General features: G+C 41.0%; 3 protein-coding genes and 1 pseudogene across 12 annotated transcripts; 3 read left to right on the top strand and 1 right to left on the bottom strand.

The window, feature by feature from the left end:
* The first annotated feature begins 25,311 nt into the window (after window positions 1-25,311).
* LOC147914239 (small ribosomal subunit protein eS24 pseudogene) lies at window positions 25,312-25,795 on the top strand (annotated as a pseudogene).
* Window positions 25,796-40,427: 14,632 nt separating this feature from the next.
* Window positions 40,428-59,827, bottom strand: LOC101399040 (adenosylhomocysteinase). Of its 3 annotated transcripts, none has more exons than XM_087445379.1 (10): window positions 59,718-59,827; window positions 54,130-54,320; window positions 52,921-52,996; window positions 51,191-51,340; window positions 47,472-47,584; window positions 46,798-47,005; window positions 46,619-46,706; window positions 46,401-46,518; window positions 45,368-45,562; window positions 40,428-41,353 (listed from the first exon to the last, which is right to left on the bottom strand). In XM_087445379.1, the coding sequence occupies exons 1-10, from the start codon at window positions 59,743-59,745 to the stop codon at window positions 41,222-41,224; spliced, it is 1,299 nt and encodes a 432-aa protein (XP_087301505.1). In that variant the 5' UTR covers window positions 59,746-59,827; the 3' UTR covers window positions 40,428-41,221. The 3 variants fall into 3 exon arrangements, with proteins under 3 accessions (XP_087301505.1, XP_087301506.1, XP_087301507.1); XM_087445380.1 differs by lacking the exon at window positions 59,718-59,827 and adding an exon at window positions 58,926-59,144; XM_087445381.1 differs by lacking the exon at window positions 51,191-51,340.
* Window positions 59,828-135,380: 75,553 nt separating this feature from the next.
* On the top strand, window positions 135,381-260,341 carry ITCH (itchy E3 ubiquitin protein ligase). 8 transcript variants are annotated; one of them, XM_014787535.2, is made up of 25 exons: window positions 135,382-135,476; window positions 139,285-139,348; window positions 175,923-176,013; window positions 186,467-186,608; window positions 190,450-190,574; window positions 191,721-191,858; window positions 204,459-204,504; window positions 211,555-211,712; window positions 212,962-213,151; window positions 214,397-214,492; window positions 215,802-215,976; window positions 220,045-220,114; window positions 225,315-225,399; window positions 229,318-229,446; window positions 235,274-235,346; window positions 236,204-236,275; window positions 239,402-239,490; window positions 241,241-241,400; window positions 241,664-241,797; window positions 242,128-242,268; window positions 246,080-246,200; window positions 246,646-246,750; window positions 248,897-248,993; window positions 254,032-254,104; window positions 256,889-260,341. In XM_014787535.2, the coding sequence occupies exons 2-25, from the start codon at window positions 139,346-139,348 to the stop codon at window positions 256,986-256,988; spliced, it is 2,613 nt and encodes an 870-aa protein (XP_014643021.1). In that variant the 5' UTR covers window positions 135,382-135,476; window positions 139,285-139,345; the 3' UTR covers window positions 256,989-260,341. The 8 variants fall into 8 exon arrangements, 7 of the variants coding, with proteins under 7 accessions (XP_087301496.1, XP_014643021.1, XP_004430561.1 ...); XM_004430504.3 differs by having other exon boundaries at window positions 139,285-139,361; XM_087445369.1 differs by lacking the exon at window positions 135,382-135,476 and adding an exon at window positions 138,381-138,404 and having other exon boundaries at window positions 139,285-139,361.
* Window positions 260,342-262,953: 2,612 nt separating this feature from the next.
* Window positions 262,954-281,100, top strand: DYNLRB1 (dynein light chain roadblock-type 1). The gene is made up of 5 exons (XM_087444911.1): window positions 262,954-263,005; window positions 263,799-264,025; window positions 270,835-270,910; window positions 276,265-276,432; window positions 280,719-281,100. The coding sequence occupies exons 1-5, from the start codon at window positions 262,954-262,956 to the stop codon at window positions 280,760-280,762; spliced, it is 567 nt and encodes a 188-aa protein (XP_087301037.1). The 3' UTR covers window positions 280,763-281,100.
* The last annotated feature ends 7,258 nt before the right edge of the window (window positions 281,101-288,358 follow it).

Raw genomic sequence — 288,358 nt, 5'->3', positions numbered from 1 at the left:
CTCTGCCTAACTCTAGATCCTGGGTCAAACCACTGCTCTACTGTTGAATCAGGGAGTTAAGCCTCTGGGGCTGGGGCCTTGAGTGCTTTTGTCTCCTCTCCTGCAGGGCTGGTGTCTGCCAGGCCACCTCATGCCAACTGCCAACATGGGTTACCCCAGCCACCTGCCTCCAACATTTCTAAATCCTGCATTCTTCTCGCTATCATGAACTTCTTCTCCTCACCTTTAGCTGCCTCTGTCTCCAGAACCTGTTCTACCCTGGTGGCTGAGTCTATAGCTCCAGATCCTGCTTTTCATGGCACAGTCTGTCCCATGGCTAGGACTTCTTTTGACATGGACTGTCAGAGAAATGAGCGATAATGAAAACAACAGCACCTCCTTCTATTACCTTTATCAAGCACCTACTCTGTGCCAAGCTTGACATGTATCCTCTTTCATTTGATCCTCATGACATCTCATTATCGTCCACATTTTACAGATGAGAACACCAAGGCTCAGAGAGATTAAGTCACTCATCCAAGACCACATATCTGAGAAGTTGCAGTCTAGCGTCAATCCTGAGTATGTCTGGCTCTGACAGTCCTTGCCCTTTGTAAAATGTGAAAATTACATAAGATAATGGACATGACAGCATTTGCACCGGTATAACACATTCTTATTTAAATAACTTTTTAAAAGAATTCCATGTTTCCTGGCCCCTATCTGCCTAATCAGGCTGGCATTCCCTGTCAAGTCTCCTCCAAGAATTCCTTGGAATCTAGGAGGGTGTCTTACCTGCATTCCAGAACATGTCCTGTCAGCTGCCACATGACCTTACCAGGTCTAACCTAATTGAGGAGGCACTTACAGTGTGCCTGGTGTCTTGTCCAGCACTATGCGCGTGATTTCATATACGTGTACTCACCCCTAAAATATACATGTAACACTGTTTCTAGTCCACGAGTGAGGCACAGAGAAGTGAGAGTGGTAGCTATTGGTAGCATCCAGTGCTCAGAGTTGGCAAAGCAAGCTGTAGTGTCCGTACCGTTCAGTAGTGACCTTGGCATCTTTTCCAGCCTGAATCCTCAGGGTGATTTAGGGAGCTGTTCCTAACTGTACACAGCCACCAAGCCTAGCACTCTGGCTCTCATGAAGATTCTGTGAGACACCCAGCATCCTTTAATATATTTCTTTCCTACTCAAACAGAAGAGAGCGGGTTTCTTTCACTTGTAACTAAGAATCCTGATTGATACACCCCATAACAGCTCTATCAGGTATGTGTATCATTTGTATTATTTTAAAATTATTTTTGAGTATTTAATTAGCTTTTTAAAGTAATGACGTAGGTGCTTGTCAGTCAACCACCCCAAAAGTAAAATGCAGAACCTCACAATAACCTGCGTCTAACCACATGCTTCCCTCCCCACTCAACCCTTTCCCTGACCAGCGGAACCATCCTCCTGAATCCTGTGTTTATCGTTCCCTCTCTTTTTTATTTTTAAAAATATCTATGGCATTATAACATATATACAGTAAACTGCACAAATATTGTGTACAATTCAAATTTATATGTGTGTATGTGGTATAGATTTTTGTGTAAACAGATCGACGTATAGAACGTTTCCTACACCCCAGACTGCTCCCTCATGACCCCTCTCAGCTAATTCCTGATGCTCCAGAGTAACCAGTGTTCTCACCTCTATCACCTTATGTTTGTTTTGCCTGTTCTTAAACATTAAAAAAAAGTACACTTTTTATGATGTATGTTCTTTTTATGGTCTGGCTTCTTTCACTCAGCATTGTGTTTGTGCAATTCGTCTATGTTTCTGTGTGTAGTGGTAGTTTGTTCTTTTTATCGCTGTATGTGTTCCGTTGTATGAATACACCATAATTTACTTTATTCATTCTCCTATTGATAACATTTGGGTTGTTCCTTGCCTTCCTTTGCATATCGCTTTATTTCATTTATATGTATTTCAAAAAGCCTCATTTCCATGTTCACGTCTGAGGAAACTGAAGCTCAGAGAAGTTAGAGGACTTGCCTGAGCTCATGCAGCAGACAAGCAGCAGAACCAGGATTAACCCCACATCCTGAGCGGAGTCAGCCGCAGAGGAGAGGGAGAAAGACCCTGCCTCTTTCCATTCTGTGGGACTGCGGGGTTCCCTGGGGTCCAAAAGACCCAGGTGGCCTGACCATCCTTGGTGGCAGCAGAATTGTGATGCAGCCTGGTGGCAAGGGGCTCTGTGCTGGTGACGTGAGCCTATTCTCACCCTCCCAGCCAGGAATCACAAGTACCTGACAGCTCCTTCCACATCCACTCTGCTGGGCAATGTCGGGAAGGCTCAGGTTTCAGGGGCCTAAGCTCTGTCCTTCTCCAACCCAAGGCCAAGCAGCGTGGGGTGTGGAGCCACCAGGTAGGCAGGCCCAGGCTGGCCACCCTGATAGATGGCCTTGGGTTGGCTCCCAGCCCCATTTTCCACATCCCACCTTTGTGGTTTTTCCTTCTCTGCATACACTCTGTGGTGTGACTTACTCATGTCTTTCTTTAAATCAACTCACCTTTTTTAACTTAACAATGTTAATAATTTTAAAAATTCTATTTTTCAAATAGCTAGTATAGCCATCTGATACATTATTCAAAGACCATGAAAAGGTATAGAAGGAAAATGTTTTCCTCCTACCCTTGTCCCCCAGCCACCCAATTCCTGTAAGAGACATCCAATCTTACTCATTTCCTATGTGTCTTCCAGAGGTGTTCTATGCATATACAAGCAAACGGGTACAAAGTCTATTTATTTTTGTATTTTGCCAAGTGTTTAGACTTTGTTTATTTTCTAAATAAAATAAGTTAGAAACTGTTTCATATCAGTACATCCAGATCTTCCTTGCTCTTCTTTTTAAAGGCTGCGTAGTTTTCCAGTGCCGTAATTTATCTCATCCCCAACTGGTGGACGTTGACCTTATGTCCAATCTTTTCTTATTACAAACAATGTTATGATGAATAACCACGGTCATCTGCTATTTTGCTCATTACATATTTATCTATAGGATAAATTCTTAGAGATAGAACTGCTGGAACAACAGGCATATGTGTTTTCTAAAACAACTTTATAGAAGTATGATTGACATACCACAAAATTCACCCATTTTAATGGTACAATTCAGTGATTTGTGGTAAGTTTATTAACTTGTACAATCATCATCATAAAATATTTTTAGAGAGATGTCAGCATCATGATGGAGTGAGCTGTTCCTGTAGGCTCTCCCCCCAAGATACAATGAAAAGGACATTCATTCATCAACAGAAGACATCCACACAACACAATAAACACTTGAGAGATCCACACAACCATATGTCTGAAGGCAGGGGTGCTGGACCATCTGGGAGGCAGTGGAAGGAGAAGCGGATCTCCTCTGCCTCCCCTGCAGCAGTGATCTAGGGTGCAGGACCTCACATGGTGGCCGGTATGTGACTCTGAGAAGAGAAAGGGGGAAAGGCAGCCCTCCACAGGAATGCTTTCACTCTTGGAGTTGCTTCCCAGCCCCCAGGAATGCTCCACACCGAGGCAGCTAAGCCACTCTGGGGGCACCCCCACCAAGCCGAGCAGCCCAGGTGGGCAGCCAGTGAGTGCAGAGTGGGAGCTTGGGCAGGAAAGAAGACTCCCTGTCCCCCCCGATTCTGCCCAGCGCATCAGCTCGGCCAGTCAGCAAGGGCACGGGATCCCCACCAGACTACCTGAACCAGCGTCTGTGAAGCAGTGGCAGCCAGATACAGAGACCCCCATTGGCACAACTTCCAATGGCTGGGCACAACTGCCAGGGGTCACAATGGGCTCAGAAACACAGCTCCTGCTCCACTAGTGGTGGCAAGTGGAATCTGCAACCAGATAGTACCACTATGCGACAGCAAAGGTCCACTCCACCAAACAGCATGAAGAAATACATTAACACTCCATCGGAAGGAAAATGACAAGTATCCAGAAGCCAGTCCTAAAGTCACAGAAATTTACCACCTAAATGACAGAAAATTCAAAATATTATGAAGAAACTCAATGAGTTACAGGAAAACTCAGAAAGACAGTTCAATAAACTCAGGAATAAAACTAATGAGCAGAGGGAATTCTTCACAAGAGAGATTGAAACTATAAAAAAAAAAACAGAAATGTTGAAGATAAAGAGCAGAATGAATGAGACTAAAAATATGGAATTCTTAAAACACAGAGCTGATATTATGGAGGACATAATTAGTAATTTAGAGGACAGAAATATAGAAATGCTTCAGGTGGAGGAGAGAGAGAGCTAAGACTAATAATAAATAAAGAGGGCTGGCCCCATGGCTTAGCGGTTAAGTGCGCTCGCTCCACTGCTGGCGGCCCGGGTTCAGATCCCGGGCGCGCACCGACGCACCGCTTCTCCGGCCATGCTGGGGCCGCGTCCCACATACAGCCACTAGAAGGATGTGCAGCTATGACATACAACTATCTACTGGGGCTTTGGGGGGGGGGGAATAAATAAAATCTTTAAAAAAATAAAATAAAAATAAATGAAGAAATTCTCCAAGAAATATCCAATTCCATTAGGAAATGCAACATAAGGATTATAGGTATTCCAGAGGGAGAAGAGAGGGAGAAAGAAGAAGAGAGCTTGTTCAAAGAAATCATACCTGAGAATTTCCCAAACCTGAGGAAGGAGCTGGAATTATACATAAATGAAGCTAATAGAACTCCTAATTAAATCAATGTAAAAAGACCTTCTCCAAGGCATGTATTGGTAAAACTGGCAAAAGTCAATGACAAAGAAAAAATGTTAAGGGCAGCAAGGCAGAAGAAAATAACCAACAAAGGGAGCCCTATCAGGCTTTCAACAGGTTCCTCAGAAACCTTACAGGCTAGGAAAGAGTGGAACGATATATTCAAATTCCTGAAAGACAAAAACTTTCAGCCAAGAAGACTGTATCCAGCAAAAATATCCTTCAGATACAATGGAGAAATAAAACTTTCCCAGATAAACAAAAGCTGAGGGAGTTCATCACCACACGACTTCCCCTACAAGAAATGATCAAGAAGGCCCTCATACCTGAAAAAAAAAGAAAGAGTTTACAAAGCCTTGTGCAACGAGACAAATACACAGACAAAATCAGAAAATTGCATCTCTCTCTCAGAACAGGTTAGCAAATACTTAATTACAGCATTAAAGATAAAGGGAAGGAAAGCACCAAAAATAACTATAATCACTTTATTTTAATCACAAACTCACAACACAAAATGGAATAATTTGTGACAACAATAACTTAAACAGGGAAGAGGAAAGGGATGGAACCTGCTTAGGCTAAGGAGATAAGAGGCTATCAGAAAATGGACTATCTTATCTACGACACATTTTATATAAACCTCACAGTAACCACTAAACAAATAATCAGGACAGAGACACAAATGATAAATAAAGAGAAAATGGAGAAAACCATCATAGAGAAATACCAAACTAAATTGGCAGTCTGAAATACATGGGACGATAAACAAGGGAAATACAGAACAACCAGAAAACAAGTGATAAAAAGACAACATTAAGCCATCTAATATCTATAATCACTCTAAATGTAAATGGATTGAGTTCTCCAATCAAAAGACACAGAGTGGCTGGATGGATTAAAAAACAAGCCCCAACCTTATACTGCCTCCAGGAAACACACCTCGGCACTAAAGACAAACACAGGCTCAGAGTGAAGGAATGGAAGATGATACTCCCAGCTAATGGCAAACAAAAGAAAGCAGGTGTTGCCATGCTTATGTCAGACAAAGTAGACTTCAAGACAAAAAAGGCAATGAGAGACAAAGAGGGGCAGTATCTACTGATAAAAGGGACATCTACCAAGAGGACATAGCACTTATAAATATACATGTACCTAAGACGGGAGCACCAAAGTACATAAAGCAACTATTAACAGACCTAAAAGGAGAAATTAACAGCAACACAATAATAGTAGAGGACCTCAACAACCCACTTTCATCAATGGATATATCATCCAGCCTGAAAGTCAACAAGGAAATAGTGGAATTAAATGAAAAACTAGACCAGATGGACTAATAGATATGTATATGTATATAACACTCCATTCAAAAACAGCAGAATACACATTCTTCTCAAGTGTACATGGAACATCCTCAAAGATAGACTATAGGTTGGGAAACAAGGCATGCCTCAATAAATTTAAAATTGAAATCATATCCAGCATCTCTTCTGACCTCAGTGCTGTGAAACTAGAAGTCAATTACAAGAAAAAAGCCAGGAAAGTCACAAATATGTGACTAAACAATATCCTATGGAGCAACCAATGGATCAATGAAGAAATTAGAGAAATCAAAAAATATTGGGAGACAAATGAGCATGAAAATACGTCACCAACTCATACGAGATGCAGCAAAAGTGGTCCTAATAGGGAAATTCATAGCAATACAGGCCCACCTTAACAACCAAGAAAAGTCTCATATAAATAATCTTAAAACTACACCTAACAGAACTAGAGAAGGAAGAACAAACAAAGCCCAAAGTCAGCAGAAGGAAGGAAATAATAAAAATTAGAGCAGAAATAAGTGAAATAGAGTCCAAAAAAACAGTAGACAGGATTCACGAAACTAAGAGCTGGTTCTTTGAGAAGATAAACAAAATTGACAAACACTTAGCCAGACTCACCAAGAAAAAGAGAGAGAAGACTCAAATAAATAAAATTAGAAATGAAACAGCAGAAATTACAACAGATACCACACAAATACAAAGGAATGTAAGAGAATACTATGAAAAACTATATGCCAACGAATTGGACAATCTCAAAGGAATGGACAAACTCTTAGACTCATACAACCTTCCAAAACTGAATCAAGAAGAAAAAGAGAATCTGATTAGACCAATCACAAGTAAAGAGGTTGAAATACTATTCAAAATCCACCCAAAAAATAAAAGTACAGGACCAGATGGCTTCTCTGGAGAATTCTACCAAACATTCAAAGATTTAATACCGTTCCTTCTCAAATGCTTCCAAAATATTGAAGAAGATAGAACACTTCCTAACACAACTCCAAGGCCAACATTACCCTGATCTCAAAACCAGACAAGGACAACACAAAAAAGGAAAATTACAGGCCAATATCGCTGATGAACATAGATGCAAAAATCCTCAACAAAATATTGGCAAATCAAATACAACAATACATCAAAAGGATCATACACCATGATCAAGTAGGATTTATACCAGGGACACAGGGATGGGTCAACATCCACAAATCAATCAATGTGATACACCACATTAACAAAATGAGGAATAAAAATCACATGATCATCTCAACAGCTGCAGAGAAACCATCTGACGAGCTCCAACACCCATCTATGATAAAAAAAAATCTAAATAAAATGGGTATAGAAGGAAAGTACCTCAACATAATGATGGTCATATATGACAAACCCACAGCCAATATCATACTTAGTGGTGAAAAACTGAAAGCCAACTTCTGAGAACAGGAACGAGACAGGGTGCTTACTCTCACCACTCCTATTCAACATAGTACTGGAGGTTTTGGCCAGAGCAAGTCAGCAAGAAAAAAAATAAATGGTATCCAAATTGGCAAGGAAGAAGTGAAACTCTCGAAGTTTGCAGATGGCGTGATTCTATTTAGAGAAAACCCTAAAGAATCTGTCAGAAAGCTATTAGAAATAATCAACAACAACAGCAAAGTTACAGGGCACAAAATCAACTTACAAAAATCAGTTGCATTTCTATACTCTAATAACGAACTAACAGAAAGAGGGCTCAAGAATACAATCCCCTTTATAATTGCAACAAAAAGAATAAAATATCGAGGAATAAATTTAACCAAGGAATTGAAAGACTTATACAATTATAACTATAAGACATTATGGAAAGAAAACAATGATGACATAAAGGAATGGAAAGATATTCCATGCACATGAATTGGAAGAATAAACATAGTTAAAATGTCCATACTACCTTAAGCAATCTACAAATTCAATGCAATCACAATCACAATCCTGATGACATTCTTCATGGAAACAGAAAAAAGAATCCTAGAATTCATATGGAACAACAAAAGACCCCAAATACGTAAAGCAATCCTGAGAAAAAAGAACAAGCTAGAGGCATCACAATCCATGACTTCAAAATATACTACAAAGCTATAGTAATCAAAACAGCATGGTACTGGCACAGAAATAGACACACAGATCTATGGAACAGAACTGAAAGCCCAGAAATAAAACCACACATCTACAGACAGCTAATCTTTGACAAAGGAGCCAAGAACATAAAATGGAGAAAGGAAAGTCTCTTTGATAAATGATGCTGGGAAAACTGGACAGCCACATGCAAAAGAATAAAAGTAGACCACTTTCTTATGCTATATACAAAAATTAACTCAAAATGGAATAAACACTTGAAGGTAAGACATAAAACCGTAAAACTCCTAGAAGAAAATATAGGCAGTACACTCTTTGACATCGGTCTTAGAGGGATCTTTTCCAACACATGTCTACTCGGGCAAGGGAAACAAAAGAAAAAATAAACAAATGGGACTACATCAGACTAAAGAGCTTCTGAAAGGCAAAGGAAATCACGAACAAAATGAAAAGACAGTGCACCAACTGGGAGAAAATATTTGCAAATCATATATCTGACAAGGGGTTAATCTCCAAAATATGTAAAGAACTCATACAACTCAACAACAATAAAAAACAACCCGATCAAAAAATGGGCAGAGGAAGTGAACATGCATTTTTCCAAGGAAGATATACAGATGGCTGAGAGGCACGTGAAAAGATGTTCAACGTCACTAATCATTAGGGAAATGCAAATCAAAACTACAATGAGATATCACCTCACACCTGTTAGAATGGCTATAATCACCAAGACAAAAAATAACAAATGTTGGAGAGGATGTGGAGAAAACGGAACCCTCATACACTGCTAGTGGGAAGGCAAACTGGTGCAGCCACTGAGGAAACCAGTATGGAGATTTCTTAAAACATTAAAAGTTGAAATACCCTATGACCCAGCTATCCCACTACTGGGTATTTTTCCAAAGAACTTGAAATCAACAATTCAAAGAGACTTATGCACCCCTGTGTTCATTGCAGCATCATTCACAATAGCCAAGACGTGGAAGCAACCCAAGTGCCCGTCGACTAATGAATGGATAAAGAAGATGTGGTATATATATATATACAATGGAATACTACTCAACCATAAAAAAGACAAAATCGTCCCCTTTGCAACAACATGGGTGGACCTTGAGGGTATTATGTTAAGCAAAATAAGCCAGACAAAGACAAACACTGTATGATTTCACTCATGTGTGGAAGATACACAAACACCTGGACAAAGAGAATAGATTAGTTGTTACCAGAGGGGAAGGGGGTTGAGGGGTGGGCAAGGGGGTTAAAGGACACATATATATGGTGACTGACAAATAATAACATACACCTGAATTTTCACAATGTTATAAACTATTATGACCTCAATAAAAATTATATATATATGTATATATTTTTAGAGTATTTTCATCACTCCAATAAGAACCCTCATGGTCATTTACACTTAATTCTCATTCCCATCCCCTGCCCGAGGCAACCACTCATGTACCTTGTGTCTCTATAGATTTGCCTTTTCTGGACATTTCATATACATGGAATTATATAATATGTGATCTTTTGTATCTGGCTTCTTTCATTTAGCTTAGTGTTTTGTTTTTGTTTTTGTTTAGTTTTAAAGATTTTATTTATTTATTCCCCCCCCAAAGCCCCAGTAGATAGTTGTATGTCATAGCTGCAAATCCTTCTATTTGCTGTATGTGGGACGCAGCCTCAGCACGGCCGGAGAAGCGGTGCATCGGTGCGCGCCTGGGATCCGAACCTGGGCCGCCAGCAGCGGAGCGCGAGCACTTAACCGCTAAGCCACGGGGCCGGCCCTGGCTTAGTGTTTTTGAAGTTCGTCCATGACATAGCATGTATCAATAGCTCATTCCTTTTTATTACTGAATAGTATTCTATTGCATGGATATGGCACAGTTTTTTATCTGTTCACCAGTTGATGGAACTTTGAGGGTATTTTCACTTTTGGCTGTTATGAATAATGCTGCTGTGAACATTCACACGCAAGTTATTGGTGGACATATTTTTAAATTTTTCTTGGGTGGACGTAGGGAAGTGGAATTGTTGGGTTGTATGATAAATTTAACTTCTTAAGAAACCAACAAACTGTTTTCCAAAGTGGCTGCACCATTTTACATTCCTACCACATTTATGAGACTTCCTGTTTCTCCGCATTCTTGCCAACGTTTGCTATCGTCTGGATTTTTTTATATTATTGTTATTATTATTATAACCACTGTAGTGGGTATAAAATGCTTCTCGTTGTGGTTTTAGTTTGCATTTCACTAATGACTAATCATGTTGGGCATCTTTTCATGTGCTTATTAGTCGTTCTTGTATCATCTTTGGTGAAAAGTTTATTCAAATCTTTTGCTCATTTTTAACGGGGTTGTTTGTCTTTATTATTGAGTTTTAGGAGCTCTTTTTATGTTCTGTATAGAAATCTTTTATCATATATGTGTTTTGCAACTATTTTCTCCTAGTCTGTGGCTTGTCTTTCATTTTCTTCATGGTAGCTTTTTAAAAAGTCCTATTGAAGTGAAATTCACATAACAAAATTAACCATTTAAAATTCAGCAATTCATTAATGGTGTCTTTTGAAGCACAAAACTTTTGAATTTTTATAGTTTAATTTATCAATTTTTTCTTTTATGGATAATGGTTTTGGTGTCATATCTAAGAAATCTTTGCCTAACCCAAGGCCTCAAAGATTTTTCTCCAATATCTTCTTCTCAAAGTCTTACAGTTTGACTCTTCTCTTTAGGTTTCTGATCCATTTTGAGTTGTTTTCTGTGTATGGTGTGAAACAGGGGTATAAGTTCATCTTTTTACATGTGGCTATCCTGACACATGTATTTTTAATTTCAATAGATATGGCGAAATTGTCTACCCACCACATAATTGGCATCACACCAATCAGCAGTGAGCATGGTTGCTTTCTCACACGCTTGCTAACACAATTGAGATATCAAACTCTTTGTTCTTGGCCAATCTAATAGTGAAAACATAGCATCTCATGGTTTTAAGTTCCTAAATTCCTACTTTACCCACATCCTAAGCATTATCTGTGAAATGACCGGCTCAATGTATTAGCTACCTGCTGTCTCAGTATACATTCCTAAGAAACACCACTGCTAAGAAAAAATTATAATATAATCTATCAAAAAGTTGCAGATGAAATGATACAATGTCTGGAATTTCCTTCAAAATAGGCATCAGTGGAGGTAATGGATGAAAGCTATTGTTAATGAGTTGATACTTGAAGCTGTGTGAAGCTAGAAATTCATTATACTCTCTTCTCTTCTTTTATATATGTTTGAAATTCTTCATAACTAAAAGGTTTTTACTTTTTCCTTTGTCTTTTCCTTTCTGTTTATTCTTTTTTGTTTTTAATTTTTTTTTTTTTTTTGCTGGGAAACATTTGCCCTGAGCTAATATCTGTTGCCAATCTTCCTCTCTCTCTTTTTTGCCTCCCCAAAGCCCCAGTACATACCTGTATATTCTGGTTGTAGGTCCTTCTAGGTCTTCTATGTGAGGTGCCGCCACAGCATGGCTATTGATAGATGAGTGGTGCGTTTCCAGACCTGGGAACCAAACCCCAGGCCACCGAAGTAGAGCACCCCAAACTTTAACCACTAGGCCATCAGGGCTGGCTTGAAAACTTTCTTTAAAATGAGTATTTATGGCACCACCTAAAACCATCTTGTGTACATCCATCAGTGCACAACCCCTTGGAAGTTGCTGGCTTAAAGTTAAGAGTAAGGGCTCTAGGGCTGGCCCCGTGGTTTAGCGGTTAAGTGCGTGCGCTCCGATGCAGGCGGCCCGGGTTCGGATCCCGGGCGCGCACAGACGCACTGCTTCTCCGGCCATGCTGAGGCCACGTCCCACATACAGCAATTAGAAGAATGTGCAACTATGACATACAACTATCTACTGGGGCTTTGGGGGAAAAATAAATAAATAAATAAAATTATTTAAAAAAAAAAAAAAAGAGTAAGGGCTCTAGAGTCAGGCTGACCAAATTTGAATCCTGCCTCCACCAGTTACTAGCTGATCTCAGGCAAGTTGTCAAACCCCTCTGGAACACAGTTGCCTCATCTGAAAAATCAAGCACTAACTTCAATTGAACACTTACTATGGTCCTCTTCTGTGTTAATGCTCTCCAATTTTATCCTCCCCACATCCCTAAGAGGTAGGGTACTACTATTAGTCCTGTTTCATAGATGCGGAAACGGCCTGATCGCAGGTGACTGGACCATTTGATCTTGCAGGACCTGCCCCTCCTCCCAAGTTTAGAAGGTCCTCAAGGACTAGAAACAGTCACACATCCCTGTAATCATGAGGCCGCCTCATGAATCAAGGCTGAGAATCAAGTTCTAAGATGCCGAGAAGTGTTTCTGGTTTGACGACACCTTCCCAGCTTGTGGAAAGTGACCAGGATGCTTGTGGCTTGATTTTATCTTTGCCTGAGGGATTTGCAGGCATGACTTTAATTTTTTTTTTTTTAAGAGATGTAGATTCTGGTTTAGGACAGACATTTCCAGTGTGAACTGTAGGCAGGAAATGATTCTGATCTGCAATCTGTAGAGATGGGCCAGTGGGCCTTTCCTAGGAGAAGGACTTGAGGTTTGACAACAAGGAAACAGGGAACTGAGGATAATAAGCAGGACTAGAAGAAGCTCTGACTGCCGTTCATGATCTAAGGGAGTTCTTTGGTCCTGCGATTGCTCATCTGAATTTCAGTCCTCCCAAAAACTGCAGGAGGAGGCGATGAGAGCTCTTTATGGCTATTTATTTTTATAACTTTTTTTCCTACTTCTGTATTCAGTACAGAAAAGCTGAAGGATACGGAGAAGCACAAAGTTTCTTCTTTACATTCATCCAAGAAGAGGCAGTTGTGAAGTAGTTGAAAGAGACACTCCTGAGTTTAAATCCCAAGTCTGTTTCTTGCGTTCTCTGTGAGTTTTGGCAAGTCACCGAACCCTTCTGAACCTCTGTTTCCTCCTCTAGAAAAATGGCAAACACAATATCTCCTACCTCATCTGGGATGAATATAGGCACATCTAGTTCAGGGCATACAGTGGGCACTCAATAAATGTGTCTCTGTCTCTTCTTTTCACAATTTACAAAGAAGTTTTCTTTTTCTTTTTTTCTTTTTTTTTTTTGTGAGGAAGATCAGCCCTGAGCTAACATCCATGCCAATCCTCCTCTTTTTGCTGAGGAAGACCGGCTCTCAGCTAACATCTATTGCCAATCCTCCTCCTTTTTTTCCCCAAGGCCCCAGTAGATAGTTGTATGTCATAGTTGCACATCCTTCTAGTTGCTGTATGTGGGACGCGGCCTCAGCATGGCCGGAGAAGTGGTGCGTTGGTGCGCGCCCGGGATCCGAACCCCGGGCCACCAGTAGCGGAGCGCACACACTTAACCGCTAAGCCATGGGGCCAGCCCCTACGAAGAAGTTTTCGTTCAAGTATTCTCTGAGCACCGTTAAGTTGTTACTACATGCCAGGGGAAATACAGGGATGGATAAGACTGGTTCTTTTCCCTTGATGGGCTTGTGGTTTGGGGAGGGAGGAAAACTTACAAGATTAAATGGTCCAGTCCGCTGCCTTTAGATAAAAAAGGACATGTGACCTCAACTTCCAAACGTCAGCAAAGGCCCAGAGAGGCCAGGTCATACAGCAAGTAAATAGTAGGGAGGGGACTGGAACCCAATTAGGAGAAATATTGGGACAGAGGCAATGAGAGTGGGATTTTGGAAATAAAATTATGCTAGTTTGTAGCTCAAAAGGGAGGAACATTAGGAGATGGAGATGCCTGTGAATGGATCAGGAGTTACAAACCCAGCCCTGAGGATGGACTGCGTTTTTCTTGTGCAGGATTTACTCCTCCTCTGACAACATTTTACTATGAAAAATTTCAGAAAGTTAAGGCATGGAAAAAGATACTCCATGCAAATGACAATGAAAAGAAAGCTGGGGTAGCAATACTTCGATAAAATAGACTTTAAGCAAAACCTGTAACAAGAGACAAAGAAGGGCACTACATAATGATAAAGAGAACAAGCCAAGAAAAGGATATAACACTTGTAAATATCTATGCACCCAACATAGGAGCACCTAAATATATAAAGCAATTATTAACAGACATAAAAGGAGAAATAGACAGTAACACAATAATAGTAGGGGACTTGAACACTCCACTTATGTCAATGGATAGATCATCCAAACAGAAGATCAATAAATGAACCTTTGGCCTTAAATGAACCATAAAACCAGATGGACTTAGTAGATGTATACGGAACATTCCATCCAAAAATCGCAGAATACATATTCTTTTTGAATGCACATGGAACATTCTCCAGGATAGACCACACATTAGGCCACAAAACAAGTCTCAATAATTTAAGAAGATTGAAATAATACCAAGCATCTTTCCTGACCACAATGCTATGAAACTAGAAATCAACTACAGGAATAAAATTGCAAAAGCCATAAATATGTGGAAATTAAACAAAACGCTACTGAACAACTATTGGGTCAATGAAGAAATCAAAGGAGAAATCAGAAAATACCTGGAGAAAAATGAAAATACGACATGCCGAAATTTATGGGATACAGCAAAAGTGGTTCTAAGAGGGAAGTTTATAGCAATACAGGCCTACCTCAACAAATGAGAAAAATCTCAAATAAACAATCTAACAGTGCACCTAAAGGAACTGGAAAAAGAAGAAGAAACAAAGCCCAAAATCAGTAGAAGGAAGGCAATAGAGCAGAAATAAATGAAATAGAGACTAAAAGAAATAGAAAAAAATTCAATGAAACTAACAGCTTATTCTTCGAAAAGATAAACAAAATTGACAAACCTTAAGGTAGACTCAACACAAAAAAACAGAGAAGCCTCAAATAAATAAAATCAGAAATGAAAGAGGAGAAATTACAATGGACACCTCAGAAATACAAAAGATTATAAGAGAACACTACAAAAAGCTATACGCCAACAAATTGGATAACCTAGAAGGAATGGCTAAATTCTTAGAATCATACAACCTTCCAAAACTGAATCAAGAAGAAAGAGAGGTCCGGCCCCGTGGGTTGGCGGTTGAGCACACATGCTCTGCTGCTGGCGGCCTGGGTTCAGACCCCGGGTGCGCACCGACGCACCGCTTCTCCGGCCATGCTGAGACTGCGTCCCACATACAGCAGCTAGAAGGATGTGCAACTATGACATACAACTATCTACTGGGGTTTTGGGAGAAAAAAATTAAAAAAGTAAAATAAAAAAGAAGAAACAGAGAATTTGAATAGACCAATCACCAGTAAGGAGATCAAAATGGTGATCAAAACCTCCCAAAAAGTAAAAGTCCAGGACCAAACGGGTTCTCAGGAGAATTCTACCAAACATTCTAGGAAGATCTAATACCTATCCTTCTCAAACACTTCCAAAAAATTTAAGAGGAGGGGGAGCTTCCTAACATATTCCATAAGGCCAACATTACCCTGATACCAAAACCAGACAAGGACAACACGAAAAAAAGAAAATTACAGGCCAGTATCACTGATCAATAGCAATGCAAAAATCCTCAACAAAATACTAGCAAATTGAGTACAACAATACATTAAAAAGATCATATACCACGATCAAGTGGAATTTATTCCAAAGATGCAGGGATAGTTCAACATCTGCAAATCAATAAACATGATACCCCACATTAAGAAAATAAAGAATAAAAATCACATGATCATCGCAATAGATGCAGAGAAAGCATTTGACAAGATCCAACATCCATTCATGATAAAAACTCTCAAAATGCGTGTAGAAGGAAAGTACCCCAACATAATAAAGGCCGTATATGAGAAACCCACAGCCAACATCATACTTAACAGTGAAAAACTGAAAGCCATCCCTCTGAAAATAGGAACAAGATAAAGGTGCCCACTCTCACCACTTGTATTCAACATAGTACTGGAGGTTTTGGCCAGAGCACTTAGGCAAGAAAAAGAAATAAAAGGGATCCAAATTGGAGGAAGAAAGAGGTGAAACTCTTGCTGTTTGCAGACGACATGATTCTATATATAGAAAACCCTAAAGAATCCATCATAAAGCCAGTAGAAATAACGAACAACTACAGCAAAGTGGCAGGGTACAAAATCAGCAAAAAAAGCAGTTGCATTTCTAGACACTAATAACGAACTAGCAGAATGAGAAATTAAGAATACAATCCCATTTACAATTGCAACAAAAAGAATAAAATATCTAGGAGTAGGGCCGGCCCCGTGGCTTAGCGGTTAAGTACACGCGCTCCACTGCTGGCGGCCCAGGGTTCAGATCCCGGGCGCGCACCGACGCACCGCTTCTCCGGCCATGCTGAGGCCGTGTCCCACATACAGCAACCAGAAGGATGTGCAGCTATGACATACAACTATCTGCTGGGGCTTTGGGGGAAAAAAAAACAAATAAATAAAATTATAAAATATCTAGGAGTAAAGTTAACCAAAGAGGTGAAAGACCTGTACACTGAAAACTATAAAGCATTGTTGAAAGAAAATGAAGAAGACACAAAGAAATGGAAAGATATTCCATGATCTTGGATTGGAAGAATTAACACAGTAAAATGTCCATACTTCCTAAAGCAATCTACAGATTCAAGGCAATCCTTATCAAAGTTCCAATGACATTTTTCACAGAAATAGAAGAAAGAATCCTAAAATTTATATGGAACAACAAAAGACCCCGAGTAGCCAAAGGAATCCTGAGAAAAAAGAACAAGGCTGGAGGTATCACGCTCCTTGATTTCAAAATATACTACAAAGCTATAGTAATCAAAACAATGATACTGGCACAAAAACAGACACACAGATCAATGGAACAGAATTGAGAGCCCAGAAATAAACCCACACATCTATGGATAGCTAATGTTCGACAAGGGAGCCACAAACATACAATGGAGAAAGGAAAGTCTCTTCAATAAATGGTGTTGGGAAAACTGGACAGCCACATGCAAAAGAATGAAAGTCGACCACTATCTTATACCATACACAAAAATTAACTCAAAATGGATTAAAGACTTGAATACCATGTCTGGTATTTGAAACAATAGAAAAAAATTAACAATAGAAAAAATAAACGAATGGGACTACATCAAACTAAAAAGCTTCTGCACCGCAAAGGAAACCATCAACATAATGAAAAGACAACCTAACAATTGAGAGAAGATATTTGCAAACCATGTATCTGATAAGGGGTTAATATCCAAAATATATAAAGAACTCATACATCTCAACAACAAAAAAACTAACAATGCAATTAAAAAATGGGCAAAAGATCTGAACAGACAATTCTCCAAAGAAGATATACAGATGGCCAACAGGCACATGAAAAGACGTTCAACATCCCTAATTATTAGGGAAATGCAAATCAAAACTACAATGAGATATCAACTCACAACCGTCAGAATGGCTACGATTAACAAGACAAGAAATAACAAGTGTTGGAGAGGATGTTGAGAAAAAAGAACTCTCATACACTGCTGGTGGGAATGCAAACTGGTGCAGCCACTATGGAAAACAGTATGGAGTTTCCTCAAAAAATTAAGAATAGAGGGGGCTGGCCCGGTGGCGCAGCGGTTAAGTGTGCGCACTCCACTTTGGCGGCCCGGGGTCTGCAGGTTCGGAACCCCAGGCGCGCACCGATGCACTGCTGGTCAAGCCGTGCTGTGGCAGCATCCTGTATAAAGTAGGGGAAGATGGGCACAGCTGTTAGCCCGGAGCCAATCTTCTGCAGCAAAAAGAGGAGGATTGGCATCAGAAGTTAGCTCAGGGCTGATCTTCCTCACACACAAAAAGTTAAGAATAGAACTACTGTACGATCCAGCTATTCCACTGCTGGGTATTTATCCAAAGAACATGAAAACACAAATGCATAAAGATATATACACCCCTAAGTTCATTGCAGCATTATGCACAATAGACTTGGAATTCACAATTCCAAGATTTGGAAACAACCTAAGTGCCCATCAAGGGAGGAACGGATAAAGAAGATGTGGTATACATACACAGTGGAATACTACTCAGCCATAACAAAAGATGAAATCTTGCCATTTGCAACAACATGGATGAAGCTTGAGTATATTACGCTAAGCGAAATAAGTCAGAGGGAGAAAGTCAAATGCCTTATGATCTCACTAATAAATAGAAGATAAAAATGACAACAACAACAACAAACACACACATAGATACAGAGATTATATTGGTGGTTACCAGAGGGGAAGGGGGGAGGAGGGCGGGCAAAAGGGGTGATTAGGCACACGTGTATGGTGATGGATGGTAATTAGTCTTTGGGTGGTGAACATGATGTAATCTACAGAGAAACTGAAATATAATGATGTACACCTGAAATTTATATAATGTTATAAACCAATGTTACCTCAATTAAAAAAATATTCAAACATATAGAACAAATATGCCCCCCAGGCTGATAACCAGGATTCATTGTCATAGGTCAGAGCTCCTCCTTGCTCATTTTTCAAAATAATCCTGGAGAATAAAATGTCTCTTAACTCCTTTGGTTTGGGAAAGCCCTGTACGCCAAGAATCTAATATGCAGCTTAGCATGTTAGAGGCTCTGAGAAAGCCTGAAGTCAAGACACAAGGTGAATTTGGTTTACTTTAGCATTTCTGAAACTCATTGAATCACAGAACTATTATAAATGGTAAAATACTTTAGGAAATGCTGCAGAATATAACCAAGTCTGGGAAGAACTAGTCGTGTCATGCCAGGGTTGAGAGTCACTGCTCAGGAGAAATATGAGGGGCATTAGAGCCTGGCATCGGAGATCCTCTGGTTTAACTTCATCTGATAATAATCTTCTTCCTAGTTCACAGTTGAAGAAACTGAGGATTAGAAAAGTTAAGTAACTAACATAACATCACACAGTGCTATTTTTTTTTTTGGAGGAAGATTGGCCCTGAGCTAACATCTGTTGCCAATCTTCCTCTTTATTTTTTTCCTCCCCAAAGCCCCAGTACCTAGTTGTATATCCTAGTTGTAGGTCCCTCTAGTTCTTCTATGTGGGAAGCCGCCACAATGTGGCTTCATGAGCTGTGAGTAGGTCCGCACCCAGGATCTGAACCAGCCAACCCCAGGCCGCTGAAGCAGAACGTTGGAACTTAACCGCTGTGCCTTTGGGCCCCAGATCACGCAGTTCTTAATTGGCAGAACCAGAATTCCAACCTAGCTGTTTAACTCCAGAACCTATGCTCAAAACTAACATCCCTTACTGTCTTCCCTCGCACTAGGAAAAGAGGATATTCTAGACGTATCAGGGAAATAAAAGCAGGAAAGGGGCTGGAGCACATCAGCAGTGATTGATCACCTTCAATGTGCCAGCTTCTCCACTTTATAAATATACCTCATTTATCCTCAAGACAACCCTGCAAGATAGATATTACAGTACCCTATTTGCAGATGAGAAAACTTGAGTCTTAAGGAAGTTAAGGAGGTTGCCTAAGGACACACAGCTGTTAAATGGCAGAGTAAGGGTTCAAATCAGGTGTGCCTGGCTCCAAAGCTCTGGGAAATGGAAAGTAGGAATACAGGAAACACAGGTCCATCCATGTACAGGACACTGAGTCCATTTTCCAGGGCCTTCTTGGATTTCCCCTTTGCCTTCCCTCAGAGGACACTTTGCTCTTAGTCCCTGGCTCCAGGCCAGCAGCCAGGCTAACGAGAACCTGCCAGCTTAAGTCCCAAGATGTGATCTATCCAGCCAACCTGTCCTCCTCTCCCTACCCTGGGACTTCCCAGAGTGCCCTCTGCTCCTCCCACTTCTCTGCAGCTCAGGGCCTCCAGAAACATCTGACTTTGCTCCTTCTGTCTCTCTTGGAAGCACTGAACAAGAAATCCAGAAAGATCAGCAGAAAAGAAGAAGAGATCTTCCAAGGTAGGCCTGGGAGTTCTCATCGTGGGGGTGGGACTGGACTTAAAAGCGGAGGACCCCAAGGCTAGGAACTGAATGAAGGATTTTCCAGGCCTACATGAACAAGAGAAGCTGAAAGCTACCAAAAGGCTTCCTGGCCTGGAGCCCTGAACCAGACTCCACAGAAGCCCAGGGAGCTGAGGTTCGCTGAGCAAAATAGCTTACCTGCTGAAAAGCATCTCTCTATACTAGCTAGCCCCCTGCCCGAAATTTCACCATCATTCATTCTTATGGATGAATGCAGTGTTTCCCAAACCTCAGTCATTTCAGCACCATTTCCACAACTTTTGCCATATCTAAGTTTCACCTGTTTATTTTTATTTTTGCTGAGGAAGATTGGCCCTGTGCTAACATCTGTTGCCAATCGTCCTTTTTTTATATGTGAGCCTCCCCGACAGCATGGCCACTGACAGACAAGTGGGGAAGGTCCGCGCCCAGGGAACCAAACCCAGGCGGCCGAAGCAGAGCCTGCCAAACTCGGCCACTGGGGTTGGCCCTCACCTGTTTGTTTAATATATTTGTTTAAAATTAAAACTTAAAAAATTATATAACTCTGATAGAAAAACAGTATCACTTGCCATAAATAGAAGCTAACCATAAAAATAAGTGAAAAATGAAAATACAACCTTGTTAGTGAATTCTGGCTGGATGGTGTTGCCTGCCAGAGGCTCTAAATCTGAGGCTTGCTCTCTGCGTTAAAAGGAAGATTAGAGAGTGTTGGGGAAGTATTAAGGATATACTGGCACCAAACTGAGCCTTTCAAGTTGAAAGAGATTGAAAAAAGAATCCTTTCCCAGCATGTGATCCAGCGTCATTTAATATTCATATACCACCTAAAATCATACCGCCATGGTACAGGCTCCCACACTGGGAAATACTGGATTAAGGCATTGTTGAAATGCACATGTTATTCCTGTCTCGGTGTGCCTTCGTTTATCAGATCAACTGTAACCAGAGCAGAAAGTACTGGACTAGGCATTGGGAGGTAGGACCTGGCACTGTGTGACCTTGAGAAAGTTCTTGCTCCTCTCTGTAAAGTGAACAAGCAGATCAGATGATTGACAGAACTGACAGATCTATTTACATGCTAGGTAGTGGGAATAGAGTAGTGAACAAGAGAGATACATCCCTGCTCTCATGGAGTTTACATTCTTGTGGGGGAAAACAGGAGAACAGGAAGTAAACCAATAAAGGGGTAAAATAAATTCAGATGATGACAAACGCTGTGAAGGAGTTAAAGTATGGTAATGAGACAGAGTGAAGGGAAGAGTGGTCAGGGAAGGCCTCTGGAAGGAAGCAGCACTTAAAGACTGAAATCTCAGTAATCTAGAGCAGCAATGTCCAACAGAAATACAATGTGAGCCACATGTATAATTTTAAAGTTTCTAGTAGCCGCATTAAAAAAAGTAAAAAGAAACAGGTGCAATTAATTTTAATAATATTTTATTTAACCCAATATATCCAAAATATTATCATTTTAATATGTAATGAATATAAAGTTATTGAGATATTTTACATTTTGACGGGTGCTAAGTCTTTGAAACCTGGTACATATTTTACACTCTCAATTCCAGTGCTAATTTTTTACAAAGTGAAGTATAGTCCTAACAAAACAACAAAGTTGTGTTTAACGGATAAAATTTTTTATACTCCGTTTTAAATTTAAATTAATTAAACAAAATTGGAAAATTCAACTCCTCAGTTGCACTAGACACATTTCAAATACTCAGTAGCCACATAAGGCTAGTGGCTACCTGTACTGGACAGCACAGCAAAGAATGACCCCAGGAAAGGGAGCAGCAAGGTCAAAGCCCCCGCAGCAGGAACTCATTTGCTGTGCTCGGTGCACACAAGGAAGGCCGGCGGGGCAGCGTGCTCAAGACTGCTCGGAAAGGTGGACAGAGCCAAACCAGAGAGGGCCTCAAGGGTCAAAGTAAAGTTTATGTTTCACTCTGAGTGCAAACAGAAACCACTGGGGGCTTTAAGGCGGAGTGGGATGCCATCCTAGGTCCTCGGAGAGGTCCCATGGTGCACTGGAGATGGACTGTAAGGGGGCCAGAGCAGCAGACAGAAGATAGTGGCCTGGCCAGCGGTGAAGTGGGTGGCCTCCGGATCTATTGTGAAGGCAGAACTAAGAGGATCGCGGATACCCTGGGAGGGGACGACAGAGATGGTAGTTAAAAACTGTAGAGATGAGTGGGATCCCCAAGGGAGAAAACAGGGCCAGGCCAGAGCCAGCTAAGTTTTGATGAGGCACGGGGGACATTATGGGGGAAGCAGGCAGGGACCTGCTGGGGTGCCCTGTGGGCAGGGGCGAGCGGGCGGTGGCAGCGGGTGGGGATGTCGGGTCGGCGGCATCCATAGCTCCCAGGCAGGGGTGAGGACGGGTGGGGCGGGCGTGGCTGGCTCGGGCAGCCCCGGCGTTTCCCCGCAGAAAAACGCTTCGATGAAGAAGGTGGCGCGGCCGCGGCCCCTGCCGCCCGCCCCCTGCGTGGCCACCCGCGACAGCTGCAAGCCGCCGGCGCCCGCCTGCTGCGACCCGTGCGCCTCGTGCCACTGCCGCTTCTCCCGCAGCGCCTGCTCCTGCCGCGTGCTCAACCCCGCCTGCTGAGCCCGCCCGCCTCCCGGCCGCCGGCGGGGCTCCCTGGGGACCCTCGGGGCCCTTCCGGGGCGGCTGATCTCTAGTAGGTGAGGCTTCCTAGGACTGGGCGCGGGCGCGGCTCCCGAGGCTGGCGCGCAGCTTTCGGGAGCCGGGACTTCAAGCAGAATTGGCTTGGGTTGGACTAAAATCCAAATATATGTAGGCTGCTCCAAGGTGTGTGGCTGTTTCTTTAAAGGGCAGGAAAGCTTGCTTTTCCTTCGCCGAGTCCCCTTCACCGCCCAAGTCCCGCCGACTGCGCACGCGCTGTCTCCTGGGCCTGGAGAAACCCGGTTACCCAGCCCTAGGGCTGCGCTCCTGGTAAACGCTGCTCCGGTTCCGGGCACTGGAGACAATGCTGCCCCCTACCTTTAAACCTCGGAACACCCGAAACTGCCTCCAAAACCAGGAATGCGGACCAGCCAGGCAGAAAGGAGACATTAAGGAACCTCCATTCAGTCTTTCACCCTTTTCTCCCTTCTAAGGATTTCCCCCCACTCCTGAGCAAAACAAGAAAGGCTACGACTCCATACACAGTCTCACTGGGCCGTCTGTCCTGGGGATCTGGGGATCTATGGCTGGGTCCCTACAGCCAGAAGGCTCTGGCCTGAGGATCCTAGAGCTTTAGGAGGTTTCCAAACCAAGGTGCCACTTGTGCCCACTCCTCCCTTTCTCCCAGGGTTGCCAGAGGTGCTGGGGCCTGGGAGGAGTTTCTCCCACTCCCAGGCTGAATGAACACTGACCATTGGTCGCCAGGCATTTTTAACTCTGACAGCCTAGAGTTTGGGCTCCCAAGTCAGAAGCAGGGGTTCAGGAATCCTTCCTCACTCCCACTTCAACCCTGTCAGCCAGTAAGGAGGCTTTGGGTCTGGGCTTGGTGAGCAGGCAGCAACCTTTGTCCCGGATCATCAGGGCCTGTCGCTTAAAGTGTCCCAAGCCATCGTCTGAAATACCATCCTTAGAGATTCTCTGAGTCTGTGAGAAACTGAGTGCAGCATTATATCTCTGGAAGGACCCCGAGAGGGAAGCACTGGGGATACTGCTTTGGGGAAAGAGGGGTAAGAGGCAGGAGCAGGGTCTGTGAGGAAGGACCAGCCAGGGTCAGGGGTCACATGGAAACTTCCAGCACATCGAGGGGCAAGGGCTCTAAATGACATCATCTACTCGTACTGCTTGGCTGGGGGCATCCCTGCCAGTAGGGGGAAAGCTGCCATGCCCCCCGTCAGCACCTCGCAGCAGCTGGAGCTCTTCCCCAAAGAAACACTATAAGCAAGAAAGAGGAAGCTGCACACAGTGGTGGTATAAGATGCTTTTAACAAGGCCTATGCCCAAGAAAGATTCTAGAGAGAGCCTGTGAGACAGGATGATGTGGAGCAGTTGCCTCAGCCCTGATAACCACCATGTATCTCTGTCCCTGGAGGTGAGGACAGTGGTGCTCAAGGGCCAGCACCGGTGAGGCCACCTCCCCTGGCCCACTTGTCCACTTGCAATCTTCCATTTTCAGATTCCTTAAAACTCCCTCCTTTCCAAGGACCTTTTTGTAACTGGAGACCCAGGTTGTGCCTGCAGTGACATAGCCAGTATGGAATCAAGGAGGCACATATCAGACCCTGGACTGGATAGAGTGGGAACCACCTGGACAGAGCCCAAGAAAAAAGATGAGTGCCCCAGGCTAGGCTGTGGACACAGTTCTGCACACTGGGCAAGTCTCTGTGTTTCTCTGGGCTTCCATTTACTTGTCTATAAAATGGGAAATAATCATTCCTGCTCTTCTTGTTACAAATCTGAGATAGTGATGCTTCATGTGCCTTAACACAAGAAATACACACACACACACACACACACACACACACAGAAAAGCTCTAGTTGCTTGTTTTGTTTTCTGTCATTTAGGCGGCAAGTCCACAGGGCAAGAACCTTTTGTTCCTTGTACCATGGCTGCTGCTGAGTAAATGTCATCAGTAATGAGAATATGGGGAACATACTGCAGTCACTGCTCCTGTGTTTCCCAGACATTGCTCACCAACCAGGCACCATTTGGTCCCCAGGGGTGAGGATGCAGATGCAAAGCCAAAGACCCAGTCCATTAGTGACAGTACCACTTGGCTGCTGGATCCAGACAACTACATGGAAGACCAACAGATTCACTCTTTCAGCAAATGTGTATTGAACACCTACTATGTGCCAGGCATTGCGCCAGGTGCTGTGAATACTGTGGTGAATAAGTCCAATATGGATCTTCTTATAGAGCTTATGGTCCAGGGGGCCATGCCTATTGGTCCTTGTTAGAGGCTAGAACCATTGTTAGCATATGTAGTCTATTCCTCAGACTCTCAGTTCTTGCTTCTGTTGATTCAGAACCCTGGTTAGGTATTTATCTGCCCAAGTTTCCCTTCAGCTTGAGTTCCTAAGATTCCTCCACCTTTTCAGAATTCCTCCTCAAACCTTAGGGTCCAGAGAGCACGGTTCTGGGCTTTTGCAAAACCTGCCTGAGGGACCAGAATTGAAAGACTTCTGTGGGCCGGCAAAAAGGGACCCTCTTTTCCTCCCTGGCTGCTTGAGGATCCACCACTATCATGAACGACACAGTAACTATCCGGACCAGGAAGTTCATGACCAACCAACTACTTCAGCAGAAACAAATGGTCATCGATGTCCTTCACCCTGGGAAGGCAACAGTACCTAAGACAGAAATTCGGGATAAACTAGCCAAAATGTACAAGACCACACCAGATGTCATCTTTGTATTTGGATTCAGAACCCATTTTGGTGGTGGGAAGACAACTGGCTTTGGCATGATTTATGATTCCTTGGATTATGCAAAGAAAAATGAACCCAAACACAGACTTGCAAGACATGGCCTGTATGAGAAGAAAAAGACCTCAAGAAAACAGCGAAAGGAATGCAAGAACAGAATGAAGAAAGTCAGGGGAACTGCGAAGGCCAATGTCGGTGCTGGCAAAAAGAAGGAGTAAAGATTCTGCAGTGACTTTATCTGTGGTGATTGTGGAGATTTTTCATGAGAGGATTAATAAACTAAGAACTTCTAAAAAAAAAAAAAAAAAGAAAGACTTCTGTGGCTCAGAGTTATGGTTCCACTGTTATGAAGATCTGGGACCCCTTGCATTTCCCACACCATCATTCATTCTCTTTCTCTCTGTCATACACACATGATGAACTCTGTCCTAGAAAGATTTGTTCCACTTGTGTGGCTATTGATTCAGGATCATTTCTTCCTATAGGGCATGGCCTTAAACCCGTGCCCAGAGTTCTCACAGCGTGGCCTGAACAAGTCACTAACCCCTTGATGCTACTACCGTTTCCCCATTTTCAAAATGAAGAGCAAATCAGTCAGAGTGTTTGGTTGCAAACAGCAGGAACTATTCTGGCTAGCCTAAGCAAAAAATAAAGCAGGGCAGGGAGGGTAGTCTACTGGAGAGGTCTGGGGACCTGAAAGTATCAAAGGGAAAGCCATACACCCAGCCTCAGAAAAGACAGGACCCTGAGGGGTGCTAAAGGAGCCAGGTCAAAGAAACCAATGGATGATGTCTTCACAAGGTCAGGCAAGGGCAAGGCCACGGGTGAGTCAGCTCCAACCACGTCGGTTCTTGCATTGGACTATTCATAATTCAAATTCCCAAGAGAGAGATTGTGATTGACCTGAAGTGATGCCCAGGAAAGGGTGGTCCATCTTCACTGACAGTCCTACAAAGTCTGTAATCTGAGAGGGGTAATTCTCTCAGAGAAAATCAAGGATACAGTTGCTGGGGGGCAAAATCCACAACTGGCCACTATGAGAGAGCTGGACTCCAGATTTATTCTAAGGATACTTCCAGCCCCAGAAATTCTGCAACATAATCTGAAGCGATGGTTTTCTTTTGTTTTGTTTTGTTAAAGAGAGGTACCCTTTCCTCAGTTGAAATCTTCAGGGGGAACCACATTATATAATACACATTAAAGCAGTTTTAAGTTAGTATAACATTATAATGATGCACATCATAATTTGAAATCAGGGATTAGAGATTAACAGTTGCCCTCCTATATCAGCCTCAGCAACCAGTTTGTTTCCATCTTTTGTTTTGGTTGTGCAGTACTGAGAAAGGTCTAATTCATGCAGAGAAGTTGTTGCGGAAAGGTTTTAACAGCTCACCCTGGGACCTCAGGACAGTCTTCTGTTAAACAGAAAGAGCAAGAGGTTGATTTCAAAATCTGGTCCAGGGGGTCTCCGGTGTGTTCAAATTGGTGCATGGCACATTTAAACACGCATGTTTTTATTACATCTTTTAAATGGCTTCAATGTTCTTGAAAGTAGAAATTGAAGGAGCTGGCCTGGTAGCGTAGTGGTTAAGTTCACACGCCCTGCTGTGGAGGCCCAGGGTTCTCAGGTTTGGATCCTGGGCGCAGACCGATGCACCGCTTGTCAAGCCATGCTGTGGCGGCGTCCCATATAAAGTAGAGGAAGATGGGCATGGATATTAACCTAGGGCCAATCTTTCTCAGCAAACAAGAGGAGGATTGGCAACAGATGTTAGCTCACGGCTCATCTTCCTCAAAAAAAAAAAGAGTAGAAATTGAAGCACATGGTTCTATGGAAGCAATATACTTCAAAAACCACTACCCTGAGGAGTAGCAGGGCCTCAGGGCCTCAAATGCCTTCTTGGATATGAACCGTAGACCAACCTAATTGGCAATCTTTGCATCCTTAATCTAAGTTCCTCTATCTGTTTGAACAACCACAGATCTAGCATCTCTACCCACTGTTGGGAAATTACCCCCAGTCATACAATAGGAACTTTATAAAGGAACTTAACTCCTCAAGTCAATTCCCATGTGTGAAGGAGACAGGGTAGGTGAAGAAAGGATTTGATTTGATTTGAATTGAATTAGGAAACCATCTGTAGTAAATTCCAGGTTAGTCTAGAGTAAACTTGTTCCTCTCTTTCTTCTTCCATGCACCAAGTATATTTATGGTGGCATATTGGGCATGTGTGTTGGAGGGGTAGAGGTGGGGCAAGAACGTCTTTTGTTTTATCGGTAAAATCATCAAATGTTTATGTTCACTCCAGAAAGGAGTGTTCTATGATGGCTTGCAGAGAGACAGTAGTTATTGCCAGCTCTCCCAGCTGGCTATGGGAATTGTAGACTCTGAGAGGTGGTGATGCCAGTCCTGATCTCAGTTCCCCTACATTAAACCCTGGGCCGCAGAAGCGGAGTGCGTGAACTTAACCACCGGGCCAGCCCCTGGAAGCCTATTTTAATCTTTTGAGGCTTCTAAATAAAATCAGAAATACTGTACTGCTTCTTTAAAAGAAAATAATTAAATAATTAGAAATGCTAGCAGCCAAAGCCAAATCTGCCACTCCTCTCTCCTCTCCCACGGAACTTCCCTACTTCAACTCCCCCAAAATTCCTGACCTAAAATTAAGCAAGTGAAAATAAGTAAACTTTTTTTTTTTTTTTTAAAGATTTTATTTATTCAGTTTTTCCCCCCAAAGCCCCAGTAGATAGTTGTATGTCATAGGTTCACATCCTTCTAGTTGCTGTACGTGGGACTCGGCCTCACGTTGGACGGAGAAGTGGCGCCTCGGGGCGCGCCCAGGATCCGAACCCGGGCCGCCAGCATCAGAGCGCGCGCACTTAACCGCCAAGCCACGGAGCCGGCCCGAAAATAAGTAAACTTTTGAAAAAATTTGGCATTGTAATGGCCATTCTTGGAAACTCTGTTTCAGGTGAGTCCACCTTAAGGGTCACCCTTCGAAGAGAGGATTCAAAACCTCTAATAATAGAATGCAGTCTTTAATTAATATGCAGAAACTTCTAAAAGCAAAGTTATTTCACATGCTATAAAATGATCCTTGGTAAATCAAAGCCTGTTTAAGTTTGTTGGTTTAAATAAAATAAATATGTTTTCAGAGTTATCAACATTGGATATGACACAGACCTGATATCTCTGTTATGCAGTTTGTCAGCAAAAGTAGTAACTTAGAATAATAGCTGATTTTGATTAATGCCTCATGAGGTTTTTATAGACAATCTAAATATAATTGTTGAGGACAGGTAAACTAAATAGATGTAAAAAAGATAAAAGTGTTTGGAGAAACTTTTTAACAGTAATGATGTGTTATGGTGTATACATGTAAAACAACTTGAGATTATGGCTCACTGCTTTAATGTCACACAAAGGTTTTAAGAGCAATCTAAACATAATTGCTGAAAACAAATAATTTAGATAAATAAAAATGGGTAAGAGTTTTTGGGTGTAATAATTATGTTTTATGGTATATATGCGTAAAAAAATAGCTTCCAAAATCTTTTTGGTAACTTAAAACTTTAGAGTTTGCTAAATTAAGTTAAATGATAAAAATTTCTTGAGTATCAGGGTCATTTTCTTTTTGTGTGTGTGTGAGGAAGATCAGCCCTGAGCTAACATCCATGCCAATCCTCCTCTTTTTTTTTTTGCTGAGGAAGACCGGCTCTGAGCTAACATCTATTGCCAATCCTCTTCCTTTTATTTTTCTCCCGAAAGCCCCAGTAGATCGTTGTATGTCATAGTTGCACATCCTCCTAGTTGCTGTATATGGGACGTGGCCTCAGCATGGCCAGAGAAGCGGTGCGTTGGTGCGTGCCTGGGATCCAAACCTGGGCCTCCAGTAGCAGAGCACGTGCACTTAACCGCTAAGCCACGGGGCTGGCCCCAGGGTCATTTTCAAGTAAGATAAAATACTAAAACATTATGGCTAAACATATCTAAGTTTATCTACTTTTGGCTTCTTATTACAGAGAAACTAAAAGGTGTTTTGGGTCTATTGGTAAAGGTATCTTGTGTTTTGTTAAAAGATTGTACTATAAAGTAATGTGTTTCTAAAATTATAAAAAATGTTTATAAACTTGCCAAGCCACAGACCGCTAATGTAAAAAACAGTTTATAATTGCTTACTTAGTTTTTACTTAGAAATTAAGATTTCTAAGGGTAAAAAATTCTAATATGTGATTAAGACTACTAGAAATTAATTTTAAAAAGTTTGTATTGAAGGAAAGTGAGATAGGTTTTCAGTAAAAAAGGTATAAAAAATAGAAATCTTTTTGTTTGTTTTGTTAAGAAAGATAAATTTGTCCTAAAGAACTAGGAGGAAAAAAAAGGGAAAACATATGACAAATTCTGAATGTAAAAAGTAAGTGACAAAAGGTTTATAATAGTAAAACCCTGAAGAGTTTTGTGCCTGGTCAAGCTGGTTAAAGTAAGCTGGTGGAAAATTAAAATTTGATCTTCTCTCTCTTAAAAGGAGAATTTTCTTAAACTTTGTGTCTGCTCTTGATAAAAGGCTTATGAAAGGTTTGTTTTGTTTGTTTGTTTGCTTTTTTGCCTGTTTAAACTCTGCCTTCGACTGTTTCTCTTATCACTTTGATTGGATGGATAACTAAACATTATTTCATAGGGACCTATAACATTAGGTGGGTAAATGTTATTGCTATAAATGTTGAAAAATTATATAAGATTCCTAAAATTCTGATTGTCCTGGTTGTCAGTCATAAACCTAGTTATTATCTCAAAGTGTTCTATGTCACAGAAATAACCAAATTTCTTTGTCAAATGTCATTTTTAAGTCTTTGGGCGTTTACAGACAGTTATTGTTTTACTCTGATGTCTTTACAAATACATTTAATCTTCGGAGAGATTCATGGAAAGAACTCTGACACTTACTCTAGAATATAGGTTTCTGATAAACTTTCAGATTATGCAACTGAGCTAAGTGAAAAATTACAGAACTGTAAAGGAAAAACCAATGGCATCATGAAACAGCTAACAGAAGATCAAGAGTTGGTTACATAAAACTAAGTCAACTGAGAAAAATGATTATAATTTTTATGACTTTTTGTTTGAAATATTGCTCATTTTTTTGGTGTTTTGTTTTTTTCAGATTAAAGAAAAACTTATTCTCTTTTCTCTTAAGCTAACTATGACTTATAACAGTTTGGTAAATTATACCTTTGTAAGCAGAACTGAAACGTGTATCTTTTTCTCTCTACCTGATCCCTCCAGAATTTGTAAACTCTTAGTAAGCAAATGTTCTTGTTTCATGGCAATATAGTTATTTGCATAAGTTCAATAAGAATCTGTTCTGCTTATAACAGGACACAATTGGAAACATTGGTTATATTACCAAAGTCTTTGACTGGAATATCCTATTTGAGAGAAACATACATGCACTCAGATATGACCAGACAGCTTTTGAGAGACAAAGACTGGACTTTATGGAATAAAGCCACTTGAAACTATTGGCCTGGTACCTTGTTTATAGCGTTCTAAACAGCAACCTTACTGGATAAGTAAGGAAGGTCACTTATCTGGCAGGTGCCTAGAACCTCAATATTTTGGGGAAACTCAAAACAAGAGAGGAATTCACCCAGATCTATAGGTATTGCAGGCAGAGTCTGATGACAAGTCCTTGGCTTGGCTTTCCTGGCCTCGAGAGGCCTTTAAAGTTCAATCTGAGATTCCTTATAAAAAATTTCAGCAAAGCAGATTTAAAAGAGCCTATATGATCAACTGCTATTCTTGCTGTACTTATGTAAATAATTGGGCCAAGTTTATTAAAACTAGACTTATTTACAAACCAGTGAGGCTTAATTTCGCTATATTTTATAAAAAAATGAGGGTGATTTTAGAGAGAAAATTATGTTTCAATAGAAACTATAATACACATTTGTGAATGTTGAATTCTGGTTCTGCTAATTGTCTTGAGGTTTTTATTATGTCTGTTAACTGAATTGAATCATGAATCCTTCTAGTCTCCTGAAATATCTGGCTAAATCTCTGAATTAACGTTTTCCATTTTTTCCATCATTTTCATTTGGAATCATTGATTGAGAACTGAACCTGTCCCTTTTCCTGAAGCCTTACAAACTGAAGCTGGAGGACTTGATATAAACTTAAGAGAGATGCAGGTCTGTTGCTGTGTAAGCCACTCAGAAAGGTACCTGAATACCCAATAACATCATCAGAGACATTTCAAACTGAAAAAGGTGCTTTGACCCTGACTTCTAAAAATCTTGATTGGCTGCCCCTCTGGGCTCAAGAACTGGTTTATAGTTTGCTCCAACCATTAACCTTGATTTTCTTTTTGTTTATCTAGAACTACTTCTTATTAAATACTTGGTTACTTACTTACACAATACAGGCCTAACATTGGGAGCCCACCTGCATCACCACCTTACTAAGAGACTGGTCCAATGAGATGGAACAACCTCACTGCTTATCAGCAGGTATCCCCAGAGGTACCAGATCCAAACTGGTTTTCAGAACTGTTTTCTTGGATTCCCCAAGGGATTAAATCAATTTTTCAGGAACTGGTCAAATTTGGGTTGTCTATTCTTCTTATCCTCCTGGTCAGATACTTAATGTACCTTTAGATGCTGTTCCAAAACTGCTGAACAAGGCACAAAAGTTCTAATAATACAAAATGTCAACCTGAAGCCAGGAACAAAAAATATTTCCAAATGAGTGCTAAACAGTCTCATTCCTCTAACTGGGACCTACACCCTGATTCAGCAGGAAGTAGCTAGATAAGTCATCACCACAAATCCCTCAAGCTTGAGGAATGAACATAAAATAGGGGGGAATTGATGCCAGTCCTGATATCAGTTCCCCTACATTAAACCCAGCATATATCAGGTTAAAACGAAAAGCACTCATCCTCTTTCCCTGCTTCTCAAAGTTACATTCATATGTAAATATCACGTTTCTTCAAAACCTTTGTATCTCTGAACTTCACAAGGCAAATAGAAGTTACAAATTGTTAAAAGCCCAGTGTGAGGCCACCTGAAGTTTTGGCTAATTACAAGTTCTTGAGGTTTGTTATAGGAAAACTGATATCCAGAAAATAGCAAGAAGCTAGAGCTTCCCAGACCTCAACTCCTTGGCTTCCTGGTGCCAGAATCCACCATCCACCACGGAGACAGACAACGAAGGACACCCACCTGTGGATTCCCTTATCTCACCATCCTCCTCCCTGCCAGCAGCCTCACAAGGCCAAATGCAGGCTGGTGGGAAAGCACCAAACAGCAAGGCCACAGGCTTCCCCTCCCTACAAGCAGCCACATTCCTCGCAACCTTTAAAGCCCCTTGCCTCCTATCTTTTGGGGAGATGAGACAAATTTGAGGGCTCACTCTCATCTCCAGGCTGATGTGACCCAAAATAAAAACACTTTCCTTGCCATCAGCCTAGTGTTTCAGTTTTTATTTGGCCCCTCTTGTGTGGCAGGTAAAAGAACCTGTGATTGTGGCACCAGAAACAGTGGCACCGCCTAACAGTAATGATGATGCTGCTGATGATTGTGCCTTCTTCCTGTCTGGGGAGCCCAGCAAATAGCTTTATTCCTTTGGCCCCTGAAAGCTTTCACACCTTCCAGAGCTCTTCTTTAGAATTCCTGGACCCAACAGCTGCATAGACTATCATAAAAAAAAAACAAAAAGAAGACTACTAGAAAAATTAACATGATGATGATGATGATAAAAAATAACCTTCCCAAGTCACCTGATTTGCTGAGATCACATTTACAAGCCATTGGGTGAGCTGATTCCTCCCCAAATCGAAAAGTAGAATCTTGTGACATTGGGAAAAAGTTTATTTCTCCTCTTTTTCTCTCTCATTACTTATCACAATATTTATCAACATCTGGAATTCTGCATAATGTATGCATGTTAGAGGTTGCAAAGGTAAAACAGATGAGGCCTGAGGGGAAGGGTGGGCAGTGCAGCCACTAGGGAGCTGGGAAATAAAGAGAAGAGGTGGACTTGATGAGGGGAAAGGAACACTGAATTCACTGATGGGCCAAGGGCTACTCCTTTGGAATCCAAAGGCAGCCTCGGTTTCCTAGTTTTGAATGATCTGGAATTAGTTGACCTCTGTCTGACAGAAGCCCTGCAGGAAGGCCCAGCTGTACTGGAGCACCCCAAGTAACCCTCAGTAATTTCATCCAAACCAGAATCATGGAGCCCCTGTACTCACTGATGCCTCTGGAGGGCCCTGAAACATGTCCTCTCTCCAGGATGTCTCTGAGGTTGTTTCCTGCCTTTTGCCAGGGACCCAGGGCGGCTGCTCACTTCTGAGGCCTGTGTGATCTGTGGTTATCATAATATCATACTAACAGTGACTACCGATTGAGCAGCTACTTGATCCCAGGATGATACCCAGGCTCCCAAATTTGCTTGAGGTAGGTATTATTGTAAATAAGGGAACTGGGCCTTGGAGATGCTAACTATCACACCTAGATCTCATGCCTCAGCACTGGAATTCATACCCAGCCCACCTCATCCCAAAGCCTATGCCCTTAACCACTAGGCCACTGAAAGCCAGACATAGGGGATTCTGTCTGCCTAGAGCCTCCACCTTGCAGGAGACTCAGCTCCAAGGTCTTTTCCCCTTTTCTTTTCTCTGTTGTTTTCCTGCAACCTGGTGCCATCTCTGTCTTCTCCACCACAGCAGGACTCTTGAAATTGCCAGGGACAGCAACTCAGTTCAAACAGCCTACAGGAAAAAAGGGAACTTTTTCGTTGTTGTTGTTCACGGCACTAAAAAGTCCAGAGGATAGATCTAGTTAGTATAAAGCATGGCTAGATTCAGGTCCTCTGGAATGTGTCACTCTGTCTCTCAATTCTGTGTTGGCGTCACCTTCTGGCAGGCTTCCCCTCCTGGGGGCAAGGAAGCAGCTCTAGGCTCACCTTCCTGCCAAGCCTGACAGCCCTATTGAAGAGAGTGTCTTTTCTCCATTTTCAGGACAGGCAGGTCTCTTTCACAGTTGCCACCTGCAGTGCAACAGGCACAGGGGCAAATCTGCTATGGATCAGCAGCATAGGCATCACCTGGGACCTTCTTAGAAATGTGAATTCTAGGGCCCCATCCCAGACCTACTGAGTCAGAAGCTCTGGGGGGTGGGCCCAGCGAGCTGTGTTTCAACAAGCCATCCAGGTGGTTCTGATGCACACTCAAGTATAAGAACCACTGGGTTAAGGAACAGGCTTTGGTGGGGATACATATAAACCAGCAATTAGTAGAAGAGCAGGCACAGGTCCCCACGGAGAGACACGCTGAGGCAGGGCATTCTGTTGGACATCTTGTAGGTGTATGTTCCCATCTCCCTCTCTTTTTCTCTCCCTTGTAATAGGCAAGTATGAGAACAACTGTGAAGGGGGGCAATCAGACCATCAGGGTGCTAGGCAGTGTGAATTTAGGTACCGACTATTTACAGGGGTTGTCAGGAAAAGCCCACTGCCTAGCACTTGGGGACCTTTGGGACCCTTGGGAGGTCATAACTCCACCAGCCACGGAAAGGATGCTAGTAGACCTGGGGGAATCTGGGTCCAAGCACAGCCCCCACTGCGTCCAGGCATCCCACGGTAAGCTTCTGGGATCACTGTTGGACAATTATCTCTTTTGCACCAAACCACATTTCTAGCAAAAGTCCTAAAGTTTGGGGGTTGAGTCTGGACCAACTTGAGCCATGTGCCTGTCCTTGAGCCAGTTTGGAGAGTTGATCAATGAGGAACTTATTGAAGCTGATTGATGAGGGATAATCACATAAGCATCCCTGCCTGCCTCCATCACTTCAAGCTGATTTCCTAGCCTTGTCCCCTGGGGTAGTTCTAAGCGGGTCTCAGGGATCAGAATCTGGATTCCTGAGGTTTCCTGAAATCTCAGACCCCCAAAGCAGAGCTGACTCCTGCCAGCTACCTCCTGTAGTTCTCACCGGCATAAACAGGCCCCCCCAATTCCTCCTGGGTTTTAGTCCACGCTACCTCAAGCCCTCCAAGCTCCTCATTACTTGTCCCCAGCAGGACTTGGAAAGGGATCCAAACACCTCTAGCCTAGCAGGGCCCTCTCACCACAGCCTGCCACAGAGGTGGGCAGAGGGGCTTGGTAGGCAGGAAAGAGCTCTGACTGGGAGGCAGGCAGGATACCTGGATCTGCAAATGACTTTGAACGTCACTTAAGCTCTCTGGGCCTCCATTTCTCCATATGTAAATGCTGGATTCAGTTCTACACATGCTCTAAGGTCCTTCCAAGTTCTAAGATCCTATAATTTTCTAAAGTGTTGTCTAATTTTTCTAAGTATTCTAAATTCCCTGCCCTCAAAACAGCTCTATCTCATGCATCGCTGACTGACACAACCCTTAAAAACTTGACATAAAACTCTTCATACATGTTATATCATTGACAGTCAAAATAACCATCTAAGGTAGGTATTTCTGTCTGCCCCAAGCCATATGGTGAGTTAGCAGACCCAGGTCTCCTTTCAAAGCCCAGTCCACTGCTCCACAAACCACCCCCACCCAGGCCTTAACCTCCCCTCTCCCTTTCCTAGAAAAAAAATCCAGCCAGGGCAGCCCAGACTATAGGACCCTTGGCTAATTCCTTCTTTCCACGTGAAGCTTTGATGGGGGAGCACAGACATCAGGAGTGGGGAGTTGGGAGAGTAGGAGACACATCATCTTTCATTATAGGTACCTGGTCAGTGTCACACACATGACAGATTAGCAGACCAATGATCAGAGGTAAGGCTGAGACCATGTGTGAGGGTGTTTTTTTAAAAAAGACAGCAAAGGTTCTAAAGCTGGAGGCATCACAATCCCTGACTTCAAAATATACTACAAAGCTATAGTAATCAAAACAGCATGGTACTGGTACAAAAACAGACACACAGATCAATGGAACAGAATTGAAAGCCCAGAAATAAAACCACACATCTACAGACAGCTAATCTTCACCAAAGGAGCTAAGAACATACAATGGAGAAAGGAAAGTCTCTTCAATAAATGGTGCTGGGAAAACTGGACAGCCACATGCAAAAGAATGAAAGTAGACCATTATCTTACACCATACACAAAAATTAACTCAAAATAGATCAAAGACCTGAAGGTGAGACCTGAAACTATAAAACTCCTAGAAGAAAATATAGGCAGTACACTATTTGAGATCAGTCATAAAGGGATCTTTTCAAATTCCATGTCTACTCAGACAAGGGAAACAAAAGAAAAAATAAACAAGTGGGACTTCATCAGATTAAAGAGCTTCTACAAGGCAAATGAAACCAGGATCAAAATGAATAGACAGCCCATAAGCTGGGAGAAAATATTTGCAAGTCATATATCCGACAAGGGGTTACTCTCCATAATATAGAAAGAACTCACATAACTTAACAACAAAAAAACAAACAATCAAAAATTGGGCAGAGGATATGGACACTTTCCCAAGGAAGATATACAGATGGCCAATGAGCATAGGAAAAGACATTCAACATCACTAATTATCAGGGAAATGCAAAGCAAACCTACACTAAGATATCACCTTACACCCGTCAGAATGGCTATAATCACCAAGACAAAAACAACAAATGTTGGAGAGGTTGTGGAGAAATGGGAACCCTCATTCACTGCTGGTCAGAATACAAACTATTGCAGCCTCTACGGAAAACAGTATGGAGATTCCTCAAAAAATTAAAAATAGAAATACTTTATGATCCAGCTATCCCACTACTATGTATCTAGCCAACGAACCTGAAATCAACAATCCAAAGAGGCTTATGCACCCCTACATTCACTGCAGCATTATTCACTATAGCCAAGAAGTGGAAGCAACCCAAGTGTCCCTCGACTGACGATTGGATAAAGAAGATGTGGTATATATATACAACTCAGCCATAAAAAAGACAAAATTGCCCATTTGCAACAACATGGATGGATCTGGAGGGTATTATGTTAAGGGAAATAAGACAGAGAGAGAAAGACAAACAGTGCATGATTTCACTCATATGTGGGATATAAACTAACACATGGACAGAGAGAACAGTTTGGTGGTAACCAGGGGCAAGGGGGTTTGGAGGTGGGTACAAGGCGTGAAGGGAGGCATTTGTATTGTGACTGACAAACAATAATGTACAACTAAGATTTCATAATGTCAATTAAAAAAAAAAAAAACAGAAAAGGTTCTGCAGGACATCTCCAAAGAGAAAAGGAAAAGGCAGGGGTAACAGAAACCAGAACCCCTGGGGGACCAGAGATGGGGGACTGCATGGGATCTCACAGGAAGAAACAGCTTGAAAGGTATTTCCTGTCATGTCCAGTATTTTTGCCCTAAGTATCTTTGCTGCAAGCAGTTTTGCCACAAGCACTTCCTGTGTCTGGGAGGAGACAGACTTGAGGGAAGGGAGTGTGCCTCCACACTTGGAGCGGGCAGCACGGCTGCCGTGCAACATAAGGCATTAAACCTCTCTGGCTCAGTGAACAGCAGCCTCCCCTTGCTTTCTACTGAGAAGCCACTGCACTAAAGACCACGATGGCAGAGGAGCTGGGGTCGGCAGCACCGTCTGGTGACAGCCTTGCATTTAGGGGACCTGGGTTACACTTCCAGATTTATTGTTCCAAGTTGAAACCAGGCTCCTTTCCTCCTAAACCTCGGCCTGTGGGTGTGGAAATGGCTTGGATTTTGGTCTGAGAGAGTCCTACCTAGTACCAGAGCCAGCTCACTCTGTGTTTCTTGAACTGTAAAACAGGAATTCAAGTCTCTACAAGGCTATCATTTGGAATAAATAAGCACTTACTTAGCACACAAAGGAACACAATTAGGTGTAAAAGAAATGGCGGTAGGCAGTAGTAGATCTCGGACTATTTTGACCATTGGGGTCGAGATCAGTTGAGAGGTAGGTCCCGGGCCATTTGTTGCTAATAGCTGAAGTACCAAGGTATGTAAATTATTTACAGTGGAGTCATATCATATATGCATGTAACTTAATGAAACTTCAACTATATGCATGCAGAAAAAAAAAGTGAGAATTAATGATCTAAGGGAAGACACTCTGATAAGCATGTAAGCTTGAGTGAGCATGGGGAGGGTCTTGTTGATCCTCCAGTTTTCAGCCCTTCACACCTCTGTGAGACCACAGGCCACTGAGTGTGCCTCAAGGGTTTTGCTTGACAACATGTCTTTAGAACTTAATGTAAGCCCTGACTCAGTGCACTTTAAAAAATAATTAGATCAAACAAGGCCTTCTTTGTAGCACTCAGATGCATTTGCACTCAAATAGTAGAAGAGGTGGAATTACAACTCCAGATACAGCCAAAGATGTGCCAAGCATGATGCTATGGACTTACAGTTGGGAAAGCTGATCTGTGAGGAAGGGTCAGCCTCAACCGCCATTGCCTCATGTTCCCTTGTTCATTCAACTCAACTCAACTCTGAAGAAGGAAGAAATACTGAAGAAAGCCCCAACCCCAACCCACTACCTCTGTCAGACATCATGCCCTAAGTGCAGCAATCTTCCCTTAAACATTTCCCGTTGTCTCACATGAGAGCATGGCCCTGGACTTAGACCAACCTGAGCTGGAGTCCAGGCATCACCACTTACTGTATGATCTTGGGTCAGGCCACTTGGCCTCTCGCAACCTCTCTGCTCACTAGTAACATGGGAGTAATACCATCACCTCATAGCCAGAGGCTAAGAATACAAAAAGGAACAAGCCACAAGTGTGGACTGTTCAGTCAAGTAGGAACATTTCAGGAGTCTGTGCAGCTCAAGGATTAAAAGTAAGGTCTCATCCTGGTGTTCAAGGCCTCTCCTTCCAGTCCTCCAGACCACCTTTCTAGCCCTCTATCTCATAGTTCCCCCTATACTAGAGCTGAACCCCCTGCCCCCTAACTCACTCTTGCTTAATCTGTTCTGCTGCCTGGAATGCCCTTGCCTTTAATTCCTCCTATTAAAAATCTTCAGTTCTTTCAAAATCCATTTCAAGCACCACCTCTTGCATGCGGCCCTTTTCCTATTTCTGCCAGGCACTGGAGTCTGAAGCAGGGCAGAGAAAAGGAAGTGCCAACAGATGGCAAGGCTGTTCATGTGCCTGCCTTCTCCCTCAAGCCTGAGATTCCCAGCAGGTTGAGGTTAGGTCTCAAACATTCAAGCAAACTCTGATAACAGGCCTTCCATTTAGTGGATGACCCTTAGAAGAGCCTTAGTTACCCTTCCAAGGTGGGTTCTTGTTTTTCTTTGATTTCTAAGACCAGACAGGGGTTCAGTACATGACCATTTAGGCAAGTAGGAGGGAGCACAATTTCCCACCCACTTTCCTATGATTTGAATCACAGTGAGGCCTCTTATAAACTGTGTGACTTTATGACAGATACTTAACCTCTATGAGTCTCCATTCTCATCTATAAAATTAGGCTAATAATATTACTAAGCTTCTTTTGAGAAGAAAATCAACTACAAAGCACCTAGCACCCAGTAGGTGCTCAATAAATAACAGTGCCCCAAGGAGAACTGGATAAATCTAAAGTGGAAATGGGGAGATAAAGAAAATATGAATTGGAACACAAAAAATAAGGTGGAGGAAATAAATACAAACAGGGATTACAATAAATATAAATGGGTTAAATTCACCTATTAAATGACAGTCTTAGGTTGGATTAAAAAACAGGCTGTTTACAAGACACACATGAAGAGATAAGACTTCTTTGACTTTACCCATCCTTTCAAGCCCAAGGGTTTGCCTGCAGCCTTTATCCCTCTGCACTGCAGACAACCACTTGTCTTTATCAGCACACAACTATTACCCCTTGCTCTAACCCTTGCTCATGCCGTACGTTGTTGGCAGTGGATTATCTATATAATAAAGGCTCAAAATTCATTTAGGCACCAAAATTTTTATTTACTCACCTTCCTGATCTCTTTTGATATTATAAACATCCTATATAAATACTATAGAACAAATTACTCTCTTTTTGATCCAAGGTTGTGATAGGAACCATCATGTTACAATGTGGTGGCAGATCTATGCCTGCTTTTATGTTTCTCTGGGCCTTCTCAACCTCTGGCTGTCATTTTTCTTATCCTTTCTTCGCTATTCCTTAACAGTACATTCTAACCCCTGTAAAATAGGGACTGAAAGTACTAAGCTCATTGTTCTGAGGTTTAAGAGAATGTCTAGCACTAAGCCAAGCTCTTAGGAACACTCAAACTCCAACAGTTCCTCCCTGCCCTTTGATATAGGTCCTTCTCATCTGTCATGGGCTGAGGAACCAGTGAACCTGTAAGCCAAGAACATGAGTATAAAGTCCATAAGCCAGGTGAGGGCCTAGATGGTAAAGTGGATGGGCTTTGTGAACACCACTGCTGACTTCCAGCCTAAAGGAGGACTGACTGAGTGAGCAGTTCCAAAACCCCTGAGCTCATGGTTCCCTGTGGGTATCTCCCGTGTACCTCCATCATGACCAGGGCTTGAGGCAGGGCTTCTCAATTCCCCCTGCCAAACTTAGAAGAGTATGAGAGGTGCAGCAGAAGCCAAAGACTGAGTGACCAGCCCCAGGGAGTTGATGGGGGACATTAACAAACCAATCTCAAAGTTGGTGCCACTGTTCTTGGGGAGGAGAGGTGGGATCCGGGCCAGGGCAGCAGCTGGAAGGCTAAGGGCCGGCCTGATTCTCAGTAGCGGTAGTGATCAGGTTTGAAGGGGCCATCACGGGACATGCCCAGGTACTGGGCCTGTTTCTCAGTCAGCTTGGTCAGCTTCACATTCAACTTGCCCAGGTGGGCTTCAGCCACTGCTTCATCCAGCTGGGGAGAAACACAGGAAGACCTACAATCAGTGCCATGCTCTGGGACCCCTTACCTGCATCCAGCTGCCAACAGAGGTCAGAACTGTTCTGTTGTGTCTGCCATGTGTGTTACACATACTATCTCATTCTACCCTCACAGCCAACCTCAGTGGACGTGTTGTTTTTGGCTACCCAGTTCCCTTTCCTGAGGAGGGAACCACACTACATCCTCTCCTCCAAGTAGCCCCGGTAGGACCACCAATTACATATCCTTCCTCACCATCCACCAACCCAAGCAGCTAACCAACAAGCTTCCCTGGAATTTATCCATGGACAGGACATATTTTCCATGACAGGTAGAGACAGGCTCTCCAATTCCACTGGGATTCCTAAACAGGGAGGTTGTCAGTCTCAGCCCACCAGTGGCAAGTCTATTTGACAAATGAAGTGAATGTAGAGAAAAAATGAGCCAAGAGACAGAGAAAGACAGCTCTGACATTGAATCCCTGGATCCAGTGTCTGAAACTTAGACTCCTCCATTATATAGCCAATAGAGCTCATTTTTAGATTAAACTGGTTGTGGTTGTTTTTAAATATGTCCTTAAATTCTTTGTCTACAAATTCATAATACTCCTTCCCTCAAGAGATGGAGCCTAATTCCTCACCCCTTGAGTTACTCACTTCTAATGAACAGAATAAAGCAGAAGTGATGGTGTATGACTTGGAGACTAGGTCCTAAAAGGCATGCAGCTTCCTTCTTGGCTCTCCCCCTGGAGAAGAAGGCCAGCTGCCATCTCATGAGGACACTTAAGCAGCCCTATGCAGACACCCATGTGGCAAGGAACTGAGACCTCCTGCCAACAGTGATGTCAAGTGGATCTTTCAGCTCCAGTGAAGCCTCAGATGACTGCAGCCCTGGCTGACTTTTTGACTGTAACCTCATGAAGGCCTCGAGTCAGGACCTAACCAAGCTAAGCTGCTCTCAAATTCCTGACCCACAAAAACTGAAATAACAGATGTTTATTGTTTTAAGGCAATAAGTCTGGGGGTTAAATTCTTATACAGCAACAGATAACTAATACACTGGTTTGAACACGGTTTCTATCTACCACTTGCCACCAAAAGGATGCTGATTAATAAAAAATTGCCATCTCCTTTTACAAATGAGGAAATCAAGGTTCAGAAAGGTGGAATGACTTGCTCAAGGTTAGTTAATGACAGCCGAAGGTTAGTTAATGACCACAGGTAGTTAATGACAGAGCTAGGATTTGAACCCAAGTCCGTCTGGCTCCAAAGTCCCAAAATTGTCTCAAGATCCCAACTTATGGCCTCCACGGCAGCTTTGAAGAGCCAGAACAGAAACCAAGGAGGACAGAGGCTGGGGTTAGACAAGGCCAATTTCTAAGTCTCAGCAGTGCTGAAACGCATAAAAGGGGTCTGAAAAGAAGGGCAAGTGGTTGCACTTAGAGAAGGGGCTCTCACTTTCTCAGCTTCTAGCTCTGGGCGGTGCCTCTCTCTACTCTTAGGGCCCCATGTCCCATCCCATGATGGCATGATAGCCTTGACTACAGCCCAGCCCAGAGAGCTTTACATTCCCAAGTTGTTTCATATCTACCGTCTCACCAGAGCCTCACAAACAACCCTAAGAAGGAAGGCAGGGTTTATTCTTCTATTTAACAGATAAAGAAACTGGGAAGAGGCAGGCAAAGGCAGGAGCAGAACCCAAGCCCACAACAGTTCTGGAGGCAGAATGAAGGTCTCCAAATCCCAGAGTACACTGAATCCTCCCTTTGCTTGACTGGTCCTAGCCCAGAACACCCTTCCTTCTCCCGGCACCCTGCATCCAGAAGGCAGTGTGTCACAACGGTTAACTACTTGGACAGAGCTGGGTTCTAATCTGGCCTAATACTTAACAGCTGTGGGGGCAGGTCAATCTCTGAACCTTAGTTTCCTCATTTGTAGTATGGATCTCTCACTGTTACAAAGATCAGTGCTATTCAGAGTGCTTGGTACAAGTAGGTACCTTAATAAATGGTGGCTGGTCTGTCATTGTAGTTTATCAAGGTACCTAATCCCTCACTCACACGTTGCACGTGAGGCATGAAGCCTGTCCCCAATCCATGTCTTGGCAGCGATGGAGGAAGGAAGTCAGATTGGGGCCAGGTGCTGGGGTAGGAGATGAGATGTTTGCCTTTTCAGTTCCAACTCTGGCATCATTTCAAAGGCCTGCTTACTTTCTCTCCATATTCACAGCCATATTTCCTCCAATTGGGATCAGATGAAGGTCAAATGAGACTTTTTTTCGCCCCATAACAAGCCTGGGACCCTGGCAGGCTACACAGAACGGGATAGCCCTGGAGGCCCTTATGAGTAAAATATCTAGGCTGGCAACACAGTGCCTAAGAAAGACTAGCGGGAAAGGAGTTGGTTGGCTCTGGGGACAGACACCCCAGGCCTTGAGTGGACACCCAGGCCTCTTCTTACTTTTTATGAGTTGGCAGAACCAGCTTTTCAAGGGGTGGGAGGGGTAGTATGGAGACTCCATCACAGCCTCTCCAGTAGCCAAAGGCTGGAAGAGTAAAACCTACTCCTTATATTTAGCTGATAAGGAAACAGGCCCAGATAGGCTAAGGAGCAAAGCCAAGTTCACCCATGACACTGGCAAAAAGAGCCAAGACTAAAACAGAGCAATTCTGACCCCTGCGGGGGAGCATGTTGCATGGGGTGTTAGGATGAGCACTGGATTTGACGTCAGAGAACCTCATTGTCATGGTAACCCTGACCGCACACCCATAACATGTCGGGGCCATGCTCAGTGTGTTAGTGGCATCATCTCATTCCAAGGCCATAGTCCTGCAGCCTATAGGCTGCATTCGGCTTATGGACATGTCCAAGTTGACCCACCTGGTTATTTTTAAAAACGGCAATGAGTTGCCTACATATAAAAATTGAATATTTCATACAAAAATTTTGATATCTGGCTTTTCTTGAAATGTCAGTGTAACTGTTAATCACAGGTTACTAACTAATCACTAATCTATATTAATCTAGCTGAGGCAGTGCTGTATAAAGTACACTTCCCTAAAAGGGACACCATTGACATGCCTCAGCAGTCTTATAAATCTGATAATGGAATTTGGCTGACCCCAGTATGAGTTATTTTCCAGGAACCAAGAAGAATGTGGAGCCCGCCCATGATGGAAACCCATTGTTAGAACAGGAAATAACATCGGACCCTGCCAGCAACACAGGAGACGAGAAGTCTGGATAGTGGATGCCAGAAATAACTAGACCTCCTCCTTATTCCCCTTTCTCCCTATGTAACTGCCTCAAGAGTTTGTACTTGTTTAAGATGGTCTTTGGGACATAAGTCCACCATCTTGCCATTTTGCTGGCTAATCAAATAAAAACCCGTTTCTCGACCACCGACTCATCTTGCAAGTGATTGGCACCAGGTTGTGGTGGGCAGAACAAGCCCTTGCTCGCTTATATCAGGAGCCCTGGTCCAATGGGTCCGGACTCCAGGTTGATGACAGGCAGCCAATCCCTTCAGCTGGGGCATGTGTTCTTCAGTCAGTTCCCACCCAGCCCACGTCACTCATTTATCTGCCCAATCCCTGTGGGCTAATGGATTTGTGACCCCCGATCTAAGGAAATCCTCACAATCCTTAAACGAGGTACTATCACCCTCATTTTACAGGTAAGGAAATAGAGGCACAGAGAAGTTAAGTAACTTGCCCCAATCATACAGCTTCTAGGTGGTAAGGTCGAGATTTAAACCTGGGTGTCTTTCACTCCAAAGCCCATGCTGTTCTCACCACCCAGCCCTGCCGCTCCAGGGTGTCATTCCCTGCTTTGGGCCTCAGTTTCCTCTTCTGTTAAATGGAGAGAATGATTTGTGCCCTGTAGAGGATGCTGTGAGGACCTCTAAGAGGGTAGAGAGGTGAGCACTTTACAAACTCTGGCAAGCCCTGTGAGGAGAGCCCAGCATTGGACACATGACCCTTGGCCTGGGGTGGAGGTGGGAACCCACCTTCTTGGGCAGGAAGTGGACCCCAACAGAGTACTTGTCTGGGTGGGTCCACAGCTCGATCTGCGCCAGCACCTGGTTGGTAAAGGAGTTGCTCATCACAAAGCTGGGGTGGCCCATGGCGCAGCCCAGGTTGACCAGCCGGCCCTCAGCCAGCAAGATGATGCGGCGCCCATTTTTCAGCCAGTAGCGATCCACCTGCAAGTGGGCAGAGCAGTGGTGAGGGCTGGCAGGGCACTGCTCCCAGTGTCCACCCTGCCTCATCCAACCCTGTTGTCCAGCAGGCCTCCCTACCTCCAACAGTGTCCAGGAAGGGCCTGGCACACACAATTAGTAATAAGAGCCAATATTATTAAGCAACTCTAAATTGCAGACCTCACAGGTCTCCTGGGAGAATATAATGAGCTGACACATGTAAAGCACTTGACAGATGGCTTAGCACATACAAAGTACTTGGTAAGTATTAGTTAATGTTGTTATTGTTATTATTATTATTACTGCCATGTGCCCTGGGCTAAGAGCGTACACATAACTATATATACACACACACACACATATAAATAAAAATATGTATATACGTATATACACACATATAATTATCATATTTAATCCTGATAACAACCCTACGATTTAAGTACTACTATTATCCCCATTTCACAGATAAAGAAACTGAAGTTTAAAGGGTTAAGTCATTTGTCCAAAGTTGCACACTATAAAGTGGCTGCAATTTGAGCCTGGACAGTGTGAGGACAGATCCCATGTTCTCACTCCCCATGCTTAGGAAAAGCTGAACGCAGCAGCCCTCAATAATAGCTGCACATCAGAATCATCTTGGGAGCTTTGAAAAATGGGGGTGCCCTGGCCTCACTCTGAGATTCTGATTCAAGTGGCCCTGAATCCAGGCCCTCTTCCTCCCCATCCCACTGCCCAGGTTGCCAGAGCCTCCCTATCTGCGCTCCTTGGTGGCCAGCCCACAAGCATGCCCTCCGTCAGCCCTCCATCCCCCCACCCTGCTGGCAGGGCTGGGGATTCTCACCTGAGGCTTAATGTTCACCTTCTGCACAGCTTTCTCATTCAGCCACTTAATATCAATCTCCACGTCAAACTGTCCGATGTTACACACAATGGCATCATCCTTCATCTGCTCAAAGTGCCTGTGGGGAGCCCAAGCCCATGGGAGACTGTCAGGGACAAAGAGCAGCCCCAAGCCTGCCCCCTGCCTCGCTGCCCAGGATCCGCCCACCTGGTACCTACCGGCCGAGGATGATGTCAATACAGCCCGTGGTGGTGACAAAGATGTTGCCCTCCTGACAGGCCTCATCCATGGTGGTCACCTCATAGCCTGTGCAGAGACAGTGGCCATGGGTCATCCAGGGTGGCCTGGCCCCTCCTCTGGCCCCAGTGGCTGACTGCCAACCCTCACCCTATCGTACCCTCCATGGCAGCCTGCAGTGCGTTGATGGGGTCGATCTCCGTGATGATGACGCGGGCCCCAAAACCCCTCAGGGCCTGGGCACAGCCCTTGCCCACGTCGCCATAGCCCGCTACCACCGCCACCTTGCCCGCAATCATCACGTCTGTGGCCCGCTTGATGCCATCTATGAGGGACTCTCGGCAGCCATAGAGGTTGTCAAACTTGCTCTGAAAGGAGATGGGGCAAGGGGGTGATGTGGGCAGGCAAGGCCCTGAGATCTCAGACCCACTCTCAGCATCTCAGCCTGGTGGGCCTTGGGCTGATCACCTCCTGCGACTTCTCCCCACCAGCTAATGCCCTCATGTGCCCCTTACCCTGATCACCCTCAAGACCTTCCTCCTAGCCTTTCTCTGCTGGTCCAGAAAGCTTCCTGAGGATCAATTACTAGGAGAGATTGCTCAGTCAAAGAATCTGCTCCACTTTAACGCTCTTGATGCCCAGCTCTGAGGCTCACTGCGCAGTTCTCTCCCTCTTCAATGCACTCCTTACGCTCAGTCTACAACCCCTCCCTCCCACCAAATAAGGGCTTCAGGTGCCTAGTCTGCAGCCTTCCCAGGGTCCCCTCTCCAGGAGCCTACTCCTGAGCTGCACTGGGAGCCAAGGGCTGGAGCTGTCACTGTCCCATTGGCTCACCTTGGTGACAGAGTCATTGACGTTAATGGCAGGCAGTTTCAGGATCCCGTTGGCCATCATCTTGTATAGGTTGTGGACCCCCGTCGTGGTCTCCTCAGAGATGCCTCGGATGCCTTAACAAGAGGGGAGGGGATGAGCCTCAGGCCAGGAAGGGGCTGCCCGAAAGATGGGGGCCTCTGGGATGAGGCCCCAAGAGGCTACACCTGAACTCAGCCAAACTCCTCATCTTTGCCCCCTAAAGCCACTCCTCTTTCTGGGTTCCCATCTCTGTGACTGTGACTGATACCACAGTCCACCCAATCACCCAGGCCAGCATGAGGGAGGAGTCACTACCACCACCAGTCCTAGTGATTCTACCTCCCAACCACTCCTGACTCTCCATTCCCACTGCACTGCCCTGCTCCCTGCCACCATCAGCTCTTGCCTGATCTCCCAGCCACAACCCATCCTCCACACAGCAGCCATTTTTTTTCCCTCAGGAAGATTTGCCCTGAGCTAACATCTGTTACCAATGTTCCTCTTTTTTTTATGTGAGCCACTGCCACAGCATGGCAAATGACAGACGAGTGGTGTGGTTCCACACCAAGAAATCAAACCTTGGCCGCCAAAGTGGAGCATGCCAAACTTTAACCACTGGGCCAACGGGGCACAGCAGCCTTTTTTTTTTTATTGAGGTCATAATAGTTTACAACTGTGAAAATTCAGTTGTACATTATTATTTATCAGTCACTATATATATGTGCCCCTTTACCCCTTATGCCCACCCCCAACCCTATTCCCCTCTGAAACCACTAATCTCTTCCCTTTGTCTGTGTGTTAGTTTATCTTCCACATGAGTGAAATTACACAGTGTTTGTCTTTCTCTATCTGGCTTATTTCACTTAACACAATACCCTCAAGGTCCATCCATGTTGTTGCAAATGGGACAATTTTGTCTTTCTGTGACTGAGTAGTATTCCATTGTATATATATACCACATCTTCTTTATCCATTCATCAGTTGTTGAGCACTTGGGTTGCTTCCATGTCTTGGCTATTGTGAATAATGCTGCAATGAACACAGGGGTGCATAAGTCTTTTTGAATTGTTGATTTCAAGTTCTTTGGATAAATACCCAGTAGTGGGATAGCTGGATCATAGGGTGTTTCTATTTTTAATTTTTTAAGAAATCTCCATACTGTTTTCCATAGTGGCTGCACCAGTTCGCGTTCCCACCAACAGTGTATGAGGGTTCCCTTTTCTCCACATCCTCTCCAAAATTTGTTATTTTTTGGCTTGTTGATTGTAGCCATTCTAAGAGGTGTAAGGCGATATCTCATTCTAGTTTTTTTTTTTTTTTGGTAAGGAAGATCAGCCCTGAGCTAACATCCATGCCAATCCTCCTCGTTTTTTTTTTTTTTGTTGTTGTTGTTTTTTGCTGAGCAATACTGGCCCTGGGCTAACATCCATGCCCATCTTCCTCCACTTTATGTGGGACACTGCCACAGCATGGCCTGACAAGCAGTGCATCGGTGCACGCCTGGGATCCGAACCTGGGCCGCCAGCAGCGGAGTGTGCGCACTTAACCGCTACACCACGGGGCCAGCCCCCTCATTCTAATTTTGATTTGCATTTCTCTGATGACTAGTGACGTTGAACATCTTTCCATGTGTCTGTTGGCTGTCTCTATATCTTCTTGGGAAAAACGTCTGTTCATATCCTCTGCCCATTTTTTGATCAGGTTGTTTGTTTTTCTCAGGCTGTGTGAGTTCTTTATATATTTTGGAGATTAACCCCTTGTCAGATATATGATTTGCAAATATTTTCTCCCAGTTGGTGGGTTGTCTTTTCATTTTATTCCTGGTTTCCTTTGCCTTGCAGAAGCTCTTTAGTCTGATGAAGTCCCATTTGTTTATTTTTTCTTTTGTTTCCCTTGCCTGAGTAAACATGGTATTAGAAAAGATCCTTCTAAGACCAATGTCAAAGAGTGCACTGCCTATATTTTCTTCTAGGAGTTTTATGGTTTCATGTCTTACCTCAAGTTTTTAAACCATTTTGAGTTAATTTTTGTGTATGGTGAGAGATAACGGTCTACTTTCATTCTGTTGCATGTGGCCGTCCAGTTTTCCCAGCACCATTTATTGAAGAGACTTTCCTTTCTCCATTGCATGTTCTCAGCTCCTTTGTCAAAGATTAGCTGTCCGTAGATGTGTGGTTTTGGTTCTGGGCTTTCAATTCTGTTCCACTGATCTGTGTGTCTGTTTTTGTACCAGTACCATGCTGTTTTCATTACTATCACTTTGTAGTATATTCTGAAATCAGGGATTGCGATGCCTCCAGCTATGTTCTTTTTTTTCAGGACTGCTTTAGCTATTCAGGGTCTTTTGTTGCCCCGTAGGAATTTTAGGATTCTTTGTTCTATTTCCTTGATAAAGCTCATTAGGATTCTGATTGGGATTTCATTGAATCTGTAGACTGCTTCAGGTAGTATACATTTTAACTATGTTTATTCTTCCAATCCATGTGCATGAAATATCTTTCCATTACTTGATGTCATCATCAATTTCTTTTAACAATGTATTATAGTTTTCATTGTATAGGTGTTTCCCCTCCTTGGTTAAATTCATTCCTAGAAATTTTATTCTTTTTCTTGTGATTGTAAATGGGATTGTATTCTTGAGTTCTCTTTCTGTTAGTTCGTTATTAGAGTATAGAAATGCAACTGAGTTTTGTAAGTTGATTTTGTACATTGCAACTTTGCTGTTGTTGTTGATTATTTCTAATAGTTTTCCGGTGGATTCTTTAGGATTTTCTATATGTAGACTCATGTTGTCTGCAAATAGTGAGAGTTTCACTTCTTCATTGCCAATTTGGATTACTTTTATTTCTTTTTCTTGCCTAATTGCTCTGGCTAAAACCTCCAGAACTATGTTGAATAAGAGTGGTGAGATGGGCACCCCTGTCTTGTTCCTGTTCTCAAAAGGATGGCTTTCAGTTTTTCCCATGTTTAGTATGATGTTGGCTGTGGGGTATAATATATGGCCTTTATTATGTTGAAATACTTTCCTTCTATATCCATTTTATTGAGAGTTTATGTCATAAATGGATGTTGGATCTTATCAAATGCTTTCTCAGCATCTATTGAAATGATCATGTGATTTTTATTCCTCATTTTGTTAATGTGGTGTATCTCATTGATTGATTTGTGGAGGTTGAACCAACAGCAGCCATTTTTAACATGTATATTTGAGAGAAATCTTTTCAAAACCCTCCAATTACCTCCCTTTCTTCTCAGGATCAAGCGAAATTCGTTTCTCTTGGCCTATTAAGTCTTCACTAAACCCCAGCAACAACCTGGCTTCCTTTCTGTTTCCTCAAAGTCAGTCCTTTCCTGCCTCAGGGCCTTTGCACTCACCGCCTCCCTCCCCTGCACTTTCTTCTCTGCCCTGCTTTTAACAAAGCTGACTCCTTTCCCAGAGGTTTCCAGCCCTGGTCTTATGCTTGCCCTTGGACCATCATCTCAGCCAGGGCTTCCCCAGCCACCCAACCCCCACACCATCAGAAGTCAGGAAGCCACGCCCCAGCACGCCTACAGGAGCCTGCTGTCCTCCCATCTTCCATAGAATCTGCTGCTCGAGGCACTGGGAGTCCTGCCAGACCTGCTGCTTTTACATGGGCAAGCAGGTACTCCCCATCTGTTTCTAAACTGCCAGCACTCAGCCCACCACCTGCCCTACTCACCCGACAGGAGCTGCGGGTACTTGGTGTGGACAAGGTTGGTAAGGTCACCACCATCATCCAGAATCATGTTGAGGGGGCCATCCGTGAAGTACAGCGTCTGCTCAATGCACCACACGTACTCCTCATCTGTTTCACCCTTCCAGGCATACACTGGAGGGTGAGTAGCACATCAAGAACTGCCCTCCCCACTGGCACCTGCTCCAGGGAACTACCTGGAGCAGAGCCAATACTATCTCCTTCCTAATTCTCATCCCCAGCCACCTCCAGCCCCTCTGAGGACTCAGTGGTGGGAAGAACACAACTTGGACCCATATAGATCTGCGTTCAAATCCTGGCTCTGTACTTGCCAGCTGTATGACTTTGGGCAAACCACTTTACCTCTCTGAGCCTCAGTTTCCTCATCTGTAAATGGGGCTCACAATAGTATGGATTAAGTCAGACAGAGGCCAAGTACAGTTCCCCAGATTTAAGTATCTAGATATAATTATTTCCTTTCCCACTCCTTTCTGCTTGGGCCCCAAGGACTGGGCATCAACCCACAGTGACCAGACTCCCACCCACAATGCCTACAGTGGGGAGTGGGGTGCTGCAGGGGCAGGGCACCACTCAGGTGCACCCACAAGGCAAGATCCACAGTTCATTCTTCACTGAAAATACTTGAGGGCACAGCAGTCTTGTAGTGGTTGGCCTCAGGCAAACTCTGGCCAAAAAATTACTAATAGCATCTACTATGCATGGAGAACTTTCTCTGTGCCAGACATTACTCTCACTGCTTCATGCCCCATCTCATTTTTCCTCACAGAAACCCTGTGAGGCAGGCATTACCATCATCATCATTTACAGATGACCAGAGAAGAGCTAAAACGTGCCCAGGTCACTCAGCATGGCATTTCAGAGCAGGCCTCAGAACCCAGGGCTCCTGACTACCAGCCCAGGCTCTTCTCATCATATGGTATGACTGGGACACAGGTATAGGGCTCCTATGAACCTCCTGTGAGCAAAGGACACCAGCCAAGTAGGGGCAGCTGCCCCGGCCCCTAACTGGGGCAGACAATGGTCTTGATAAAAAAGCCTTTCCCAGAAAAGGGCCATGAAGCCCAACCAAGGATGAGGAGACAGAGACACAGCCTTCCAGCCCCGGTCAGTCTCTAGAGGGGTCCTCTGGACCCTTTCCCCTCCACCTGAAGTTGGCAAGAAGGACTCATGAATGTCCTATTTAATCACCATCAGAGCTAACTACTCCCCTCCCCAGGCCCAGGCAGACATGTGGACATTTCACTAGCACCTTATGAAAGTCCCTCTCCAGTGCTGGTCCCTCCCCACTCCCATCAACCATCAGACCCGAGGCAATAGATCTCTGGGGCTCTTTTTCTGCCCAGTGTCCCTCCCCAACTTAGAAACAGACCCACACCCTTTCTTTAAGGATCTTCAGTTCCTTTCTTTAAGGAACTTTCCTTCCTCTTCATCATGTGGTTCCCAACCATAATAAGCTCCCACCCTTTCCTGGTCACGTGACTTGAGCTAGGCCAATAAGAACCTCCCACAGGATTTGAGATGACCAGTAGGACAAAACAGCTCTTTCCTATGGGTCACTAGGTTAGGATTCTGTGGCCATGACTCCTCTCCCCTGTGGTAGGGAAGCCTGTTGCTGTAGGAGTCCGTGAAGCAAACAAGGAGAAGCAGAGGCCCTTCATGTGGTCCCACATCCTCAAGCAGCAAGCAGGACCCACCTGGAATGCCAGCCTTGGCAATGGCAGCCGCTGCATGGTCCTGGGTAGAGAAGATGTTGCAGCTGGACCACTGCACCTGGAAGAGCCAGCAAGACAGAACCGTGGTCGCAGATGGCTCAGCAGCACCAAGGCCCATGGACAGGGATAAGGAAAAGCCCTGGAGCTAAGGGTGAGAGGCTGGGGACCTAGGCCCAGCCCGCTCTGCGACCACAGGCTGTGGACCCTGGTGAGCTGATGGGAGCCAGAGCAGTGACAAGACCTGACTTCCGTTTTAAAACATCACTCTGATGCTGTGTGGAGGGAAAGGGCTCCACAAGGAAGCAAGAGGACAAGTGAAGAAGCTGTTGTAAGTACACACAAGAAATGCAACAGTAGCAGTGGAGGTGATGACGGGTATATTTTGAAGGCTGAGCTGACGGGATTTGCTGCAGAATTAGTTGTTGGAGTTTGAGAGTCAGGGATGACTCCAGGTTCTTGTACTGAAACAACCTGGAAGGCTAGAGTTTCCTTTTGCTTACCTGGGGAAGACTGCGGGAGGAGGAGCGTTAGGAAATCATGAGTTTGTTTGCACATGGTGAGACCGAGATGTCTATTACATCTCCAAGTGGGGATGACACATCAGCTGCCTGACATACAAGTCTGGAGTTCCTGGGAGAAGTCCAGGCTAGTACATGTATTTGGGAGGCATCATCATATAGACAGTGTTTAAAGCCATAAAATGATACCACCCAGAGTGTGGATGTTGTAAAGAAAGAAGGGGTCCAAGGACTAAACCCCAGTGTGTACTTTGTTAGTTTTGGCTGCTCTGCCGAGCCTACTCCTTAGGAAACCATCTTGCTCTGAGACTCGCGGAGAGGTAGGAAGAGCTGTCAATCACTGGTACACATGACCCTGGCTGAACCAATCAGAGCACACCATCCCTCAGGCAGCCAGGATTGGGCCAAGGCAAGCACATGACCCTGGGAGGGCCAATGAGAGCCAGTCCTTAGTTGACCCAATAGGACTCTGGGGTTGAGCTTTTCCCACCAGGGCTTCACTGTCAGGAGCTCGGACTTAAGGGCAGACAGACGCTGTCTTCCCAATCAGGGAGAAAATGTGCAGAAGTCACCTCAAACGGTGGCGACCCTGTGACAAGGCTGGAGCCCCTGCTGGGCCCAAGAGAGCACCACATTGAACTTCCCTGCCCCACAGAACAGCTTCTGGCCTCACCTCAGCACCCAGGGCGACGAGGGTCTCAATGAGGACGGCTGTCTCCACGGTCATGTGCAGGCAGCCTGCGATGCGGGCGCCCTTCAGTGGCTTGGAGGCCGAGTACATCTCCCGCATGCGCATCAGGCCTGGCATCTCGTTCTCCGCGATGTCCATGGCCTTACGTCCCCAGGAGGCCAGGCTGATGTCAGCTGCAGGGGCAGGATGGATGGGAGTTCTGTGAGGCACCTCATCCCACCAACCATGAAGCACCACCACTCGTCACTCATCCACTTATGGACTCGAAACACCAGGCCGAGCAATGTGCTCACCGCACCTTCCCACTCATTCAACCAGGATTTATGGAGCTGGGGCAGTCAAAATAGACCTGGTCCCTGCCCAACCGTAGCTTACAGCCTTGTGGGAGAACACATTTCATCAAAGAATCACACAGGTACATGAAAATTACAACACAAGTAAGTGCCTTCTTGAAAAACAGCTATCAGCCTACATATACCTCCCACAACCCTTTCTGCTGCCACCTCCCAACCTCTGGTTCCCTAAAGATTGCAGCTCCTGGCTCTCTATCTTCCAAGTCATCACTCCTGGTACCTTCAATACTCATAAATGATGTTAACTAACACCTTGGACTCAACACAGTTCCTTGATCTCCTTGAAGATATGAAAATCCTTCTTCCCCACTCCTAATGTTTCTTTCCAGTGGAGGCAACACATCTGTGTAACTAACACTCTTGGCCTCTCTCTGCCCCGGGGAGGTAGAGTGACCCGCCTGATTAGTCAACTTGAGAGGAATACACTGCCCATATGCTCAGTTGAGCTCTCCCTTCTTTTGCAAGCCAGCAGCAGCCAGCCTGCCTCCAGGAAGCATGTTCTTCCACAGAGACCTACTCAGGCCCAGCTTACCTGTAACTAGTGGGTAACTGCTCAGTTTGGGGTTCAGTTAGCAGGATCACTGGGCTTGGACACTAATCTACATAATCTGGCCTCGATGTCATTAGGAATGAAAGTTCAATTTTGGCCTCTATCTGCCACCCCAAATGTCTCAAATTTGTCCAAATTCTCAGGCAGGAAAGGATACTATTATGAGCTCTCTCACTATCTCAATACTCTTCCCTCTAATAGTCTCACTCTCCCTCCCCTGCCACACTAGCCCATTCCTAAGGTCAGTCCCTAGGTCAGTGTTCGCAAGCTTCCCTGATACAAGTCATCCGGCAAGCTTGTAAATCTCCCCTGGAAAATCAGATTTAGTAGGTCTAGGATGGGGCCTGGGACTCCTGGTGATTTTTATCTTTAGTGAAAATTAGATCCTGCCGATCATGAAGGGGGGTATGGGCGGGAGGGAAAGGAATGTAGAGAATTTAATACAGTAATAACAAATAAACCAACGAAGTCAGTCTGCTTCCTACTGTACATCTAAACAATTTCAGAGATGAAATGTCCTCCCCCGATGGGAGGGACTTCTCCCACTGTGCCTCAACACACACCCTCTCCCCCACGCCCCAGCCCCAACCAGTCCACCTTCTGACAGGCCATCACCTATGACACTCTCCCTTGGAAATCTTGATTTCAAGCAACCGACTCTGGCCATGACCCATCTTTCCAATCCTCTCCCTCTAGAGCCCCAAACTCCAAGGCCCACCTGGATGGTGGCAGCCAGTCAGGTCAGAGCCTCTAAGCCATTAAACCTACTGATATCCACTGTCCCTCACCACACCCCCTTCACGTTCTCAACTTCTTCCTCCACAGTTTAAGATCCCACTGTCCCCCCACCCTCTTGTCCTCTGAAAACTCCTTGGCAAAACTCCCACCCTGGTTAAACCTAACCCTGCACTGCACCCAAGCCACTGAGGCCAGCAGGAGGAAAATCACACCAAGAGGTCTCATTTACTAAGACCACAAATCTCAAGGGACACTTTAGCAATCCTGTTACATTTTCTTAGTCAATCTACTCTCCAAACCTCTAATACCTTTCCTCATCAACTGATGACCTCACTCCAGGATTCACTGAGAAGAATTCAGAACTACGCCACTTTTCCTCCATGGACTCTACTAGTTCTCATCTGTAGCTACAGACTGGGCATTCTTTAGTTACAATAGACGAGCTGTCCTTGCTCCCTGGGGCCTGATCCCGTATCCTTTCACCTCCTGAGGACTTCACTACTCCATTGAAACTGCTCTTCTCAAGGTCTCTGAAGACCCACCTGATGCCCACATCTAATGGTCAATCATCTGTGTTCATGTTTATCCCTGAGACACTGATCCCACTAATGTCTCCCTCGTTCTGAGACCTTTTCTTTACTTGGCTACTATGCCTGTCTTTCCGTGGTTTTCCTCCTACCCCTCTGGCTCCTCCTCATATAACTGATTAGTGTTTGGAAGCCCTCAGGGCTCCATCATCTCCCTCTTTAACTCTCACCAGCTGAGCTCATCCCACTTTATGGCTATAAATACCTTCTCCACAGCAATTTATATTTTTCTCCCACATATTTATCTTCAGCCCAAACTTCTCCCCTGAACTTGAGACTCATGTAATCCAACTGCCTACTCAGCACCTCCACTTGTATGCCCAACTGGATCTATTATGTGTCAAGTTTGAACCCTCGTGACTCCTTGTGCCACCCCACCAAACTTGTTACTCCCCCAATCTTCCCATTTTAAGGAATGAAACCACCATTCAACCAGCTGCTCTGGCCAAAAACTTACAAGATGTCTTGATTCCTCTATTCCCCTTTCACTCCCTTTCACCCCATCAGCATGCTGTTGGCTCAACATCCCAAATATGTAAGCAATCCAACCACATCTCCCCACTGTCATCTAAACCACTTCTCAGTTGGACTGCTGAAGCAGCCTCCTCACTGGTCTTCCTGCTCCCACATGCTGTTCTCCCACAGAACCCAGAGGAAGGGAACTTTTTAAAATTTAATTTATATCATCTCCACTCTTCTACTAAAGTAAAAAACATACAAACCAACCAACTTCCAGTGGCTTCCCCTTACCCATAAATAAAATCCTAACTCCTCACATGGCCTTTAGGGCCCTACCCCCTTGACTGCCCACCCTTCCCCCCATCTCTCCATCCTCTTCTCCCCCTCACTAGCTCAGCCACATGAACCTCCTTACCGTCTTCAGACAAGCTAAACTCATTCCCACCTCAGGCCTTATCCCAGGTACTTCTCTTAGCCTGGAAGACTCTTCCCCAAGACCCTGATACACTATGTGGTACATAATAGGTGCTCGAGAAAAACATGGAACAGGAAAGATCTTCGTATATTGGTGCTGGAGGAACAGAGAGTGCGCCAGGGTGACTCTAGTAGATGGAGTGAAATGAAGAGGCAGGATTTTATTCCTAATGAGGTGGGAAGCCTACAGAGTTTAAGGGGAATATCATGACCAGATCTGTTTTTGAAAAGACTCCTTTGGCTGCTGCATGGATCTGTGGAGCCAAAGACTGAGGGAGATCTGTGAGGAGGGAGACCAGAACTGGGGTGGTCGCTGTGGAGACAGAGAAGCGGGCAGATCTCCTCACTTATAAATTGGAGACCATAATACGACATTATCTGTATATGCATGTCTGGCCCACCCTCATCCTTGAGTCGCCTTTGTAGCTCCAGTGCCCAGCCCAGGGCCTGGCAGAGAGAAAGGGTCAACAAATGTTTACTGACCAGATGTGTTGTTAGGACTGAATGAGAGAAGGTGCATGAAAGGGGCTGGCATAGGACAGGGGTGGCAAAAAAAATGAAATAAATCTGAATCTCGCCCAACTCCCAGCATTTCCCAATAAGCAAAGGGCCCAGAGAGGGGTTTGCCCCAGGTTCCATAGCCAGTCAATGGTGGCCAGGCTGGGCTAGAGCCAGAAGCCCTTCTCAAGGCTCCTGGGAGGGGCCCAGCAGTATTGGACAATGGGTTCTGTCCTATCCTGCTAAGCTCCACCCCCTCCACTACCACCTGTCCCTCTAGCTATAAATAACTCCTTCACTGCCCTCAGGACAGCTATGCCAGCCCCAGCGTTTTCTGTGGGTCTCTCAACTACAAGAGCATAGGAGGGTCTGGGGCTCCAAACTCTGGGGCTTTTGGTGCCCAGGGAAACTGAGGACTGCAGAGGTTGCAGGAACACCTGCCCCAGGACAAGCCAAGAGGAATGGCAAGACCCTCTCTGAGCCTCAGTTTCTTCATCTGTAAAGTGGGAATAATCATCCCTAACCTTGCTACGAGTCCTGAGGATTAAAGAAGATGCCATATGGCCAAGGTGTGGCACAGTATGCCCTCCTTGATGGGGGCTTCCTTCCTCCCACCTACCCCACCAAGCTCCTCCTCTTCCAAATGCAGCCTTCTTTCCTCCCACACAACTCAGTGCCCTCAACCCTGACCCAATGATCTCTCCACAGTGTGACAAGCCCCCATTCCAGCTCTGCCACTGATGTGACCATGACTTAACCTTTCTGCACTTCAGTTTCATCATCCACACAATGGGGACAACAGTCTACTCTGGACACTACCTGATAAGCTACTAGTTTGACAGAATCTTTGCAAATCACTTCCTATTAGGGCCTCAGTTTCTTCCTCTGTATAACGGGATCAAGTCCTTCTCTAAAGATAATTCTATAAAGACATGCAAATCACCAGATACACAGCACGTGCTCCCTAAATGTTGATGCCTTTCTCCAGGTTTAATGGTGTCTTGACGTTACTTAAAAATTGCCAGCCAGCCTGAACTGGACTTTGCTGACTGCTCATTAGGGTTGTTCCAAGTGTGTTCACTTGTATACAGTGGTGAAAAGGTGTGCTCAGAAGCCTACCTGGCCAGGCTTCATATCCTGCTCCAACACTGTAAGATCGTGGGCAAGTTACCTTTATTGCTGTGTCTCAGTATACTCTTCTTAAAATAAGCAAGTAACAGTCCCTACCCTAAAGAGCCGAGAGAATAAAATTAATTAATCTATAATAAAGGTAGAAGGTGGTGCCCATGCCACAGTAAACGCCCAATAAGCGTTTAACTATCCATAGGACAGCAGGAAGGATTTTTCTAACCGCTCCAAATTGTCTTCCAAGATTCTCTGCACGACGGTCACCGCTGGTCAGGCGGGTGAACCCAGAAGTTGAGCAACGAGCCCAAAGTCCCCGGAAAGCTGGACCAGTGCCGGCCCCGCCTCAGGCTCGCGCTCCAGGCCTCTCCTCACACCCTTCGGGGCTCCAGTGCCCTGGCCCTCCCTGGAAGAGGCCCAGAGAGGGGTGGGCACTTGTCCGGACCACCCAGCCGGCCAAGGAGCCTGTCCAGGCCCAGGAGGCAGGATCCGAGCCTCCTAGCGCAGGTCCCGGCAGGTACCAGCCGTCCCAGGCCGCGGCCAGGTGCGCACTCCCCGCCTGCCTCCGCCGCGGCCGGAACACATCGCCAGTTCTCGGCTCCAGACTCCGACTTGTAGTCCGCGGCCGCCTCCGACGACCCGCTCGCCGCGACACTAAACCTCCCGCCCCCGGCGGCCTCACGCGGCCGGGATCGCGCCGAGCTGGAGATTCAAGGGGTCCTGAGCGCCCCGGATTGGCCCGCGGGCGCGGAGCAGACGCGGCCGGCTGCGCGTCCTGGAACTCACCTACTTTGTAGGGCAGTTTGTCCGACATGCTGGCGGCGCTTCCGCAGGGAGTGATGGACACGGGCGAAGGGGCAGTGCGGCTAACTCAGGACCCGTAGGCGGCCAGCGGCGCCCGGCAGCGATGTGCGCGTGGCGCGGCGCCTTTAAATACCTTCCTCCGTTTTGCATATTCATGAGTCCCGGGGAGCTGAGCTGTCCGGGGCGGGGCCAACGCACGGGGGCGGGGCCGGAACGGTCTTGGATTCCTGCTGAGAAGTGACTAGACTTATCTCCTGCCTTCCTCCGACCTTCAGCACCTTCAGCACGGGTCGCGACCGGAGCTCTTCCTAGGCCTGACAGCGAACCTGAGGCCGTTCTTTCACTTGTTCAGCCAGTGAATCCAATGTCAAAACCGAGTGGAACTGACGTTCCAACCAGTTCGCTTCCCTGAGCCTCAATTTCCTCATCTGCAAAACGGGCCTAGTGGTACCTATCACACAGGTTTCTGTGCTGAAGGCACATTTTTAACTTTCCTAGATATTGCCAAATTGCTTTCCAAGGTAGCTTTACTGACCCTCCCACCAGCAGTGTTTGAGAGGGCCTGTTGCTTCACATCCCTGTCACCACTTGTCAATCTGACACTAGTTTTTGCTAAACTGATGGATGTGAAAATGTATCTCCTTGTGTTTTTAATTGGCCACCCGAACACCCTTTAACATCTCTCAAGGAATCCTTCCCCCAACCTCCACCCAGCTGCTATCTCATCTCATTCCTCCCCTTCTCGTACTTGTACTTTTTCAGTTGTCCCATTCTGGCCCTGCACTGTTTCACCTCCCACTCAGTCCTCAGCTGTGTGGCCTCCACCCCCAGGTCTCCGCTGAGACTGATCTAGCCAAGGTCATCAGGGAACTTGGCTGAATCCAGCGGATGTGCCTCAGTCTGCGCCCCAACCCCCCTCCCTGCTCTGCTGCACGCAGTGTGCCCTAGTCTTCCACTTTCCTGACTCTCCTCCCACTGTTCACACGGCTCCTTCTCTGGCCTTCATAACTTCCTCCTCCTTCTCTAGCGCCTTCAAGGGTTGGTGTTCCTTTTTTCCTCTGCTCCGTCTTCCTGGGCCATCTCACCCACACTTATGGCTGTTGTGACCACTTATGTCCAGCTGATCCATGTGTCCGTGGAATAAAACACTGCCTTACCCCGGAAGCCACCCGCCTCCCCTCTCAATCACGGGCCCCTTCTCCCCACCCCTGGAGTTACTGCTACAGTGAATTTTGTCTTAACCGTTGCTTTCCCTTTCTTAATTGGTTTTAATACCTATGAGACTATCCCTAAACAATACGTTGTTTCGTTTAGACTGTTTTTGCCTTTGTATAAATGAAATCACACTGTATATATTCTTCTGCAACTCGCTTTTCTCTTTCAACACTGCTTTTGAAAGTCATTCATGTAGATGCTGTAGCTGTGGTTTATTTATTTTCATTTCAATATAAACCACTTATTTTTTTCATTCTATTCTTGATGAATGTTGGGTTGTTTCAATTTTTTGCTACTATGAAGAATACTGCTCTAATATTCTTGTGTGTATATATAGATATAGATATAGATATCCAGGAGGCAAATTGGTTGAACAGATATGCTCATGTCTAACTTAACTAGGTAATAAGAAACTGTTACCCAAAGTGGTTGCATCAGTCTATACTCCCACCAAGAGTAGATAAAACAGCTTGTTCTGTGCCCTTATCAGCACTTCCTATTATCAATTTTTTTTTTTGCCAATCTGGTGGGTGTGAAATGGTATCTCGTTGTGGCTTTTGTTTTTTTTGTGTGTGAGGAAGATCAGTCCTGAGCTAACATCCGTGCTAATCCTCCTCTTTTTGCTGAGGAAGACCAGCTCTGAGCTAACATCTATTGCCAATCCTCCTCCTTTTTTTTTCCCCAAAGCCCCAGTAGATAGTTGTATGTCATAGTTGCACATCCTTCTAGTTGCTGTATGTGGGACACGGCCTCAGCATGGCCGGAGAAGCAGTGCGTCGATGCGCGCCCAGGATCTGAACCCTGGCCGCCAGTAGCGGAGCGCACGCACTTAACCACTAAGCCATGGGGCTGGCCCTCTCGTTGTGGTTTTAATTTGCATTTTTCTGACTACTAATGAGATTGAGCATCTATTCATATTGTTATTATAAACCATCTAGGCTTCTTTCATTGTAAAAGTTCCATTCATGTCTTTGCTCATTTAAAAATAGGTGGTTTGTTTTTTCTTTTCAATTAATCGGATAAACCAGATTTAATAATTAATATCTAATATTTTATCTTATTGGGAAATGATCTAGATACTCAATGAACTTTTATCATTTAATTTAACCTAGTAAAACTTCAAAGTTTCAAGTTATCAAAGACACTTTGGGGGCTAAGTACTCATGTCATAAACTATAATTATCATTAAAAGTTTATGTATAAACTCATCTCACCTACATCTAGACTATTTGTTTGTAACCATACAATCATATTTAGATTACTCACACAAATATTTTACGTGACACTGAAGCAGTTAGCCATCATCTTAAGTTAGCACATACATTATAACACATAAACATTGTTAAAAAGTTTCCCCAAAACTTTTACCTTTTTTACACTTATTTAGTTTACTTGTTTTCAATAATTATTTAGATTGCCTATAAAGACTTTGAGACATCAGACAAAATCAGTTATCATTCTTAGCTATTATTTTGCTGACAAATTTGTAACAGGGATAACATGAGCTTATTTGACTAGTAAATCCAGGCTGTATGTCTGCATCATATACAATGTTCATAACTCTGAGGACATGCCTATTTTAATCAAACTAACAAACTTAAATGAGCTTTTATTTACCGAAGATTATTTCATATCATGTTAACTTGAAAGACATTGGGTTAGGGCCGGCCCCATGGCTTAGCGGTTAAGTGTGCACGCTCTGCTGCTGGCAGCCCGGGTTCGGATCTTGGGCGCGCATCAGCGCACCGCTTCTCCGGCCGTGCTTAGGCCGCATCCCACATACAGCAACTAGAAGGATGTGCAGCTATGATATATAACTATCTACTGGGGCTTTGGGGGGAAAAAATAAATAAATAAAATCTTTAAAAAAAAAAAGACATTGGGTTAGTTTCTATTACATTTAGAAATAATTTATGTAAATGCTTACTTTAGGCCAATTAAACAGAGCTCTTAATTTTGGCCATACCATCCAGAGGTAAAATATCATATATATATACAGCATACATATAGACACACATACACACAAAGACTCTACAGTTATTGTTTTAAAAATCTAGGACAATGTACTATCACCACTTTCACGTCATTCTCATGGGATTCCAACTCACACTCGCAGGAGCTCTGAGGAGGGGCCCATGAGTGGGCCTCATATCCACAATCTGTCCCTTCCTCTGAGAGTTCTTTCCTGTTTGGTGTCATGGATTTGAAACAAAACCAAAGCTGAGCATTCAATAGCACAATCTTTATTCAATGGCCAAAGAATGGAAAAGTGGGAAATAAGTTCACAAATCAACTTCTCAGCTCCTGGGGTGATTAAGCAGCTGTTATAAGGGGTCCAGGTAATGAAGGGGATGAATATTCACAATTGTTCAGGGAACTGGGGAGGCTTTTCTGGGGAGCAAGTGTGCCACCTCTTTTCTTTCCTTATTTGGTTATATCCTGCCGTTGCCGTGGCAGTTGTAAACTGTCATAGCGCCAGTGGGTGTGTTATGTATCATGGTAATATATTACAATGAGCATATTATGAGCTGCAGGGTCTATATCAGGTCAAGTCAGACTGCCATGTTGCCTTCAACCGGTTTTAACTGGATGTGACCTATGTCTCAGCCATCTTCTCCTTCCTCTCTTTGTGGTTTCCTGCAAGCTAAAGACAATGTGTTAGGCTTGTTCTGAGCCAGGTTGTGGTTAATGTCTTATGGGACCAGGGGCCAGGGTAACAGTACCACACCTTTAAAAGTCTGCACAAAACATTTAACAAAGGCCCTCTTTCTAAGTGTACAATTTAACCTTAGACCAATTTACCTTCGGGGCGGGGGGGAGCCTTTATTATGTTTTTAGCATCTGATATTAGCCTCTAGTTTTTATCTCACATGATGTGGGCTCAGGTAACCTTATTGCTTTCCCTTTAGCATGTTTAATTAACATTGTCTGAAGGGCCGATTTATCCCCAAAATACAATCAGGCAAAAAGAGATGCAATCATTTTATATAAAGCCCATTTAAATATATCATTTTTTTCAAAACTTTATCTTAATTTTATCAACTCTTATACCTCTAATTATAACTTTTAAGATTCCATTAACAAGTTTTGGTATTATAATACCAAAGGGGGAAGCATTTCCAGCCAGACATAACATCTATTTCCAAACAACATTCAGGCAAAGTTGACATAACCTCTTCATATAATATTAGCTTAAACACTTTAATCTTTATGATCCTATTAATATTAGCAGCCTAATTCTTGCCCCAAATGATTGTTGGTCAGGTTTCTCATCGTGATTTCTGCCTTCTGGCTTTTTAAATTTTTTCAAACTGGGGTGAATAGAACAGGCCCCTTGGAAACCCTTTAATGTTGGGGGAGGGCCAGTAGGAGGTCCCTTTATTTTTTCCCTCAGCTTCTTTCTTTTTTTTTTTTTTTTTTTTAAAGATTTTATTTATTTTATTTTTTCCCCCCAAAGCCCCAGTAGATAGTTGTATGTCACAGCTGCACATCCTTCCAGTTGCTGCACGTGGGACCCGGCCTCAGGATGGACGGAGAAGCGGTGCCTCGACGCGCACCCGGGATCCGAACCCGGGCCACCAGCACTGCAGCGCGCGCACTTAACCACCAAGCCACAGGGCTGGCCCACCCTCAGCTTCTTTCATTCTTTTGTTAAATGTTGTTAAAATAAAAATTTGTTTTATTTATTTATTTTTTATTTTTTTATTTCATTTTACTTTTTTTGTGAGGAAGATCAGCCCTGAGCTAACATCTGCCAATCCTCCTGTTTTTGCTGAGGAAGATCGGCCCTGGGCTAACATCAGTGCCCATCTTCCTCTACTTTATATGGGATGCCACCACAGCATGCTTGACAAGTGGTGTGTCGGTGCGCACCCGGGATCCGAACCTGCGATCCCCAGGCTGCCGAAGCGGAGCGCGTGCACTTAACCGCTGCGCCAACTGGCCGGCCCCTGTTAACTTGTTTTTATTAGTATCTGTAAGACCATGAAAGGAAGCTGAGACCCCAAGTTTGATTAAGATCTTAAGACTAGTCATTGTATTTTCTTTTTAATTTGGTCTTTTCGTAGGTACCAATAAAGCAGCTGTTTATGATGAGAGCTCTCTAAAAAATTTTTCCAACTTAAGGATCCATTGTTTGGAGATTTTCTTTACAGAGTCTAAAGAATATTGTGGTCATGTGGTGTTACAAAAGAAAATCATCCTTTTTTAGACATTGGCTTATCATTATAATCAGACTATCTAATCAGAATCAGCCCCAATGGGCTTTGCTTGGGGATAGACTGCACGTTCACCATTGCGATACATAGAGATGGACAGACACACAGATCCAGACACAGAAAAACAAGATGCCAGTGAACTAGTTCCCAGATTTCAGGTAAAAAGTCATATAATTGTTCCTACTTTGAATGCATGCCCAGATAGTCCTGCCATAAATGGCAGGACTCCAGATGGAGGGGGAGGGAGTTTCTCGGGCATCCCTAAGGTGACTTACCCTATTCCAGATTGAGCCTATCAATTCACCAGAAGCAAAAGCAAACAAACAAATCTAGAGCCTGTTTCCTTGCCACAAGATAAATGTGCCTAGGGCCAGTGGTGCCAGGTCAGATGGAAAGTACTGGGGACAGTCCCCAGGGCAAATCACCTAGGCAGCTGCTGGACTTCTTCCCAGGAAATCCCAGTCAGCCTGGGGCTGCAGAGCTGCAGGCAAAGAGCCTCCTGGCTGGCTCACCAAATTGTTACCAGTCACAAACACGGGTTCGTTTACCCATCACACAAGAGAGGCCAAAACTAACAACGGGAGTGACATCTGGACATGGCAGAATGAACTGTTCCCTTGTCTCTCCCCCTTCAAGCTACAACTAAGTGGACATTCACTGATCAGCCGGGGATACCCACACAGCACATCAGGATGCCTGCGAGACTTGTGCAGCTATACATCTGAAGGTGGATGGACTATCCCTGGGGAGGTGGTGGAGATAGGTAAGCAATCTCCAGCTCCCTAGCAGCCCTGTACACACGTACGAATGCTCTTCCAACTGGAGCTCTCATAGCACTGCTGCAGTCCTGAGGGTGGGAATGCGCCTCGATGCAACTGCAAGAACAGGTGATGGCAGCCCTGAGCCCCCACGTGATCACTTTCCCATCCAGTGGGAGAGCCCACAAAGCCACCATGGTCCCCAGGGAGTGGCCCAGGCTTGGAACCAGTGGGGAGACCCCACCCAATAAGCACAATGGCTGGTGTGACATAGGAGGAGATGGCTGTGGATCTGCAAGACCAGGCGAATGAGTTCCCAGCTGCTTCAAATGCCCATAGTACCGCTGCAGCCCCAAAGTGGGGAACACATCCCGGTGGAACTGTGGGAGTAGGCAGCAGCAGCCCTGAGCCCCCACATGATTGCTCTCCCATTCAGTGGGAGAGCCCACAGGGCCGCTGCAATCTCAAGGAGTGGCCCAGGCAAGGACAGGCACAGCTGAGAGGGATCATGGCAGGCTCAGAATACACAGCTCCTGCCCACCCCCAGTGGTAGCAGGTGGAATCTGTGACCAGATACTATAATTATGCAAAGGCACAAATCCACCCCATCAAATAGTATGAAGAAATATATTAATACTCCAGACCAGAAGGAAAAATACAAACACCCAGAAATCAATCTTGAAGGCATAGACATCTACAATCTAAAAGACAGAGAATTCAACACAGTTATCATAAAAAAAACCAACGAGTTACAAGAGAACTCAGAAAGACAGTTCAATGAAATCAGGAACAAAATTAATGAACAGAGGGAATTCTTCACAAAAGAGATTGAAACTATAAAGAAAAACCAATCAGAAATGGCTGGATATGAAAAACACAATGAATGAGATAAAGAAAAATCTAGAGTCCTCAAATAACAGAGCTGATATTATGGAGGATAGAATTAGCAATTTAGAGGATAGGAATATAGAAACGCTTCAGATGGAGGAGGAGAGAGAACTAAGACTAAAAAGAAATGAACAAATTCTCTGAGAAATATCCAACTCAATTAAGAAATGGAACGTAAGGGTTATAGGTATTCCAGAGGGAGAAAGGAGCGGAGAGCTTATTCAAAGAAATAACCGCTGAAAACTTCCCAAACCGAGGGGAGGAGCTGGAATTACAAGTAAAAGTAACTAATAGAACTCCTAATTACAGCAATGTAAAAAGACCTTCTCCAAGGCATATATTAGTAAAACTGGCAAAAGTCAATGACAAAGAAAAAATATTAAAGGCAGCAAGGCAGAATAAAATAACCCACAAAGGAACCCCTATCAGGCTTTCAGCATATTTCTCAGCAGAAACCTTACAGGCTAGGAGAGAATGGAACGATATATTCAAAATTCTGAAAGACAAAAACTTTCAGCCAAGAATACTCTATCCATTGAATCTACCCTTCAGATATGATTGAGAAATAAAAACTTTCCCAGATAAATAAAAGCTGGGGGAGTTCATTGCCACAAGACCCCCCCACCCCTCACGCGCTACAAGATATGATCAAGGAGGCCCTCATACCTGAAAAAATAGAAAGGGTTTACAAAGCCTTGAGCAAGGAGATAAATAGGCAGACAAAATCAGAAAATTGCAACTCCCTTTCAGAAAAGATTAGCAAACACTTAATTATAACATTAAAGATAAAGGAAAGGAAAACATCAAGAATAAATATAATCACTTCATTTTAAGCACAAAATCACAACAGAAAACAGAATACATTGTGACAACAATAACTTAGAAGGGGAAGAGGAAAGGGATGGACCCTGCTTAGGCAAAGGAGAAAAGAGGCTATCAGAAAATGAACTATCTCATTTATGAGTTCTTTTATACAAACCTCATGGTAACCACTAAACAAAAAATCAGGGCAGAGACACAAATGATAAATAAAGAGAAACCTGAGAAAACCACCAAACTGAATTGGAAGTCCAAAACACATGGGATGATAAACAAGGGAAATACAGAACAACCGGAAAATAAGTGATAAAATGGCAGCTTTAAGCCCTCATATATGAATAATCATTCTAAATGTAAATGGATTGAATTCTCCAATCAAAAGACACAGAGTGGCTGGGTGGATTAAAAAACAAGACCCGACAATACACTGCCTCCAGGAAACACATCTCAGGTCAAAAGAAAAACACAAGCTTAGAGTGAAGGGATGGAGGATGATACTCCAAGCAAATGGCAAACAAAAGAAAGCAGGTGTTTCCATACTTATATCAGACAAAGTAGACTTCAAGATAAAAAAGACAATGAGAGACAAAGAGGGACAGTATATACTGATAAAAGGGACATTCCACCAAGAGGATAGAACACTTATAAATATATATGCACCTAACACAGGAGCAGCAAAGTACATAAAGCAACTATTAATTGACCTAAAGGAGATACTAACAGCAACACTATAATAGTAGGGGAACTTAACATCCCACTTTCATAAATGGATAGATCATACAGACAGAAAGTCAACAAGGAAATAATGGAATTAAATGAAAAAATAGACCAGATGGACTTAATAGATACACCCAGAACACTCCATCCAAAAACAGAAGAATACACATTCTTATCAAGTGTACATGGGGATCCTGCCTGGTGGCACAAATGGTTAAGTGTGCGCACTCCCCTTTGGCGGCCTGGGGTTCGCAGGTTCTGATCCGAGGTGCACACCGATGCACTGCACGTCACGCCACACTGTGGCAGCATCCCATATAAAGCAGAGGAATATGGGTATGGATGTTAGCTCAGGGCCAGTCTTCCTCAGCAAAAAAAAAAAAAAAAATTATGAGAACCTCAAGTGCACATGGAACATTCTCAAAGATAGACCATATGTTGGGAAACAAGGCAAGCCTCAATAAATTTAAGAAGATTGAAACCACATCAAGCCTCTTTTCCAAACATAATGCTCTGAAACTAGACATCAACTACAAGAAAAAAGCTGGGAAAATGACAAACATGTGGAGACTAAACAACATGATGCTGAACAACCAATGGATCATTGAGGAAATGAAAGGAGAAATCAAAAAATATCTGGAGACAAGTGAAAATGAAAATACACCATCAACTCATATGGGATGCAGCAAAAGGAGTCCTAAGAGGGAAATTCATAGCAATACAGGCCCATCTTAACAAACAAGAAAAATCTCAAGTAAGTAATCTTAAACTACCCCTAACAGAACTGGAAAAAGGAAAACAAACAAAGCCCAAAGTCAGCAGAAGGAGGAAAATAATAAAAATTGGACCAGAAATAAATGAAATTGAAACCAAACAACAGTAGAAAGGATCAATGAAACTAAGAGCTGGTTCTTCGAGAAGATAAACAAAATTGACAAACCCTTAGCCAGACTCACTAAGAAAAAAAGAGAGAAGGCTCAAATAAATAAAATTAGAACTGAAAGAGGAGAAATTACAATGGACACCACAGAAATACAAAGGATTATAAGAGAATACTATGAAAAACTATATGCCAACAAACTGGAAAATCTAGAAGAAATGGATAAATTCTTAGACTCATACAACCTCCCAAAACTGAATCAAGAAGAAATGGAGAATCTGAATAGACCAATCACAAGTAAAGAGATTGAAAGAGTAATCAAAGACTTCCCCGAAAATAAAAGTCCAGGACCAGTTGGCTTCTCTGGAGAACTCCACCAAACACTCAAGGAAGATTTAGTACCTATCCTTCTCAAACTATTCCAAAAAGATTGAAGAACAGAACACTTCCTAACACATTTCAAAGGCCAACATCACCCTGATCCCAAAGCCAGACAAGGACAACACAAAGAAGGAAAATTACAGGCCAATATTGCTGATGAACATAGATGCAAAAATCCTCAACAAAATATTGGCAAATCAAATACAGCAATACATCAAAAGGATCATACACCATGATTAAGTGGGATTTTCACCAGGGATGCAGGGATGATTCAACATCCACAAATCAATCAGTGCAATACATCACATTAACAAAATGAGGAATAAAAACCACATGATCATCTCAATAGATGCTGCGAAAGCATTTGACAAGATCCAACATCCATTGATGATTAAAACTCTCAATAAAATGGGTATAGAAGGAAAGCACCTCAACATAATCAAGGCCATACATGACAGACCCACAGCCAAATTATACTCAAGGGGGAAAAACTGAAAGTCATCCCTCTGAGAGCAGAAATAAGACAAGGGTATCCATTCTCACCCCTTTTATTCAACATAGTACTGGAGGTTTTAGCTGGAGCAATTAGGTAAGGAAAAGAAAAGGTATCCAAATTGGCAAGGAAGAAGTGTTTCTCACTGTTTGCAGACGACATATTTTTATATATAGATAACCCTAAAGAATCCATTGGAAAACTATTAGAAATAATCAACAACTACAGCAAAGTTGCAGGGTACAAAATCACTTACAGAAATCAGTTGCATTTCTATAATAACGAACTAACAGAAGGAGAACACGAGAATACAATCCCATTTACAATTGCAACAAAAAGAATAAAATATCTAGGAATAAATTTAACCAAGGAAGTGAAAGATCTACACAATGAAAACTGTAAGACATTATTGAGTGAAATCAATGATGACATAAAGAAATGGAAAAATATTCCATGCACTTGGATTGGAAGAATAAGCATAGTTAAAATGTCCATACTACCTAAAGCAATCTACAGATTCAATGCAATCCCAATCAGAATCCCAAGGACATTCTTCACGGAAATAGAACAAAGAACACTAAAATTCATATGGGGCAACAAAAGACCTAGAATAGATAAAGCAGTACTGAGAAAAAAGAACAAAGCTGCAGGCATCACAGTCCCTGACTTCAGAATATACTACAAAGCGATAGTAATCAAAACAGCATGGTACTGGTACAAAAACAGACACACGGATCAATGGAACAGAATTGAAATCCCAGAAATAAAACCTCACATCTACTGGCAGCTAATCTTTGACAAAGGAGCTGAGAACATACAATGGAGAAAGGAAAGTCTCTTCAATAAATGGTGCTGGGAAAACTGGACAACCACATGCAAAAGAATGAAAGTAGACCACTATCTTTCACCATACACAAAAATTAACTCGAAATGGATTAAAGACTTGAAGGTAAGACGTGAAACCATAAAACTCCTGGAAGAAAATATAGGCAGTATACTCTTTGACATTGGTCTTAGAAGGATCTTTTCAAATACCATGTCTACTCAGGCAAGGGAAACCAAAGGAAAAATAAACAAATGGGACTTCATCAGACCAAAGAGCATCTGCAAGGCAAAGGAAACATGAACAAAACAAAAAGCCAACCCACCAACTGGGAGAAAATATTTGCAAGTCATATATCTGACAAGGGGTTAATTTCCAAAAATATATAAAGAACCCATACAACTCAACAACAAAAAAAAGAAACAACCCGATCAATAAATGGGCAGAGGATATGAACAGACATTTTTCCCAAGAAGCTATAGAGATGGCCAACAGACACGTGAAAAGATGGTCAACATCACTAATCATCAGGGAAATGCAAATTAAAACTACGAGAGGGCCGGCCCCGTGGCTTAGCGGTTAAGTGCGCGCGCTCTGCTATTGGCGGCCCGGTTCGGATCCGGGCGCGCACCGAGGCACCGCTCCTCCGGCCATGCTGAGGCCGCATCCCACATACAGCAACTATAAGGACGTGCAACTATGACGTACAACTATCTACTGGGGCTTTGGGGGGGGGGGGGGATGGAGGAGGATTGGCAATAGATGTTAGCTCAGAGCCGGTCTTCCTCAGCAAAAAGAGGAGGATGAGCATGGATGTTAGCTCAGGGCTGATCTTCCTCACAAAAAAAAAAAAAAAGTCTCTCCAGGAGGAGCTTAGGCCTCATTATGTGGAAGCATGTTTTCCAGCTGAGCCTATGCAAGCAAATACCCGCCTCTCCCTTTTGAATCTTCATTCCCCAACCAAATAAAAGTTTCTGCTTCCCTTTGTTCAGGGATGCCATGACTTTGGAAATGATTCCTCACGGCCTCCTATTTGTTGCAAATGCACTTTATTTTGTGAAACAACTTACACTGATGTAGAGTCTCATCTAACTCACCAGGAGGTGAGCCCACTTGGTTTGGTAACAGAAATACCGTATGACCCAGCTATCCCACTACTGGTATTTATCCAAAGAACTTGAAATCAACAATTCAAAGAGACTTATGCACCCCTATGTTCCTTGCAACATTATTCACAATAGCCAAGATGTGGAAGCAACCCAAGTGCACATCAACTAATGAATGGATAAAGAAGATGTGGTATATATACATACAATGGAATACTACTCAGCCATAAAAAAGACAAAATCATCCCATTTGCAACAACATGGATGGAACTTGAGGGTATTATGTTAAGCAAAATAAATCAGACAGAGAAAGACAAAAACCACATGATTTCACTCATATGTGGAAGATAAACAAATACATGGAGAAAGAGAACAGATTAGTTGTTACTGGAGGGAATGGGGTTGGGGGGGTGGGCATAAGGGATAAAGGGGCACATCTATATGGTGACTGACAAATAATAATGAGGATCATGTTAATAGGGTTTCCTATATTAACCACACAAAACAGATGAGTGGCTTTAAAATACTCCTTCAAATATATTGCAAATTCCAGATAATGCTAAAATTACAACAGCAAAAAAAAAAAAAAAGAGAGAGAAAAGAGCAAAGCTGACTGTTCTCCGCCTTCTCATATGAACTCCTGTCCGTATCAGCCATGATGTAAGGAATGTAATAAAATTTGAGGAAAAAAATTGATCAAAAAGACACTTTGAAATGTGAATTTAGGGCCGGCCCCATGGCTTAGCGGTTAAGTGCATGCGCTCCACTTCTGGCGGCCAGGGTTCGGATCCCAGGTGCGCACTGACGCACTGCTTCTCCGGCCATGCTGAGGCCGCGTCCCACATACAGTAACTAGAAAGATGTGCAACTGTGATGTACAACTATCTACTGGGGCTTTGGGGGGAAAAAATAAATAAATAAAATCTAAAAAGAAATGTGAATTTATATGCTCTATCATTAATGACGAATCTCATCCTAAGTCTATATTGTGCCTTCAGATATCAGCTAAGGGCATATGTGCTAATCTATGTATATTAAGTTCATTTAAACAAGACTTTTGGAGACTGCTGGCCTCAAGAGAAGGTCCATGAACCTTAGTCTGGCCTTCAAGGCCCTCCCTTCGTGGTCCCTGTTTATCCACCTCACCTTGTCTCTTTGCCCCCAACAGCATCACAGTTCATATTACAACAACTCAAAACTTCCAGATGGTTCTCTCAGACCCACTATGTTCTTTCTGGCCTTGATACTCTCCCTTGTCTCTGCCTGGATGCTCCGCGACTGGTCTCGCTATCAAAGCCCCACTTGTGCTTTAAGGCCCAGCCCTTCCTTGACCCCCCCGGCCAGATTAGATCCCCCACCTGTGCTCCCATAAAACCCCTAGTGAAGCTCTAGCCCTGTACTCCCCACGTTGCTTTATACCATCTTTTGGGGGGCATTCTCTCTTTTAGCCCCAGGATCCAGCAATGCCCTGGCTAATAAAAATAATAATAATAAAAATATTAATAAAACCAGAAGTTGAAGTCATTCGTTTATTCATTCATTCATTCAGCAAGTATTGATGGAGTTCTACTTTCTGCCAGGCGCTGAGCTAGCTTCTGAGAATGCAGCTGTGATCAAGTCAGACACAGTCCCTGCCCTCAGGGAGTTTGCATTCTAGTGGGCAGGGGGTGGAAAATAACGCATAAATGAACAAGAGATTTCAAGTAAAGATTTGTTTGTCATGCCAAAAGGGCCTTTGCACATGCTATTCTCTCTGCTTGAAAAGTATTTCCTGACCCTTTGCACGAAAAGCTACTGCTCTTCCTATAGAGGGTACAAATTTCACAAACCACAAAATCAGGTGTGCAAAAGTGTAGCTTCTTTTTCTGTGACTCAGTGGGGGAGAGAGGGGCCCTCAGTGGGGAGAGAGGGACCCTCAGTGGCTTCTGAAGTCCCTCCCAACCTGAGACACTGCATTTCCCATTGCAGCAATGTTGTCAGCCCCATATCAATAATCATTCTGTAGATAAGAGAAATAAGGTGAGTTTACTTGAGCCAGAGTGAGGATTATAACCTGGGAAGGCCTTAGAAAACATTCTGGAGAAGCATGGTTTTCAGTACTGTCTTATATCTTTTTAGAACAAAGAACATACATTAAACACCCCCAGGATACATTTTCATCAAAATTTCAAAAAGGTATTCAGTTGCAAATTAGGAGGTCAACTTGACCTGGATGTCAGGAAAGGGACTAATCAGGGCATTATCAATAGGACTTTACTTGTAGGAGGGGAAGTATGCATTCTTAAGAGAGTGGGTTCTTTACTTTAATGGTTAAGCAGATGTACAATGTATGTTTAATAGGTCATAAGTCAGGATTTTTAGTTCAAGCAGAATCAGTTTTGAACCCAAATAGTTACCCTATGTACCTCAATATGTGAGAATCTCTTTGATACCCGCTCAAGACAAGGTTGACATAAAAGAAGCCATATTGTAGAAAAGAAACCCTATTTAACTTAGGATAACCTCTGACTAAGTAACCCAACTGGATATGAACCCTCCAGGAGACCTAACTGCTCTGTAGATTTTACAACCCCTGCTGTGCATGTACCTCCCAGCTTTGATAAGATGATAACTTTGTTCTTTTGAGTTTCTTAGGAATGTGATGACCCCCAAACAGAGAGTCTATGCTGATATTCATCATCAACGAAAACTGAAAGATCTGGTGTGGCAACTCCCAGTCTGTAAAACCAGAGGGTCAACATTCCTAACTTCCTCCCCTATAACCCACCAGCCTATATAACTGCTGCAAGATTTTGCGCCCCCTTAAGACGGTTCTTTGAGATATTAGTCAGCCGTTTTCCCCTTTGCTAGCAAGCTGGAATAAACTGTCCTTTCTTTTCCACCATCTTGCCTCTTGATGATTGGCTTTTGTCTTGAGGTGAGCAGATCATACCCTTTGCTCAGTAACATCTTGTCACCCACTTTGGCCGCTGGGGCTCCTAAGAAAATCATCCTGGCACATAGCAGATGTTTAATTTGTGGTATGATTGATTGAATGAATGTAGCTGCATTTTAGCTTTTGACATTAAATTAAATTAATTTTTCATTCTAATATAGAAGAGTTGGAAAATAAAGAAAAGAAAAAAATGCACCTGTCTTAGCCCAAGTTTCACAGAAAGTAGAACTTGGGACAGAGTATTAAGTGTAAGTCCTCTGGGGTGTGTGATCCAGGGAGCCAGGCTGAGGGAGGACGAGGAGGCAGAGCAGAGAAAGGAGAGCAAATGAGAAGCTGCGTTACTCAGCTGGCCACCGCTCTGGGTTGCTCAGTCCCACCCTAGAACCATCTAAGGAATTGTATGAAAAGTGTCTCTGTGCCCAGGCCTGGCTACATAAATTGCAGGGCCCAATACAAAATTAAAATGCAGGACCCTTGTTCAAAAAGCAGGGGAAAAAAGTGCCATTAAAGGTACTAAACTATAAAACTTTTCCTTTACTTCCACGGTCTCTCTCTTGACTTGTCATGGTGTTTTTTATTTGGTATTTAATGTCACTCTAAGTAAAGAAAAATTAAAAATTTAAACTTTACCATTCATCTTTGTACAGTACAATGCCATTTTTTAAGGTAAGTGTAAGAGCAACTAATTCATATTCATACCAAAATTACACAATTTATATTTCATAGCTTGTACGTGCATATGTGTTCTGTTCTAACCAGAAAGAGGAAACACTGCATGAAACCAACTTTATTTCACTTTTCTCTACCTTCAAGATTTTATTTTATTTATTTATTTTTTCCCCCCAGAGCCCCAGTAGATAGCTGTATGTCATAGCTGCACATCCTTCCAGTTGCTGTATGTGGGACACGGCATCAGCATGGCCAGAGAAGCGGTGCGTCTGTGCGCGCCCGGGGTCCGAACCCGGGCTGCCAGCAGCAGAGCGCGCGCACTTAACCGCTAAGCCACGGGGCCGGCCCTCTCTACCTTCAGCTTAATAATAAGTAAGGGAGTATGGAAAGGAAAAGGAACTATGGATTTCCCTGTCTTTCCTTTTCCTTCTCTATAATCATTTTCAGCCTGTTTGGCTAGTACAGAGTAAGTACTATGGGAGATCAAAATTGGCCATGTCAAAATATGTCTTATTACCATGATTATTTTCTCTGATGGACATTTGACCTCCCCCACTAACTGCCTAACGAATGTAACATAGAAGGCCTGTTACAGGAAGGAGCCACTACCATATGATAGCTGTAGTATAATGTAAAATAGATGCTGTGATAGGAAAGGCACCAACAAGCCCATCTTATCAAAAATTCTGTCTCTCCAGCCACATTATCTATAGGTGGCCCTGTAAAGAGTTGTCTGACAAACATTCACATTTCCACCTCCATGTGAATTGTCTTCTTCCCCTCTGAAATCCCAAACCACTACCCCCCAACACCCTCCTTGCCTTTAGCTGAAAATACTTAAGCGAGCAGCTTAGTCAAAATGACGAGTTGCTCAGTTTCTATTTTCTGAGTTTCTCCCATGTATACATGTCATAAATCTTTGTTTTATTTTCTCCTGCTATTCGGTCTCACGTCAATTTAATTTGTAGTCCAGCCAGAAAGGACCCAGAGTGGGTAGAGGATACTCTTCCTCCCCCCTTCAGTACCGTGAGAAAGACAGACATGACAGGGTCCCTTGGTTGTTAGGGTTTTTCTGTGTTCCAATCAAGTTCTGGTGTGAATGGAAAGCATGGCCTCTTGGAGCTGTCGGCACTCCTGCTTGTGTAGATTTAACACAGTTACCTTGTCAACATCCTACCCCCGTGGATCCAAGGTTCTCTCCACATAAATAACATACTAAGTATGTTAAGCCATAGATTTTTTGTAGATGCTCTTTATCAACTTGAGAAAGTTGCCTTCTACTCCTATTTTTCTAATATTTTTGAAAAATCATGAACAGATGTTGAATTTTGTCATGTGCTTTTTCTGATGTCATGAGGTTTTTCTTCTTTAGACTGTACATATAGTGGATTACACCGACTGGTTTTAAAATATTAAACCAGCTTTGCCTCGTCAGAATAAGCCCCACTTCATCATAGTGTACAATTCTCTTTATTATTGCTGAATTCCATTTGCTAATACTTTGTTAAGGATTTTTGCATCTATATTCATGAGGAATATTGGGCTGTAGTTCTTTCTTTGTACTGTCTGTCTGGTTTGGGTATCAGGATAATACTAGCTTCGTAACATGAATTAAGAAGTGTTTCCTTCTCTTCTATTTTCTGGAAGAGATTGTGTAGAATTGGTGTTAATTCTTCTCTACTACTTTGGTAGAATTCTCCAATGAAACTCTCTGGGCCTGGACATTCATTTCTTGAGAGTTCTTAAATTATGAATTCAATTTCCTTGATAGTTATAGGGCTATTCAAATGATCACTTTTACCTTGAATGAGTTGTGGTAGTTTGTCTATTTTGAAGAGTGGACTATTTTGTTGAAGTTGTCAAATTTGTATGTGTAGAGTTGTTTGTAGTATAGTCCCTTATTATGCTCTTGATGTCTGTATGGTCTGTAGTACTAGCCCTCTTTCATTCCTGATACTGGTAATTCGTATCTTTTCTCTCTTTTTTCTTTGTCAGTCTTCCTAGAGGTTTGTTGGTTTTATTAATCTTTTCAAAGAACTGAGTCTTGGGTTCATTGAATTTCTCACCACTTTTCTGTTTTCAACTCGTTGATTTCTGCTCTTTATTATTTTCTTCCTTCTGCTTGCTTTGGGTTTATTTTGCTCTGCTTTTTCTATGCTCTTGAGATGGGATTGATTTGAGACTTTCTTCTTTTGTAATATACACATTTAGTGCTATAAATTTCCCTCTCAGCACTGCTATAGCACAAATTTTAATACGTTATACTTTTATTTTCATTCAGTTCAATGTATGTTTTTAATTTCCTTTGAGACTCTCTCTTTGACTTAAGGACTATTTAAAAATGTTGTTTATTTACCAAGTGTTTGGATATTTTCTTGTTATCTTTCTGATATTGATTTTTAAGTTTGATTCCGTTGTGATCAGAGAAGATAATCTGTACAATTTCAATTTATTTAAAATTTTTTTTTTTTTTGTGAGGAGGACCAGCCCTGAGCTAACATCCAATGCCAATCTTCATCTTTTTTGCTGAGGAAGGCTGGCCCTGGGCTAACATCTGTGCCCCACTTCCTTTACTTTATATGGGACACCGCCACAGCATGGCTTGACAAGTGGTGCGTCGGTGCGCGCCCGGGATCTGAACCAGTGAATCCCGGGCTGTTGCAGCAGAGCATGCGCACTTAACCACTTGCGCCACCGGCCGGCCCCTCAATTTATTTAAATTTGTTGAGATTTGTTTTATGACCCAGGATGTGGTCAGTCATGGTATGTGGTCTTTGGGCACTTGAAACAAATGTGTATTCTGCTATTGCTGGGTGGAGTATTCTATATGTGTCAATTAGATACTTTGGTTGATGATGCCGTTGAAGTTCTATATCCTTGTTGATTTTCAGTCTAGTTGTTCTATCGGTTGTTGACAGGTGTGTTGAAGTCTCCAAGTGTAATTATGTATTTGTCTATTTCTCCTTTCAGTTCCATCAGTTTGCTCCACATATTTTGCAGCTCTGTTGTTTTGTGCAAGTGCATTTAGGATTGCTTTGTCTTCTTGGTGGACTGACCCTATTATCATTATATAATGGAAAAGAAACAATAAAAAAAAAAAAAATGGAGAGGCCAGCCCCGAGGCGTAGCAGTTAGGTGCAGGCGCTCCGCTGCTGGCGGCCCGGGGTTCCGATCCCGGTTGTGCACTAGCCCACCGCTTGTCAGGCCATGCTGTGGCAGCGTCCCACATAAAGTGGAGGAAGATGGGCACGGATTTTAGCTCAGGGCTGATCTTCCTCACGCGCACACACACACACACACACACACACACACACAAAATCGAGGAGAGGAAGGGATTCCTTGTTAGTGCCAGGTAGGGGTGGAGTCTGGGCTCCCCATGTGGTTTGGGGGAGTGACCAATTTTCTTTTTAAATTTACTATCAGACTGATAAAAATTTAAAGGTATGATAACTATTGGTTATCTGTTGGTGAGGCTGTAGGGAAGCAGCGCCCCTAATACATTGCTTTTGGGATTGTACATTAGTCCAACTTTCATGGGCAAAACTCTGGTAATAGCTAACAAGTTTACAAACTCACATGCCCTTTGACCAAGCAGTCCCGCTTCTAGTAACTTGTCCCACAGATGTAAGCACACGTGAGTGACATAACGTTAAGAGCAAAAGATTGGAAACAGTCTAAACGTCCTTCACTAGGAGACTTGTTAAATTAATAACGGTGAAGTCCACGCGGTGGACACTGAGGCTGGCACCATTTAAAAAAGATGTTTACCTGTTGATATGGAACGATGGATCGTCAAGATTAAAATGTTAAGTGAAGGAAAAAAGCAACGTGCAGAACAGTGTGTCTAGTATGTTATTATTTGTGTAAAAGGAAAAACACACACACAGGTATTTGCCTATATACGCGAAAAAAACATGTATCAGGCTGGATACACAAGCAACTGCTAACAGCGCTTCCTCGGGGGTCGCCCGCCCACCCCGCTGAAGGCCACTGCGGACCAATAATCGTCAGACACGCCCTCTCCCAGCCCAGGCGCCAGCGGCGGGCTCTGAAGCCAGGGGCGCGGGAAGCAATGGGCAGAGACAGCCCAGGCCCTGCGGCCACACCGCCCGCCCTTTAGACCTGCCCTGTCGGCGTTTGCTTTTGCTGACTCCTAGGTCCCCAGTGTGGAGGGCGGAGAGGGGCGGAGAGCGAAGGAGCCCGCCCATTGGCCCCAGGGCCCTCTAGACTGCCCTCGCTCCGGCTTCCCGAGCTCAGACTCGGGATTAATTGAGAGGCTGCGAGATGGGGGAATGGGGTCCAGGCGCTGCGGACGCCCGCTGGTGGACATGAGACAGAATACAGTTCTGGGGAGACCACCCCGCCCCCGTTCTACGCCAATCAGGTGTCTCCTTCCCCTCCCCAACTCTGTCCACGCCCCTCCCTCAGGGCCACTCGGATTTGTAACTATCCATTGGGTCCACCTTGATATCACTGCTGGGCGGGGCAGTACAGAGGTGGCGGGATTTCTTAGAGAGCTTGGAACACCCCTGCCCCCATCCTTCTCTTCCCAGACTGCTCAGTTGTGGGTGCTGAGGGAGCCTACGAGAGTCCCGGAGCTGGCTGCACCCCCCACTCACACACTTCTCCCCTCGGAGGAGCCGTCCAGACTCATAGAATACAAAAGAATGTTCCTCACTAGCTGGGTGCCCTCTCTGAGCCTCAGTCTTTCCAGCTGTAAAGTGGGGGGGGCAGGGGGTGTGTTCGATTGTATATCATTATGTCAAAATGGTCTGATTATGTGTCTGACTGTCCCACTCCTTCCCGAGGGTCAGGACGAGTGTGGTTTGCCTGCTGCTGTATTCCCAATGTACAGCTCGGTGCCTGGCACACAGAGGCACCCCATATTTGTGGGGTGAATTAATGCTCCCAGATGTCTGCCCAGGCGCCCACGTTGTGGCATCTCTTGGCCCCACAGATCTGGCTGTCCTTGGGTTGGGGCGTCAAGAGCTCCCCGAATCTGAGTCTCTAATGTCCCCGATTGAGGCTGGAGCCTTCCCCAAGGGGGCTAGGTGTCCTCTTGGGTCAATTCGCACTCGAGTCGGGGCTTCCACGATCCTTTCATTCTAACATTTGCTGAGAGCCTAATGCAGGGACCCTAGGGATACAACAGTCTGGGACGCTGCACTCCCTTTCATTTCTCAGATGATCCCTTCCCTCGCGGAGAGATAGACATCGCCTGAATAATCCCACAGGGAAATGCAAGATGAACACGGGATGCTCTGAGAACGCGTCACAGGGGTGCCAGGTCCAGTCTAGCGAAGGGTCAGGGAAGACTTCCTGAAACGAGATCTGAGGGAGGAGGAGTTCAGCAGACAAAGGGGGAGGAGGCAGCTCACGCTGGGGGCTGGACAAGTCTCCTCCCCAGCCCCCTGCCCCTCTGCCCGGCTCCATTTGCTGGGAGATCAGCCTCTTTCACGCGAGAGCCATCCTTTACCCCATACTGCCAGGAGAGGGCACCCTGCTCCTGGCTTTGACTTCAGCTTGCCTATGATCGCATGTCCGGTATACCCTCCAGCCTCCCTGCGAGACAGGCAAAATGCAGTTTACTGCTCCCTATCGTTGAAGAAACTGAGGCTCAGAAAAGTTTGACGGACATGGCTAATGAGAAGTCTTTTGACTTGTTTTGCGGACCTTTAGATAATGGAAGCATCTGCTCTGAGCGTTGATAGTGACACTCAGCGTAATGATACTAGTTGACATTTATTGAGTACCTCCTATGCTCCACTCTGTAAGGTAGATGCTGCAATTATACCCCTCTTACAGGAGAAAAAAACTGTGGCTTATAGTGGTTGATTGGCCCAAAGTTAGGAAGCACCAATGATGTTGACTCTAGAACCCCTGCTGGTAAGCACTGTGCTACTCTGCTTTCCCATCACACTCTCCCCTATACCTGCACCCCCCCTTCCCCAGCGGCCCCCCACCCCACCCCTCCGTTCACCACAGAGTGTTAGATGCTAGATGGGAAGGAACAGGGCAGAGACCCTGCTCCCCTGGAGCTCCATCTTAGTGAATGTGTGTGTGTTTACACATGAATACAGTCATAGAAACCCTCACACACATATTCATTTATACATACATTTTCCCGACCGTCACATACAAATACACACACACACATATTCACACTCATACACAGGTACACACATTCACACACTCTCACATACACGTATTCAGACACACTCACACACACTCTGTTAGGTATTAGACAAGGATTGGCCCTTGACTTGTGCTTTAACAGCCAGGGCACTGGGGCCTGAGGTTCAGCCAGTGATCTGTGAGCTGTTTGGGACACCCCTCCCTTCCTCTTCCCTTCCATTCATTCCACAAACATTGCTGGCTGCCCACTCAGGGGCAGGCTACTGGGGAATACAGATGAGTCGGACCTGGCGCCTGCCCTCAAAGAACTTCCTAGCAGTGGGGGAGAAAGACTCCCCAGCGACCACCACACAGATCGTCGTGCCAGGGCAGGTCTGAGTGGAACGTCCAGAGTGGAGGGAGGGGATGACACACCAGCCTGGGGGCTGTGGGGGTTTCTCACAGGAAGAGGTGCCCACCTGGGTCTTCAGAAAAAGCCAGGTAGAGAAAGCAGAAAGAGACTTGTCCAAGTGTGGAAAAACATTGCAAAGTCATGGCAGAGTAAAAAAGTGGGGGGAAAAATAGTAGCTAACATCATCAACTGTTTCAAACGCTCTGTGTAGAGTATCCTGTTTAACCCCCTCAACAAGCCTATGGGATAGAAATCATTAGTTACTGCATTTTATAGATAAGGAAACTGAGAGTCAGGAAGACCCAGCTGGTAAGCTGCAGAGTCAGGGTCTAACCCCAGCTCTGCCTGCCTCCAGGGTATAGGCTCATGGCCCCAGGGCTCTGCTCCTTTGGCTGTGATCACTTCTGCTTCCCACACATATACAGCCCCCCTTTCTCTCCCTCTGGCACTGAAGGGGACACTGACAGGTGCACCAACGTAGCATCACCTTCCTACTCCCTCCAAACTCATCTAAGTACCCTGATGCCTCCTCAACCCAACGTGCTGCCGTTCTGCCCAAGAACTTCCAAGTAGTGTGCCCTTAGGGACCACCTGGTTTGGTTTTGTTTTTGGCAGACAGCTTTGTAAAATGTGTTATACGTGCCCCTTCATTCTTCACAGAGGACTGAAAGCTCAGAAGGCCGTGAACTCCTCCGGGGCAGCCACCAAACCTTGGGCATCTCTGCATCCCAGCATCCAGCTCCAGGCCTGGACCAGGACAGCTGCCTGGTCAAGGTTTGTGTGCTGGAATGGATGACACATGGATTTGAGCAGAGGTTTTCTGATGTTTTGAATCAGTTGTAAATGTTTTAAAATTAGAGAAGGTCACATGGAAATTCGTATTTCCAGCTACTCTTTAAAAAATTATCATATCCCGCAACTGAGCCTACATTGTCATATAGCAATAGGTGGGTGTTAGCAGACCTCTTTAGATGATGTATAAACTCTCCAGGCCAACAAATGTCCCTACCCTGGCCCACTTCAGTCGTCATGCCAGTCTGATCTCTGACTTAAAGTTTTCTCAATGGTCCAGGATCATCCCGATGAATGTTGGTTGTCATTCTTATTTGCATGGCATCCACTGAGTTGTTTGTTCCTACGCTAGATGTCCCCACATTGCAGGACTTCCTGAATTCTGTGTGGGTTATAATTTACTTATCTTCCCCCTTTTGTAAGCTGTCAACTCTTGCTGATGTCAATGAGGCCACCTCTTGTGCCTTGTTCTCTCCCTAATAGTGTTGAGGCTGTAAGTATGGGACAGAGAGGGAGGGGTCACTCCAGGCCCTGCTGATTGCCTGTTTTCAGGGCAAAGATGGTGTTGTGAGTTAAATGGTGGCCTCCCAAATGATGTGTCCCCATGGAATCTGTGACTGTAACCTTATTTGGGAAAAAGGTCTTTGTAAGATGTCCTTAAATTAAGGATCTTGAGATGAGATCATCCTGGATTCAGATGGGCCCTAGATCCAATGACAAGTGTCCTTTTAAGAGAAGGGAGGGAGAGAAGACAGACACAGAGAAGACCACATGAAGACAGAGGCAGAGACCAGAGTTACGCATCTACGTACAAGCCAATGAACAGCAAGGATTGCCATCAGTCACAGAAACTAGGAGAGAGGAATGGAAGAGATTCTCCGTTAGAGCCTCCAGAAGGAAACAACTATGCTAACACCTTGATTTCAGACTTCTGGCCTCCAGAACTGTGAGAGAATACATTTCTGTTTTGTTTTTTGGTTTTTGGTTTTGTGTGTGTGTGTGTGTGAGGAAGATCAACTCTGAGCTAACATCCATGCCAATCCTCCTCTTTTTGCTGAGGAAGAATGGCCTTGGGCTAACATTCGTGCCCATCTTCCTCCACCTTATATGGGACGCTGCCACAGCGTAGCTTGCCAAGCAGTGTGTGGGTGCACGCCCGGATCCGAACCGGCGAACCCTGGGCCACCGCAGCAGAGTGCACGCACTTAACCACTTGCGCCACTGGGCCGGTCCCTGCCTTCCAGCTTCTGGTGGCTCCAGGAGTTCACTAGTTTGTGGCTGCATCACTCCAGTCTCTGCCTCCATCTTCACATGGCCTTCTCCTCTGCTCCCTCTGTCTCTCTCCTCTGTATGTCTCTCCTGAGGATACTCATTGGCTTTAGGACTTGGGGCCACCCTGACAAACTCATCTGAAGATGCTTAACTTAACTGCATCCACAAAGACCCTTTTTCCAAATAAGGTCACAATCACAGGTTCTGGAGTCAGGACGTGGATATAGCTTTTGGGGGCCACCATTCAACCTACTACACTTAATTTTTCTAGGATCTAAGGCAGAGCCAAGTGGGGCCTCTCTGAGTTTCAGTTTCCCCCTTTGTGAAAGAGGACGATAGCACAGACTGCTAGGGTTGTCAAGAGGGAAAGATGAGATCATGAATATAAAACGTGTTCTCAGGTTCCTCACATACAGTAGGTGCTCAATTTGAATTATTATTATTATTTGGAGGATGTCCCCATGAAATTAGTCACTTTATCAAGTTTCTTGAGTTTCTTTTGAGTATGATACCGAACCTCTTAATCTCAAGTTTGTGTGCCTGATGCACAGCAAGCCAAACACTGAGACATCAGTGCTTGGAGACGGAGAAAGGCCCCATTCGAGTTGGCCAAGATGAGAAGGCAGGAGCATGGGTTTGCTCAAATCCACCTTAACCTGAGCAAAAAAGCAAGGGGGTTTTACACAGCTAAGGGGCTTGGGCAGGAGGAGGAGAGGAGGCAGGAGGAGCTTTGGAGAAACAAAGGGGTCACTCCCAATAAGCCCCTTGGCAATCAGGAACAGGCCGCAACCTCCTTGAAGGCATTCGGTTTCTTCTGCAAAACAAACTCACAAATCCTGGAGATCTGAGTCACCCCTCAAGTTAAACAAGAAAACAGCAAATTGACAAGATTCATAACAAAGTCAAAAGGAAATCATGTACTTACTACACTACACGTAATTACTACAGTAATTCTCAGGTACCTGGCTTCAAGAGTCTCTACTAGGCACCATGGGAGTCACAGAGGAAGAGGCAGGCCCAGGATTTGATCCCCTTCCTGAGGCTGCTCTGGTTGGCAAAGGGTACCCACCATCCTCACACTTTGTGATGGTTAATTTTATGTATCACCTTCACCAGGCCGTGGGGTGCCCACATTAAACACTATTTCTGGGTGTGTCTGTGAGTGTGCATTTGAATGATGAGATGAGATGCGATTAGCATTTGAATCAGTGGACTTAGTAAAGTAGATTGCCCTCCCCAATGTGGGTGGGCATCATCCAGTCCCTTGAGGGCCTAAATAGAAGAAAAGGCCGAGGAAGGGAGGATGGTTCCCTTCCTGACTGCTTGCTTGAGCTGGAACATTGATCTTCTCCTGCCCTTGGTCTAAATTATACCACCAGCTTCCCTGGATCTCCAGCTTGCAGATGGCAGATCGAAGGACTTCTTAGTCTCCATAATCATGTCAGCTAATTCCTCAAAATAAATCTCTCTCTCTCTCTCTCTCCATATGGATGAATCTCAGATACTACATTGAGTGAAAGAACCCAAACAAAAAAGAGCATGTGCTAATTCCACTTGTATGATGTTCAGGAACAGGCAAAACTAATTTATGTTTATAGAAATTAGAATAGTAGTTACTTTGGCAGTGAGGATCGGGGACCTTTGGAGGGGAAGAGGGAGAATCCCCCTCTGCCCCTTCCCTTAAGGTTCTTACGGCTGCCAAATAATTAACAAGACAGGTTAGCAGGAGAAAATAATACCAAGTTTAACAACATGTATACATGGGAGAAAGCAGGGACACTGCATTTCTCAACACAATAGCAGAAATTCTTGTCTTAAATACCATGCTCAGCCAAAGACAAAGGATGATGTTGGGGGTGGGGGGAGTCAGTTACAGGAGATTACCACTAAAGCATAGTAAACAAGAGTAAGGTTATTATGCAGATTTAAGGCCTCAACTTCCACATTGATAAGTCTCTAGAAATGAGGCCATCCCCCCTCTTCCCAATACAGACAGGGAGATACCTTTACAAATGGAGATCTCCCTCATAAATGTAAATGTCTGCCTGGCAGCTCCTTGCAGGGCCATCCAGAGAATGTGGCCAGAGAGACAGAACTTCTGATAAGATGGGCTTGTTGGTGCCTTTTCTATTGTAACATCTATTTTACATATACAGCGATCAGATAGAAGATCTGTTCCAGGAAGGAGTTACTATGTCAAATTCTTTAGGCAGTTAGTGGGGGAGGTCAAATGTCCCTCAGAGAAAACAATCAAGGTAAAGAGATATATTTCAGGGTGGCCAAATCTTGATCTCCCACAGTCCTGCCTTTGAAACTAAAAGTTTCACAGTCCTTTTGAAACTTAAAGAAGTTTCATAGTCCAGAAGCTGAGTTGGTAGATGTTCATCTCACTGAACACATTTCTTAGTCCTGATAATAGATCAGTTTAATTAAGTTCATTTTAGAAGTGGTCATGCAGGTGGGCTCCCAAAGTTAGGCTTTATATATTGTGGAAGCAAGCAATCAAGTATTTAATAAGAAGCATTTCTATGGAAACAAAAGTAAAACAAGGTTAGTGGTTGGAGCAAATTGTAAACCAGTTTCTGAGTTCAGAGGACAGCCAGTTAAGAAGATTTTTAGATGTCAGCGTCAAAGTATCTTTTGCAGTTTAAATGTCCCTGATGATGTCATCAGGGAAATCTCTTAAGTTTATGTCAAGTCCATCGGCTTCAGGATAAAGGGCAGGTTCAGTTCTCAGTGATTCCAAATGAAAATGATGGAAAAAATCAAAAATGTTAGTTAGGAGATCTGTAGCCAGATATTTTAGGAGACTAGAAGAAATCAGGATCCAGTCCAGTGAACAGATATAAAACAAAAACCTCAAAAGATAATTAACAAAACTAGGATCTAATATCCACAAATGTATACTATAGTTTTTACAGAAATATAATTTTTCTCTCTAAAATCACCCTCATTTTTATTAAGATAGCCAAATTAAAACTAACTAGTTTGCAAAATAAGTCTAGTTTCAATGAAGTTGGCCCAATTATTTATATAAGTACAGCAAGAATAGCAATTGATCATATCAGCTCTTTTTTTTCTTTTTTCCCCCCAAAGCCCCAGTGGATAGTTGTATGTCATAGCTGCACATCCTTTTAGTTGCTGTATGTGGGACGCGGCCTCAGCATGGCCGGAGAAGCAGTGCGTCGGTGCGCACCCGGGATCCGAACCCGGGCCACCCGTAGTGGAGCGCGCGCACTTAACCGCTAAGCCACAGGGCCAGCCCCATATCAGCTCTTTTAAATCTGCTTTGCTGGAACTTTTTATAAGGAATCTCACATTGAACTTCAAAGGCCTCTCGAGGCCAGGAAAGCCAAGCCAAGGATTTTGTCATCAGAATTTGCCTGTAATACCTACAGATTTGGGTGAATTCCTCTCTTCCAAGGTTCCCCCAAAATATTTTGAGGTTCCTTGTACCTGCCAGATAAGTGACATTCTTTACTTATCCTGGTAAGTGTTGCTTGGAACATAAGGTACCAGGCCAATATTTCCACGTGGCTTTATTCCATCAAGTCCAATCTTCATTCCTCAAAAGCTGTATGGTTATATCGCAAATATGATGTTCCAGTCACAGCCTTGGTAATGTAACCAGTGTTTCCAATTGTGTCCCGTTATAAGGAGAACAGATTCTTATTGAACTTATGCAAATAACTATATTACCATGAAAACAACAATACTCACTTACTAAAAGTTTCCAAATTCTAGAGGGATCAGGTAGAGAGAAAAAGATAAAGATTTTAATTTTGCTTACAAAAGTATCATTTACCAAATTGCTATGAGTCATAGCTAGCTCAGGAGAAAAAAGTTTTCCTTAAATCTGAAAAAACAAAACATTAAAAATTTGGCAATACTTTAAAAGAAAAATCGTAAAAAATTATACTCATCCTTATCAGTTCATTCAGTCCTGTGTAATCCATTCTTGATCTCGATCTTTTTGTTAGCAGCTTCATGAAGTCATCAGTCTCTCTATCAGAGTTCTGTAATTTTTTACCCAGTTCAGTTTTATGATCAGCAAGTTTGTCAGAAACCTGTATTCCACATTAAACGTTCAAGTCCTTTCCATGAATTTCTCTGAAGATGAAACATGTTTTGTAAAAGCATTAGTGAAAAGAAATGTATGTAAACGAGACCTCAAAATGGCAATTGACAAAGAAATTTGGTTAATTTTGTGACATACAACACTTTAAAATAATAACTAGAATTATGACTGATAACCAGGACAGATCAGAATTTCAGTAATGTTATACAATTTTAAAACGCCTATATCAATAATATTTACCCACATAATACCGCCTAAGCAGGTTTATCATCACTTGTCTGACAATGCTTCCCATGTAGTTTAACATACTGAATAAGCCTAATAAGTTTAGTATCTTCCTCCTTATAGGAAGAGAGCAAATTTCTTTGAGAAGTTCCAGGGCCCTTTGAAAATTCCCAAAGAAAAAAAGTAAAAAAAAGACTTTATTTAAGATATGAATTTTGGGGAGCTTGTCAAAAATATAAAAAGTCGAGGCAAACAGAGCATTAACAGTTGAAAAAGCCTTAATAGAGAGACCTCAGTCTTTTGAACACAGGAAATTATTTTAACAGGTTTGTTTTTTTTTTTTCCTGTCTTTTAGGTAGAGTTACTCAAAGGTAAAGAAAAATCTTTTATAACCTCTCAGATGAAAAGTTCAAGAAAAATTATTCTTTTAAGAGAAAGAAGATCAGGTCCAGCAGCGTGGCTTAGCGGTTAAGTGCGCACGCTCCGCTACTGGGAGCCCAGGTTCGGATCCCGGGCGCACACCGATGCACCGCTTCTCTGGCCATGCTGAGGTCGCGTCCCACATACGGCAAGTAGAAGGATGTGCAGTTATGACATACAACTATCTACTGGGGCTTTGGGGGAAAAAATAAATAAATAAAATTATAAAAAAAAAGAGAAAGAAGATCAAATTTTAATTTTGCATCAGCTTACTTCTGATATTAAAACTCACTTAATTAAATTCATTTTAATCTTAGCCAACTTGACCATGCATAAAACTCTTTTTCCAGAATTCCACTTCCACAAACCTTCTATAACTTTCTTTTTACATTCAGAATTTGTCCCATGTCTTTCTTTTCCCTCCTAGTACTTGAGGACAAATTTATCTTTCTTAATCAACCAAACAAAATATTTCCATTCTTTGTACCTTCTTTATACATCTTACTTTCCTTGTACACAGACATATTTTTCTTAATTTTTAGTAGCTTCAATCACATATACTAATTAGAAATTTTAACCCTTAGAAACCTTAATTTGTAAGTAAAAACTAAGTAAACAATTATAAACTTTTTTTACAGTAGCATTTCATGGCTTGATAAATTTATAAACACTTCAGAATTTCTAGAAATATGTTACTTTACAGTACAATCTTTTAACAAAACACATGTTTACCAATAGACCCAAAATACCTTTTAGTTTTCCTGTAATGAAAGGCCAAAAGTAGACAAATGTACCTTTAGCAATCGATGTCTAATATCTTATTTGGAAATGATCTAGACACTCAATGAATTTTTATCGTAAAATTTAGCAAAACTCTAAAGTTTTAAGTCACCAAAAAGAGTTTGGAAGCTGTAAGCACCATAACACATAATTATCGTTTAAAGTTCACCCAACATTCATCTTTTTCAGAACTATTTAGTTACTTGTTCCCAATAATTATTTAGATTGCCTACAAGACTTCATAAGACAGTAGATAAAATTAGCCATCATTTAAATTACTATTTTTATTAACCAGTTCTGTAATAGAAATAACATCAGTTTTTTTTTTACAAAATTTCATCAACTTTTATACCTCTTTTTTTTTTTTAAGATTTTATTTATTTATTTTTTTCCCCCCAAAGCCCCAGTAGATAGTTGTATGTCATACCTGCACATCCTTCTAGTTGTTGTATGTGGGACGCAGCCTCAGCATGGCCGGAGAAGCGGTGCATCAGAGCGTGCCCGGGATCCGAACCCAGGCCGCCAGCAGCGGAGCACATGCAGTTAACCGCTAAGCCACAGGGCCGGCCCATCCTCTTATACCTCTAAACATAGTTTTCATTAAGTCTTTTATCAACAGATCTTGATCTTCTAATTTTGGACAAGGGAACCATTCCCGGTCAGACATTTTAAAACATACTCAGGCAAAGTTGATGTAACCTCTTTATATAAAATTAGCTCAAACATTCCAACCTTTATAATCTTATGAACACTTACACTTTTACATGTTCTCAATTCAATTGTAACCTGAGTCAAGGTCTTAAGGCTATTCAAATTTTTCTCTTCCTTTTTCTGGCCTTTTTTTAGGTACCAATTAAACAATTGTGTGAGAGCTCTCAAAAGGTTTTCTTTTTTCCCCCAATTTAGAAGCTTTCCCAATTCAAAGGATCCGTCGTCTGGCCATTGACGAGTAGGATCTTCATTTGTATATTTATTCCAATAGTGACTCAATCCAATAAGCCTTTTTAAGGAAAGACCCAGAGGTAACTTTCCACACTTAGAATAAATCTTTACCATGGACTCAAGAGGCGTCCCTGGTGAGGGTGCAGATGATGTAGCACCCATGATCCACAGAATTCACTCCCAAAGATATTCAGAGAAAGTAAAGACCTTCATTGCACAGGCGGTAAGGACCGTGTAGTGAAAACGGTGTCTCTGGTCTCCCACAATAGTGTGAGACACCTCCAGTCACAGACCCGCTAATCTGTGACACCGGGCAGGCGATACTGGAATGGGATTTTTCCAGCACTAACAAGTGTGGTAGATCAAGATTTGGCCACCCTGAAATATATCTCTTTACCTTGACTGTTTTCTCTGAGGGACATTTGACCTCCCCACTAACTGCCTAAAGAATTTGACATGGTGGCTCCTTCCTGGAACAGATCTTCTATCATGATGGCTGTAACGATAATGTAGGATAGAGGTTACAATAGGAAAGGCACCAAGCCTCTTTTATCAAAAACTCTGTCTCTCCCTGACCACATTATCTATAGATGACCCTGAAAAGAATTGTCTTCCTGCCCTCTGAAGTCCCAGGCCACTACCCGCCCCCAACATGCTCCTCACCTTTAGCTGCAATACTTAAGCAAGCAGCTTAGAAAGACGGACGAGTTGCTCATTTCTGAGTTTCTCCCATGTATACATGTTATTAAACTTGGTATTATTTTCTCCTGCTAACCTGTCTTGTTAATTATTTGGCCAGCCATAAGAACCTTAAGGAAAAGGGCAGAGGGAAATTCTCGCTCTTCCCCTGACAGTTTTGGCGTAGTCGGCAGGATCCACACTGGCTGGCAAGTTGCCTTCTCTGGCTGGAAGACCTGCCTTCTCTCTGGACTACTGCAGATGATGAGATACGGGAACGCCTGACGAAAGCTGGCAAAAGGTAAGACTTCTTACCACATCAGCCTCCCAGAATCTCTATCTGCGGGGTCCGGTGGAAGGAAGTGGTGAGAATTTTTTCTCTTTCTAAATTTAGATTGGCAGGAGAAGATATTTGGGAAACTAGTTTCTTGTGCTTTTAGTGACTCTTGGTTTAAATTTGGTAGAGTACTCTTGGTTTTGATCTTGATCCTTTTTCCTCCCAGATAGTCTCTGTCTTGTTCTGTGTCCTGAGAAAACTTGGCTTTGTGACCAGTGAGAATATTCTCCTCGGTCTCCACCATACGGAAGGTGCATTTACCAGGGTGCCCCTTGGTGGCCAGTCGAGAAGACTGGGGTTCCGAACTGTCTCTTTGTCTAGCTGTGCCAAGCTCTCAGGGGAGTTTGTCATAAAGGGCCCAGTCCATAAGGGCTTTTGTCATCTTAACCTTCGTTGCTTGTTAGTGCTGGAAAAATCCCATTCCAGTATCGCCTGCCCGGTGTCACTGATTAGCGGGTCTGTGACAGGAGGTGTCCCACACTATTGTGGGAGACCGGAGAGACCATCCTTACTGCCTGTGCAATGAAGTTCTTTACTTTCTCTGAATATCTTTGGGAGTGAATTCTGTGGATCATGGGGGCTACATCATCTGCGCCCTCACCAGGGATGCCTCTTGAGTCCATGGTAAAGATTTATTTTAAGCATGGAAAGTTACCTCTGGGTCTTTCCTTAAAAAGGCTTATTGGATTGAGTCACTATTGGAATAAATATACAAATGAAGATCCTACTCGTCAATGGCCAGACGACGGATCCTTTGAATTGGGAAAGCTTCTAAATTGGGGGAAAAAAATTGTTTTGAGAGCTCTCACACAATTGTTTAATTGGTACCTAAAAAAGGGCCAGAAAAAGGAAGAGAAAAATTTGAATAGCCTTAAGACCTTGACTCAGGTTACAATTGAATTGAGAACATGTAAAAGTGTAAGTGTTCATAAGATTATAAAGGTTGGAATGTTTGAGCTAATTTTATATAAAGAGGTTACATCAACTTTGCCTGAGTATGTTTTAAAATGTCTGACCGGGAATGCTTCCCTTGTCCAAAATTAAAAGACCAAGACCTATTGATAAAAATCTTAATGATAACTATGTTTAAAGGTATAAGAGGTGATGAAATTTACATGAAATTTTGTAGAAAAACTGATGTTATTTCTATTATAGAATGGGTTAACAAAAATAGTAATTTAAATCATGGCTAATTTTATCTAAAGTCTTATGAAGTCTTATAGGCAATCTAAATAATTATTGGGAATATGTAACTAAATAGTCGTGAAAAAGATGAATATTGGATAAACTTTAAACAATAATTATGTGTTATGGTGGTTACAGCTTCCAAACTCTTTTTGGTGACTTAAAACTTTAGAGTTTTGCTAAATTTTATGATAAAAATTCACTGAGTATCATCATTTCCATTTAAGATATTAGACATTAATTGCTAAATGTACGTTTGTCTACTTTTGGCTTTTCATTACAGGAAAACTAAAAAGTGTTTTGGGTCTATTGATAAACATGTGCTTTATTAAAAGATTGTACTATAAAGTAACATATTTCTAAAAGTTATGAAGTGTTTATAAATTTTCCAAGCCACAAGATACTAATGTAAAAGAAAGTTTATAATTGTTTACTTAGTTTTTACTTACAAATTAAGGTTTCTAAAGGTTAAAATTTCTAATTAATATATGTGATTGAAGCTACTAAAAATTAAAAAGAACATGTCTGTGTACAAGGAAAGTAAGATGTATAAAGAAGGTACAAAGAATGAAAATATTTTGTTTGATTGATTAAGAAAGATAAATTTGTCCTCAAGTACTAGGAGGGAGAAAAAAGACATGGGACAAATTCTGAATGTAAAAAGAAAGTTATAGGTTTGTGGAAGAGAAATTCTGGAAAAGGAGTTTATGCATGGTCAAGTTTGCTAAGATTAAAATGAATTTAATTAAGTAAATGAGTTTTAATATCAGAAGTAAGCTGGTACAAAATTATAAGTTGGTCTTATTTCTCTTAAAACGATAATCTTCTTGAACTTGATAAAGAGGTTACAAAAGATTTTTCTTTACCTTCGGGTAAGTCTACCTAAAAGCCAAAAAAAAAAAAAAAAAAGAAAACTGTTAAAATAATTTCCTGTGTTCAAAAGGTTGAGGTCTCTCTTAAGGCTTTTTGGACTGTTAATGCTCTGTTTGCTTTGACTTTTTATATTTTTGAAAAGCTCCCCAAAATTCATATCTTAAATAAAGTCTTTTTTTTACTTGTTTTCTTTGAGAATTTTCAAAGGGCCCTGAAACTTCTCAAAGAAATTTGCTCTCTTCCTATAAGGAAGAAGATACTAAACTCATTAGGCATATTCAGTACTATAAATTACATGAAAAGCATTGTCAGACAAGTGATGATAAGCCTGCTTAGGTGGTATTATGTGGGCAAATGTTATTGACATAGGTGTTTTAAAATTGTATAACATTACTGAAATTCTGATCTGTCCTGGTTATCAGTCATAATTCTGGTTATTATTATTTTAAAATGTTGTATGTCACAAAATTAACCAAAATTCTCTGTCAATTGCCATTTTGAGGTCTTGTTGTTTACAGACTTATTTCTTTTCTCTAATGCTTTTGCAAAATATGTTTCAACTTCAAGAAAAATTCATAGAAAGGACTCTGACAGTTACACTAGAGTACAGGCTTCTGATAAACTTGCTGATCATAAAACTGAACTGGGTAAAAAATTACAAAAATCTGATGGAGAAACTGATGACTTCATGAAGCCACTAACAAAACGATTGAGATCAAAAATGGATTACACAGGACTGAATGAACTGATAAAGATGATTATAATTTTCATGATTTTTCATTTAAAGTATTGTTGAATTTTTAATGTTTTGTTTTTTTCAGATTTAAGAAAAACAACTTCTCTTTTCTCCTGAGCTAGCTATGACATAGCAATTTGGTAAATGATACTTTTGTAAGCAAAATTGAAATGTTTATCTTTTTCTCTCTATCTGATCCCTCGAATTTGGAAACTCTTAGTGAGTGAGTATTGTTGTTTTCATGGCAATATAGTTATTTGCATAAGTTCAATAAGAATCTGTTCTCCTTATAACAGGACACAATTAAAAACACTGGTTATATTACCAAGGCTGTGACTGGAACATCATATTTGCGATATAACCATACAGCTTTTGAGGAATAAAGATTGGACTTTATAAAATAAAGCCACGTGGAAATATTGGCCTGGTACCTTATGTTCCAAGCAACACTTACCAGGATAAGTAAAGAATGTCACTTATCTGGCAGGTACAAGGAACCTCAAAATATTTTGGGGAGACCTCAGAAGAGAGGAATTCACCCAAATCTGTAGGTATTGCAGGCAAATTCTGATGACAAAATCCTTGGCTTGGCTTTCCTGGCCTCGAGAGGCCTTTGAAGTTCAATGTGAGATTCCTTATAAAAATTTCCAGCAAAGCAGATTTAAAAGAGCCTATGTGATCAATGGCTATTCTTGCTGTACTTATGTAAATAATTGGGCCAACTCTATTGGAACTAGACTTATTTTGCAAACTAGTTAGTTTTAATTTGGCTATCTTAATAAAAATGAGGGTGATTTTAGAGAGAAAAATTATATTTCAGTAAAAACTATAGTATACCTTTGCAGATATTAGATCCTAGTTTTGTTAATTGTCTTTTGAGGTTTTTGTTTTATATCTGTTGACTGGACTAGATCCTGATTTCTTCTAGTCTCCTAAAATATCTGGCTACAGAGATCCAAACTAACGTTTTTGATTTTTTCCATCATTTTCATTTAGAATCACTGAAAACTGAACCTGCCCTTTTTCCTGAAGCCTTACAAACTAAAGCCGATGGACTTGATATAAACTTAAGAGATTACCCGATGACATCATCAGGGACATTTTAAACTGCAAAAGATGCTTTGACGCTGACATCTAAAAATCTTCTTAACTGGCTGTCCTCTAAACTCAGAAACTGCTTTACAACTTGCTCCAACCATTAACCTTGTTTTTCTTTTGTTTACATAAAAATGCTTCTATTAAATACTTGATTGCTTGCTTCCACAATATAGGCGTAACCTTGAGAGCCCACCTGCATCACCACCTTCCAAAGGAACTTAATTAAACTGATCTATTATCAGGACTAAGAAATGTGTTCAGTGAGATAAAACAATCTACCAACTCAGCTTCTGGACTATGAAACTTCTTTAAGTTTCAAAAAGACTGTGAAACTTTTAGTTTCAAAGGCGGGACTGTGGGAGATCAAGATTTGGCCACCCTAAAATATATCTCTTTAGCTTGATTGTTTTCTCTGAGGGACATTTGACCTCCCCCACTAACTGCCTAAAGAATTTGACATAGTGGCTCCTTCCTGGAACAGATCTTCTATCGTGATGGCTGTAAAGATAATGTAGGATAGAGGTTACAATAGAAAAGTCACCAAGCCTCTTTTATCAAAAACTCTGTCTCTCCCTGACTACATTATCTATAGATGACACTGAAAAAAATTGTCTTCCTTCCCTCTGAAGTCCCAGGCCACTACCCACCCCCAACATGCTCCTCACCTTTAGCTGCAATACTTAAGCAAGCAGCTTAGACAGAGGGACGAGTTGCTCATTTCTGAGTTTCTCCCTTGTATACATGTTATTAAACTTGGTATTATTTTCTCCTGCTAACCTGTCTTGTTAATTATTTGGCCAGCCATAAGAACCTTAAGCAAAAGGGCAGAGAGAGATTCTCTCTCTTCCCCCGACACAAGCAACGAAGGTTAAGACGACAAAAGCCCTTATGGACTGGGCCCTTTATGACACACTCCCCTGAGAGCATGGCACAGCCGGACAAAGACAGTTCAGAACCCCAGTCTACTTGACTGGCCACCAAGGTGCACTCCGGTAAATGCACCTTCCGTATGATGGAGACCAAGGAGAATATTCTCACTGGTCACAAAGCCAAAGTTCTCATGACACACAACAAGACAGAGACTACTCTGGGAGGAAAAAGGGATCAAGATCAAAACCAAGAGTACTCTACCAAATTTACTAGAGTCACTAAAAGCACAAGAAACTAGTTTCCCAAATATCTTCTCCTGCCAATCTAAATTTAGAAAGAGAAAAAAAATTCTCACCGCTTGCTTCCACCGGACCCGAAGACAGAGATTCCGGGAGGCTGATGTGGTAAGAAGTCTTACCTTTTGCCAGCTTTCGTCAGGTGTTCCCGTATCTCATCATCTGCACTAGCCCAAGGAGAAGGCAGTTCTTCCAGCCAGAGAAGGCGACTTGCCAGCCAGTGGGGATCCTGGAACTACGCCAAAACTGTGGGGGAAGAGGGAGAATCCCCCTCTGCCCCTTCCCTTAAGGTTCTTATGGCTGCCAAATAATTAACAAGACAGGTTAGCAGGAGAAAATAATACCAAGTTTAATAACATGTATACATGGGAGAAAGCAGGGACACTGCGTTTCTCAACACAATAGCAGAAATTCTCGTCTTAAATACCATGCTCAGCCAAAGACAAAGGAGGATGTTGGGGGTGGGGGGAGTCAGTTACAGGAGATTACCACTAAGGCATAGTAAACAAGAGTAAGGTTATTATGCAGATTTAAGGCCTCACCTTCCACATTGATAAGTCTCTAGAAATGAGGCCATCCCCCCTCTTCCCAATACAGAGAGGGAGATACCTTTACAAATGGAGATTTCCCTTATAAATGTAAATGTCTGCCTGGCAGCTCCTCGCAGGGCCATCCAGAGAATGTGGCCAGAGAGACAGAACTTCTGATAAGATGGGCTTGTTGGTGCCTTTTATATTGTAACATCTATTTTACATTATATTACAGCGATCAGATAGAAGATCTGTTCCAGGAAGGAATTACTATGTCAAATTCTTTAGGCAGTTGGTGGGGGAGGTCAAATGTCTGTCAGAGAAAACCATCAAGGTAAAGAGATATATTTCAGGTGGCCAAATCTTGATCTCCCACACCCTCAACTGGGAAGGGGCATGAAGGAAACTTCTAGCAGTCTGGAAACAATCTGGGTAGAGGTTACACTGGTTTAACAAGTGTAAAAATGCATAAAGCCGGACAATTAGGTGCATTTTCTTTACTTAACTGTGTCTGTTATATCTCAATCAAAACATTACCAAGTCTGTCAGTACCAAGTTTTGAAGAGAATGAGGAACACCAAGACTTCTCACGCTTTCTTGTAGGAGAGGAGCAAATAGGTACAACCACTTTGGGGAGCCATTTGGCCATCACTTGCAGAGTTGAAGTTGTACATGCCCTTGACCCACCAATTCCACTCCCAAGTCTATACCTGAGAGAAACTTACACATGTGCAGAAGAAGACATGTACAATGATGTTCATTGCATCCTTGTTTGTAAATGTGAAATGTCAGAAGCAACCTGAAGGTCCATCAACAGGATAATAAAATCTAGTATACTCATGTAATGTAATTATACACACCAGGTGGGTTAGAGAGAAGAAAAGATAAGAGAATCATAGGTAGCAGATCTCTAGGAGGGCCTCAGAGAGCAAGTCCATGCTCTATTTTACCTCATGTGTGTGTGTGTGTGTGTGCGTGTGTGTGTGTGTGTGTGTGAGGAAGATTGGCCCTGAGCTAACATCTGTGCCCATCTTCCTCTATTTTGTATATGGGATGCCACCACAGCATGGCTTGATGAGCGGTGTGTAGATCCGTGCCAGGGATCCCAACCTGCAAAGCCGGGGCCCCTGAAGTGAAGTATGCAAACTTAACTACTACGCCACTGGGCTGGACCCCCATTCTCTATTTTAGACATAATGAAACTGAGGCTCAGAGAGGTTGACTGATTTGTCTAAAGTCACACAGCAAATTAACAGACAAGACATGTTAGGCCTAGGTTTTCTTATTCCCAATCCAGTACTCATCCCAAGGGATAGAAAAGGAAATTAGTTATAATCCCTGCTCAAGGAGCTTTCTTGGGGGTGACAGGCACAAACATGGGGAGGTAAGCACAATCATGTTTTGGGTGTAGGGACAGTCTGCCCATAGGGACAACCTATGACCAGCTCAGAACCAGCTGCCCATCACAAATCTCATGACACCTTCACCACCTCCCTGAGACCAGAGAAGAATTTCTCAGGGACCCTCAGCAGGTGCTGTCACCAGAGGGGGTTGGGGCAGAGTGAGGACATTGGTGCCAGGCTCTTCCACTAAGACTCTCATCCCATCAGGATATAAACTCGGTTCCCACCCTGGCCCCACCCCTGCCCTGCCTTTAGCACTCCCACACTCACCCATACCATCACCCCTTGCTGCTCCAGGCTTCCCTACCCCTGGTTCCTCCCACATCCGTCCCTATCTTAGATATTTCCTCTGTGGCCTCTGAACCTCTTTTTCCATACAAAGCACACTTCTTGATCTTCCCAGAATGTTTCCTTCCTTCAGGCCCTTGTACAAGAGTAAATTGGAGGCCTTGACTCAGGTTGACCTTACTTGGAGGAAGGGTGCTTTGTAAATTTGTCCAGGGAGATATTCTAATCTTCACAAAGGCCTTCATGGTGGCCTTCTCTCCCCTCCTGAGACTTCAGAAAGGATACTGCTTCTGCTAGGGCCCTCTCAAGCAGAGGCCCCTAATTTCCTGACAACCCTATGCATCTCAGAACTTTCTTCATTCCCCAGTGCTCCTTACATATTGTTACTTCTTATAATGGGTGTTGATCATCCCGTTTAGCCACCCAGCATCTGAACTCCTTTCTTTTGTTTGGGAAAAATCTTCTGCCTCTGAGACAGAGCCCTCCTCCCATACTATAAACTAGAAATGTCTCTCTTGCTGCTAGGGTATAGTCATGTGACCTGGGCTCCACCAGTCAGACACTCACATCCACAAAGACTCTATGTGTGGGCCGCCATGTCTAGGCTGCTAGCAACAGTGCTGTCTCCATAGGGACAGTTCTGGCCCAAGCTTTAGGGCACTGACCTTGGCTAGGTCATCTCTAAGCCTGGTTCTCTACACATCCATGAGATTTTGTGAGTTATCCATTATTTTTTCATAAATAATTTTTCTGCTAAATTAGAATTATTTTTTGTTTCTTACAACCCAAACTATCTTGATTGATACATTCTTCCTCTTCATGCCAAAATAGCAGCTCTTTGGGGGTTCATGCTATTCAATTACATTCCTCTTTACCCTGCTTTGCTGCTACCAACATCCTTTCATTCACTGAGAACTTTGGCCCCTGCCCTACACTCTTCCTCACCCTCCCAAGTCCTCCCATCTCCCCAAGTGACTTCACATTATACAAGGTTGACCCATTTTACACTCTGGCCTCCTGATTCCTCATCCTCCTGATCATCAATGACCTTCACCTCCAGTTCATATCAGCCACCGACTCCAATGGCCACACGCTGAATCTTATCATCCTGCTCATATTAGTCAAATCTTGTCTGTGAACAACAAAGGGGATGCTATTATCTCACGTAATAAGAATCTGAAGACATGCTCGCTCCAGGGTACATTAATTCAGTAGCAGCTCTGTGACTTCAAGGACCCAGATTCTTCCTTTCTCTCTGTTCTACTGCCCTCAGGTATTGGCCCTGTCATCAAACGGACTCCCTGCATGCTCACAAGATGGCTATCCCAGACCCAAATATCACATCCTATGACAATATTTAGAGGCAGAAGAAAGGGACCTTCTCTTCCTTCTGTCACTTTTTTTTCCCAGTTATTTTATAGAGGTCACAATGGTTTATAACATTGTCTAATTTCAGGTGTTCATTATTATTTGTTAGTTTCTCTATAGACTGTATCATGCCCACCAACAACAGTCCAGTTTCTATCTGTCACCACATATATGTGCCCCTTTAGCCCCCTCACACACCCCCACACCCCCATCCCCTCTAGCAACAACTAATCTGTTCTCTTTATCCATGTGTTTGTTTATCTTCCACATATGAGTGAAATCATGAGGTGTTTGTCTTTCTCCATCTGGCTTATTTCGCTTAGCATAATACCCTCAAGGTACATCCATGTTGTTGCAAATGGGATGATTTTGTCTTTTTTTATGGCTGAGTAGTATTCCATTGTATCTATATAGCACATCTTCTTTATCCATTCATCCGTTGATGGGTACTTGGGTTGCTTCTACATCTTGGCGATTGTGAATAATGCTGCAATGAACATAGGGGTGCATAAGCCTCTTTGAATTGTTGATTTCAGTTCTTTGGATAAATACTCAGTAGTGGGATAGCTGGATGATATGGTATTTCTATTTTTAATTTTTTGAGAAATCTCCAAACTGTTTTCCACAGAGGCTGAACCAGTTTGCATTCCCACCCACAGACTGTGAGGGTTCCCATTTCTTCACATCCTCTACAACATATGTTATTTTTTGTAACAGGTGTAAGGTGATATTTCATCATAGTTTTGATTTGCATTTCCCTGATGATTAGTGATGCTAAACATCTTTTCATGTGCCTGTTGGCCATCTGTATATCTTCTTTGGAAAAATGTCTGTTCATAGCCTCTGCCCATTTTTTAATTGGGTTGTTTGTTATTTTGTTGTTGAGTTCTATGAAATCTTTATATATTTTGGAAATTAACCCCTTGTGTATATATGACTTGCAAATATATTCTCTCAGTTGATGGGTTGTTTTTTCATTTTGTTCGTGGTTTCCTTTGCTATGCAGAAGCTTTTTAGTCTGATGTAGTCGTATTTGTTGATTTTTTCTTTTGTTTCCCTTCCCTGAGTAGACATGGTATTTGAAAAGATGCTGCTAAGACCAATGCCAAAGAGTGTACTGCCTATATTTTCTTCTAGGAGTTTTATGGTTTCATGTCTTACATTAAAGTCTTTAATCCATTTTGAGTTAATTTTTGTGTATGGCATAAGAAAGTGGTCTACTTTCGTTCTTTTGCATGTGGCTGTCCAGTTTTCCCAACACCATTTTGAAGAGACTTTTCTTTCTCCATTGTATGTTCTTAGCTCCTTTGTCGAAGATTAGCTATCCATAGATGTGTGGTTTTATTTCTGGGCTTTTGATTCTGTTCCATTGATCCGTGTGTCTGTTTTTGTGCCAGTAACATGCTGTTTTGATTACTATAGGTTTGTAGTATATTTTGAAGTCAGGGATTGTGATGCCTCCATATTTGTTCTTTTTTCTCAGGATTGCTTTGGCGATATGGGGTCTTTGGGTGTTCCATATAAATTTTAGGCTTCTCTCTTCTATTTCTGTGAAGAATATCCTTGAGATTCTGATTGGGATTGCACTGAATCTGTAGATTGCTTTAGGTAATATGAGCATTTTAATTATGTTTATTCTTCCAATCCATCAGCATGGAATATCTTTCCATTTCTTTATGTCTTCTTCCATTTGTTTCAATAATGTCTTATAGTTTTCGGTGTATAGGTCTTTCAGCTCCTTGGTTAAATTTGTTCCTAGATATTTTATTCTTTCTGCTGCAATTGTAAATGGGATTGCATTCTTGAGTTCTCTTTATGCTAGTTCGTTATTAGTGTATAGAATTGCAACTGATTTTTGTAAGTTGATTTTGTACTCTGCAGCTTTGCTGTAGTTGTTGATTATTTCTAATAGTTTTCTGGTGGATTCTTTAGGATTTTCTATATATAGAATAATGTCATCTGCAAACAGTGAGAGTTTCACTTCTTCCTTGCCAATTTGGATTACTTTTATTTCTTTTTCTTGCCTAATTGCTCTGGGCAAAACCTCCAGTACTACGTTGAATAGGAGTGGTGAGAGTGGGCACCCCTGTCTTGTTCCTATTCTCAAAGGGATGGCTTTTAGTTTTTCACTGTTAAGTATGATGTTGGCTGTGGGTTTGTCATATATGGCCTTTATTATGTTGAGGTACTTTCCATCTATACTCATTTTATTGACAGTTTTTATCATAAGTGGATGTTGGATCTTGTCAAATGCTTTCTCAGCATCTATTGAGATGATCATGTGGTTTTTATTCCTCATTTTGTTAATGTAGTATATCGCGTTGATTGATTTGCGGATGTTGACCCATCCATGTGTCCATGATATAAATCCCACTTGATCATGGTGTATGATCCTTGTGATGTGTTGCTGTATTTGGTTTGCCAATATTTTGTTGAGGATTTTTGCATCTATGTTTATCAGCAATATTGGCCTATAATTGTCCTTCTTTGTGTTGTCCTTGTCTGGTTTTGGTATGAGAATGATGTTGGCCTCACAAAATGAGTTAGGAAGTGTTCCATCTTCAATTTTTTGGAATAGTTTGAGAAGGATAGGTATTAAATCTTCTTTGAATGTTTGGTGGAATTCTCCAGAGAAGCCATCTGGTCCTGGACTTTTGTTTTTTGGGAGATTTTTCATTACTGTTTCTATCTCTTTACTTGTGATTAGTCTATTCAGATTCTTTTTTTTTTTTTTTTTTTGTGAGGAAGATCAGACCTGAGCTAACATCCATACCAATCCTCCTCTCTTTGCTGAGGAAGACCGGCCCTGAGCTAACATCTATTGCCAATCCTTCTCCTTTTTTCTCCCTTTTTCTCCCCAAAGCCCCAGTAGATAATTGTACATCATAGCTGCACATCCTTCTTAGTTGCTATATGTGGGATGCCGCCTCAGCATGGCCAGACAAGTGGTGCATCAGTGCGCGCCCGGGATCCGAACCCAGGCCGCCAGTAGTGGGGCACACGCACTTAACCGCTAAGCCATGGGGCCGGCCCCGGATTCTCTATTTCTTCTTGGTTGAGTTTTGGGAGGTTGTATGAGTCTAAGAATATATACATTTCTTTTAGGTTATCCAATTTGTTGACATGTAGTTTTTCATAGTATTCTCTTATAATCCTTTGTATCTGTGGTATTCATTTTAATTTCTCCTCTTTCATTTCTAATTTTGTTTATATGAGCCTTCTCTCTTTTTTTCTTAGTGAGTCTGGCTAAGGGTTTGTCAATTTTGTTTATCTTCTCAAAGAACCAGGTCTTTGTATCATTTATCCTTTCTACTGTTTTTTTTGGTCTCTTTTTCATTTATTTCTGCTCTAATTTCTATTATTTCCCTCCTTTGCTGACTTTTGGCTTGTTTGCTCTTCTTTTTCTAGTTCTGTTAGGTGTAGTTTAAGATTGCTTATTTGAGTTTTTTCTTCTTTGTTGAGGTGGGCGTGTATTGCTATGAATTTCCATCTTAGAACGCTTCTGCTGCATCCCGTAAGAGTTGGTATGTTGTATTTTCATTTTCATTTGTGTCCAGGTATTTTTTTATTTCCCCTTTGATTTCTTCATTGATCCAATGGTTGTTCAGTAGGGTGTTGTTTAGTCTCCACATATTTATGACTTTCCCTGTTTTTTCCTTGTAGTTGATTTCTAGTTTCATAGCATTGTGGTAGGAAAAGTTGCTTGATGTGATTTCAATCTTCTTAAATTTGTTGAGGCTTGCCTTGTTTCCCAACATATGACCTATGAGAATGTTCCATGTGCACTTGAGAAGAATGTGTATTCTGCTGTTTTTATTTTTGTTTTTGTTTTTTGTGAGGAAGATCAGCCCTGAGCTAACATCCGTGCTAATCCTCCTCTTTTTGCTGAGGAAGACCGGCTCTGAGCTAACATCTATTGCCAATCCTCCTCCTTCCCCCCCGCCCCCAAAGCCCCAGTAGATAGTTGTATGTCATAGTTGCACATCCTTCTAGTTGCTGTATGTGGGATGTGGCCTCAGCATGGCCGGAGAAGCGGTGCGTCGGTGCGCGCCCGGGACCCGAACCAGGGCAACCAGTAGCGGAGCACGTGCACTTAACCGCTAAGCCATGGGGCCGCTGCTGTTTTTGGATGGAATGTTCTATATATATCTGTTAAGTCCATCTGGTCTAGTTTTTCCCTTAAGTCCACTGTTTCCTTGTTGACTTTCAGTCTGGATGATCTATCCATTAATGTAAGTGGGGTGTTGAGGTCCCCTACCATTATTGTGTTGCTGTTAATTTCTCCCTTTTGGTCTGTTAATAGTTGCTTTTTATACTTTGGTGCTCCTGTGTTAGGTGTATATATATTCATAAGTGTTATTTTCTCTTGGTGGAATGTCTCTTTTATCATTATATATTGCCCCTCTTTGTCTGTCATTGCCTTTTTTATCTTGAAGTCCACTTTGTCTGATATAAGTATGGCAACACCTGCTTCTTTTTGCTTACCATTTGCTTGGAGTATCGTCTTTCATCTCTTCACTCTGAGCCTATGTTTGTCTTTAGAGCTGAGATGTGTTTCCTGGAGGCAACACATTGTTGGGTCTTGTTTTTTAATCCATCCAGCCATTCTCTGTGTTTTGTTTAGTGAATTCAGTCCATTTACATTTAGAGTGATTATTGATGTATGAGGGCTTCATCCTGCCGATTTATCTCTTGTTTTCCACTTGTTCTATATTTCCATTGTTTCTCTTTCCTTGTATTTCTGACTGTCATTTGAGTTTGGTGGTTTTCTGCGCTGGTTTTCTCTTTGTTTATGATTTATGTCTCTGCTCTTATTTTTGTTTAGTGGTTACCATGAGGTTTGTATAAAAGATCTCGTAGATGAGATAGTCCATTTTCTCATAGACTCTTGTCTCCATTAGCCTAAGCAGGTTCCATCCCTTTCCTCTTCTCTTTCTGAGTTATTGTTGTCAGAAATTATTCTGTTTTGTGTTGTGAGTTTATGACACAATTGAAGTGTTTATAGTTATTCTTGATGCTTTCTTTCCCTTTACTTTTATGTTATAATTATTTGCTAACCTGTTCTGATAGAGAGCTGCAATTTTCTTATTTTGTCTATTTATCTCCTTGCTCAAGGTTTTGTAAACTTTTGCCTTTTTGTTTCCAGTATGAGGGCATCCTTGATCATTTCTTGTAAGGGAGGTCTAGTGACAATGAACTCTCTCAGCTTTTGTTTATCTGGGAAAGCTTTTATTTCTCCATTGTATCTGAAGGATAGTTTCTCTGGATAGAATATTCTTGATGGAAAGTTTTTGTCTTTCAGTATTCTGAATATATCGTTCCATTCTCTCCTAGCCTGTAAAGTATCTGCTGAGAAATTTGCTAAAAGCTTGATAGGGGTTCCTTTGTTGATTATTCTCTTCTGCCTTGCTGCCCCTAATATTTTTTCTTTGTCATTGACTTTTGCCAGTTTTACTATTATATGCCTACTATTAAAAGACCTTGGAGAAGGTCTTTTTGCATTGATGTAATTAGGAGTTCTATCGGCTTCATGTACTTGTAAGTCCAGTTCCTTCCCTAGGTTTGGGAATTTCTCAGCTATTATTTCTGTGAACAAGCTCTCTGCTCTTTCCCCCTTACTTCTCCCTCAAGAATACCTATAACCCGTACGTTGCTTTTCCTAATTGAGTCAGATATTTCTCAAAAAATTTCTTCATTTTTTTAGGTCTTAGTTCTCTCTCCTCCTCCACATGAAGCATTTCTATATTTCTGTCCTCTAAATCACTAATTCTGTCCTCCATAATATCAGCTCTATGTTTTAAGGATCCTAGATTGGTTTTTATCTCATTCATTTTGTTCATCATATCCAGAATTTCTGTTTGGGTTTTTTTTTAAAGATTTTATTTATTTTGTTTTTCCCCCCAAAGCCCCAGTGGATAGTTGTATGTCGTAGCTGCACATCCTTCTAGTTGCTGTATGCGGGACTCGGCCTCAGGATGAACGGAGAAGTGGTGCCTCGATGCGCACCCGGGATCCGAACCCGGGCCACCAGCATCGCAGCGCGCGCACTTAACCACCAAGCCACAGGGCCGGCCCTGGGTTTTTTTTTAATAGTTTCAATCTCTTTGGTGAAGTATTCCTCTGCTCATTAACTGTATCCCTGGGTTCATTGAACTGTCTTTCTGAGTTTTCTTGTAACTCTAGTTTCTTCATGAGAACTATTTTGGATTCTCTGTCATTTAGATTTTAATTTTCTGTGAGTTCAGGATTGGTTTCTGGAGACTAGTCATTTTCCTTCTGCTCTGAAGTGTTACTCTAGTTTTTCATGATGTTTCATGAGCTGACCCTTTTCTGAGGCATTTGTAGTACTATCAGGTCACAGATTCTACCTGCCACCTCTAGGGGTGGGCAGGAGCTGTGTTTTCTGAACCTGCTACATCTGCTGGAAGTTGAACCAGTTGGGCTCCTCTGCATTTGCCCACTGGCTTCAGCTGCTTGGCAGGTGACAGATGCACAGGCACTCTGGTGTGGGACCGCTGCCTTGGCAGGGGACAGGCATAGCTGGTGCACTAGATGGGAGGGAAAGGGCCCTTTCTTTTGCCCATGGGCCTGCTCTGTGCTCACAGGTAGTTTGCCTGAGCTGCTGCGCTTGGTGGGGACTTCTTCACAGGGGCTGAACCATGTCACTTGGTGTGGAGCATTCCTATGGTGGGGCTGCTGGGGCATGGTGGGCACTCTCATGGGCCGGGCTGCAGGTCAGAAAGCGAAAGCATGTGCACGCAGGCCTGCCTGACCCCCAACTCCTCTTACTGTTGTGCACCAGCTGTTGTGCACCAGTGACCTAGATCGCTGCCACAGGGGAGTGGGTGGCATCAACTCACCTCCTTCCACTGCTTCCCAGGCATCCAGTACCCTCCTTCAGATGTATGGCGGCGTGGATCTCTCAGACGTCCTATTGTGCTTTGTAGGTAATCCTTTCTTGGTTAATGAATGTCCATTTAGTTGTAACTTAGTGGGGAGACACTAAGGGAACAACTCACTCCACCATGATGCTGATGTCACTCCAAGAGCTCTTTTTCTAAGTTGATCTCTGGATGAAGGATCATCCACAGTCCCTTCTGTCACTTCTCAAGATGAAAGGAAAACTTCCCTAAGTGTACTCTCCCCTTCCCCTGCCAACACTTGGCAATAAACTCCCACAGTGACAGAAGTGCATCCCCTACTCATTCCTAAACCAAATGCTCGTGTATCAACAAGAATTAGATTCAGGTACATAGAAAAGAAAAGAAAAATTAAAGTGGCTTAAAAAAGAAAGACGTTTCTCATGTATAAAGAGTTTGGAGGCAGGCTTGGAGGTAGGCTGTCCAGGGCTGTTGTGGCAGCTTCTTGGTATCATCAGAAACCCAGAAGCTTATCTTCCTACTCCACCGTTCTCAATATGGCTTCCATCATTCAGGTCATCTCATAACCCAAGAAGGCTGCTTGAATTCCAGTCATTACATCCTTTTTCTAGACAGAGGGAAGGAAAAAAAGGAATAAGAAAGGTATGACATCACCCCTTCCCCCAAATATTTCAGAAATCATGACAACATCTCACAGCTTACATCTTACTGACCAGACTTATCAAATGGCCACAGCCAGTTGCAAAGGATTCTGGAAAATACAGGCTTTTACTTCATGAAACTAGATGACTGGCTAAAAATCTACTGCCACACCTTTCTCTGACCCAGACTTCCTTTTCTTGAGCTGCTGGGAAGCCAGGAAAAAAAGTCATGATTTGGAATCAGAAAGATTTTGAACTTGAATCCTTCCTCTGGCCAAGTCAAATGAACTGGCTGAGCCTCTGCATCCTCAGTTGTTTTTTTGTGTGTGTGTGTAAGGAAGATCGGCCCTGAGCTAACATCTGCCAATCCTCCTCTTTTTGCTGAGGAAGACTGGCCCTGGGCTAACATCCATGCCCATCTTCCTCCACTTTATATGGGACGCCGCCACAGCATGGCTTGACAAGCTGTGCGTCGGTGCACGCCTGGGATCCGAGCCAGCGAAACTAGGGCTGCCACAGCAGAGCACGCACTTAACTGCTTGCGCCACCAGGCCGGCCCCTGCATCCTCAGTTGTAAGGTGGAGCTAGTCCAAACATTGCCAAAGAATGCTTTTGGTTGTCAGTAATAGAAAACCTGACCAATAGTAGGTTAGGGGATTTCTTTATCTTTCAGGAAGTCTCAACACAGGGACCTGCTTGTGTTGTTTCACTGGCTTGATCATGTCATGGCCAGTGCCTCTGTGATTGTCTTGGCCTTTTCCTCATGTTGTGGCCTCAGGGAATATGTTGTTCCATGGATGACATCAAGTCCATGTTCCAGGCATAAGAAGAAAGAAAGGTAAAGGAATGAAGGATGAGCAATCTGAGTCTCTTCTTTTCTCAGGAAAGCCAATGTGTTCCCAGGAGTCTCAGCCAGCAGGCATTCTATTCTGTCTCATTGGCCAGAACTATATCATAGGGCCCTCCTTAGTAGGAAGGTAGCTAGAAAGGAGGATATTGATGAAATCAGTCACTAACCAACAATCTCTACACACACATCTACCTCTCAGGGGTGATGTGAAGATTGAAAGAGCATAGTGCCATCAGAATAGCTAAAATTTAAAAGACTGACAATATCAAGTGTTCATGAGGATGTGGAGCAACTAGAACTCTGATCCATTGCTGGTAGGAAAATAAATTGGTACAACCCCTTTGGAAAACTATTTGACAATACATACTAAAGCTAAATATATACCTTCCTTCTGATTCACCAGCACACCTAGGTTTATATACCCAAGGGGAATGAATACATATGTGTCCCAAAAGACATGTACATGAGTGTTCGTAGCAGCCTTCTTAACTGGAAACAACCCAAATGCCCATCAACAGCAGGGTAGATAAATTATGAACTATTCATACAATGGAACACTTCATAACAAAAAGAGAGAGAAGGAGAAAGAAGAGGAGGAGAGTAACAAACCACTAATACACACAACAGCATGACTTGCCCAAAGTCATGTTGCAAAGGCAGGACTCACACCCAGGTGTGGTGGCTCCAAATCCTGTGCTTCTTAGAGGAAACAAGATCTCCACTTGAGGGGAGTATAAATTAGAAAGACCTTTCTGAGGGAAGTTGGCAGTATCACTATTAGAAATGTAATGGCCTTTGATTCAGCAAGTCCACCATCATAACACATCCTAGGAAACATATCCATGTGGACATAAAGAGGCGTGTGCAAGGATGTTCACTTCAGCATTGTTTGTAATGGGGAAAAGTTGGAAACATCCCAAATATCCACCAGTAGAGCAATGGGTTAAATAAACTATTCCGTTTAAGAAGGCACTTAGAAGTGCAGTGGTTAAAAGTGTGGACTCTCAGTTCAAACCCTGTTTCATTCACTCGGGTAATGTACTTAACTTCTTCATCTTTAAAATGCAAAGAATGCACGTGATCAGAGGCTGTAGGGTTGAAATTAGATATGCATGTGAAGCACGGAGGATAGGACCTGATACCTCGTAGTCATTAGGTGTATTTTGACAGTACACATACTGTGGAATACTAGGAAGCAGTTAAAAAGAACTAGTAAATCTATATGAAATTGTATAGAAAAGAAATCTGTAAGTCATGGAGTGAAGCAGGAAAAGCTAGTTGCAGAACAACATGACCGCTTTGGAAAGCAAATGGTGTATTTCTATATGTTTATGCCGCAAATACATAAAAGCAAGAACTGGCAGGATAAGCACCACATTTATGCCGGTGTTACCTCTGGGGCAAAGGAGGAATTTTGTTTTGTTTATCCCACTTACTGCCACTCACTAGCTGTGTGATTGGGCAAATTATATTGCTTCTCTGTGCCTCAGTTTCCCCATCTTTAAAATGGAGATATGCTAGTAGCTACATGATAAATGGTTTAAATATTAAATGAGTTAACACACAAAAAACACTTAGAATAGTGCCTGTTACACAGTGTAAGATGTTAGCTATTATGGAATTCAATTTCTTTTCATTCTCTGTGCCCTTCTCACTGTACGAAATAACCTCTGTGCCTTGGTCAGAAGTGGGGGACAGCTTCCCCCTCACAATTCCTTCAGGGTCTTATGCAGAGGAAAAGCTTTAAAAAGCTTGGAGGATTGTACTGGAGACACAGGGTTAAGACAAGACTGCAGGGGAAGGACAGCCTATGGCTGGTGGTAAGGAGTGGGTGAGGGAGGTGGAGGAAGGAACACAGTAGGGCCCAGGCTCCAGGAACAGGGTCTAATTACCATATTTCATCAAATTTAAGATCCTTCACTGTAATATTCACCGTTACTTTATGTAATGCTACCTACCTTTTAAAAAAAGCTGCAATTAGTTTATGACTTGTGAACTGTTACATGCATCTCAATTTTAAAGATATTAAAAGGCAAACAAATGTGCACTGTAGAATCATTAAAATACGGGTCCTTAAAGCAGTGAAAGATTTTAATGCCCTCACCCCAATTTTTTAGTATCACGCTAAACTATAAAATAAGTGTGAGAGGATTTTCCCCATGGTGATTACTTTGAAGTTTTTTTGGGGGGAATAGTAAATGTCAAATTCTTTCCCTAAACCATATCTCATTTCCTTCGTTCCCCTGCATAGGCTGAGTCAGCCTGTTGGGCGACCCAGGCCTGGCCTGGGGGAGGGGGGAAGCCACACAACTAAGTTCTTTGAGCCTTTCCTCTGCCCCGGAGGGCAGCAGCAGCTGGAAAGGGGCCCAGCTTTATGGCGGAACAATGGTGCCAGCCAGCTGCGGGTGAAGCAAGGCTGAGCAGCCTGGCCTGGCCTGGCCTGGGTCCAGAAAAGCAACCCGTGCACCTGAGAGGTCCACTCCACTTGGGCAAAGGTCTGAGAGAGCCGAGGAAAGTGGAGAAGGAATCCCCTCAGCATTCCTGGTGAACAACTCTGTGCATGGAATCCCAGAATCTCTCAGCCAGAGGACCTCAGGGCCCATGGAATCAAACTGCCCCATTGTACAGATAGGAAAACAAAGGCCTCAAAGGGGCTGGAACTTGCCCTAGGTCACATAGTAAGTCGGTGGCGAAGCTCAAGCCAGAATCGCCAAGTCCACTGTCAAGCGACATTGTGCAATCTGTTATAAACATGCCCAGGTTATGTTGCTTTGACAAAGTGTCTGTCTGACACATCAGATAGTGTCTGACCCACCTGATCACTGGAATGAGATGCACAGGACATCAAGTGTGAATACCCGGAGGACAGGGGAGACCTGTGGGTACCTGCCTGCCTCTGCTCTTTCAAGCCAGTATTTACTATGACATAGTAGCTACCTAGCTTCAAAGCCCACCTCTAACACTTCCCATGTCATGACCTTGGGTAAATTACACTGTCACTTGTGGTAGCTGGCCTCCAAGATGGCCCTCAATGATTCTCACCTCCTGATATTCAAACTTTTGTGTAGCCAGTCCCCTCCCACAATGATTAGGCTGACCTGTGAAACCACTGGGATATTGCTGAAATGACAGTAGGACTGCTGAGGCTGAGTCAGAAAAGATATTTCAGCTTCCACTTTGCTCTCTTGGATCACTTGCCCAGGGGAAATCAGCTGCCATGCTGTAAGGACACTCAAGCAGCCCACTGGAGAGGTCCACATGGCAGGTAACTGAGACCCCTTGCCAGTTGCCAACTCATTTGCCAGCCATGTGTATGGGCCACTTTGGAAGTGGATCCTCAATCCCTTGTCAAGTTTTAAGATGACTGCAGCCCTGGTCAACATCTTCGCTGGAATCTCATGAGATGCCCCAGGCCAGAATCACCCAGTTAATCTGCTTTTAAATTCCTGACCCACAGAAAATGTATGAGATAGTCAATGTTTATTGTAGTTTTAAGCTGTTAAGGTTTAGAGTAATTTTTTATGCAGCAATAGATAATGAATACAGTCACTCTTTTCATTATTTTCCTCATCTTTAAAAATGGAGATGATGATGGTACCTCTTCATAGAATCACAGTGAAGATTCAATAGGATGATGCCTGGAAAGTTTCTAGCAAACACTAGTAGATGGGAGCCAATATTGTTGTATTATTTTACAGTCTCCATTATTTGAGAGCAGAGGTTCAATACCATGTGAGGAAGGGCCAGGAGGGAGGTGAAGTAGCAACATCCAGTATATTCTTTATATTCCCTGCTATCCAACTCTAACTCTACACTTGCGTACCCTCTCCCAAGACAGAAGTCCTGCATGGAACCTCAATCTCCTCTCCTTGGAAGGTGAAAAATAAATGGCAAGCAATAGGACATATTGGAGTATATGAGGAAGCCATTTGGTGTAAAACTAATTTGTCATGACCTGGTTTTTCCAAAAGAGGCTGACTTAGCCTTTGAACATGCATTGTATATCTGCTTTAATCATTTACCACATCCCAAAGACAAGAACAAATGCCCTTAAGATAAGGATGCAACTTCCTCCACATTGGCATTTCCTTAAAGATAATCATTTCTCCCTAGACTAGGATTTGATTGCTGCGCTTATCCTGTTACCACCCAACTTGAGACAACAGACCTGCTACCTGCTGTCCTTCGAGACAGCAGACCTGATACCTGCTGTGTCCATCAATCATTGTGCTGACAGGACAATCTTGTGACTATTGTAAAAGGGACACTGCAATCATATGTAATAATGATCTTTGACGGTACATGACTGCTTTGTACACCCCACTTCTTTGGTGACTTTCCTTCCTTGGGGAAGGAAGGCCCCAGGGCTATATGGTCCTCAAATTTGGCTCATAGAAAATTCACCCCAATTTTGAGTTATAGATTGATTATGGATTGTTTGCATCGACAAAGGCAATGTGGGGACTACTGATTGCTCCTCAAGCATTCCACTTGCCAGTCTCAGTCTCTACCACCCCCACTCCTGGAGTTTATCAAGTAATTTCTTGCTCCTCTGCTAGGAGGCCTTATCAACAGAATTTGCTTCATCTCAGCCCTTTCCAGAGATGTTCCCTTAGTCCAGCTAAGGATTGCTTTGCTCCTTCATCTATCCCTGAGAAGCAAGTGTAAATTTTAACTCTGCTACTGATTTGCCCTTTGTCAAGTCACTCAACCTCTTGAGCCCCATTTCCTCATCTTCCAAACAGAGGGAGTGAATGTTGCCTCAGGGTTGTTGGGGGAAGAAAATGAAGTAAGACAATGAGGTATGAATGCTTTGTTAAATGGAAATAGTCAACTATGAATGCCCCCAGACTGTCAGGTGCCTCTCAGGTCCCTGCTCTGCCCCATTAGACTTCCCCCCACAGCTGGAGCCACTTAACTCTCACATGCAGCCTCTGCCCTGCCCTGGGCTTGAGACCAACTTCGTTTTTTAATCAGGGAACTTATAAAGAGATTTAATCTCTTTAATCAGAGGCTCAGCTATAAACTGAAAATGTGCCCTAGTACCTTCTTCCTATGTCCAAGCCCAATTTAAAATAAATTATTTTTAAATCACTAAAGTAATAAACTCACAGTATAGAATACTGATCCTTAAATTTGGATGTGCATTGGCATCAGCCTGAAGGGTTAATGTTGATGCCTGGACCCCACCTCCAGAGATTTGGATTTAATTATCTAGGGAGTGGCTTAGGCATTGGGATTTTTAAAAGCTCCCCTGAATGAAACAACTGTTTTTGAGACCTTGGACATCAGGTAATGTAGGACAGTGATCCCTGAGAGACTGGAAACCAAGGACGTGAGAACTGTGATTCCCCAAATTACTGTTTTGAGCGAGAGTCTTTGGGCCATGATGCAGGGAGGGGGAACCTAGGTAGACCCCAGCAGACTCTCTGAGTTGGGGAGACAGAGCTGAGAGTCTGTGGAGATCAAAGAGGCTAGAGTTTGCAGAGTATCAGAGAGGAGTGAGTTGCATAGAGAGAGAACTCTGGAGATCTACTCAAGTGTTCAGCTGAGTACTCACTAGCGCATGCATGTGAAGAAACTATCTGAGGACGGGGAAGAACCACCCACGAGTTTTAGAGGTAACACTGTTCAGTGCTCACAAAGGGTCAGGAATAGTGCCTGTCCCACCAGCCAGACTGGAAAGCCTCACGATTCACAGGGTGTTCGGTAGAGTATAGAGGTGTGTATTGCCTCAGTAGTGGTGAAAAATTAGCCCTAGACTAAGCACTGCTTTGGACCCACCTAATCTTAAGAGCAAGACCCAAAAGGATGAAACTGTTTCTAAATAACTTAACTGCATCCCAGAACAAAGTTCAAGAATACTTACAGGATTACAAAAATATCCAGCATCCAACAGTTAAAATTCATAGTGTCTGACATTCAATAAAAAATTTACCAGTTATGCAAAGCAGAAAATAATAAAGAGAAAAATGAATTGAAACTGACCCAGAACTGACTTAGATGTTAGAGTTAGCAGACAATTATCATAACTGTATTACACATGTCCAAAAAGCTAAGCAGAAACATGGAAGATATAAAAAAGAAGTCGAATATAAAAAAGAAGTCGAGGGCTGGCCCCGTGGCTTAGCAGTTAAGTGTGTGCACTCCACTACTGGAGGCCCGGGTTCGCATCCCTGGCGCTCACTGGCGCACTGCTTCTCCGGCCATGCTGAGGCCACATCCCATATACAGCAAATAGAAAGATGTACAACTATGATATACAACTATCTACTGGGGCTTTGGGGGGAAAAAAAGGAGGAGGATTGGCAATAGAAGTTAGCTCAGAGCCGGTCTTCCTCAGCAAAAAGAGGAGGATTGGCATGGATGTTAGCTCAGGGCTGATCTTCCTCACAAAAAAAGAAAAAAAAAAGTCGTCAAAATTCTAGAGATGAATGAGATTTAAAAAATATGCTGTTTGGGATTAACAACATATTAGACATTACAGAAGAAAAGATTAGTGAAAATAAAACCATTTTTAAGAATTGGAAAAAAAAAAAAAAAGAAAAGATTAGTGAACTTGAAGATATAGCAATAGAAAATACCCAAAATGAAACACAGAGAGAAATGAGAATTTTAAAATAACGAACCGAGCATCAGTGAGCTGTGAGATGACTTCAAGTAGTCAAATATATGTATAATTGTAGTCTCCGAAGGAGAGCATGGTGGGACAGAAAAGTTATTTGAAGCAATAATAGGCTGAAAATTTTCCAAATATGATGGCATAATGGTCTATGTAGAAAGAAAGCCCAATGAAGTCTATTTTTTAAAAAAACTATTAGAACTAATACAAGTTCAATATACAAAAATAAATTGTGTTTCTATATACTAGCAATGAGTATTGGAAATTAGAATAAAAAATATCATTTATAATAGCATCTAAAACTATGAAATATTTAGGGATAAATATGATAAGTGATATGAAATACCTCTGTATGCTGAAAACTACAGAACATTGTTGAGAGACTAAAGAAGACCTAAATAGGGGCCAGCTCCATGGCCTAGTGGTTAAAGTTCCACGCTCTCTGCTTCAGCGGCCCGGGGTTCGCAGATTCAGATCCCACACATGGACCTACACACCACTTATCAAGCCATGCTGTGGTGGTGACCCACATACAAAATAGAGGAAGACGGGCACAAATGTTAGCTCAGGGCGAGTCTTCCTCACCAAAAAAAAAAAAAAAGAAGAAGAAGAAGACCTAAATAAATGGAGAAAAATGCTGTGCTATGGGTCAGAAGATTTCATAATTTTAATGTGTCAATTCTCCCCAAACTGACCTATAAATGCAATCCCAATAAAAAATTATAGCAGGACTCATAGAAATTGCCAAGCTGGTTCTAAAAATCATATGGAAATGCAAGAACCTAATGTAGATTGAACTTGTTTTCAAGCCAATATAAAGCTAAAATGGTCATGACAGTGTGGTCTTGGCATAAAGATTGAGAAATAGACTAATGGACAAGAATAGACAGTTCAGAAACAGATCCACACACACATGAGCAAATGATTTTCTACAGTGATTCTAAGGCAATTGAGTGGAGAAAGGATAGTCTTTTCCACAACCGGTGCTGAAACAACTGGTTATCCCTATGCAAAAGAAAAAAATTAATAAAATAAAATTTAAAAAGAACTTTGATCCACATCCTGCACTATGTGAAAGAATTAACTCAAATTGAATTATATGCCTAAATGTAAAATCTATAACTATAAGAATTCTCAAAAAAACCTTTCTGACATTGGGTTAAGCAAAGTTTTCTTAGATACCATACCAAAAGCACAATCAATTAAAGGATAAATTGGTAAATCGGGTTTCATCAAAATTAAAAACTTCTGCTTTTCAAAAGACACTGTTAGAAGAATGAAAAGACAAGTCACAGACTGGGAGAAAATATTTGTAAATCATAAATAATAAAGTACCAGAATATAGAAATAACTTTCAAGTCTTATTAAGAGAACAAACAACCCAACGACGAGCAAACAATTGAATAGACATTTCACCAAACAAGCTATATGCACAACAAATAAGCACAAGAAAAGATGCTCAACATAATTACCTACCAGGGAAATGCAACTTAAAACTACAATTAGAGGGCCGGCCCTGTGGCTTGGTGGTTAAGTGCACGCGCTGCGATGCTGGTGGCCCGGGTTCGGATCCCGGGTGCGCATCAAGGCACCACTTCTCCGTTCATCCTGAGGCCGAGTCCCACATACAGCAACTAGAAGGATGTGCAGCTACAACACACAACTATCCACTGGGGCTTTGGGGGGAAAAATAAAATAAATAAAATATTAAAAAAAAAAAAAAAAAAACTACAATTAGAAACCACTACACACCTGTTAGAACGGCTAAAATTAGTAAGAGTGACCCTCCCAAGTGTTGGAGGAACTGGAGCTCTTGTATACTGCTGGTTGGGAATATAAAATGGTACAACCACTTTGGAAAATAATTTGGCAGTTTGTTAAAATGTTGACAATACCATATGATATAGAAATTCCACTCCTAGGCATATACCCAAGAGAAATGAAAACATATGTCCATACCAAGATTTGTACACGAATGTTCATAGCAACAGCTTTATTCCAATGAGAATATATTCCAAAAACTGGAAACAATTCAATGGTTAATCGGCTGGTGAATGATAAACAAATGGCAGTATATTCATACAATGGTATACTGCCCATCAGTAAAAACAAATGGGGGCCGGCCCCATGGCATAGCGGTTAAGTGCGCGTGCTCTGCTGCTGGCGGCCTGGGTTCGGATCCCGAGCATGCACCCACACACCGCTTTGTCACGCCATGCTGTGGTGGCATCCCATATAAAGTGGAAGAAGATGGGCACGAATGTTAGCTCAGGGCCAGTCTTCCTCAGCAAAAAGAGGAGGATTGGCATGGATGTTAGCTCAGGGCTGATCTTCCTCACACACACACACACCAAATAAATAAATGAATAAATGTTTTTTAAAAAAAAAGTAAAAACAAATGAAGTATTGATATATGCTACAATATGGATGAATCTCAAAATAATTATGCTGAGTGAAAGAAACCAGACACAAAAGAGTATATACTGTATTATTCCATTTATGTAAAATTCTAAAAAATACAAACTACAGTGATAAAAAGCACATCATTGTTGCCTGGGGAGAGGCAGAAGGAACGGATTACAAAGGGACATGAGGAAACTTTGGGGAGTGATGAATATGTTTAGTTTCCCGGATCTTTATCTATGTCAAAATTTGTCAAATTGCACATTTTAAATACGAGCAGTTTATTGTATGTCAATTATATCTTAATAAAGCTGGTTTAAAATTTCCCCAAGTGATTCTAAGATACAACAAAGTTTTAGAATACTGTTACAGAATATTTAAAATTTACAATAAACCCCATAATCCCGTATAATCCCAACTCCTGTTGGCATTCTGATCATCTAATCTTTTTCTTCAAATTGCACATATTTTCTTAAGTCAAGTTCTTTGGGATTTGGGGGGAGGTTTTTTGTTTTTTAATTCTAACCAGAAGAGTAATATACGCTCAATGAAATCTTGAAAAATATATGAAAGTAGAAAGAAGAAAAAAGATGACTCACAATCACACTACCCAAAAATAACCACTGTTGACATTTTTAGTATATTTCCATCCAGGCTCAGAGGAAGGATCTGAGCTATAGAAATAAAATTTGGAGTCACTGGTACAGGGATGGTAATTTCGATTTTTATTTTTTAAAATAAATTTTAATTTTGAAAATGTTCAAATATACAGAAAAGTTGAGAGAATACTACAATGATCACCCAAATACCCGGCATCCAGAGTTAACACCTGTTAACATTGTGCCATATTTGCTTTACCTACACATAGGTGTGTGTGTTCTTTTTTGTTTTTTTGCTAAACCTTTTTAAAAATAAGTGTTAGACATCATGACACTTTAGCCCCACACACCTCAGCATGCATACCCTAAAAAGAAGGATGTTTTCCTTCATAACCCTATCTTTATCACATATAGGATAATGAATAATAATTCTCTAGTATCTAATTTCCAGTTCACAATCAGATGTTCTTGTTTTTTGTTTTTTTTTTTTGTGAAGAAGATCAGCCCTGAGCTACCATCCATGCCAATCCTCCTCTTTTTGCTGAGGAAGACCGGCCCTGAGCTAACATCTATTGCCAATCCTCCCCTTTTTTTTTTTCCCTTTTTCTCCCCAAAGCCCCAGTAGACAGCTGCATGTCATAATTGCACATCCTTCTAGTTGCTGTATGTGGGATGCCACCTCAGCATGGCCAGACAAGCGGTGTGTAGGTGCGGGCCCAGGATCCGAATCTGTGAACCCTGAGCCATTGCAGGGGAGCGCGCACACTTAACTGCTGCGCCACCAGGCCAGCCCGTCTGTTATTTTATGAACTCATAGATTTTTGTTTAGTCAATATTTTACAATTAATTGCATTCATTTTTTGTTGTTGATACTCAAATTGTCCTAAATTTAGGCAGTGGAAGCCTCCTCAAGCTGGCTTTTGTTTCTTATTGACACACCTTTATTATCTTGAGTACATCCATATTTTTTGGCATAACGAGATGTTCCAGGCTCTACTTATACTTTCCCCGCCCCAGCTCTAGAATCAGCCATTTCTCCAAAGAACCTTGGCCACTGTCAATGGGGAAAATGTATTAAAGACTAAGATTCGGGCTCCAGGTATGCTCATTGCTACTGGCTTATTATTACCTCCAGGCCCTCTCTTTCATTGGATAAGTCTAAGAATATATATATATAAAAATATGATCATGAGATTATATTATTATTTCCAATTCATAAGTGTTTTTTCTGAACTTCTTTGGCTTTATCTTAGGATCTCTTTTCTCTTACAAGGAAAATTTTGATTCCTAATAATAACATATTTACTTATTTGCTTTATCCTTGTCCCAAAATTACCATGCTAATATTAATAGTAATAATAAAAATACAAGATGCAGCTTTGGTCCTCAGAATATATCCCCTTAAGTATGTAGATTTTCACGTTCAAAGGTTGCTGTATTGTTCCTTACTCATTTTAAGCCATGGGAATGAGTTATATCACCCAGACGGAGAAGAAAACAAGTCCCTAAGGACAGTAGCATTTAGATGTCAGGTAGAACAGTAGGCAAGAAGGAAAGCAAGGATTTGAGGTATCACAGGGACTCAAAGAGGAAAGTTTTTCATTGCCAATGGAGGGTCCCCAGTTGTATTGACAGCTGCTGAGAGCTCAAACATGATACAGACACTTTTTTTTTTTTTTGGTGAGGAAGATTGGCCCTGAGCAAACACCTGTTGCCAATCCTCCTCTTTTTGCTTGAGGAAGAGTGCCCCAGAGCTAACAACTGTGCTCATCTTTCCTCTATGTTGTATGTGGGATGCCTCCACAGCATGGCTTGATGAGTGGTGCAGGTCCATGCCCAGGTCCGAACCCATAAACTCTGGGCCGCCAAAGCAGAGCACGCTGAACTTGACCACTATGCCACCTGGCTGGCCCCATACAGCTACTATTAATAACAACAAAAATATATTTATTGGATACTTTTCTATATGCCGGTGTGAAATAATAGAAAACATATGTATTGGTCTCTGCCCCTGGTTCCTGGCACAGAGCTCCTAAAACCCTTGTAATTTCCTGGGTGATAGGAGCATCTTTTATTCTAATGAGTTGACTCTTGCTGGTGTCGACTGAAATAAAGAGTCCAGGTGATATTAGAAGGAGTTTATTCAATCATCAGCGTGAGGAGGTAGAACCCCGGGAAACCAGCTCAACAGAGCGCTCTGACGGAACTGCCCCGAGGTGTGTGCAGCTTATATCTCTTCCACAAACAGTACACGTGCAGAGAAGAGGAAAAGAAAACAAACTTACAACTAGATTTTTTGAAAAAGGGGTAGAGAACATCTGGGCTTTTCTCTAGATTATGCACTGAAGGTAACATAAACAAGAATTTCTTGGTTATACATCAAACAAGTTCAGAGATGCTTATGTTATCTGTGTGGAGGGAGGCAAGGACCAGGGTCGTTAATTACTCCCTGAATCTCTAAGAAATGCAGCTGGGAAATGTGACAGCGAGGTACCCCTTTCTCTTTTCCTGTTGTGGATCTGTCCAGCTGGTGTCTTCAGTCATGAGGTGTGGGGTTGCAAGGTCATTTTGACACAGGCTGAAGATGGCCTGCACGGCTGCTTCACAGTACAGCGTGGATTTTATTGTACTGACTTAAAGGCTATGCAGTTTGCTTGCTCTCTGTTAGATCAGGGAGAGGTGTCCCAAAAATCTGTCCTCACTGGGCTCCTGGATAGCTTCAGGATGGGGGCCCGTCACAAGAAAGACCAAGCCATGATTAGAGCACTTTCAGCCCACCCTCCATCCTCAGGGAGGGAAGAGGGGCTGGAGATTGAGTTAATGATCGATCATCATTAACTACGTAATGAAGCCTCCATAAAAATCCCAAAAGCATGGGGTTTGGGGAACTTCCAGGTTGGTGAACACATCTGCCTGGCAGGACGGTGGTGCCCCCCCAAGTCTACGAGGCAGATCTCCTATGCTCAGGACCTTTCCAGACCTCACCCTGTTTATATCTTCATCTGGCTGTTCATTTGTATCCTTTAAAATATCCTTTGTAATAAATCAAGAACAGTAAGTAAATTGTTTTCTTGGCTTCTGTGAGCCACTCAAACAAATTTTCAAACCCGAGGAGGGGGTCATGGGAACCTCCAATTTGTAGCCAAGTCCGACAGAGGTTGTGGTAACCTGGGAACCCACTACCTGTGATTGGCAGCTGAAGTGGGGGACAGTCTTATGGGACTGAGCCCTTAACCTGTGGGATCTGTGCTAACTCCAGGCAGTTTGTGTCAGGATTGCTTGGTGTGGAAAACTCGCACATCTGGTGTCAGACGTGTTGTGAGTGTGGTACCAGTGTGACAGTGAAGGAAAACAGTGAGTTTTTCTTAGATAACCAGGCACTGTGTTTAGTGCTTTACACAGTTACCCATTTAATCTTTGTAGTAAGCCTATGGGATAAGCACTATTATCATGTTCATTCTCCACATGAGGAATTGAGCTAGAGAGAGATTAAGCAACTCGCCCAAGGCCACACAGCAAAGAAGTGTGCGAACTTGCTTTCTCACCCAAGCAGTTTGCCTCAGAGCAAGCTCTGAACCACGAATGTCCACTGGGTTTGGAAACGTGGCAGTTGTTGGAGGCCTTGATAAGAGCATTTTCAGTGGGAAGGAGGGAACAGGAGCTAGAGGGGAGTATGATAAAGAGTGGACTTGTGTGAGGAAGTGGAGACACTGAATTGAGTCAGTTCCTTGAAGAAGTTTGGCTGTGAAAGGGAACAGAGGATAGAAACACAGATAGAGGGGGACGTAGAGGCAAAGGAGAGTTGCTTGTTCTTTTAATATGGGAGGCTCCAAAACATGTTCATTTGCTGATGGAATAAACCAACAGAGAGAGAGAAACTAGTGAGGCAGGAGAGAAGGGAGAATTGAGAAGGTGAAAGGAATAGGACCCTGAGACCCTGAGAGCATCAATGGAGGGGATGGTTTTAGATAGGGTGAGAGATATTTCTTCAGTACAGATGGGAAAGTGAGGTAGTTCTCTTGATTTCACTTCCCCAAATCTTGAGACAACATTGCCAGCTGAAAGTGGAGAGAGGTCTATGAGACAGGTTTGAAGGAGAGGAAAATGTATAAAATGGTTGTCTGACAGAGTGAGCCAAAGGAGTTATCCCAGTAAGGTTGAGACCCTACCGGGGTTTATGAACTTGAATCTAAAGTAAAACAAAACTAAGATGTATGGTTTTCTCCAGCTGTGTTCAACATGGCTGCCAGAGAACGCAGACAGATGATGGGGCTCATTCTGAGTTGGGAATTACCCAGGAGCAGAAGGGGCAGAGAATTGATCCCAATCAGTTGATCACAATGATGGAGCTGGGAATCCAGGTGGACCAAGAGGCACATGGAAGCAGAGGGGATGGATGGGCAATGTGTCAGGGCCAGTAGATTTGTGGGCTCAGTGAAGTCAAGAATGGAAGAGGAGGAGGTGGTAAAGGGAAATTGAGGGTTCAGACTTGGTGTTCAAGTATGATCCTGGGAGACTAAGGTCATTTGAGGTCAGGAGACCAAGGAAGGCTCTGATGTTGAACGAATCATCCTAGAAGGATGACAGGAGTAGAGGTGAGAGGTAAAACAATCAGTCTTTCTACAGGGAGGAAACAAAGGTCAGAGATGGTGAGGAACGTTCTCAAGGTCATATGGTGATCTTGGATGTGGGACTGGGACTTGAGGCCAGCTCTTCCTAACCCTAGAGCCACTGCTCTACTGTTGAATCAGTGAGTTCAGCCTCTGGGGTTGGGGCCCTGAGTGCTTTTGTCTCCTCTCCTGCAGGGCTGGGCTCTGCAAGGCCACCTCGTGCCAACTGCCAACATGGGTTACCCCAGCCCCATACTTCTTCTCCTCACCTTTAGCTGGCTCTGTCTCCAGAATCTGGTCTACCCTGGTGGCTGAGTCTATAGCTCCAGATCCTTCTTTTCATGGCACAGCCTGTCCCATGGCTAGGACTTCTTTTGACATGGACTGTAAAAGAAATGAGTGATAATAAAAATAACACCTGCTTCTATTACCTTTATCAAGCACCTACTCTATGCCAAACATGGCATGTATCCTCTTTCATTTGATCCTCATGACATCTCATCATTGTTCTCATTTTACAGATGAGAACACCAAGGTTCAGAGAGATTAAGCCACTCATCCAAGGCCACACAGCTGAGAAGTTGCAGAGCTGGCATCAATCCTGAGTATGTCTGGCTCTCACAGTCCTTGCCCTTTGCCAAATGTGAAAATTAAATAAGATAATGGACATGATAGCATTTGTACCAGTATAACTTTTTATTAAAATAACTTTTTAAAAGAATTCCATGTTTCCTGGCCCTCATCTGCCAAAGCAGGCTGGCATTCCCTGTCAAATCTCCTCCAAAAATTCCTTGGAATCTCAGAGGGTGTGTTCCGGAACAAGTCCTATCAGTTGCCACATGACTTTACCATTGCTAGCCCTAACTGAGGAGGCACTTATAGTGTGCCTGGCATCTGGCCTCACACTTTATATACGTGATTTCATATACATATACTCAGCCCTAAAATATACATATAACATTGTTTCTATTTCACAAACGTGGCACAGAGAAGTGAGGCTGGTAGCTATTGGTAGCATCCAGAGCTCAGGGTCGGCAAAGCAAGCTATAGTGTCCGTACTGTGCAGTAGTGACCTTGGCATCTTTCCTGGCCTGAATCCTCAGGGTGATTTTGGGAGCTGTTCCTGACTGTACACAGCCTCCAAGCCTGGCACTCTAGTTCTCTTGAAGATTCTATGAGCCACCCAGCATCCTCTAATATATTTCTTTCCTACTCAAACAGAAGAGAATTGGTTTCTTTTACTTGTAACTAAGAATCTTGATTGACACACCCAATAACAACTCTATCAGGTATGTATATCATTTGTACTATTTTAAAATTATTTTAGTTATTTAATTAGTTTTTTAATGTAATGATATAGGCACTTGTGAATCCACCATCCCAAAAATAAAATGCAGAACCTCATAATAACCTGCACCTAACCACATACTCCCCTCCCCCTCCCAACCCTTTATCTGATCAAAGGAACCATCCTCCTGAATCCTGTGTTCATCATTTCCTCTTTTTTATTTTTAAAAATTTCTATGGAATTATAACATATATACAGTAAACTGCACAATTCAAATTTATATGTGTGTATGTGCGTATAGATTTTTGTGTAACCAGATCAACATATAGAACGTTTCCCACACCCCAGACTGCTCCCTCATGACCCCTCTCAGCTAATTCCTGATGCTCCAGAGTGACCAGTATTCTTACCTCTATCACCTTATGTTTGTTTTGCCTGTTCTTAAACATTAAAAAAGATACACTTTTTATGGTGTATATTCTTTTTGTGGTCTGGCTTCTTTCAGTTATCATTATGTTTGTGCAATTCATCTATGTTTCTGTGTGTAGTGGTAGTTTGTTCTTTTTATTGTTGTATGTGTTCCATTGCATGAATACACCATAATTTATTTTATTCATTCTCCTATTGATAACATTTTGGTAGTTCCCTTACGTTCCTTTGCATATCGCTTTATTTCACTTATATGTATTTCTAAAAGTATCATTTCCATGTTTACAACTGAGGAAACTGAGGCTCAGAGATGTTAGGTGACTTGCCTGAGCTCATGCAGCAAATAAGCAATATAACCAGCATTGACTCCACATCCTAAGTTCTGCACCTCAACTGCAGAGGAGTGGGAGAAAGACCCTTTCTCTTTCTGCTTTCTGGGACTGAGGGATTTCCCTGGGGTCCAGAAGACCTGGGTGGCCTGACCATCGTTGGTGGCAGCAGAATTGTGATGCAGCCTGGCGGCTGGGAGCTCTGTGTTTGTGACGTGAGCCTATTCTCACCCTCCCAGGCAGCAGTCACAAGTACCTGACAGCTCCTTCCACATCCACTCTGCTGGGCAATGTCGGGAAGGCTCAGGTTTCAGGGGCCTAGCCTCTGTCCCCCTCCAACCTCAAGCCAAGCAGAGCGGGGTGTGGAGCCACCAGGTAGGCAGGCCCAGGCTGGCCACCCTGATAGATGGCCTTGGGTTGGCTCCCAGCCGCACTTTCCACATCCCACTTTTGTGGTTTGTCCTTCTCTGCATACACTCTGTGATGTGACTACTCATATCTTTCTTTAAATCAACTCATTTATTTATTTATTTATTTATTTATTTATTTTTCGTGAGGAGATCAGCCCTGTGCTAAAATCTGCCAATCCTCCTCTTTTTTTGCTGAGAAAGACTGGCCCTGGGCTAACATCCGTGCTCATCTTCCTCCACTTTATATGGGACGCCGCCACAGCATGGCTTGACAAGCGGTGCGTCGGTGCGCGGCCGGGATCCAAACCTGCGAACCCCGGGCCGCCGCAGCGGAGCGCGCCCACCTAACCACTTGGGCCACCGGGCCGACCCCGACTTATTTATTTTTTAACTTACCAATTTTAATTATTTTAAAAAATTCTATTTTTCAAATAGCTAGTATAGGCATCTGATACATTACTCAAAAAGTATGAAAAGGTATAGAAGGAAAATGTTTTCCTTCTACCCTGTCCCCCAGCCATCCAATGCCGGTAAGAAACGTCCAATCTTATTCATTTCCTATGTGTCTTCCAGAAATGTTCTATGCATATACAAGCAAATGGATACATAGTCTATTTATTTTTATATTTTACCAAATGTTTAGACTTTTTATTTTCTCAATAAAATAAATTGGAGACTGTTTCATATCAGTACATACAAATCTGCCTTGCTCTTTGTTTTTTTAAAGGCTGCATAGTTTTCTGGTACCATAATTTATCTCATCTTCTACATGGACATTGACCTTATTTCCAGTCTTTTCCTATTACAATGTTATGATGAATAACCATGTTCATCTGCTATTTTGCTCATTGCATATTTATGTACAGGATAAATTCTTAGGGATAGAACTGCTGGAACAATAGGCGTAAATGTTTTTTAAAACAACTTCATAGGGGCGGGCCCCGTGGCTTAGCGGTTAAGTGTGTGCTCTCTGCTGCTGGCTGCCCGGGTTCGGATCCCGGGCACGCACTGATACACCGCTTCTCCGGCCATGCTGAGGCCACGTCCCACATACAGTAACTAGAAGGATGTGCAGCTATGCCATACAACTATCTACTGGGGCTTTGGGGGGAACATAAATAAATAAATAAAATCTTAAAAAAAAAAAAAAACTTCATAGAGGTATAATTGACATACTATAAAATTCACCCATTTTAAAGGTACAATTCAATGATTTGTAGTAAATTTACTGTGTTGTACAATCATCATCATAATCTATTTTTAGAATATTTTCAACACTCCAATAAGACCCCTCATGGTCATTTACAGTTAATTCTCATTCCTACCCCCTGCCCCAGGCATCTATGTTCTGTATCTATAGATTTGCTTTTACTGGGCAATTCATATACATGGAATTATATAATATGTGCTCTTTTGTATCTGGCTTCTTTCATTTAGCTTAATGTTTTTGAGGTTCGTCTACGACATAGCATGTATCAATAGCTCATTCCTTTTTATTACTGAATACTATTCCATTGTATGGATATAGCACAGTTTTTTATCTGTTCACCAGTTGATGGACATTTGTGGGTTTTTTCACTTTTGGCTATTATGAATAATGCTGCTGTGAACATTCATATGCAAGTCATTGGTGGACATATTTTTAAATTTTTCTTGAGTAGATACGTAGAAGTGAAATTGTTGGGTTGTGTAGTGAATTTGTGTTTAACTTCTTACGAAACCAACAAACTGTTTTTCCAAAGTGGCTGTACCATTTTACATTCCTACCAGGAGTGTATGAGACTTCCTGTTTCTCCACATTCTTGGCAATGTTTGCCATTGTCTGGGGTTTTTTATATCATCGTCATTATTATTATTATAACCATTCTAGTGGGTGTAAAATGGCATCTCATTGTGGTTTTAATTTGCATTTCACTAATGACTAATGATGTTGGGCATCTTTTCATGTGCTTATTAGTCATTCCTGTATCTTCTTTGGTGAAAAGTTTGATTCAAATCTTTTGCTCATTTTTAATGGGGTTGTTTGTCTTCTTATTATTGGTTTTAAGAGCTCTCTGTATATTCTGGATACAAATCCTTTATCATATATGCGTTTTGCACATATTTTCTCCCAGTCTGTGGCTTGTCTTTCAATGTTTTAATGATCTTTTTAAAAAAAATTTTATTGAAGTGAAATTCACGTAACATAAAATTAACCATTTAAAATTGAACAATTCATTAATGGTGTCTTTTGAAGCACAAAAATTGTGAATTTTGATGGTCTAATTTATCAATTTTTTCTTTTATGGATAATTTTGTGTGTGTGTGTGTGAGGAAGATCAGCCGTCAGCTAACATCCATGCCAATCCTCTAGTTTTTGCCCGGGAAGAGTGGCCCTGGGCTAACATCCATGCCCATCCTCCTCCAATTTATGTGGGATGCCGCCACAGCATGGCCTGACAAACAGTGCGTCGGTGCATGCCCAGGATCTGAACCCAGGCCACCAGCAGCAGAGTGCACGCACTTAACCACTACGCCACGGGGCTGGCCCTTATGAATAATGTTTTTGGTATCATATCTAAGAAATCGTTGCCTAACCCAAGGTCTCAAAGATTTTCCTCCAATGTCTTCTTCAAATCTTATAGTTTGACTCTTCTCTTTAGATTTCTGATCCATTTTGAGTTGTTTTCTGTGTATGATGTGAAATAAGGGTATAAGTTCATCTTTTTATATGTGGATAACTTGACATATATATTTAATTTCAATAGATATGGCCAAATTTTCTTCCCACCACACAATTGGCATCACACCAATCAGCAGTTAGCGTGGTTGTTTTCTCACACACTTGCTAACACAACTGAGATATCAAATTTTTTGTTCTTGGCCAATCTAATAGTGAAAATATAGCATCTCATAGTTTAATTTGCTGAATTCCTAATTTAGCCACATCCTAAGCATTATCTGTGGCTCAATGTATTAGCTACATGCTGTCTCAGTATACATTACTAAGAAACACAACTGCTAAGATAAAAAATTAGTATACAATCTACCAAAATAGTTATAGATGAAATGATATGATTTCTAGAATTTGCTTCAAAATAAGGCATCAGTGGAGGTAATGGACGAAAACTATCATTAATGAGTTGATGCTTGAAGCTGGGTGAAGCTGGAAATTCATTATACTATTTTCTCTTCCTTTATATATCTTTGAAATTTTTCATAATGAAAAGTTTTTTTATATGGCACCACCTAAAATCATCATGTGTACATCCATCACTTCACAACCCCATGGAAGTTGATGGCTTAAAGTTAAGAGTAAGGGCTGTAGAGTCAGGCTGACCAAATTTGAATCCTGCCTCCACCAGTTACTAGCTGATCTCAGGCAAGTTGTCAAACCCCTCTGGAACACAGTTGCCTCATCTGAAAAATCAAGCACTAACTTCAATTGAACACTTACTATGGTCCTCTTCTGTGTTAATGCTCTCCAATTTTATCCTCCCCACATCCCTAAGAGGTAGGGTACTACTATTAGTCCTGTTTCATAGATGCGGAAACGGCCTGATCGCAGGTGACTGGACCATTTGATCTTGCAGGACCTGCCCCTCCTCCCAAGTTTAGAAGGTCCTCAAGGACTAGAAACAGTCACACATCCCTGTAATCATGAGGCCGCCTCATGAATCAAGGCTGAGTTCTAAGATGCCGAGAAGTGTTTCTGGTTTGACGACACCTTCCCAGCTTGTGGAAAGTGACCAGGATGCTTGTGGCTTGATTTTATCTTTGCCTGAGGGATTTGCAGGCATGACTTTAATTTTTTTTTTTTTAAGAGATGTAGATTCTGGTTTAGGACAGACATTTCCAGTGAGAACTGTAGGCAGGAAATGATTCTGATCTGCAATCTGTAGAGATGGGCCAGTGGCCTTTCCTAGGAGAAGGACTTGAGGTTTGAGAACAAGGAAACAGGGAACTGAGGATAATAAGCAGGACTAGAAGAAGCTCTGACTGCCGTTCATGATCTAAGGGAGTTCTTTGGTCCTGCGATTGCTCATCTGAATTTCAGTCCTCCCAAAAACTGCAGGAGGTGGCGCTGAGAACTCTTTATGGCTATTTATTTTTATAAATTTTTTTCCTACTTCTGTATTCAATACAGAAAATCTGAAGGATACGGAGAAGCACAAAGTTTCTTCTTTACATTCATCCAAGAAGAAGCAGTTGTGAAGTAGTGAAAGAGACACTCCTGAGTTTAAATCCCAAGTCTGTTTCTTGCATTCTCTGTGAATTTTGGCAAGTCACCGAACCCTTCTGAACCTCTATTTCCTCCTCTAGAAAAATGGTAATCACAATACCTCATTGGGGATGAATAGAGGCACATCCAGTTCAGGGCATACAGTGGGTACTCAATAAATGGTGTCTCTGTCTCCTCCTTTCACAATTTAGAAGAAAGTTTTCATTCAAGTGTTTTCTGAGCACCCTTAACTTTTTACTACGTCAGAAGAAATACAGGGATGGATAAGACTGGTTCTTTTCGCTTAAAGGGCTTGTGGTTTGGGGAGGTAGGAAGTCTTACAAGGTTAAATGGTCCAGTCTGCTGCCTTTAGATAAAAAAGGACATGTGACCTCAATTTCCAGACGTCAGCAAAGGCCCAGAGAGGCCAGGTCATACAGCAAGTAAATAGTAGGGAGGGGACTTGAACCCAATTAGGAGGAATACTGGGACAAAGGCAATGAGAGTGGGATTTTGGAAATAAAATTATGCTGGTTTGTAGCTCAAGAGGAGGAACATTAGGAGATGGAGATGCCTGTGAATGGATCAGGGGTTACAAACCCAGCCCTGAGGATGGACTGCATTTTGCTTGTGCAGGATTCCCCCACCCCCCGCAACATTTTATCATGAAAAATTTCAAACATAGAGAATAGCTGAAAGAATTGTACCGTGAACGTCAACTTTCCACCACCTAGGTTCTAGAATTAACAGTTTGCTATATTTGCTTTGTCACATATTTATTCATTCATCTATCTCTCCACACATCCATCTCATTTTTTGATGCATTTCAAAGAAGCTCTAGAGTTCACTCTACCTCTTAACACTTCAGCACGCCTGTCACTAACTAGAGTTCAATATATTTTTTTTTAGGTTAAATTTATATACAATGATACACATATATCTCAAGTAGACCATTTACTGTTTTGACAAATGCGTACCACCACATAATCCACACCCCTAACAAGATACTGAAAGAACCTTTTCAACACCCCAGAAAATTCTCTCCCTCCAGAGGCAACCACTATTGTGATTTTTTTTCACCATTGAATTGATTTACCTATTCTAGAACATAGTACAAATAGAATCTTACAGTGTATACTCCTTTGTATAAGGCTTCTTTCTTTTAGCTTAATGTCTGAGACTTATCTGCTTTATTTTGTATATTAGTAATTGTTCTTTTTTATTGCTTAGTAGTATTCTACTGTATGAATGAATATACCACACTTCATCCATTTTCCTGCTGATGAAACATGCAGGAGTTTTAAATGTTTTGAATTGGTTGCCAATGTTTTAGACCTGAGTTCAAATCCTGGCTTTGCTACTTGCTAGATGTATGACCACAAGCTGGTTATCCTGCCTCTTTAAGACTCAGTTTCCCCATCTGTATAATGGGAAAAAGTATAGCTATTGCTTATTGAGTGCTTGCCTGGCATTGTTCTAAGTGTTTCACATGCTAATTTAATCCTCACAATGACCCATGATATAGGTTATATTAACATTCTCATCTTATAGATGTGGAAACTGAGCACCCCACCTAGGTTGCTGAGAGTATTCAATGAGATAGTATATATAAAACACTTAAGACTCTATTTGGTAATTACAATGTAGAAAGTAAATATTAGCTGTGATTTTTAATTTTTCCTTACTGGCCCTTGGAGGAATTTAAGTTTACTACCCCTGATGGAAAAAGTGGATAAAGCCCTGGATGTCGAGTTGCCAAAGAAAATGCAGGATGCCCAGTTAAATTTGAATTTTAGATAAACAAGGAAAATAATTTTAGTATAAGTATGTTATACCAATATTTGTTACATATTTATGCTAAAAAATTATTCATTGTTTGCTTGAAATTCAAATTTAACTGAGCATCCTATATTTTTATTTTCTAAATCTGACAACCTTACCTGGGAGGGAGTAACTGCAGAATGTGTGCGCCTCATTTTGCAAATGAAGAAACAGTCTTAAAGAGGGGAATTGATGGAGCCATGACCTCAGGTCTTAAGTGGTCTCTTTGGATCCAGATCTTAGATTCCCAGAAGCCCCATCCAGTGTCTTCTCTCCATCTACACACAGCTCTGCCACATTTCAAGTCTTCCCCTGTCTCTGGCAGTTGAATACAGAGTGGCTTCAGGGAAGAGAGGGACAACAGCGTGACTAAGCGTTCTGCAGGGAAAGCCAGTAAGTGACAGGCTGTGTGTGGGCCACTGGGGTTTCTCTCCCCACTCATTCCAGCTCTGCATCCCTGCTTCCTTCCCCCTTACTCTCCCCAGAGGCCTGGGAAGCTCCTTCTCTTGGTGGTGGGGGCCTCCTCCAGGCTTCCTGCCCCTGCTCTAGCAGGGCTGGGTCTTTTCCCAGGCTGACCTGGGTGTCCAAGGCAGAATGAGGGTGTAGGTGGCTCACAGCTTTATCAGCCACAGGTCCTGCATTCTGACCAGGCCAAGACTAGACTGACTTCTGGATCAGGGAACCTGGGGGCCAAAACTGCACAGCATGAGAGATGAGGAAATGGCCAGGCGAGGATTCTCTGCCCTCACCAGCTCAACTTCTCTTTGGAGAACCACCAACTACCTACTTGGATTTTCTAGAGTCTTCACAACATCCTAGGAAGTAGGATCTATTATTTCCATTTAGAGATTGGACACTGAGTTTCAAGGCACTTGCCTAAGACCCTGAAGCAAGCTGTTAATAGTCAGGACTAGATCTTTGATCCATATGCCTCTGAATAAGCCTAAATTATTAACTCTTCCAAGTACTGCCTCCCAGGGCAGAGCTATTCCACCCTGTTGGCATTAGCATGAAAGTTAGGTTGGCATAGTTCAGTGTTTCTCAAAATGTGATCCTTGGGCATCAACATCACCTGGGGAACTTGTTAGGAATGCAAATTCTGGGGCCGGCCCCATGGCTTAGCGGTTAAATGCATGCGCTCCGCTACTGGTGGCCCGGGTTCAGATCTTGGGCGCACACCGACGCACTGCTTGTCTGGCCATACTGAGGCGGCATCCCACATACAGCAACTAGAGGGATGTGCAACTATGACGTACAACTATCTACTGGGGCTTTGGGGAGAAAAGGGGAAAAAAAGGAGGAGGATTGCCGATAGATGTTAGCTCAGGGCTGGTCTTCCTCAGCAAAAAGAGGAGGATTGGCATGGATGTTAGCTCACAGCTGATCTTCCTCACACACAAAAAAAGAAAGAAATGCAAATTCTTAGGCCTGATTCCAGAACTTCCTAACTCAGAAATTCTGGGAGTGATAGCTGACAATCTGAGTTTTAATAAGCCCTCCAGGTGATTCTGAGGCACTCTAAAGTTTGAGAATCTTTGGCATGTAGTAGAAAGAGATGCATTTTTGGAACAAAATGAGCATATATTTAAAACATATATTTGCTTGAGGTAAACTTTTATTGACATATAATACAAATACAGAAAAATACACAAATCATAAGTATACAGCTTGATGAATTTTCACAAAGTGAACATGCCTGTGTACCAGCACACCACATTATTACCAGCCCTGAGAAGCCCCTTTGTGTCTCCTTCCTGGTTCTACTTCCCCTCAAAGGGATTCACTATCCTGACTTCAAACACCATAGATTAGTTTTGCCTAACATTATATAGTTTAAAAAATTGTAGATGAAGACAGAATCTGGAGCCAGAGGACTTTGGTTGGATCCCTAGCTCCTGGCTGAGTGATCTTGGATCAGTCATCTAATTTCCTTGAGACTCATTTCCTTCTCCGTATAATAGTCATAAAAACACCTCATACCTTAAAGAGATAGTGTTTCCCAAACTTGCCTGCTGACAAAAATCACCTGGGGCACTAGTTTAAAAACCCACGTTTCCCAGAGTATACATTCTTTTTTTTTTTTCCCTCGTTGTGTGTGAGGAAGATCAGCCCTAACATCCATGCTAATCCTCCACTTTTTGCTGAGGAAGACCGGCCCTGAGCTAACATCTATTGTCAATCTTCCTCCTTTTTTTTTCCCCCCCAAAGCCCCAGTAGATAGTTGTATGTCATAGCTGCACATCCTTCTAGTTGCTGTATGTGGGACGCCGCCTCAGCGTGGCCGGAGAAGCAGTGTGTTGGTGCGCACCCGGGATCTGAACCCCGGGCCGCCAGCCGCAGAGCTCAAGCACTTAACCGCTAAGCCACGGGGCCGGCCCAGAGCATACATTCGTAATGGGACAAAAATTGGTTGGGGGTGGAGAGGAAAATTTTTTTACTTTTTCATGTAAAAGCACAGATATACATATAGTACATAAATAGATATACAGTATACTTGTGATATTAAAATTTCATGGGGGGGAATGACTAGAGAAAAAAATGTCTTAAAATGTTCCTTAGAGAGATGATTAAAAAAAGGTTGAGAAACACTGCCCTACAGCAGTGACTCTCCAAGTGTGGTCTGTGGTTAAAAATGCAAATTCTGAGGCCCCATTCTAGACCTACTGAATCGGAAATTCTGGGGGTGGAGTCTAGCAAACTAAGGTTTAACAAATCCTCCAGGTGATTCTTTTTTTTTTTTAAAGCTTTTATTTATTTATTTTTTCCCCCAAAGCCCCAGTAGATTGTTGTATGTCATAGCTGCACATCCTTCTAGTTGCTGTATGTGGGACGCGGCCTCAGCATGGCCGGAGAAGCGGTGTGTCGGTGCGTGCCCGGGATCTGAACCCGGGCCGCCAGCAGTGGAGCGCAGCGCACTTAACCGCTAAGCCACTGGGCCGGCCCCTCCAGGTGATTCTGATGGGCACTAAAGTTTGAGAACCACTGTCCTAGAGAATTTGAATAGGTAGGACCCCCCCTAAGAGTACAGGATACTGTATCTGTATCTTTAAGATCTGTATGCAGGAATCTGTATCTTTAACACACTCTCCTAAGGCATATTGCAGGAAACATTAACATGCAGGATTTGAAAGTATTTTGAAAAGCGTTAAGTGACTTTCTAGATGGTGAAATATTATTTTCACTAGGAGGAAACAGGCTAAACAATAATAGCAAAGGTTACTAATTACTAAGCACTTAGTTGTTCCTCTGAGTCTACTTACACAGCCCATCTATTCTCATAAACAACTCATGAAGGAAGTTAAGAGGATGGACTCTGAAGCCAGACTGCCTGGGTTCTTATCCAGCTTGTGACTTTGTTTATGCATCTGTAGAGTGAGGATAGCGAAGATACTTCCCTCATAAGTTTGTTGTGAGGTTTAAAGAAGCTTATTGAGTAGCTCTTGGAACACCTGCCCTGTTGGCACCAATTACGTGTAAGCTATTTTCATCAACCCTAAGCGCACCCTGTTAAAAGGTATATTTGAACCGGATCAATGTAACTCCCGAGTGCACTTCCTTAAGGACAAATCTTGGTTCTCAAAGTGTGATCCTCCACCAGTGGCACACCAGAGAGCTTGTTAGAAATGTAAATTAATACAGGCCATCTAAGATCAGCTGAATTAGAAACTCTGGGGGTGGAGGGGGGGCCCAGGAGTCTAAGTTTTAGCAAGCCTTTCAGCTGATTCTGACGCACACTAGAGTTTCGGAACCGAAGCTACAGTCTTTAGAGGGTGGGGGTGGGGGTGGGGGTGGGGGTGGGGCGGGAGGGATTAAAAAAGGGCCTAGAAGCGCTGGGAGAGAGCAAACTCCGATTTAGCTGTGCTCACCAGCTCCAGCCAGCTCTTCCGGCCAGAGGCTGGCAAGTTCGCAAGGCCTTCTGGGGTTTGTAGTCGGGGTCGCTCCCGAGGAGGAGGCGCCTGCGCATTGGCGGCCTAGTGGCACCGGTCCCTGTAGTCGGGGTTCGGGACCGGCTGCCATCTTAGTCGAGGGACTGAAGAGTCGCCGCCGCCCCGAGTCCCGGTAAACACCCGCAGGCGGGCTGGGGGCAGTTCTGGGGAGAGTGGGGTGCCCGGATGAGAGTGTCCGAGGAGAACGAGGAATGGAGGAATGTGGCGCGCGAGCCGGGCCCCCAGAACCTTGGCTCCTCGCTCTTCCCTCAGAGCCGGTGCCCCTGGGGGGCGCGAGGAGCTCGGGCTAGTGGCCCGGGCCGGGCGGGGGGTGGGACGGCCGGACGCACCGAGTGGCCACTGTCGGGCTGAGGCGTCCGGAGCCCCTCGCCTCGCCGGCGCCAAGTTGTGGGAGGGCTGGGCCGCGGCGGACGCCGGCAGGGTCCGGCCCCGCGCCCCTCAGCCCCGCCCGGGGGCCACTCTCCCGCCGCCCGGCCTACGCGCGGGGCCCGGCGGCAGCGGCCGGCGCGCGCGACGTGGCCTTGTGAGGGGCGGCGGCGAGGCCCACCTGCCGCCCGGCTGGCCTTCTCGAGACTTTTTGGAGACCCCAGTCGCGAGGGGGGCCCAGCACAGCGGCTACTTACCCTTGTCTTTTCCAGTCCCCTCCTCCTTCCATTGTCCCCCACCGTGGTGGTCCCGGCCCGGACGCCCTGCTCGGCTCCCGCCGCCCCGACCCTGCCGGCGCCTCCCGGCGCCGAGTTTTGCAGACGTGGAGCTGTCACTGTCCTCCTTCCTGAGAGTGTCCGTTCCTTTAGCAGAGAAAAGAAAAAAGTAGCCGTGAACGTATTATAAGGGTCAAAACATGATGAGGACATGACTTCGTAGGGACCTCAAGTTTTAAGATTTATTTCCGGGCAGCGAGTTAAAGAGAGATAAACACAGGGACCCTGCGCCCGAAGTAGACTTTGGGCCTAACGTTAGTCCGAGATGTAACCAGGTGAACTTGCAAACCACCCGAAATTCACGATTCCCGGTAACAACCCAACTTGTTTTCTTGGTTACATTTGTATCTTTAATCGTGTTACATTTTCTGCCATTATTTTACAGCTTCAGTATACTTTTTTGGGGGAGTGAGGAGTGGGGAAGGAAGAGTGGGACTTTTCTTTGAAAATTAATGAGGCGCTGGAGCCAGCCGCCTATCATTGGCACTTAGTCGGGGTCTCCGGCATCTGTTCCTAATATAATTCGATTTTAAGGAAGTATGTAGAGGCAGTGTATTTCCACTCTCAAAATCTGCTAAGGATTTGTTTCTCGGCTGAAATGAAGTTCTCGTGGCAGATCTGGTGAGCGCCTGCACTGTGTATTCATAGGTTTACTCAAGGTACAGTTACTTCATTTTTAAGATTTAGAAATGAAGGTGGAAATTCAACTGTTTTTTTTTGAACAGTGAATGTAAGATTTTTGGGTGTGAGTCCAAAAGGAATTCCTTCATCTTCAGCATATGAATCAAGTCAACAAGGATTATGATATGAAATAAAAAGCAAGTGCTGAATACTTCTTCAGTGTATTCTAGAGTAAATCATTTCTACATTCTTTTAAAAAACACATCTTTACACCTATTGGAAGAGACAGACCGGTAGTCCCCAAATTTGACCATTAGAATAATTAGGGAAGATTGTTAAAAGTAGAATATCCGGGGTCTCATCTCCTGAGATTGATTTAGTATGCCTGTGTTGGCTCTAAGGAGTTTATTTTTACAACATGCCTCAGGCAATTCTGATGGTGTTGGGAACCACTGAGGTAAACAATACTGTGAGCATACCTAGGACAGCTCAAAAAACTTGGAGACAGATGAGGAAGTGACCTGTTCTATCTGGGGGTTGGCCACAGAAGGAGGCAGAATCTGCCTGTGGACCTAAGTTGGGTCTTAGATGATGAGTAGGAGTGTGATAGGGATGGGGAAAAGGAAGGACAAGGCAGATAAAGGAAAAAACCTTAATGTTCTTTGTAAATGCAGAGGATTGTAGAAGAAAAAGGGTTCAGAGAGCAGGGAGTGGAATGAGGAAGGAGAGCATGTGAGACATGAGGCCAGAAAGGTCAAAGGAGGCAACTATATGAAAAGTTCTAAGTATAATGCTAAAAAACTTGAGTTTTATGTTGTTAGCAATAGATGCAAATTTTTAAACGGGAAAGTGGGATGAGTATGTGTGTGTTTCAGAAAGATTGCTCTGGTGATAAGAGTGAAGGGATGGAAGAGTGGCCATTGCAGAGGTCTAGGTGAGAGGTGAAAAGGCTTGACCTTGGACAGAGGCTGTGGGGATGTTTAAGGGTTTGAGTTTAGTTCTTTCCTAGTGTAATATTGTTGCCATATTTTTGGATGAGGATTTTTTAGGGACAGTCTGGGCAAAGGACTCCTTTTCTGTCAAAAGAACCCATTAGCAAGCCTGAATTATATTGCCAGGTTATATATGTTAATGGTATTGGAGTGTATTGTTCATTAGCATCTTTGAAAAAATTAGAAAGAACGAGATTGGGTGCAATTTGGAGGAGAATTAGGAGATAAGACTGAAATTTATGACTATCAACGGTGATCTAAGCTTGTTTGAAGTTTTTCTCCCACTCAGAAACTTGGTATTAGAATTTTAGAGTTGCAAGAGATTGCAGAGATTATACAGTGGCAAATATGGTTTATGGGCCAACTCTGCTTTGAAGTAGCTGCCAGAAGCACTGTATTGAGAGGGATTTTGGTCATATGGGTTCTCTGGGAAAGTGACTTATGATTGATTGGTGATGCCTCCTGCGGGCACAGTTATCTAGTGGGTGGTATATGTGCCAGGTATATACTATTCTTAGACTAGTCCAACCTCTTGGTTTTCTGTTTGTTTTAAAAAAAAAAAATGTCCTAAGGAGGTTAAATAATTTACCTAAAACTAGTTAAGAATCAGAGCTAGAACTAGAGCTAGAACTAAGTTTTGTAACTCTTATTCTATTATTCTCCAGTGTACCGAGATGAATGTGTGCTACTAAAGAGCTTTGGATATTTTATCAAAAGAAAAAAAAGGTATTTCTAGCCTGTGCCTCTTGACTATTTAGGCAAGAGTTTAGCAAGGAACTTTGGCCTAGAAGTGAGTTTTGTTGTGTTCATTCTGGGTTAAGAAATTTGTGTTAGTACTGATAGGAAATAGTCACCTGTTTTTTTTTTTTTCCACTTCCTTTTTTGTTCTTCACCCTTTCTCAATTTTGGGTTTTGGGGATTGGTTTCCTTTATATGAGTTAAGGCAAAAGTATATAAAGTTAATTTTTTGTGTATTTATAGTATCTAGCCAAATTCTGGGCTCATAATAAGTACTCAGTAAAGGCATGTTGATTTTTATTGCTCTAAGTGATACTGGCTTTGAGTCAATATAAATTAGCAAGGAGGGTTGCAGAATTGAACTGTAGCATTCTCTGGTTGGGAGGTCGGCCCTCAGCTCAAAATGTTGGGTTGAAAACTAGGCTTACAACTAGAAGTAGTTAACCAGAAGAAGTTCCTGCCGCTATCCTCCTTCCGTCTAGTAGTACGCTGTCCTTGGAAAACTGTTGCCAGCTCAGCTCTTTTGCTTTTGACTATACTCAGATCCTTGGAGTGCTTTTTTTTCCCTATCCCTAGGATCCTCTAAGTTGCAGGGACCATTCTTACAGTGACCCCAATAAGTAGAATATGTTTATATTCCCATCCTCATTTTGCCATGTGGCCATCATACCCAGGTGGGCATCACCCCATACTATGCATGACTCATTTTCCCCCGACTCACCTTCTTATTCTTTCTGCCCCATCAAAAATTATCTATCCCGTGAAACTTTTTAAAAGACATAGTGCTATCAGATTCCCAAGGTCATCACTAATCTGATGCATTTAACTATAGGAGTAATATGTTAATGGACCCTCCTTCCCCTCTCAGGTAACATGCATTTAACAGTGGCCTTCTGGAGACAACGCCTTAACCCAAAGAAGTGACTCGAATGGTGAGAACTTCAGGTATGGTGGCATGCCTGTGAGAGAGATTGGGGGGCAAGCATGGTGCACAGGGAGAACCCTGATCTTATAACTGCTATAGGGAGGTATGGGGAGAGAGCATTGTTGATGCTGGCTACATCAGTTGGTTGAAGTAGGTAGTTTCCACTTGGATCTGAAACTCAAAGACTATTCTACAAGGATTAGCCTTTGAGCCATGCTGTGCTCTTAATTTGGGTCCTCTGACTTTTCTGTTTTTATAGCTTCCTTAGGCATACCACACACTTTTCCCACTTGTGTTGTTTTATAAATATTTGTCTCTGTTTGTCCAGATGTGTGCATGTGTGTGGCTAAAAAGTGTAGAAATTAAAAAGAAGGCAACATGGTGCAATGGAAAAAGAATAGGACTTGGAAAGAAATGATCTGGGTTCTGGTTTGATTTTGTTACTGACGAACTGTTTGACTTCTGGCAAATTATTTAATCTTTTTTTTTTTTTTTTTTTTGGTGAGGAAGATTGGCTCTGAGCTAACATCTGTGGCCAATCTTCCTCTTTTTGCTGAGGAATGTTATCCCTGAGCTAACATCTGTGTCGTCTTCCTCTATTTTGTATGTGGGACGCTGCCACAGCATGGCTTGATGAGCAGTGTGTAGGTCAGCACCTGGGATCCAAACCTGCGAACCCTGGGCGGCCAAAGCAGAGCATGCGAACTTAACCACTATGCCACAGGGCCAGCGCCAAATTATTTAGTCTTGCCAGGACTCAGTTTATATATTTCTAAAATAGATTTATTGATTCCTACCTGGCATTGTTGTGAGGATCAGCTGAAATAATACATATTAAATGTTTAGGAAAAAATGAGTTCACAAGGCGTTATGGAGATCTACAGAGTGGGAGAAGTTGGCAATAATATTGAAAAGGAAAGCATGAGGACAAGACAGATTCACTTTAAAAGATGAGGAGAGAGAAAAGGAAGACTATTGGATAAGAAAAAAAGAAAGCATAGAAAAAGTCAAGCAGTAAGAGAAAAGGGAGTGAATGAAGTAGAGCAGGTGAATTGGTAGGTGAGAAAGCTGAATAGGAAGAGAGTCCCTTTCATTTGCTTAACCCTAACCTTGTGACTATTTGGTGTCATTGTCATTACCACCTCCCTTCACATAAATGTTCCATTCATACTTAGATTCTAGTCTCCACTGTAAACGTGAATGTTTATTATTCATTCATTTATATGACCTTTTTGTGTTTATTATATTTTTGTTAACTAATTGCCCTATAAATGCTTAGAGACCAGGCTGTGATTTTCTTATCATGGTGTCCCAGGCCAGTGCTGCAATCAAAAGTATGCTTAATCTACTCTTTTTTATAATTATGGAGGGAAAGGAAGGAGATGGTGGTGTGCTTCGTGAGAGATACTAGGAAAGGAAGTGGGTAAGAGGGAAAGTAGATAAACAAGAGATGGTAAGAAGAATTCTCAGAAGATAGTGAAAAGAAAGACATGAAAATGAAAAATATGCAGAGCAAAAAAAGAAGGGGAAAAGGAAATGCTATTATCTGCAATAAAGGAACAAGACAGCTTTCATTTCTTTAATGATGATGTAATACCCCATAGAAAGTTATGTGCTGGGAAAGATCATTCTCCATACCAAATATCTTTACAATATTTCTGAAAGTATCCACTTCATCCTGAGCTTACAAAGTAGTTCTTTGTGGAAAGAAAACTGGGCCAACATTCAAGAGACCTGGGTTCTAGTCTTGGTGTTGCTAATTACTTAAATTCTGTGATCTTGGGCAATTAATTCACTTAAATCTCTCTGGGCGTCCATTTCCTCACTTGTCTATTCAAAGTATGGAACATGATGATCTCTCAGGTTCTTTCTAGCTCACTCTTTGATTATACTTTGTGCTTCATGTGCTGGCTCACTAATTTTTCAGGGCTTTGTTGATATTACAATGTAGGACTGGTCTCAGAAATATCTTATAATGGGACTTCATAATATCCAGTGCTTTCTAAATGAGAAACCATTTTATTTTAAGTTCTACTTTAAATGCTGGTAGAAAGAGAGACTTGTAGGAAACCTAAGTATAGAAATGTTAAGTTTGTAATATTTAGCAAGCATTTATTGAGCCCTGGTTGTGGTAGGTCTCAACGGGTACTTAATATAAAACCCCCTGCCTCAAGGATTTTTGTGTTTTTGTCAGGAAAAAAAGTTGCTCACCAGTAATTATTATAAAAAGCAAGATGATAAATGCCATAATAAGGATAGCCTTGCAATTTAAGATATTAACTTCAGATTTCTTGGTTCCTTTAATATAATTGAATATATGCTAAGTGCTGCTCTGTGCTAGGTACTGCAGGAACTCATGACGAAAAAGTAGTCCCTGCTCTCAAGAAACTTGCAATTTTTTTTTCACACCTAGAAAATAGATAATATACTTCTACCCCAGAAAAGAGAAGTTGTTTTGTACATATCATCACTTTATAGTTTTTTTTTTTTTGTGAGGAAGATCGGCCCTGAGCTAACATCTGCCAATCCTCCTCTTTTTTTTTTTTTTTTTTTTTTTTTGCTGAGGAAGACTGGCCCTGGGCTAACATCCCTGCTCATCTTCCTCCACTTTATATGGGACACCGCCACAGCATGGCTTGACAAGTGGTGCATCGGTATGCGCCCGGGATTCGAACCGGCGAACCCCGGGCTGCTGCACCGCAGTGCGCGCACTTAACCTCTTGTGCCACCGGGCCAGCCCTATAGTTTTAAACTAAGAATTCATCTGCATATTGAGCTTACCTCACTCCAGAAATATCTAACAACATTTTTGCTTTCTGAGAAAATATATTTTTTGTTGGATTCCATAACCTTTTCTTTGTCAATTACAGAGAAATTTTTCTTGTAAGACAAGGAAAGAGTCCAGAAATGCCCTCTGTATTTAGGTGAACTTTGGTTTGCTTCTTAGTCATTCGTACAAAGAAAGAATGGGCTCTAATATTTAGTCTTTTGGTTCTTTGTTCCAGAGAATCTCTTCAGTTGGTCACAGAGGAAGGGATGCTAGTCTAAAGGAATCATATTATAGAGGTTAACAGTGCGTACTGGAGTTAGATTGTCTGATTTTGAATTTTGGTTCTACAGGTACTGGCAGTATGACCTTGGCCAAGTTGCTTAACTTCTTTGTGCCTTAGTTTCCTCGTCTGTAAGTTGGTAATAGTAATAGCATATATTCATAGGGTTATTGTGTGGATTAAATGAGGTAATGTATTTTTGCTTGAACAATAGTTGGCTCACAATAAGCATGAGATGTTAGTTGCTATTATTGTTATTGTTGTTGTCATTCTCATTACCACCAACCTTATCTATCTTAAAATTATCATCTCAATTCATTCATTCAATAAGCTTATCTGGGGAGAGTATTATAAATTCAAATGCCTACAAGTGCTAGATGAACATTTTATTTTTTTTTAAAGATTTTATTTATTTATTTTTTCCCCCCAAAGCCCCAGTAGATAGTTGTATGTCATAGCTGCACATCTTTCTAGTTGCTGTATGTGGGACGCGGCCTCAGCATGGCCGGAGAAGTGGTGTGCGCCCGGGATCTGAACCCGGGCCGCCAGCAGCGCAGCGCGTGCACTTAACCGCTAAGCCACAGGGCCGGCCCATAGATGAACATTTTAAATAGAAATGATAGATCAGTTTGGGACTTAAGTGAACTAAGGAATTTGTGTCCCTCCGACAGGGCAACTGTTAAGCAGCTTTGGCTCACTTTTTTTTTTTTTAAATTGGTCTTTTACTTTTTTTTTTTTTTAATTTTATTTATTTATTTTTTTCCCCCCAAAGCCCCAGTAGATAGTTGTATGTCATAGCTGCACAGCCTTCTAGTTGCTGTATGTGGGACGCGGCCTCAGCATGGCCGGAGAAGCGGTGCGTCGGTGCACGCCCGGGATCCGAATGCGGGCCACCAGTAGTGGAGCGTACGCACTTAACTACTAAGCCACGGGGCTGGCCCTCACTTTTTTTTTTTTTTTTTTTAATTGTAAAATTCACCATTTTAAAATAACTTAGTGTTGGCTCACTATTGATCTAGGGAGGAGTGTAGACTGAGGTGGCCTGAACATCTTAAGTTTTTTCTAAAGAGAAGCCAGATTTTGTGAGAAATCTTTATTTTTAAATGTTGGCAACTTATGAATTCATAATATAAACACTGTGGGCCAGACAAATCACTGCTGTGGGCAGAATTTGTCTTGTGGGTTGCCGCTTTGCAACCTCTGATATGGGGCTTGGCTTTTTGCAGCATAACCCATGTTCCCTGTCCTCTGGGAAGAAAGTCCTTACCCACATAAAGATTTAAAACAGTTCAAGCAATACCTCAAAGCAGTCTAGGGCTGAATGAGGGGTGTGCAGAATAATTATTAAGGCAGAGAGGAGAAGGGAAGTTTTTTAAGACCAGAATTCAGAGTGGGCAAAAGTACAGAGGCAGGAATGGCTTGAGATGTGGAAGTGCAGTGAATAGATTAGTTGGAGTTTAGATTCTGAAGAGGGTTTGTGTGGGCCTGGTAATAAGAGAAATTTTGGAAAAGTTAAAGAGACCAGCCTTCTTATTTTGGGATAACCTTCAGTCCTGTTGGCTGACAGGATGAAATGGTATTTTATGAAAATTTTTTTGGGGGCCGGCTCCGTGGCTTAGCGGTTAAGTGCGCGCGCTCTGATGCTGGCGGCCCAGGTTCGGATCCCGGGCGCGCCCCGAGGCACCACTTCTCCGTCCAACGTGAGGCCGAGTCCCACGTACAGCAACTAGAAGGATGTGAACCTATGACATACAACTATCTACTGGGGCTTTGGGGGGAAAAACTGAATAAATAAAATCTTTAAAAAAAAAAAAAAAAATTTTTTTTGGTAATATTGAGGTCTGCAGGGTTAGTAGGGTCTGAAGGCAGGGAGACCAGGCTAGGGAGGCGGAGTGGGAATGGAAAAGAAGGGACAAAAGCTTATATAAGAGAAAAGCTTATATATGGGCCACCCTGTGACAATGGGACCCTGCATTAAATAAAGAGGGCCAATTTTGAATGCTTTTTCTCTATTTATTCTTTTGTAAAAACTGGAGTATGTGAGGATAGTACTATGCTATCCCTCTTTTTTTCGTGTTTTGGGTCTTGCTTCATCACTGTCCCAGCCCCAGTACCCTCCTTAATGATGGATGACATACATTGTCTTATGATTTCCCAGCTTGCACACGTAAAATAGAAAGAAAAGGAAGAATCACAATAGTTCAACTGCTCATCACGTTTCTAGTTTCGAATTTTTGGTGATGTCAGTTAACCGCTGATAAGTTTCATTAGATTTTGGTTTATACATGGAATTTTTGTATTTACCAACGTTTGGAAGCACTGACAAACAGTTTGCTCGTGGAGAAGATGTAGAATTTTGCTGCAGAAACTTGACACAATAGTTAATCCTTGACTCAGAATGTTTAAAGAAACTGATAAACGTTGTAGAAAAGTGGAATGTGTTTATTTTGTATAACCTGAGAAAGTGATTTTTAAGATTTTATTTTCACCAAGACTTTTGTTCTGTTAATACTTTCTCATGAAAATTTTCTTGACATACACAGGGAAGTTATTCCTTATTGTTGGCTAGAATGCAAAATATAATTATTGTAAGTAGTCTTTTTAAGTAAGCTGAATAGTGTGTTAAATATAGCCTGAGTATTAAGAATATTTGAGATACAGCAACGTTTCCCTCATTGATGAATAAGAGTACTGAACTGAGCCTATGAAAAGTACACAAAGTTGCTGCTGTCATAGAGACGCAGCAATAGGGTCAAATTGAGCTAAATCTAAATCTCATTTAATGGAGTACTTTGCTTTTTTTTTTTTTTTGCTTTTGAAGCATGGTCTAACCTAGTTTTGGGAGTTCATTTGTTCTGAAAATTAAAAGGGATTTTCAGGTGGTTCATTTAATTATAGATCTGATTTGGAATTGGGAAGGAAAGGAAAATGGGAGAGGGATTAGTTGCATTTGCTTCTGTGGAAAGTCAGTAGTCAAAGCGAAATCCCAGATTATCTTTTTCTGTTCTTGAATTTTTTGGAGGAAAGATATTTACTATAGGTCTCAATTAAAAACTATATTCTCTATATATGTTGAAATGTGCAAGAACCTAGCTACTACTGCTTTTCATTGCCCAGAATGTTGCTGATATTTATCTGCTGTCATCTCTTCTCCCTTTGTCTTTGCTCTTGAGCGTTTATGCTTTTTTATTCCTTAATTTCATTTTGTTGGGGTTTCAGGAGGGAATGGAGAGGGAGCACATATGTTCAGTCTGCCCTCCTAGTTGATTTTACTATATAAATTGATGTTTTCATTTCTAAGGGACAAAGAAAATGATGAACTTAGCTGTCCTGATTATTTTTTTGTTTCTTCCTTATTTTGGTAATATATACATAACATAAAATTTACATTTTAACCATTTTTAGGTGTTCAGTTAATTGACATTAAGTACATTCACATTGTTGTGCAGCCATTATCACTATGCGCCTCCAGAGCTTTTTCATCATCCCAAACTGAAACTCTATACCCGTTAAACAATAACTCACCATTCCTCCTCCCCTAGCCCTGGTAACCACTATGCTACTTTCTGTCTCTATATAGAATTTGACTATTCTGGGCACCTCATGTAAGTGGAATCATAACATATTTGTTCTTAGTGTCTTGCTTATTTCACTTAGCATAATGTCTTCAAGGTTCATGTTGTAGCATGTGTCAGAAATTTCATTCCTTTTTAAGGCTGAATAATATTCCATTTTATGTGTATACTACATTTTGTTTATTCATTCATCTGTTGATAGACAGATTTTGGGTTATTTCCACCTTTTGGCTATTGTGAACATGGATGTACAAATATCTGTTCAAGTCTCTTCTTTCAGTTCTTTTAGGTATATTACCAGAAGTGGAATTGCTGGATCATGTGGTTTAATCTTTTGAGGAACCACCATCCTGTTTTCCACGGCAGCTATACCACTTGCATTCCCACCAGCAGCGCATAAGAGTTCCAATTTTCCACACCTATGCCAATATTTGTGTTTTTTTTTCATTTTTATTTTTTAATAATAGTCATCCTCATGGTGAAGTGGTATCTCATTGTTTTGATTCACATTTCTCTAATGATTAGTGATATTGAGTGTCTTTTCATGTGCTTTTTGGCCATTTGTATATCTTCTTTGGACAAATGTCTATTCAAGTCCTTTGCCCATTTTTTAATTGTGTTGTTTGGTTGTTTGGTGTCTTAATTATTTTGTAGGCTGCTGCCCGTGTGTTTTCTGCTTCTGAGTCTACTGCTATTCTTCCTCCTTATCTATTGTTGACAAAGCAGCTGGAACCATTCTCTGCAATATATAGTCCCTCAGTAAATGTTTGATGATAAAAGGTTAAAAGTAGTGTGTTCTGGAATGGTGAAGGCAGGTCAAGGCAGTCTAGTTTTGGACTTCTCTATTCTCTTTTAACCATTTACTTGGTGAGGTAAACATTTATAAAGGATTAAGCTTTTAGGCAAAGAAGTCCCTGTGCCATTTAAATTTCATTTTAGAGAAGGAAAATATAAGATCTTATTGAAAGAAATTTGATTCTTCTCTTGGAGGACTGCTGTTGTTACTGTTTGCCTAAGAAAATACAACTCAACCTGAGATATCCAAACAAGGATTTTTACCTTTTGTAATTCTGAAGGGAAAAACATCTGTTTTAATTATTTCAGTGGTTCACTTCTTACTTGATTTTATTGTGTGATGATTTGGAATTTCTTATTTTGAGACTGTGCTATTTGTTAGGGTTTTTTGTTTTTGTCAAGAGGGGGTTGGGAGTGATCCTAGACTCAGTATATATGTTTTAATAATTTTGAAAAGGACCAAACTAAGTTCAAGTACAGCAATGACATAAGTATTTTTTGTTTGTTTGTTTCTGTGTTATCTTTTTTGGCTTCTTTATGGAACCATGATTTTAAATCATGAAATTAACATTGAGCAAGGCTAGAGATCTTGGTTTTTAACCACATCTTCTGTTCTGACCTTGGAGAATCCATTTTCATTGGGTTGTTTGTCATATTATTATCAGGTTGTAAGAGTTCTTTGTAAATTCTGGATATAAGTCCTTTATTGGATATGCGTTTTGCGAGTATATTCTCCTAGCCTTTTGCTTGTCTTTTCATTTTCTTAATAGTGTCTTTTGAAGAGAGAAGTTTCTAATTTCGATGAGGCTTAATTTTTCAATTTTTTCTTTTATGGATGGTACTTTTGGTGTCATATCTAAGAAATCTTTGCCTAATTGGGCAATCCATTTAACTTTCCTAGATTTCCATTTGTTTACCTATGAGAACAAATAAGATGTGTGTGGTATTTTGCCTTCTTTGGAATGATATTTTTATTCAGGTCTTTTTCAGATTCAAAGTAGAGGAGGTAGTCTTGGAATAGAAAACTAAAGTGAAAATCCACAGACCCAAATTGGAGTGTAGAATTGGCTCTGCTTTTGTAATCCTGTTTGTTTCCTAGTGGGAAAGTGATAATTTGTCTTTTTCCTTCTTCCCTTCACCCAGTATTTAGGGCTTGTGGGTGTAAATGATTCTCTGATTTTTTTCTAGGTTTTTAATACAATCTGAATAACAATGCTTTTTGATTTCTCTTAATAAAAATGCGTAAATTTGTTTATAAAGTATACATATGCATTACTCAGTAACTCATTAGTATTGACATCTAGTTTACTTGCTGATTCTTTTTTTTTTTTTTTTTAAAGATTTTATTTATTTATTTTTCCCCCCAAAGCCCCAGTAGATAGTTGCATGTCATAGCTGCACATCCTTCTAGTTGCTGTATGTGGGACGCGGCCTCAGCATGGCCGGAGAAGTGGTGCGTCAGTGCGTGCCCGGGATCCGAACCCCGGCCGCCAGCAGCGGAGCGCACGCACTTAACCGCTAAGCCACGGGGCCGGCCCTACTTGCTGATTCTTAAATAATGTTTGGAAATGATCTAAGAAAGGTTTGCTGGAATGATGGGGATGGTGGCTAGCGGGGTCTTGTATTTTCAGAATTCATGGGTATTAAGAGATGGTCAGAAACAAGAGTTTCTTGGGAGCTAGGAAATTCAACTTTATATATAATTAGGTTGTATAATTTCACACAAGCATTGTTTGCAAAAGAGAGCAATATTTATAGTAGCACAACAGTAGTTGTATTTATTGTGGCATGTCAAATCCTTTAAACTTGAGCGGTAAATAGTCAAAGCCAGGAAACAACTTGTAATAGTAGTTAATATTAAAATGTTTGTCAGAAAGCTGTTTGGGAGAACAGGGAAAAAATTGCCTTCTGGAATACTGGGTACAGAGTTCAAACCAGCAAATGAATGCTAAAGTTCGATTCTGTTGCCAGTTTCCTTAAACTGTTTTCTTACTATTGAACCTTGAAAGTTGTACCTTCCTGTTTTTCTCTTTAATAAGATAATCGTCTTTTTGTGCATATGCCTTAGAATCCATGCTGATATATTTGGTTGGAAAATGGACAAAGAGCTTTGAGTGATCTGAGATCATAACATGATGTTCAAAATCAAGGTGTCACTGTTGTGGGGGAGAGAGGATGGTCCACATCCTACCTCCTTATTAAGGTAATTTTCTCCAGTAAATAGGAAAGCAACTTTTCCCGGTCGTGAGTGAGTTTGAGTTCATTCCCTCTTTTTTGTTGAGAAATTAGGTTATGGAAATGAGTATTTACCTTCTACCCCAACCCAAAGAACTCTTATCCCCTCTGACAGTACCTTCAGCAACCCATACACCAAGGTCAGCTCCTTTGCTATCATTAGTGGAGAATGGGATCTAAACATTGTTCCTTCTAATTAGTCTCAGCTCCTGTGGCCCTAGGGAACAGGATCTAGTTTTCAACCTAGCTGGGTAGTGTGGCTACTGGTTGCATACACAAGAACCATTACCAGCTCCATGGTTTCACTTCCAACTGGATTGAGGCCCAAGTCCGTTCCTCACAGTAGTATCTGGTGAATGAAGACAGATTTTTTAAAACGGATCCTTTGATACAGAGCTCTTTCACTTGAGTAGTGAGTAGTGAGTAGTAGTGGCCCTATCCGAGGGAGACTACTCAATGTTTACAGTTACCATGTATGCTTCTGTATTTTAGTAAGGCTGTTTGAGAGTTTGACTTCATTAGGTTTTAGTTCTCTGAATACCACTGTGTACTTTAGCAATTTGAACTCTGTACTGTCTGCTTCAACAAGCAATTTTTCTCTCTATCGGTTTTGTATGTTTTCTGAAATGTCTTTTTGGTGGCTTCTTTTAAGAAAATATAGACCTATATTAAATTATTGAAGAGTTTTCTAGGTCAGAATAGATATGACGTATAAAAATAACTCATTATGTTGAATATGTTATTTCTGAAAATAAACCAAGGAAATTTCATAGTATCGTGACTATTTAATAATTTATCTATAAATAGGATACATATTTTAAAATAAGGCTAGAAATGTAGTTTGCCTGTTTTTTGCTTATGGGGCAAGGTGTTACTGAAATAATCTCCTGAAATTGTCTGTCTCTTTCCACTATCTTTCAGGAAGATGTTAAGGTTAGTTTTTACCTCTGGCAATGTTTTAACACCTTCTTTCTACATTAGACGTTCTGTCACATTTTTCAAGTGTGATAGTAAACTTTAGTCAAAATAAGTGTTATAAAACTGTTGAATTGACCCTATTTTAATTTTTTTTTTTGTAACTGACAGACTAATAGGTAATAGATTATTTTAATATTATACCAGATCTTAGATTAAAACTAATATCTTCATTGGTTCAAGTCACAGTGGTTTACTAGATGAAGATATAGGTTCCACACCACTGTATTTGATTGTGAAAGCTTTTTAAAAAATCATGCAAAAAGTCAGTTATTTTCCATAGAAAATTCATGCAGAAGCATCCATCTCCGTCTCTGTATCTTATGAATTTTAAAGCTGTAGACAGAGGCAAAGTTGAAATTGGCTTTTAAATTGAGTGTTAGAAGGAAGTAGAGGAGGTGAAAGAAAGATTATAAAATGAAAGGGACATTAGAAAAGATAGGTTGGGCCGGCCCCGTGGCTTAGCGGTTAAGTGCGGGCGCTCCGCTACTGGCGGCCCAGGTTCGGATCCCGGGCGCGCACTGACGCACCGCTTCTCCGGCCATGCTGTGGCTATGTCCTACATACAGCAACTAGAAGCAACTATGACATACAACTATCTACTGGGGCTTTGGGGGAAAAAAAAAATTAAAAAAGAAAAGATAGGTTAATCTAGCAGTGAGATATGGAGATAAAGGAGAGGTGCTAGAAAGGAAGAATGGGTGCTGGAGAGATCCCCCCAAGATACATAGGAGATCTAAAGTCAATTTTTTTTTCTTTTTATTGTAGAAACTAGATTGACAGCATTTTTTTGTCATTCACGTTGGGAATACTCTTTTTCTTTTTTTGGAGTCAGGTTTATTGAGACGTAACTTAACACATAGTAAAATTCATCATTTTCAGGTATACAGGTCTTTGAATTTTGACAAACACTTGCAGTCTTTACTTGTGCTCCTTTGTAGTCATTTATTTCTCCCCAAACCCATCCTCTAGGAAGCACTGATGTGTTTTCTGTCCCAGTAGTTTTGCCTATTTCAGAATGTCATATACATAGAATCATAGGGTGTATTAGTTTCCTAGGACTGCTGTAACAGATCACCTCAAATTGGGTAGTTAAAACAACAGAACTTTATTCTCTCACAGTATAAGAGTCCAAAAGGCCAAAAATAAGGTGCCAGCAGAGTTGGAACTTCTCAGAGGGAGAATCTGTTCCATGCCTCTCTCCTAGCTTCGGGTGGTTGCCACCAATCCTTGGTGTTCCTTGGCTTATGTACACGTCTCTCCAGTCTCTGCCTCCATCTTCACATGATGTTCTCTATATATGTCGTCACATCATTTTTACTGTATGCACATCTCTATGTTCAAGTTTTCTTCTTCTTATAGGGACACCAGTCATTGAATTAGGGCCTACTCTAATCCAGTATGACCTCATCTTAACTTCATTACACTGCATAGAGCCTGTAAGACCAAATGAAGTCAGGTTCTGAGGTTCCAAGTGGACATGAATTTTGGGGGAGACACTATTCAGCCCAATACATAGGGTTTGTAGCCCTTTTTTTGAAGTAATGTTTCAAATATTACTTTAAAAAATCATCATAGGGTAAAATTGGCTTTTTTTTTTGGTGTACAGTTATATGAATTTTAACACATGTATAGGTTCTTGTAACTAACACCATAATCAGGATATAGAACAGTTCCATCACACCAAAATCCTCCCTTGTACTGAATTTTTGTAGTCATAGCCACTCTCCATTCTTAACCCCTAGCAGCCACAGATTAGTTCTCCATCCCTATAGTTTTGTCTTTTGGAGACTGTCACATAAATGGAATAATACATTTGTAACCTTTTGAGACTAGGTTTCACTCAGCATGAGTAGTATTCCAGTGTATGGACGTACCACAGTTTATTGATTTACCTGTTGAGGGACATTGAGTGGTTTCACGATTTTGGCAGTTATGAATAGTCCCGCTGTAAACATTCCTGTACGGTCTTGATGTGGACATTTGTTTTTATTTCTCTAGGCAGGGTTTCTCAGTCTTGGCACTATGACATGTTTGGCTGGATAGTTCTTTGTTGTGGAGGGCTGTCCTGTGCATTGTAGGATGTTTAGCGGCTTCCCTGGCTTCTACCCACTAAATAACAGTACCACCCCACTCCCCCAGTTCTTTTTTTTTTTTTTTTGTGAGGAAGATCAGCCCTGAGCTAACATCTGATGCCAATCCTCCTCTTTTTTTTTTTTTTGCTGAGGAAGGTTGGCCCTGAGTTAACATCCCTGCCCATCTTCCTCCACTTTATATGGGACACCACCACAGCATGGCTTGACAAGCGGTGCGTCGGTGTGTGCCCGGGATCCGAACCTGCGAACCCCAGGCTGCCAAAGGGGAGCATGTGCACTTAACTGCTTGTGCCACCGGGCTGGCCCCCCGACTCCCCCAGTTCTAAAAAAATGTTCCAGAGGACAAAATAGCTTCTGATTGAGAACCTCTATTCTAAGGTAAATAATTAGGAATGGGATTGTTGGGTCATATGGTAATGTGTTGAACTTTGTAAGAAATGGGCAAAATGTATTCCAGATCGGCTGTATCATTTTGCATTCCAACCAGCAATATATAAGGATGTTTTGCATCCTTGCCAGCCCTTGGTATTGTCAGTATTTTCTTGCTTTAGCCACTCTAATAGGAGTGTCATGGTATCTCATTGTGATAGGGTACTCTATATATTCTTTTGTTTTAAACCAGTTTTTTATTTTGAAAAAAATCAAATCTACAGAAAAGTTGAAAGCATAATGTAATGAATGTTTGTAAGCACTTTGCTTAGATTGATCAGTTAATAACATCTTGCCACATTTACTTTCTCTCCCCAGATAGACACACTTTTAATTTTGCTGAACTATGAGAAAGTAGGTTGCAGCGATCATATTTTACCCCTAAGTACTTTTGCATTGCTTCTCCCAAGATAAAGGATGTTTTCCTGTGTAACCACAGTAGTATGTGTTATCACTTCTAAGAAAATTAACCGTAATTCCGTAATATCCACTAATATTCACATTCAGATTTCCCCAGTTGTCTCCAAAAGTCTTTTATGGTTTTGTCCTTGATCTAGGATCCAGTCAAGGTTCACATATTTTGTTGTTATGTCTCTTTAGTGTCTTGATCTAGAGCAGTCCTCTTGCCTTTTTAGTTTTTCAATATGTTAATTTTTTTTTTTAAAGAATTCAGGCCAGTTGACTTGTAGAGTGTCATGCATTTTGGATATAATTATTTCCTCATTATTAGATTCAGGTTAAACATTTTTTGGGCAAGAATACCAGTCTCGGTGATATTGTATAGTACTTACTTTTTTCGTTATATTGGGAGGCACAGTGATGGCAGATTGTCGTGCTAATTGTGTTGTTAAGTTTATTTACTTGATTACGGTGATATTGTCAGATCTGCCCATTATAATGGTATACTTTTCCTTTTGTAATTAGTAAGCAAAGTGTGGGTTAATACTTTGAGATCATGCAAATAGCCTATTTTCCAATAACCTTTCATCCAATTGTTTTAATGTTGTACTAATTATCTATTAGTGCATAACAAATTATCCCAAAATTTAGCTGCTTAAAACAACGAATATTTTTTATCTTATATAGTTTCTGTGGGTTGGAAATTCAGAAGTGGCTTAGCTGGATGGTTCTGACTCTGGGTCTCAACAGGTTGCAATCAAGATGCTGACTGGGCTGCAGTCATCTAAAGGCTTGACTGAGGCTGGAAGATCAGCCTTTAAGGTCTCTCACTCATGTGGTTGGCAGGTTGGTGCTGGTTGTTGGCAGGCAGCCTCAGTTCCTTGCCGCATAGACCTCTTATAGGGCTACTTAGTTTCTCCTCACAAACTGGCAAACTACTTCCCTGAGAGCAAGTAATCCAAGAGAGCAAGTGGCATTGCCTTTTTTTTTTATTGGTGTCATAATAGTTTATAACATTATGAAATTTAAATTGTATATTATTATTTGTCAGTCACCATATGTATGTGCCCCTTTACCCCTTATGCCCACCCTCTAACCCCCTTCCCCTCTGGTAACCACTGATCTGCTCCCTTTGTCCATGTATTTGTTTATCTTCCACATATGAGTGAAATCATACAGTGTTTGTCTTTCTCTGTCTGGTTTATCTCACTTAACATAATACCCTCAAGTTCCATCCATGTTGTTGCAAATGGGACGATTTTGTCATTTTTTATGGCTGAATAGTATTCCATTGTGTATATATACCACATCTTCTTTATGCATTCATCAGTTGCTGGGCACTTGGGTTGCTTCCACGTCTTGGCTATAGTGAATAATGCTGCAGTGAACATAGTGGTGCATAAGTCTCTTTGAATTGTTGATTTCAAGTTCTTTGCATAAATACCCAGTAGTAGAATAGCTGGGTCGTATGGTATTTCTATTTTTAATCTTTTGAGAAATCTCCATACCATTTTCTATAGTGGCTGTACCAGTTTGCATTCCCACCAACAACGTATGATGGTTCTCTTTTCTCCACATCCTCTCCAACATTTGTTGTTTTTTTGTCCTGGTAATTAAAGCCATTCTAACAGGTGTAAGGTGATATCTCATTGTAGTTTTTTATTTAATTAATTTATTTTTTTGTGAGGGAGATTGGCCCTGAGCTAACATCTGTTGCCAATCTTCCTCTTTTTGCTGAGGAAGATTGGTCCTGAGCTAACATCTATGCCCATCTTCCTCTGTTTTGTATATGGGACACTGCCACAGCATGGCTTGATGAGCGGTGCCTAGGTCCACGCCCAGGATCCAAACCTGTGAACCCCGGGCTGCCAAAGCAGAGTGCACGAACTTAACCACTATGGCCCGGGGCCAGCTCCTCAATGTAGTTTTGATGCGCATTTCCCTGATTAGTGGTGTTGAATATCTTTTCATGTGCCTGTTGGTCATCCATATATCTTCTTTGGAAAAATGTCTGTTCATATCCTCTGCCCAAATTTTGATCGAGTTATTTGTTTTTTTGTTGTTGAGTTATATGAGTTCATTATAAATTTTGGAGATTAACCCCTTGTTGGATATATGATTTGCAAATATTTTCTCCCAATTGGTGGGTTGTCCTTTCGTTTTGTTCCTAGTTTCCTTTGCCTTGCAGAAGTTTTTTAGTCTGATGTTGCCCCATTTGTTTATTTTTTCTTTTGTTTCCCTTGCCCTAGTAGATGTGGTATTTGACTCTTCTAAGACTGGTGTCAAAGAGCGTACTGTTTGTATTTTCTTCCAGGAGTTTTATGGCCTCACATCTCACCTTCAAGTCTTTAATCCATTTTAAGTTAATTTTTGTGTATGGTGAAAGATAATGGTCTACCTTCGTTTTTTTTTGCATGTGGCTGTCCAGTTTTCTCAACACTATTTATTGAAGAGACTTTCCTTTCTCCATTGTATGTTCTTTGCTCCTTTGTTGATGATTAGCTGTCCTTACACGTGTGGTTTTATTTCTGGGCTTTCAGTTCTGTTCCATTGATCTGTGTGTCTGTTTTTGTACCAGTACCATGCTGTTTTGATTACTATAGGTTTGTAGTGTGTTTTGAAGTCAGGGATTGTGATGCCTTCAGCTTTGTTCTTTTTTCTCAGGATTGCTTTAGCTGTTCGGGGTCTTTTGTTGCCTCATATAAATTTTAGGATTCTTTGTTCTGTTTCTGTGAAGAATGTCATTGGGATTCTGGTTCTGATTGCATTGAATCTGTAGATTGCTTTAGGTAGGATGAGCATTTTAATTATGTTTATTCTTCCAGTCCATGAGCAGGAATACACGCAGCAGTGAATTTACCATCGTAACCATTTTTAAGTGTACAGTTCAGTGTATTAAGTACACTCATATTGTTGTGCAACTATCATCACTATCCGTCCCTGGAACTCTTTTCATCTTGCAAAATTGAAGCTGTACCTATTAAACAATAACTCCCCATTCCCTCCACCCCCCTGAGCCCTTGGTAACCACCATTCTACTTTCTGTCTCTGATTTTGACTACTCTAGGTACCTCATATAAATGGAATCATCTTTAGGTACCTCATATAAATGGAATCATCTTTTTGTGGCTGGCTTATTTCACTTGGCATACTGTCCTCAAGGTTCATCCGTGTTGTAGCATATGTCAGAATTTCCTTCCTTTTAAGACTGAATAATATTCCGTTATGTGTATATACCACATTTTGCTTATCTATTCATCTGTTGATGGACACTTGATTTGCTTCCACATTTTAGCTATTGTGAATAATGCTGCTATGAACACGGGTGTCATACCTATTCAAGACCCTGCCTTCAGTTCTTTTGGGCGTATACCAAGAAGTGGAATTGCTTGGTCATATGGTAATTTTATTTTTAAATATTTGAGGAACCGCCATACTGTTTCTCACAGTAACTGTATGTTTTACATTCCTACCTACAGTGCACAAGGTTTCCATTTTCCCTGCATCTTTGACAAAATTTGTTATTTTCTGGGGTATTTTGTTGGTAGCCATCCTAATGGGTGGGAGGTGGTATCTCATTGTGGTTTTGATTTGCATTCCCCTAATGATTAGTGGTGTTGAAAATCTTTTCATGTACTTATTGGCCATTCTTCTTTGGAGAAATGTCCATTCAAGTCCTTTGTACATTTTTTAATCAAGTTATTTGTTTTTTTGTTGTTGTTGAGTTTTAGGAGTTCTCTGTATATTCTGGATCTTAATCCCGTAAATGAATGATTTGCAAGTATTTTCTGCCATTCCATAGATTGCCTTTTCACTCTGTTGATAGTGTCCTTTGCACAAAAGTTTGTCAGTTTTTTCTTTTGTTGCCTGTGCCTTTGATGTCCTAGACAAGAAATCATTGCCAAATCCAGTGTTGTGAAACTTTTGCCCTAAAAATTCCTCTACGAGTTTTATAGTTTTAGGTCTTCCATTTAGGTCTTTGATCCATTTTTAATTTTTGTGAATGGTGTTAGGTAAGAGGTCAGCTTTATTCTTTTGTGAATGGATGGCCAGTTTTCCCAGCATCATTTGTTGAAAAGACTGTCCTTTCTCAATTGAATGGTCTTGGCACCCTTGTCAAAAATCATTCTACCATATATGTAAGAGTTTATTTCTAGGCTCTCTATTCTGTTCCAATAGAATAAGTCTATATGTCTGTCTTTATGCCAGTACCACACTATTTTGATTACTGTAGCTTTGTATTAAATTTTGAAATCAGGAAATGTGAGTCCTCCAACTTTGTTCCTCTTTTTAAAGATTGTTTTGGTTATTCAGGGTCCCTTAAGATTCCATATGAATGTTAGGATGAATTTTCTATTTCTGCACGAAACATCATTGGGAATTTGATAGGGGTTGGCTTGAATCTGTATATTGCTTTGAGTAGTATTCACATCTTAATGATATTAAGACTTCCAGTTCATAAACACAATATGTCTTTCCATTTATTTGTGTCGTCTTAAATTTCTTTCAGCAATGTTTTGTAGTTGTCGGTGTTACAAGTCTTTTACCCAATTGGTTAATTCCTAAGTGTCTTATTGTTTTTGATGCTATTTGTAAATGGAGTTGTTTTCTTAATTTTCTGTTCTGATTGTTGATTATTTGTGTATAGAAATGCAACTGATTTTTGTGTGTTGATTTTGTATCTTGCTACTTTACTGAATTTATTATTTCAAATAGTTTTTTTGTGTGGAATCTTCAGCGTTTTCTATATATAAGATCATATTTTCCAACAGAGAATTTTACTTCTTCCTTTCCAATTTGGATGCCTTTTATTTCTTTTTCTTGCTTAATTGCTTTGACTTGGACTTCTAGTACTTTGTTGAATAGAAGTGATGAGAGTGGGCATCCTTGCCTTGTTTCTGATCTGAGAGGAAAAGCTTTCATTCTTTCACCATTGAATATGATATCTGCTTTGGATTTTTTATATACAGCCTTTATTATGTTGAGGTAGTTCCCTTCTATTCCTAGTTTGTTGAATGTTTTTATCATAAAAAGGTGTTGAATTTTGTCACATGTTTTTTCCCCATCGTGTGTTTTTTCCTTCTGTTAATATGCTGCATTACGTTGATTTTCATATGTTGAACCATCCTTGTATTCCAGGAATAAATCCCACTTGGTCATGTTGTGTAATCCTTTTATTATGCTGAGAAATGTCTATTTCTTCCATCAAATGTGTCAGTTTTTGCTTCATATGTTTTGATGGTCTGTTAAAAGGTATGTAAATGTTTATAATTATCATATCTTCTTGCTGTATTGGACCTTTTATTAATATGTAGTGTCCTTTGTCTCTCATAACCTTTTTTGATTTAAAGTCTATTTTGTGTGACATTAGTATAGTCATCTCTGCTATCTTTGATTACTATTCAGATGGAATATCTTTTTCCATCATTTCGCTTTCAACCTATTTGTGTGTTTGGATCTAAAGTGAGTCTCTTGTAGACAGCATATAGTTAGATCATGTTTTTAATCCAGTTCTGCCAATCTCTGTGTTTTGATTGGAGAGTTTAATCCATTTACCTGTAAAGTCATTACTGATAAAGAGAGACTTAGTTCCTCATTTTACTGTTTGTTTTCTGTATGCCTCATAGCTTTTTTTGTCCATCATTTCCATCATTGTGTTTAGTTGGTGAATATATATATATATATATATATTTTTTTTTTTTTGGTGTTGAAGATTGGCCCTGAACTAATATCTTTTGCCAGTCTTCCTCTTCTTGCTTGAGGAAGATTGTCCCTGAGCTAACATCTGTGGCAGTCTTCCTCTATTTTGTATGGGATGCCGCCACAGCATGGCTTGACGAGCAGCACATAGGTCTGTGTCTGGGATCCGAACCCATGAACCCTGGGCTGCTGAAGAGGAGTGTGTGCACGCAACCACTACACCACCAGGCTGGCCCCTTAGTTGATATTTTGTAGTGAAACATTTTCATTCCCTTTCATTTTCTTTTTTGTATATCCTATAACTATTTTCTTTGTGGTTACCATGGGGTTTACATTTAACATCCTAAATTTATAGTACTCTAATTTGAATTTATAATAGCTTAATTTCAATAACATACAAAAACTGCTCTTTTGCAGCTCTGTCATCACCCATTTCAGTTATTGATGTTACAAAACTGCATCTTTATACATTGTGTGTTGTGGCATTGCCTTTTATGATCTAGCCTCATAAGTCACATACTGTCACTTCCTGCCACTTTCTACTCATTAGAAGAGAGTCACTAAATCTGCCCTACATTCAAGAGGCAGGGTATTAGGTTCTGTCTTTGGAAGGGAGGAGTGTCAAATAGTTTGTGGACATATTTTATTTTATAATTTTATTTATTTATTTATTTATTTTCCCCCAGAGCCCCAGTAGATAGTTGTATGTTATAGCTACACATCCTTCTAGTTGCTGTATGTGGGACGCGGCCTCAGCATGGCCGGAGGAGCAGTGCATCGGTGCGCCCCCGGGGTCCGAACCCAGGCTGCCAGCAGTGGAGCGCGCGCACTTAACCGCTGAGCCACCGGCCGGCCCTGATAGTGCTTACTTAACACTGTATATTGGTCATTGTTAATTAGGTGACATTGACTACATCAGTCATTCACAATCTACCCACTTGTATTTGGAAATTATATTAATCAGCCTCTCCCAAATTGCAAGATTTCTTAAGTAATGGAGTTTAAATATAAAGATATTTATGAAAATAAAGAATGGAAAACTCAACTGTGCTATCAGGTCTCATAGGAAAAACAGGACATCGCTAGCCGGTCCTCAGGAGCACCAAAAGTAGTTTAAAGCTGCAAGATTATTTAAGATTATATCATAGCTCTGGCAACCAAGTTATTTTGTCAGCCTGGCAGCAGCAGGTATCAGTTGATCCCTACTCCAATGCTCTCACAAGCTGAAATCTATGTACAGTGCTTGCAATTTCAAACTACTGAAGAGCTGACCAAATTGGTGTAGCCTGTCTCCGTAGTATAGGCTGTTCCTGTTGGGGAGAGTTTTCATGCTAATTCCTTCTTTTCCCTGAATGTTCTTTTTTTCCGGCATCCTGTTTTTGTTTCGTGAATGTAGTATCTTTTCATCTCTCTGAGGATATTTATATATCTTTTGAAGCTTTCTGTGTTTCTTTGGCGTCACTTTTCATGATAGAAGCTTTTCACATTGCCTGCTAATGCTTTATCATGTTTAAGGGTGGGAGACTAAAAATCAGACTGGGAGCTCTGAGTGTGCATGTGGGGAGGAGAAGACTTGTTCACTGAGAACCTCACTTTAGGGTTATCTGGTGGACTGTTCAGGAAACTTCACAAGAAGACTCGTCCTATCTCCTGCGTGGTTGGTTAAGTCTTGGCTACAGTGGGGTGAGAGCCAAGTGGGAAAAGACGATGGGGAGTTTTGTCATTTAGTTTGTGTGTGTTCCTTTAATTCTCCTGTTTTTGATACACTGTTCTCCAGCCTTCAGCTGTGCCTGGCATCTCCCATTCCAGAGATGCTCTATTTTACCCTCTCTAGAGAAAATAACCTGAGCCTTCTGGTATGAAGTAGGGGATGTAGGAATCAAAATGTTTGGTAAGCAGCTTTCAACCAATCCTGCTTTTGTGTCCCAGCTTTACTGCCTACTTCCAGAATTACCTGGTGCTTCGTTTTGAGGACGCTGCAGTGTGAACCATCTTGATTCTTGGCTTTTTGCCATTACCAACATAGGAGTCAAGTTTCTTGGCTGTGCTGTCAGCATTGGTCCCTCTGCTTTGTAGCTTATTGAAGTTACTTGCTTGTTGTCTCTACTTCTATTTTTTTTCATTTTTACTATTATTACTTTTTTAATTTTTAATTTTCCTTCACCAGAGTTAAAAGGAGATTCAGATGCACATGTGTAATCTATCATCTTTTTGTGAAAGCCCACATATTCCTTTTTTTTTTTTTTGGTTTTGCTTACTTTTTGCGTTCTTTTGGATTCATACATTTTTTCTCTCAAGTCTTTTTTCTCCATACTGGTTTGGAATTTGTGTGCCCTATTTTTATTGTTTTGTACTGCTTCCCTTTGAAATTTTATCTTGCATATTAACTTCACAAAATTTAATCAGTATGTTTGCTTTGTCCTGAGCAATACAAGGATCTTGGAACAATTAACTCTACTTACCTCCATTCCTGACTTTAATGCTGTTATTCAGTATTTTAACTTTATATTTTTAAATCCCCAAGTTAAACATTGTTTTATATATTTTAGATTTACCTAATGTTTACCACTTTCTTAGCCACTTTTATATCTTGAATTGAAGAACTTCCTTTGAGGATCATTCTCCTTATTCTTGAAGTACATCATTTAGAAATTCTTCTAGTGAGGGTCCATTGGTAGTAAAATATTTTAGTCTAGAAAAATAAAGTTTTTCAACCCTAATTTTTTTTTTTTTTTTTAAAGATTTTATTTATTTATTTTTCCCCCAAAGCCCCAGTACATAGTTGTCTGTCATAGCTGCACATCCTTCTAGTTGCTGTATGTGGGACACGGCCTCAGCATGGCTGGAGGAGTGGTGCCTCGGTGTGCACCCGGGATCCGAACCCGGGCCGCCGGCAGCGGAGAGCACGCACTTAACCGCTAAGCCACGGGGCCGGCCCAAACCCTAATTATTTTGTTTTTTTGTTTTAAACAGCTTTATTGAGATATAGTTCACATATCATACAATATACCCATTTAAAATGTACAATTCACTGCCTTTGGGTGTATTCAAAGTCATGAATCTATCGCCACAATCAACTTTAAAACATCCTTATCCCCAAAATAATCCCTGCACCCCTTAGCTGTCACCCCCAACCCCTCATCCATTCAGCCCTAAGCAACCAGTAATCTACTTACTATCTCTATAGATTTGTCTACTCGAGACATTTCATATAAGTGGAATCATACAATATATGGTCCTTTGCGAGTGGCTTCTTTCACTTAGCATAATATTTTCAAAGTTTATCCATGCTAGAGTATTTACTAGTGCTTCCTTTCTTTTTATTCCTGAATAATATTCCATTGTATGAATATACTACATTTTATTTATCCATTCATTAGTTGATGGACATTTGGGTTGTTTCTATTTTCTGGCTATTATGTAATTTGTTGTTGTATTTTGTGAGGATTAGCCCTGAGCTAACATCTGTTGCCAATCCTCCTCTCTTTGCTGAGGAAGATTGGCCCTGGGCTAACATCCATGCCCATCTTCCTCTACTTTTGTACATGGGACGCCTGCCACAGCATGGCTTGATAAGCGGTGCATAGGTCCATGCCCGGGATCTGAACCTGCGAACCCCGGGCCGCTGAACCAGAGCATGCTAACTTAACCACTACGCCACCAGGCCGGCCTCGATTTTCTGGCTATTATGAATAGTACTGTTGTGAACGTTCACGTTCAAGTTTTTGTGTGGACATGTTTTCATTTCTCTTGGGTATATACCTAGGAGTAGAATTGTTGGATCGTATAGTAATTCAGTGTTTAACTTTTTTTTTTTTTTTTTTTTTTGGTGAGGAAGATTAGCCCTGAGCTAACATCTGTTGCCAATCCTCCTCTTTTTGCTGAGGAAGACTGGCCCTGGGCTAACATCCGTGCCCATCTTCCTCCACTTTATGTGGGATGCTGCCACAGCATGGCTTGACAAGCAGTGAGTTGGTACGCGCCCGGGATTGAACCCCAGGCCACTGCAGCAGAGTGCACGCACTTAACTGCCATGCCACTAGGCCGGCCCCTCAATGTTTAACTTTTTGAGGAACCAAAAAACTGTATTCCACTGCAGCTGTACCATTTTACATTTCCACCAGCAGTGTATGAAAGTTCTAATTTCTCCACATTCTTGTCAACACTTATCTATCATTTTGATTATAGCCATCCTAGTAGTTGTGAAGTGGTAGCTCATTGTGGTTTTGATTTCCATGTCCCTGATGGCTAATGATGTTGAGCATCTTTTCATGTGCTTAGTGGCCATTTGTGTATCTTCTTTGAAGAAATGTCTATTCAGGTCTTTTGCCAATTTTTCAGTCATTTGTCTTTTTATGTTGAACTATAAGAGTTCTTTATATATTCTAGATACTTTTATCAAATATATGATATATAAAAATTTTGTCCAGTTTTGTGAGTTGGCTTCTTGTTTTCATCATGGTGTTTTTTGTTTTTTTTTTTAATAATTTTATTTATTTACTTATTTTTTTCCCCCAAAGCCCCAGTAGATAGTTGTATGTCATAGCTGCACATCCTTCTAGTCGCTGTATGTGGGACACAGCCTCAGCATGGCCAGAGAAGCAGTGCGTCGGTGTGCGCCCGGGATTCAAACCCGGGCCGCCAGCAGTGGAGCGCACGCACTCAACCGCTAAGCCATGGGGCCGGCCCTATCATGGTGTTTTTTGAAGCACAAAACTTTTAAATTTTGATTTGTGTCCAAGTTATCTTTTTTTTCTTTTGTTGCTTTTGGTGTTATATCTAAGAAACCGTTGTCTAATGCAAGGTCGCATAGAATTACGCCTGTTTTCTTCTAAGAGTTTTATAGTTTTAGCTCTTAGATTTAGGTGTATGATCCATAAGTTAAATTTGTCCATGGGTGTGAGATAGGGATCCAGATTCATTCTTTTGCATGTGAATATCTACTTGTTCCAGCACCATTTGTTGAAAAGTTTGTCTTAGCACCCTTGTCAAAAATCAGTTGGCCATAGATATTTGGGTTTATTTCTTGACTTAGTTCTATTCTGTTAACCTGTATATCTGTGCTTGTACCAATGACACATTGTCTTGATTACCGTGGCTTTGTAGTAAGTTTTGAAATTGGGATGTGTGAGTCTTCCAAATTTGTTTTTCGTTTTCCAGATTTTGTCTATTCCTGATCCTTTGCATTTCCATATGAATTTTAGGATCAGCTTGTGAATTTCTGCAAAAAAGGCAGTTGAGATTTTGATAATGATTGTAATTAACCTGTAGATCATTTTGGGGACTGTTGCCATCTTAATGATGTTAAGTCTTCATTCATGTAGGTCTTCTTTAGTTTTTAGTTTTGTACTTCTTTTGTTGAACTTATTCCTAAGTATTCATTTTTATGCTATTATAAATTGAATTGTTTTCTTAATTTCATTTTCAGATCTTTTTTATTGCTATCATATGGAAATACAATGGCTTTTGTATATCCTGCAGCCTTGCTGAATTTAAAAGATTTTAAGTGGATTCTTTAGGATTTTCTATACACAAGATCATGTCATCTTCAAATAGGGGATAGTTTTACTTCTTCCTCTCCAATCTGTATGCTTTTTATTTCCTTTTCTTTCGTGATTACCCTGGCAAGAAACTCCAGTACAATATTGAATCAAAGTGGCAAGAGCTGCATTCTTGTCTTGTTATTGATCTTAGGGGGAAAGCATTCAGTCTTTCACCATTAAGTAGGATGTTAGCTGTGGATTTTTTTGTGTGTGTGTGAGGAAGATCAGCCCTGAGCTAACATCTGCCAATCCTCCTCTTTTTTGCTGAGGAAGACTGGCCCTGGGCTAACATCCATGCCCATCTTCCTCCACTTTATATGGGATACCGCCACAGCATGGCTTCACAAGCAGTGCGTCGGTACGCGCCTGGGATCCGAACCGGCAAACCCCGCGCCACCGCAGCGGAGCGCACGCACTTAACCGCTTGCGCCACCAGGCCAGCCCCAGCTGTGGATTTTTAATAGATGCCCTTTATCAGGTTGAGGAAGTTCTCTTCTGCTCCTAATTCCTTGGGTGTTTTTATCATGGAGAGGTATTGAGTTTTGTCAAATGCCTTTTTTGTGTCTGTTGTGATGATCATGTCTTTTTTGTTTTCTATTCTAGTGATGTGGCATATTATATTAATTGATTTTTTTGATATTTATCCAACTTTGCATTCTTGGTATAAAATCCAGTTGGTCATGGGATGTTGCTGGATTCAATTTGCTGGTACTTTGTTGACAATTTTTGTCTCTATATTCAATATAAGAGATACACCAACTGTGTACAAGGGTTCCAATTACTCCACATCCTTGCCAACACTTGTTATCTTTTGTTTTTTGGTAGTAGCCATCCTAACAGGTGTGAGGTGATGTCTCATTGTGGTTTTGATTTGCATATCCCTGATAATTAGTGACGTCAAGCATCTTTTCATATACCTGTTGGTAGTATGTATGTCTTCTTTGGAGAAATGTCTCTTCAAGTTCTTTGCTCTTTTTTTAATTGGGTTATTTGGGTTTTTTTTGCTATTGAGTTGTAGGAATTCCTCATGTATTTTGGATATTAACTCCTTATCATATATATGGTTTGCCAATATTTTCTGCCTTTACATGGGTTGCCTTTTCATTCTGTTGATGTTTTCTTTGCAGAGCAGAAGCTTTTTAGTTTAATGTAGTTCCTCTTGTCTATTTTGGTTTTTGTGGCGTGTGCTTTTGGTATAATATCTAAGAAATCATTGCCAAGATGAATGTTATGAAGCTTTTTCCCTATATTTTCTTCTAGGAGTTTTACAGTTTCCTGTTGTATATTTAAGTCTTTAATCCATTTTGAGTGGATTTTTGTGTATAGTGTAAGATAAGGGTCCAGTTTTATTCTTTTGCATGTGGATATCCAGTTTTCCTAACACCACTGGTTGAAGAGACTGTCCTTTCTCCATTGTGTATTCTTGGCACCCTTGTTGAACATCAGTTGACTATGTATTTGTGGGTTTATTTCTGGGCTCTCTAGTCTGTTCCACTGGTCTATATGTCTGTCTTTATGCCAGTATCATACTGGCTTAATTACTGTATCTTTGTAATGTATTTTGAAATCAAGAAGTGTGGTATCTCCACCTTTGTTCTTCCTTCTCAATTTTATTTCGGCTATTTGGGACCCTTTGTGGTTCCATTTGAATTTTAGGATTTTTTGTTTTCTATTTCTTTAAAAACTGCCATTGGGATTTTGATAGAGATTGAATTTATAGATTGCTTTAGGTTGTATGGACATTTTAACAATACTAAATCTTCCAATCCATGAATACAGGATATCTTTCCATTTATTTGTGTTGTTTTTCATTTCTTTCAACAATGTTTTATAGTTTTCATCTCCTTGGTTAGATTTTGTTCTTTTTGATCCTATTATAAATGGGATTTTTTTTAATGTCTTTTTCAGATAGTTGATTGTTAGTGTCTAGAGATGCAGCTGATTTTTATATGTTGATTTTGTATCTTGCAAGTTTGCTGAATTTTTTAATTAGTTTTTTAAACAGTTTTTGTGTGAAGTCTTTAGGATTTTATATATAAGATTATGTTGTCTGGGAACAGAGATCATTTTACTTCTTCTTTTCCAATTTGGATACTTTTTATATCTTTTCTTGCCTAATTGACCTGGCTAGGAGTTCCACTACTATGTTGAATAAAAGTGGCGAGAGTGGGCATCCTGTCCTGTTCCTGGTATTAGAGGAAAAGCTTTTAATTTTTCACCATTGAGTGCAATGTTAGCTGTGAGATTTTCGTATATAGGCTTTATTTTGTTGAGGTAATTTCCTTCTGTTCCTAGTTTGACAATTTTTATCATGAAAGACTTGAATTTTGTCAAATGCTTTTTCTGTATCAATTGTGATGATCGTGTGATTTTTATCTTTAATTCTTTTAATGTGATATAACACATTGATTTTCATATGTTGACCCACCCTTGTATCCTAGAGATTAATCTCGCTTGATCATGGTGTATTAATCCTATTAATGTGCTGTTGAATTCAGTTTGCTAATATAAAAACTGAACATTTTGAATGTTATAAGATGAAGACTCTGGAAATCAGATTCTTCCCCCACCTCATGATTTCTAGTTGCTGCTTGTTGTGGTGGTTGTTTGCTTGTTTGGTGACTTGCCCAAACTAATTTTGTGTAGTCTATATTCTTTGTTGTGTGTGGCCACTAAAGTCTGTGTTCTCATAGGTTAGTAGTCAGCTAGTGATTTGACAGCTATCCTTAAACTCCTAGAACCAAAAAAACCCAAACCCTACCAGTGTTTGCAGATTGGCTCTATTTGGGGGCATTCCTATGCTTAGCCAGGCAGTTTAAAACTGTGCCTTAGCTTTCACTTGCTTGCATGGAGCGTGAAGGTCAATCAGAGTTAAGAGCCAGGGTCTTCTCAGGGCTTTTCTGAGCATGCATCCACCCCTGGGCACATGCATGGCCTTCTAGATTCTCCGTAATACGTAATACCCGGGAGTTTTTCAAAGCCCTTATTACCCCAAGTGTCTCCTTCTCCAGCCTCTTTCTTCCCAGTCTTTTCAATTGGTCTATTGTGTGCTCACCTGTAATCCCTTGTCCCCGTGGTAGTGGTTAATACATTTGCTGTTAAATGCTTTTGGCTACCTAGGAAGGTGTCTCAGCACCGAGGAACCTCCAAGGCAGGGAAAACAAAGGCAAGCCCTTGAGCCAGTCCTTCAGGGAACTTCCAGACAGGTCAAAACACACAATCACAATTCTTTGAGAGTAACGTCCACGTTGCTTATCTTTGATCCATTTTTTACTTAGTTTTGATACTGAGCAAGGGCTCTACACCCCTGTGCACAGAAGCCGATACTGTGTACATCCGTCTTTGATGGAAGAAAGTTTATTATTATGCAAACGATTGGCAAGGAGACAGGAGAAGGGCTCTCAAATCTGTTTCCCCGATCCAGGGTATAGGGTCAGGTTTAAGGGATCAGGGAGGGCAGGCTGGTATGCAGAAGCACTGGCAGGATGAGTGTTGATTGGCAGATCAAAATTTTCTCTTCTTGCACACACTCCTAGGTGGCTCGCTGCCCCTGAAAAATAGCCTTAACGTTCTGTTGTTAAGGTGAGGTCAGCACAGTAAACAAGAATGAAGTTATGTAGATTTAAATAATTCCCTTCTCTACTCATAAGGATTTCTAGAGATTTAGTCTTCCTCTCCTTCCTGGCTCAGAGAGGAAGACACCCTTACAAATGGAAATTTCTCTTTATAAGTGTAAATTTCCCCTACAAATGGGTAACTTCTGCTAGGTTTTCAGAGCTTTTCCCTATGTCTGCTGTTTCTTCAAAATAATCAGCCTAAAATAATTCTTATGCCAAAGAGGCATATTTTGGTGTGACAAATTCTGTTCCTGGTCCTGTGATTACAGTTTTGGTATATGGTGTGAGGTAGGGCGTCCGACTTCATTCTTTTACATGTGGATATCCAGTTGTACCAGCACCGTTCGTTGAAGAGATGGTGATGAGTTTTTAGACACAACACCAAAAGCACAATCCATGAAAGACAAAATTAATGTTAGACTTTATTAAAATTAAATCTGGGGGCCGGCCTGGTGGCGCAAGCGGTTAAGTGCCCACGCTCTCCTGCGGTGGCCCAGGGTTCGCCGGTTCGGCTCCCAGGCGCACACCGAGGCACTGCTTGTCGAGCCATGCTGTGGCGGGGTCCCATATAAAGTAGAGGAAGATGGGCACGATGTTAACTCAGGGCCAGTCTTCCTCAGGAAAAAAAAAAAAAAGAGGAGGATTGGCATCAGATGTTAGCTCAGGGCTGATCTTCCTCACCAAAAACCAAAAAAATCTGGTCTACAAAAGGCACTGTGTGATATTGTGATTTTTTAATAAGAAATATATATATCTGGTCTTCTATCCTGTTCCTGGCACAGAGCTCCTAAAACCCTTGGAATTTCCTAACTGATAAGAGCTATAAAGATGTCTTTTGTTATGTCAGTGAGGTGACTTTTGGATAGCACTTAAGGATGGGGACTGGTTGCCAGTGGAGCCAACCATGTGATAAGAGGGTTGGAACTTTCAGTCCCCTCCCACCCCCAACCTCTGGGGAGGAGAGAGGGGCTGGAGATTAAGTTCAGTTGCCACCAGCCAATGATTTAATCGATCATCCCTATATAATGAAGCCTCCATAAAAACCCAAAAGTATGGGGTTCAGAGAGCTTCCGGGTTAGTGAACACGTGGAAATTTGGGGAGAGTGGCATGCTGGGAGAGGACATGGAAGCTCTGCACCCATTCCCCATATCTTGCCCTTGCATCTCTTTCGTCTGGCTGTTTCTGAGTTTTATTCTTTTATAATAAACCAGTAATCTAGTAAGTAAAATGTTTCTGTGAGTTCTGTGAGCTGCTCTAGCAAATTAATCAGACCCAAGGAGGGGACATGGGAACCACCAATTTATAGCTGGTCAGTCAGAAGCATGACAGCCTAGACTTGTGACTGATGTCTGAAGTGGAGGTGGGGGGGGCAATCTTGTAGGGCTGACCCCTTAACCTGTGGGATTTGACACTATCTCTGGGGAGAATTGAGTTAAATTGTCGGACACCCAGCTGGTGTCAGAGAATTGCTTGTTGGTGTGGGAAAATTCCCTCCACACATACCCACACATTGGAATTGGTGACCAGAACCTTTACACTGTTAAGAGTGTAGGGGAGGAAGACAAATCCTCTACCTTGTGGGTCCTTCTAGCTGGGCACTTGTTACCGCACCAGGTCCATTTTTGCCCGCCACCCAGAAAGCCAATCACCAAGACAACGAGACTACAGAGAGAGAGGGTTTAATCACAAGGCAACCAAGTGAGGAAAAGGGGAGAACAAGTCTCAAATCCGCCTCCCCGAAAATAGGGACTCGGGTATTTATGGGGAAGGGGGCAAGGTGCTCTGAAATGATTGGAGGTGAGGAGAGATGTGGTAATTGATGATCTGCGCAAGCATAGTCAGCCTTCATGCCTCTTTGTAGGACACATGTTCACAGAATGGCGGCATTAGCGTGCCCTGAGGGTGGAATTCCAACCTCTTGCCATCAGAAGGGCCCAGTTGATGGGTTGGTGGTCTCAATCCGGCCTGAAGTGGACAAGGAGTTCAATTCCTGAAAAAAATAGCTCAAACACCCATTACCATGGTAACCCAGGCTCCAGGGGGATGTCATCTATAGGAACCTAGTGGGAGTCAGATAGCATATTGCCCAAACAGCACAGTTAACAATGAGTAAGTTTATCATGCAGATTTAAGTCCTTGCCTTCCATTCTGATAGGTTTCTAGGTAAGGCCATCCCCCGCTTCTTCCTGGTACAAGGAAGAAGATACCCTTACCGATGGAGATTTTCTTTTCAAATGTAAATGTTTCTCATCAAGGGTAGCCAGAACTAAGAATGGGCGTAGCACGGACCCACCCAGACACCGAAGATGTCTATGGTAATGGCCTATTCTGGGGGCAGGCCTCCCATCCCAAACTCCTTTGGTTCCATAGTGGGGGTAGGGGCCAATGTGTCATTCAGGCAGAGACATATTCTGAGCTGGCAAATTCCAATCCCCCATAGTTACTAGCTGGTTAATCATCAATGGCTGTTTGCCGGTTTCACTATGAATTAAATTGACATGAGACAGAATAACAGGAGAAAATCAAACGAAGCTTTATAACATGTATACGTGGGAGAGACTCAGGAAAACTGAGTAACTCAGCCAAAATGGCCAAGCTGCCAGCTTAAATATCATCTTCAGCTAAAGACAAAGGAGGATGTTGGGGATAGTGGTTTGGGACTTCAAAGGGGAGGAAGGCAATTCACCTGGAAATGGAAAAGCAAATGTTTGGTAGATAGAACTTTGATAAGGGTGGGCTTAGCAAGGACCCTCACAGTCTGCCGATACCCAGAGCTATCTATGGTGATGGCCTGTCCTAGGGACAGGCCTTTTATCTTAAATTCTTTTAGGCAGTTAGGGGGAAGGTCAAAGTTTCTTTTAGAGTCTTTTGTTCTTACAAATAATTAAGGCAAAGAGACATATTCTGAGGTGGCCAATTCTGATCCCCCATAAGAGAGTGAAAAGAGAAGCCATAGGCTGCAAGAAAATATTTGCAAAACACATATCTGGTAAAAGACTTGTATCTAAAATATACAGAGAACTCTTATTTTTTTTTTTAATTTTATTTATTTATTTCTCCCCAAAGCCCCAGCAGATAGTTGTAGGTCATAGCTGCACGTCCTTCCAGTTGCTGCATGTGGGACGCAGCCCCAGCATGGCTGGAGAAGCGGTGCGTCGGTGCATGCCCGGGATCGAACCTGGGCCGCCAGCAGCGGAGCGCGCGCACTTAACCGCTAAGCCACAGGGCCGGCCCTAAAATATACAGAGAACTCTTAAAGTGCAACAGTCAGAAAATAAAAAGTGAGCAAAAGATCTGAACAGCTACCTCACCAAATATACATAGATGGCAAATAAACATATGAAAAGATGCTCACATCATATGTTATATGGGAATTGCAAATTAAACCATCAGTGAAATATCACTGTATACCTATTAGACTGGCTAAATTCCAAAAAGGTAACAATACCAAATGCTGGTGAGGATATAGAGTAATAGGAATTCTCCTTCGGTCCTACTGGAATGCAAAATGGTACAGCTGCTTTCAAAGACCATTTGACAATTTCTTACAGAGCTAAAACATAGGCTTACCATTATCATCCTGCAGTTGTATTCCTGTTTGAGTAGAAAACTTATGTCCACCAGTAACTTGCACATGAATATTTATAGCAACTTTTTTCATAATTGCCCCAGATTGGAAGTGACCAAGATGTCCTTCATAAGTGAATGGATAAACCGTGGTACAGACATACAGTGGAACATTATTCAGCAATTAAAAAAAAAAAAAACTGTCAAGCCATGAAAAAGTATGGAGGGACTTTAATGATATTGCTGAGTGAAAGACGCCAGCCTGAAAAAGCTCCGAATTGTATGATTCTACTTGTCTGACATTCTGGAAGAAGCAAAACTACAGAGACAGTAAAAAGATCAGAGGTTACTAGAGGTTCTGAGCGAGGGGAGAGGGATGAATAGGTGAAGCACAGGGGATTTTTAGGGTGGTGAGATTATTCTGTTTGATACTGTAATGGTGGATACATGGCATCATGCATTTGTCATAACCCATAGAGCCGTGCAACACAGAGTGAACCTTAATATACACTGTAGACTTTAGTTAATTAAAAAAAGACAAACTGTAGAATATTCTGGGCATTGATTAAGAAGGTAGACAAGGTGCCTACTTTTGTGGACCTTATAGTCAGTAAACAAATCAGGAAATTTTCAATGTTGTGATAGAAAGTAATAGGATGGCTATTTTAAATTGGATAGGCAGGGCAGACCTCTCTGAGGAGGTGATATTTAACTTGAGGCCTGAATAAGAGAAAGTGTTAGCTATTTAAAGATAGAGGAAAAAGCATTCCCAGCAGAGGGAACAGTTAGTGCAAAGGCTGTAAGGCTGGAATGACCTTAGTGTGTTTGAAAAATAGAAAGAAAGCCAAATTTGCAGTGGGTGAGGGGGAGAATGAAATATTAAACTCAAATAGTTTAATGACTTGTAGTAATTTATTGACAGGGAAGGGATAGATGTGTGTAGCTTGGACTACGATGGTTAAGAAGAGAAGGAGAAAAGTACGTATATATTTTAGGGTATGTAGTAGGGTATATTTTGTTGGTGGTATTTTTAGAACTTGTTGGTGAGGGAAAGATAATGCCCGTATCTTTGGCTTGAGCAGCTTTTGGATGGTGGTGCTGTTGAGGCCAGGGTGAGTGTGCCCAGATACAGACAGTTTTGATTTAGTCATTTTAACCATGTAGGAAGTTATAAATAATATTCAAACATGAGAGTCTGGAGCTCAGGGGAGAAGATGGGGCTTGAAGTGTAGATTCTCCATTCTGTCTACTCTGTCTTGCCTGTTTTTTAAATTCTACAAGTCATCAATGATACACGTTTTCTTTTAAAAACCTCCAACAATACATATAAAACCAAAGTTACCCACAACCACCTTCTTTAGTACACAGACCGCCCCCATGTGCACAAAGGTAACCACCGTTACCAGTTTGGGATTTTATACTTTTTCTGCATTAATTATAAATATATGTACCTATAGGAATGTATAGTTTGTTTTTGTTTGCAAAAATAACATCATGTTGTAATATTTTGTAACTTTAAAAAAAATGTTCTTGGAATCATTCCGTTTCAGTCATTAGTAAGTTACTTGTTTTAATGGTTGCACAGTGTTTTATTATGGTATGAGTATGTGGTTTATTTAATTGGTTGCTGATTGATATTTAGGTGGTTTCTTTAGTTTTTCTATTTTGCTGTTATACAAATGGTAATTTTTATTCTTTTCAGGAATTTAAAATACTTAGTTAATTTTGATTATGTAAAACAAATATGTTTGAAGTACATAAATAATTAAAATTACCAGCATGTTTTTGCAGAGCATCTCACAGTTCTACCACAGTGATTCTCTGTAATTATCTGGAGAGAATCACTGTTCTGTACTTCTGTTAATCTTTTCTACATGAAGTTAATTTGAGTTTTTAAAATATATTTTATTTCTGTGGAGATTTTTAATTTCTTTTCTTTGCAACTTTGTAAGTAATAGACAGTTTAGATTAATTTAGAATAGGCTACACTATTCAAAAGGGTATTTTTCCAGCAATAAATTGTTGATATAGATCAGCACCTAGAGTAGTACTTTATCATGCATAAAATCAGCACTCAGATATTGGATTTTTCTCGCTCCCTCTTAATTTACTTGTCTTGATGTCATAGTTCTGTGTCAAATAGTCTTTTTGGTATCGAGGAGAAAATAATAACTATATAGAATGTGGTAATGATGTCTTTGAGGGCCCTTTCTATAACAGGCAGTTTGAATTAGAAGAATATCCTATGCAATACATTGTTAAAGCTTTTATATTACATCTCATTTCCTTTATATTCTGGATGACTACTAATGACTTTATTTATGTCTTTATTTATGTACGCATACAACCTAAGTGAAATAAAAGGGCCCTTTTAGTAAATTGTAGGTTATAAAACATCTGAAATGGTGCAATTTAAATAAACAAAGAAGCTGAAGGAGAAAAAATATATATATATACACCAGGCCAAGGGAATGAGCTAGTCACTATAGTTAAGGCCAAAGTTTTAGCTTTGAGCATTTTCAGGTATAAGTCAATGGATAAAACATATTGGATTTTATAGAGTTTGTCTCAGTAGGAATTACTGTTCCATTTCTTCTTGGCAGATTTGAGAAGACATGAGAATTGTTTTATATTTAAAATTTTTAATGGAAACCTAGTTGTGTATAAAAACTCAAGGCAATGCCTTTGTAGTTTCAAGATATTTTGTTTGCTGTATTGTATTTGTGTACTTCTTACAGAGTACCTGGCAAACAGTAAGTGCTAAGTAAATTTTGTTTGACTTTTAATTTTTACCTTGACCCACTTGAAATATTTCTGGTATTTTTATCCAGTCCCCAAAAGCCTAAGAAAAGATTTTTATTTTACAAACATTTTTAGTTTAATTCAAACACAGTTAATGATAAATAAACATTTACAGAGCATTTTTTTCATATACATAATCATTCAGTTTTTACAACAACCCTGTGAGATAGAGGTGGTGTTATCCCCATTTTTCTGACAGGAAACTGGGACCTAGAGAGGTTACCTAACTCACATAGTATCATATGGTAAGTGTTGTAGCCAGGAATCAAGCCCAAGTGCCCTGACTTTGTTATAAAACCTTTGCTGTATGAATCATGCTGTTTACACATAGGGATTACCTCTTCCATGATTAGGGATTGAAGAAGATATGTTGGAGTTGTTCATTTAGTATAATTCAATAGCTATTTCTTTGTTCATTTCATTGAACAGATATTTAAGTGTTTTCTATATGTCAGGCACTCTTTCGGGCTTCTGGGTTTCATCAGTGAACAAAACAAAGATTCCTGCTCACATGGAGTTTATATTCTAGCCTGGAGAGTCAAAACCAATAAACATAATTACCAAGTAAATTACTTAGTATGTCAGAAGGTGACATATTCTACAGAAGAAAAAAGTGACCAGGGTAGGTGGAGTAGACTGTAATATCGTCAAGAGAACAAGAAAATCAAAGGTCCTAAGGTTAAAACGTGCTGGCATATTTGAGGAATAGAACATGTTGGCATATTTGAGAAATAACAAGGAGGTAGGTGCCTGAGTAGGGGAGGGGAGTACAAGGAAATAAGGTCAGGAAATTGGGAGCAGAGGAAGCACTCATAATGTAAGGTCTTTTAGGTCATTGTAAGAATTTAGGTCATTGTAAGAATTTAGTCTTTTACTCTGAGTAAAATGGGAAGCCTTTGCGGAGTTTTGAACATTTTAAGAGTCATCTTGGTTGTGTTGAGAATAGGTACTGAAGCTAGACGAGGGTAGACACAGGGAGACCTGTTAGGTTATTGCAGTAATCTAGGAGAGAGGCATAATACAGGAAAAAGATGGCTGTCAGAGGTGGCTCTGAACAGATTGGTGGTATAGGTGGTGAGAAATGGTTGGATTCTGGATATGTTTTGCAAATAGAGACAATAGAATTTGCCAGCAGGTTGGAAGGGAAATGTAAAAGAAGGAGTCAAGGATGACTCCAAGGTTTTTAGCCTGAGCATCTGAAAGGGTGGAGTTGCTGTCAAGGGAGAGAGTTTACAGGGAAGATCAGGAGTTCAGTTTTGGATGTGTTAAATTTGGGATGTCTTTTAGATACCCAAGGGAACTTGTTTAGAGTTTAGAAGTGAAGTCTGGGATAGAAATAGAAAGTTGAGAGTTGATGATATATAGATGATATTTAAAGCCATAACACTGGGTGATATCCTTGAGGAAATGAGTAGTACTACAGAGAGGTTTGAGAATAGGGAACCAAGAACTGAGCCCTAGGATACTCCAACCTTAAAGAGTGGAGAGAAGAGCAGGAATCTTCAAAGGAGACTAAGAAGACTAAGAGACTAAGAATCAATGAGGAAGGATATAAACCTAGAGAATGTGTCTTGGGAACTGAAGGGAAGAAAGTAAACTGTAGAAGAAGGAATGATCAACCATGTCAGATTTTGCTGATAGGTTAGGCAGGATGAATACTAGAATTGAAAATTGTATTTAGCAATGTGAAGCCCACTGGTTATTATGTGGGACGTGGAAATGGCCTGGTTAGTACTATTTACTTAATTTTTAAATGGGAATATTTGATGTTTACAGTGTCTTCTTTGCCGTGTTCAGGTTTGCTGTCCTGTCGGTGGTATGTCTGACAGTGGATCACAGTTTGGTTCAATGGGTAGCCTGACCATGAAATCACAACTTCAGATCACTGGTAAGTCTTAAAAAGGTCCACTACTTTACTTTTTTGTTTCCCCTAGGATAAAAAGTAATCTTAAGAGAAGAAAATCTTTAATGGCTGTTACATATACTGTAATTAATATTGCTGAATTAATATTTGCTTAATGAATGAATGAACAAAATGTTTAGATGTGTAAAAATTACATTTTTATTTCAGGATATTCTTGGGTATTTTGCAGGATTTGTGGGTTTATTTTTTTTTCCATTTAAATTGGTGCCTGGGCAATTGCTTTTTGTTTTGTATTGTATTAACAACTTTATTGAGAGAGAATTCACATACCATAAGTTTAGAGGTCAGTGATTGTTAGTACATTCACAGAGTTGTGCAGCCATCACCACAGTCCATTTTAGAATATTTTCACCACTCCAGAAAGAAACCTCTAACCATTAGCAGTCACTCTTCATATCTCCCAACCACCCTCAGCCCTAGGCAACCACTAACTACTTTCTGTCTCTATAGATTTGCCTATTCTGGATCTTTTATATAAATGGAATAATAAAATGTGTGGTCTTTTTGTCTCTGAGTTCTTTCCTTTAGTATAATGTTTTCAAGGTTCATCCATGTTGTAGCATGTATTAGCATTTTATTTCTTTTTATTGCCAAATAATATTCCATGTATGGACATACCACATTGTATTTATCCATTTATCAGTTGATGGATGTTTGGGTTGTTTCTACTTTTTGGCTATTATGAAGAATGTTACGAATATTTGTGTACAGATTTTGTGAAGATGTAAGTTTTCAGTTTTCTTGAGAATATACCTAGAAGTAGAATCATTGGGTCATATAGTATCCATGTTTAGCGTTGTGAGGAATTCCAAATTATTTTCAAAACATCTGCTCTATTTACATTCCCACCAGCCATGTTTGAGGGTTCCAATTTCTCCACATCTTTGCCAATGCTTATCTGTCTTTTTGACTGTAGACATCCTAGTAGGTGTGAAATGGTATCTCATTATAGGTTTGATTTACATTTCTCTGATGGCTAACAATGCTGAGCATCTTTTCATGTGCTTATTGGCCATTTGTATATCTTTTTTTGAGAAATGTCTGTTTAAATCCTTTGGTTGCTATTATTACTTAACTAATATCTCTCTCTCGTAACCATACTAACTAAGTATATCACTTTCAGATTAATGTTCTTAATATGCCACCTGATATGTTGCATTCCTGCTCAAAAACCTTAAGTGCTTCTCCTTGACTATGGTATAGAATTTCTTTAACCTGGGCTAAGACGTTTCACCGTCTGGCTTCATATGATCTCTTTGTAGGTCTTTATATATGAACTATTTGCACTAGCCAAGGTGAGTCACTGGATTTTCTTCGGACTTGCATGTGTCTCTGTCATAGAGTGAAACCCCAGTCTCTCTCCCTTTAATTTAATGGTATGTATTGATTGTAGACAAATTATCATCCTCTGTATAGTATTTTAGTTTCTACTGTACCTGGCTTATATCCATCTCTGGATTATGAATATTAGTCCACACTATATACTTATTATCCTCCTCAAAACCTAAAAGTGATTGAATTATATAAAAGTGACACTTTCTTAAGGTGACAGCATCCTAGAATTGATTTTTGGGAATTCCTTCACTAACTCCAGTCTCTTTCCTTAGCAATGTCTGATTCTTTTTTTTTTTTTTTGTGAGGAAGACTAGCCCTGAGCTAACATCCATTGCCAATCCTCGTCGTTTTGCTGAAGAAAATATTGGCCCTTAGCTAACATCTGTGTCCATCTTCCTCTACTTTATATGTGGGACACCTGCCACAGCATGGTTTGATGAGCAGTGTGTAGGTCTGCACCCGGGATCTGAACCTGCGAACCCTGGGCCGCCGAAGCAGAGCATGCACTTAACCGCTACGCCACCAGGCCAGCCCCAGCAATATCTGATTCTCAGTGAAAGATATTAGTATTTATTTACCAAAGCCAGATTGTGATTGTTTCCCCCTCTCCCCATGCTCAAGCTAGCCTGAATAACTGGTTTAAATTGGTCCAGGGTTCTTATGACTTTTCTTTTCTTTTTGGCACCTTAATGTTGAAACCTTTGATTGGAACCATCTTTTAAAACTTTATTTAATTTTTCAGATTATATAAGTAATATACATGCTTTTTATGTTCAAAAACTCAGTAAAATTATAAAATGAGGAGTCCTTATTTATCATCTTAGTCCTCAGAGATAAATATTGTTATATTTCTTAGATTTAGGTTTACTTACCTTTAGACTTTTTCTTTGCATAAACTGGCTATCTTATTTGCTATCATCTTTATTATCATAGTAGGAAAAACATTTAATAAATGCCTCAATGCACCTCAAGAAGACATAATTCTTAGCCATTTTAAAGTTTTTAATCTTGGGTCTAAACATTCTGAGAATGCACAAGTATAGGGCAAAAACAATTTAATAAAAACAAACACCATGTATAATGGATAAAAATTAATTAGCAAAAATATCATTAGATATGAGACAAATGGAGAGCAGGGGAGAGCATAAGATAATAAACAGTTAAGTGCCAAGTTGAATAGAATCAAGTACCCTTCATCATTCATTATTTACTTCTTTGCTTTTGATGCTAGAAACCTCAGAACTAAGTTCTTTGCGCGAATCCCCTTTATTTTTTATGCTGTGTTAATGAATCATTTATGGTATTTGTTTTTATTGTAAGGTGCCTCAACATCTTTCTAGAATCAAGGAAGGCGTAAATATGCAAGTGTAAAAAGTAAATGCCTGGGCCGGCCCCGTGGCTTAGCGGTTAAGTGCACGTGCTCCGCTACTGGCGGCCCGCGTTTGGATCCTGGGCGCTCACCAACGCACCGCTTCTCCGGCCATGCTGAGGCCGCGTTCCACATACACCAACTAGAAGGATGTGCAGCTATGACATACAACTATCTAGTTGGGCTTTGGGGGAAAAATAAATAAATAAATAAAATTATTAAAAAAAAAAAAAGTAAATGCCTTGGTATATGGTAATGGCAAGAAGAGATAACTTTGGTCAGGAAAGAGAGATCAGTATTTGACTAGGGTTGCCATGAAAGGAAGTGGTGCTTGAAGCATTGCTACTGTTTAAATGTAGAGCAGTAGAAAGGGATCCTTTCAGGAGAGAACATGTGCATTTCCCTCCTTCGTGCCTCTTGCTTGAGACTTCCCTTAATGCCCCTAAAAGCTGCTGCTGCAGAGAGGAGAGCCATGAGAATTAATGGAAGTAGGTCATCTCCTTCAGGTGTGTCAGGGCTACAAAAAAATCATTGCTAAGGGAGATGGGAAGTAATCAGGGTCTTTAACAAAGAGCAGTCAATCAGATATGTGTTTTAGAAAGTTGGTGTGCAAGACTGATAGGAGAATTTAGGGTCAAAAGTTAAAATCCTCCTCTGTGGTTCCACTCAAGTTTATGTTCTTAACTCTATCATACAGACATAAATATATCCATACATTCCTATTAATTGTTTACAATATATATTTGCTAATTGGTCTCCCTTACCAGATTAAGTGAGGGCAAGTAGAGAGATGGCAGATGCTCTTTCAGAGAAACGGTACCTATTATAGGTTGTAGCAAAATAGAAATTTAAAAAATAATTCATAGTGCTGTTGATAAATGGATTGTTTAGAGAACTTAGATGTTTTAATTTCACTAATTCTTTATAACGGTATCAAGGAAGGGCAACCTCACCTTTCCTTTTCAGCATTTATATAGAATAAAAAAGTATAGTACCAGTGCATTAGTAACACTTTCTATAACTTGAATCTAACTAATTTATGGAAATAACCTGAATTAGCTATTTAGCTATTCAAGTTTGAGTTGAATAAGAAAGATTGTCTTTTGTGCTATTCTTTCACATAGATCAAGGTAATTAATTGAAATAGCCCCTTTGGGAACTTCTATTGATCTGTTAACATTTTTGTTGGGTATTGAATGTACCTGTATTGATCCTTGTGTTGGACAATAGCTTTCCTGTGTAATTTATCAGTAGGTGCAAAAATTATAGCAGGAAATCATAAATACTTAATCGTAGGTATTTTGACTAGTGCGCCATTAAAGCTTCTACACTTAAACTCTTGGGGAGGTCATCTAGCCCCTTATCCCCAGTTTTAATCAACAAATTTATACAGACTAATGACTCCCATTGTTATCACACAAAATTGGGGTTCTCCTGCCCGATGCATAAACAAGGCGATTATTATGGCATCAGCTTTTGGAAAAAGAAAACAGCTTTATTGCTAGATTGATCTGCAAGGAGACAGGGGGCATATGCTCTCAGATATGTCTCCCTGATCCAGGGCTTGGGGCAAAATTTATGGGATGAAGGACAGGGCAATCTGAAGTGTGGAAATAGATGAATGGAGGTAAGGAGAAGCGAGATAATTGATGATCTGCACAAGTATAGTCAAGCTTCCTGGCTCTTCATGGGATACATGTTCACAAAATGGTGGTTTTGGCATGATCTGAGGATGGAGTTTTCACCCTTTGACATAAAAAAAGGTCTCTTATTGGACATTTTGCGCCGGCCCACTTGATGGGTTGGTGGTCTCAACTGGCCTGAACTGGACGAGGGGTCTCAGTTCCTGAAAAACCACTCTTAATCACTCTGTTAATAAGATGGGGTCAGTCGAACTGGTCCTAGAGGGCCTGTGGTTACATGATTTTCAGGGGAGTTAATGTCACTAGATTTTAGCTCTGATTCTGATACCTAATAGTTGTGTAACCTTGTGCACATCACTAATATCTTTGAGCCTCAGTTTTCTTATCTGTGAACTGAGGAAATTAACATCTTTGTCACGTGGTTGTTGGGAGGCAGTGTATAGGAGTGGGAAAACTCCAGAACACTGTGTGAGTACAGAGTAGTGTATTCTCTTTCCCCTAATTCCTTATTTCTTTCTCCTTCTAGGATTACTTATATCTAATTTAATATCTTAATAGCAATCTAAGCTTAAATCTTTTATAAGGTTGGTTGCTTATTTTACATTGTCTTTTCTTAACATCATCATTCTAGTTTTCTTAAAATTTAAAAAGGGCCAGAATGAATGGCAAGAATGGTACTGATTTTGTGAAAGGTCATTGATGTTTATTGTAAAAACTTAATTTATGACCAGAATGGAAATGTTAACATTGTTATCAAGAGGCTAGCTGTTGGATCACATGTTTAAAATTTTTCTTTACCTCTTTGTTCTTTACCCTTCCATCATCAGACTCTGCTGATTTTTACTATGGCATTTCCTGGATCATCTGCCTCTTTTCCTCTAATGCTGTGGCCTGAGTCCCTTACCTTGGACATAAGTCTGTTTTCTTAGTTCTTCTCTGTCTTGAACCATTTCCTGTTTAATTATGTTCTATACATTAACTCAGCTATTATACTTAATTTATCTGTGTTTTTTATTTGATGTTTGCAGTGTGCTAGCATAATACTATGTGGGCAAAATAAGTACTTTTGTATTTCCTAGAAATTTCTTAGTCTCAGTCTTACTTAAAACTTGTCATTTGAGGAAGAGAAACCATCTTGATTTTTTTTTTTTGGTGAGGAATGGTGGCCCTGAGCTAACACCTGTTGCCAGTCTTCCTCTTTTTGCTTGAGGAAGAGTTGCCTTGCGCTAACATCTATGCCCGTCTTCCTCTGTTTTGTATGTGGGACACTACCACAGCATGGCTTGATGAGTGGTGTAGGTCCGTGCCTGGGATCTGAATCTGTGAATCCTGGGCCACCAAAGCAGAGTGTGCTGAACTTAACCACTGTGCCACCAGGCTGGCCACGAAACCATCTTGATTTTAGTTACTACTAATTGGAATTAAATGCTATTACTGAATTTTCCCAAATTTATTAGAATACCATATATTTAGCTGTGATTGCTTAGAGACCAGGAAGGTCCTTCATACTTAAAATTTTAAGTCAAGAGTTTATATCCAATTCTGCCCAGCCAAGACATAGTTCCGCCAGAGGCCTCCTGTGGCCTGTCCTGACTTCTGATTACAGAGGTAGCCCTTGCCTAACTGATTTTCTCTCTTATCAGCTAGCTCATCATACTGCTAATTTACCTCATCTCAGCACCTTTACTTAATTTATGTTGTTTACTAAAGCTCCCTGCTTCTCAAAATAGGATAAGCTAAGGATTCACGTTTAGTTTCTTTATATTTAAATTGTCCAAGTTTTTATTTTCTACCAGAGAGGTAGGATGAAGAACTGAAATCAGGTCAAAACATTGACCTTCAGAACAGAAGGATCAGAAGAACATTAACATTTACTATGAAACTATATGTAGTAGATAATCTGTGTGTGTGTGTAACTATAAAGCAAGGAAACTTGTTTTCTGCCATTGGGTTCAACAAATGTATTAAATGTCTCTCAGGTTTAAATCACTAAGTGCTGGGCCGGCCCCATGGCTTAGCGGTTAAGTGTGCACACTCCGCTACTGGTGGCCTGGGCTGGGATCCTGGGTGCGCACCGACGCACCGCTTCTCCGGCCATGCTGAGGCCACGTGCCACATAAAACAACTAGAAGGATGTGCCACAATGACGTACAGCTATCTACTGGGGCTTTGGGGGAAAAAAAGGAGGAGGATTGGCAATAGATGTTAGCTCAGAGCCGGTCTTCCTCAGCAAAAAAAAGAGGAGGATTAGCCTGGATGTTAGCTCAGGGCTGATCTTCCTCACACTAAATAAATAAATAAAGTAAGTAAGTAAGTAAATCAGTCAATCAATCAATCACTAAGTGCTATAGGAGTTATAAAGACTGGCTACATTTTTGCCATGAAGGGGATTACAAGGTGAGTTAAATAGATAAAAACCAATAAATTTACTAAAAACTAAGAATGAAAAGCTAGGGGCCGGCCCTGTGGCGTAGCAGTTAAGTGCGTGTGCTCTGCTGCTGGCAGCCTGGGTTTGGATCCTGGGCGAACACCGACGCACCACTTGTCAGGCCATGCTGTGGTGGCGTCCCACATAAAGTGGAGGAAGATGGGCACAGATGTTAGCTCAGGGCCAGTCTTCCTCGGCAAAAAGAGGAGGATTGGCATGGACGTTAGCTCAGGGCTGATCTTCCTCGCAAAAAAAAAAAAAAGAAAGAAAAGAAAAGCTATAGGAGCCATACATAAATATGAAAGTGCTGTGGAAGCATAGAGGCAGGAACAATTTAACTTCTTAGGTTTAAAGAAGCATTCAATCAAAGAGAAGGGGGCATTTGTCTCTCAAGAAGTAGGGTTTTATTGGGTGGAAAAGGAAGAAGGATCATTATGAGTGGAGGGAGTAGCACATATAGAGGCATGAAAGTGCATGGCCCTTGTGAGGGACAGCAAACAGCTAAGGGTGGTTAGAATAACAGGGGTCTGGGTGGGATTTGTTATAGGAAGAGGCTGGAAAGGTATATGGTAGACAATATAAAATACCCCAGAAGAATTTAAACTTTATTTTGCAGGCATTAGAAAATCATTGAAAAGTATTGACATGATCACATCTGTTTTTTTTTTTTAATTTTTATTTATTTTTATTTATTTATTTCCCCCAAAGCCCCAGTAGACAGTTGTATGTCATAGCTGCACAGCCTTCTAGCTGCTGCATGTGGGACGCGGCCCCAGCATGGCCGGAGAAGCGGTGCGTTGGTGCGCGCCCGGGATCCGAACCCGGGCCGCCAGCAGCGGAGCACACGCACCCAACTGCTAAGCCACTAAGCCACGGGGCCGGCCCTGATCACATCTGTTTTAGGAAGATAATTCTAGTAGCTGTGAGGGATTGGATTGCAGAAGTGAAAGTAAAAACAGGCAATTGTTAGAGGCCTCTTGCAGTAGCCCAGGTGACAGATGATGCACTTTTCTGGTTTCTTTTCTTCCAGTTTATAATTTACAGTTCTTTTATTCTTTTAATTACTAAGGGAATTTAAATTTCTGGAAGTAGTACATTGATCTGTTTTATAATATTAAGACTGTAACAAAAGTGTTATGCAGTCTAAACTTTGAGATTTAAACACTTAAATAATTTCTCCTGTCCAGACTTTGCAGTGAACCTTGGGCAAACTTTTAAATTCTGTTGAGCTTGTCTTTTTTATGTGTAAAAATTAAAATGATACTACTTATCACAGAACAGTCGTAAGTATTGAAATGACAATATTTAAGCGCCAGACACATAGCAAACACTAAAAGTTGGCGTTCCTTACCCCTTTTGTTTCCCGTTTAAACTTTCCTAAAATGGCTCTAGTGCGGTTGAATAGGATTATGTGGCAAAAAGGCTTTCAAAAGTTTGAATCCTAAAAAGCCACTGAGAGCAGATCATTTCCTTCCTGTCAGACCTGCATTGCTCTTTGTTCTAGATTCAATCAGTTTCAGAGGACCACAAGAGCCCCTGAAATATGATGGGCTTATGTTTGGGCTGTTTCACATTTTCTCAGACCAGAAATGTATTAAAAATAGGAATTTTATATTTTTCTATGGCAATCTTGTGGTTGAATTTGGAACTGTATTAAGGACTAGAGCTTTATAGTACCTGTTAATCAGAGATAGGTCTGGTCCCCACTTGAGTATTTTGTGTTCTGAAAAAGACTTCTTACTTAGTGTTTCCACTTAGATAGCTCACAAGCATCTCAAATTTTAGTGAGATGGCTCACAAGCATTTCAACATTCATTATAAAACTCTTAATTTCCTGCCCACACCATCCTTCTCAAACTTGTTCTTTCCCAGATCTTTTTCATCTTATTAAATGACACCATCTTCCATCTAGTTATTCATGCCAGAAACCTCGGAGTTATCCTTGCTTCTTCTTTACCCCAACTTCCTCGTGCAATCTAATACTCTTGGTTCTCCTTAGAAGATACTTATTCCTCCCCATATCCATGTTCACCACCCTATTCCAAACCACTGTCTCTTGATTGGATGACTTTGTAGACTCTTAACCCCTACTTTTGTCTCCTTTTCAGTTTATTTTTCCCAGAGCAATAGAGTGATCTTTGAATGTTAATCTGATCATCACTGTATCCTCATCACTGTGCCCGTACCAATAATTGATATATATTGTAGGCAGCCAGTAAATTTGTTGAATAGCACTCTTACTGAAAAATTCCTCAGTGGCTCCTTATTACCTACTTTTCTAGCATTATCTCTTGCAGCTCTTCTTTTTTTTTCTTTGGCAGATTTTTTTTGATAATGCATATTGATTTTGAATCCAATTGAACTTTATTATACAAAATATTTCAACATAATGATGAAGCTCTAATTTATAGAATGTGAATACATTGTTAGCGTGGCAATCCTGCAGCTGGTTTGCATGCCACCTAAAAGGCACATAAGCACAAAAGAACAAAAGTGTTGGATGTGTGTGAAGTCAAGAATTCAGGACTGCTACCTGGGACTGTGCCTGCTAGGTTGCCCAGACTGTCTGTGCTTTGGACTGTACATTGAGCTTCTTGAGTAGCTGCTATACAAATTCCTCTAGCAACTCCAAGGCCCCTTGACCTTGAAGGGCACTGGCAGTCTCTGAACTTTGCTACTGGAGTAGATATCCAGGTGGTAGAGGATTTTCTTGACTGTGTCACCTCATTTATAGGGGAGCAATGAGTTGTCACTTGTGGGAACCATGGGGTTCTCTGCTAGATTCAAATCTATGTGTTGCACCTTCCAAAGGGCTTGGACAGGCGATTTCATGGCAAAGGTGATAACTCAAGGGTGAAGGCTGAGGAGTCAGTATCTCAAGATGCATGATATAGGAAGCTCTTGTTAAGATAATATGAGATATATGAGGTGCTAAAAATTATCTTAGTTTGTAACTCTCGTCCTCCAGTGGCTTTCCAGCATGCTTAGAATAAAATCCAAATTCCTTATCTTAGCCTGCAAAGCTAAACGTGATCTCACCTCGTTTACCATTCCTTCCTGTTTGCTATACTTTTCCTCAGATATGCCAAGCTTTCTTGCCTCTGTCTGGAATGCTCCCCTCTTCTCAACTCCAATCTTTACATGGTTAGCTCCTTGTCATTTAGATGGTTGCTTTCCTTATTACCAAGTCATATTCTGCCTCATTAGCCTGTTTTCATCACAAGGACTTTTCTCTAACTAGAATATTACCTCTTTGAGAGCCAGGGCCTTTACTATATTGTAAACTGCTCTATCTACAGTTTAGAGCAGTATCTGATACATGGTAGGCATTCAAATATTTGTTGACCAACTTTGTTGATTTACTTTTTAATTTACCTCCAAGTTCTGGGACTATTGATACTAACAGTGGGGGTCTACTGATGGGAATCTGAGTGGATGGTGTGGAGAAGTCCTATATTTATTTAGTAAGATGGGAGGAAATACAAAGGTCATGAGTGAATGAAATTAGTAAATATTTTAGAGCAAAATTGCTTCTCTGAGTAAAAGTAATAATGTTCTGTTTAACCTTGATGAAATTAAATTGATTTGAAGGATGAACTAACATCTCGAATATTGAAATATTTTCCCTTTTCTTTTACTTAGTCATTTCAGCAAAACTTAAAGAAAATAAAAAGAATTGGTTTGGACCAAGTCCTTATGTGGAAGTCACAGTAGATGGACAGTCAAAGAAGACAGAAAAATGCAACAATACAAACAGTCCCAAATGGAAGCAACCTCTTACAGTGTAGGTTTGAAAGTATTTTCTACTGTATATTTTGTTTAGTAGGTGAGCAGAAATGCAGCTTTAAAAAAAATTTCTCCCTTGTTTTTCTTTGCTCTTCCTCTCTCTGTCATCTTTCTTTTTCTTTTTCCTCGGTTCCTAGGACTACTTCCTCTAGTCCCCTTTTTGTTTCTCTTTAAATATTTCTGTTTTTCCAGTGTCATCTTTTTTTTTTTTTTACCTTCTCCAGTTTAGTTGATGATGGTATCACTGTTGCCCCTGACAGCTGGGAAAGCCCATGGTCAGTGGGTCTGGAAAGATTCGTAGCAGCTTTTTCCTTAACTTAGGGTTGAAATAGAGGGCTATGAGTAGCTCACTTTTTTAATTTTTAATTTTTTATTTATTTATTTTTTTGTGAGGAAGATCAGCCCTGAGCTAACATCCATGCTAATCCTCCTCTTTTTGCTGAGGAAAACCAGCTCTGGGCTAACATCTATTGCCAATCCTCCTCCTTTTTTTCCCCAAAGCCCCAGTAGATAGTTGTATGTCATAGGTGCACATCCTTCTAGTTGCTGTATGTGGGACGCGGCCTCAGCATGGCCAGAGAAGCAGTGCGTTGGTGCGCGCCCAGGATCCAAACCCGGGCCGCCAGTAGCGGAGAGCGCGCACTTAACCACTAAGCCATGGGACCGTCCCAAAAGTAGTTTGTTTTTTATTTTTGTTTTTTTTTTAATTACAGTGCCCACATAGAACCTACACAGAGGATTTCTAGCCGAGTACGTACAGGTCTAACATTCCTCATATAGCTACATAATATTCCTTAATATGGATGGACTATCATTTATTTTACCAGTTCCTATTGTTTATTATTTGCTATTTACTATTGATCAGTTGATTTCTGATGTTGTGCTACTAGACAGTGTTGCAGTATGCATCCATGAGCATATGTCTGAATGTTGGTGTTTTCATCTGTAGTATGAATTCATAGAAGTAGGATATAGCTCAATTGCAACACTTATTGACAAAGCCCCAAATGTTGGTACTGAACACTTGTTGAAGGGAATTATAGGTTAATTTTAATTTTTTACTAAAATGAAAGACAAAGTATGATTTATCAACAAATGATTTTAAAATAATAGGGCATATTTGGCTGTGGACCAAATGTGTATTTAAATGTTAGTTCAAAATGTAACTAATTGTTACCATATCAAATATAGACAAATTGCTTTCATTACCTAGCATTGGAATTCTTGCATTCGTTTCCCTTAGAGAAACAAACCAGGGACTAAAAAAAAGTTATTTCTAAATGGTGAGATGAGACATTTGGAACTATAAGCTCTTCTCTTCACATGATACATGCATATGTGGATAGTATTTATATCTAATAAATGACAAAACAAATTGGATATACCTATATTATTCTTTAACATGGATTTTTGAAGTTCTAGGGCATGTATTTTCTAGTACATGTTCTAGTTAATGCACTTTATGATGATTTTGAGCAAATGAGTGAAATTTAAGAATTTACTGAAGATCATCTTGATGCCTATTTGTAGAAATATTCTAATGCTCCTCATCAATATTTATTTTAACATTAATGTTTCTTAGACTTTGTTTTTAATTAGTGGTTCATTAGAGATTGAATCTAAATTAAACAATATGTGAGTAAAAATTTTAAAGAGACAAATGAAATCTATAAAAGGTCACAGCCTCCATAATGACTAGAGATGTTCTGCAGAATAATAGACTGAATGCCCATCTACTTTCTACCAACTGCTGTCTGTGCTCACTAGATACGCACTTTGAGGCTCTTAAGCTGATAATGACACGCACTCCTTAGTGGTTTAAAAGTTAAGAAAAAAGAAATTCTCCTTGTAGCCTTATATGGTAGTGCTGTTGTTGAGCCCAGATGTTTGGGGGAAACATGTAGCTCAAGTTCTCCTCCAGAATTTCTAAGTCGCAGCAGATTGACCTGCAATTTTAACACAGCTTCCATTGTTGCTTAGCAGGCTTTCCAGACTTCTCTCTAGAATTGAATTGAAATAATTCAGATAAGACCATCTTTGACAGTATACTTTATCCTCTCTCAAATTAAAGTAAAATTAAATTTATGAACTCTTTTATTCCATCCCCATTATGATTTCCCAGAGGACTAATAGAAAAATGTTTTCTTAGTATAATATGTACTATATATTCTCCTGAAAGTAACATCTTAGAATTTTGACAAGAAGAAAGTGAGTTCATTGTACCCCCCCACCCTAAAAAGAAGCAATGTTAAGGTGAAAATTTTTTAGTTTGTTTAAACTACCTGTCACTGTTAAAATGGTGGTGGAGTTATGATGATGGGGGTAATAGGGATAGGTAGACTTCTAAGGAGGAAAGCGTTTATTTGTCCCCCCAAATTTGATCACATTTTAGAGAAAATGAGGTATAGAGAAATTCAAATATTTCTAGAATTTGTCTTGATAGCATTGAACCATAGGCCTATGATAGATTATATAGTGTTCCTATAGTTCTAATTGATGACTCTAAAATAGTTTTAATACAGTTTATTGCAAATTCAAATTTCCCGAAGTTTGCTTTGGAAATTAACATTACAGATAGCATTCTTTATTGGCATTTAGCAAAGTATGAGTGAATCTATATTTGATAGTTGTCCTGGACACTTTGCCCCTAGCAGTGTGAAACTTGGGATATCTAATATAATCCTGAAGTCATTATGTAGCTGATTGAGGAACTTTTTAATATAAATTTTAACGACAGGCCTCTTTCAGATTACAGTCTGCCTCTGACTGGCTGTGTGATGTTGGGCAATTTGCTTAACCTCTCTGAATATCAGTTTCTATATCTGAAAATGGGGGTGGTAATTCCCAATTCATAGGGTTGCTATGAAGATTAAATGAGGGCTGGCCCAGTGGCTTAGCAGTTAAGTGCGCGCGCTCCGCTACCGGCGGCCCGGGTTCGGATCCTGGGCGCGCACCGACGCACCGCTTCTCCGGCCATGCTGAGGGCGCGTCCCACATACAGCAACTAGAAGGATGTGCAACTATGACATGCAACTATCTACTGGGGCTTTGGGGAAGGAAAAAAAGGAGGAGGATTGGCAATAGATGTTAGCTCAGAGCCGGTCTTCCTCAGCAAAATGAGGAGGATTAGCATGGATGTTAGCTCAGGGCTGATCTCCCTCACCAAAAAAAAAAAAAAAAGATTAAATGAAATAACCTCAAGCTCAGCAAACTACCTGACAGAAAATAAGGATTTAATTTATAAAATCACTTTTTTTTTTTTGTGAGGAAGATCGGCCCTGAGCTAAGATCTGCCAATCCTCCTCTTTTTTGCTGAGGAAGACTGGCCCTGGGCTAACATCCATGCCCATGTTCCTCTACTTTATATGGGACGCCGCCACAGCATGGCTCGACAAGCAGTGCATCGTTGGTGCGCGCCCAGGATCCGAACCGGCGAACCCCAGGCTGCTGCAGCAGAGCACATACACTTAACTGCTTGCGCCACCGGGCTGGCCCCGAAATTCACTCTTTTATACTACTTATTATACTATTTTTATACTACTAAAATAAGACTAGTTTTCCAGTAGTTTATATAGCATGATAAACATTTACTTTTGTTGACTATACATGCATCAAGTTGCCCCTATAGTTCAACCACAAGTGAAAATGAGTGCAAGCCTGTGGCATTCAGATATGTTTTTCATAAGATTATAGAATATAGGCAATATTGGCTGTACAGTAAACTATAAGGGATGCAGTGAGAAGATTTTAGACATTAAAACTTAATTGTAATTTATATATGATCCTATTGTAATATTTAATGAAAATAATATTTTTTTTCCACCTTTCTTCACTTTTAGTATTGTCACCCCTGTGAGTAAATTACATTTTCGTGTGTGGAGTCACCAGACACTGAAATCTGATGTTTTGTTGGGAACTGCTGCATTAGATATCTATGAAACATTAAAGTCAAACAATATGAAACGTATGTATGTAAAAATAATAGAAATTGTGCTCAGCTGTTTTTCTGCAAGAAATTCATATGCCAAACATGCAGAATGACTATTTGTTTTTAAGTTTACTTGGTTATAATATTAACAGAGAGAGGAATCTTGAACTATTTAAAGCATTCCGAGTAACTTTGGTTTGGCCATTCATTTTGGATCCAATATTTTAAATAAATATTTTTATCTAGTAAATAGATATTTATTAAAGTACTACATACTCAATTATGAAAAATTAAGAAACATAGAGCAGAAATGAAGGAAAAATGTAATCCCACTTCAGAGAGACAAATATGGTTAATATTTTGACAGATTTCCTTTTGTGTGTGTGTGTGTGTGTGTGTGTGAGGAAGATCAGCCCTGAGCTAACATCTGCCAATCCTCCTCTTTTTGCTGAGGAAGACTGGCCCTGGGCTAACATCCACGCCCATCTTCCTCCACTTTATATGGGACACTGCCACAGCATGGCTTGACAAGCAGTGTGTCGGTGCGCGCCCAGGATCCGAACTGGCGAACCCCGGGCCGCCGCAGCGGAGCGCGCACACTTAACCGCTTGCGCCACCGGGCCAGCCCCAGATTTCCTTTTCAGATGCTTATTTTTTTAATTTCCTCATTTTAGATGGTTGTGGTTTTATTATTTATGTGTATATAGATATATAATAGATAGATAAAAACTTGAAACGTGCTTGTTTTTATTGATATATCATGATTTTAAAACAGATATTTTTCCACCCTTTGACTGTCCAAAACATACTTCTAAGAATTTTATTTCTCATTTAGGACTTATGAGATATAATCCATTCTTAAGTTATATGCTTTCACTCAATATAATTCAGACATACATTGCTGGATAATCTTAGTTGTCCTGCTGGCTCATTTTATACAAAGATAGAATTAATGTAATAAATGAGGTGATTGAGCTATTTTACATTATGGATATTGAGCTGTAGCAAATTTTGTTCTATTTTTAAAATGTTTTGGTGTTTAAAGGCCTGAAACCTAGGATGAAATATATTACAATTAATATACACGTAAGTGGAAATTTTTTCTGACATTGTTTTTAACAGTTAAGATAACTTAAAGGAAAAAAAGTGACTATTTTGTTCTGTAATTTTGTTCTCTTTCAGTTGAGGAAGTAGTTGTGACTTTACAGCTTTTAGGTGACAAAGAGCCGACAGAGACAATAGGAGACTTGTCCATTTGTCTTGATGGACTGCAATTAGAGTCTGAAGTTGTTGCCAATGGTGAAACTACCTGTTCAGAAAGTAAGTAGTCACTTTTTGTATAAGGTCTTTAATGATACTTCTTATGTTAGCCACTGTAGTATGCTGTATGTAATTATTGCTATTCTTATTCACATTAAAGAAATTATTTCCTTTTTAAAAAGAGTCAGTGAGGGCCGGCCCCGTGGCTTAGTGGTTAGGTGCGCGCGCTCCACTGCTGGTGGCCCGGGTTCGGATCCCGGGCGCGTACCAACGCACCGCTTCTCCGGCCATGCTGAGGCCGCATCCCACATACAGCAACTAGAAGGATGTGCAACTATGACATACAACTATCTACTGGGGCTTTGGGGGGAAAATAAATAAATAAATAAAATCTTAAAAAAAAAAAAAAAGAGTCAATGATCATTTTAAACATTTTCCTTTTAGTGCATTGTTTCTATGAGTAAAACATATTTCTATAAGTTGAAAAGCTAGCCAAGTAAAAGTTGAATCACAGTTGGCCCTATGAATAATGAATTGATATATAAAATATTTATTCTGTAGGCCAACAATGGCAGTTAATATGGCATATATGATGCCATACCCCCTCTAGTGCCTAAGGCAGACATAGTTTGTCTGTAGCAGTGTCCGGTTGAGTTTAAATTTTACTCGAAATCCTCCTTAGTACTGTACCAGGCAGCCAATACAAGCTGAAATCCATTTGTCATTCCTCTTCCATTTCTGTAGGCTACATTTACAGAGATGTCTTTGTGTTATAATAATAACAAAACCAATTCATTGTATCTATGCTGGTATGTCTTACAATTTAGGATTTACTAGTGCTTGTTAAAGGGAATACACATGAGCTGTGATTAAAAGAAGTTTGATGGCACCTGAGTTAGTGCCTGCACAGCTAGCGTGGTAATAAAACTACTTCTCAGCGGATTCCCTTTAGATATTTCTGTCACTTAGCAATGTGCTAAGTGTATTTTCACTTGAAACATAGATTTTAGAGGCCCCAAGACAAATAGCAGATTAATGGTTTCCTTGATTAGTCTGAAAAAGATCTTTTGGTTTACTTAGAAACTGTGTTATGACACATTTTGTAGTTGTCAGGTGCTGTTATTCTTTTGTTTCTACTTTGGAGGACTTCCTACTTCCCTCTTTAACTCATGACCTTTTTTAATAGCAGAACCTTCAAAATAGTCCTGGTATATCTTCCAGATGGGTTCTTTGGGCTTAATGAGAGTGGAGAGAAATTTCTGAAATAGTCAGCATGCTTCCAGGTTGACACATTGATTTTAATTGACTACGATTCACAGGAACTCTATAATAGTTACATTTTTCTATAAATTGGAATTCTGGAAGATAATATGCAAGTTAAATTACATTGTTTTTTTTTTTTTTTTTTTTTTGTGAGGAGATCAGCCCTGTGCTAACATCCGCCAATCCTCCTCTTTTTTTGCTGAGGAAGACGGCCCTGGGCTAACATCTGTGCCCATCTTCCTCCACTTTATATGGGACGCCGCCACAGCATGGCTTGCCAAGCAGTGCGTCGGTGCGCGCCCGGGATCCGAACCAGCGAACCCCGGGCCGCCGCAGCGGAGCGCGCGCACTTAACCGCTTGCACCACCGGGCCGGCCCCAACGTTGTTAAACTACTTTAAACCTTGGGATTTATAGCTTTCTAAGTTTTTTCCCTTGCAAACTGAAACTATTACTAATGCAGAATATTTAATAACTAACAAAAGTAAAACGTGTCAGTCTTCATATTTCAGAGTAAGATCTAAACTGCATATTTATACTTATGACTTTACTGTTTATTTCCTACAGAAGTGGACATTTCTGTGTCACCAGTTTTCTGCTCAAATAGGAAAGTAATTGACAGAATTTAACTTGATTCTTTGAAGTAAAGAGAGATTTTAACTGGGAAGTCACAGTGGATTTTAGGGTTGAAGTTGCCAGATATAATAGCTGCCACTTTTTGAATGTTTATCATGTGCCAGGCACTATGTTGGTGTGTTTACGTAGATACTCATTTAACCATCACAACTCTGTAAGGTGTTACCTGCATTTTGCCTGTAAGTGAGGCTCTGAAAGTTTAAATAGTATGTCCAATATCACACCAACTAGTGTGATGCAGAGTCAAGATTGAAACAAAAATGTTTGTTGATATTTCCTTTTCTTTCCAATACACTATTGGTTTCACACTTAAAAACCTAGGAACTTTAGGGGCCGGCCCATTGGCTTAGTGGTTAAGTTCACACGCTCTTCTGCAACGGCCCCGGCTTTGGCTTCACAGGTTCGGATCCCAGGTGCCGACCTATGCACCGCTTATCAAGCCATACTGTGGCAGGTGTCCCACATATAAAGTAGAGGAAGATGGGCATGGATGTTAGCTCAGGGCCAATCTTCCTCACGAAAAAAACCCTAGGAACTTTAGATCAAATCATGAATTGTTTTAAGCAAACAAAGAAAACCCGCTTCAGCCCACAAGCATGTATGGTGGGAACTGCACTTGTATTGTTCTTTGATTGGTTCCATTTCTCTAACTTTGACTATAAGCCAGAAATGAAAATTAGAGTTTAGCACTAAAATTGAATTTCCAGCACCTGGGCACTGTTTGGTTGGATCAGAACTGGGGGTGAAGGGGGTATGGGGTGGTGTTATTGCTTTGTATTCTAATATTTTTCTTGTGTTTTTGTTTTGCCTTTTTTTTTTCTTTTGATGAGGAAGATTGGCCTTGAGCTAACATCTGTTGCCTATCCTCCTCTTTTTGCTGAGGAAGATTGGCCCTGGGCTGACATCCGTGCCCATCTTCCTCTACTTTATGTATGGGATGCTGCCAAAGCATGGCTTGATAAGCAGTGCGTAGGTCCACGCCCAGGATCCGAACCCGCGAACCCTGGGCCTCCAAAGCGGAGTGCGTGAACTTAACCACTACACCATTGGGCTGGCCCCCCTAATATTTTTCTAATGTTGCAGGTTTTAGATATTTTTTTTCTGAGCGTGTTCAATCAGAAGTTTTTGTGGAAGAACACATAGGATGGTTCTTATAAGAAATCTATTATAGGGCCGGCCCCGTGGCTTAGTGGTTAAGTGCGTGCGCTCTGCTGCTGGCGGCCCGGGTTCGGATCCCGGGCGCGCACTGACACACCGCTTCTCTGGCCACGCTGAGGCCGTGTCCCACATACAGCAACTAGAAGAATGTGCAGCTATGACATACAACTATCTACTGGGGATTTGGGGGGAAAAAATAAATAAATAAAATCTTTAAAAAAAAAAAAAAAAGAAATCTATTATAGACTTTAATATTTTCGGTTAGTTTTTCTTTCCTTTTTTTTTTTTTTTTTTTTTGGTGCTGACGAAAATTGGCCCTGAGCTAACATCTGCTGCCAATCTTCCTCTTTTTGCTTGAGGAACATTTGCCCTGAGCTAACATCCGTGCCAGTATTCCTCTATTTTTTATGTGGGTCACCACCACAGCATGGCTATCAATGAGTGGTGTAGGTCTGTGAACCTGGGCCGCTGAAGCAGAGTGTGCCAAACTTAATCACTAGGCCACGGGCCTGGCCCCTATTTTCAGTTAACTTTTATTTATTTATTTTTTTAAATTTTATTTATTTATTTATTTTCCCCCCAAAGCCCCAGTAGATAGGTGTATGTCATAGCTGCACATCCTTCTAGCTGCACATCACATCTGTATGTGGGATGCGGCCTAAGCATGGCCGGAGAAGCCGTGCGTCACTGCGCACCCAGAGTTCCGAACCCAGGCCGCCAGTAGCGGAGTGCGTGCACTTAACCACTAAGCCACGGGGTTCAGTTGACTTTTAAATGTTTACAAAAAGAAATCACTGTCTGAATTTTGATATTAAGTCACCACATAATAGCTTGCTATATATTTAGATATACTGTGAAGATCAGATTTTCCTGATGAGATAGCATTATCCCTTTTGGTACTTATAAATTTTTGGTTCATTCTTTCTGGTGGATGGATTTTCTAAAAATGGCAGTTATATAAGTAAACCTTTTTCAAGAGAAACAAAATTCACTCGGCATGTTTGTTTGTTCTTCCCACTCTTCTTCAAGCTTTATTTAAAAATCGGAGAGCTTTGGGGCCGGCCTGGTGGCGCAGGCGGTTGGGTGTGTGCGTTCTGCTGCTGGCGGCCCGGGTTCAGATCCTGGGCGCACACTGATGCACTGCTTGTCAAGCCGTGCTGTGGCGGCGTCCCATATAGGGTGGAGGGGGATGGGCATGGATGTTGGCTCAGGGCCAGTCTTCCTCAGGAAAAAAAGGGGAGGATTGGCATCAGATGTTGGCTCGGGGCTGATCTTCCTCACAAAAAAAAAAAAAAAAATTGGAGAGCTTTATATCCCCACCCCACCTCCTCATCCCTGCCCTCGCTCAGGGAACAAGTTTAATATCCCACTGGGAGACTCAGTTGTAACGTTTCTTTTTTGGTACTCTTATTTCTCTGGTTTAGAAAGTAACTACATAATTTGCCCTGGTGTTTTCCTCTATTTAAGTACAAACAATCTACTTTTATGAATCTCTGGGAAGAAGCCTTTATTGAATTTGCTAGTTAGGTAGACTTATTGTTGTAGCCCTCAGATATAAATTAACTCAACAAATTGAGCGTAGGCAGTTGTTCCTATCTACAAAAACTTCCATTCATCTATTTTTACTTGTTGGTTGGGTGGTGGTAGTGGATTGTTAGTTTTAACACCTGTCCTCCCAAATATGGCATCCAAGAAGAAACACCGAAAAGTATTATTATCAAAGACATTAGTTTTCCTAAAGAGAAATAAAAATCTATTTTACTTTTAAATTCACGGTTATAAAATAGGAACATATTCTGATAAAGATCTTTGTTCTTTACCACGTATACTCGGGAGATGTATTTAAAATTAATTTGGGGATAGTTTTTCACATATATGACCTCTGGTTCTTATTTTGTGTGTTCCATTCCATTTTGATTTTATCTCATTCTTTCTTGTATTAGACTCTAGTTTTTGTGGTTCTTTCTAATTTTATGGTAAATAGCCATTTTCCTGTGTGAATATATCTATCATTTTTCTTATAAGTATAATAAATTCTAAGAAATTAGCCTAATTTTTTTGGTTTACCAAATATTATTTGAAATTACTAGATCTCAACTCGGTCTGGGTACCAGCTAATTATTTCATAGAGAGAAACTTTGCTGTAATGGTATTTTTAAAAATTTGAATTATACTTGAACATTTTTTATGTATGCCCAGAATATTAACTAACTTATTTTCCAAAAAAAGCCACTAAAACTCCCATTCCATACTTTTATGTTTTTATCGTACTGTACCAGTGCTGCTTTAAAAATTGAAGTATTAAGGCTGTAATATGGTCATTGTAGGTTTCAACTAAGACTTTTTGTGTTCTTCATTCATTTTTAGAATTTACAAAGCATTTTGATTTATATTCTCATATATAAAAATATATAACACATATTCTCATATTTAATATGTGTAAGATATAAACCAGCATAGTAAAATGAGTACCCATGAACTACCACACACCTTAAGAATTAGAAATTAACAATATCATTACATCCACCTGTATATTCTTCCCTATATCATTGCTTATCTTTCCCCTGGAGATAATTACTGTTGTGAATTTTGAATTTATCATTTTCTTTCTTTAAGAAAATTTTTAGGGGGCCAGCCCCGTGGCTTAGCGGTTAAGTGCGCGTGCTCCACTACTGGCTGCCTGGGTTCGGATCCCGGGCACGCACTGACGCACTGCTTCCCCGGCCATGCTGAGGCCGCATCCCACATACAACAACTAGAAGGATGTGCACCTGTGACATACAACTATCTACTGGGGCTTTGGGGAGAAAAAGGAGGAGGATTGGCGATGGATGTTAGCTCAGAGCCGGTCTTCCTCAGCAAAAAAAACAGGAGGATTAGCATGGGTGTTAGCTCAGGGCTGATCTTCCTCACAAAAAAAAAAAAAAAAGAAAATTTTTAGGGGCCGGCCCGGTGGCATAGTAGTTAAGTCTGCACACTCTCCTTCGGTGGCCTGGGGTTTGCGGGTTCGGATCCCAGGCGTGGACCTACGTACCGTTCATCAAGCCATGCTATGGCGGCATCCCACATATAAAACAGAGGAAGATTGGCACAGATGTTAGCTCAGGGCCAATCTTCCTCACCAAAAAAAAATAATAAAATAAAAATTTTTTTTTATTGCATATGCATGTGTCACTAAACAGCATATTGTACTTTTTCTGGAGGTCTATGAAAATATCTATATTGCCCTTTAAGATTTATCCATGTTATTGTATCTGTAACTCATTTATTTTCACTGCTGTATACTAATCTGTTGGGTGAATGTACCTCAGTTTATTCTTTTGTGTGTGTGTGAGGAAGATTGACCCTGTGATAACGTCTGATGCCAATCTTCCTCTTTTTTCTTTTTTCTCCCCAAAACCCCAGTACATAGTTGTGTATCATAGTTGTAGAGTTATAGCTCTTCTATATGGGACGCCGCCTCAGCATGAGCGGTGAGTAGGTCTCTGCCCAGGAGCAGAACTGGTGAACCCTGGGCTGCCGAAGCGTAACTCGTGAACTCAGACACTAAGCCACCGGGCTGGCCTAGTTTATCCATTCTTATGTCAAAGGATATTTGGATTGTTTCCAGTTTTTTGCCATTATGAACATACAATGACACGTTGAACATTTTTGCATTTATGTATTTATATGTCTTCTGGTACACAGATTGAAGGGTCTATATAGGAGCTATACTGGGGAGTGGAATTGCTGGACTCGAACGATATGTGCATTTTCATCTTTACAACATTTATTGTTTCTTTAAATATGCCCCTTTTCTGTGATTCTTTTAATTGAGGTGAAATTTACGTAACATATAATTAACTTTATAAAGTGTACAATTCAGTGGTATTTAGTATATTCACAATCATGTGTATCCACCACCTCTCTAATTTCAAAACTTTTTCATCACCCCAGAAAAACAAACTATTGCCCATTAAGTAATCATTCCCCATTCCCTCGTTCCCGCCTCCTCTGGTAACCACTAGTCTGCTTTCTGTCTCTATGGATTTGCATATTCTGGATATATCATAAAAAAGGAATGATACAGTATGTGACCTTTTGTGTCTGGATTCTTTTACTTAGCATATTGTGTTCAAGGTTTATCTAAGTTGAAGTGTGTATCAGTACTTCCTTCCATCTTGTGGCTGAATAATATTCCATTGTATGTATATACCACAATTTGTTTATCCATTCATCCACTGATGGACATTTGGCTTATTTCCACCTTTTAGCTGTTATAAATAATGCTGTTATAAACATTTGTGTACAAGTTTCTTTGTGTACGTGTTTTCATTTCTCTTGGGTATATACCTAGGTGTGGAATTGCTGATGCTTGTGTTTGATAGTTTCTCATTTCTTGCTCGTTAATTTTCTCTTGATAACATAGTTTTTTTACATTCTCCATTTGAAAATTTTAGTATTTTTTACATTCTCCATTTGAAAATTCTAGTATCAGAAATCTTTGGGAACATAAATGTTTTACGTCTCTTCTTCACTGAGGATTGTTTTGTTATGTGTTTGCTGCTCTTTGATTGCCAGTTTATATTGATCTTACTCTGTGGAAATCATAGGGACCTAAATTGGGGATTATTTGCTCCAGAGAAATTTCTTTTGCTTCTGCTGTGCCACATACCTGGGAAGACTTTAGCTCCTTTCCAGGATTCCCAGCCTAATGTGACTGTCTCTGGTTCAGCCCCCTCACCTTGGTGCTAACCCAAGCCTTTCTTTCTGATCCATCTCAGAGCTGGTAACAGCCCTCAAATTAACCCTTTCACATTTGCTTACTGCACGCTGTTCCTGCTCTAGTATCAGTTCAGTTGTTTGTTTTGCTTTTGAGATTGCTAGGCACCCAGAAAATAGGAACAATGTGTTAAATTGGTTCATCTAAGCTAGTTATTTTGCGGTAAGAGGGCCCTTTTGAGTAGTACCCAGTTATCTATTGAAGAGATCTTTTTTAGATCTTCTTCCAAAATGTCCTGTGGGTAAAATGTGTGCATTTAGAAATCTGATCAGTTTTTCTTGAGGAAATTTGGATTGGGAATATTTTTAAAGAGCAAAACATTTGTAAAATGCAAACTTTAAGTATAGCCATTGTTCTCTTGAATATTCCTTGTATACGTGTTGGATATTTTGTTTTTGTTTTTATTTTTTAACTATTCTCTTGTTGAAAGCACAGGATTAGATATAAACAGTTATTTATAAATTTCATAATTTTGGCTTCACTCTATATTGAAGTGAAATAAAAGATTGAAAAAAATGGCCCTTGTTCCAACTTCCCTGATGAAATGTAAATTTTTTTAATTGATATTTTAATAGTTTTTAACATTGTGAAACTTTGGGTTGTACATTTTTGTTTGTCCATCACCATATATATGACTCCCTTCACCCCTTGTGCCCACCTCCCACCCCCATTGCCCCTGGTAACCACAATACAGTTTTCTCTGTCCATGTGTTGGTTTATATTCCACATATGAGTGAGATCATACGGTGTTTGTCTTTCTCCTTCTGGCTTACTTCACTTAACATAATACCCTCCAGGCCCGTCCATGTTGTTGCAAATGGGACGATTTTGTCTTTCTTTACGGCTGAGTAGTATTCCATTGTATATATATACCATATTTTCTTGATCCAGTCGTCAGTCGAGGGACGCTTAGGTTGCTTCCACTTCTTGGCTGTGGTGAATAATGCTGCAGTGAACATAGGGGTGCTTAAGCCTCTTTGGATTGTTGATTTCAGGTGCGTTGGATAGATTCCCAGTAGTGGGATGGCTGGATCATAGGGCATCTCTATTTTTAATTCTTTGAGGAATCTCCATACCGTTTTCCATAGAGGCTGCACCAGTTTGCATTCCCACCAGCTGTGTATGAGGGTTCCTGTTTCTCCACATCCTCTCCAACATGTGTTGTTTTTTGTCTTGGTGATTATAGCCATTCTAACAGGCGTGAGGTGATATCTTAGTGTTGTTTTGATTTGCATTTCCCTGATGATTAATGATGTTGAACATCTTTTCATGTGCCTATTGGCCATCTGTATATCTTCTTTGGAGAAGTGTCTGTTCATTTCCTCTGCCCATTTTTTGATCGGGTTGTTTGTTTTTTTGTTGTTCAGTTGTGTGAGGTCTTTATATATTATGGAGATCAACCTCTTGTCAGATATATGTTTTGCAAATATTCTCTCCCAGCTGATGGGTTGTCTGTTCATCTTGATTCTGGTTTCGTTTGTCTTATAGAAGCTCTTTAATCTGATAAAGTCCCACTTGTTTATTTTTTCTTTAGTTTCCCTAGTCTGGGTAGCCATGTCATCCGAAAAGATTCCTTTATGACCAATGTCAAATAGTGTGTTGCCTATATTTTCTTCTATGAGTTTTATAGTTTCACATCTCACCTTCAAGTCTTTGATCCATTTTGAGTTAATTTTTGTGAATGGCAATAGCAGATGGTCCACTTTCATTCTTTTGCATGTGGCTGTCCGGTTTTCCCACCACCATTTATTGAAGAGACTTTCCTTTTTCCATTGTATGTTCTTAGCTCCTTTGTCGAAAATTAGCTGTCCATATATGTGTGGTTTTATCTCTGGGCTTTCAATTCTGTTCCATTGATCTGTGTGTCTGTTTTTGTACCAGTACCATGCTGTTTTGATTACTATTGCTTTGTAGTATGTTTTGAAGTCAGAGATTGTGATGCCTCCTGCTTTGTTCTTTTTTCTTAGGATTGCTTTAGCTATTCGTGGTCTTTTGTTACCCCATGTAAATTTTAGTATTCTTTTTTCTATTTCCGTGAGGAATGTTATTGGGATTCTACAATAATAGCTAATATTTATGGAGTGCTTATATGTGCTGGGCTCTGTTCTAAATGTTTATATGTTTAATTCTCACAACTGTTCTGTTAAGTAGGTATCACTATTGTCCCCATTTTATACATGCAGTAAAAGGCACAGGAAAGTGTACTTTTCTAAGGTCACAAAGTTAGTACTTGATAAAGCTAGGATACAGACTCAGAAAGTCTGGCCTCAGAGTCCATATGATTAAATACTATGCTTCACTGTAGTAAATGAGAAACTTTAGAAGTAGCAGTTATTGGTAGATTTAAATGGATTATTCCAAATGGTTCTCTTAATTTTTGAGAAGAGTAGGATAATAACTGACTGATTTAAGTAACTTACGCTGTATATTTTCGTTTTGTTTTCTGATTTTGTTACTGGATACAAACATAGGTTCTTTACCTACCACATAAGAGGGGCCAAATAAAACTGGAACTCCAGGCTTACCGCAAGGCAAGGGTTTATTTCGGGTGACGTCAGCCAGGAGCTGAGAGTCAGTCCTCAAATTCATCTCATCTCACCGAAAGATGAGAGGCAAGGGGTTTAAAGGTTGTGAGGAATGCAGCTGCTCGTAGGGAGGGGAAGCCTGTGGCCTTGCTGGTTGGCACTTTCCCATCAGCCTGCGTTTGGCTTTGTGAGGCTGCTTGCAGGGAGAGGGATGGTGAGATAAGGGAATCCACAGGTGGGTGTCCTTGGTTGTCTGCCTCAGTAGTGGATGGTGGATTCTGTAGCGAGGAAGCTGAAGAGTAGTAAGCAGGGAAAGGGGATGGGTGCTTTTGCTTTTAACCCCATATATGCTGGGTTTAATGTAGGGGAACTGATACCAGGGCCAGTATCAATTTCATTTGTCTCATTTATCACTATTTTAGGGGAATATATCCCATATAAAAATAATTCGTGTAAAACTGAAATGTGCCCATTTAACTAAAAATGTATTTCATTTTACCATGTTCTTTAAAACCGTTTTAATAGCTTTATTGAGGTGTACTTTATATTTCATAAAATTGACTTACTTCAAGTATGCGATTTAATGATTTTTAGTAATTTAACTGAGTGATCCAACCATTACTGTAAATTGGGTTTAGAATATTTTCATCCCCCCAGTAAGATTCCTCTTGCCCATTTACAGAAAATCCTTTTCCTACCTCCAGCCCCAGGCAACTACTAACCTATTTTCTGTCTCTCAAAATTTATCTTTTCTGGACATTGCATATAAATGGAATCGTATAATATGTGGTCTTTTGTGTCAGGCTTCTTTCAGTTAGCATAATTTTTTTTCAAGTTCATCCATGACATAGCATGTTTCAATAGTTTGTTCCTTTTATTACTGAATAGTCTTCCATTGTATAGATATACCACATTTTATCTATTCACCTGTACCATTTTTTTTAATGTAATATTTCTAGACAAGATGAAATACTTGCCAACCTTGCAGAGTATGATATAGTGGTGACTCAGCATCTTGTTTTTTTGTTTGCTAGGAAAGATTCATCCTGAGCTAGCATCAGTTGCCAATCTTCCTTTTTTTTTCTCTCTCTCTCTCTAAAGCCCTAGTACATAGTTGTATATTCTAGTTATAAGTCCTTCTAGTTCTTCTGTGTGAGCTGCCACCACAGCATGGCTACTGACAGACGAACGGTGTGGTTCCACACCCCGGAACCGAACCTGGGCCGCCGAAGTGGAACATGCCGAACTTGAACCGCTAGGCCATCAGGGCTGGCTGTCAGCATTTTTTTAATGAATTAACCCATTAATTATGCTTTGGAGTAATATAGTGATGATTTCACTGCTTGAAACTATGACTGTATTCGGGAACTATTGTTCTTTAAATGGACCTAGACTATTAAATTTGAGTTCTTGTTTCTGCATTTTATAGTTTTTCCTTCTCTGTCTACTGTTTTTGCTGCAATCACTGTGCCTGCCTCTAGCAGCCTCCCTCTAACGCTAGTGCATAGGCCCTTACTGAATCCTAAGGATATTTCTTTTTTTTTTTTTTTTTAAAGATTTATTTATTTATTTTCCCCGCAAAGCCCCAGTAGATAGTTGTATGTCATAGTTGCACAGCCTTCTAGTTGCCGTATGTGGGATGCAGCCTCAGCGTGGCCGGAGAAGCGGTGCACCGGTGTGCGCCCGGGATCCGAACCCGGGCCGCCAGCATCAGAGAGCACACACTTAACCGCTAAGCCACAGGGCCGGCCCCTAAGGATATTTCTTATGAATGAAATTTGAAGAGTGAATGTTGTGGCATTCATTTTGTCCACTTGGAGACCCATTTGTGCCTTTCCTATTCTTGAAGCTGTTTTCCGGGCCATTGCATAGTAAACATGTTATTGTTACTTTATTTTTGTTATTGGATTTTCTGTTTTCAGAATCTGTTTTATTCATCATCCTGCTAGTGATCAGCACTTTTTTTGTGAGGTATTTGGAATACAAAAGATGGCTAAAATAATAGATTTGAGTTAGAATCAAGCAAACATACATTTCAAAAAAAAGGCACAAGTAGCACATGAATTTATACCTTGACTAATTAACATCTCCTACACATGATGATAAGCCTTTGCACAGAATTTTGGTAAAACTTTTCTTATTTCAATTATATGACCTTTATCACATTTTCCTTTTAAATGTCATGTTGGAATTTAAGTTCTAGTATGTTCTTTACTAGAAGATTTAATAAAAGGCTTTCGTTATATAACATGTTTAGGAAAAAAGTGAAAACCACTTTTGAAACTCATTTTCTGTCTAAATTTTATTAATGTTAAAGGTGCTTCACAGAATGATGATGGCTCCAGACCCAAGGATGAAACAAGGTAAGAGTTCGCTTATTGCTTACCACAGAATGCAGAAAGAGACGAGGGTGAATGAATAAAGATTCATTTTAGTCAAAACTTCAAGTTCAGATTGATATAAGAATATATGAGGGTCAAAAAATTCAGGGCTCAGGGTAAGAAAGGAAATATTTATGAAAGATTCAAGACCCACTTTATCTGACTATAGTTCTCTGCAGTAGGCCAGGGATACCCAAATTGCTAATACTTCTTGAGCTTGTAGAAAGTGAATATATTGACACTTTTCCAAAGGTCGAGTTCAGAATCCTAGGGCCATCACTGGGCTGTTCGATTTCTTTTCTAGGAAAGTTGGGATATAAGCTTTGAGTATATGTGAAGGTCCCCACTAGCTGTAGTATCTTCTGGGCCTTCAGAGAAGGGTTAGAGATTTGTAGCAGCTGTTTGCTCTTAGCTTAGATTCAGCACTTTAATTCAGCACTCTCAGTCTTCAGGTCTAGGGCCTGAAAAGTGTTGAATGCCGTGGGTTGTGTTAACTGACTTAACAAACTTTAAGTGTTTATTGGTTATCCTGGAAACTGGTAATAGGAGATAAAATTAGGAAAGGAGATGACCCTAGTCTTAAAGCAGTAGGTGACTTGTCTTAAACAGAGAATTTAAAAATCCCACTGGATTCTTTGTTTTTCCCCAATTGAGTGAGCAGTGGGTAGGAAGAAGATGAACCACAGAAGGAGTAGTCACAGGAGAGAAGAAGAACCAGAGAAGCTGTGTCACAGAACATAAGGGAAAATATCCAGAAAGATGGGGTATTTTAGTGTCAGATGCTGCAGGGGAGGATAGGTAGAGCAAGTAGAATAAAATGTTGATAGTTGTTGAAGCTGAGTTGATAGGTACATAGGAGTTTGTTGTACTAGTCTGTCTACTTTTGTGATGTATGGAAAATTTAATAATAAAAAGTTAAAAAAAGACAACTCATCAAACTTTGATTTTAGGAAAATCAAAGTTTATAAAACTTGTATTAAGGGGCTGCCCCGGTGGCATAGCAGTTAAGTGCACGTGTTCCGCTTCGGCGGCCCAGGGTTTGCAGGTTCGGATCCCGGGCGTGCACCACTGCGCTGCTTGTCAAGCCGTGCTGTGGTGGCATCCCACACAAAGTAGAGGGAGATGGGCACGGATGTTAGCCCAGGGCCAGTCTTCCTCAGAAAAAGAGGAGGATGATTGGCAACAGATGTTAGCTCAGGGCTAACCTTCCTCACAAAAAATAAATATAAAACTTGTATTTTACCTAATAGAGATCTACCTGTACAGAGTCACTCCTTTGATAGTCATCTGTTATAGTAATCTCACAAGAGGTAGAATATTAAAGAGTAGTAACTTCTTGCCCAGAGAAAAATATCTACTTTTATTTCTCACTGTGATTAAAAAGCAATAGAGGGGCCAGCCGGTGGCGTAGTGGTTAAGTTCACACACTCTGCTTCCATGACCTGGGGTTCGTGGGTTCAGATCCCAGGTGTGGACCTACATACCACTCATTAAAGCCCTGCTGTGGCAGTGTCCCACATACAAAATAGAGAGGAAGATTGGCACAGATGTTAGCTCAAGGCTAATCTTCCTCAAGCAAAAAGGGAAAGATTGGCAACAGATGTTAGCTCAGGGCCAGTCTTCCTCACCAAAAAAAAAAAAGCAATAGAAAAGGTTTTTAAAATTCCATAAATATCTCTGTAGAATCGAAGACAACTTATGCCTCTTGTGCCTCTGTTTTAGTTTTATGTTTAGTAGGTTTTTTTAATTCCTGAAATTTCCTCCATAAAAAGGTTTTAATATTTCAGTTTGCTTTGGTCAGTTAACTCCTCTTTTGCATAATAAACCCATGTTTTTTGCATTAATAAGTGAGAATGTGATAGAATTTTATACACCCATTGAAAGATTCTGTTATGCTACTCTGTTATTGTTTTCTCTTTTGCAAATCTCTTTCTTACAATACTTTTATGAAACCACTCTAGACAACTATAAATTTCTTACAAAGGCGTTGCTAGAGCCCTAGCTTCATGCCATTTATTTAATCAATGGTTTACATCTTCCCAAATGAATCTTTGTCATAAATAATCTGAGGAACAGTGTCTTCTAAGTTTCTGAGGCTGCCGGGCTAATCTTTGAGCATGTCTTTTGTGTTAAGCGTGAATTCATTTGCATTAGCTTTTATTCCAGAGAGCATACCTCTGAGATGATAGGTTTGAAATGCATTTTGCAAACTGTCAAACGCTGTTTATTTGTTTATTTTTAGGAAGATTGGCCCTGCACTAACATCTGTTGCCAATCTTCCTCTTTTTCTTTTTTTTTTCCTCCCCAAAGCCCCAGTACATAGTTGCGTATCATAGATGTAGAATTGTAGCTGTTCTATGTGGGATGCTGCCTCAGGGTGGCTTGATGAGCGGTGACTTGAATTCGAACCAGCGAACCCCGGGCCACCAAAGCGGAATGGGAGAACTTAACTGCTATGCCACCAGGCCAGCCCCTGTCAAATGCTGTTTAAATGTTACTACACAACAGTCATGGCCATGACTGGCTTTTCCCCTTTGCTTTTATTTGCAGACTTCATAACTATAAGACTAAAAAGCAGGTCAACATATATCTAGTGAACAAGGGCTTCAGCTCCCCGCCAGTTACCATTTAAGAAGTTTACTAAACACCTTTAGGTTGTATTACCTTTTTGTCCTAATTCAAGTGCCATGTTTATTGTAAATGTAGCTTGCTCATCTCCTTTCCCCCATAGCATGTCTGGATGTTTTATGTTTCTCAGTGTTGTCTTGGTCATTTTTATGAAGTACCAAGATGATTGGTGCCTGATGTTCAAGATTTTGTTGTTAGATGTGACTTTTTGACTGTTACTCTTTGATTTGTATATTTCTTATGACCTTATTGTATTAGCATCTTGATTCTCAAGGTTGTTTTTCCTGTCCATAAACATCTGAGTTTATGTATAGGTCAGATATATATGTATGGTGAGATAAGCAGAGGTTTGCAAGATTGTGGAACAAAGCCTTTGTTAGCACATAATTAGTAGCTAGTTGCTTTTCAAAGATAATTAATAGTAGCACATAATTAGTAGCTAATTGCTTTTCAAAGATAATGGTGGTAGTGAGTTCACATTGACAATTCTGTATAGTGTATAGGTTTCCATATTGCTTTTCAAAATCCATTTCAGGTTTTAACTTGACACCCACTTATTAAAGAAACTAAAATAAACCACCAGGGGCCGGCCCCGTGGCTTAGCGGTTAAGTGCGTGCGCTCCGCTGCTGGCGGCCCGGGTTCGGATCCCGGGCGTGCACCGATGCACCACTTCTCCGGTCATGCTGAGGCGGCGTCCCACATACAGCAACTAGAAGGATGTGCAGCTATGACATACAACTATCTACTGGGGCGCTTTGGGGGGAAAATAAATAAATAAATAAAATCTTAATTAATTAATTAATTAAAATAAAATAAAAATAAACCACCAGTGTTATTTTAGTACTATGGCCGTGTTTCTGAAAGTTCAGAGTATGTTAGAATCACTGGGAGGACTTTTTCAGCCATGCATTGCTGAGTCTCATGTCCAATTCCCAATTCATTAGGTCTAGGGTGGGGCCCAAGATTTGAATTTCTCACAAGTTTCCAGGTGATGCTGATGCTGCTAGACCAGGCCCTACACTTTGAGAACCACTATGGTTAGAGAGATAGGTATTTCTTAGATTACAGCAAGCTATTATGGGTTGTTCAGTTACGTAACAAAGGCTATTTCTTGAAAATCCAGGCTTGCAGAATTTGCCAGAAATGTCACTCCATCTTAATCTCATACTCTTTTATTTCAGAGCTGGTTTGAATCTTGTTTCTTTTTGAACTGTTTTTATTTTTGTTTATTATTAGAAGATAAAACATTATTTTTAAAATGTAAATCAGTGTATAAAATGTGTAAAAACTTCATGGAGAAATAGCGTTTGACCTAAGACCACAAAGCATGGTTATAATTTGGATATGCATGTGTTGGAGAAATTGCAAAGAGGAAGGAGTTCTAGGGGAAAGGAAGAAAGATCGTCATGGAGGTGGGAAAGAATACAGAGTGTTTTATTGGAAATCTTCAGTCACAGTGTTTGGCTGAAGATAGAGTAATTGAAAGGGGGAAATGGCAGGAGGTGAATTTGAGAGTAGAATCAATTAATATTTATTGCCTCTTATTATATGTCAGGCAATATGATGAGACTGTTTCCTGTTATTTCAGTTACTTCTTAAACGTTTCTTTGAGGTAGGTAGGTATCATTTTTACAAGCGATGAGAACACTGAGGCTCAGAAAGACAGAGAAATTTGGCTGAGTTAATAGGGTAAGTGGCACAGTTGAACCTGGGGCAGCCTTACCTTCAGAGCCTGAGCTCATAATTATGCTTTACTGCTGCCTAAAGTGGATTTTTTGGGCCGGCTCCGTGGCTTAGCGGTTAAGTGCACGCGCTCTGATGCTGGCGGCCCGGGTTCGGATCCCGGGAGCGCCCCGAGGCACCACTTCTCCGTCCAACGTGAGGCCGAGTCCCACGTACAGCAACTAGAAGGATGTGAACCTATGACATACAACTATCTACTGGGGCTTTGGGGGGAAAAAACTGAATAAATAAAATCTTTAAAAAAAAAAAAAATAAAGTGGATTTTTTTTTTCATGTAAGTGTGTGCTTAGCCCTCAATAAAAGTTAGTTATTTTTAGTATTACAGTGGTCAAGGCCAGATGGAGATTTTGGTTTGCAAGTATAGGCTTATAGTATCTTTTTCTGTGGAGAGGAATGTCCCTAAAAATATTTGAACAGGCCATTGGTATGATCAAAACTCCATAGGAGAAACTATCTTGTTTGACAGCTGTGTGTAGTTTGGATTATACGGTGGTGAGTGAAGGTGGGCAGAGCTATGTGGGAAGTTGTTATAGTAATCCACTGAGAGATAATGAGGGTTGGAACTGGAGCAGTGGTGGAAGAAGAGTAGAGAGAATATGGAAGTGAAATTAATGGGACTTGGGTATTGAGTGTCAAGAGGCACAGAAGAGAAGAAAAGTCAGATTGTCTGGGAGGATAGCAGTGTCCCTTACAGAACCAGAACATAGGAGGAAGAGTAGCCTTAGGATTGGAGAGTTATTCTAGGTCTCCTGCATTTAGGTGATAATTTGGTACCAGAGGATGGGAATGAGACAAAGATTAGAGATTCTGATTTGAGAGTGGTTTTAGAGATGATCTTTTTTTTGTTTTTTTTTTGTGAGAAAGATCAGCCCTGAGCTAACATCCATGCTAATCCTCCTCTTTTTGCTGAGGAAGACTGGCTCTGAACTAACATCTATTGCCAATCCTTCTCCTTCTTTTTTTCTTTCCCCAAAGCCCCAGCAGATAGCTGCATGTCACAGTTGCACATCCTTCTAGTTGCTGTATGTGGGACACGGCCTCAGCATGGCCGGAGAAGCAGTGCGTCGGTGCGCGCCTGGGGTCCCAACCCGGGCCGCCAGTAGCAGAGCACGCGCACTAAGCCACGGGCCCGGCCCTAGAGATAATCTTTGAAATCATGGAATTTGAGACCCTAGGGGATAATCTATGGAGAAGGAAAAGGAAGACAAGAACAGAACCACAGGGACCTACAATTTAGTAAATGAGAGGAAGAGGACAAACCAAAGAAAGGATGGTTAGAAGTGGAAGTACAAGATTAGAAAAGCAGTGTCACAGAAGTTAAAGAGAAAAATGTTTTTAAAAGATGGGGTTTTTAACACTGTCAAATACTGCAGAAAAGAGTGAGGTCTTAGACTAATCAAGCCAGGCAAGACTGGCTGTGTGGACAATGAAAAATCAGGTTAGAGCTTCAGCTCATCCCAAAATCAGAGTAGATTCCAGGTTGATTTTAAAATTGATTGCAAAAAAAATGAAACTATGAAACCTTTAGAAGAAAATATGAATAATTAACTTATTTGTGAATAAATTTAATTATACAGAAATATAAAACTCTTGTATGTTTAAAAATATAGAAATAAAAGCAAATGACAGATATTTAACCAATATGAAAAATGATAAATTAGTATCCTCAGATTATAAAAAGCTCTTACAAATAATAAGGAAAATACTCTCTTATAATAGAAAAATGTATAAAATACATATACAGTTCATGGAAGAAGAAACTCAGATGGCCTATAAATGAAATCTTGTTGAACATTAACCTTTTTATTTACCAAATTGGCAAAGATTTAAAAATATTTAAATACTTGACAGTGAAATGGGCATTTTCATATCCAGCTGATGGGAGAAAAGATCAATTATTACCTTTAAAATATTTTTTAAAAAACTTAGCAATCAATATTTCTGTCTTCAAAATATTTGCATACTTTGTCCCAGCTATTCTATTCTGGCTGTCTGTCTGAAGGAAATAGAAAGTGCCGAAAAAAAACCCAATCAACCAACAAAAAGAAAATGATTAAATTATGGTATGTCCATATGATAGGGTATTCTACAGTCATTAGAAATGTTTTTGAATAATTTGGAGGAAAAGCCCAGTATATAAGGAATAACAAAACACAGAAACAAAAACTCACCAGGATCTGAAACATCGTGTAATCATATATACATTGTATGATCACAGTCATAGCCAATGAAGAAAGACTGGCAAGACATACTTCTATATCTTAATGGTAATAATCTCCAGAATGTAGGATTGAGGGTAATTTTTATTTTATAATTAGAAGTTACTTTTCACTTTGAAAACCTTTTAAAAATTAAAATACACTAACTACATTAATTGCATAAATACAAAAACTTATAATGAAGGAAAGGAGAATGAGAGAACAGCTTGAGGAACTGTTAGGATTGAGGAAGTGTTTTAGGTTGAGGGGTTCAATTATATTTGTGAACTAAGAGGAAAGATGTAGAAGAAGGAAGATGATGAAAGATACAAGAAAGGTGTTAAATGAAATTAGAAAGCTTTTCTCAAGCTCCTAAAACTTTAAGTTTTGGTCTCCCTACTGTTTTTTTGTGAAATTCAAGGAACATTCTTTTTCCCTTCCCTTTCCTCCCTTCTTACCCAGAGCAAGCACAAATGGATCAGAGGACCCTGAGGACGTAGGGTCTGTTGAAAATAGGAGGGTCAATGAGAATAATTCTCCATCACTCTCAAATGGCGGTTTTAAACCTTCTAGGCCTCCAAGACCTTCACGACCACCTCCACCTACCCCACGTAGACCAGGTATGTATTCCAGCCATATGCTAGGGTTGTAGCTCTCAGTATTGTGATTATAGATAATGTTCTGTTTGGGAATTGGCCCTCAGATAGTGTCAAGAGAACCTGTTAGGTCGGTTTTCTAGGTGTATTATTACATTTCAGATTTTGGCCAAGAATGATCTTTCTATAGATAACCAAGATGTGGCTTTTCCCTAAGTTTTTCCTCCAGAGGTGAAGTTATTAAGGCAAGTGCTCTATTGAGAATGAAAGTCACATGTGCATTATATAAAGTATAGGCGGTGCAGATAAGATTGCAACTTTCTGGCAGGCTTTGTAACTGTGTGGACATAAGCATGTCATAGAGTCAAGAATCTGGTTGTTTATTTTCATTATATCCTTTAAAAAGACAATTCGTAAATGGCAAATAACCCAGCAATGCTAAATGATATTCAGATTTTAAAGCAAAAATTATACAACAAATGAATATGTTTCATGTAGTAAAAATGTGAACATCTACAGGCAGAATGTTCATTTTTCCTGATTACTCAAAATAAATCTTTAATCTTTTATTATTTTCCTGTGCCAGTGTGTAGCAGGGAGTGTAAAATAATTAAACCAAATATCAGAAAAGTAAATTGGTTGTCTACAAATCATTTTATTAGATGACTTTGTGTTTAATTATACATCTTCTCGTTTTCTGTAGGTAATTGTGTTAACAACATATTTCCAGTCTTTAATATTGTATACTACTTTGCCATAATATTGGAGACTTCCTCCAGGAATTATTTTGTCAACAAGTATTTCTTGAAGACATAATATGTACTTAATAACTATTTGTAAGAATATTATTGCTTATCAGTCAGATCTTCCATATTTATAATTAACATCAAAAATTGGTCTCTGATCTGCAGGATTTCATAGGAAAGGCAGTCTTAAGGATCTAGAAAATTACTAAGTGAACTTATAATACCAAGGGATACCAACTTTCCTATTCTAAAAGTTTTCATTTCTTGTGGCATCAGGAAATCAGAATGTGATGTGCTTCATAATTAATAATGAAACATGGGGTAATCAGAACTTAAAAAGTTGTGAACAAGCCTGTTAAGTGGGACCATTGACTAGTTCCCATTATTTATTTGATTTGTCATTTTCATCTGCATATCCACATCTTAAATTTTGTATCTCTCTTTTTATTTTTTAAAGTTAATATTCTATCCTGAATTTAGATTTATGAAAATAAAAGATTTTCCTATTTTCCCCAAATCTTTTATAGCATCTGTCAATGGTTCACCATCTGCCACTTCTGAAAGTGATGGATCTAGTACAGGCTCTCTGCCGCCAACAAATACAAATTCAAATACGCCTGAAGGAGCAACGTCTGGATTAATAATTCCTCTTACTATATCTGGAGGCTCAGGCCCTAGGCCATTAAATCCTGTACCTCAAGCTCCCCTACCACCTGGGTGAGTAACTGTTTTGGGTTAACATTTATTTTCTTTAGGCTTCTGCATATACTTATTAATAAGAAAAATAATACTGAACTCCATTCTTTAAAAGACTGTCTCCAAGCAATTGTAACTGATTTTGGGAGGGAGTCTGGAGTCAAACTGAACAAAAAAAGCTCACCACATTTGAAATTTCTCCCCTCATTTCCAGGGCAAAGTGGAAGAATATATTTTTTTATTGAAGGACTCTGAACCATAGAAAGTTAGCAAAGTCCAAGGAATAAAATAGTCACCTAATTCAGATTGCTTTTTCTTTGAAGGGAAAAAGAATCACTTTTTAAAATAAAAAAAATTTTTCCATCATAAAGTCATTTAAAGCAAAATAATAATAATTTAGGAAACTCAGAAAAGTAGTACTCATAATCCCATTTTAATCTCTACTGATTATTTTAAAATTAATAATACTCCAGTAATTTATATATGTATATACATTGTGATATTCAGATTAATCCAGAGCTCAGAATGCTAATCAAAGTTAATTGACTGGCTGATAATAAACTCTCATGATGAGAATTTTAATTGCTAAACAGATCATATTACTTGTGTGGGTAGTTAGGCCATTTTCCTTTTGGAAAGCCTACATAAGAAGCCAGAATTGAAAGTTGTTTGTGCAGGAGATTAGCAAAGAGAAACTGGATACTCTTAGAAGTAATTGGTACTTCTAAGCTGTGATGGTTTATTCCTATCTTCTTTACTTTGGGTATAAACCTATCTAGCAGACTAGAATAGTGAGATTGACTTTGTTGGACCGTGCAGAGACACATCTGATAAAGTCTTATTCTTTGATTTTAGTTTTTCTAGAACCCAAACAATCCTTTGCCCTTCAGTTAGCAGCTCAGTCTTTCTTCAGATTTTATAACATTAATTACATCTTTCTTTTTCACTCAAGTCCTGCATATACCCTGATCTAATTGAGACAGACTTGGTCTCCTGAGTGCATCCGACCTCAAGCCTCTTTAGAAATACAAGGCATTTCCTAATCAGATACTTCTGCAGAAGAAATCTCATCTACTATGTGTCACCCTCAGGATAACATTTCTTGACTTTATTCCTAAATTCTTTTGGTATCTTCTTTATATACTGATATGCTTATTTGCCTCAGTTCTGTAATATGGTCATATAAGAGAAAAAGACTAAGACAGGATTAAAAGGCCAGGCTGTTCATACAAGTACCATACTAGCCTTTTTAATTTTGTGTTTAAGTTGGGAGCAGAGAGTGGATCAGCATGGGCGAGTTTACTATGTAGATCATATTGAAAAAAGAACAACGTGGGATAGACCAGAACCTCTACCTCCTGGGTAAGTGTCTGAATTAAAGAAGAAAAGAAGTATTTATTCAGAACTATAGATTATATCTGTACAAAATCTTTCCTACATTGCTACTTTTCCTCTCTCCAACAGTCTTTTTTTCTATCCACGCTATTTTGTAGTAGGTGCAGACTGGCAAGAGTCAGAGAATTGATTGAGCATGATGAATTATTTTTATTTTCACTCATTTCTGACCTAAAGATTCCCTAGGTCTTGCTACTTTCAAGTTTTCCTTTTTGAACTTTTACCTGGCTCAAACCACAGGGTTTTAGGATTGGTTTATTCAAGAGTAATTATTTAACTGAATAAGAATTATAGCCCATATCATATATATGAGGATAAAGTCCCTATTATATTAAAAACCTTAATATATAATAGTGAATTCATTGCAAAATAGTTGGGGAAATAAAGGATATATTAGTACATGATGTTATGCATTTAACATTTACATTATAGAAAATAATTGGAAGAAAAATATTTTTATTCAAGGGAAGTCAGTAGCAAACATGGGGAAATATTTAATTTTGCTAGTAATCTTAAATACACACCTAAAAGATACTGTTTTACCTGTTAAATTAGCAGATAGTATCCAGTATTGGTGAGATTATGGAGGAAATTGACATAACATTGCTGGTGGTAGTGTAAATTAGTTACAACTCTTACAGGAAGTATATGTAACCATCAATACACATACTCTTAGTAATCCTCTCCAGGAAATTTATCCTAAAGAAATAATGCAAAGTAAGGAAAAAAGTTTTGATAGATTAAAGGTGTTTATTATTTTACTGTTTATAATATCAGAATATTGGAAAGAACCCTAAACAATCAACCAGGTAGAAATCACCAAGTTATTGTGTCAATGTTTACTTAATATTATGCATCCATTTGAAATGATAAATAAGATAGTTGTATTCTTGTGAAAAAGTGCTTTTTGATATTTGTGAAAAGCTATATACAGTTGTGTCCCTAGAAGGATTACAACAGTCAAAAGAACATGGGAAAGAAAATGAAAACTTTTTTCTTAATGACTGTTTGAGACTTACTCACTGAATATACCTTGTTTTAAAACCTGACTGATATATCTTAAGAACTTTTAAGAAAGAATTTGTAGAAATATTTCTCTTAAGTTCACTTATAGACCATTTAAAATATATAAAATAAAAGACTTCAGGTAGATCAAAAGTAGTTTCTCAAGGTAAAATCTTAACCAAACCTGCACCAGGGCCAACATGAAATCTTGTTTAATTCTTATCTGTTTCACAAGTATTTATTGAATTAGGTTGTTTTTGTCCTGATTTAGCTGGGAACGGCGGGTTGACAACATGGGACGTATTTATTATGTTGACCATTTCACGAGAACAACAACGTGGCAGAGGCCAACATTGGAATCCGTCCGGAACTATGAACAGTGGCAGCTCCAACGTAGTCAGCTTCAAGGAGCAATGCAGCAGTTTAACCAGAGATTCATTTTTGGGGTGAGCAGCCTGTTGCATTATAAACTTAATAAGAGCATTTGGTTTTTAACCTTTTCCTATATATGAAATGTAAAGCACTAAAAAGAAGGTACAAGTAGGACGGCAACCCAGTTGTGGTGTTGATAGATGTTATTTTTAGACTTGACCCGAGTATTCTTTGTATGTAATCTATTCTTTCTTCTTTGAAATTTCCTGAAATTCAACCTCCTTTGATTTTATTAATGTCGGGGGGGAACAAAAAAAGTTAAGACATAAAATCCATGGACAAAAGAATAGTAAAAATAAACCCAAACAGTTTGAAAAGAATTAAAACAGTTCTAAATTTAATACTGCCTAACTTAGCAGAACATTTGAAACTTTGGGTCTAAGAGCACCTGACTCTTAAGTGGTTGTATAGAATTGATGATAGAATTGAATCACTTTGTAACATATAAAGGTAAAGTTTACCTAATACATTATTTGGTGCTCTGGGAGACTAAAGAAATTTGATTTCTTATAGGATTATGCTAAATATATTATTCTGACTTCAAAACTATATTATCTTTTGTATAAAAAATTTCCTTTCTGGAAATGGCTTAAATTTTACATATTTTCATTTAGAGTACTAGTGCAGCAACAGTGATAAGCACACCAAAACGTATTAATGTTTTGTTATGCAATTTTTGGTGCTAGGAATTTTACAGTCTTTCAAATCATAAAGTATCACAGATCTTTTCTCTGAGGAAAAGAACATAGTCCTTGGGGAAATTTGATTCTATGTGCCAAACAAGAGGGATTTGTTTGAGTAATATATAGAACTTAAACAGAAGAAAGCCAACTCTCCAAGAGTTCAAGAGAAGCTGACCCTCTTTATTGCCACTGCTTCCCCTCCACCACCATCGGTATCATCCCTGTTAGAATGCATCAGAGTAAATTCCTGTCCTCACTAGGCATTACCTTTTTGCTTTTTCTCCATATTCCTGTCTATTTCTTGGATCTCATCACCATAATAGTTCTTACTCACTACTGTAGACGAATTCACCTTTATCAGCAGCCTTCCCGTCACTACCTGGTTATGACTAAGATAACTTCTTTCATGTAACAATTCTTTCATGTAACAATTTTTGCTGCAACCTTCTGTAGACATATGTCACTATATTCCCCTTCCCAGTGGTTTCAGAGGTGAAGTTAATTTTTGTCTCTCGCCTACCTTACCCTTTTCTTTTTTTTTTTTTTTCCCCCTATGCTGTTTTACATCTTCCTTTCTTTCTAAATTATAATCACTTTTGGTATGCCTGGCCAAATTTCTTCTAGGTTTGAATGCCTAGCTTGCCTGCCTTCTTCTTTAAAGCTAGTTTCCACATGGGTGTCCAGTGGAAAGAGCATGGGCTTTGGAGTCAGACACAGCAGGGTTCGAATCCTGATTCCACAGTTACTTTCTCTATATGGCTTTGAATAAGTTACTTAACCTCATCAAGACTCATTTACTTTATCTATTTTATATATATATATATATATATATATATATATATATATATATATATGTAATTACCTCAGAAGGTTTTTTTGAGAGTTCTGTAAAATAAAGTTCCTGATATGTTTGGCACATACTAGGTATATAGATATGTTATTTTTCATCTTTTCTCTCCCTCATATCCACAAATGTAAATGTGCCCTTTATCTTACTTTTACAGTACTTAATCTTTTTAAAGACAGATTTAGCAAATTTCTGGAGCACATACAATGTGTATTGCTTCATTGTAAACTTGACCAATTTGATACTCAGAGTCTTTGCAGCTTTTGCCTCATCGTCCATGTTCTTTTCTTTTTTTTTTCCCCTATCCGAAATAATCTGACAAATTTTATGCAGTTCTTACTCTTTGCTCTTGTTATAGAATGGTTCTAGATCATAAAGAACTTAGCCTATTTTAGTTACTTTTAAACATAGCCAACGATATGAACTGAATTGAATGAATTGAACATTCTTTTTTTTTTTTTTTTAATTTATTTATTTATTTATTTTTTTCCCCCAAAGCCCCAGTAGATAGTTATATGTCATAGCTGCACGTCCTTCTAGTTGCTGTATGTGGGACACGGCCTCAGCATGGCTGGACAAGCGGTGCGTCCGTGCGTGCCCAGGATCCGAACCCAGGCCGCCAGCAGCGGAGCGCGCGCACTTAACCGCTAAGCCACGGGCCGGCCCCTGAATTGAACATTCTTAATGCCAGCTACTTAAAAAGTGGTGGAGTGTTGCTGAGAAAGTCTGTTTATTGAGTATATGAAGTGGCCTTTGTTCTGATCCTGGTTACAGGGTGGTAGACTCTCATACACCCAGCATTTTTAACCTCAGAATGGATATGGCTGATTATGGAACACGGTGTAATGGCTCTTCCTGGCCCATGGCTTCATTGTGCATATTCCCAGCTTATCTGTCCAGGAAGAGCCAGTGGGATAGGCTTTTATAGTGTTTCTCCCTGGCCTCCCTACTCTTACTCCTTTTTGTAATTGTGTCTGTCAGGAGAAGCAAGGCCAGTTCTTGACAGGTCTGTCTTCCAAGAGCTGTTAAATTAGGAATGGAATATCTCTCATGCTTTACAACTTTCAGTCGGTTATCCCAATTTCTGTAATAAGTCAGTGACATGGAAAAAAAACAAAAAGATGGTGGGAGGAGCTGCTATAGATTGAGACTTGAGACTCAACCAAATGTAATGTGAGGACTTTGTTTGGATTCTGACTTGAACAAATAAGCAATCAGAGGCATTTAATTAGAGATTGGGCATTAGATGATAAAATTAATATAGATTCTTTGCTAGGTGTGATAATGATATGTGGTTATATAAGAAAATGTCCACAAATTTTGGAAACGCATACTAAAGTACATAGGGGTGAAATGATGACTGATTTTTCTTCAGCAAAGAATACGGAAAAAAAGATAAATGTGGCAAAGTCTTGATAATTGTTGAATTTTTGTGCTGGGTATATGGGGTGCACAGTCCTATTTTAGTTTTTTTTTTTCACTAATAATTTTTTTTAAAAAAAGCAGTTCATGTCTATTATTTATTTGCCTTATCTTACTAAAGAAGAAAGGGCTTGGGCCGGCCCTGTGGCTTAGCAGTTAAGTGCACGCGCTCTGCTGCTGGCAGCCCGGGTTCGGATCCCGGGTGCGCACAGACGCACCGCTTGTCTGGCCATGCTGAGGCCGCGTCCCACATACAGCAACTAGAAGGATGTACAACTATGACATACAACTATCTACTGGGGCTTTGGGGGAAAAATAAAGAAAGAAAGAAAGGAAGGAAGGAAGGAAGGAAGGAAGGAAGGAAAGGAAGGAAGAAAGGAAGAAAGAAAGAAAGAAAGGGCTTAACTAAATCTTACTGAGAAACCACAAATTGTCCCCCACTTTATTATACATTTAAACCAAAACCTACTCATTAACCCTACACAGAGTCAATATGACTTTTGCTTCTCTTTTTCCAATGGTTGACTCCTGCTTTCATTTTATCTAGCCAAACCTCTCTCTCCACCAATGTGATAATTGCAAACAAATTTAAGAAGTCTTCTGTACAGTTCTAGGCTTGTCAACTCCTTCCAACTGGAATTCTTTCCTTTTACTCATTTGCCAACCTGTTCTTCCTGCTCCCCCAACTCTCTTCCCATAATTCTTTGTATATACTATGTTCTGTATGTGATCCTCTCTTTTTGAGTCAGAAATACAAGATTTTTCTCAGCCATCTGATGACTCTGAGTTCTATTATTTATAAATGACTTTTGGGGGTTTATATATTTCTCTAATTTACTGATTTGTAGCTAAAGAAGAAAAAATGGTCATTTGGGGGTTATGTATTTGTAATGTTTGGATTTCAGATAGTTACAAATGTTAAATAATGTTTGCAGAGATTTTTTTTTCTCCACCAGAGTATAGTGGCATTTATTCATGACTGTGTGACACTTCTCTAAGATGTGGACTCTGTAAGAGTGTGTTATATTGCACATGGCCAGGGAAGGCATATCAGAACTCAAAGCTTGCTCTCAAGTTATCTGTTTAAGTTGTTCATTATTTCACCATTTTATTGTTGTTGTTCTTTTTAGAATCAAGATTTGTTTGCTACATCACAAAATAAAGAATTTGATCCCCTTGGTCCACTGCCACCTGGTTGGGGTAAGTCACGTGAATTTTTTCACTGAATTTGGTCATTTTAAAAATCAGATATTTATGGATGATACTCTGCCCTAGCTTGAGTGAATATCTGGAAGCTTTTTGGGTGTGTTGGTTTCATTCAGACTACCAAATAGGCATTAAATTTCCCAAAAGTTATAAGTTGACTCTTTTATCATAGTAAATTTTTATTGGGATTCAGAATTATTTTACTTTTCTAAAGTTTAAAAATATTACTCAGCAATAAAAAGAAATGATTTATTGATACACACAACAATCTGAATGGACCTCAAGGGGCATTATGCTTAATGAAAAAGTCAATCTCGAAAGATTATATACTGTATGATTCAATTTATATAACATTCTTGAAATGACAAAACTATAGAGATGGAAAACAGATTAATAGTTGCCAGGAGACAGAGCCAGTGGTAGACGGGCGCAAATACAAGAGGTAACAGAAGTAGTTCTTATGTGGTGGTGGGACCGTTCTATATCTTGACCATGGTGGTGATTACACAAATCTGTACATGGGATAAAAGTGCGTAGAACTATACATTCACATAAATGAATTCAGCTTTAAAAATTGGTGAAAACTGAATAAAGTCTATAGTTAAGAGTAATGTACCAGTGTCACTCTCCTTATTTTGATACTATAGTAGAGCTATGTAAGATGTCATCATTGGGGAAACTGGTTAAAGGGTACGTGAGGTTATTTGAACGATTTTTGCAACATCCTGTGAGTAATAATTATTTTAAAATTAAAAACTTAAAAAAAAATTTTGATCACATTGGTGCTTCCAAAACACAGTTCAGAGTTTGGTTGGGTTGATGTTATCTGAAAGAACAGTGGAAGGGGAACATGTTAGGGTGGTGACTTTGTGCCCCACACCACAGAGCACAAGAGCATGCTCTGTTATTGAGTACATTTGGTACCTTAGTTATTGATAGGCCTACCCTTTCCGAATTCTGTTTTATAGCGTTATATAAGTCATAGCACTGTAGCAAGTTTCCAGAATAAACATGGCAATGTAGAAATAGTTTTGTATGGAAGCCAAAGAGAATATAGAAAGTGGAAAACAGCAAAGTAAAGCCAGTTATAGAACCAGTTGAAGTTTTATCTTCAGGAGCTGCAGATATTTCGTATTGGGGTAAATTCGAAAGTGATATTTCTAGATAGTCTTGTTGGGAAGCATCGATCCCCAGGCTCTAGCATTACTTTATTAAGGAGTTGAGAAACAAATTGATGTATCAAGATCACATGAATCTGGGCAATAAATGATACTAGCTGTGTAAGCCTACCTTTGAGAAACCTCATTGCTCTTAACATTGTTTATCCTTAACACTCCTGTGAGTCAAAGAGGTAAAAAATGTAATAGGTCATATTTATAACTATTATTGTTACTAGCCTGTAACCAAAGGAGGGCATATGAAAGTTGTGAGTTTCTGCCTTCACCAAAGCCTAGCAGTCTGGTAAGGAGTCTTTTGGCTCTATCAGAGCCTGGGTGGATAATGTATGGTTGGTATGAAGTACTTCGGAAGAGGGGATGTTGCCCTTAAGAGGCATGTTGAACTAGACCTGTCAGATTGCATTCACAGACATGGATGGTTTTCCCAGCTTTATTTCTTTATTGCAGTGTATGTTGCCTTTATTCGAAAAGCTTTTCCTGCAAGCTGGTCCTTGCCTTCTATATTTATCATTATCCTTATCATCAGGATCTTCCTCATTTTCACTTTGGCTTGCAACACCTCCCTAAAATACTGCCTCTGAAGTCCCAATCCCAGCTTATTCAGGTTATCAGAATCTTGCCTTGCTTATTTTACATTCTGCTTATTTTTAGGTTTCACACTCCTGAAGTTGAGGTGTGCCTCCCTTCCTAAATGAGTTCATGATCATCCTATTACTCAAACTGAACACTGCTGTATGACTCTTTGCCTTTGGGGCATATGCCTTATTTGTGGAACCAGTGACAACACTGGTACCGTAATAGATGAGACCCACCTGACATACCCTCATGAATGACGCAGGAAATAAAATCCCAGTTTATAGCCTGTGTTTAGATTCTGAAAATGACAGCATTATTTTTGTGACACCATATATATTTAAATCCAACTTCCTCACCCTTTCAGACTTTTATCTAATAGGGCTAGACATTACCACCTTACAAGCTGACAGTGAAGGATTCTTAACACATACAAACTATAGAGGCTAGAGAACAAAGAATGCTTTTGGTTCGACAGTATAGTCTAATAGGGCTTTGTATAGCTGGTTTTACTCATCAAATATAGATATTTACTCATTTTCAGAGTTGCTGTGAAAGAATACAGAGAACAGCAAGAAGCTTCTGTTTTTTACTGTTTTATTCATCAAGTCAGGAAGTGCTCTGATGTGCATTCAGGTTTGATGTTCAGTAATTTCAGTATTGTTTATCATGTGATTTTTCCAACGAAGTAAGAAATCAGCTCTACAGTCACAGTACTTCCTCTCATTAAGCAGATGAGTTTTCAGTTTACAAGTGCATCCACCTTTGAAATTTTGTTTTTGACAGCCTCAGCAGAATATACTTAGAACATGCATAGAAAATAAGTTTTCTATTAACTTTATCTTGCCTCATGTTAGATTTTAAAGAGAAAATCTCTGGCTCTGAAATCTGAACTTACATGGCAGATAAAAAATGAGTATATGCTCAGCTATGTACTCAGGGTATTATTTTTAGATTGTAGAAGTTACTTTTTTTTTTTTTTTTTTGGTGAGGAAGATTGGCCCTGAGCTGTCATCTGTTGCCAGTCCTGCTCTTTTTGCTTGAGGAAGACTGGCCCTGAGCTAACATCTGTAGCAGTCTTCCTCTATTTTGTATATGGGTTGCTACCACAGCATGGCTTGATAGTGGGTAGGTCCATGCCTGGGATCCGAACCCATGAACCCTGAGGCACCAAGGCAGAGCGTGTGAACTTAACCACTATGCCACCAGGCTGGCCCCTATAGAAGTTACTTTTAAAAAATTATTTGGATATAAGAAATTTATAGATTCTGCAAATACAGTTAAAAATTTATTTTTTATTTATTTAATTTTTTTGGTGAGGAAGATCGGCTGTTAACTAAGCTGTTGCCAATCTTCCTCTTTTTGCTGAGGAAGAGTAGCCCTGAGCAAACATCTGTGCCCATCTTCCTGTTTTTGTATATGGGATGCCGCCACAGCATGGCTTGATGAGTGGTGTGTAGGTCTGCGCCCAGGATTCGAACCTGCGAAGCCCGGGCCGCCAAAGCGGAGCACACAAACTTAACCACTAACGCCACCAGGCCCCTTTTATTTATTTATTTTTTGTGTGAGGAAGATTAGCCCTGAGCTAATATCTTTGCCAATCCTCCTCTTTTTGCTGAGGAAGATTGGCCCTGGACTAACATCCGTGCCCATCTTCCTCTGTTTTATGTGGGATGCCTGCCACAGCATGGCTTGATAAACGTTGTGTAGGTCTGCACCCGGGATCCGAACCTGCGAAACCCTGGGCTGCCGAAGCAGTGCACATGAACTTAACTGCTCTGCCACCGGGCTGGCCCCTATAGAAGTTAGTTTTAAAAAATAATTTGGATAGAAGAAATTTATAGATTCTGCAAATATATTTAAAAATTTAAATTTAATGTGACTGCTAAGAACATTAACTTACTTTGTTCTCATGTAGCCAGCTGTGGCACCCTTGGTGCTTCTTATTGTCTCAGAAACAGCCTTGAAGTTGGTTACATGTTTCCACACTCAAGATGCCATGACCAGCGAAGCCAGTGTTAATATTCAGAGTATGTCAAAGATGCAGAGTCCCATTTTTCTGTATATTATGCACACATGGAGTTCTATTTCCCCTTTTAGTCTCAGCTGATGTAGAAAGTAGCTGAGATGTCAGGAGTGGGTTCATGATACTCACCAGTATATCCCTTCTAACCGCTCATATCATCACTGCTACTTGAAATCATGGAATCGGTGCTGGAGACATAGTTAAAAGTTACCAAATACTAACTTCACAAGGCTGTATAATTTGGCCTAAGACTCATCCTGCAATATCTTGCTTAAAGAAAGATCCAGAGGATCTAAATAAATGTTATTTGAAAAATAGATACCAACTTTTCAAACCATAGGAAGTAAAAATTGACTTTATCAATATGGAATTAGTCTTAAAATTTTCTTTGAAAATTGCTCATTTTTAGAAACTTATGCTTTTAAAAAAGTTGGAATCTATTCTATATTCTTTAATATTTCCAATTATTCATTTTGAGACATCTTGGCCAAATTAAATTCGGGTACAGGAAGAGACTTATCTTTTGAAGAATTAGTAATAGAGCAGAGAAGTCAATAGTTCAAAACAACAGAACTTAATATAAAAATTTCTAAACTATTTGTTTATTAAGAGAGAAGATAATATCCACATGTCTTCTAAATCTTAATGAGAAAGTTCAGGGAAGCAGGGGAAATTTTGTAGAATGGAAACAAGAAAACAAGGAGAATCCTAAGGCAAGAGGCAGGTGAGGAAACAAGCAGCAGCTTCGACGCAGTAAATTAAAGAACTGAGCCCTGCTGCCCAGCCCCTTGTGTAGAAAGTTACTGTAGTTATTTAGGATTTGGGAACTGAGTATATTATATTAAGGAACAGGATATATTCTGAAACAGTGTCTTCCCTAGTAGAATAATGCCTAATGTACAACAAAGAAATAATTAAGTTATATCCCATTATATTTTTAGAAATGAGATAGTATAGTATGAAAAAAATCCCTGAATGGAGACTTGAGTTTCCATCCTGTCAGTGCTACTTTTTTCTGAGATTTTGGGCAGATCACTTAACCTGTCTGAGTTTCCTTATCTTGAAGATAAACTAAAACCACCTACCCATGGGACTCTTAAGGATAAAATGAAGTCATGTATGAAAAATTAAAACAGTTAATTATTCTTGCTGCTTTTATCTGGATTGAGCAGAAAGGTCCTGTGGGCAGGACATTGTGAATTAAGTCTATTTAGCTTCTAGGTTGTAATGATGTTTTTGTAACCTTAGTAAATATGTGAATTTAATAATGAAAGAATAAATTAAAACTTTTAAATTTGTGATTTAAAAACTAAAAAATCTGCAGTGCAGTGAGAAATGGGCAAATTCAGTTCATCATATTATTTTAGTTTGAGGAAGACTATGCCAATTCTAATGCTTTGAATTTTTTTTTTTTAAGAGAAGAGAACGGACAGCAATGGTAGAGTATATTTTGTCAACCACAACACTCGTATTACACAATGGGAAGACCCCAGAAGTCAAGGGTAAGAACTTTCAGTTACTAGTGTATAGATAACCTCTTAAAGATTATACCCTGTTTCTGACTCAGTTATGAAAAAAATCAGAGTTACGTGTTCTTCCCCAAAGGCCTGAAACATTAATCACCCACATATATTAGAAAGAGAAAAAATTGTTACTATTACTTTCATATAATGGATATGGGTTTCTTGAGAGTATAGGGGAAAAAACCTCATTGGTATATGCGAATCCACTTACATATTCAAAAATACCTATTTATTATTAGTAAGACCAGATTAGTAATTCTAAAGCAGGGTTTTGCAACCTGGGATCACTGGATAGAATTCAAGGAGTATGTGACTTAGGAGGAAAAAGTACATATTCAGTTTCACTAACCTCTACCTGAAATTGAGTGTTTCCTTCCATTATCATTGTAGGCTACAATCACAGTAGAATTAGCAATGCCTGGAACTTTGCCACCAGTAGAAATCACAGACTTTTTTTTTTTTTTCTTTTGGTGAGGAAGATTGGCCTGGAGCTAACATCTGTTGCTCTTCCTCTTTTTGTTTGAGGAAGATTGTCCCTGAGCTAACGTCTGTACCACTCTTCCTCCATTTTGTATGTGGGACGCCACAGCATGGCTTGATGAGCAGTGTGTAGGTCCATGTCTGGGATTCGAACCCACGAACCCCCGGACCACCGAAGCAGAGTGTGCAAACTTAACCACTATGGCACTGGGCCAGCCCCTGAAATCACAGATTTTTTATATCATTCTGTAGTTGTTGTGGATGTCTCACAATATTGTTTACACACATTATAAGAACTTGCTAGTTAATATGTTAATAAAAAGACACGTTATTATCAGTTGTCTTTTTAACATTTTGATAACTATGTATATATGATTGTTTTTCTTTGTAACATTATGTAATAGTGTGTGTATCAGTTTGCTAGGAGTGCCTTAACAAAGTACCACAAATTGAGTAGCTTAAAACAACAGAAATTTGTCTCATAGTTCAGGAGACTGGAAGTCTGATATCAAGATGTTGTCAGGGCTGTGCTCCCTCTGAAGGCACTAGGGAAGGATCTGTTCTAGGCCTCTCTCCTAGCCTCTGGTAGTTCCTTGGCTTGTGACAGCATAACTCCAGTCTTCACATGGCATTCTTCCTGTGTACGTGTCTCAGTGTCCAAATTTCCCCTTTTTATAAGGACACCAGTCATATTGGATTAATGGCCCTCTGTCCTCATGATCTCACCTTATCTAATTATATCCATAATGACCGTATAAGATCACGTTCTGAGGTACTGAGGGCTAGGACTTGAAAAAACATATGAATTTGTAGGAGTCGTAATTCAGCCCATAACAATATGTAATACTATGCATTTGTCAGACTGCCAGAGGGTTCCATTCTGCAAGGAATGTGGCAAGCTATAGAGTCAGAGAGCACACTCCCCACAAGATTGCCCTCACTTCACACATCAGCCACAAGCTGAGAGGTCCCGCTACTCTTACTTCAGACCAACTGGCTACAAATTCGGAGGTCCCCACAACCACTTACAGGTTTGATAACTCATCAGAGAGACTAGAACTCACTGAAGCCTGTTATATTCACAGTCACTTTTATAACTGGGAAAGGATACAAATTAGAACCAACAGAAGGAAGAGATGCATATGTCAGCATCTAAGAGGGTTCCAAACACCCAGAATTGATGTGGAACAGTATGCATGGAGTATTGCCAACCAAGGAATCTCACTTGAGTCTCTGATATCCAGAGTTTTTATTGGGGCTCCATCATGTATTGCCTGCGTGGCTAACCTTTAGCCTCCAGCCCTTCACTAGAGTTCGGGCTAATACCTTTAGTTTCCAGTTACTCCAGAAGTCGGAACTGATATAGCAGGTCCCAAAGCGTCCATCATAAATCACATTGTTGACTGTTCAGCGTTCAAAGCTCGCAAGCAGAGATACTCCTGATGGGCAGGACATTCTAGAGGCCTAGAAATCACCTCCCAGTAGCTGAGAGCAAAGGCCAGACTTCTCTTTAGGTATGATTAATTCTTCACATATTTCATGGCTCAGAGTTTTAAGAACCTCTGTTCTAAAGATATACTTTAAATTTAAAATCTATTTCTGGATACCAACAAATCACATTTTTTATGGAGTTATGGTATTTAACTTAAATATATTCAGTTTCCCAAAAAGGAAGAGTTAAGAATTTCAAAAGTAATATTTCTAATGCCTCTTCAAAATTCTGTCTCTAAGGATAGAATAGACCATGTCATCTTTCTGTAATTTACTACTTTTTTTTGTTCCCCTGTGACCTTTAAAGTTTCAGAGTTGTTAGAATCATTTTAATAAGTAATACAGATGACCCAGTTCTATCCAGTTGGTTTTGTTTTCAAGAAAACAACTTGTTAGTGAGCCTGTCTTGTGAATATAATTACAACAAATGAGAAGTGTTATGTTTTAAAAATTTTTGGTAGTGTATTTTATCCGACATCTGTATTCAGTTCTGTGAGTATAGCTAAATGTTCTTAACCTTTTGACATAGTTTACAAATACTGTTTTAGGCAATGGTTGTCAGCCTTTTGTTTTTCTGAAGTACACTTGAGGAAAATGACACTCCTGTCAGCAATCTTGGCTCTCTAAAACAGTGAAGAACTTAAATGCCTCCAAACCCTCCCTTTCTTCCTTCTTTCTCTCTCTCTCTCTCTCTCCAAACTCACCAGATGAGAAAATTGAACCTGTAGAATAGAGAAAATGAACTGGCAAATACAGATAAAACTTGGAACACTTATACCTAACCAGCTAAAAAGACTGGCTGTCGTGGCAAAATACACAAATAAAAATTGCAAAGAAAGTGTTCAATAGTTACCTACTCATTCTAGTGTAATATTTTGAAATGACACAGGAGCTAAAATACTTGGTAAATGCTGTGCTAGCAGTATGAAGGAAGTACTTTGAGAGACCTGAAGAAAATGATCAATATAAGTAGGAGGAATAAGAATAGTTAGAATTTGAGGGCTTACTATGTGCTAAGCTTTTTACTTGCATTATCTCATTTATTCCTCATATAGTCTTATTACATAGACATTGTTATCTCCATTTTATGGACAAAGAAACTGAAGTTTAGAGAGATTAAGCAAGGTCTAAAGATATGTATTAAAGAAGTGACTATGAATATTTCATAAAGAACATTTGAGTTACCTTAACAGAGGAATCATACAGATTCTAGATAAGGGGAAAGGCTTCACTTGGAGGTGTGGTAGATCATGTCTTGTTTAGGGAAACGGTGAGTAGCCATATACTGTGAAATCATAGGGTTAATGGAAGGGAGTTGGAGGTAGAGTGCAGAGATAATTCTGAAAGGGAACATTGAGGGTGGAGTATAGAGGCAGAGTGAGTGCCAGGTGGAGGAGTTTAGATCTTATCATTGGTAGTGGTGAACAATGTTATCATTACTTTAAGGAGAGAACCAATTGGGTCAATTGGTTAGTACTCTGTCAGTGATATGAAATAACAGAATTTAGGACCAGAGAGAGACTAGAGGCAGGAAAACCAGTTAGGGGGCTCTTGTGAAAGTTTAGAAGAGAAATGAATAAAGCCAGAGTAAGGATGGTGCTGGTGATTGAAAACAGTGAAGAACATGAAGACTTCTAAGGCAGAATGGGCAGAACTTGGTTACCATGAGATGTTTAGGTGGGTTATTAGGTAGATGGGGAATATAGGCCAGCTAGATGGGAGAACACTGAATGGTGTTTGATGGACCTGTTGACATGCTTGTAGGATATCTAGATAGAGAGGTCTAGTAAACAACTGGAAATACTGGACTAAATGGTTTTCTAGAAGATTTCTGCATTTATGAGTACTTTTAGTTTCTATACTTGGCAAACAAGCAACTCTTTAACATATTCTTATTTGTTTATATTTTTTTCTTATGTTTCATAGTCAACTAAATGAAAAGCCCTTACCTGAAGGCTGGGAAATGAGATTCACAGTGGATGGAATTCCATATTTTGTGGACCACAATAGAAGAACAACCACCTATATAGATCCCCGCACTGGAAAATCTGCCCTGTAAGTTTTCTAAATATTGTAAATTAAAAGTAAACCTGATTCCTGAGATTTTGCTGTAAAGATTTGAATTAGCAAAGAGTGCAATTCTTATTATTTCTTTTTTTTTTTTTGGTGAGGAAGATTCACCCTGAGCTAACATCTGTTGCCAATCCTCCTATTTTTTTGCTTGAGGAAGATTAGCCCTGAGCTAATCTGTGCCAGTCTTCCTCTATTTTGTATGTGGGTTGCCGCCACAGCATGGCTGATCAGTGGTGTAGGTCCACGCCTTGGATCCAAACCTATGAACCCTGGGCTGCCGAAGTGGAGCACACCTAACTTAAACACTATGCCACAGGGCTGGCCCCCCAGTTCTTATTATTTCTTGAGTTGGCTTGCCCATAGGTCTCTGTTCATAAATATTTTATAGAAATTATCAGTGCAGTACTGCCCACTAATTAATCTTTGATTTCTAATACCTGCTTTCTTTCATTTCCATTACTTTTTAACGTAAAAGCTCCCATTACTTTTGTTTTTCTTTTCTGTTTTGAAAAGTAACTTTGTGTTTTGTTGATTTGCTTAATTTTTTTTTAGGTTTTTTTTTTTATAGTGGTAAAATGTACCTAACAAAGTTTATCATTTTAACCATTCTACAGTTCAGTGGCATTAAGTACATTCATACTGTTTTGCAGCTGTAACCACCATCCATCTCCAGAACTTTTTTTACCATCCCATATTGAAACTCTGTACCCGTTAAACAATAATTCTCCAATCCCCCTTCTCCTCCCAGCCCCTGATAACTACTGTTCTATTTTCTGTCTCTACGAATTTGACTACTCATGTAAGTAGAATCATATAATATTTATCCTTTGTGACTGGCTTATTTCACTTGGCATCATGTCTCCAAGATTCATCCATGTTGTAGCTTGTATCAGAATTTCATTCCTTTTTAAGACTTCATAATATTCCATTGTATGTATATACCACATTTTGTTTATACATCTGTTCATGGACATTTGGGTCGTTTCACCTTTTGGCTCTTGTGAATAATGCTGCTGTGAACATAAGTATATAAATATCGGTTCAAGTCCTTGCTTTCAGTTCTTTTGTGTGTGTACTCAGAAGTGGAATTGCTGGATCAAATGGTAATTCTATGGGGTTCTTCTGGTTTTTTTTTGTGAGGAAGATCGGCCCTGAGCTAACATCTGCCAGTCCTCCTCTTTTTGCTGAGGAAGACTGGCCGTGGGCCAACATTCATGCCCATCTTCCTCCACTTTATATGGGACGCCGCCACAGCATGGCTTGACAAGTGGTGCATCAGTGCACGCCTGGGATCCGAATAGGCGAACCCTGGGCCACCGCAGCGGAACGTGCGCACTTAACCACTTGCATTGCTGGGCCGGCCCCAAATTCTGGTTTTTTTTTGAGGCACTGCCATGCTGTTTGCCACAATGGGTATACCATGTTACATTCCCACCAGCAATGCACATGGTTTCTAGTTTTTCCACATCCACACAACAGTTGTTGCTTTTTTTTTTTTAATAATGCCATCCTAATGGGTATGAAGTGACATCTCATTGTGGTTTTTATTTGTATTTCTCTAATGATTCATGATGTTGAGCATCTTTTCATGTGCTTATTGAGCATTTGTATTTGAAGAGCTGTCTATTCAAGTCCTTTGCCCATTTTTGAATTGGGTTATTTGGTTTTTTTGTTGTTGAGATTTAGAATTTCTTTATATATCCTGGATATTAATCCTTTATTAGATATGTCATCTGAAAATATTTTCTCCCATTCTGTGTGTTGCTTTAGAGTTTTATAGCTTTAATTCTTACATTTAGGTGATGGATCTATTTTTAGTTAATTTTTGTAAATGGTATTAGGTAAGTGTCCAACTTCATTCTTTTCCAAGTGGATACCCAGTTTTCCCAGCACCATTTGTTGAAAAGACTGTCCTTTCCCCATTGGATGGTCTTGGCACCCTTGTTGAATAATCATTTGACCATATATGTGCGAGTTTATTTCTGGGCTTTCTATTTCATTGTTCTATATGTTTGTCTTTATTCCAGTACCACACTGTTTTGATTACTGTTGCTTTTACTAAATTTTGAAATCAGGAAATAAGAACCCACCAACTTTGTTCTTCTCTTTCAAGATTGCCTTGGCTTTTCAGGGTCCCTTGAGATTCCATATGAATTTTAGGATGGATTTTTCTATATCTGCAAAAAAAGTCATTGGGAGTTTGATAGGGATTGCATTTGAATGTGTATTTTGTTTTGGTTAGTATTGGCGTTTTAATACTATTAAGTTTTCTAATCCATGAACAGAGGCTGTCTTTACATTTATACATTTATTTGTCTTTAATTTCTCTCAGCAGTGTTTTGTAGTTTTCAGTGTGCAAGTCTATCCCGTTGGTTAAAATTCCTAATTCTTTTTTCATTGTTTTTGATGCTATTTGTAAATGGAATTGTTTTCTTAATTTCCTTTTCAGATTGTTGCTTGTTATTGTATAGAAATGCAACTGATTTTTGCTTCTTGTTTTGTATCCCACTTTGCTGAATTTACTTATTCTAACAGTTTTTTTGTCTGGAATCTTTAGGTTCTATATATAAGATCATACCATCGTCAAAAAGAGATAATTTTTACTTCTTCCTTTCCAATTTGGGTGCCTTTTATTTCTTTTTCTTGCCTAACTACTCTGGCAAGATCTTCCAATACTATGTTGAATGGAAGTGGTGAAAGCAGGCATCCTTGCCTTGCTCCTCATCTTAGAGGGAAAGCTTTCGTTCTTTGACCATTGAATATGATGTGAGCTATGGAATTTTCATATATGGCCTTTATTATATTGAGGTAGTTTCCTTCTAGTCCTAGTTTGTTGAGTGTTTTTAATCATAAAAGAATGTTGAATTTTGTCTGTTTTTTTTTTTGCATCAGTTGAGATGATCGTGTGGTTTTTTTCCCTTTGTTATTAATGTGTAGTGTGTTATATGGATTTTTCATGTGTTGAACCATCCTTGCATTCCAAGAATAAATGCCACTTCATCAAAAAGATTAAAATATCAATACTTTTAATATACTGCTGAATTCAATTTGCTAGTATTTTGTTAAGGATTCTTGTATCAGTGTTCATACGAGATATTGATCTGTAATTTTCTTTTCTTGTAGTGTCTTTAGCTGGCTTTGATAACAGGGCAATGCTGGCTTCTCATTACTTTTTAATTTTATACTCTCTGCATATTAAAAGCTTTCATGTTTAAAGCAGAAACTAGGAATTCAGGCCAGTTAGGTATTAATGAAATTAGAAATGATTTAGATATGAAAATGAATTATAAATAGATACTGTTGTATCATTCATTTTTGTTATATTTAAGTTTGGGTGCATATAACAGAAAACTCCAAAACAGTAGTGGTTTATAGGGGCCGGCCCAGTGGCATAGTGGTTAAGTTCGCTCGCTCCATTTCAGCAGCCTGGGGTTCACAGGTTCAGATCCCGGTGCAGACCACACCTATGCACCGCTCATCAAGCCATGCTGTGGCAGCATCCCATATATAAAGTAGAGGAAGACTGGCACAGATGTTAGCTCATCGACAATCTTCCTCAAGCAAAAAGAGGAGGATTGGCAACAGATGTTAGCTCAGGGCCAATTTTCCTAACACACACACACAAAAAATAGTAGTTTATATAAGACAAGTATATTTCTCTCCATCATTTAAAAATAGTCCAGTGGGGGCTGGCCTGGTGGCGTAGCGGTTAAGTGTGCATGCTCTGCTTTGCCGGCCCAGGGTTCGCAGGTTCAGATCCCAGGCACAGACCGACACACCGCTTGTCAAGCCATGCTGTGGCAGCGTTCCATATAAAAAAAGTAGAGAAAGATGGGCACGGATGTTAGCCCAGGGCCAGTCTTCCTCAGCAAAAAAGAGGAGATCAAGAATAAGACGAGGGTGAGCCAGCCCTGATGGCCTAGCGGTTAACATTCGGTGCGCTTCACTTCGGCGGCCCAGGTACCCTTCCCAGGTGCAGAACCACACCACTCATCTATCAGCTGCCATACTGTGGCAGCAACTCATATAGAAGAACTAGAAGGACTTACAACTAGAATATACAACTATGTACTGGGGCTTTGGGGAGGGAAAAAAAAAAAGAGAGGAAGATTGGCAACAGATGTTACCTCAGCCTGAATCTTTCCCAGCGAAAAAAAAAAAAGAACAAGGCAAGGATATCTGTCACTGCTTCCATTCAACATTGTATTAGTAGTCCTATGAGATAAGAGAAAGAAGTAAAAAGGTATATAGATTGGAAAGGAAGAAATAAAACTGTCTTTTTTGGGGCCAGCCCGGTGGCGCAAGTGGTTAAGTGGGTGTGCTCCCCTGAGGCAGCCTGGGGTTCGCCGGTTCGGATCCTGGGCGCGCACTGATGCACCTCTTGGCAAGCCACGCTGTGGCGGCGTCCCATATAAACTGGAGGAAGATGGGCAGAGATGTTAGCCCAGGGCCCATCTTCCTCAGCAAAAAAAGAGGAGGATTGGCAGATGTTAGCACAGGGCTGATCTTCCTCACACACAAAAAAAAACTGTCTTTTTTTTCACACAGATAACATAGTTGTATATAGAGAAAATATAGGAATTTAGAAAAAACTACTAGAACTAGTAAGTGAATTTAACAGTGTTGCCAGGTACAAAATCATTATACAAAATCAATTATATTTCTACATTGCACATTTAAAAAATGAAATTAAAAATAGTCCAGGGGGCCGGCCCGGTGGCGCAAGTGGTTAAGTGCGTGCGCTTCGCTGCGGTGGCCCGGGGTTCGCCGGTTCGGATCCCGGGCGCGCACCGATGCACTGCTTGGCAAGCCATGCTGTGGCAGTGTCCCATATAAAGTGGAGGAAGATGGGCAGAGATGTTAGCCCAGGGCCCATCTTCCTCAGCAAAAAAAGAGGAGGATTGGCAGATGTTAGCACAGGGCTGATCTTCCACACACACACACACACACACACACACACACTCTCTCTCTCTCTCTCTCTCTCTCTCTCTCTCTCTCTCTCTCTCCCTCTCTCCCTCTCTCCCTCTCTCCCTCTCTCCCTCTCTCCCTCTCTCCCTCTCTCCCTCTCTCCCTCTCTCCCCTCTCCCTCTCTCCCTCTCTCCCTCTCTCCCTCTCCAGAGGACAGAGGAAAAAGCAAATAATCCAGTGGTATGAAGTCCAGGGCTAGCTTGGAAGCCCTATGGTGTCATCAGTGATCTAGACTTCTTTCTTTCTGTTCTACCATCCCAGACCATGGTCTCTATCCTCAAAGTCACCTCATAGTTTGTGATAACTGCTGAAACTTCAGCTATCATAGTCATACTCCAGGCTGGAATACGGAGGAAGAGCAAATTGGAAAGAGAAAAAAAATCTCTTTTCAGTTAGCTCTCTTTAAAAGAGCCTTCCTGGAAGTCCTACACAGTACTTCTACTTATAGCTCATTAGCCATATTTAAGTCACATAGCCACACTGGGAAATGTCTTTATTCTAGGTAGCTGTCTGCCCAGGTAAATATCAAGTCTGATTTAAGGACAAAACGAGAGAACGGATTTGAGGATAGACAGCATTCTCAGAATAAACCTCCTTTACCTAACCCTGTTAGATTGATTTGGTTGTATATAACAGAAAATCACACAATAGTGACTCTAAAAAGATCAAATTTTATTTCTGTCTTTTACTTAAAAAATAAAAAAGGTGACATTAAGGAGTCTGCTGTACTAGGGTATTTTTGCATTTGACTGCTAAGTACTGAGGAGGTGTGGTATTTTGCTTTCCTTCAATATTTTATCTTACATGCAACTATATATGTCATATTAACATTCTTCCGTAGAGACAACGGACCCCAGATAGCCTATGTACGAGACTTCAAGGCAAAGGTTCAGTATTTCCGGTTCTGGTGTCAGGTTAGTAGCAGGACTATATTTCTGTACTCCCTGGTTATGTTGCTTATATTACACAGTCAGTGATTGTGAAAATAACCCATGAAAAACAGGTAAAATGGGAAGCATTGGAATCTCTCCTATTTTTAGGGCAAAGAAATAGATTTATCAGTGAGATAATTTGTGGCTTCTGTTGTCCTGAAGTATAATTTTGAAACCATTTAAATAAGAAAACATTGCTACTCTCTTTCCACTACCCATTACTTTCAGATAGCAGAAATCTTCAAACAAATGAGTTAAAACATTTTCTGGTGTAAATGTAATCAGCCCCTTTCACATCTAGCATTTGATATAAATAACTGTTAAATGCATACATATATGTATCACTTTGATAGATACATACGTATATATGGTTATAGTCAGAGTATTTTTCCCAGATGTGATCAACTATTTCTGATGTATAAATATTTACTGAATTAATGATTTCTTTATGCTTTCTAAGTAAAATTAATGTCCTCGTCAAAGTGTTACTATGATGAATATTTTTAAACTTCAAACTCCTATAATTAACTGGGTCCAGGCAAATAAGAAGAATCTGAATTAGCTTTTTGAAAATAAAATTAAGTAAAGGTTTATTTGACTCCTTAAGTAAGCACTGTGCATATAAGATCTTGTTTTCTTCTCTTTCTTATGTATCAAATGATCTATGATTAGCATGAATGGTCACAAATGCATGGTTAAACATTATTGAATATAAATTCATATTCATAGTCTACTTGTTTCTGTAAGCAAAGATAAAAGTAAATAAAACTTTACTTTTTTGGGGTTTTGATAGGCCATTTTAATGGTGAGAGTTGACTTAAGTCATTCTTATATTTCAGCAACTGGCCATGCCACAGCACATAAAGATTACAGTGACGAGAAAAACATTGTTTGAGGATTCCTTTCAGCAGGTACTGTTTCATCCATTCAATAGTTTGCCTCCTCACGCCCAGCCTAATACCGCCTTTTGGTGCTGGCAGTTTAATCTAAATAGTTGAATTGTTAAGTCTTATCTCATGCCAGCTACCTTAGTACTTAAAATTTAGGAACATGCAGATAGTTTTGTATTTGTGTATGTGTATATTTTGTGCTTTTGAAATGTCAGAGTAACATAAAGTGATTAGTGAGTTTCAGGTTTCCATTTTTAAGCTAAGTGTTTGATTGGAAATAGATATTGGAAATAGATATTTAAGTAAGAAAACAGGCGGAGCCAGCCAGGTGGCACAGGGGTTAAATGTGCGCACTCTGCTTCGGCAGCCCGGGCTTTGCAGGTTCAGATCCCGGGTGCGCACCGACACACCGCCTGTCAAGCCATGCTGTGGCAGTGTCCCATATAAAGTAGAGGAAGATGGGCACAGATGTTAGCCCAGGGCCAATCTTCCTCAGCAAAAAAAAAAAAAAAAAAAAAATGAGGATTGTCATCAGATGTTAGCTCAGGGCTAATCTTCCTCACAAAAAAAAAAAGAAAACAGGCTTTTGGTAGACAAGAGTCTGGAAATATCCATATAAACATTGGCTAGGTAGAAAAGGAGAGGGGAACATTTTGTTGTTATACTTCCGTATTACTTGCATTTTTACATGTATGTAAAATACATGTTAAAAAAGCGCGTTACTCTTATAATTTTAAAAAACATTTTACGTAGGAAAGAAAGTAGTTGGTCAGTGGTGACAATATCTAAAAAAAGATATGTTTTCAGAAATAGTCAACAAATTTTTTTAGTTGTTCTCAGAACCTGAGTTAATTTACTACTTACCTTTGTTGTGCAACCTTATTTACCAACCAACTGCAACTAAATGTTAAGTAATTTTGTTATAGGGAAGGTTAAAATGACCAGTGAAAAAATGTCTTAAAACATCCAGTTAGTCCTTATTTTATTGTCTTTATTATCAAATCCCTACGATAATTGTGGTAGCTATAGCTTCAAGAATTGCCAAACTGAATGCAAAGGGAAAAGAGATTGTCTGAGATAGCTGACAGTAGCTGGCTACTTGCTTTCAGAAATAGTTATGTTCATTTCCTAATGGAACCTCAATTATTAATATTGAAGGGAAAAGCCAGTTGGCATCCTGCAAAGTAGGAGGAGAAAGCTTTTTAGCAGCAGAGCTTGACTAAGGCCATTTAGAGAATTATGAGTCATTCCCTTGATCTGATGTAAGTCTCCAAGGCCATTCCCCACTCCACTCGTTACCTGTTTCTAATTTTCATATTCATAACCACCGTGTAGTCACTGGTGGACCAGTTTCTTGGAACATAGCTTGCCAGTAGCAGTGCTGAAAAGATGCAAAACATGATTAAATGTCCCTTTATCTTTTGACTTTTTGTGTGTGTGTGTGTGAGGACATCAGCCCTGTGCTAACATCTGCCAATCCTCCTCTTTTTTTTGCTGAGGAAGACTGGCCCTGGGCTAACATCCGTGCCCGTCTTCCTCCACTTTATATGGGATGCCACCACAGCATGGCTTTCCAAGCAGTGCGTTGGTGCGCGCCCGGGATCCGAACCAGTGAACCGTGGGCCGCCGCAGCAGAGCGCGCGCACTTAACCGCTTGCACCACTGGGCCGGCCCTATCTTTTGACTTTGAAAACCTAATGGCTTTTGCAGAATGACAGACCAGATGGTGCTAAAACAGTTGTTTAAAATTGTCACCCTAGATTTGACGTCCATCAAATAAATGTGAAATAAAAACTTAAGAGTTTGGAAGAGTGACAAATCTGATAGCAAAATTAGTATCAGATTTTCTAAATAACTGTTGGATAAAGTTGTTTTGGGTAGTAAGTGTTTTTGTTAACATAGCACAACTATTTATGGGGGAAATTGCAAGAGAAAAATTTCTTTTTTTCCTTCATATTAGGCATTTGTTAAAGGTTATTATTTAAAGATATTTTTTTCCGGGGAACAGTGAATCCCCAGATATCAGACACAGGGCAAAGGAACAACCAGAACTTCCTAGGGGAACAGTCTCAGTTTTGGGGGAACAGCAAGAGAGATCAGGGACAGCCCTAGGGTTTGGGGAGCAGCCATAGAGACAAGGAATAGCAAGAGGGAGCAAGAAACAAACAAACAAAAAGATGTTTAACTTAACATCTCTCATTTGCATTGTTATATATCTAGCCTATAGTATTTGTAGAATATTTTGTCATAAGCATGTCATAAGCATTGAATTTTTCATTACATCTGAGATTTTCTTGTTTGAGTGGGATATGAATTCATGAAAGCGATTTATCTGTTTTGTGGTAACTGAGAGAGCCCTGGCATAAGCAGGTTACCTACTAAGCCTCTGTGGATATTTAAATGTGAGAGTTCAGTCTTATCATTTCTTAAAATAGAGGCATTGTATCCACTTCTCTTTCACCATGCCCTGTCATTTTTTTCCCTAAGAGTAATTAATATTTGTAATATTCTACTGGCCCAACTTCAGGAAAGTAATTAAATAGTTTTACAAAGGAAGAACCCAAACGACCTATCCCTTGTAGCTCAATAGTGGTACAGTCAGTCCTTCAAATATGAAGATGATCTTATTAACCACTCTAGTAGGACACAAAATGTGAGTAGTTTTTCCAGGTATTTATAGGTTTCAACTGAGAAATGAGTTTCCAAAGTTAACTATATTCTCTCTGTAGCCATTGGTTTTCATATCCAAGTTAGGCAATTAGCTATTATATGTATCTTTTGGCTATAAAACAAACACAAACCTATCCAAACCAAACCAAACCCCACCCCCGCAAAGGATATAACCTTTGACCATGCCCACAATTAACTCTGCTCTAAGCAAGTGAGAGAAGCAACTTTATGTCAATAGTAGGATCATTTAAAAGAAAATTATGTATGTATAAAGTATATAAAAGTATGTATAATAGATAAAATATTATGAAACTTTAATGTATTTTCTGTATGTGTGGTATTGACTAGACCACAAACACCATTCTATGTCATGGGGAATTTAAGTTGCCTATAATGAAGGAGATTTCAAACCTGAAAGTGGTAGATTGGTGTTTCAACAACGGCTTTTACCAATTCTTTTACTTTATTGTTTTGTAGATAATGAGCTTCAGTCCCCAAGATCTGCGAAGACGTTTGTGGGTGATTTTTCCAGGAGAAGAAGGTTTAGATTATGGAGGTGTAGCAAGGTAGTGATAATATGAATACTCACAACTTAGTACCTTTCCTCCAAAGGTATCATTACACTTTGCTTGCAAGTATTATTTTCTCAATCTTATATTTCAGGAAAATGAAATGTAGCAAAATTATTGTACCTTTATTATGCTGCAGCTACAGAATTTCAACAACCATTAATTCAGCACTTTTTCTCAAAGGTACTGCTTAGTTGAATTTCACCCTCATCACGCGTTTAATCCTCAGGATAACCCTTTGAGATAGAATTTTACAGGTAATAATGAGGTTAAGACGCATAGCTAACTTGTAGAGCCTGGATGCAAGCTCTGTGTCATCACACCAGAAGCCAGTATTCAATCCACCACCTAATGTCTGTTCCACAAAGCATACAAGGCCCTATAGGGATCAGGTCATTTTCCCCATCACAGATTACTGATACAGATAATAGTCACTCAGTTCCCAAATGAGATTAATGTATCTGTTTTGAGAATATAGAAGGCTGTATAAAACAGGAGGTGAAATTTTTAATTCTGCTTTCTTAACATTGGAGCTTCTAATCAAACCCTAGAAGATAGACTTAAGCAAGAAATTGCTTTGCTTATTCCATAACAATATATTATATCAGGTTAAAAGTTTGCATAGCAGTGGCAGTGAGGAAAGGCAAGGACTTTGGAGTCAAGGCTGCATTTGAATCCTTTTTCTGCACTCAGTAGTATGACCTGGGGCAAATATCTTCATCTGTAATGTAAAAATAGTCATATCTACTTTTCTAGGATTCTTTTGAAGAGTAAAAATACTGTTTATTCATTACCTAGTTGAGACCCTGAGCCTTTGCATGCTAACTGGTGGCTACATTTTAGTACATTTTACTTAGGTTGTGTTTCAAAGTTCATGTTTCAAAATGTATGAAATAATCACAGGTAAATAATAAATATCTATAGAAATATTTAATTTGGTTCAAGTTAAAGATAATTCAGGAAGAGGGCAATCATTCATTCTTAATTAGAAAATCAACTAGCAGTATTAAAGTATAAGGAGCGTTACCACTAGAGGCCATGAACTAACAGGAAGAGAAATCATGGACAAAGCTGACACCACATGTACTGCTCCAGATCCTCTCTGCCTACAGTCCTACCAGACCCACCCTTGTTACATAGTTAGTAACTATATCTTATGTTAATATTGTTTGGTATTTTCACAGCATTTGAATTAGAGCTTCTCAGAGCATTTTTCTAATGAATGAGTGGCTTGAATTAAGTGTTTTATTGCCTCTCTGAAAGTGGAAGGTTTTTCATATTTATCTAAGATGTAGGAGCAGTGGTACTTAATGAGGATCACTGTGGGGCTTAGTAATAGATGGAATAATCTTAGACTTGTTTCAGCTGCTCTAACCACAGGGTTAATAGTGAATTTTAAACTTGCCTATGTATAGCATTTCATCGATTCTAAGACTACCATTTTCATATTTTAATGTCTCTGAAATTGGGATTGTATCATAATTATAATTGGAAAAAAATTCTTCAGTGGTTCATCAAAGTCAGTGATGTCTTAGATTCTTTGAAATATAATAATAATAAGCAGTGTGCAAATATTATCTCTAAAATAAATACCAGTTTGAACAGAAGCAGTAAAAATCGACATGAAATTAGAAAACCATCACCATCTGAGGAGTGTAGATTCCTGAGAACTTTGTAGCACTGCTCTTTGATTTGTTGGCATGGTTACTTACAAGATTTTTTACGCTAAATTTTCTTTTGATTTCAGAGAATGGTTCTTTCTTTTGTCACATGAGGTGTTGAACCCAATGTATTGCCTGTTTGAATATGCAGGGAAGGATAACTACTGCTTGCAGATAAACCCAGCTTCTTACATCAATCCAGATCACCTGAAATATTTTCGTTTTATTGGCAGGTTTATTGCCATGGTAAGTGCAGATGGAGAACTGTGTTTACTTTGCTAATTCAGCAACACTAAAGCATTATTTCTTTAACTTTCTCATTTGAAATTTTCTCATCACTAAGACATTTCTAAGATTGGGTTTGTTATATTTGCCCATTTTCCAGAAATGTACCATAATAGATCATATGACAAGGGAGCCTTTTTTTTAATGAAGAACTCATCTAACATTCTGAAATACAATGACTATTATAAAATTCTCTTAAATGGTATTATTTTATTCTTGCATAGGCTCTGTTCCATGGGAAATTCATAGACACAGGCTTTTCTTTGCCATTCTACAAGCGTATCTTGAACAAACCAGTTGGACTCAAGGATTTAGAATCTATTGATCCAGAATTTTACAATTCTCTCATCTGGGTTAAGTAAGTTTGTTTCCATTTAGTTTATCAACATATAGTCTATATACTTTCATTATGGTATTGGTAACTTATCCAAACTGTAAGCATGTAATTGCTTTATTGAATTTAAATAGTTTACATTTAACCTATCTCATTATTCAATATGATAAATGTTAAAGAAATACACCCAAAATCTTAGGCAAAAATATGATGACTTTAGAGCATAATCTTCTAGTTTTCTTATTATTTTGATGTTGTAGTTTAATAGTAATTATTTAAGAACATAGTCTGTTAGTTAAAAACTCTTATATGATTGAATTAGTGTAACAAATAGTGTTAATTTCATTTGTACAGAGAAAACAATATTGAAGAATGTGGTTTGGAAATGTACTTCTCTGTCGATAAAGAAATTTTAGGTGAAATCAAGAGTCATGATTTGAAACCCAATGGCGGCAATATTCTTGTGACAGAAGAAAATAAAGAGGAATATATCAGGTGAGAGAGAATGCTCCTTTTGACATAGTTTAGCCTTTCTGTTGGTCTACAGCATGTTGATAATTGCCTGGTAATACTAGTGGACAGTGTTTTTTAAAAAATTTGCCTTTTAACTAATTACTATAAGAACTGATCGTGTATTAATAAGAACATGATTGATCACCTTCTACCTTATAAGTGCATTGAGGAACATGGAAAGTGCTTTGGGAACTCAAAGAAGGGAGACATCGTTTCATCTAGTTGTAATCATGGAGCAAGTAGCTGGTGATATTTAAGTTGAGCCTTGAAAGTTGGGGAGAATTCAGTTGTGCAGAAATGAGAGCAAAAGTTATAAGCAGAGATATGGAGGCTAGAAAACACAAGTCACAAATAGTAAATAGGGAAGAGTAGCCATGGTGTGTGGTGCTGTCAGCTCAGAGTTGATATCCCATTCTGCCGTGTCCTGCCTTACAGAAGCCAAAGAAAATGAGGAATCTTGAGAAGATGTGGAGGCTAATAAGTTATAATAACCCTTAAGAAAACAGAACTACAGCTAAGTGGTAGATATAGAAGCCAGATTACAATAAATTCAGGACTAAATTCAGTAGACAGTCTAAATTTCTCTTTCAATAAGTCTGGCAGCAAAACAGTGAGAGGTAGGATGGATTCTTGTGGAGGCAGCAGGGTAGAGGGACTGTCCCACAGGTTAATTCAAACTAAATCCGACAGAGAATTAGTCTAGTGGGTGCTAATGGGTTTTATACCCCCTTTCTGGCACGTTTCCATTTAACCAGAATTTTGAAGATTTATATAAAGTGATAGAAAAAAATTTTCATCATATAGAACTTTCACTTTTTCTCCATAAGTGGGAGTTTTAAGGGTAGAAGTAGTGCTGGATCACTCTTTTATTTTTTTTAATTTTTATTTATTTATTTGGTGAGGAAGATTAGCCCTGAGCTAACATCTGTTGCCGGTCTTCCTCTTTTTGCTGAAGAAGAGTGAAGAGTGGCTCTGAGCTAATATCTGTGCGCATCCTCCTCTATTTTGTATGTGGGATGCCGCCACAGCACGGCTTGATGAGCAGTGCATCAGTCTGTGCCCGGGATTCAAACCTGCGAACCCCGGGCCGCCAAAGCAGAGCGGGCAAACCTAACCACTATGCCACCGACCAGCCCCTAGATCACTCTTTTAAATACCAATTCTGTAACCACTATGCCATGTAACATCATGTCATTGAAGAGAATCTCAAATTTATATGCAGATATTTTCATGGGGAATATTTTAAGATCAGGTAAAATATAAGTAAAATGATGGTTTATAGTGTACCTCTCTTCTATTTTGCATTGGTTCATACTTTTAGTCTCAGGAGTTAGTAGTTCATTCACATATTCTCAACACCAATTCTGTCAGACCAGGGTTAGATTTCACATATCTGCTGCTGCTTGAGTTCCAGTTTCTGGGTCTCTTGCCTGCTTTTCTACTTTTACTTCTTTTGCTTCTTATTAATATAGCCGCTCCAGCTTTCTTGTGATTGGTATTTGCATGGTATATCTTCCTCCATCCTACTTTCAACCCTGTGTCTTTGTATTTAAAGTATGTTTTCACTAGATTTAGAATATTTTCACTAGATTTAGAATTCTAGATTTCTAGTTTTTTTCTCTCTTTTTTTTTAGCACTTTCTGTCAATAACATTCCATTTTTGGCCTCTGTTGTTTTTGATGATGTGAGACATTGTTTTTGTTGTTTTTCTGAATGAAATGTGTGTTTCTTCTGTGGCTTTTAAAAGATTTTCTCTTTAATTTTGGTTTTTAGCGTTTTGACTCTGATGTACCTAATCGTAATTGCTTCTATATTTATCCTGTTTGGCATTTGCTGAACTTCTCGTATCTGTGCTTGATGCCATTTCAGCAGTTGTGGAAAATTTTGGGGCTTTGTCTCTATGGATGTTCCTTTTGCCTCATTCCCTCTCTACATACTTCAGAGACTTCAGTTACATTTATATTTAACCTTTGCTATCCCATGGTTCTCAGATGCTGTATATACTTTTTATCTACCCTTCAGTTTGGATCATTGTGATTGATCTGCCTTTGAATTCACTACTCTTAAACTCATCTAATGAAATTTTCATTTCAAATATTCCATAATTTCCATTTGGTTCTTTTAAGAGTTTCTCTGCTGAGAATCTCCTTCTCTTTACCCACTTTGTCCACCTTGTCCTATAAATTCTTTAATACATTTTTAATAGTTTTTTAAAAGTCTTTGTTGACTTCAACATTGGGCCATCTGTGGTCCTTATTCTATAGACTTTTTTCTCTTGATTATGGGTCACATTTTCCTGCTTTTTTGCATATGTAGTAATTTTTTATTGTGGATGATACATGGTAGAGACTCTGGATTCTTTTCTCTTCCTCTGAATAATATTGAGTTTTGTTTTGACAGGCAATTAGATTAAGGGCAGATCACATTGATCTGTGGAAGCTTGCTAGAGCTGGTCTATTTCCATTTTGCCTTTAATCCTAAAACATAACCTTTATTCCTAGAACATGGTCCTTACTCCTTATAATGGAAAGCCCAAGGTGTTTACCACATAACTTTGTGAGATGTAAACTCTTAAATTCTGTCTGTCTGGTCCTAGGTAGCTGCTGAAATTTCTTCTTGGGTCTTTGGCTTTCCAGATGTTGCTTTGCACAGGGTTCCTTGGAGTCTCTTCATCCTACACATGTGTTTTAGGGGTCAGCTAAGGATTTGAAGTAAATTTCTGTGCAGATTTGGGAGCTCCCTCTTCTTTCTTTCTGGGATTTTTCTGTAGCAGCTTTGGCAGCTTCAGGCTTCCCAACCTCATGTCTCCTCAGCCCAGTAAGGCTGTTGCTTTCCGTTTGAGCTGCATTCCCCTGTGCTTCATGTAAACTAGGAAGTGCCCTCAAGGAAAAAGCCTGTTAAATGTGGATCTGCTCCAGTGTGCCAACCTCCTTCAAGAATTTCATCCCCCCCAGTTTCTGCCTGCTTTTGGTTTTTCTCCGATGCCTTCAAACATTTATTTTTTATAATTTGCCCGGAGTTTATAATTCCAATCACCAGAAAGATTAGTCCAATACAACCTCCACTGCCATTTCCCATAATTTCAGAGTTTTCAATGAACTTTAGGACTTCACTTGTCTTAAGTTGTCATCAAGTAATCAAATGTCTAAAATACACATATTTGCTCATTAAAATTGTTAAAAAGTAAATATTCTGTAGTAAAATGGAAAAAAGTTTGTCATTTTAACTCTGTTAATATGTATGTATGTAGATGAAGATTAGAAGAAAGTCCAAGTTGAAATCTAGAATATTTAGTTGATGAAAATTTTCATTAAAAGTATTTTCATTAAAAAAAATTGCAATGGGGAAACCTATAAGTTAAAAGAAGCTTAAGAGACTTGCAGTCTCTTTTTTAGAGTCTGATTCAAGCAATATGTTAAAAAAAAATTGAGTCAATCAGTAGAATTTGAGCACTGCATATTTGATATAAAGGAATTATTGTTCACTTTTTTTGTGTGATAATGGAATTGTGGTTATGTTTTTAAAAAGAAACCTCATCTTGTAGAGAGATATACTGAAATACTTATATTTAAAATTAAATTATATGGTATCTAGGGTATGAGTTAGGGGCATAATGAAATAAGATTGGTATTGTATTGAAGCTGGGATATCTGTACATGAGGTTCATTATATTCTACTTTTTATATATATTTGAAGTTTTTCATAATAATAAAGTTTTTAAAAATTATTTTTACACTCAGAATTTAAAGGTAAAATCTAAACTTCCTGATAGTTTTTTATATTTATTTACCAGAATGGTAGCTGAATGGAGGTTGTCTCGAGGTGTTGAAGAACAGACACAAGCTTTCTTTGAGGGCTTTAATGAAATTCTTCCCCAGCAGTATTTGCAATACTTTGATGCAAAGGAATTAGAGGTAATGAGTTTTCTTCTTTCCTCTGCAGCATGCTGGTAAATAATGCCTTCAGGTGTCTGCTTTCAACTCACTTTCCCATTTTTCCAGTGGCAATAGTATTTTTTATGCTGGCAGGATGTTTTGAAGCATCCCCAGTAGTTTAAAAAGTTCACGACTTATCCAAATATATTAAAGTATTACAAAAAAAAAAACTATTACTATCAGAACCTCTCTACAATGAGTGACTTATTTACCTGAATACGTATATATAATAGACACCATACATGGAAACTCAACCTTCATGAATAATGTAGATATAATTCTTGATACACAATGTACAAGCCAAAGCTGATTAATTTGTTTTTTGAAAGTTGTCTAATATTAGTCTTTTCTTACCTACATCTAGCATTTTTGTATAGGTTTTACTATTACTTAAAGAAATCATTTGTCTTTTTCATCCCTAAAGGTCCTTTTATGTGGAATGCAAGAGATTGATCTGAATGACTGGCAAAGACATGCCATCTACCGTCATTACACTAGGACAAGCAAACAAATCATGTGGTTTTGGCAGGTTTGTCTCAGTTTATTTCTATTGGCGGCCACACCATAATTTTTTAGAAATTGCTTACCACATATGGAAATGAGTCACAGAACAAAATGTACCAGTATGTTCAGACTCCTTATTCCATCCTATTCATTTATAATAAATGAATACAGATTATAACAGCATCCTTTTAAGACTATTGCCAAGTAAGCAACACACACCTTATGCCTTTGCCCAGAGTATGACAATTCCAGATGATTAAGATTCCCCTGCATTTGATCTAAATGTTTTTAGAATTTTATAGAACTATCTAAAGTATGGTTTTTATCATCATTCCTCATTAAGAATTACATAATGTTCAGAAGGCAAAATTTAAGAGAGACCTGGTTTGGAATCATAATGGTATCTCTTCAAAAAATGTCTGTTATAAACACATTTTGAAAACATGCTCAAAATCACTAATCATTAGGGAAGTGCAAATCAAAACCACAATGAGATACCATTTTACACCCATTAGGGTGGCTATTATCAAAAAAATGGAATGTAATATTCATGGTGAGGATGTGGAGAAATTGGAACTCTCTTACATTGCTGGTAGGAATATGAAATGGTGCACCACGTGGAAAACAGTTTGGTGGTTCCTCAAAAAGTTAAACATAAAATTAACGTATGACCCAGCAATTCTACTCCTAAGTATACCCAAAAGAATTAAAAGCAGGGACTCAAACAGATACTTGTATACCTATGTTCATAACAGCATTATTCACAATAGCCAAAAGGTGGAAACAACCTAAGTGTGCATCAACAGATGAATGGATAAACAAAATGTGGTATATACATACAATGGAATATTATCCAGCCTTAAAAAGGACATTCTGACATAGGCTATATAACATGGATGAACCTTGAGGATATTATGCTAAGTGAAATAAGCCAGTCACAAAAGGACAAATATTGTGATTCCACTTACATGAGGTGTCTAGAACAGGCAAATTTAGAAAGTAGATAGAAAGTAGAATACAGGTAACCAGGGGCTGGGGAGAGGGGGAAGTAAGGAATAAATTTAATGCATTCAGAGTTTTTATTTGGGATAATAAAAAAGTTCTGGAAATAGAGGTGATGGTTACACAACAGTGTGAATATACCTAATGCCACTGAATTGTATACTTAAAATGGTAAATTTTTATGTTTTATATATTTTACCACAACAACAACAACAAAACCTTTTTGAATGTCTACTATTCATGTAAAGAAATTCATAAGAAACTCAGATGAACTGGGCTTCTTGTAACAAATGAGATTAGCATTTAAAAATACTTAACAGTAGGGGGCTGGTCCAGTGGCATAGTGTTAAGTTCGCATGCTCCGCTTCGGTGGCCCGGGGTTTGTGAGTTCAGATCCTGGCTTGGACCTACATACCACTCATCAAGCTATGCTGTGGCGATGTCCTGTATACAAAAAATAGAGGAAGACTGGCACAGCTGTTAGCTCAGGGCCAATCTTCCTCACCAAAAAATAAAATAAAAATAAAAATAGTTAACAGTAGTACAATAGGATAAAAAATATTCTTTACAAAAAAATATCTGGCTGAGCCAAAATACTTGTGCTACAGGCTAAAAAGCATCCTCTAGAAACCTAATGCTTTGAGTCAGAGTTGTGGGAGTTAAAAGCCACATAATTCTGGCAACGCATAGCTACACCAAAACCTAAAGAACATTGAGAGGAGGAGGTTATTGGGATATATCTGGATCAGATTTCTGTGAGCTTGATTTCATTTGTTTATAAAGCCAAAAAGTCTATACTGACTCAAGCTCTGTGTCCTGTGTAACCACATGAATATCCTATAGGATAGGCAGATCTAGAGGGGAAAAAGGAGGGGCTGCCGTAGAAGAGCTGATCTTGAGACTGCATGAGTAGGAGGCTCTTAGGCCCACAGCACTCTTCTTTTTCTATCTCCCTATAAGGATGTGGTCCTAAGATTTATATAGGGGAAGGTTAGTGGGGATTTTTAACCAACATGGAGAAGCTCCTCCATCTACAGTGGTAGGTACAGTCATTATCTAGTGCATCTGATACCGGGAGTTCAAGATTTGAAATTATCATTTTTCTTTCTTGTTTAGTATGCTAAATGTAACATATGACCTATATATCTCTTCAAATGTGCTTTTAACAGTTTGTTAAAGAAATCGATAATGAGAAGAGAATGAGACTTCTGCAGTTTGTTACTGGAACCTGCCGATTGCCAGTTGGAGGATTTGCTGACCTCATGGGTATGTATACAGGATCACTTTTCCTATACAGAAAATTGTTTATCACACTGCTGTTATATCAATGTGTATACAACTTATCAGAAATAACAAAGACAAGTTATAGGCATTTTCTTAACTAGTCACAGTTATCCTGGATTTGTATAAACTTTTAAATTACTTTGTAGTCCTTAACATCTAGAAATGTTTAACCCTTAGGATAGACCCCATATTTTAACTTAGTAGGATAATGGTCTTCTATATGTAAATCTGTTTAGTCATTTGGTCATTTGGCAAACATTTTAGTGTCTCCTACAAGCCAGGCACTATTAGTTGTATTATACTATACAGTCATGCACCGCGTAATGACATTTTGGTCAACAATGGACCGCATATACAACGGTGGTCCCATAAGATTAGTACTATATAGCCTACGTGTGTAGTAGGCTATACCATCTAGGCTTGTGTAAGTATACACAACGACGAAATCACTTAATGATGCAATTCTCAGAACGTATCCCTGTCGTTAAGTGACGCATGGCTGTATTTTAATGTGTTTACCGCTATTCCTATTATACCTGGAGCTCCTTGAGCTATAGATCCGTATCTTCATCTTTTTATTTCTGGTGCTTAGCACAGTGCCTGTCATGTAGTAATCACTGATTAAATTTGCATTGTTTTGAAATGAATGATCATGAGAATATTTATTTTTTGACTAAAGTAAATTCAAGTTTTACTTGAATAGCCAACATAAAGCCAAGTACCATAGCAGAATAGAAGAGAAGTTGTGATCTCTACGCCTGCTTCAGCTGAAGCAGAGTGTCAGAATTCAAGAACTAAGCAGGCAGTTTTGGATACAGTGTAGACCCAGTTTAAAAGACTTCAGGGCCGGCCTCGTGGCTTAGCGGTTAGGTGCGCGCGCTCCGCTGCTGGTGGCCCGGGTTCAGATCCCGGGCGCGCACCGACGCACCGCTTCTCCAGCCATGCTGAGGCCATGTCCCATATGCAGCAACTAGAAGGATGTGCAGCTATGACACACAACTATCTACTGGGGCTTTGGGGGGAAAAAAATAAATAAATAAATAAAATTAAAAAAATAAAAATAAAAGACTTCAAAAGCAAGACCAAAAGAATTTAGACATAACTCTGAGGGTATTGGAAGCTATGGAAACTTTTTGAAGGGAGGAAAACTTGCTGAAGCTGCATTTTAGGAAGATTTGGTAGCAAGGTATAGCATGCATTAAAAGATAAGGAGAGCCTGGAGATAGGAAGAAATTATTGGAGCAATGATGAGAGCCTGATCTTAGGAGCTGGAAGTAGAGACGGAAAAGAAGGGATAAATGCTGGAGAAGTTAAAAAAAAAACTAGAAATAGGACTTGATTAGACGATGAGATATAAAGGAAGAATGTCAAAGATAATACCATGTTATGAACCATGGAAAAATGGAGAAGTTGTGACGTGTAAAGAACATGGTTTGGAGGTGTTGGGGGAGGATAATGAGTGGTTTAGAACCTATTGAGTTTAAGGTGACTGCCAGGCAACTAAGTAGAAAATTTTGGGGGGCCGGGGGTGGTGGCGGGTGCGCAATTTTACAGGTGTTACTAAACTATGAGTTTAGAGGTAAGAATAGAGAGGGAAAGTAGAGTCATCAGAGCAGTGACATTTGAAGCTGTGAGAATGCGTGGGCTTATGCAGAAATAGAACACAGAGAAGAGTTAGAGGGCTGATGCTTAGGAACATCTGTATTTAGGGATGAGACAGAAATAGCCTAGAGGCAGACTTAAAGGAGAGGCCAGACAGGGTGAAAAGGAGAAATAAATATTCTACTCTCTCGGAAGCAATATAGAAGGGAGGTTTTTATCCAGTGCTGCAGAGAGGTCTCAGAGAAGGATGATTTCTAAGTTTTTGGAGAGGTGCACTTTTGAGAATGCTCTCTAGTTCGAAAAAGGAAAACCATGTTGGGGGTTGGGGAGGTAAGGAGTAGTGACCAAAATGAGGAAAAAATTGGTACAAGCTTCTCAGTATAAACTGGAAGTCTGACCATTAAAAAGATGAGAACTATGGGGGCCGGCCCTGTGGCATAGTGGTTAAGTTTGGCAAGTTCAATTTTGGTGGCCCAGGTTTGTGGGTTCGGATCCCAGGGGTGGAGCTACACCACTCATCAGCCACGCTGTGGCAGCAACCCACATATAAAGTAGAGGAAGGTTGGCACAGATGTTAGCTCAGGGCTAATCTCCATTAGCAAAAAAAAAAAAAAAGATGAGAACTAGGTCTGCTCTTGGGAATAATATTTGCGGTTGTGTGGGGCTGTCTACAACACAGAAGGATACCTGTGGAAGGCAGAGACGGGAAGATTATGGTTTGTAGAATTTTAGAGGCCATCTGATCTAACCCAGTGTTGGAGGAGAAATTTGTAAGAGTGGTGTATATAATAATTTAATGTGGTGGTTCTTGACCTTATCAGTTCTAACGTCCCATTTTTATAACAAATATTTATAATAGCTTCTTTAATATCTGGAATGAAATTGGTAGATGTGAAATAACATATCTACAATCTCCAAAAAATACATACACGTAGCATTAACTGTAATATAAAGGAGAAATTTTTAAAAAATGATTTATAATGAAATAATATTTATTTTAATACATGTATATTTGGGAACAGCTATGTTAGAAGACACAAATAAGTAGTCAGATACTTCTTCCTACTTAAAAGAAAAGGTTTGGGTTTAAGAAAAGATGAGAAGCCCTTCTGTATAGCACTGGAATATGAAAGAACAGATAGAAAAGGTAAGAAATAAACTTAAATATGATAAGAAAAAGAGGGAAATAACCTAAATGAAGTAGGGATAATACTGCCAATAAGTTATAGATGATCAAAATGGAGAAAAATTAGGTAGATCTTAATTTAAAATGTAGCGTCGGGGCTGGCCCGGTGGTGTAGTGGTTAAGTGTGTGTGCTCTGCTTCAGCAGCCTGAGGGTTCACAAGTTCGGATCCCGGGCATGCACCGACACACCACTTGTCAAGCTATGCTGTGGCGGCGTCCCATATGAAGTAGAGGAAGATGGGCACAGATGTTAGCCCAGGGCCAATCTTGCTTGGCGAAAAGAAAGAAAAAAGAGGAGGATTGGGGGCCGGCCCGGTGGCGCAAGCGGTTAAGTGCGCACGCTCCGCTGTGGCGGCCCGGGGTTCGCTGGTTTGGATCCCGGGCGCGCACCGACGCACTGCTTGGCAAGCCATGCTGTGGCGGCGTCCCATATAAAGTGGAGGAAGATGGGCACAGATGTTAGCCCAAGGCCGTCTTCCTCAGCAAAAAAAGAGGAGGATTGGCGGATGTTAGCACAGGGCTGATCTCCTCACAAAAAAAAAAAAAAAAAAGAGGAGGATTGGCATCAGATGTTAGCTCAGGTCTGATCTTCCTCACAAAAAAAAAAAAAAGGTAGTGTCTATCATGAAATTCCACTACAGGCCAAGGCTCTGATATGTAAAAAGGCCTCAGAGACCATATCATTTGAAAGTTGAAATAGGCTGAAATTAGGAACATAGGTGTAAGAGTCTACCTAGAAGTTGCGTGGTTTAGGGACAGTGTCAGAGTAAGATTGAAAACAACAGGCAACCTAAAAATAATTTCATTATAAAATGTTTGTAACTTGATGTCTTACCATTCCATAAAATTTTAGAAAGCATTCAGGATGATAGTATGACATATTTGTAAAATAGCCTTTATTAATGAAATTCACTAAGATCTCTTCAATTCATATTTCTCTGCTAGTTTAATATTTGATTCTAAGTCTATTAAAAACAATCCAGACTCTTGTTACATATTAATTAGCACTATTAAATGAAACTTTCCATCTGTGTGGTTAGAAATGCTGTAATGGGGGCTGGCCCGGTGGCGCAAGTGGTTAAGTGCACGTGTTCCGCTGCAGCGGCCCGGGGTTCGCCGGTTTGGATCCCAGGCACGCACCGACACACCGCTTGTCAGGCCATGCTGTGGTGGCGTCCCATATAAAGTGGAGGAAGATGGGCATGGATGTTAGCCCAGGGCCAGTCATCCTCACCAAAAAAAAAAAGATTTGGCAGATGTTAGCACAGTGCTGATCTTCCTCACAAAAAAAGAAAAATGCTGTAATATAGTGAGTAGAGAGAACGTGCAGAGTAAACTATTTAATAATTTTAGGCTTAATTATTTAATAATTTTAAATATCCTTTTCCATAATGACCATTTCCTATATTACTGAGCTTTTCACATAACTATTGTGAAAACACTTTGATGTTATTAGATACAAAAGTACTACCAATTTATATTTGTACTGGGTTTAGTCAGGTGGGACATAAGGAAATTCTTTGAACATGACTGACCCACACATTGCAGAACATTTAGTGTGCCTGGCCCCTTCTAATTAAAAAGTCCAGTAGCACTACCAGTCATTGAGACCACCCGTAAATGCTTCCTAGGGAGCAGTAGTGACCTTTTAGAAAACCAGTGCTTTAAGATCACCATTCACAGCTGTCTCCAACAGAAGGCAAATGAGAGGCAAGAATTGGGTGTGTTAAGTGTGTAAGGGTATGCCCGACAGGACGTATAAGCACAAGCATTGTTAATATTGAATTCACTAGGATCTTCATAAAGTTTTAACAATTTTATATTTAAATTGTTTTATTGTATAAGACAGTGGATTATCGTTTCCCTATTGTGTTTACACTAAAATTAAGCTTTTTATGTGTTCTGTTCTTATGTGAGGTATTATTAATTATAACATTCTGTTATTCTGGCTAAGGAACACTAGATAAAACTGCATTTTCTCCTCATGGGCACACATTAACAAAATGGTTCTCAAACTTTAGCACTCATCAGAATCACCTGGACGCTTGTTAACAAAAAACACATTGCTGAGCCTCACTCCCAGAGTTTCTGTTTCAATTCAGTAGGCTTGGGATAGGGCCTGTGGATCTGTGATTCTGACAAGTTCCCTGGTGATGCTCATGTTGCTGGATTGGGGATCACAATTTGAGAATCATTGTACTATCAAACTTTGATGATTTCAATATGTTTTAGGGAGCAATGGACCACAGAAATTCTGCATTGAAAAAGTTGGGAAAGAAAATTGGTTACCTAGAAGTCATACCTGGTAAGTAAAATCAGAAAGATTAGAGAACAGCCTTTTTCCAGTTATCCTGTAGATATTAGAGCCTGTTAGAAATTAGAAATGAAATATTTTCCACATGGTATTGAATTATTTTTAACAGCTTTATCAAGGCATAATTTACATACCATAAAACTTATCCATTTTAATTAAATGATATAGAGTAGATTTAGAGTAGTAACCATCACTACAATCCAGTTTTAGAGCATTTTCAATACCCCAAAACAATCCCTTATGCCTATTTGCAGTCAATCCCTTTTCCCACCCATGAATTTTTTCTTTAATGTGATATTTAGAAAACTTTTAACTTTTTTTTATTGATGTCTTAATAGTTTATAACATTGTGAAATTTTGTCTTTTTTTGTGTGTGTGTGTGTGTGAGGAAGATCAGCCCTGAGCTAACATCCATGCCAATCCTCCTCTTTTTGCTGAGGAAGACTGGCCCTGGACTAACATCCGTGCCCATCTTCCTCCACTTTATGTAGGACACCGCCACAGCATGGCCTGACAAGCGGTGCATCAGTGCGCACCCGGGATCTGAACCGGGCCACCAGCAGTGGAGCATGCGCACTTAACCGCTATGCCATGGGGCCAGCCTCTGAAATTTTGGTTGTACATTTTTGTTTGTCAGTCACCATATACATGTCTCCCTTCACCCCTTGTGCCCACCCCCCACCCCATTGCCCCTGCTAACCACAATATAGTAGAAAACTTTTAACTTTTTTCTCTGAAGGTAGAGGAAGAAATCAAGTCTAGATAGCTATTGGGAAAGCTAATTTCTAACATGATGAATAGAAATATTATTTTCTCATTATAAATGTAGTTTAACCACATTTCCAAAAATGTACAAAACTAAAAACCAACCCTAATCTTAACTTAAATACGTTTGAATTTGACCTAACATCAACAGTATCTGAACTTTATTTTGTGAGATGTTTCAGTGGTCATATAGGGACCTTTATTTTCCCCATCTGCCCTTTTTACTTGGTTTATTGTCTATTCCTTTATATTTTCATACGTATACCTACATGTGGGGGGGGGTATTTTTTTATTTTTATTTATTTATTTATTTATTTGAGGAAGATCAGCCCTGAGCTAACATCCATGCCAATCCTCCTTTTTTTTTTTTGGCTGAGGAAGACCGGCCCTGAGCTAACATCTATTGCCAATCCTCCTCTTTTTTTTTCCCCCCTCCTTTTTCTCCCCAAAGCCCCAGTAGATAGTTGTATGTCACAGTCTCACATCCTTCTAGTTGCTATATGTGGGACGTGGCCTCAGCATGGCCAGACAAGTGGTGCATCGGTGCACGCCCGGGGTTCCGAACCTGGGTCGCCAGTGGCGGAGCGTGCACTTAACCGCTAAGCCACGGGGCCAGCCCCGAGATTTTTTTTTTTTTTAAATAACAGCTTGGCACCTTTGTTGAAAATCAACTGACCATAAATACATGGGTTTATTTCTGGATTCTCATTTCTGTTCCGTTGATCTATATATATCTATCTTTAATGGCAGTACCACATTATCTTGATTACTATAGCTTTGAGTAAGTTTTGAAATTAGGAGGTATTCATTCTCCAACTTTGTCAAGATTGTTTTGGCTGTGCTGGGTCCTTTGGATTTCCATATGAAGTTTAGGATCAGTTTGTCCATTTCTGCAAAGAGGTCAGCTGGGATTTTAATACAAATTATTTTGAATGTGTAGATCAATTTGGGGGGGAGTATTGCCATTTTAACAGTATTAAGTCTTCCAATCCGTGAACATGGGATGTCTTTCCATTTATTTACGTCGTCTTTACTTTACTTCAACAATGTTTTGTAGTTTTCATTATACAAGCCTTGCATTTCTTCTGTTAAGTTTATTCTTAAGTTTGAAGCTATTATAAATGGAATTGTTCTCTTAATTTCATTTCAGATTGCTCATGCTAGTATATAGAAAAACAATTGATTTTTGTACATTCATGTTGTGCATATGTGTTTTGATTTGACCTCTTTTCCATTGCTTTTTTCAAACTTGGAACAGACTGTGCCATTACACTGTTGTGAACAGCTTATCTTAATCACACATGAAAACTAGCCTCATTACTTTGTCAAGTTCCATGTTTCCATTTAACAAAAGTAATAATCGTACACTTATTTTCCCTTTGTGGATAGCATTATTTCTTCTGTTGCCAAATGTTTACCTAGGCCTTATCCTAAAAATATAGCAGAGGGCCAAGGCTTTAGGGCAAATTCATTACATGTTACCTTGTGAAGGTGATATTAACGTGGCCCAAAATTAGAAGATGCCCTTTAAAAACTCACAGCTAAGAACAAGGCAGAGAAATTCAGTAGGAGCAGAATATTAGATATTAGAGCAGAAGATTGTTCCTTACTATTAAAGTGGTATACTTAAAACCTTTTGATAAGAGACCTATGGCCCTAGGTCAGAAAACTTACAGAAAAAGTTTGCTGACCACTGATCTAGATTAGGGTGGATGGGAGAGCATGAGAGAACTAAACTTCTACTGAGTACCTGCTGAGCATCAGGCACTGTGCTATATAGATGCTTGTTTTTTCTTCACTCTACCCTGAGAGTTAAATAATATTATTCCCATTTTACGAAAGAAGAAACTGAGACTCAGAAAGGTAAAAGTACTTGCTCAAAGGCTCAGTGACAGAGCTGGGATGTGAACCAATTTTGTGTGACTTTAAAACTAGTGCTGTTATATACTACACTGCCTATATTATTCTTTGTATATTTCCTTTTCTAAAGCTAACAATTCTTGCTTTTAGTTTTAACCGCCTGGACCTGCCGCCCTATAAGAGCTATGAGCAACTGAAGGAAAAGCTGTTATTTGCCATTGAAGAAACAGAAGGATTTGGACAAGAGTAACTTCTGAGAACATAGACCACCGAAGGACAAGAACTTATTTGCAATGTTTCTCTTTTTCCTTCTCTGCCTATTGCACATCTTGTTGTAAACTTGGACTGTGACTGATTAGAGAGTTATCTGAGTGTAAGTAAATTAATGTTATCTCAGAGACTTATCTCCCATTGATTCTAGATTTCTACTCAGCGTTTCCAGAAATCAGATCTGCAAACGACTAGTCAAAATCTTACTTAACATAAGATTTAACAGCAATGAAATCTACCTTGTCTTATTCCACTAGATTGTTTCCTTAACAACAATTTTGTATATGTGTGTCAGAAGTCTCACTTGGGGGTGGGTTTTTTTCTTTTAGAGATACTACAGATATGCAGGGAAGTCCCATGGTAACTGAAATATGTAAGATCTTCCTATTAAGCCTCTTGGTAAGAGGTATTTGTTAACAGAGCAAGCTTAGCCCTGCTTCTGGGGACATGAGCAAATTTCTGGCTTGTGCTCTCCCTTTCATTTCATCTGGCCTGTTGTTCTTCCTTTCTGGAGCATGAATCCATGCATCATTTTGATGTTATCACTAGAAAGTGATGCAAAACTCTTGTATCTCTCTACAGAGTAGTTTTGTTAATTTGAATTCAGGGAGAAGTTGGTCCCAGCCTGCAAATGACTTCATAACTTTCTTCATTTGGAAGTTTGATTGTTTTAATTGCCTTGCAAATACTAAACTTTATATAAACAATATTAACACTGTGCTTCCTTCACTGTCGTTTACAAAAGTTAACCTAGAATTGGAATTAATTTAGCTGAATTCATCAAAGGCCATCATTGACAATTTTTGTATGTTTCTCTATATAAATTGCATCTTTATAGTTTTATCATAATCCAACAACTTCGGTTATATTATTGTTAAGGAGTTCAAGTTGTGACTAGAGTGCTTTCTAGTCCAAACAGAGGTCAATGAAACATCCTCTAAAATTACATTTTCATTAGGGAGGGAGAGCTGTGGTACTGGCTAAAAAGAAGGGAGTAATACATTTACTAGCAATATATTTCTAATAACCACAGAAATGTATTCTCTGTGTAAATTAAAAGTCTGCAAATTTATTATTTCTCTGACATAGACTGGAGTAGTCATTTCCATTCTTTACATTATCCTGAATTGGATGTTCTGTTCACCTCTAAAAATTTTAACAGGTTTTTCCCATGACTATTTAATTTTAGACTGCTCTGTTAGTAACTGATGAATACACTTTGAACTTCTGTGTAGTTAATTCTTTTAACTTGGCCCAGCTTAGACTCTGTCAAGATATCGCTGCTGTCAGAGGTTTGACTTTATGGACAGTGGGATGAAGCCTAAGCTATCTGAGTCCTATCATAGCTGAATCCTGAGGACAGCCTCATAACTTGTGAAACAGGGACTCTGGCAGGTTTCAGTAGCATAGCATGAACAAGTAGCATTGAGCCAAAAATAAGCAGAGAGTAGCAAACCCCTGTTCCATATGGAAAGAAAATGTTTTTTTGTCCCTAACTACTCTTCTTTTTACATCCTGGAACAACAATAAAAACATTTTTAAACTTGTGTATCTGTATTCTAAAACACTGCCATTGTAAAACAGACTTATGTGAGTGAAAGGGTTGCCTCATCCAGAAACTGTCAGTGTAAAGGGGGAGGTTAGGCTCTCCCCAACCCTATATTTTGTTTTTTATTCCATGTACTCCAGGAAAATGTAGTAGGGCTCTCTAAAAGCCCTAGTTGTTTTCAAAGTAGGGACTCTCTGCCTTTTTGTTGGTAGGGAAAAAAAGTGCTATTGCTTTGTCTCACAGAGCGAATGTCTGCCAACTACCCATTCATTATATAAGTCTGAATTTTGGTAATATATGGCTATGGAGATTAAGCCTTCTGTAAAGACTTCCTATTGAGGTGAATTCTTATAGTGAAATGTAGTTACCTACAATATTTACTAGAGATTTATGACATTAAATTAAGAGATAATGTAAGAAAGTAGACTTTTTTCGTTCTACATAATGCTTGATGATTTATTTAGGGACCTAGACATATTGTGTGAAAATGTACAAATATCACCCAAAAGGCTTTCTGCCCTATATTTTTAAAATACAGAATAGTTATATTTGAAGTAGCCCTGGCCCTAGTTCTATAGGGCTTGGCTATTTAATATTTTTATGGAAGAAACGTTTAGTTCTGGAAAAGGTAAATGCTTGTATATATTTTTGCAGCCTGGGATCTCCCTTACTCCATTTCTTCCTTTAATTTAAGTGGCCACGTGTATATGTCTTCCCTGCTGTGTTAGGAAAATGGGGGCTGGATATCCCAAGAATCAGAGGTTATATAAAAATACTGCAAATAGACAGCAGACATAAATATCTACCAAATGCTATCTTAAATTTTGGTCCAAACTGAACATTTGGAAATAGATTTATTGTAAGTGTTTAATTAGAGTGATTTCTTAAATCTGAACTAAATTGCTTTTAGAATCCTTTTTCTTTGTAAGCATTGTAAATGCTAATAAATCCTGTTAATTTTTTTACTGCATGTTATGTTGAAATAAAAACAAAGTAAAATGAGCAATTGCCTTATTCTTCTGCTCTTTTGGGAGGTTGGGGAAGTCAGCATTTCACAGCCTGAGTCAGGAGGGAAGGACCTCGCTTGTTTCATCAAATAGAGTGGTTTAAAACTGATCCAGCAGCTTATAATAATGAATTCCTGCTCTGTCTTTTATGATCTTATATCGGAGTGGAGAAGAATCTTAATTTCATAAGACTTACAATAACTCTATTTAAAATTCGGGTACTAATTTTTCATCAAGAGATTGACATACCAATGTCAATTCATCAGATTTTAGTGAAACATGACTCACCTGCCCACAAAGGTCTCATCCTAAATGAACCATTTCCGTTAAGCCCACTCTACCACTTCTTATTTATCTGGTTAATAATCTGAAATGTTATCAGGATGACTCATGGAATAAGACTTCTCTTTTTATATCCCTCCTTGTTTTGGATGTAATTCCATCCTTCTAAACTCCTTTAGGTTAATTTCTTCTATTTAATATTGTTGGTATCTCCAGCCCCCCTCATTTTTGTGTTTTTGTTTCAGAGTTATTGACAAAATTATTTGTATATATGCTATGCTTTCATTAACTAAAAACAGGGAATGGCAGCACTGGATTGTATATTACTGTATTGGAGTTCCTTTGTTTTCTTGAATTGTAATTTCAAATACTCAGGTAACTCTACAAATATCACAGGGAGTCAAGTGCTCTTATAAAGGTCCTTCGGGGGCTGCCTCACTTGCATTTCCTTAAAAGATGTAAGACTGTTTATAATTAAACTTTTTTGATCCTTCATTTGCACACTTTTTTGTTAGTCTTGAGTAAGAAGGTATTCCCCACCTGTAGAAGAGCCTTCTATATGACTGGGTTGTATAGATTTCCGCCTCTCTGCTTTCATAATTGGGCAGGTTACAGCCTCTCTGTACTGTAGAGTGGGTAGAAAAAAACTAAGAAGACCACTGAGGTGAGATTGGATTTGGCGCCTATGTTGAAGAGAACTGAGATGAAGACATCTGCTTTTCTGAGACAACTTAAGATGCTCTTAAGACAAGACCCCAGCCATGGGTGCCAACTAGAGAATCACCAGCTAGCTTCCAAGACTGACTGACTGTTCTCAATAAGCTGTCCTGCTCACTAACTTCAGTAGACTTTTATCTTATTAGGAAACCAGGTGGTCATGGTCTCATTTAAAATAGAACCAATGGAGAGAGGCTAATAGGCTGATCTAACAGTGACTGGAGGACAGAAACTGCAGGTCCCCCCCAGGTCCCAGAAGCAGACCCTGTCCTGTTGAATCTATCCCATATAAGCAGCTAGGAAGTTCTAGCTTTAGTATGGCTAAGAAAAAGGGGGAAGACATATTGCCCCCAGCATGAGGAAATCTTTCATGGGGAAATAAGTAGTGGTTCTTACTGACCATTTGGCTCTCTGGCCCCAGACCCTACAAAGCATCAAACTGAGACTCAGCTTTGGCTGGCTGACTGCTGTTCTCTAGACTTTTAGGAAGAGTGTCTCACATGTTCTGAAACTCCAGAACAGAAACGGCTGTCACTCCCAGCCCATTTCAGTTGTCAACTCCTTTGTGGTCCGGACATTTTGGGGGAGGATCTAGGGGAATCTTCCTGGTTGGCAAGGAGAGGAGAGTCTTCAGTGGAGAGCTCAGAAAGACAATGTTGGTCAATGAACAGGTTCCCATTAATGAACAACATCCCAAGATGTTGTGGGCAAGAGGGTTTCCTGAAAGCACCTCACAGGGAAGGATTTTAAGAATTTGCAGTCATACCTGCAGATCACTGAAAACAGCCATATTGTTATTTTTCCTCTTTTTTTTTCCTAGGAAGATCAGCCCTGAGCTAACATCCATGCCAATCCTCCTCTTTTTGCTGAGGAAGACCGGCCCTAAGCTAACATCTATTGCCAGTCGTCCTCCTTTTTCTCCCCAAAGCCTCAGTAGATAGTTGTATGTCATAGTTGCACATCCTTCTAGTTGCTGTATGGGGGACACCGCCATGGGGGGGACACAGCATGGCCAGACAAGCGGTGCCTCGGTGCGCACCCAGGATCCGAACCCGGGCCACCAGTAGTGGAGCGCGCGCACTTAACTGCTAAGCCACGGGGCCGGCCCCATTTTTCTCATTTCTAATTCAGACCTCTTCTATTTGTCTTCCCTATCCTGGCAACCATTGCTACACCTATATTCACTTAGTCCTAGGACAACTGTCAACATTTACTACTATGTCCCAAACACTGTTAGATATGCTTCATGCACTGTCATTTCGTTTTCCTGGCCACTCTCACAGAAGGATGATTATCTCTATTTTACAGATAAGAAAATAGAGGCTCAAAGTGATGGAGTAACTTGAAGTGTCCACAGCTATTAAGTGGCAAGAGTGCAAATAGGAATTCAGGACTGACTCCAAAACTTGCGTTCTTAAACGTTTTGCTGTACTGCTACTCACCCTGGGAGTCTTCTATAACCAATTAAGGTGTTCCATCTAACTGGTCTCCAAATCTTGTCAAATCCATCTTCAAAACTTCTTTTGAGTCACTTTCAGAGCTGCCCCCATTGCCACAGCCCACATCCTTCATCCCTACCTTGGTTACTAGCAACCCCTTGTCATTGCTTCCATTCTTCTCCCTACAGTCCATCTGTGCTGCCTCAGAATGATATGTGGAAGACCTCAGTCTCATGCTTCTCCCCTGCTTAAAATCTTACAATGGTTCCTCCATTACCACAGTATAAACTCCAAAACTCATAAGCCTGCCACTCAAAGCCCTAACTATCTCCAACTCCTTCCCCCTCATTCTGGCTCCAGTCATTTGAACTACTGGCCATTCTCTTTTGCTTCTGTGATTGTGATCATGTTAAATCCTTTCACCTCTCTCAGTCTGGTTCTCCATATGTAAGATGGTGGTGAAGATCCCTCATGTGCTTATCTTCCAGGATGTTTTGAGGTACAGTCACTGCAGCCCTTCTCCCTACTAAATGCTTTCCTAATGTTTCCAGCATTCAATAGTCATTTCTTTGTACCCAATCCTCTTTTAAAAACTTTACTTTGAAATAATTTTAGACTTACAGAGCTGTTGCAAAGATAGTACAGAGAGCTCCTGCACAACCTTCACCCAGTTCTCCCCAATGTTAACATCCCATATAACCTGGTACAAAAGATTGGTTAAATAACACTAAACTACAGCCCTTATTCAGATTTCACCAGTTTTTCCACCAGTGGCTTTTTTCTGTCTCCTCCAGTCTGCGACAGTTCCTCATTCATTCCTTGTCTTTCATGACCTTGATAGTTTTTGAAGAGTACCTGTCAGCTACCTTGTAGAATGTCCCTCAAATTTGGCTTAATGTTTTCTCATGGTTGAGGCCATAGATTTTTGTGGAAAAATGCCACAGAGATGACATGTCCTTAGTGCAAGATGTCAGGGAGCACACATCAGTATATCCTATTACCAGTAATGTTAACCTTGATCCTGTCGTTAAGAGGGTGTCTGCCAGGTTTCCTCACTGTAAAGTCACTATCCAATCCTTTTAACATGCAGACATCCCTGGAAGGAGCACCAAATCCTTCCCCAATTAAAAGAGGCTACAGTGGAATGAAAATTTGGAGTTTGATAATCTGCGTTGAATTCAGCAAGCTCCAGTGCCTGGAAGAAACAGCATTTGTAAAGGAATGCTGAGGCTACTGGAGATAGTGCGTGCGAGCGTTCAGCCCAGTAACGTGGCACAAGGTTCGCTAAATGGCAGTGTGATTTACCAAGTTATTTCTCGCTAGACAACCCAAAAATTTCGCGAGAGTAGAGGGCTAAAGGGTGGAAAGGGAAACAACACAGAAGGAAGAAAGGTCCCCCTCTTAGAGGTGAGAAAATGAGCACAGAGATGTTAAGTGGCTACTCCAAGGTAACAGAAGGGGTGGGGCTGAGCTCGGAGCCCAAAATCTGCAGACTCCCAGGCTAGCCCTGACCACTCCATCTCAGAGCCTTCGTGAAATATTCCCAAGGGGGCCGCTCTGGAGACCCCAGAGACACTGGACTCCAGCCCCTCCCGGGCCTTCCCGCCTCTTCCGCGCGTTTTGGCTCCGCGCCTCACTTTGTCTCAATCTAGGCGCAAAGAAGGTCTCAGCAATCCCCCGCCTCGCCTTGAAACTCTCCCATCACCCTCCCCCCAGGGCTCCCAGAGCCAGCTCAGACCTCGGCTGAGAGTTGAAAGCCTCTTCTGACACCTCAATCAGCATCTTTTTCGGCACAGCGGGAGTTGGGAATTTTCCACAGCTGGAGTGCTGCATTCGGACAGCGCAGGGCAAATTCCCCACGATCCCTGGAGGAGCTAAGCACCGCCTGCCTGTCTGCCCCACGCTGGCTCCTGATAGGCTGCCGAAGCTGTCCGTTTTGACAGGGTGCTCTGCGCAGGCGCGGAAAAGTACTGTGATTAGGCTGAGTGCCGGGGTCGTGGAGCTTCTCGTTCGGTCCGACATGGTGAGTGTCCGCCCGGAGTTTGCGGCTGGTGGCCGCCCACAACCAGGGCAGCCCACTACCTTGAGCTTGGCCGTCCATCGTCCGGGGGCGTCGCAGAGCGCCGGGCTGGGAATCCGCGGGGCTGGGCGGGGCCGGGCCCGAGCTGCTTGAAGGGCGGAACGCGGACAGCGCGGGCCTCCAGACCCGGACCGAGGGGACCCAGGCGGGGCCAGCACATCCCGCTGCCGCTTGACCGGAAGCAGGAGCTCGGGCCTCAGCGAGGGTCTGACCGAGATGGGGAGGCCGGCCCACAGGCCCCTGCATTCTAGCGTCCTGGGCCTTGTTGCACGATGATAGCAGTCATGACGTGTCCTGGAAGCTTAATTTATGTCAGGCACTGCCAAGCGCTCACGAGTCTTGGCTTTCCTCCTCACCACAGCTCTGTGAGGTAGGTACGACCATTGTCCCCAGCTGACATACTTGGAATCGAGAGCCCGGTCAAGCCAAGTGCCTTGCCCCCGGAAATGGCGGAGGTGGATTTGACCATTAGAAGCGTGGCTGCCGCCTTTCTATCCGTCTCGTTCTTACGAGCCGCTGAGACTTGGTGTTTAGTCAGAAACGGGTGGGGTCCACCCTTGGGGATCCCAGAGCCTCCTGCCTCGCTGGCTGGAACTGTGGGCTCTTCACGCCTTTACAGATTCATTTTCTCGTGTTTTTAATCCAACTTGTAAAAAAACATGACCTTTTACATGTTAAACCATGTGACTGTTACCTTTTCAAAAATCTTATTTAAAAACTTAAAGCCTATAAGAAAAATTGGAAAGGAAAAAGAAACAGTGCTATGACCTAGAGGCACTCACATAATTAAGCATTTTACTTCTAGTCTTTTTCTCTTCAGTGTTTGCTTTGTATAGTTTAGTTTAGGTCCTACTGAATGTACAATAATAGACTCTGCTTTTTTCATTTATGATTACACCACAAAGAATGTCTTCACCTCACTAACAGTTTGTAATAATGCATCAAACATGTGTAACTTCATCTTTCACATCACCTTTTAAACTGTAAAAAAAATTTTTTAACAGATAATACTTAGACACGCTAAAAAATAATCTGAAAGGATCTAAGTGTAAAATAAATCTACCCAACCCTGACCCCCAGCCTCAGTCCCTTTCAGAAACATTGTTAGTTTCTTGTATATCTATAAGAGCAAGTATATGCCTCCTCTTTTTCTTGCACAAATGGTAGCTTACTGCAACCTGTACCATGCTACCGTGTGTTTATACTCATAAAAGCAAAACATATTTGGATGCACTTTTTTTTTTTTTTGGTGAGGAAGATCAGCTCTGAGCTAACATCTGATGCCATTCCTCCTCTTTTTCTTTCTTTTTTTTTTTTTTTTTTTTTTTGCTGAGGAAGACTGGCCCTGGGCTAACATTGATGCCCATCTTCCTCTACTTTATATGGGACGCCGCCACAGCATGGCTTGCCAAGCCGTGCGTAGGTGCTCGCCTGGAATCTGAACCTGCGGACCCAGGGCCGCCAAACTGGAGTGTGCGCACTTAACCGCTGCGCCACCAGGCCAGCCCAAATATGCTGTTTTTCGTAATCATTTTGTGTGATGTTTTGGAATTACTCTTTTGTCTGTTACATTTGATGCAGATGTTTTTCTATCGTTTTGATTCATTTTTGTTTTATAGAAATTAACATTTTTATGCTTAGTAGTCAAATTGGTCACAGTTCCTGTGTGAATCATTTGCTTCAGATGGTTGTCTCTCCTATGCTGAACCAATAAATAATCCTGGAGTTTGACTGCTACTTGTTTTTCCATCTGTCAGCAACATGCACCTAGAAACTAGAGAACTCAGGAGCTTTGTCCCTTCCCTGATGCAGACACCCATAATAATAGTACTAAAAACCCAGGATGCTGAGGATACCAGTTGGGCCCTTTCTAGGAGCAGAACAGAAAATTGGAGATGGGAGCTGACCCTAGGGGCTACATATCCACTCAGATACTTCTGGTACCAGTTTGCAGGCACTGCAGGGATGACAAGCTTTGAGGCAGAGCTGACATAACTTGGATGCCTGGCTAGGATTGTCCTTTCCCATCTGCAAATGTCCCTGTTGCTGCTTATGGCTTCTTGGCAACATTTGTTTTCTTTCTTGGCTCCCTTAGGGCTGAACTTGAGGTTTGTTTTAAGCAGTGTCTCCTGAACCCCATCAGGTAGCTCGTGCCCTGCACCTCCTGGAGACCCCTCTAGACCTCATGGCCCCCACTCACCCAGGCCTAGCCCCACCCTAGTGGTGGGGGTCAGGTTGAAGAAGCTATTCTCTAGTCTTACAGGAAAAAATTTTTATTAAAAATTTTAAACTTCTGGTTATTGAAAAAAATAAGATTAAATGAAAAAATAGAAGTATAATTTATATGATGGATAAAAGTCTAATATTTCTAACTTACGAGAGTTTTTGAAAGTCAGTAAGATTTGTATAAAAATCAAAAGACTCAAAAAAGGAGAGATGCAAACAGTCAATAAATTCCATTTTAACTTCTCTGATAACTCTAAAAAATTAAAGAAAAATGGGCTTTCTATTATTTGGCTTTTGTCTATCGGTTAGCAAAGAATCAAAAAACTTGGCAATAATGATCATCTCTCTATTCCTTAAACATGCCACACTTGGTCTCACTTCACTGCCTTTACTTTTCATCCATTGCCTGGAGTGCTTTTCTTTCTCATCACTTAGTTCTTGGCTTAAAGATTACACGCTCAGGTGTTCCTGACCACGCTAGCCAAAGTAGCATCCCTCTGCCCCCCCAGCCCTGTCCCTGTCCCCTGCAAGAATCTTGGTCACTTGTTTTTTGAAGGTCTCTTCCACCACAATGTGAGCTCCCTCAGGGCAGCGAGCTTATCAGTTGTGGTCCATGGTATATTCATCTCTTCTCTTGACCTACTATGTGTCCTTGGGCAAAACTCTTCTCCTTTCTGAATCTCAGTTTCCTCATTGTAAAATGGAGATCATACTAACCATGAAAGGTTCAAATGAGAGATGTGTCTGAAAACATTCATCCCAATATCCGAGTAGGTACTGAGTAGGTCACTGTATACTTGTATGTCCTCCCTTTCTTGGTAAGTGTGTGTTTACTTTTTAAGCAGCCAAATCTCAGTGGCTGGTTCTCATCAAACTCAGGATTACCTAAACCCTAGCTCTTTTTCACACTGAGTACTGTAAGGCCATGTCCCCCTCCTGTACTTAAAAAGATTGATTTTTGTAAAACATAGTCGCAGACATGCTTTTTATTTGTTCCTTAAGTATTTAATGAGCCTATACTGTACCAGGTGCTGGAGCTACAAAGTCTAGGTCCCTGCTCCCAGGGTGCTTTGGGTCTGGAGGAGGAGACAGATACGAAACAGTTACACTCCGTTATGTTAAGTGCTGTGAAGGCAGGGTGCCGTGGGTACCCAGAAGAGGAACAGGTGTCAGAGAAGGCTTCCCACAGGAGGCTCATGTGCTGAGTCCAAAGAATTAGGAGTTAGTTACATCAAGTAGTGAGGAAGAGAAGGTTGCTTTCTTCAGAGGGAGCAGCGCATGCCAAGGGGCCCCGGCTCAGGTAGGCTGTGCTTGCCCCCTGCAGTCCATTCTCCACACAGCAGCCAGAGCCATCCTTTTGAAACATCAGATTTTGTCACTCTTCACCTCAGACTCTGCTGGTAGCTCCCCAGATTATCCCCAGTAAAAATCAAAGTCATTATGGTGGTCTACCAGGCCTGCAGACATCTAACCTGGTCCTGGCTACCTCTCTCATCTGGCCGCCTGCCACTCACTGCACTTCAGCCACGCTGGCTCCTTTACTTTTCCTGGAACATGCTGCTTTTCCACCTCAGCTTCCTGAGGGCAGGGGTTTTTGTTATATTTTGTTCACTACAGCATCCTCAGGCCTAAAACAATGTCTGCCGTGTAGAAGGTACCCATATAGTTACTGAATAGCAGTCTCATGAAATTTCATCTCTTTCAGCTCCACTCTCCAACCTCCAGGGGACATTTTGGACCTCGATTCTGACATCTTTGGTTTTAGTTTTCTTTCCCCTTCCCCAGGTTGATTGCAGATTTTTTTTTTTTGTGAGGAAGATCAGCCCTGAGCTAACATCCATGCCAATCCTCCTCTTTTCGCTGAGGAAGACCGGCTCTGAGCTAACATCTATTGCCAATCCTCCTCCTTTTTTTCCCCTTTTTTCTCCCCAAAGCCCCAGTAGATAGCTGTATGTCATAGTTGCACATCCTTCTAGTTGCTGTATGTGGGACGCGGCCTCAGCGTGGCCGGAGAAGCAGTGCGTCAGTGCGCGCCCGGAATCCAAACCCAGGCCGGCAGTAGCGGAGCACATGCACTTAGCCACTAAGCCACGGGGCCGGCCCCTTGATTGCAGATTGATTGAGCTGTCCTAAATGGTCATCCAACTTATTCTTATATGTTCTTATTCTTATAACGGTGAGCCTGTAAGAGCCCTGTGGTCCTCATATCAGAGATCTCTCTCTTGGATACACAGAGAGAGAGGCGTTAAGAAATGTTTTTAAATAGAAACAATAGAATAAAAAGAGGCTGTTTTGAAAAAAAGAAAAGAAAACCCTATCTATAATTCCCTGCTCTCAATGTGGCTTTTTGTTTTTTTCACATTCCCTCTAGTCCTCTTGTTTTCATGTGGTTGCAGTCACCAAGCACTTTATTTTTGCATTTAGCTGTTTTCACTTAATGTTATATCATAAACCTTGTGCGGTGGTATAAATATTCTGATCACCATTGTTAATGTTTGTATTATGTTCCTGTGAATGGACATGCCATAACTTACTTGGCCTTTTCCCTAATCATTGGGCATTTTTGGCTCTTTCTGCTTTTTGCTATTGCAGATGTCACTGCATCAAACATCTTCCTGTGTCCTTCTTTTAGTTATTTTGGATTATTTCCTTAGGATGAATTTCCTAGTTATTTTGGATTATTTCCTTAGGATGAATTTCCAGGAGGGTTACCAGGTCAGACTGAGTACTGTGTAGTATTGACCACTACCATGCTTTACCCCTCCTCTCCAGAATAGCGCACAGTAGGGGCTCAGTGAAAGTCCGTTGGATGAATTATGATCTCATACATGCATGACCCACTCCATTGTACTCATGTCCACAGAGCTAACCCTGTCCTTTTACCCAGGCCCCAGATTTTAGAGGCATCAGGCTGTTTGCCATTTTGTAGGAGGAACTTGTTTGTCCTTCTCTCCAGCATTTGAGAGTATTCTTACATCATTAGGGAGTGGGTGGTGGTGACTGGATTGTCAGCCTTGTGCCTACTAGAAAAACAATAATTCATTGTGCTATCTCCATCCACTGTTTAGAAGCTCTTCCTCCCTGCCACACTCATTAGCCCCTGGGGGTGGGAAACCACTCTCTTTTGGTGAAATGAGCCTCTGTTTCCAACATAGTCTAACTCTTAGCCTTTGAGGAGCTTCTAACTGGATTCTGGATCAGTCTGGAAGGGGCCTCCTGAGAACAAGCACACTTCAAGGCCAGTTTCCATCCACAGGAAGAGTTAGGCCTAGTTCACTTAAGCATCTGTTTATTGAGCCCCAACTCTGCAGACCATTGTAGAGGCTCTAAGTAAAACAGGATCTTGGGGGCCGGCCCCGTGGCTTAGCCATTCAGTGCGCGCGCTCTGCTACTGGCAGCCCAGGTTCGGATCCTGGGCATGCACCGACGTACCACTTGTCCGGCCGTGCTGAGGTGACGTCCCACATACAGCAACTAGAAGGATGTGCAACTATGACATACAACTATCTACTGGGGCTTTGGGGAGAAAAGGGGGAAAAAAAAGAGGAGGATTGGCAATAGATGTTAGCTCAGGGCTGATCTTCCTCAAAAAAAAAAAAAAAAAAACAGGATCTAATGCATCCCCAGATAGGTACAGTGAAGAGTTTGGGGAGTCAGAAGTGGGCAAAGACTCCACTGAGTTAGGGATCAGTAAAGGCTTCATGGAGGAGGCAATGTCTTAGATGGCCTAGAAGAATTTATTAGATTTCAGCAGAGAAGAGGCTGCCTTAGGGTAAAAAGATGTGGGGACAGGGAGGTATGGGCATGTAGATGGAGAGTGGAAGGAAGGGTAAAAGAGATGGGAGTGATAATATAGAAGGCCTTGCATGGCAGGGCGAGTACCCAACGTCTTGTTGTCCCCTCTGTTTACAAATTCTATTGCCAAAGTATCCCACCTTGACTAGTTTCTAGAGAATCAGGATTCACGAGCCCCTTCCCCGGACAGATTTCTTGTGGCTCTGTGCCACATGTCACACTATCTCAGATGCTAGCTTATTAAGTCACTGAGTCTATCCTCATGGGGGCATTTTACTTCCTTTGGAATGTTTTCAGTTGTGCTATTTGGGCCACAAATGACAATGTATCTCCTTCTTGTTAGACACCACTGTTTGGGTTTTTTCAAATCATCAAGAGTCCTGTCCCCCAGGTATAACAAATGTGTGAGTCATGGATGTATCTATGCTCCCGGGAATGGTATTTATATTCTGCTCCCAGATAACTGAGACAGGAGGGATAATAGTGCCTGGTGAGCAAAGGGCCAGGAGCAGCCGTCCCCAATGCTAGGGGTGGGAGCAGTTGGTTTAGGTGCTGGTGGTGGCCTAGGGACCACTCCAAACAGACCTGGGGTGCTTTGAGGAGGTGCCACGTGCCAAAGCATTACTTGTTTATTATTGGGAGACAAGTATGTGATTCATCTGCCAAGGTATTGAGGGAGTTAATCCAGCCGTCCTGGCCCCTCCTGACTTTGGTCTTGTTCTCTGTGGCAGGCAGAGGTAGAGGAAACACTGAAGCGACTTCAGAGCCAAAAGGGAGTGCAGGGAATCATCGTGGTGAACACAGAAGGTATGCCCTCCCTCCGCCCATGACCTGCCCACGGGCAGGCCCCCAGAAAACAGCCCAAACACAGCATAACATGTGCTGTTTGCTAAGCCCCTTCATGTATGTGATCTAATTTTCATCCTTTTTTTTTTTTTAACACCTCCAGTGTCCCATTACTATTATTGGAATCCTAAATTTAAAAAAAGGAAAAATTCACTTAATCCCACTGCCCTGACAGATCACACTTTTCAATATGCCATGCTTTTTCAGTGCTTATCCAGGTGCATTTTCTCTTGGTCTCTCTTTTGCATGTGTTTACTCATGAGGGTTTTTTTTTTTCCTTCATGGTTTACATAAGGGAATTTTTTTTAACTTCCAGTACAAGCTTTATTAACCATCCTCCATTTATGTTTCTACTTTTTTGCTAGCTACTACTCTGGTCAACTTTGTGCCTGTAGCTTTTCTCTCCTCTTCTGGGGTGTTATTTCAACAACTAGAAGAGTACAGATACTCATTTTCCCAAACTGGAGAGACATGGTGAAGAAGGGGACTAACACCTATCACATGCCTATCTGGGCCAGGCCATGGGCTGGCGCTTTACAAATGTGCTGTTTCATTGATTCCTTAAAGCAGCCCTGTTGTCTCCATTTTGCAGTGGAGAAAACTGAGTCTAGAAATTTAATTGATTCACCTGCCATCACAGAGCCAAGATTTTATTCCAGTGCACCTGTGCTCTTTCTTCCACATTGTGCTGTGAAGGAGCAGAGAGTGGCTGCTAGCCTGGCCTGTGGCCCAGGCCATGCCCAGGGTCACCCAGCTGGGCGCCCCCAATTCTCTAGCCCATTGCCTTCAGTCAGCTCTAATTTGTTCATGGCTCCTTGAAAGCCCCTGTGTGTATGTGTTGTCATTCTAGGCCTTGTTTTGGAAAGGCAGAATTCTCAACAATGCCTACTTAAATAGAGCAGAATGAAAGTCACCAAGGGTGACAAAGTGCAGGTGGCATGTCCTCAGAATGTTGTTTTCCAAATCGTCAGATCCTGGCCAGCCCAGAGCTAGGCAGAGCATGCTCCGCAGCTTTGTCAGACTCTGATTAAACCATGTTGTCATTGCATTCAAAGGAGGCAACAGGTTGGGAGCACTCAGGAGACTGTGGGAGGCAGGAGCAGGTTCCAGCTCAGGTCTGCCACTGATCAGGTGGGTGGCCCGGGGCTTCCCCTTCCCGAACTCTTCAGACCTCAGCTTCCCCAAGTGGAGTGGTTGGTCCAGGTAATCTCTTTTGGGTGCTTCTTGCTCCAAGACCCAACAGACTGTTTATATATTACTCAGAGAGAAACTGTCTTCTGGGACTGGACATTTTTGATTCCCCAGAGGCTGACCCCCAAGCTGGGACCCCTAGGCCTCCACCAGTCAAGCCTTCATTCTTGCCTTAAAACTGCCCCAGTGCGGTGGGGCCAGCCTGGTGGCGCAAGCGGTTACGTGCACGTGCTCTGCTTCGGGGGTCCGGGGTTCACAGATTCAGATCCCGGGTGTGCACGATGCACCGCTTGTCAAGCCATACTGTGGCGGCATCCCATATGAAGTAGAGGAAGATGGGCACGGATGTTAGCCCAGGGCCAATCTTCCTCAGCAAAAAGAGGAGGATTGGGCTCACATGTTAGCTCAGGGCTGATCTTCCTCACCAAAAAAAAAAAAAGACAAAACTGCCCCCAAAGCTAAGCTTTTTCATTGGGAAAATACAGCCCCAAATGCTTACTTTTTAGATACTAATGAGCACTTCTTTTTCACATACTAATGTGGCAGTTTTGTTTTGTTTTTTAATAATTTTATTTATTTATTTATTTTCCCCCCAAAGCCCCAGTAGATAGTTGTGTGTCATAGCTGCACATCCTTCTAGTTGCTGTATGTGGTACGTGGCCTCAGCATGGCCGGAGAAGCGGTGCGTCGGTGCGCGCCCGGGATCCGAACCCCGGGCCACCAGCAGCGGAGCGCGAGCACTTAACCGCTAAGCCATGGAGCCGACCCCACTAATGTGGCGGTTTTGCACGGTGGTTAAGAAAATGGAATGTGGAACCAGACTGCCTGGATTTGAATCCTGACTCTACTTATTTATCAGCTGTGTGGTCTTGGATGAGTCACTTACCCTTTCTGTTCCAATTTCCTCGTCTGTAAAATGTGGATAATCATACTACCTTCCTCTAAGGGAAGCTTTTAGAACAGTGCCTGATGTATAGTAAATGCCATATAAATGTTCAAATTATTGCGTGTGTGCGTTTATTTTTAATTTGTGTCCCATTCACAGAGCTCCCACTTCAGGCTCTCATTTACATTTTACACAGTGACCCTGCAAGGCAGAAGTGTTTGCCCATTTTTCGGATGAGAAACCTGAAGCTGAAAGAGGTGAGGTGACCTGCCCAAGGTCACCCAGCTGTGGATGAAATGGTCAGAACTCACTGCTCCATGGGGCCTTTAAGCCCTCTGGAAGCTTCCATTAAGGATGACTAGTTGGGGCCGACCCCGTGGCTTAGTGGTTGAGTGTGCGTGCTCTGCTCCTGGCGGCCCGGGTTCAGATCCCTGGTGCGCACCGACGTACTGCTTCTCCAGCCATGCTGAGGCCGCGTCCCACGTACAGCAACTAGAAGGATGTGCAACTATGACATACAACTATCTACTGGGGCTTTGGAGGAAAAAAATAAATAAATAAAACTATTTAAAAAAAAAAAAGGATGACTAGTTAGGGATCCCTATTATCCTCTCTAGGGCTTTCCTACCCCAGTGATTCAGCTCAACTGCCCCTTCCTGCAGGATGCCTTCCCTGACCACCCCAGCCCGGAGTGATTGTTCTTGCTCCTGAACTCATGACTCACCCTTGTCCCAGCCACTTAACCAACTCCCTGCCACTGCCTTTTAACATCTCTACCTTGGCCAAATTCAAATGATATTTCGTAATAAAAGTGTGAGTTTAAGCAGACTTACCAAGAATTTAAAGAATGTTTCATTCCATTTGTACCTCTCCAAACCCCTGCCATCCTCTGCTGCTACCACATGGGGCAAAATAAAAGACTCACGTGTAAGCTCCATGAGAGCAGAGATTTGTCTCTTGTGTTCACTACTGTATCCCTAGCACCTAGAACAATGCTAACACAGAGTTGGTGCTTAATATCTGTTACATTTTGTTAATGTTTTTTTATTGTTGATTGATGGAGCTGGGTTTGGTGGGAGCACCTGGCTAGACAACCTGACAGATCCGAGCCTCAGGTTAAAATCATGCCTCCCTGGTGATCAGCCATTTCTGCAGGTTGCACAGTCCCCATTTATGAAGGCAGGGGCTTGGAGTAGGCGGCCCAATCATTAGGCCATCTTTGAGTTGTCCTCAGCTGTGGCATCCTGTGAATCTGGAATTGATCTCTTGTCCTTATTTGAACTTCTCCCCAGTTTTGGTCCCTGCCCACCCCCACCCCCCACCCCCTCTATGTTTTCTTTTGTTTTTAAAGTGAGCCAACAAGTGGTTAATTTCTTGTCTCCTTTACATACCCTCTCACTTGGTAGAAATATGACCAAATTCATGACAGTATTTGTCTGAACTACTGAAAGTAGCCCTTGTGACCACTCATTTATCAACAGCAATAAATGCTTAATGCGGTCTCTCTAAGGACACTGGTGAGCAAATCAGACCTGGTCCTAGTCCTCAGGGAGCTTACAATCTGCCAGAGGACACGTGTCACATAATGATCACTTCCATAAAGGTGTGATGTCAAACTCAGGTAACTGCTCAGAAGGAAATTGCATGGTGCTGGGACATTAGAATGGGGGCACTGACCACATCTGGGTGTAGGTGAAGCCACCAGAAGATGAAGACCTGAGGGACCAGTGGGAGTCATGAGAAAGTAAAGGAAGGAAGGAAAGTTCCAGGCAGAGGGACCTGAAAGACGGTGGCCTTCTGGTATATAAAAAGGGAAGGTCAGGAGGTTTGATCACCCAAACATTGCCAGGCCTTGAGACTGGCCCCTCAGGTTACCTGGGGAATGGGATTTACTGTGTGGGTGATGTTCATAACAAACCAACATTGATTCCATGCATGCTCATGCTAAACATTCTTAAATGAATTAAGCCATGTTTAATCCTCACAGCAGCCCAGGTGACTTGGTCATCTTGTCCCTTAAAAGCAACTGATCACTACAACCTGTTCTCATGACTTCACTTGGCTTAAAACAGCCTCTCTGACTCAGCTGCGTCTCTTGCCACTATGTCCTCTTCTGCCCACTCGTGTTCCTATGCCCTAAGAAGGCAAGGTTGGGCTAGTTTCTTGCCACCCACTGGTAGGCCTGAGGGTGACTGCATTTGGCAGATCCCTAGGCTGGTCAGTTGTGGGTCAGATTAGCAGGGTCCTAAGCCCAAAATCCAGCCACTTATTTGTCAGGAACCACTTGTGCCACATTTGTCAACAACTGGCTGTCAGCTGTGGGCGCTTGGGGCCTCATCGATACAGCCTTCTGCTGACATGTCACAATGATTCATAGGTACCTGATGATCCAGTTGTGACCTGAGGTGGCTCAAGCTGAGCCCCATTCCTCACCTCCATGACAATAGGCACTGTCCAGTGAGGGAGGTCCATTTAATAGTTCATCGCAAGGAAGCAATCCTCAAAACAGAAAAGGCTTGATGCACGATGGTCTTCACTGCGTAGTAATTAAGTTAAAAATCCAGCCTAAGTACCCAACAATAGAGGAATGATTAACTCTGTGGAATGGCCACTGTGAGCTCTTTGAAAGCATAAGGATGATGCAGCCAGAGAAATGGGCTTTAATTTTGGGGGTACGATCATGTGTATAGACAGTGTGTTTACAAGGGGGCCCTAAGCCTCCCTTGGTGGGAACTGGAACAGAACACTAGTGATGGTTATGTCTTGGCACAAGCTGACCTTTTTTCTTCCTACTTTTCAGTATTTACAGATTTATAAGAGCTGTCCTTCTTGTTCAGGTTCTAAGTGTTGTGAATGATAGTCTCTCCTATTATTGTTGGAAACCAGTCAAGACAGTGCGGCCCTGTGACAGGAGCCCAGCAGGGGGGCCAGCAGGCCTATATTTGAATCCTGGCCCCCCTGCTTATCTGTTGTGTGACCATAGCAGGTCATGTCACCACTCAAAGCTTCTGTTGCCTCATTGGTGAGTAAAGATGGTGACACCATGCTTGGAATAGTTCTGGGGACTGGCACTGACATAACGTGAAGTGCTCAGCACTGTCCTTGTCAAGCCCTCAGTAAATAGTGGCATTGATTGTTAACTGCCAGTCCAGTACTCTAGAAGTAGGGGTGTGGGGTTGGGAGCTGGGCAGAAAGAGGCTCCAACATCCTGCTCAGTCTCTGTCTGCTCTCCCCTCAGGCATTCCCATCAAGAGCACCATGGACAATCCTACCACCACACAGTATGCCAACCTCATGCACAACTTCATCTTGAAGGCCCGGAGCACCGTGCGCGAAATTGACCCCCAGAATGACCTCACCTTCCTTCGAATTCGCTCCAAGAAAAATGAAATTATGGTTGCACCAGGTAAGAGGTCTTCCACATCCCCTTAGGAGCAGACCCTCACAGCACATGTTCTGTAGCATCAGGAAGGCTTAGCACATTGGTGTCTCCACAGCTTCCACGTAAACCTGATGGAAAAGGCCTTTTCTTCAGGAAAGGCCTGAAGAGTTGAAGATACAGAGTTGATTGCCTCACTGCCTGGCCAGTCTCCAGCTGGCATCTCCAACAAATATGCATTCGCAGTGCCTCTAGGCCAGACCCTGTCCTGGGTTCTAGGCCACAGAGGGGAATCGTGGTCTCATGTGGGGAGATAGACACATAAGCACGACACAGTGTAACCCTCACCTTGATGTCGGGAAATTCAGGGAGCACCTGGGAATATTAGAGGAGGGTATGATTAGGCCTGCTTGGGGCAGTCAGCAAAGACTTCCCAGAAGAGAGGACATTTGAGCTGAATCTTGAGGGCACAGGAAAGTGTAAGCAAGATGGAGGGGCAGGAAAGCTATGTTTGAAGGAAAAGGAATTCAGTGATTCTAAGGCAAAGCATAAGGCAAAAATACTGTATCGTTATTTTATCCTTGAAGAAATGTTAAATTGCCCACTTCTGAAGTACAGTCCTATCTCTCGGGGCCCCATACAGCCAGCTGTTCCTCCAGCAATGGAACAGATTGCTGCTTTTGTTTCACTTGAAGTGCTTGGCTCACATTTGGGGGCTGTGCAGTACAAACAATACCTGTCTTTAGGTCTTAGGACCATTCTCAAGGTGATGAGATGCTCATCCTGGGAGGAGCCCACAAGAGCTGGGAGCACGGGAGGGAACAGCAGGGCCACCTGTCCTGCCCTGCCTCACCTCATTCACATTCACAGACTGGCGTGGTGGACAGATTCTCCAGGACTATTTTTGCATTGCTATTTCTCTCTCCCTCTCTTTTTTGGCTAAGCCACGTAGTTGAGTGTGCATGAGTAAAATGTGCACATGATGATGTAGCTAGGCTGCAGTGCAGCTTGTCTAGGCATCAGAATATGTGTAGGAACGAGTGGGAGGTGAGAGTTGGGTCCAATTTAGAAGAGGCCTCAAACACCAAACTCAGCTGTGTGGACTTGACCCTGTGAGCAGAGGTTTTTAAGGCAGGAGGTGATATGATTGTGATTAGGGCCTGGATAAAGGAGGGCATTGGGAAGGGTGGGGACACTTAATGCCCCTGGGCTTAGCAACACAGATAGCAAGGAGGCTGACTGCAGAATTCTGAGGTAATTTGAAGGGGAGTCAGCCACTCCCAGCAGCAGAGCCATGTTGGTTCTGTTCCCATATCTGTTCTGGCCCAGTCTGCCTGCTTGGAAGGTGGTAACCAGAGAGCCAGTCACAGGGGTCCACAGTCTCTCTGGGACACTCCCTAGAGGGTAGGGACAGAGCAGGTCAGTCACAGAGAAGAACATAGGCTAACTTCAGTCATTTATTCCAAAAACATGTGGTACACTGTTTATCACTTTAATCGCTGTCTGGTGCATCACATGCCAACTATGATGAGCTCTCTGATTCTGTCAGGGAGACAGGTTGTAGCAGGCAGAGTTTGTTTGCCCAGCTTTACCTCTTATGAATGTGACCTTAAGAAGTCACAGAACTTTCCACACGTCTTATTTCCACACCTGTAAAGTTTCAAGTAGGGGACTATACTGTTCTGGTCTTCTGAGACACCGCGTCTGGTTGAGTGCATTGGCATGGGGTGGGGCAGAGAAAAGCTCAGAAACAGATTTGAACTCAAATCCCTCTCAAGATTTCACACTGTGTGACTACAGATGAACCTCCACTTCCCTACAATTAGGCTCAGAAGGGTCTCTCTACTGACCCTGTGTGTTAGAGCAGACCTTGTGCCCACATGGGAGCTCAGTGTGAGGCAAGGACAAATTATGCATCTCCAAATCAGACAGACTCTCCGTGGACAGTGTCTCTTAAAGCTTCCGAGAGTGTTTCCTCTGGAATGGCAGAGTCGTCTGAAAGCTCCTGGCCATCCATGTCTCAGCTTGGCAGCAAAGGCATCTATCTCCAGCTTGCCCTTGAGGACCTGCAGACATTGAAAGCTCGTGGGTGTGGCTGGTGCTTAAGTCCTGGATTGGCAACTTCCAAGTTAGAAGTTCTCCTTGAGGTTCACAGGCTCAGAAGCCCGTTAGCTTGGTAGCAGAGGCAAGGATGAAGTGGTCAGATCCTTGCCTGGGTGACACACAGAGGAGTGCAGGGAGGGTATGCATACTGTCTCTTGCTTGCTTACTCGTTCTCTGTCTCACACTTACACACCCACGGGACCCACTCACACACATCTTGTTATCCTGGAGGGGTGTGTGACTTTTCAGGGTTACCTTAAACCCAGTGAGTGTTCCTTCTGAACACCCTCACCACTTCTCCAGCCACCCTGCTGCCTTTCAGAGCCCCAAGAGACTTCAACTCCTCTCCCTGGGCTCTCACACATGCTGTCCTGCTGCTGGCAGTGCTCCCATCTTGCCTTTTCACTTGGCTAACCAGCTGCTTATCTGCATTTTTAAGTCTGTCTCCCCTACTAGACAGTTCCAAGAGGACAGAGACTTGTAAGCACATAGTAAGCATTTAACCAATATTTGTTGACTAAATAAATGAATGACTCCCGAAACCTCCCTCCATTGCTGACACCCCACTGTGGGGGTCAGAGGTGCAGTCAGTAGTGGGAATAGGGGTCAGGGATGTCTGTGGGACATGGTATTGTGATTTGACATCTTGACACACCCACTTTGATATGGTAAAAAAAAAAAAAATACTGGATTTTGATGCCAGAACTCCACTGACCAGATCCTCTGAGGCATTAGGGCTGGATGGCCTTGGGATTTCCATAGAGCACAGGCCCCACAGGAGCAGCTCCCAGCGCAGAACAAGCCTAGCTGCTGCGTGTTTGAGGTGGTCTCTTCTGGGACTATGATTAGCACCCCACACGGTGATATTATTGGATTTAGAGCTTGATTATTTGGAAGAAAAGACATTAGTATTGCTAATGGTGTCTGTTTTTATCAGTGGCTTGTTAGTTATTTCTGTTTTTATTAGTAAGTGACTTTTTACTTATACAAATTGCTTAGCCATGAAACTTTAGTCATATAAGATCTGCTTTGTCATGGGAAGAAGCCAGCTTTAGGCTTGACTCAGTGGACACAAAGCAGACAAGGCCGAGTTCCTGCTGTTTCTGTCCTGTTCAGCAGGGGCCAGACCAGAGGCATTCAGAGCATCTGGGTCAAACCCAGCTTACCCCACCTTGCATTTTTGCCTTGGCTTGGGCAAGTCATTTAACTCTCTGAGCCTCAGTGTTCTCATTAGTAAAATGAGAAAACACTAGTACCTGCCTCACTGAGTGATTCGAGGATTCACTGAGGTGCTGTATGAGAAATGGTTAGCCTGAGGCAGGGCATATGGAAGCCTTGGCAGATGTTTTTGGTTTGATTGTTAAGTGGGCAAAGTTGAAACACCCTGCTTCTCCAATTTCCTCTTCTATAAAATGAGGGGCAATCACGCTCAACTCTGAGGACTTGGACTTACTAAGATTTCATGATGGACATTCCTCCTCACTGGACTGGATCCCAAAGCTGGGATCCAGATAGCTTTGGCCCCCTTTGACCTGCTGCCTTTGAAATATTCTCATCCAGAAGGCTCTGGAAGGCTAGCAACTGAGCTTGTGACAGAACTGACACTAACCCAAGACCAGTGGGGTTGAGGTTGGAATTCCATCTTTGACACTAACTAGCTGGGTAACCTTAAACTAGTGGTTCTCCCAGAATCTGCTTCATCAGCATCACCTGGGAACTTGTTAAAAATGCAAATTCTTGGGCTCTACCCCAGACCTACCAAATCCAAAGGGCTGGGGGTGTGAGTGGCAGCAGTGTTTATTTTGAGCCCAGCCCTCCAGATGATTGACATGCCCTCTAGTTTGAGAACCACTGCCATAGGCAATTCATTTAAACTCTCTGAACCTGAGTTTCTCTACCCAGAAAACAGAGATGATAATCCAGCCTCCCTGTTGGTGTTGGGAAGAATAGAAAAGAGGATGCGCTACAGAGCGCCGCTGCCAGGTAGAGTGAGGGACTTTGCATCCCAGCAGCCACACTTGCAGAAGCTGCCACGGGAAACTTGCAAGTTTATCTTCTATTTTCCCAGCAATTGGAAGTAGCCTGAGCATTGCTGCTTTTCATTGCCCCGCCCCCATTTTATGGTTGGTGATTTAATGATTTATTTCCTTTCTAGTGTGTTTTTCCTCATTTTACATTTAGTGATTTGTTTTTTCATTTTTCTTTTGCAGATAAAGACTATTTCCTGATTGTGATTCAGAATCCTACTGAATAAGCCACTCTCTTGGCTCCTCTGCATCATTACTTAACTTAATGCCCCCCAAGAATAATAGTGTTAATCATGTCAACCGACTGGCTGGTAGAAATCACCTTAGAGCCCACTCAGACCAATCCAGTGACCAAGGGTGGGCTGCAGCTTCGCCCACCCCACCAGAGTTATCTCTCTGCTGGCCAGTCTCCCCTGAGTTCCTGGGAGGCCCTCTTTCCTCACGTCCTGGTTTTGGAGCAAGAGATTGTGAGAAACCCACATCCTGCTTCCTTCTGACCTTCAGTTCACTTTGTCACCCTTGGAAAAGGCTGTTTTTCTTTAACTAAAAATAACCAAAATGCTTACCCTGCTGTGTGTCTTTAAACATTAGGTTGAAAAGGCCTCTCTCTTCCTGTGTAATCACGTGGTCTGAAGACTGAGCCCCGGTGCTGCCTCCAGCCTCCACGGCAGATTGTGTTCATGGCTCTGAGAGGCCTGCTCCTTACTGCACCTGTGGCCACACTTGCTGAGCCAAGCCTGGTTTATAATTGGTACCCTCGTTCCTGGGCTTTTTGTCCTTGGCCACCCCTTTTATCATTTCCCACTCCCACCAATGTTTTGAAAGATTTTTATCTACTACACCGCACTGGGAAAAGGCAAGGAAGGATATTCATTGAGTACCCAGAATGCCCTAAGCGTGTTATATAGTGTGGTTCATATCATCCTCAGTACCCTGCAGACAGCCTGTTAAAGCCATCTTAAAGATGAGGAAATTGGGGTGTAGAGAATGAATGGCCCAAGATCTCGCAGCTGGGAGCACAGGTCTTAGACTCCAACTCTGCTCTTTCCACACTACCTTCCCCAGAAATCTTGGCTGGTCCCCGTCATCTGAGTGAGCTCATCCTGGGTAAACATCTGCCTTCCCTTAGACTCATGCCTGGGGGTCCCAGAACGTGCCTGGTACTCTCTGAGGCTGTAGGCACCCATCATCCGGCAGCACTCTGGGATTTTTCCCCTAGAAACTACATGTATTTATTTTTTATTACGTTTTTCTTTTTGTCTTTTGTTTCTTCTTTCAGAGGGAAAAGATGCAAAACTGTATAGTGCAAACCTTGAAATCCCCCTTCATTGTCCTCCCTTCCCCAAAAGTAACCTTTGTGTACAGCATGAGTTCTTCTACATAGCAAAAATATTCTAAATTTTCCAGTGAAGTTTCCTTAACAGTATCAGGGGAGTAAAACCTGTATCCCTGGGAGCCTAGGGGTGTTGTTTATAAGGACTCAGCAAAATTTTTTCAAAATCTCCTATTTTAGTGAAAGATCATAGGAATTTTCCACTTCATAATATATTCATGTTTGTCTTAGTATAGAAATAATCCTTTCAAATAATTTTCCCCAAATCTTCAAGTAAAACTGATTCTCTGGGAAACCACTGCATGTTTGCCTTGGCCTTGTGGTGTCAAGAAGCAGACCCTGAGGTGAGGGTGATTCTAGGACTGGAGCAAAATGACCCTGGATCGGTAATTATCTCAGAGATTCCATTTTAAAAGAAAATGAGATATGGCCACCAGTATGTTCTCTTTGTTCTCAGAGGCTGTTGGAGGCTGGGATCCAAGTCTGAGGTTCCTGTGTCCTTCCGGCTCCAGTTTCTCCAAGCAGGATAGTAGTGGAAGAAGGTCTGATTAACATAAGTTATCCCTGGCAGGGAGGTCAGGTTTCTAGAGGAGGGGAGGGCCTCTGTCCCTGGGGGAGGAGGTGGTCTGGGTCCAGAGCCAGAATTGAGGACCTGGCCTCAGTCCCTCTACCACACCCTCTTGTTTGCCTTGAAGTTCCCCATCCTAAAACTCGCCCTCTAGGTCCTGAGGAAAGTTTAGGCTCAGTCTGGCTTTGGGGAAAACGAGATGACTCAGGAACATAAAGATGCTCTGCCTCCCAGTCCCCTGGGCAATGGGATTTCGCACATGGGGAGCCTTGGATGCATTCCAATTTGTGATGTGGCATATAGAATTCCCTGGATTCATCTTAAGATGTAAAAATTCAGATTTTTAAAAGTCGAAATAATGGTATAACACATGCAAATACCCTAGTGTTTCTGTAGTTAAAAGTAGCAAGTGTACAGGAATACAATACCTACTAAGGTCGGAAACCAACAGCTGTCCTGGGCATAGAGGGAAGGCCAAGACTTCTGGGTTTCAGTACATGTGCCAATGTAACAAGGCTGTCCCCACTCACAGCATTAGGAAAAATTTCAAACATACAAAGTTGAAATAATTGTATAATCTCCATTTAATTCTATAATTAACATTCTGCTATATTTCTTTATCACATAACTATCCATTCCTCCACCCATCCATCCTATTTTCTGATGCATTTCAAAGGACAGTTGCAGACAATACATACTCCTAAACACTTCAACACGCATATCATTAACTAGTTTACCTTTTTTGGAAGGTGGATAAGACTCAGTGAAATGCACAAATCCTAAGTGTACCACTTACATGACAAATGCTTACTCCTGTCAACCCAACCCCCTTTTCAAGATCACATCACCCCAGAAAGTTCTCCCGCTGCTTCCCAGCCAGTCTCCACCCCTACTTCCAGAGGCAACCCGTGTGCTTATTCCCTTCAGGAATGATCTACACCCTCCAAGGTACAGCTCTTGGCTGGGGTCTGAACAGGATCAGGGAAGTGGTTGCCCCTCAGGCACAGTGCAGCACTCCATCATTCATCCCTCCACCTTAGCACTTGTCACTGTACCTTGGAATTCTGATGTTCCTCCATGAGCTGGTATTGCCTTTTCTCCAAAATTATGTTTTTAAAACACTCCAGGAATTACATGCTTTCTCCCCTTTCATATGTTGGCCTCAAACCAACTAGGCTTTTGTAGGTTTTTTCATTGAGAATCCTAAACCATCTTTCCACACCAAATTCAGGTTGTGGTGAACACCAGAAAAAAGAAGAAAAAAGAAATGGAGATCTCATAAATTGATCATTGCAGCAGGTAGAAATCATTAAGTTGCCAAACACATCAAATTGGTAGACATGATCCGATGTCAATGAACTTAAGCTGATCAATCATATTCAAATTGAAAAGGAAAATAACACAAAACACATTCAAAGTGCTAGTCCAACCGTTAAGTAAGCTCAACTGGATCAAAAGGTAACTTTATTTTGGTCTCCCACTGTCTTTAAATTTATCCTCTGGGGCCCATTCTTCCCCTGTCCCTGGATGAGTGTAAGGCAAGTCCCGGGGCTTCTCCCATCACTTTCAGGTCCTGAAGGCCATTCCGTCGGTAGATGATGTGTGAGGTCCAGTGTAACAACAAAACCTTTGAAGTGCATTTCAAGAGAGAGGCTGCCCCTTCTCCAGCTTGGGCCCACTGCCAGCCTTTCCCTCTGCGGTGAGGGGGCAGCAAGTGCTTAACTTGGGCCTTGTTTTCCACCTTGCGCTGTCACCTGTTTTGCCCCACATTGCTAACGGGAGTGAGATGGAGAGAGGACAGTTCATGCTTTACCAATACTGTTGTGAACTGGCTTCTGGCTCTCTGAGCCTGGTGTGTGTTTAAAGCTGCAATTTGTGCTTCTGGTGCATCTTTCATGAGTTTTCAAAGACCTGCCCCATGTCCCCCACTTCCACTCCCTTCTGTTGTCCTTCTCTCACCTGCCATTCCCTTACTTTGAATGATGCACTCTCTCTGGCTGGCCCCTTATAACTTTCCTTTTGGCTCCTGGTTTTCAGGGTCCCCCTCTACCCACTCTCCCTTTGTTGACTCAAAGTGAAGCAGAATCACCCCACCATCTCCCTCCATGGGTGGTGAGACTCACAGCACATCAATAGCTTCTAAAAATTGTCTTCTAACTTCCAGCTCTTATAGGCTAAAGATCAGGCAGAAGTCTGAACTCATTTTGGGCCACCTTGTTTTGCAGCCTGCATTGGTCCTGCTCCTCTCCTTGGCCTGTGGCAACTATTGCCTTGGGGTCTCAGCAGAAACTGCGCGAAGATAATTACCCTTTAACTTCCTAGTTCACAAGAAATATGTTGTTAAAGACTTTGCCTAAAAGGTGAGATGAGATAGGGAATTTCATGATTTTTTTTTAACTCTCTGAATTTTAAATACTTTTTTGACCTGCAAGATTATTGTTTGATTTTCAGGTATTAGGTTTTCATATATATTTAGGGAAACCTATGAACAAAAGTAGCAGATTGCCTGTAACTTGTTCTTATTTTATAATCTTCCTTTACAAAACAATGCTTTATTCATTTATCATTCAACAATTATTTAGTGAATGCCTGCTATGCACCAGGCCCCAATCAAGACATAAAGGAGATGGTGACAAGAGCTTATTTCTAGTGGAGATGAGACAGCCACCTCAAAAAACAAAAACAAACTATGTTTGATGGGGCTGGCCCTGTGGCATAGTGGTTAAGTTTGGCCCATTCTGCTTCAGTGGCCCAGGTTTGTGGGTTTGGATCCCAGGTGTGGACCTACACCACTCGTCAGCCATGCTGTGGCAGTGACCCACATACAAAATGGAGTAAGATCAGCAACAGATGTTAGCTCAGGGTGACTCTTCTTCACCAAAAAAAACAAAAAAACCCACCAAACTATGTTTGGGCCCAACCCTAGACCAATTAAATCATAATCCCTGAGAGTAAGCCCTGGACATCACTAGTTTGTAAAAGCTCCGCAGGTTTTTGTGACATGCAGCTAGGGTTGAGAACCACTGGCATAGTGCCTTATATGCCATAGTTAAGAGTACAGGAGGCTATAACAAAAATATACAGAGCTAAGGAAGAACTCTTAAAAGATTAAAACTATGAAAGGAATAAATTCCACAGGAAAGTTGCAATATAAAGTTGAGAAAGATCTCCTAAAAAGTGGAAAAAAAGAAAGAGAAAGTGGAAAAGTTAAGAAGATTAAAGGATCAGTCTGGGATATTCAACATCTGATTAATAAGTGTTCCAAAAAGAGAAAACAGAGGCTAGAAAATTATCAACAAGAGACTATAAGAAAGTTTTCCAGAACTAAGGATATAAATTTCAAAATTGAGGGCCGGCCCCATGGCTTAGCGGTTAAGTGCGCGCGCTCTGCTGCTGGCGGCCCAGGTTCGGATCCCGGGCGTGCACCGACGCACCGCTTCTCCGGCCATGCTGAGGCTGCGTCCCACATACAGCAACTAGAAGGCTGTGCAGCTATGACATACAACTATCTACTGGGGCTTTGGGGGAAAAATAAATAAATAAATAAAATTTTTAAAAAATTCAAAATTGAAAGATCTAAGTGTCCAGGGCAATTAATTTTAAAAAGACACATGCTAGGCCACATCCTCATGAAATCTCAGAAAACTGGACAAAATCCAGAGAGAAGAAAAACGGTACAAAGGATGAGAAATTCGAACAGCACTGGATATCCCAGCAGCATCACTAGACACTAGGAGAGAGTGGAGCAATGCCTTCAAAATTCTGATTTAAAAAATGATTTACAACCTAGAGTTCTATACCCTGGCAAACTATTAGTCAAGTATAAGAGTAAGATAAGGGGCCAGCCCGATGGCATAGTGGCTAAGTTTGGCACGCTCCACTTCTGCGGCCCAGGTTCATGGGTTCAGATCCCGGGCGTGGACCTACACCACTCATCAAGCCATGCTATGGCAGCAACCCATAAACAAAATAGAGGAAGACTGGCAGAGATCTTAACTCAGGGCTAATCTTCCTCAAGCAAAAAAAAAAGAGGAAGATTGGCAATAGATGTTAGCTCAGGGTGAATTTTCCTCAGCAACAAAAACAGAGTAAGAGAAATATTTTCAAACATATAAAGTCATATGTATTTATCTGCCATGCATCCTTTCTTAGGAAGCTACTGAAAAATATACATCAAAATAAGAGAGTGAAGCAAAGAAAGTGAGACATGGGATCCAGGCAATTTGAGACTCCAACACGAGAGACAAAAGGGATACCTCAGGATGATGGTAAAGGGTGCTGGGCAGTAAACCTAGAGAAAAGTCTTGGATAGAGTAGGAGGATGTTTCCAAGAAGACAACAAAACTGGTTGATTATCTCAGGTATTTAAATGTATTCAGAGGAGATTTTTAGTTCTGCAAAAAAAAAATTGGGATAATTTAGTATTGGGGCATGAAAATAGAACAAGAGCTGGAAAATTAAGGCAAAACTCTAGAAAATAAAAAATTGTACAACAAAAAGCAAATCTAGGGCATATCATATAGCTCAGCTGTGACTAACAGTTGTGTAGGCGAAATACTATGAACCCTGAGTGGTGCTGTAACTGTGGGGACAGAAAGGGAGAGGGGAGGCAGAGTTAAATCCCCTTCCACGGTAAGAACTAAAGAAATAGGAAAACCATGGTGCTTAGAAGCATGGAGACCAATATCAGAAGGAACAGCTAAAGTATTTAAATTGCTATTTGACATTTTTATACTACAGGTATTATTTGGGTAAAAATTAAATTTTAAAAGTTTGCAATAACCTAATGCTACACTTATAATATGATAAGCCAGTGCTTCTAGCCCTTTTCCAGTGAAGTAATTGAAGAATGAGGAGAGTTTTCTAGAACTCCAGGGGGAATCTGGAGGGATAGACCAAAGGGAACCCATTGCAAGCATGAAATATCTTTGAAGTTTCCTACTGTCTTTAAAGTTGTAGGCATATATTGCGTTCTGGTGGCTCTGTGGAGACTGCAAGGCCCGAGTGGAATCAGGAGGCGAGGCAGCCAGGTGAACACTGATGGGGGCCTGGACAAGAGGGGTAACTTGGGGTTATTGTTGGAGGGAGTCCCAAGGAGAGCATCAGGACTTGCTGATGGGTTTTGAACGTGGGAGTGAGGGAGTGAGACCTCAAGGGGACTCCTAGGTGCTTGCTTGGAGCAACCAGTGCTGCCATTGACTAAGATAGGGATGACTGTGAGCAAGTTTGGAAGGGAAGAGGGGATCAATGATTTTGAAATGGCCTGCTTAATATGAGCCTATTAGACATCAATATGTCTAATAAGATATGTCGAAAGACTGTTGAATACATAATTCTGCCAATCCGTGCTGGACATAGAGGTTTGGAGCCATAAGCTTGTGATTAAAGCCAAGGGGCTTTAAATGAACTCACCAGAGTGAAAGAGGGAGCAAGAGGAGAGAGGAGAGGTCTGAAGGCATCACCTGGAACACTTCGCCTCTGGAAGTCTGCTCGAGGAGCAGGAGCCAGCAGAGAATGAGGAGGGAGGCCAGGAGAGTCAACTGAAACAAAAGCTGTTTCAATTAGGATTCAGTTCAGCTGCAGAAAACTCAACAGTGGCTTAAACAAGACAAAAGTTCATCTAGTCAGCAGGCTAGACCAAGGATCCAGGCTTCTTTCGACTTTCAGTTCCACCATCCCCAGGGTATAGCCCTTGTCCTTGTGATTCAAGATAGCTGCTGGAGCCCAGCTATCATACTCAAGTTCCAGACAGCTGATGGAGGATGGAGGTAAAGAAGGATGTACCCTTTCCCTTTAAGATTTCCAAGAAATCCCATACAGCACCTTCCACTTTTTTTTTTTTTAAGAGAAGTCTGTGCCCTTATTGACAGAGCAGGTTACTTGAGGGGGAGTGAAGCAGGAGGAGTGGGTGGCTCAGTGCCA

The sequence above is a fragment of the Ceratotherium simum genome, chromosome 21, assembly GCF_057802395.1.
Source record: "Ceratotherium simum simum isolate JZ-2026a chromosome 21, ASM5780239v1, whole genome shotgun sequence".
Lineage (NCBI taxonomy): Eukaryota > Metazoa > Chordata > Mammalia > Perissodactyla > Rhinocerotidae > Ceratotherium > Ceratotherium simum.
This window is presented reverse-complemented; position numbering and strand designations above follow the sequence as displayed.

Bases quoted from the DNA above. Each gene is read 5' to 3' on its own strand.
- ITCH (XM_014787535.2), top strand. The intron at 213,152-214,396 runs GTGAGTAACTGT...TTTGTGTTTAAG, and splicing joins CAAGCTCCCCTACCACCTGG to TTGGGAGCAGAGAGTGGATC. The intron at 235,347-236,203 runs GTTAGTAGCAGG...CTTATATTTCAG, and splicing joins ATTTCCGGTTCTGGTGTCAG to CAACTGGCCATGCCACAGCA.
- DYNLRB1 (XM_087444911.1), top strand. From the start codon at position 262,954: ATGTCCTTAGTGCAAGATGTCAGGGAGCACACATCAGTATATCCTATT. The intron at 263,006-263,798 runs GTAATGTTAACC...TTTTCGGCACAG, and splicing joins ATCAGTATATCCTATTACCA to CGGGAGTTGGGAATTTTCCA. The intron at 270,911-276,264 runs GTATGCCCTCCC...CTCTCCCCTCAG, and splicing joins CATCGTGGTGAACACAGAAG to GCATTCCCATCAAGAGCACC.
- LOC101399040 (XM_087445379.1), bottom strand. From the start codon at position 59,745: ATGTCGGACAAACTGCCCTACAAAGTAG. The intron at 51,341-52,920 runs GTGGGTCCTGCT...CTCACCCTCCAG, and splicing joins TGCCAAGGCTGGCATTCCAG to TGTATGCCTGGAAGGGTGAA. The intron at 46,707-46,797 runs GTACGATAGGGT...GTCTCTGCACAG, and splicing joins ACTGCAGGCTGCCATGGAGG to GCTATGAGGTGACCACCATG.